General features: G+C 39.7%; 3 protein-coding genes across 4 annotated transcripts; all 3 read right to left on the bottom strand.

The window, feature by feature from the left end:
- Nucleotides 1-2,747: 2,747 nt before the first annotated feature.
- LOC130912318 (uncharacterized) lies at nt 2,748-7,732 on the bottom strand. The gene is made up of 4 exons (XM_057830322.1): nt 7,628-7,732; nt 3,409-7,307; nt 3,103-3,222; nt 2,748-2,774 (listed from the first exon to the last, which is right to left on the bottom strand). The coding sequence occupies exons 2-4, from the start codon at nt 7,225-7,227 to the stop codon at nt 2,748-2,750; spliced, it is 3,966 nt and encodes a 1,321-aa protein (XP_057686305.1). The 5' UTR covers nt 7,228-7,307; nt 7,628-7,732.
- A 32,015-nt stretch (nt 7,733-39,747) lies between these two features.
- gpc5a (glypican 5a) lies at nt 39,748-246,601 on the bottom strand. 2 transcript variants are annotated; one of them, XM_057831213.1, is made up of 9 exons: nt 246,260-246,601; nt 242,530-242,691; nt 201,069-201,529; nt 200,758-200,991; nt 196,625-196,755; nt 196,343-196,468; nt 127,169-127,289; nt 108,146-108,305; nt 39,748-41,643 (listed from the first exon to the last, which is right to left on the bottom strand). In XM_057831213.1, the coding sequence occupies exons 1-9, from the start codon at nt 246,399-246,401 to the stop codon at nt 41,498-41,500; spliced, it is 1,683 nt and encodes a 560-aa protein (XP_057687196.1). In that variant the 5' UTR covers nt 246,402-246,601; the 3' UTR covers nt 39,748-41,497. The 2 variants fall into 2 exon arrangements, with proteins under 2 accessions (XP_057687196.1, XP_057687207.1); XM_057831224.1 differs by lacking the exon at nt 39,748-41,643 and adding an exon at nt 58,483-58,805.
- Nucleotides 246,602-257,362: 10,761 nt separating this feature from the next.
- LOC130913028 (ephrin-B2a-like) lies at nt 257,363-266,536 on the bottom strand. The gene is made up of 5 exons (XM_057831291.1): nt 266,239-266,536; nt 265,152-265,435; nt 262,532-262,624; nt 261,206-261,319; nt 257,363-258,140 (listed from the first exon to the last, which is right to left on the bottom strand). The coding sequence occupies exons 1-5, from the start codon at nt 266,349-266,351 to the stop codon at nt 257,755-257,757; spliced, it is 990 nt and encodes a 329-aa protein (XP_057687274.1). The 5' UTR covers nt 266,352-266,536; the 3' UTR covers nt 257,363-257,754.
- Between the last annotated feature and the right edge of the window lie 1,076 nt (nt 266,537-267,612).

Genomic DNA, 267,612 nt, shown 5'->3' with positions numbered 1-267,612 from the left:
TTTAGGGATGTATGTTTTTTCAAAGGGGTGTACTCACCGTTGTTGCCAGGAGTTTAGATATTACTGGCTATATTTTGAGTTATTTTGAGGGGGAAATAAATTAACTATTACATAAGCTGCACACAGACTACTTTTCATTGTGTCAAAGTGTCATTTTGTTAGTGTTGTCCCGTGAAAAGATATACTTAAATATCTGCAGAAATACAAGGGGTGTACTCACTTTTGTGATATACTGTATTTTAGTTGGTGTTCTCACCAAGAACAACAAAGTAAACGAGAGCTGGAGAAAAGAATTTTGAATATCTAGAAGATTTAATTACAAATTGATTCAATAACAAGACAAAAAGAATGATAACAATAATAACCTTATCAAAATTATTTAATAATCGGAAAATCTGGCTCCAGATGCTTTTAGCGTAAATTCTGCATCAACAGCGGTATATTAGCATATTTTGCTTTACAAAGAACTTCTGCACTTCAAAGAGAGCCCAAAAATTGTTTTTTGCAGAATGTTTTTTGCAGTGACTTAGTACACAGTAAGTGATTTATTGGTGTCCCTGAAGTACAATAAAGAAAATACAGATTGGCATTTTATGAGTAAGTCATATTGCCGCAAAGAGGTTGCTCTTCACGAATTGTGTTAAGAGCAATACCTGTCCTTTTCCTTTGTCTTATGAATTGTGTTCTTACAAGCTATCGTACCACTATCACACATGCAGTATTGTCTAAAATGCTTGAGAGCTTCACTTAATTAGTCTATCAGACATTTTTGTTTTTCCTCTAGTCTCTAAAAAGAAAAAATAAAGGACAATGGCCACTCTTCTGCCCTCAGTTGAGCGTATGGCTACTCGACTTCGGCAGCGAGCTAAACCAACAAAGAAAAATGGAGGCCCAAACTCCTTCCTCTCATTTATTTCTTTGCTTGAACGTGTGTGCGTGTGTGTGTGTGTGGTAAAACTGAAACATACATAAAACACAAATGTTATACACAAAATAAAAGGTTCTATACAATAACATGTTTATGTAAATAACAGAAAACTGGCTCCATTATGAGCAAATGAAATGAAGTGGCTACTTTAGCTTAGCACAAAAACGTGTGGGTTCGCGCCACATAAATAACAACAAAATAACAGAATAGACACACCAAAATTACATCTAACCCACTGTTAAAACGTACAAACTTACAGATTTTGTTTTGTCAAGGGTTCCCAACGATGTATGGTGCAGAGGAGGTGTGTAACGTCTTAACACCTCAAGGCCTCTTTTCCAACTGAAATAAAAAGTTCTTTCTGCCTGCTGCTTACAGCAAGTCGCCACTAGGGGAAGCCGAGCGCAAACAGCAATACCAAAGAAAAACTTAAGATTCTGAGTTAGAATAGCGACATCCTGTGGACGGATGAACAATGTACAATCTTAGAAAGAAATTAAACCCAAAAAGTAGTCAACATAAGACCAGAGGACATAACACTCCCCGCCTGACATCTGCAAGATGTCAGCCCTTAACTAATGAACGATACAAAACAACTCGTTTTACATGCTATCCTTAGACATCAAAAGCACAACTTCACGAATTGGGCGAATGTAAAACCTATTCTCGCCGTTTCGGAAAATCTTAACCTCAACTTTTCTGACATTACCGTCCTCACTTGGGAAAGATTTTGTGATCAGTCCGAGTGGCCAATTATTCCTATGTTCCAGAGACTCCCTCATTAAAACAACGTCGCCCATTTGAAGGTTCGGCTTTTTTATTTTCCACTTGCGACGAACCTGCAAGCCTGCGATGTATTCTTTCTGCCAACGACTCCAGAAAACATTAGCTAAGTACTGCACGCGCTTCCATTGGGCTTTGAATAGGTCACTGGTCTGAAACTGCCCTGGTGGAATCGGTGGTGTGCCAACCTTTTGCGTGAGTAGCATCGCAGGAGTAAGAATGACTGGGTTTTCGGGATCTGTAGAAACGGCTGTTAGCGGACGGGCATTTACAATTGCGGTGACTTCAGCTAACAATGTTACGAGTACTTCATGTGTGAGCTTCCCATATGGATGTTCAAGGAGCATTGCATTGAGGATTTTTCGGGTGACGCCGATCATGCGTTCCCAGGAACCAGCCATATGGGATGCATGTGGAGGATTAAACTGCCATTTGCACGCACTGTCTTTCAAGAATGTGCCTATTTTGTCATTGTGACAGCCTAGTTTGTCTATTTGGAGCTCTTTGCAGGCACTCACAAAATTTGTCCCACAATCAGATCTCAAGAGTTTGGCACCACCTCGGATGGCAAAGAAACGACGCAGTGCATTAATGAATGACGATGTGTCCATTGACTCAATCACTTCAATATGAATTGCACGTGTACTCATGCAGGTGAATATGACTGCCCATCTTTTAGCATCTGCATTAGCACCACGCGTTTTTCTCACTGTAACGGACCAGGGACCGAACACATCAAGGCCTACATTTGTGAAAGGAGGGTCCGTGGACAGCCTGTCTTCAGGTAGCTCAGCCATGATCTGTTCAGGTTGCCTGCCCCTTAATTTGCGGCATGTGATGCACTTGAAAATCACACTGCTTACTGCTCTTTTTCCTCCCACAATCCAAAAGCCCCCTGCTCTGACTGCTCCCTCCGTGAAATGCCTTCCCTGGTGACATAATTTTTCGTGAAAGTGTCTTATTATGAGCTGAGCAAGATGGTGCTTTCCAGGGATTAGTATGGGATTGGTTTCTTCTGCAGACAACTGTGCTTTCTTTAGTCGGCCTCCAACTTTAAGGAGCCCTTGCGTGTCAACAAATGGATTCAGTTTGCTGAGTGGACTTGAGTTTTTTAAAGCTGTGCCTTTTTCAATGCATCCAATATCTTCTGCGAAGACCTCTCTTTGAACGGTGCGAATGATCGTGGTCTTGGCTAGTTGCAGTGACTTTTCAGTTAAATGTTTGTTGCAGTTGTGCCAGCCACGACAGGAAACCTCAGAGTTGTTCTTGAATGATTGAGCTATATGTTGGAGTTTGGCAATAGCCTTTTGCAGCACCTTCCAACTTGAAAACCTTTCAAATCTGGCACTATTAAACTGGCCTTTTGATAGGGTGGTAGTGCAAGTTGTTACCTCAGGACGCAACTCACAGTCAGTCTCTGGGTCTATGAGATCGAAGGTTTGACTTCGAACTTGACTTTGGTCCAACCTGGAGAGGAAAGCTGGGCCTCTGAGCCAGGTGGAGCTGGAGAGCTGCTCAGCGGGCAACGCTCGTGTGGCATGGTCTGCCGGATTTAAGTGTGTGGGCACGTAATGCCACTGGTGAGTTTGTGCAAAGCGCCTGATGCGTTCGACTCTGTTGTGCACATAAACGTGAAAGCGTCTCTTGGTGTTTGAGATGTACCCAAGCACTACCTTTGAGTCTGTGTAAAGATTCACCTGATCGACTGTGACATCCAGCTCCTCTAGAACCAACTCTGCTACTTCCACGGCCAGGACTGCTGCACAGAGTTCAAGTCGGGGTATGGTGATGTCTGGTTTAGGAGCTAAACGTGCTTTGCCGAGGAGGAATCCCACTTCGCTGTGTCCGTCCTCATTTGTGAGTTTGAGGTATGCTACCGCACCTACGGCTTTTGTGGAAGCATCACAAAAAACGTCAATCTCTATTCTTTGGGCTGCAGACAGCGGTATTGAAGTGTACATTCTGGGAATTTCAAGATGTTGTAGGTGTCCGAGGGAACTTTTCCACTTTTGCCACTGTTCTAATTTGTCTTTTGGCAGTTCAGTGTCCCACTCTGAAACATTTGTGGAAATGTCTCTGAGTATGGTTCTACCCCCTACGATTACTGGAATAGCAAAACCAAGTGGGTCGAACACACTGTTGATAACTGACAGAACTCCCCTTTTTGTGAACGGCCTTTCATTTACTCTTACTTGGAACTTGAATTGGTCAGTCAACAGCTCCCATCCTAAGCCCAAACTGCGCTGCATTGGTGGGGTAGTCTGCCCAATGTCAAGACCTTGCATGCCTACAGCACGATCTTCGGTTGGAAAGGCTCCTGTTATGAGAGGACAATTGGATGAGATTTTGTGCAGGCGTATGTTACACTGAGCCAGCATCTTCTGTGCCCTACTAAGAACATCAATGGCCTGCTCTATGGAAGAGAATGACTTTAGCCCATCATCTACATAGAAGTGCCGTTCAATGAATTCTTTTGCGTCACTGCCAAATTCCATTTCTCCTTCTATGGCTGTTCTTTTCAGTCCAAAGATGGCGACTGATGGGGAAGGACAATTACCAAACACATGGACAGTCATCCTAAATTCTTGCACTTTTCCATCAAGGTCATGATTTTGGAACCACAAGAAACGAAGGTAGTTACGGTGGTCTTCTCGTACTACAAAGTTGTGAAACATATGCTCCACATCTGCCATAACGGCGTATGGGTCGGACCTAAACCGCATCAGAACTCCTACGAGAGTGTTGTTAAGATCTGGTCCCTTGAGGAGCACGTCATTGAGAGAAACATTGTCAAGTTGAGCACTCGAATCAAAGACTACCCTAATTTTTTCTGGCTTTTGCGGGTGGTAAACGCCAAAACTAGGGAGATACCAGCACTCTTGATCTGGCGCCAGTGCGGGCGCTGGTTCGGCATGGCCCTTGCTGAATATTTTCTCCATAAACTCAGCGTAATGCGCTCTCATTTCAGGCTTTCTTCTCAGCGTTTTGCGGAGCGACATTAAACGATTGTAGGCCTGCTCCCGGTTGTCAGGTAGGCGCCGCCTAGGTGAGCGGAATGGGAGTGGAGCTACCCAGTTATTCGCCTCATCTTTAGCAAAGTTGTTGTGCATAATGTCTAGGAACAACGCATCTTCTGCCGAAAGTGCAACTTTGTCGTCATTTGTTGTTTGTTGGAAAATATGTTGTCCTAGTTCCGCTTGTGTGTTTAGTGGATCGTTTTTGGTGTATTTCTCTTTGATAACGATTGTGTTTTCGCAAGGACTGAGGAACGTGGGACGTCCACTGTTTAGAACGTTCGTCTTAAATGAGTTCAATGTGGGTTTATGAGCTCCAGAGAGACAGACATCACCTATGACAACCCATCCTAAATCGAGACGCTGGGCATGAGGTGCATTGTTTGGCCCATTTACCTGACCACGAACTTTATGAGCCTGAATGATGTCCCTTCCCAGGAGCAGAAGAATGTCTGCCGATGGGTCGAGAGGAGGAATCTGTGAAGCGATTGATCGCAAATGAGGGTGAGCTGCTGCTACCTCAGGGCTGGGAATTTCGTCTCTATTATCTGGAATCTGATCACATTCTGTTATTGTAGGCAGCATCATGGAGACCTTACCATCTACATCTTCTACAACAAAGCCATCAGCTTTACGACCTTGTGTCTCTGATAAACCTGCACATGTTCTCATGGTGTATGGGAATATGGTACCTTGCACATTAAACATGTCAAAAAACGCAGATCTGGCTAAGGATGAATTGCTCTGATCATCCAACATGGCATATACCCTCTTTTTCTTTTCTGGAGAAGTTCGGCGATATACATTAACTAAACAGATCTTTGAGCATGATTTTCCTTTTACGCCTTGCCCACATACTTCTGTGCAACTGGCTGTGTTCACAGGATTTGGGCCCTCAGACTCCCCGCCGTGACTCTGGGTTGGGGGATTAAAGTCTTGAGGTGTCCATGGAGGTGGACCGACATGCATGGCAGACACATGAGCATCGCTATCACATTCTGAGCATTGGATAATAGCTTTACAGTCTCGAGCCCTGTGATTTGTGGACGCACAACATTTAAAACAAATGGCGTGCTCTTTGAGAATGTTCTTTCTTTCGTCTAGTGTTTTCATTCTAAACCCCCTGCATTTGACGAGTGAATGAGGTTTTTGGTGGATAGGACATTGTTTGTCTGGATCGAGTGCTGTCAATTTAGCCGGACTGATCTCTATTTTATTCACTGCTAGTGGAACTCTGTATTTGTCTCGTCTTACTGATGTCTTACCAACCCTTGGATTTATTACGTTTGAACACTGTAACATAAAGCTAGGGTCTGTTCTCATTTCAGCGTAGTCATTTACGAACCGCACAAAATACGAAAAAGGTGGATAGACTGCACCGTTTTCCCTTTTGTATTTGGTACCTTGTGTAACCCATGACTCCTGGAGTCCATATGGGAGTTTTTCAACTATCGGGTTTATGCCCCTTGGTGTGTCGAGAAAGCTAAGACCCGGCAAATAACTTTCACTTTTGGCATACGATAGCTCTAACAGAAGATCAGCAAGCTCCTGCAGTAAGTGAGTGTCTTTGTTGGAGATTCTTGGAAAAGTCTGCAACCGTTGGAAGAGTGAGGATTCAATTACCTCTGGAGAGCCATAAGTCTTGTCTAGCCGCTGCCACAGACGCTGGAGACCTGCCTGCGGATTACTCACGTGGACCGCCCTGATCCTCTGAGCGTGTTGAAGAGACTCCCCGCCGAGCCACTTGGTGAGAAGGTCGAGCTCTTCGCTGGGCTTGAGATTGAGGCCTTCCGTCGCGTTGCAGAACATGGACTTCCAGGACAGGTAGGACTCTGGCCGGTTGTCGAAAACCTTGAACCCCGATGTCAGCAGATCACGCCGTGCTAGATAGGCTGCTAAATTGGACAGTTCACTTTGTGGGGTTGCTGAAGGTGTAGGCTGGTGTGAGATGTCCGTTCTCGCACGATGAGATTGGAGATGCTCTTCGTCAGCGATGTCGATGTGACGCACATGTGGAAAAGCACCAGCTGATTTTGGGCTATTTTCTGGTTGTTGAGAGTCATTGTGCCTAACCAGGTGCTCATTGTTTGGCGTTTGTGTGCCATCTGCTTGGACACGCTGGTCGTCAAAGTGAGCATGCACATACTCTTGTGCACGCCTGATGGAGGGGGGTGTCTTGGAAAATACCCCTTGCTCGCTGAGGTCGACTTTGGCGCGCTCCTCTTCTTCGAAAGTCGCCTCCCAAACTTTAGCTGCGGCGAGCGCTGCTTCTGCTTCACCTTCCGTCTTCAGAGCGTGTAGTGTTGCCTCGATGCGTGCCTTCTCGACCTCCATGTCGATTTGGCGTTTGGCGTACCGTGCTCTGGCGTAGGCAGCTTCGGCGTCTGCTCGTGCTTGTGCAGCAGCTTGACTCGTTCTGGACCGGCGTGAAGAATGAGAATGACTGGCCTCCGACCTGGTGACCACTTGGCTGATAGGTGGTGAAACTTCTTGCTGAGACATCTTGGGTGCTTGATGTGTTGAAAATCTTTTTACTCTTCTGCCCTCAGTTGAGCGTATGGCTACTCGACTTCGGCAGCGAGCTAAACCAACAAAGAAAAATGGAGGCCCAAACTCCTTCCTCTCATTTATTTCTTTGCTTGAACGTGTGTGCGTGTGTGTGTGTGTGGTAAAACTGAAACATACATAAAACACAAATGTTATACACAAAATAAAAGGTTCTATACAATAACATGTTTATGTAAATAACAGAAAACTGGCTCCATTATGAGCAAATGAAATGAAGTGGCTACTTTAGCTTAGCACAAAAACGTGTGGGTTCGCGCCACATAAATAACAACAAAATAACAGAATAGACACACCAAAATTACATCTAACCCACTGTTAAAACGTACAAACTTACAGATTTTGTTTTGTCAAGGGTTCCCAACGATGTATGGTGCAGAGGAGGTGTGTAACGTCTTAACACCTCAAGGCCTCTTTTCCAACTGAAATAAAAAGTTCTTTCTGCCTGCTGCTTACAGCAAGTCGCCACTAGGGGAAGCCGAGCGCAAACAGCAATACCAAAGAAAAACTTAAGATTCTGAGTTAGAATAGCGACATCCTGTGGACGGATGAACAATGTACAATCTTAGAAAGAAATTAAACCCAAAAAGTAGTCAACATAAGACCAGAGGACATAACAGCCACTAACTTGACATTGTGGTTTTACAGAATGTTTTGAATAAAATGTTTTATGCAAGGTCGTTTCCATTTTGATGTAAAACATTTAATGCACTTTTGCTAAGACATTTGTTGTGAATGTGGTATTGTATGTTCATTTGCAAAATCAGATATCCAAGGAGCACATGAAGATTCTCTCTTAGCTGCCAATGCACGGTGTTTGAAATGTTTTGGAACTGAAGTTGTTGATAAAGCAGACATGCCTTACCATTTTTTTAAATAAATGAATGGATTGCTCATTTGGCTTTTGTTACTGAAAATGATAGAAAGTAATATTAAAGATTTGGTTTTTAAATATGTGTGCATTTCCTTTTTCTTTGTTACAATGAAATGTCTATAATATGCCTTTTTCTTCAATGGGTTTTTTCCATCCTCAAACTATCATTTTGTTACTTTTTCAGCAACATTACACTTCATTAAAGAAATCCTACAATTACGCGCTTTAGTACTCCACACACAGATTATCACACAGATCGATCACAAACCAAAAACTATTGAACTTTGTGGTTAACATTAACTCATTAGGGTTTGGGAAAATGTATCCTATTCAAGTAATTTACCTGGACTAATCATTTTTAATTGTAGTATTTAATTTTTTGCGATTAAAAGTAGCATTTATTTTGAATTTCAAAAAAATTTACAGAAGAATTTCTCATTTCCAATACAACTATACGTAGCTCCCCAGATATGGCTGCCCCAAACTCAGTATGAATTCACTTGCCGGATCAGCAAACAGTTTGAGCAAGAACTGGGTCAAAGTAGCAGAAACCAAAATATATGGCCAAGATAGAAAAAAAATCATTTGGAACAAGCAATTCCACATTAAAGATTTTTAGACTGTAAACATATTGTATTTGTTCAGGTTCTGGGGTAGCGGAGGACCAAAGCGCAGGAGGCAAACTGGCAGTGATAACAAGAGTTTATTGACGGTTAGATGGAGTGGCGGATCGTATCCAAAGAATCCGGTGAGCAGTTTGGTGATAGAAAAGTTGAACGGCCAGCTAGACGTTTGGCAGGTAAGCAGTACAGGATCTATGAGGAAAAAAACAAAAATGCACTCTGTGATCCTGAGACTGAGATAAGTAAGATTTCTTAGCTGAAAAGCTGGAGTCACAAACTCAGAAACTTAAGTTGTTGATCCGGCTGTAATAAGAAGCCAAGGACCGGTTTAAGTAAGCTGCTGACGATGATCACCGGCACCTGGTCCAAGACTCACCCATATATCCAATCCTACAATCAAGTCAGTGACACACATACGCACACTCAAGGAGAAGGGGCAGGGGCCCTAACAGAATGAAAAAACTAAAAAATTTACAGCAATACCGAGTAAAAGCTTTGCCCCTCCGTATGTTGTTCTGCAACAAATTTTGAAATTACCTAACTTGCAGACATAGCAGAACACTTGAATACACCAGCCATTGAGAAAAAGCTCAAGGATTACACAAGTTAACTAGCAGCCTCAGGTTCTGAGCTGTAGACCTAGAGATGACAAATATTTGTGATTACAAATGATTTAATAAAAGGACTATCAAATAAAATACTGAGTTATGGACTGAATAAAGACATTACAGTATGATACATTGAACAAAATGGAACCCAAATGTAATACTGAAATAGGTTTTGATACAAATCTGGCCCAGATTGTGTAACATGTTTGCCATATGTGGTTTCTGCTACTTTGGACCAGTTTTTGCCCAAACTGTTTGCTGATTCGGCAAGTGAATTCATATTGTTGCTGTGCGGATGCTCGCTTTCAGGGTGCGCGCTGCTGTGACGTCACACGTTATGTACAGATTTTGAGCGCATCCGGTCTGCACGGTCCGCCCCAGAACAGTATATACCCTATCATCTGTACTCTCAGATTGTTGATCCCGGCAAAATCTGGCGTATTGACATTCAGTGAGTGTGATTACTATGTGAATCTGGTGAGCTGAGACTGGATCCAGTACACAGTCATCTGCTATTGGGGTCAGTTTGCTGTTAATCAATTTGCCAAAAGAGAGACACATTCTAGCCCTTTAATGGACAGTGGTCACTACAACTGACAGGTTGGTTATGTATGGTTGTTATTTCTGATCATTCATGAGTTCATTCATGATGATGAGTTATAAAACACTTGAGAAAAGAAGCCTGATGGATAAAAGTGCTATATCATAAAAAATCAATTTTACACATTTATTCAATTAACCTTGATAAAACACTCAGACACTCAAAGGCGAAGGACGCATTTTCCTGAGCTCTGTTATCTGTCTCTGATAACTCAGGCGCCAGCTGGAAGAGAAAACCTCCCAAATATGCTTAATGCACCGAAAAGAGGAGAAAAGACTGACAAGACTGAAGAAATGGAAGATTTAAAATCTTCTATGGAAAATTTTGAGCTAAAAATAGAGCAAATTATGACTGAATTCCTGAATTCTGAATTCTTGGTCCAAAATCGGGACCTCTTGAAGCAGAATCAAGACATCTTGAAGCAATTCCAATTGCTGCGGGCTGAAAACAAGCAACTGAAGAAGACGATGAAAGAGAGATGATTGTATTAAAAAACTGGAAGCTTTGGCAGAGGATCTGGATCAAAGTGGACGTGCAAACGATCGCCTCATCACCGGTATCAAAGTGAGAACACGTGCATATTCGCAAGTTCTTTGGGGTGACCATGAACCAAACTACGCAACGGTGGAAAAACAGGTGACTGACAAGTTACAAGAATTGGGAATAAGAGTGGAACAGCAATTAATTCAACAATGCTTTCCGCTAGCTTCTGGATCTAATCAACATAACGAGCACACTGCCACGATCGACAATGGACTATTGGGAAAATGAACAATCACAGGGGATGGTTATTATAAAAAAATAAAAATAAATTAAAAAACCTTGTAATCATTACGAAATCTGAATGTCAAAAACTGATATTCAATATTTTCTGCGTCCTATATGGTATACTGGAGACGGGTTTCAATAAGCTTCGGCTTCTCCCGTCAGCCCTTTTCTTTTCGGGTTGAATTCATTGGAAACACATATAAATGCTGTATGTTTGTTTGGATTTGTCATGCCTGAAGGGAAAATTAATTAATTAATTAATTAATTAATAAACCTAGGTTGCATTTTGGGGAACTACGCTGCCCAGAGTGAACCCACAATATCAAAGACAGAAAAATGTTTGCATTTGTTGCTATTTAATGTTTTGACTGTTTTTTTTTTTCATTAGTTTGGGTGTTCTTTTTTACCATCTTAAAAGGAGCACTCGTCAGTGTAAAACTGGATGCCCCCCTGCTTAAAGTACAAAAAAATGAGGACATTAGAATCGCAACAGATCTTTTATTTTGTATTAATTTTTAATCAGACCTTGGAAAATGATTGAGCTTTTGTTTTGTTCCCATTTCCTCACATTGAACTGAACAGATTATCCTTGGACCTGAATGAGCTTCCGTAACAATAAAGCCCAAATTTCTGGCGAGTTGTCTCTCAAAGTCAGCTGTCAAGTTTGGAAGGCGGCATGCGCGATGCCTTGTGGGCCGCAAATGAAGGCAGGAATAAGTAGTGGCTAAAATCTGAAACCCTCTGCAGATTGAAACAGTCTCATTCAACCAATCTCCCAACGGAGATGGGTTCTGAAACTGCCTGCTACTTGCAGTTGAAGTGTTGTTGTTTCCTTAGGTTCTACTTGTTTTCATGTTCTGTTTTTGTACGGTAGCGTATTGAAGCAAATTTGAAGTGTTGATTACATTACCCACATATTGTAACAAGCCAGCTGCTTTGGTAACAGGAATGGAACTCAGACTGTTTAGACAAATCTTTTTAAGAGAAACACATGGCTTAACATGGCTATGTGTTTTGGCTTGCACGTCATCCTTAGTCAGAGCTCTCGTGCAGTGAAAGCTGGAGTCTAGCTGATATTGTCAGTCAGGTAGGAGAACCCCCCCTCATTTTTTTGGATGCATAAATATAAAACTTATCAAAAAGAGAAGCTATGAACATAAATATTTTTTCTTGATCAATTTTTCACTCTACAGCAGACTGCAGACCTAATCAAACCAAGCATTTACCATTCTATTGAATAAATGTATATAGGAGTCATGTACTAGCTTGTGCACCAAATATTAAGAAGGGGTGGAGCAGGATTGAAAGGGCAAATTCGTAGCGAACATTTCTTGAGCTGTCAAAAAAGACTGCTTGAGTCAAATGCTGAGATTTATCCAGACAGGTGAAATAAAACCTTAAAGTGTCTTGCTCCGGGGCTGTGCCACCACGGGCCACCAGAACAGCTCCGCCTTGTCATATATTTGACAAATCTCAAGAACTCTGCTGAAACGTGGAGGAGGAAGTGCTGCAGAAAGGAGGAGGGCACCCTTCCTCAAAAGAGTTCCTTCATCTGGTGTTTTGAAGACACTGCCGTGTGCAGTGCTGTCTAACTCGTCAAGAATCTCCCAGAGGTGTCCAATTGGGTCGGGAATTTATGACGATGAAGGCCTTAGCATTTAAGTTACATCATTTTCAACCTCAAGTCATTCTTCAAACCAGGCTCTGGGTCACATTTTGTCAGGCGATGCAGAAAAATATCTGTCATCCAAAGAACAAAAGAGAAAAACATTAGTGCAATTTCACGTCCATTTCATCCGAGTAGCTCCTCAAAACATCCATTTATTCATTTTCACATGACAGCATCAACGGGGACAGCACGACACAGCTTCACATCTGAACCAGAATTATTCATTTTAAGCTCTCTTTCTGTATGTACAATTATTTATATGCTTCAATTATAGATAAAGAGGTGAGGAAGGGGCAAACTGTAGATGTGATACACAAAGTTGAATTTTTTTTTGAGTGATCATTTCAGGTTGCTCTCAAGCAAAGACTCAAAGAATAAAATGTTGGGCTTTCATTATGAAGTAACTGATTATACAGCCAGCCTCAGTTAGCTGCCAAAAAAGAACCGGCTTGTAAATTTTTGTATTTTGTTACATCTACGCACTTGGGCTTTTAAAAAAATGCTTAAATTACTTTAGAATTAATATCTTTTTGGGCAGTTGGCATTCTTAACATAGGGCACAATATCCGTGTGCATGCGTGTACATCTGTGTTCAGGCACAAGGTGGCAAGTTGAAAATTTGAAACAACTTCCAAACAGCCCCTTTATTTTTGTGTGTGTTGGTCCAGGATGTTTTTCCTAAAAAGCCCTAACTCCTATAGACAAGTTTCCTTAGCGAAACGTGGGCGGCGCCATCTTGGAAAATGTCTGCTCCAAACTTCCGGTTTAGAAAGAACAATAAGAATTGCGGTTAAAGTAAGCAGTGTTTTGACAAAGTTAAAACTGCAAAATCAAACCAGAAGATCCCACGGAATCTCCAAAAATGGATTCAGCACGACAGAGATGAAGCTCCAGGACTTTCTGTGTTGTGCCTTTGTTCTTAACGCTTCGTTGATCATTCGTGGACAAAATTATAACAACCTGTCAGCCTGTTTTGACGTGAGGTGTAAATTGATATGACGGCCATTTGAGTGACGAAAATGAGTTGAAATTACAAATAATATTACATTTGCCGAATGCAGAAGGGCTGACACGGATTTTGTTGTTACGAGGAAGGTAGCAAGGTATGTACATATAAACAAAAATAGTATGTCATTTTTTTTTTATTGCAGATATTGATCACAGTAAAACATTTGGACAATATGATTCCATTTCTTGTTTTATTTAAAAGGATTGGTGCATGTGCAAAACAGGTCAATAAATCACATTTAAAAAATTATTAGAAAAATATTAACGAAGGTTGAGCATACGAGGAATGTGTTATCAGACAGTAGAGCTTAAATGAGCCTCGCCAAACTTTCACCTGACATTACGGAGACCCTCCACGGCATCCAGACGGGCTTTGCCACGCTGTCCTCGGTAATTCCAGCTCCAATACTTTCTTAAAGTTTCTGCAGTTAAAAAGCTCGTATTTGGATCTCGGGATCGAGAGGCGCGCCACCGTCTCCAGTCCCAGCCTCTCGGCCGCCCCCGGGTAGAACGCACGTAGTCTCGATACATGTCCATCAACGTACAGTAGTGTTGTTGTGAGGCACATTAACTTATCTTCCCTTGCCTAACAGTGTTTTCCACCTGTAAACAAATGAACAAAACTTAACATTTGCATTTATGCGTTGACATAATTGTGCCGTGCTACACATACTAATTACCATAATTTCCCGAATATAAGGCGCACCCGTGTATAACGAGCACCCCAAATTTACTTGTAAAATCTAGGGAAAATTATTGTACCCGTGTATAACGCGCACCCTAATTTTAGCACCAATAAATAGAAGAATACAAGAAAACAGAGCTCGTGTAAAGATACAGAAATGTAATTTTACTGACTGGTGAAACACAACACAAGCATAGCACATTGGTAGTTTAAAACATTACCGTAAACTGACAATATGTACGGTAATAATATGATACGACAACTTCTTCAACTTACCAGAATCCAGGAGAAAACAAAACAGATGTGACTTTTCTTTTAAAGGCTGCTGTATAACTTGCTCGTTTCATCATGATGAATAAATGTTTCTTGCATGGATTGATATGGTAAAATAAAAGTGGTGATTTAAGTCGGAAATCAGAAGAGCGCATTGCTGTTGACTAGACTGTAACAATAGGAACTATTGTTATTTGGATTTGAGTTTCCCGAGGGACAGATATAGTTGATGGACACAGAAAGTCTGTGTTGTGTTACGTTTGTTACGGTCCGAGTTGCGGAGCTGCAATAAACGTTGACTCAAATGAGTTCAAGAAACTAAATTCTGTGCTTTATGAAGAGTGAAAAAAGCAGAATTTAACACAGACGAAATCATTCGACCAATCAGAGTGAAGTATTACCGTGTAGCGAGTTATAACAGAATTAACCAGCGGAACTTATGTTGGCACGTTGTATAGTTTCCGGGGGGAGGTATTTTGTTGAGGGAACAGCCGGAAAGATAGTTATATTCCGCTGGCTGCATGTGAGACAGATATTGCTACCGTATTTTGTTGCAGCCTAAATTTCAATAAAGCAACACGGATTAGCTCCGTTGTTTGATACTCCGCCTCCGACTCCTTCCCTTGCTCGGCACGACCGAAACAAAATGGTAATGTCACGTATCGTAATGGTCGGCAACAGGCCCGGATCTAGGTTTACCCACCAGGGTGGGCACTAAGAAAACTTGAGGGGGCACCCCAAATGTGGGCTTTTTTTTAACCCTCTGCATTTCTCCAGGCTTGGGAACGGCGCAAGTAGGACACTGGCTTGTGTCCCGTTGAGGCTGCATTAATTTTGGGGGGGTTTGTTTTTTGTTTGTTTGGTTTTTTTCATTCTCGCTGTCGGCGTGATGTCACGATGACGTCATCTCGCATAGCAACGTGTCGCCATTTTGAGATGGGGGCACACACAGGTAAACATCCGTAGACAAACGCCTGAAATTCATATATTTCAGGTGTGTTTTGCGTCTTTTTTTCATTAAAAACATCTTAAACATGACTTATTATCAGGAGTCACTGCCGACAGACGCGAGGAGGCGATACAACTTAAAATTAGCGTGTATTGGCCTGCAAATCTGCCCATACAAAGTCGCAGCTGATAGCTGGATAAACAATCCAAAGGAATTGCCTGCAGTGGAGTTCGGTAACATCTACAACTACCTCACAAAGTCACCCAGTAAGTTGACCTTTACCAATTACGTGGAATATGTACTGTGAGGAACTAAGAAAACTGGTAGTATATACGGAGTGATCATTTCTGCCGTAACCGGTAATTCGCCTCCAAGCGTTATTTAGCTGTGAACACGTCACGGCAAAATAACCAATTCCCACCAGGCCAATAATATACCGATTGACCGATCAGAGCAGTTCATGGCAAAAGAAAAATAACGCTTTGCAAGTTGTCAGTTACGGTAATAATAAAAATGCTTAGTCTATTGAATCCTAGCAGCAAATTGGGGCAAGAAAAATCGATTAAAGTTTACTCACCAGTAATAAAATGTCAGCTGCAAACGTACAGTAAATGTGCCTGGATTTAGGTTCCCACTGGCGAGAATGGTCCACTGAACCGTCTTGTTTTACTGTTCCTTAATTAATTGCTTTCAGCCATTTGCTTGTCCTTTTCTTCTCACGAGGAAGAATAAAGAACTTCAAATGCGGCTCCGAACTCTTCCTTGTGTTACAAACCTCAACACGGCAACTTTTAGTCATTCCGATGGAAAAAAAGACCGCAAATAAGACAAAAGTTCAACGCGTTTGTACTTCAATAAAGGACAGAGCAACTGCTTGTGACTCGTGTTTTGCCCCATTTCAATATGGCGACGCATTGTTGTGGCTGGTGACATCATTAATGCCCGGATGTCCGACTGCGAGAATGTGTCTGGAGGAGAGAGAGGAAGCGCGCGGATAACAAATGAGGTTGGAAAAACAGCTTGTTTTGGTGATTGCTTGTTCGGCGTGGTTGCGGCCAACAGTAACCGTTAATCCTGCAATAAAAAAGTAGGTGAGACCAACTCTCCGTGCGTTCTCTATATCCAGTGCGACGCTAAATAGAGACTGTGCCGTCACGATAGTCGTGGCTATGAACACCTTTCTCGTATCAACGACTCTACAGACGTGGCTATGTCTAAGCAGGTTTATTAACACTCAAAAGGGTGAAACTAAAGAAAACAGACAAAACAATACAATCAAATTATGCACAATATATGAAATCGCATATGTACTGCCCTATCTGTAGCAAACTGCATATGAAAATATGAATAAACAATTAGCAGAGCGCCCGAGACGCCATTTTGCCGACCCTCTAACTCGTGGGTAATTAGCATATCACAAGTTTCATGCTAAGTAAATCTGTCTCACTTTTTTAGCACTGAAGTACACACAATTCACATATTTACGTTTTTAAACACATTTAAACAATACCTACCGGCGATGCAACCTCAAATTCAAGGCAAAGTGGTCACAGAGATGGTGCGAACTGACTGCGGCCGTCGTCGTGTGATTCCCTACTGAACAACTACTGAACATCCGTGTGACAGTTTCTTTCAAATAAAGTGCACATGGGATGCAGTAAATTAAGGCGTCCACTAGATGATGCTAATAAGACGTAAAAGCAATAAACTCAGGTATTCAATCACAAAACCCATCAATCTTTTATGCATAACAGAACACCGACATTTTGATTGGGTGGGCACGACTCACATCTGGGTGGGCCGTGCCCACCCTGGCCCACCCATAGATCCGGCCCCGGTCGGCAACGGATCGCCGCATACGTTTCTTCAACACAACATGGGCGTGTCAATAAAAAAAAATCGGTCCTTTTATATATATATATATATATATATATATAATATTTATATTTTTGTCTCCATCCCTGTACCCGTTTGTAATGCGCACCATGATTTTACAAGTTGATTTTGGGGAAAAAAAGTGTGCGTTATATTCGGGAAATTACGGCACCCATAGCAAAAATCTGTTGCTTAATCTCGCCTTGTGAGACGAATTTGATCATCTCAAATTTATCTAATTTTCTGCTTATTTGTTTCTGAGTTTGTGCTCCTAAAGGTACCCTTAGGAGCAAGAGATGAGTCAAATTGAGCAAAGACATCATTGAGACAAAGATTGATTTGAGAAAACCAGATTTGAGCAATATTTGAGAAGAGAAATTCTCTTAATTAAAAATTGAGTTATACTTGTACAGCACCTTTCGGGCACTCAAAGCACTTTGACACTATATTCTGAGCTACCTGCTGGTGACGCAACAAAGTGGGGTTCAGTGTCTTGCTCAAGGATACTTAAATGAATTCATCAGGACAGAGAGTTGAACTCATAACCTCTGGGTTGAGGAACAACCTCTCTACCACTGAGCCACACACGGGCTCAGATGCACTGTGCTCGATGTGACGCGACACATCAATGGAAAGCAACTTCAGAAACGGCATGTAGCAGCGATGAAGAAAATTTATTATATTTTGGTTCATTTAATAATTTCTATATTTCTTTGATATTTCAAAAAAAAACTTGCAAATCGCAGACATGTTGCCTGTGAGCCAGTAGTTTTGGCGAGACATCATCAGCCAGCGTGTTGCCTGTTTTGATGAAGTCATCAAAAAGAGGACTAAGGTTCTTCACACTATTTTGTGGTATACCTTTGTCTTCGAAACCAAAAACCAATAAAGCATTTGTAGCGGCCGATAGTTTTCGGCGCCGAATTTTCGGTCACATCTCTAATTTTTACATTGAACAAGATGAACCAAATGAACCAGATGTTTTTTAATTATTTGACCAATTATAATGTTTTCTCAGATTTTGAAATGAGATGAATTAAGATGTGATTGGACATGTCAGAGCAGACACTACTCTTTCTTACGATGAAAGACTTTTGAAAACCCAAAATGAGCAATTGCAGACCGGAAGGAGATCAAATTGAGAAATATTTCTGACTGGCACAATATAAGGTTGCTCCGTAAGATCAGTAAAAGAAGCAGCTTTGACACACGTTGAATAAAAAAAATACTTTGCTCAGCCATATCTTTTACTGAGACATTACTGAGATCGTGACTCCAAGTAAGGAGATAAAATTGAGACGCATTTCAGATCGACACAAGTACTCATAGTTGTCTCTTGGTGAGATCTTGAAAGGAGACAACTGTGAGACTTTGTTGAAAAATTGTGCCAGTAAAACTATTCTCAAGACCTTCTCATGTAATGCTCACTATGAGACTTACTTCTCATGAGAAAATTTGAGAAACCTGAGAAAACCACTCTGTCTCGATTATTGCTGATTCATTTCTCAGAGATGTGAATGAAACATGAACAAGATCTCATCTTCAATTTTGCTTTGCTATGGGTAGCAACAGGCTAGCAGCAGATACATCAGTTGAAGTAAATAATATTAAAGATCATCATAATTACAATCATCATCGTCATAACAATATCAAAGGCAACAAGTCGTTTCATGCGCAAGATTTTGGCTTTAGTGTTTTTTGAGCACCGGAAACATGAAAATGCAGGGAAGAACATACCTTCACTAACACCTGGCAACATGGCTACAAAAACACCCGGTCTTTGTGGTGGCACGAGCTTGGTTCCACATCAGCCTTCATGAACATGTTGTCCTCACCTGTCGTGATGATGACAGATGGATGCGGTATTTCCAAATTGTCTTTTTGGAGGGATTTTGATGAGTAATGTGACTCCAGCTCCACTGTTGTCTTGGATGGAGAAATTCTAAAATGGAAGTTGCGAGCAGACATGCTGAAGTAAAGCGGAAGTACCTCAGAAACTTGTCAATACATATTGTACAGCCGTCTTTAAAATTGAAGCTGGACACTGAAGCATTTTTGTAGTATTTACTGAAGAGAGTCTAGTGATGTTTTCTGCCAAAGCACTTCAGATCTCACAATGACACCTACCATAATAAACTTGATCAACAAGCTATAATTGCACAGCCACAGAAACAAAACAAGATCTACCCTCTAGGTCTTGGTGCAGATAACCATATGAAAATCCTTAAAGTGCATGTGACACGAAAAAGCATGTTTATTTCATAATACACGCGGCATTTTATGCTCCTGAATGATATGGACCGCTTGGATGTGTGTGGAAGCGATCGCTATATTTATTTAGTTTTTTTAATCCCGCGCCATGAAAATGAGTGACTTCTGGCTTCAGTCTTGCATTGAGGAGGAGGGCGCTGTGACGTGTACGGTAGAAGAAGTCCTCTTCACTATACAGCGTACTGTTGTGTATGAGGACGAAGGATTCAGCTGATTTTCCGGATTAATACGTTTATTTTTTGCATCACGCCAGCCAAACGGCTGCAGAAAAATCATTCTGTATGAGGGAGAGGCGTATGCGCCTTTTTGGAGTTTCAAAAGGTTCCCATTCACCGTGGATATTTACTGTGGGACCATTGGACTTACGAGGAAGTGAGTAAACATCTTGTATTGTATTATGTCAAATACGAATACAGCGATTACAAAGTAAACACTACAAACTTTCTTTAAATAAAGGACTACTTACATTTGATCATTGATAGGCATGTAAAAAGCTCTCCTCATGCACATTAGCAGCACGTTAGCTGTTCAACAACTGCAGCCACCCTCCTCCGGGGAACGAACTGTAAATTGCTCTCCGCCGGGCGGTTTGCCGATCCGTGAAGACAATCGACAACCCAGTCGTCATGTCAGTAAATCCAGGCTAATTATGTGTGATTTTCCGCTTCGAAGACTTTGAAACATCACTCGGTTCGGGTTAGCATGTCGGCTAGCTGTCACGCCTTTTGGTTTGTTTACATTCTCCGAAGCCGGGGAAGGGAAATGATATATGTCCGATTTAGGTGTCATAAAATGTCGTTCGGGAGGCGCAACAGTTTTGACCATTATGGAGTAATTTTGCCATGTCGTCCTGAATAAATGCATTTTTATTATTTCATATTCCATTTAGCACAAGACTGTTATTTGTCATGACCATGCCATTTATTTAGCAATTGGGGAAAATACTTGGATAAAAAGAATATCCTGTAAAAATATTGAAGTAAAGAGACAGAAACAATGACATTTTGCAGCTCTCTTCGTCGCGTTTTCCTCGTTGTGAATAGTTCCCCCTCGACGGGCTGACTGGTCCTTCTCAAGCCATTTATGTAGCTACTGGGGAAAATACTTGGATAAAAAGAATATCCTGTAAAAATATTGGAGTACAGAGACTGAAACAATGACATTTTGTGGCTCTCTTCGTCGCGTTTTCCTCGTTCTGAATAATTCCCCCTCAATTGGCTGAATAGTAAAACTGATGAGCCCAGTCTACCGCTGACGTCATCCACCTGTTGGGGACGCTAAAGCCCTATAATGGTAGGCGTGGCTAACCGGCAGATTAAAAGACTAATTTCTCGTCATCTGCGCTTTGCTAAATTGTTTTATATATTCGATTCGTCTCAAAATATGATTCTAATTCACATAATAATGCCATTTAAGACTTTTTTTCTCCTGTCGTATGCTCTTTAAGGCACACTACATGTTCAGGGGGAAACAAACAATCTTCACACAAAATCACATCCCTAAGACACATATATCTCCGATCACTGGCAACAACAAACACGACTGCATTCGTGCAACCGGAAGTACATATAGGGTAACTCTCCATTGTTTGCCTCATTTATAACGAACAAACAAGTGACTCAAGATACACAAACATGTAGTGGAATTCCCCATAATTCGGATCGTTTTGGAAATTTTACAATCGGTCAATTAGTGGCAGGCTGTTCAATTGAAGTTTGCTGATATTTTCGTTCAACAAAAAGCCCTCGTCAAAAATGTATAAAAATCTAAATACTGTAAGAAACTATGATATACAGTCCAGGCCCGTCTGTGGTTTGCTAGAGAGCATTTGGATGATCCAGAAGAGGACTGGGAGAATGTGTTATGGTCGAATGAAACCAAAATAGAACGTTTTGGTAGAAACACAGGTTCTCGTGTTTGGAGAAATGATACTGAATTGCATCCGAAGAACACCATACCCACCGTGAAGCATGGGGGTGGAAACATCATGCTTTGGGGCTGTTTTTTTCTGCAAAGGGACCAGGACGACTGATCTGTGTAAAGGAAAGAATTAATGGGGACATGTATCGAGAGATTTTGAGTGAAAATCTCCTTCCATCAGCAACGGCATTGAAGATGAGACGTGGCTGGGTCTTTCAGCATGACAATGATCCCAAAAACACAGTCAGGAAAACAAAGGACTGGCTTCGTAAGAAGCATTTTAAGGTCCTGGAGTGGCCTAGCCAGTCTCCAGATCTCAACCCCATAGAAAATCTGTGGAGGGAGTTGAAAGTCCGTGTTGCCCAAAGACAGCCCCAAAACATCACTGCTCTAGAGGAGATCTGCATGGAGGAATGTGCCAAAATACCAGCAAGAGTGTGTGAAAAGCTTGTGAAGAGCTAGAGAAAATGTTTGGCCTCCGTTATTACCAATAAAGGGTACATAACAAAGTATTGAGATGAACTTTTGGTATTGACCAAATACTTATTTTCCACCATCATTTGCAAATAAATTCTTTAAAAATCAAACAATGTGATTTTCTGGGGGGGGGGTTCCACATTGTGTCTCTCATGGTTGAGGTTTACCCATGTTGACAATATTAAAACTAATATTTTCAAGTGGGAGAACTTGCACAATTAGTTCTGTATATATATACAGTGCCTTGCAAAAGTATTCGGCCCCCTTGAACCTTGCAACCTTTCGCCACATTTCAGGCTTCAAACATAAAGATATCAAATTTTAATTTTTTGTCAAGAATCAACAACAAGTGCGACACAATCGTGAAGTGGAACAAAATTTATTGGATAATTTAAACTTTTTTAACAAATAAAAAACTGAAAAGTGGGGCGTGCAATATTATTCGGCCCCTTTACTTTCAGTGCAGCAAACTCACTCCAGAAGTTCAGTGAGGATCTCTGAATGATCCAATGTTGTCCTAAATGACCGATGATGATAAATAGAATCCACCTGTGTGTAATCAAGTCTCCGTATAAATGCACCTGCTCTGTGATAGTCTCAGGGTTCTGTTTAAAGTGCAGAGAGCATTATGAAAACCAAGGAACACACCAGGCAGGTCCGAGATACTGTTGTGGAGAAGTTTAAAGGGCAGGTGTCCTGCCTAAAACTTTTGCACAGTACTATCGTCAAAATTATCGTGTTAATGGGCGTTAATTTTTTTTTTTTTTAATTAATCACGTTAAAATATTTGACGCAATTAACGCAGATGCCCGGCTCAGACAGATTTAAATGACAGTACAGTGAAACGCTCACTTGTTGTGTTTTATGGAGTTTTGCCGCCCTCTGCTGGCGCTTGGGTGCGACTGATTTTATAGGCTTCAGCACCCATGAGCATTGTGTAAGTAATTATTGACATCAACAATGGCAGGCTACTAGTTTATTTTTTGATTGAAAATTTTACAAATTTTATTAAAACGAAAACATTAAGAGGGGTTTTAATATAAAATTTCTATAACTTGTACTAACATTTTTCTTTTAAGAACTACAAGTCCCTCTATCCATGGATCGCTTTAACAGAATGTTAATAATGTTAATGCCATCTTGTTGATTTATTGTTATAATAAACAAATACAGTCCTTATGTACCATATGTTGAATGTATATATCCATCTTGTGTCTTATCTTTCCATTCCAACAATAATTTACAGAAAAATATGGCATACTTTATAGATGGTTTGAATTGCGATTAATTACGATTAATTAATTTTTAAGCTGTAATTAACTCGTTTAAAAATGTTAATCGTTTGACAGCCCTAATATATATAAAACCTCTCTTTCACTGTGCCATATTTTATATATATACATTTATGTATATACATACAGTATAAGTGTTAACACTTATATCAGTAAATGTAACGTTTTAGCACATCATTTGCATGGTAAATGCATGGCCCATTCGGTATAATATTTTGCCATTTTCAACGCACTCTCTACATGTCGTCACGCTGTTAGACCCTGCCTTAGTAACTTCTCTTGCCCCATCCACCACTGAAAAGATATGTAATCTGTTTGAAATTCACTTGGGTCAAGTCACTGCATATGCAGGGTTTACCCAATATGACACCAGCTTTCAATTACTGTAAATATTCCTCACACTGATATCATATTTGTAAGAAATAAAATGAGCTGAAAACCAAATTATTTTGCTTTCAAAGAAATAATGAGTTACAGTTCGCTCATGAGAGATGTTTCAAAGCATCTGCCTGACATGAAAATCACCACTCGGTGCTTTTTTTCTCATGAGTGATGATGGTTCGGTACTTCAAGGCTGATCTACAATAACACTGTAATAATGCTGGGGAAGGAGGGTTTCTAGTTTTATTATATACTTTTAATGTAAAAAAAAAAAAAAAAAATCATGCAGTACCCAAATTACATTTTGCTTTTACAATTTAATGTGATCATAATTATTACTGGGGGTTTTTGCACCTTTTTGTTTTGAGAATGTGGCTAAAAAATACCGAACGATTTACTTTGGCATGAAGAGCAATCACAAGGATTTTGGTATCTAATTGAATTTCTTTTCCAAATGCATCCCACTGGTTCATATCATGTTCTTGGAAAAAAAAAAAAAAAAAAAAACTCAAATCTACAAGTGATGTATGTGTACTATTACTGGCACAAGGTAGAGATTGAAAATGATTTCTGGTGTTTCTTAATGACATGGATTTACATCCTAAGTGAATGTGAATGGTTGATTGTGTGCTTTTTTTTGTTTTTTTGGACTGGTCATCAGTTTGCTCCAAGACTGACAACCTCCCGCGATTTCCACGATTTACATTAAAGGGTTGCATAACCACATATGTTGCTCACACAACATAATTAACTACATACATTAAATTTTAATTTTGTTTTATTGTATTATTTTTCTATGCCAGGATCTACGAAAACTAGAATTGCGATCGACTGGTAGATCGCGATCAAAGTGCTACCCTTGTTAGATGGTGGTAAAAACATGAGAAAACAGATTGTCTGTTGAAGTAAGAAATCTATTTGAATAATGATTATACTGTATATACATGTGTTTTTATAGAGCCCATATATTAAGTAAAAAGATTTCCTTCAAGACCTTTGTGACCTCATTCACAGTACTTGACAGATGTAAGAAATATGTCATTTCGTTGTCCTTCAAAAAACTATCATTTGAAAGTAGGGTGGTGACTAAATATCACAGTCTGAGGACATTTATTGTTAATGGATTCTCTGGTGACACATTTTATTCAGGCAGTCATTGTAATTGCTTTTTACATGACAAAGTAATAGCGTTAGGGCTTTTGAGATGTAAAGAATCCCTTGGAAATAGGGAACTTTGAAATTAAACCTTGCTTTTCAATTTTCACTCCCATAAGAATTGAGCAATTACATGGATTTAACCCAGCACTGTATAAAGACATAAATAAGCTTCAAAGAAATCAGGTGTCATGATTTTTTATGAAACACATCAAATCAAACTAATTTGGTGTTCTACATTATGATGATCAATTAAGATTAGATACAGATGCTTTCTCCCACTGTGTGTGATACATTTTGTGCACCACTTGTTTTATATCACTCTGTCCTTACTGGTAATTCTTGGGTGACTTTGATCAGGCTTGCATTGGTTTTAAAGAGAACATTTGATGCCATGCTATTGTTCAGTACAAGTATGGATTTTTTACAGCTACATTTCCCAGGGATTTAATGCTACTGGATCATATTCTTTTTTTTGCTTTCATGTAATTGCATAAATAATTTCCATGCGCGCTTGACACTTTGATGTTCAGTGAGTGTATTTCTTGGCTTGCCATAGCCTTCAGTGGTTTTTTTTTTTATTTTTTTTTTTACGTTGTTCATGAAACATCCATTTTCAACAGTGCCTTCCCTGTTCAGGGACGTGGGGTGCTGGAATCAATCCCATCTGGCTTTGGGTGAAACTTCAACTACATCCTGAGCTGTTGTACAGTCAGTCAAAGAGAACATACAGAGACACAATTCACACTCACATTCGCACCATTACTGAGTGGGAATTGAACCCACCGAAGTCAGGCGAATGGATCACTACACTGTCAGTGACTTGTCAAAGAAACAGTATTGTGTTAAAACTTGTTTGGAGGTCGGACATAACCAAACTACATTAATATAAGAGAAGTAGCTCCTTTTATTACTGTATGGTTAGGGTACATAAAATGTGTGCCTTACTGACATTTCTACTGCATAATTTAGTATTGTTTACAGTGGTTTTTATATTATTCATTTGCCTATTCTATTTTCATTTTTGAAACCCAAACATGGATATGCGCCCTCGTTTTGTATCTGTACAATACAATTACAATGTGGTGGTGTTTAAATTTATATTAAATCAATTATTTATTTGATGTTTGAGTTAATACACCAGAATTAGTTTATTTGGGTAATATTTACTGAAGGGTGCACACTTTAGTTAATATTTGTCTGAATATTTATGTATGTTTTATGTATGATTCTGATTTATTTCTGATGTGAGGCAACGACCAAGCTTCGGAAAACCTGGCAGCTACCATTTGGAGCAGGGGTCGGGAACCTGTGGCTGGCGAGCCAGATATGGCTCTTTTGACTGCTGCATCTAGCTCACAGAAAAATCTTCAAGTGAAAAAAAAAAAAGTTTTGTTATGTAATGGAAGGGCGCTAGGACCTCGGGGAAAACCTGGTGGGCATAAGGGCCACAGGGGAAGCGTTAAAAAGAGCAACCAGGTAGGGGCGATCACATTTTTTCCTTTGGCAAGCCAGTGATCAGGCGACATTCAGGACAGGTGCGACAGTGGAGAACGCAAAAGTCTGATGATGCGTGTGGAAGTCGATTGAAATAATAGCTATGCATCTGTAGTGTGGTGCAGACAGAGATTAAATGCTTCAGTCTGTTGCAACACATTTAATTTTGTTTTCATTTTTCTTGTACAGCTGAAACAAGAAACAAAAAAACAACGTCTGTCTCTCGTTGCTGCACAGACGGCTCATTTGTTATTCGCTCTAAAATGTGAATTGTTATAAAATTATATTAATAAACAAATCAAAGTTTTTGTGACAAAACATTTAACTTCTACATTTTAGACACTACTAGCATTCACTCGCTGTCCGCTCACCATTACAAACACATCTGCAGTCATACATAAACATAATTAACGATTAACATATTTCTGAACTATATTAACACACAGTACACATCACAATCATCCTAAACTAAAGCAATCCACTAATATACACAGTCCAATTCTACTCTTTTTTTCCCACCTGAAACAGGAAAAAAATACTTTTAACAACGTCCGTCTCGCATTGCTGCACAGACGGCTCATTTCTTATTCGATCTAAAATGTGAACATGTGACGGCCCTGGCAGTTTAACTGTTTCATTCTGAGAAGCCAACAGTCAGCTGATCCTCGCCTCTGCCAGCTGGCTGCTTCACCTCCCACTGTGACGACGCCAGACGGACCGACGACGTCGCCGCAGCTGATTGGCCCCGACAAAAGGGCGCCAAGCTTAAAAAACCTGCCGCTGTCGACACTCTGGGGGGTTGGATTTGACAGCGTTCGTGCCGCGGTCCTCCTCGCCAGCTATTTGCTCGCCATTCATCCACTTGTGCATTTGATCGCTACTTTGTTACACTCCCACTTTTTCGGTGAGGTCTTTTGTGTTTTGCCACTTTTGGATCGTTTTGGTTCACCACTGTAAATAAGAGCACTGAAGCAGTAGGGGTAAGCTACCATTTTCTGTTCAACCCATTTTCTCCTGTTTTGTTTACTGTAAAACGCTAGGGTAGTGGCTGTCTTTTCTCGATTTCCTTTTCACGATCAGCATTTAGTTAGCGGGTGAGGGTTTAAGTGCAGATTCCTTTCGTTTGTTATTTTGGCCTGGGCTTACCGTGAAGCCAGCTTCATTTGTATTTTGTTTATTCTGTTCATTGCGAGTTTGATTATAGTAAATAAATTGTGTCCACTTGTATACGCGTGGCTTGTTTTATGTTACGCCCTTAGCGAGCCATCCGTGGGACGTAACAGAACACTTATTGCGCATGCACGTCAAGAAGCAAACGCTGCCCCCTGCTGGATTAAAACCGTAAGTACAACAGTCCTTTCAGGCTGAAACTTGTGTGTATATTTTCCACAAACACAACAAAATAAAATGGAACAGTTTGTCTGTGAAGACAACAAAATATTAAAATTATTATTTTAATATTGTTTAATTATTATTTATTATTTAATTTTAATTATTATTTGTATAAGTTGTTAAAAAGAATTCAGAGACCTATTGTACTTAAAAGTGTTGACATAAAATGCACATATCACTTGTATTTTCAGTTTTAAACATATTGTATGGCTCTCACAGAATTACATCTAAAAATATGTGGTGTTCATGGCCCTCTCAGCCAAAACGGCTTCTGACCCCTGATTTGGAGTGTTGGGTATTTTAATAGTTAATTTAAGTATTTGATTGTTTGGGTATTTCTTTTCCATTGTTAATTTAAATTCACATTAGTTTGCGTATGATTTGGTGTTAATCTATTTGATTTTGCCATATGTTGTTATCGAATTAAATAATTTTGGTTTATTTGCTATCACACCTCCAACATGTGGTCATTTACGCAAGTCCCTCATTATTTAAACAGCCACAGATAATTGTCTGGAAGTCAGTTCGGTTGGAGCACGTTATTGTTAAGGTGACCTCTTTGAAACTGGGCCCAAGAACTTTTATTAATCCTTTTACACCAAACATGTCGGCAGCGACAAAATTATGCATATCATCTTTGGAGTCTCATTGGAGCTGGTTGGATTGATTGAGCGACTTTGAAACGTACAAAATGAATCGAAAACTACATTTAACGCAAGCTAATGCATTATTTCATCAACTCAAGGAAGAGGATGAGCTGGATTTGTCGTCGTTTTCTTTGGATGAGTCGGCGTCTCGGCGAGTGAGAAGTGACAGTAGCGCGCAAACGGCAGAAGAGTGGGCTGTGTGACGTAGTGTAGCTGTGTCCTGTTCAAGAAGAAATTTAGTGGCATGCCTGAAAAAATTGAGCTGAACTAGTTCATTGTCAATATTTTTGAAAAGACATTTTTTAATGTTATATTTGTTTTTTCTTTCTTCACTATTAATCTTTTCAACTTGTATAGAGATTTTTTTTTGTTTTGCCACTGTATATACTGACCAAAGTATATGTAAAGGCCAAAAACGCCCATGACGATACTTGCTGTTTGTGTTGAATTGTCAAACATAAAACTTTTCAGTCGTATTTTTTTTCTGTTGAATGTTTTTCCTAACAAGTTGAATAAATATTATCAAGCTTCAAAACGGTTGGTAGAGCATGTTTGATTGTCAAATGGTCATCAGTATTACATATTTTGACAAAAGATTTTGGGATTTTTTTTTGTCTTTTTAGGTCCAAAATATTGATTAAATTCGTCAGTGAAGAAAACAACAGTTTGGACATTAAGGTTATGGTGTCCTGAAAAAAGGGACCCAACCAGGCCATTGGGAACAATTTCTTCTTTGAAATATAAAGGCAACAACATCCAAATTCGGCCAAAACAGGCTTAGGTGTTAAAGGGTTAAACTTCTTTTTGTGACTTGACTGAATTGAATTTTTGTCCTAAGAGTAAAAAGCAGTGTGCTTGTAGATGTTTGGTCCACTGCAAACTAAAAGCTTGACTTTCAATTCTATTTTGGTACTTAACAGTACTTGTATACAAAAACATCTTGCTTACACGTTTTGACAAATGAAGAGACGCTTTAGTCAATAAATAGCTGATCTCACAATGTTCTTATGAAGCCCAAAATGTATACAGTATGTGTAAACTATAGAATGTAGACCATATCACAGATCGCAGCTGGATTATCCATCCAGCTAATGTGAACATTCCTCAATGACTACGGTTTCTGTTAATGTGCTTATGTTTAGCTGTCCTGCACCCACCCATAGCCTCACCCTGTGTTGAGAAAGGCGTGAAAATACCTAAGTGTACAAATATCACTATTTGCCATTGCATTGTCGTCATACTTGTTGGTAGTCAGTCATTGTATGTTTGCAGTATATCTTGAGCTGAAACATATCCTATTTTTAATGCTTGAGTCATTTTCTATCGCTTTGCTCATGCGTTTTTTACTTTTGAGCATTTATCTTTTCCAATAAATTCTCTTATCAGCTGTATGACTCGGCTGTAACTCTCTCCCTCTGGATGCAGGATAAGGAGCAGAACAATCCTCGATAGCAAAGACAGAGATTACCCTCCTTGATCTTTCAACAGACAAAGATAGTTCAGTGTAAAACCCATCCTGAGGGGCTTGCCAGCTCACTGCTGACTGACTGCACATTAGCATGCAGCGCTGAGGAGAAAAGTCAGTTTACCCCTTTTGACCTGCCACTTGACTTTTGAATGAGAGGAACCAAGAGAGACCGTATTATGTTTGGGCTGTCACCCCAATGATATCACACCCGAAAAAGGGAATTTAAAAAAAATAGAAACCTGGTTGAGCATGTCTAACATTTGCCTTACGTGCCAGGTACAAAATGCTCTCCATCTCAACAGACTTAACAAAGCTAAAGAGGATTACAACCCAAAAATCGGCCAACATTTGTTGGCAGGGAACTCCAACATATATTTGCAGCATGTTGATGAATATGTTAGCGAAGCTTTAACTAGCTGATGGTACACGGGAACAATTAATCACTGGAAACTGCACTCAGCAGAGCATTGGCCGCCAAGGATGAGAAACCAACCTTTGGACAAGTACCAAATTGTAACACTGAATAGTTACCCACCTCCTGTACATCCCCTCAAGAATGTGCTCTATCTCACATTGTTTAACATCGATTTAGCCATTAAATTAACAAGAAACGTTGCCCTTTAGTCAAAAAACACAATTTTGGAAGGATTTAAAATTTAAAACATCAATACCTCGTCAGCCTTTGGAAGAGGGCATTCTTGCTTTTTTGCTTGCTCAATGCAACTCTAAAAGCCTGATGGTAGGCCATTGGGCATGGTACAGTAATTCCAATCAATCTTTTAATAAGATGTGGGTCATAAATTGTGTGCGTACGTAATATATATATATGGCGGAAAAAATAGACAAGACTGAAAAAGCAGTTTCTGCTCTTGCACTCCTCTTTAAAAGAAACTGCTGTATTTTAAGCCAAAACAACTGTTGTGTTTGATAGAACAACATCTCTATATGCTGCCATAGCAGATTCATGGCACATTAAGTCCCCAAAGTATTTTTAATTTGTCCGTTTTACCCTGAAAACCCCCGTCGCGCAACCGCTTTTGTTTCAATCCAGCGATAAAACGAAGGTAATTAATTATATTTAGTATTATTCAAAATGTATGTTGTTTTTAGCTTAGAAATCATTAATTGATGTCTCATATTTCGTAAAAAAAAAAAAAAAAAAACTTAAAAAAATTATTCACTCACATATTTTAAAGTTTTAAACAAATTATGTCACAATGAAAAAAATGGCGTCTGTAAAAACGTCACGAATATCAACCTCATAACTATCGCTTATTTGTATTTTTTTTGTTGTTGTTACTGTCGCATTTTCTCCGATATGTTAGATGGTAATTAATTGATCCAAACATAAAAGTTGAAAAAAAAAAAAAAAACCTTTAAAAGGGTAAATATATGAAAATCTCGACCACTCCTTGATGTCTGCAAAATTCTGCTTTGCGACCCTTGTTATATTACCATGTTTAACCCATAAAATCGAAAAAAAAAAAAAAAAAAATCCAGCTGTGGCCATTCACAGCTGTGTCTTGACACTCGGTGATACATGCTACATAGTTTTTGGATCGAAACAAGGTAAGTACGCGATAATATCTCGTTAAAGTCATGGCGTCTGTAATTCTGCTCTCGTGTGCTCTTACCTCCAGATAGGGTTTTGCTGTTTAAAAAACATTTTTTTACAAAAATGCCCTCCTGTTCAAAATTTTTCTTTCCCCAGAAAATTGAGATTTTAAGCTTTCCAATGATGTATCACACATGCATATTGGACAATTTTGAAAGCTGGCTAAATTGGGGGTCTCAGAGCGGAACTTCAAGTTACCTGAGTGTTTTCCGCCATATTTTTTTTTAATTTATCTTAATTCCTGATCTATTTATTTTTGCAGTCAGGCAACAAGTAGGAGAATTAAAAGTTTTGTCATTGGCGGGAGTTCTTGTTACTGGCCTCAAGTCAGCCTTATAGCTTAACTCAATTCATACAATTCCATAATTGCATTGCATGTGAATGCTAATTTTAGTTGGCATTCAAAAATGTTCAGCAGAAAAGCTCTTTTTATCACACTTTGAATGCTGACTTGTATAAGTCACTTTCTTTAAGATCTAAGTGTAATTCACCTCAGGTTTGGGAAAACAAAAATCACACTACATTTGTTTAATTAATACATTTGCATATACACAGAAGATTTAGCATTTTGGCAGATGCTGAATTGTTTACACGTCATTTGCACTGCAAATCAACTTCCACATCTGTTTTTGCTGGTATACTATCAAGTTGGTGCCTGGAAAAATCTTTAGGGAAAAAAATGAATAAAATATATTAACAAATTGAATTAATTATTACATTTAATTTTAATGAAATTATTTTTTTAAATTAAATCAATAAACAAAAACATTTAGCACTTTCCCAGCTGCTGGGGTGTTTACATGTCGTATGCACTGTAGTTCAGCTTCCACATCTGTCTGTAGGCACAATCAAGTTTGTGCCCCGGCAAATCTTTATGTAACCCAATAGATAATTGAGTTGTTTTTTTTAATTGAATAACATGATGGAACTTAATATTATTTTATATTTGCATTTTAATTATTTTAGTTACAGATGATCTATTGGCGTACCGCGAGCAACACGTCACTTCCGCTCATCAATATTCATGACGTTAGCTACTGTTGCTAAGGGAGGACACGCCGCAGTTTGTCCCCAAAAGGAAATGGATGGAAATCGTGTATGAAGGAGATGTTTACAAAGCTAAACCTACCAATTCTCTCCAAAAATGTCCCTGGTGCCAAATTCACTTGCAAAGATGTGGAAGTAGAGTACATAAAAGTACTAAGAACATAAAAATGTTCAGTTAAAGAGATGGCTTGTGTGTCGAGGGCTGAAAAAGACGAAAAAAACGAGCCGACCTTAGCATAGCTTTAGCTTTTTTATCAACACCTTTTTCTTACGCGAATTACAATGACATTCGCCTGTTTCAACAAGCTATCCCTTACCACCAGCCCTGTCTTTCCTATATACTATATCCTCTGGTTGTCCTAAGTCTCTGACCGTTCTTTGGAGGTAATTTATATTTTGTGTAGCGATCGCAAAAGCTACTCAGTGACAGCCAACGAACACTTTTAATTTTTTCATTGATAACAAATCTTAATTCTATAATTTATTTACACTTCCCCTTTACTAAAGTTTTTTTTTTTTTTTTTTACCACAGAAAAGGCAACAGTGGCAGTCAGATGCCATTTTTTTTTGTTTTCAGGTCATTCATTGTCAGACAGAAGCAGCGCGGCACAACGTCACGCTAAAAAATAAGTAAAAAAATATCTAAATGGCTTACCTCTTTGTCCTCTGAAAGACCAGGCCAAGCCAACAAAATGTTTACTGCATATGAAATGTGAATGGATTCATCGAGCTGGTGTTAAAAGTCAACGCAAGTTGATTCTTTCTTCACATTTTTTCCATTTTTTTCAGTTTTTGGCTTCGGGAAACGTATGAAGAAAACATCCTTCATATGTCATAATGTCTAGAGTCGTTTCTACAAGTTCTAAAAAAGCAATGTGTGATCGGCTTGTTCGTTTTTGAAAGATTACAGGAGAAAAGTACCAGAATTAAAAATGTTTCTATGCGAGGGCGGGTCTACTGTATAATCACCCACTTCTGCTTTACTTCCGCTTTACGATGTGACGTCACGGTCTAGAAATAGCAGTTTGCCATTCACAAAATGTGAATTATAGATAAAACGAGTCTCCGCCCTTCTGCTGTAGCACCCACTGTATATTAATTATCTTAATTTCATTCCAGAGTTTTTTTTTCGTTATTATTGTTCTGTTATCTTAGGAATAATAAAGCCTGTTGAGTAACGTCTGAGAATTTGAATTTGGATTTTCTACCCAGACGGAGGAGGCACACTTTAAATATATTCAAGTGATGAGGCATCTTTGAGTGAATTTCGAGTCAAATTTAAGTATCTCGAGGCTGGGCCGAGTTCCTCTTTTTTGGAAATCAAAATATGGTTACCCTGTGCTCATACTTGTAGCTGATTTTTAAAAAAGCTAACAACTACGAAATTACGAGTGTGAATGATCACCAAAAAAAAAAAAAAAAATTAAAAGGAAAAAAAACAGATATAAACAAATTTAACACAATTATTCCTCCATGTAGCATTGACGAATGTTCACGATCTATGTGGAGTGCACATTCACTTTACAAGGCATACTTACATCATTGAAGGGGCAGACGCAGGAACCAGGACACTCAGAACTGGAAATAAAAGCACGAGCAGTTTCCAAAATAAAAGTGCAGCTACAAATAAAAAGTAAGTTAATAAAATGGCTAAACTATTAAACGACTTGATGAGTTCGTAACAGAAAGAATAAATGCATTATACAACTAGGTCAAACATTCAAGTAAAAAAAGAAAAGAAAAAAGAAAAAAAAAGATTCTTTGCACATTAAGAATCAAAGTCAACCCTAGGTGAGTGACACTGTTAATTCATTCAAACCCCCCCACCACCCCCTTCTCCCTTTGTGGTTGCATGCAGACAGTAAGACAGTAAGAGTTCCATCTTGCATTGTTTATTTTTTCTCCGACTAGCGGAAGTCACCAAGCATGCCTCAAAACCGTACAAACATAACGCAACATCCCTCTAGTGGCTTGGCGGTGAATTACAGAGCAACGCGTTCCCTCACCGCAGAACTATCGAATGTCGAATGACGCCGTAGTCGCTGCGCCATCACTGCAACGCGGGAGTATAACTCAGGCTTTACTGCGGTCTGCGTCATTGCAACGCTAGGGGCGCCAAATTATAATAGTAGATAATCACTCGCATACACCCCAGTGCATGCGCATCTGCGACCGCCCAACCCGATCGTGCCAGGAACCTCTATTGCATCAGTAAGTGGTGTTTCCTTTATTAAAGTTATCAGTATGTTAGGGCCCTAACTCTTTTTTTGAAGACTCCACAGTTGTATGTTGCCATGATCTAAGTATCATCTGACACAACCAAAACAGTTGTTTTAAATATTGATATTTGTGATAAATTTTATATAGCTCAAACATCTAAACTGACCACAAAGTACGGTTGGCGTGTGTAAAAAAAGGTGAAAACTTTCATGTTAAATTTACATCTACCCAGTTGTCCAAAATTAGGAAATGTCATGAAATATGAAGCAAAAGGAATGATGTAAATCATTTAGAGGATCTGAGACAGGATTTGCTTTTGCATCCTACCCCTTGACAAAATGTGTTAGCATTGCTTTAGTTTATTGCATAATGATACAAAAACAGGAAAACAGTAATGAAAACAGAAAAACAGTATGCAACAAGACTACAACAATTATCAATTGAATATTGTAAATTGCATTATTTCTTAAAATTAAGCATAAATCATGGTGAAATACAAGTTATGTGGATGTAATACCATTTAGATTATTACAATTTTCTTCGCCGTGATCTCAGAAAATGGACGGCAGTGACAATCTTAAAAGCTAAACCAGATCATTAATTTTCAGCACAAATCCTTACGCATGTTTTAACAAAGCTTCAGTTAAGCAACAAACCGGAAGCTCAGACAAAAAGAGGAGTGACTGATTTTGTTGAAGGATTGCATAACATGTAACGCACCCCACAAGTCATGTACCACAATGACAAGGATAAGAGTTTGCAGCCATGATGTACTTATCAGATAAGCTCTACTTCTACTCTGTCATTTTTCTGTTTTGGGGCAGACTGGATGCTTTGCAACACTATGCCACCGACAGGGATTATTATTTTCTGTGTGGGAGTGCTGTGATAGTCATTTTGAATACAGGACACATTTTAAAAGGAGTAAAAACACACCTATCATTTATTTCCTTGTTATGTGTGGGATCTGTCATATTTAAAAAATGAGTTGTAATGTTCAAAATTCGTAAATGTGTACCACACTGAAGCTGCTGCTTTACCACCTAATTAGGAGGCATGAATTATGTATCAGATGGTGCCATAAATGGAACTGGCACACATCCGCCCTCAATGCAGCCAGATGAAGTGAGGCAGTGATGACAAGCACAAAGTCCACCTTGCATCAGGGAACTATTGGAAGATAGAGACTAATAAAATATTTAACGTTCAGTCAGTGTAATGAAATATTTGTCTTTATTTTATCAGCCAACTGCAGTAACCTATGAAACAAGTTGGTACTTCTAAAGGCTGCTGCTTGAAGGTCATGGTACATTTGACTGCAAAGGAGTTCAGAACTTCTCACAATATGAGATGAATTTGACACCTGGTCACAAATTATGTTTTTTCCTTAGCTTGCATCATCCTATAATGAATGGTGTTTGTGAATAATCTATTTTTGGTCCTTGCTATTGCATCTTTGTCATCATAAGCAATAATAGGTTTTATATAATCAACAGACCTACTTAGGCAGCCCTCAGTCTTTGGCAACTCCACTAAATGCTTTGATGTGCATGTCAGAAGCCACCAAAATATACCAGTAATGGAAGGAGCCCCAAAGATCATTCAATTTGGATTATAGGATTAGATTTTCTTTTATTATTATTTTTTAACTGTCAGTTATGCTTTCAAGTGAGAAGAAAATTAAGTGTGGCAGAAACTAGTTTGGCACCATACATCCAGTACAAGCCAAAAGTTTGGACACACCTTCTCATTTGTGCGTTTTCTTCATTTTCATGACTATTTAAATTCTCATTAAAGGTAATAAAACTATGAATGAACACGTGTGGAATTACCTACTTAGCAAAAAAATAAATTAAAAAAACAAAACAAAACATATATTCTAATATCTTTAAAGTAGCCACCCTTTGCTCTGATTACTTTTTTGCACACTTTTGCACCATTCTCTTGATGAGGTCCAAGAAGGAGTCACCCAAAATGTTTTTGATTTCACATGTATGCCTTTTCAGAGTTGATTAGTGGAATTTATTGCTTTAACAATGGTGTTGGGACATTGATTTGTGTTTCATTGACTCAGGTGTGTCCAAACCTTTGGTCCGTACTGTATATACAGTGAATTTGGTGTCCAGTTTTCCCCATTTTCACAACAAAAAGACATGGGGTGGTATTTATTTTAACAATTGACAAAAAGGGCTTTCCAGGAGGACAAATTTCTGATTGAATCAGATTGCTCCAAAACAAATACAAGTACAGTATTAGGTATTATTTAAAATCAATGTCAGTTTCAGTTTTCTGTAAAAAATAAATAAATAAATACAATTAGCGTGTTAGCGAAAAATGAACCATCTTGAAAGTCTGGGCACTTTAATGTTTTATTTATTGTAGATTTATCAACAGATGTTAGCAGGTAGCTGAGGTTTCTATGCATTTTGAGCAAAGATTTTTTGTCACCCTTTTAACATCCCAAAAAACATTCATGCAAGTTAACAATTTATTTTCTGAAAGCTCTTTTGTGTGAGGCATGGTTCATTGGGCTATGGTCCATGGTAATAGAAAACTCAAAACAGCTGTTTGTTTTTATAGGTCATGGCAGCTTGTTGACTGGCTCCTGACGCTGAATATTTATTAAAAAAGAAAAAGTTTACACACATGTTCCGTAGAGAAATCTAATTACCGTAATTTTTGCACTATAAGGCGCACCTGACTATAAACTGCCATTCACCAAATTTGACACAAAAACGGCATTCATTCATGGATAAGCCGCACTGGACGATAAGCCGCAGCTGTGTTCACTGTATTGTAAGTGTCTGTCATAAGACCAAATTCTCCTTGGGGGAGAGACAGTCAACCTCTGCTGTCACCTGCTGTCAATACTGTTGTTGTCCAACATGCCTCCTAGCATGTATTGCAGCGCTACAGATGTAAATAACAATCAAAATTCATGTTCTGTGCTAATTATTTCTTCAGTTACTGTTCCAGTTGTTTCATTAATTGCTACTTATGATATTTGGTAACACTTGATTTGACAGTTGCGCCAAAAGACTGTCATTAGACAATCATAATTATGACATGACACTGTGATGAGCATAAATGAATGCTTATAACAAATGTCATTTTGAGTTATCCGTCAAATTATGTCACTTTTGAATGGATGTAAAAGATCCGAGCTGGGCATAAATGGAATTAGTGACATAATATGCCAGATGACACTTAGTGACAGTTTACATGGCGACTCTGCGACACCAAGACGCATTGACTGCGGTGCGGAATGGCCTCGCCTTCATATTGTATCGGCGAAAACGGAAGGCGAAGACGCAAACCATTGAATTTTGGCTCCAAAGTGAAAGGATTTGATAGTAGGGGCTTGCTCCGCATCCATATCAATGGAAAGTTCCCACGCTGAAATACCTCAGCACTTGCACACGTCACATTACGCGTGCGCAGTGGTGCTACTAAACATTTTAAAACAGCAAATGGTGGAACTTCAGCTTTAATTTACTGTTTTTAAATAATATTTTTATCTAAATATGTTGAATCTTTCAATCTATGTGCCTTTTGGAGCAAATGAAAAATGCCATTGCTAAGAGTGGGCGGGTATGTTGTCTTGCAGGCTGAGGAGATTGTTGGGGTCAAAATCATCATTTGCTCTCGCCTTGTAAATCTGCACAGCCCCCGAGGGCCTGGCATGAATACTAAATCGTTTTCATGCGGAATTTCGACATTGTTCAAGTGGAGACGGAACCATATAAATGCAAATTTGAAATTTTTCGTATTCTCTGAAAGTCACAATGTAACAGGCCCCTCAATGACGTCTTCCATAAACAATCAGTAATGCCCATGATAGTGTCATGTCATAATAACAACAGTCTTACAATGTGTAAAGTGTTTCCTAGTAACCCAACTAAATGAACAAATAAGCAACTGGACCATAAGACGCAGGATTCAAAATGAAGGAAAAAATTAGCAGCTTATAGTCCGAAAATTACAGTATTTAAAGGATCCAATAAAATATGAAAACATTTTGTGTGTAAATGAAATGCTTGTGTCTTAAATGAAGATCATGTATTATTTCATGACTAGTTTGAGCAGAAATTTCGTGTGATGTTTTTCATGTGACACTTGCCTGAAATGATCGGCAGTACGCCCATGCCACCAGCGTGACAGGTATCACTCCTTGTGCAGAGGGGAAACAGACATCATAAGCTAGCTAGCATCTGTTAGTGTAATCATGAATGCATGAACAATAAGGCTGAACACATGAGGACATATCTCGCTGGTGGAGAGGCCAAAATAGGGACGTCATGTGGAAGTCCAGTTCACCCAAAAGATGCTCCAATATCAATGAGAATTCCACAATAATTAAAATACCAAAGCAGCTCAGGCTCAGTCACGTGTTCTCTTAATCACGTTGTCTTGTTGGTCAAGACTATCACGGAGACTGGTGATGACTGCAGGGTCACAGATGGAATAAGTCTGCAACATATCAGAGACCTGAGAAAGTCTCAAAAAGGTCTCTGAAAAACAAAGGTTTTTTTAAATGACCCTGCTCGTCTAAAGTCGAGGTTACAGAGATTCGAGCCTCATGAAGTCGCCAGCTACGGAGGTAGACCAATAAGAAAGGCACAATAGGGATCAATTTTCAAAGACAATGCGATTGCGACTCAGCGCAATACCTTCACATTCTGATTTTTGCAAGGCTCGCTGTGGGTGCTTACTAATTTGGCAAGAATTGTTGGACATGCACACGGCTAATTTGGTGGCAGTGAATGAATCTAAATTTGCACCTTTTCTAACCACGTTTATGTGTCAGGGCAGGAAAATAACTGATCTAACTAATTTTGGTGGTTTGACCAAGTCATTTGTAAAGAGAGGCTCAACGCTGTGTGGCTTGGCCCTAGTTTAAAACACACACACGCACACACACACACACACACACACACACACACACACACACACACACACAATACACTCATCGGGGTGGTGGAAGTATTGAGGTTGCAAAGATAGCTTTTTTGCATTTAAAAGAAATCTCAATCGCATAAACAAGCAGAAATATGACTTGGGAAGGCTTTTTTGGGGGGGTGGGGGGGGGGGGTTCTTTTAAGTGAATGAAAAAATAATTAAATAGGCAAGGTGTTATTTTCTTCATGCCGCTCCTTGCAAAGAAAATTACTGACCAAACATCAGAAGTTGCATCATTCTTTCAGTTTTATTATTTTACATTAAAAAACTGTGTTAATGTACAGTATTATTTTGGGCTATTACAAAGCATAAATACAAAACATTTAAAAGTGTCAGATTTAGCTTTTTTCCCCCCATAGAAAATCATATTTCCCAGTACAACCTGGGGTCTCTTAAAAATCAATTAATATAATGTTGTCACTACTTATAAACATAAATTATTTAAAATTTAACTGTTTTGTCATATATTACGAATATTTGTTACAGTGCTTATTTCGGTGAACTGGAAGCAGGGTTTGCTAATAATAGGTCTTTTTAGAGGAAGTTGAGGATCAAACAAAAAACAAACTTGACTTATAAAAAAATTAATACAAAAAAAAAAACATTTTTAAAAAATGTTCCATAATTTTCTATTTGATATTTTGATATTTGATATTTATTATATTACAACAAAAACAAAAACTATTAAATCTGTGCTCCAAGCATCTTCTCTTGGACATCCAGTGTGATCAAAATAGTGTGTGGCTTATACTGTACAGCGATATTCTAACTGACTTCCATGGCATTTGTCATTTCCCATTTTTCTGTTGGCAAAAATTCATGCAAATCACAATCTACATATTTCTTTTAAGTATAATCAAATAAGAGGCTGAAGAGATTTGATACTTCCCCAGACGCTCAAAGAGCTGATAAGAAAATAGATGGTGGGAAGTAATTTAAAATCTCTTTTTTTAATATGAGTCTCTTCACTTTTCTCCTCCTCAGCCATGCAGTGATCCTAACAGTTCAAATATACCGATTAAAATGACGGTAAAGCTAAGAAAAGGAAAATATTTTGAAATGTCCCAGTTCAGAGTTACCATATTTTCCAGACAATAAAGCACACAATTAATGAACGTGTTTTGATTTTCCTACATACTCCTTACCTGATTATAAGGCACATTAGTGCATTAATAAATGCACTGCATTTTAAATTTGTTTATCATCTTTTAACTTTGTAAATATTGTTTTAACTATTAATTTAATTATGATTTGTTTTATAGGTTTTTTGTTTGTTTTTTGTTTTTGGGTTTGATAAATGATGAATGTGTGCCTGGAGCAATTTATTGAAGCAGTATAATAGTCATGCTGCAACAAAATAGGTTCAATATCGTTAAACCCAACCAAATTTAATACATAAGGTGCACTGGATTATAAAGTACACTGTCATTTTTTTTAATAAAGGGTTTTAAGTGTGCCTTATAGTCAGAAAAAATATGGTATTGTGTTTATAATTGGCACATTGCTAAATTACTCACAATAGACATTTTTCCACTTATGCTCTCAAAATTTCATAATCCGTTTTAAAAATCTGATAATTTTGTCTATTTTAAGTTTTTTTAAACAGACCGTTAAAGAATATTTAAAATGTATGTTTCTGCATATTTTATATCTCAAGGCCATTCATCTAATGTGCAGACATAGCATACTGTAGCAATGCAAGTGACAAAATATACTAAAGTGATTGTTGACATATTGAGTAAATATAAACAGGAGAATATATTCTTTGAAATATGAGGTAATGTCTTTCATTTTCCACACGGTGGTAAGTCCTGTGTGTGCCCAGCACTCTGTGGAATTGGTGCTCCATTACATGTTATCATGTGAGAGCCTCATGTGTCATCCTTGGATAAATAAGGTTAGAATCAAGTTTTGAGGTTGACTGCAGCAACTGCTACAGAGCATGGAGAACATGTAACCAAGGCATCATCATGACGACAATGGAACCCGTCAGTTGGACGCTCCTGGATAGGACCTTCACCTTTGAATCCTTTACAGGTGGGTTATGGTGATTGTGACCAGTGGACACATCTGGATTCACTGAAAGGAGAGAAAAACATAAGAGGTTTTTTTTTTTTTAATGTGTTACCATAAAAAAGAATATATATATATGGCGGAAAACACAGACACGACTGAAAAAGCAGTTTCTGCTCTTGAACTGATTTTTAAAAGAAACTGCTGTATTTTAAGCCAAAACAACTGTTGTGTTTGATAGAACAATACTAGTACACTGCCATAGCAGATTCATGGCGCATTAAGCCCTGAACTATTTTTAACTTGTCCGTTTTACCCTGGAAACCCCCGTTTACAGATGTTGCGCAACTGCTTTTGTTTCAACCCAGCCATAAAACGAAGGTAATTATATTCATTATTCAAAAATGTCATTTTTAACTTTGAATCATTAACTGATGTCTCATATTTTGTTTAATATATATATTTTAAACTTTTAAACAAATGATGTCACAATGGAAAAATTGGCGTCTGTAAAAAAGTCACGGATATCTACCTCATAACTATCGCTTAATTGTATTTTTTTTGTTTTTTTTTTTTTGTTACTGTCGCATTTTCCACAATATTTTAGATGTTAAATAATCAATCTAAGCAAAGAAAATTTGAAAAAAAAAGTTTAAAAGGGTAAACGTATCGAAATGAAAATCTAAGCCACTCCTCCGACCACTTCTTGATGGCTGCGATTTCTGCATCGCGACCCTTGTTATATTACCATATTACACCCATAAAATCCCCCAAAAATCCAGCTGTGGCCATTGACAGCTGTGTCTTGACACTCACTGATACATGCTACATGCCGTTTTTGGATTGAAACAAGATAAGTACGCGATAATATCTCGTTAAAGCCACAGTAATTCTGCTCTCGCCTCCAGATAGGGTTTTGCTGCTTAATTTTTTTTTTTTAAATGCCCTCCTGTTCAAAATTTTTCTTCTCCCAGAAAATTGAGATTTTAAGCTTTCCAATGATGCATCAAACATGCATATAGGACAGTTTTGAAATTTGGCCAAATTGGGGGTCTCCGAGCGGAACTTCAAATCACCTGAGTGTTTTCCGCCATATATTTTTTTTCAGAATAACTTAAATAACCAAGTTTTTGGGGTGCTCTATAGACAAGCTTCCTGAGCGAAACATGGGTGGAGCCATCTTTGATATTTTCTGCAGCAGACTTCCGGTTTAGACGGAACACCACGAAGTGCGGTTGGAGTAGAAAAATCAAAATCAAACCAGAGGAACCCACAAAATCGCCAAAAATTGATTCAGCACGACATTGATGAGGTTATGGGACTTTCTGTGCTGTGCGTGGTTGTGTCAACTCCTAGAAGCGCCAATACATATGATTGGAAGCGGAATGTTTTGATCAGCGAACAAGCTGCTACAAAAGCGCCAGCAGTCGACAATAAGTTAAGGATGTGGCCCACTACTTTTAATTTAAATAATCCAACTAAAAGGTTATATGGTCTTTATCATGTCGTTGATTGTTCGTGGACAGAATTCCAAGTCCGTGCGACCTGAGTTAACATGAGGTGGAGATTGATATGCCGGCCACCTGAGTGCCCAAAATGAGGCGAAATTAAAAATAATATTAAAGTTGTCGAATGCAGAAGTGCTGCAACGGATTTTATTGTTACATGGAAATACTACAGTACATGGTATTTTTCACCTGGTTAGATTATGGTTATGGTATTATGAGCTCACCACCCATGTGCATCCATGTAAACACAAGTAGTATGTCTTTTTTATTGCCGATATTGATCACAATAAAACTTTTGGACAAAATTATTTCTTATTTTATTCATAACAATTTGTGCATGTGCAAAACAGGTCAATAAATCACAATTTATAAAATTATTAGAAAAATATTAACGTAGGTGGAGCATTCATCAGCAGCAGTCATCCACAACTTTAGGCAGCATGTGTAAAAAGTAGAATGCACTTGATCTCAATCGATATACGTCCATTAGACCGGTCCAAAAAAAGAACTTTGGAAAACTGCTGCTCCACAAGGTTATATTTTTTCCTTTCCTGTCAATAACAAGTAAACAAAATTTCACTTTAGTACGTTTCTGTGCCAAATCGCTCAAGTTGTCCAGTAGTGACCGCTTTCTATGCGTTGCCCCCAGGGTGAGGGATAACCAATGAACTCCCAACTAAATATATGATCTTTATTCCGGAATCTCACAGTGGGTCCATAGCACACAGACCAACAAAGAGGAAAAGAATACCGTACATATGGAGACATAATAATAAAGTGACTCGAAAGGAAAAAAGAAAACAAAACAGAACAACAAGGAAGCACTGGCTATCAGTGCACAACAAACAGACTTTTGTGCCAATGGCACCACAGGCTCGAACTAAATCTAAAGCTCATTGTAGGGTCTGTTAAATTCATCATAATATTATTTCCAGACTCATTTAGCTGACACATGAAGCTGTACATCAATTTTCTTAAAAGCGCCTTAAAGGTGGGTAATCCAGAGCTAACAAATAATTGACTGGCGCTGTACCATCTAGGCACACGCAGCCTCAGGGCATCATTGTAGGCTACATTTAGCCTCTGCATGGATTTAGCTGTGTACCTTGACCACAGGTGAGCAGTGTAAAACGGTGTGCAGTATGCCTTAAACAGCGAGGTCTTGACGTGGAGGGAGCACATAAAACAATCTTTTTTTAAGCATATTTGCCTGTGCATAAAGTTTACAACAATGACGATGAATATCCCTGTCATCCGACAAGTCTTCAGATGTGAAGTGGCCGAGGTATTTAGCTTCATTGCAAATATTCATAGCTTTTTTGCCAAGAAAGAACTGAGGGAATATAGCCGCCCTATCTTCTTTAGAACGGACAATCATGATATTACTTTTCTTTGCATTATATTTAATGTCAAGATGATCACCAAATTCGGAACATATCGAGAGAAACTCCTGCAAGCCAGCACTGCATGGGGAGAGCACCACCACATCATCTGTGTACATAAGATGGTTAATGACAGTGCCTCCTGCAACACCTCCCGTATTACACTTATTGAGTCGGCTGGATGAGTCGTCCATGAAGATATTGAACAAATATGGAGAGAGAATTCCTCCCTGTCTCACCCCATTACCTACTTTAAAGCAAGCAGACACCGAGCCACCCCTTTTTATGCGAACAAGTTGATTTGCATATCAGAAGGTCAGAATACGGATTATGTATTTGGGCACCCCTCTTTGTGCCAACATAAGAAAAAGTTTGCTGTGATTGATCCGGTTGAAGGCTTTCGATGAGTCAATGAAGCATAGAAACATTGTTGAGTTTAGGCTTCGATATTTAAATAATAGCTCCTTCAGAGCAAATATACACATGTCAGTTCGATGTTTCCTTTTAAACCCGAACTGATTGTCGCTTGTCGAAAGTCGAAATAAATAACGCAAAATGAAAACAGAAATGCACGGTTTATTCATTTCGGATGACTTTGTTGATTCACTGTGGGAAAACAATAGGGAAAAACCTGACGGGCGCGGACAGTAACTGCGACCCAAATGGCACCACACTTCACACAGATGTCTTGTACCTAAAGATGAACAAAAATAGCAAATGTGGTGGAAAATTCAAAAATTTTGAATAACAGCCATTATGCAATGGACCGGTCTAATGTCCATCAACGTACAGTAAGTTGTTGTGAGGCACATCAAATTGTCTTCCCTTGCGTAACAGCGTTTTTCACCTGTAAACAAAGAACTTTGAAACACTTGCATTTATGCATTTAGGGTAAGAATTCCGTGTATGACTTGTCGTTGATGAGTGTTTTCAGTTTCTTTATCGTTGTATAACTACGTTTAGCAAAGCTAATTTTAGCGTTCATGTATTAGGACACATTCAACTTTGTTGCTGTGCCTCTGAGATTTTCAGGTTCCTGATTGTGTTTCCTGTCACTGCCACTAAATCAATAAAATACAAAAATATTTTGGCTGTCGTGACGCTTTGCTATTTCTTCATGTTGTCCTCCCATGTCTTGATGATGGCAGATGGATGCGGCATTAACAAATTGTCTTTTTTGAGGGATTTTGATGAGTGGGGTCACTCCAGCTCCACTCTTGTTTTGGTTAGAGAAAGTGAATACGGCAGTCGCGAGCAGAAATGTGACAAAGTACCTCGGAAACTTGTCTATATTCAATTAATAGATTTGAATTAAAGTTAAATCAATTTCTTAGCCAAGCAGAATTCTACTTCATTTTTTGTGGTACAATACATTTATAATTGATCAATTAATAACGGTATTTCAATTTACTCAGCCCAACTTTAGTACGAACAGATGTATTTTGATGTTGTTCGTACTATTGTGACAGCATTTAGTTAATACTTCAAACACCTTTCACAACAGCAATATAACATTAATAACTAAACCAATAGGGACTTGGCTAATTATCTTGCAGCCTACTTCTTATAGTGAGGTTATGCAGCTAAGAGGCACACTGAGGCCCTAAGGTGCATAATATATTTGCAAAGATATTCAAGTAGAATATCATTTTTTTGATTAGGCATTTGTTGAAAGTGTTGTAAATTTCCTGATGCGAAGACAGGAAACTCTACAACGGTAACGAAAACTTTCATTAGATATCAATCTCAACATGATCAACCTCTTATTGCCTGGGGTCCACATCCAAGTTACTAAAGTGTATGCTTTTTATACAGCATCCTGCCAGCTAAAGATATTAGTTGAGACAACGGCACCACATGAGCTGTCGACATCCATCTTTGTTTACAGCTCTTTGGGACCTACAAGCTGAGGAAATTCTTTTTCTCCTCCCAAGTAAAGTGCTCTCTTCAGTTCTACTGATGTTTCCTCAGGACACCTCAGACTTCATCTTGTTCATCCGTACAAAGGAGGGCAAACTCCAACACAAGGCTTTCTGCTCAAGGACTTTGGAGTTGCACCTAAGCATCGTAAGTCTGTCGAAAGCAGGATTACTTTTGGCCATACCCTTTCTTAGCCAATAAAGCATATGTTAGAAGATGAGATGAGACCACCAACAGAAGCTTTGTAATCAATCTTCAATTGCACGTTTTACTGCCTGTAATTCCAAATTGCCAAAGGTGAATCCACAATATATTTCATTGTTTGCATTATGATTTTGATTTTGAACATTGATTTTTGAGTCTTGGGTAAATCTAGAACATAAATTGTCATTACAAAAATAAAATTTGATCACCGCTGCATCTAAATGGGGGCTGAAATAAAACACATATTGATCGAATACGAAGCAGTTCCCAAGGCAGCGATTTTAATGCTTGAATTCCACACACAAGAGCAGTGAGCATTCACACCTAATATTGATTTTTTTTCCTTTAAGTCTCCAATATAGCATTAAGGAGTTGGACAAATTTTATATTCTTTCAGATTAATTCAGATTCTTGTTCATATTTATATTATTTATGTTACACAAATAAACAGCTACAATGGATAATAGTGGCTCAACAGCTCTTACCGCACACTTATTGGTATAATTTTAGTAAAACTTCATAACATGAATTTGACACATACATTCAGATCAATAACTGGTGCAAGCAGCAAACTTCTCATCTTTGTGGTTATTTATACAACAACAATCAATCAAACAAGACGTGTTTGAATGGTGACTTTCTGCCTCCTAGATTTTATGGGACCAAAACTTTGGTCCCATAAAAAATGTAAATTAAAAAGTTGCCTTCATGATATTTGTTTGCATATGTGTTACAGTCAAATATAGGGGCGGGGTTCTTAACATTTTTTACCTTTGACTACTTCATTGTTCATACTGTTATGTACTCACATTTATATGTTCACTTGTATGCTTTTGTAGCCCTTTATGTATTGTCATTCAAAGTAATCATGCATTCATATTCTGGTTAGTAATACATATACCATTTGGCTTCATAAAAGTAAGCCCAGTTTTCTCAATTCGTGTAGGTTTGTGTAGGTGTAACATTTCCCCTCCCCTTGTCTCCTCAAGCCTTTGATTATCATCTTGAGCAATGGCTTGAATGGTTAAAAGTAAATGCCCACGACATTGTAAAACGTGTGAAGAAATCTGACCCTTTAGCTAGACTGCCAAAGTCATGCCAGCCGAACAGCGGGACCCGCGCTGACGCAGCTCCAACGACCGGGGCCGCCGAAAACACGACAACCCAGCCAAAAGGCCAAACTCGGTGCGCTCACCTTAGTCTTAACCCCTTGTACTGACTCCATTTTGAAAGCTGGAAAAAGGCTTCGAAACACAAGTTGTCAATTTATTCTGAGTTGACAGCAATCATACAGCACACAGGGACCCAGCCGAGAATCCAAGGTCACCATGTCACAAGTCAACAAAAGGTTCCCAAGAAAAAATGACAACGATTAGCTAAACATTCAGTCATTTCGAAGGCTCTCGCGGGACAGGCCGTGGACAGGAAGAGGGGTGTGTTTGGGTCTTCTTCTGTTGCAGATTTGGGCGGTCAAGTTCGCGTGTCATCGTTGCTGGGTATTGGTTAATGAGGCAACTGAGGTGGGGGTGTCTGAGAGGCGCTGAGCTATCAAACTTAAGAGTTGTTTTTGTTTTTGGGTGTTGTGGTAGTGCAGGACGTCCCGCCATTTGTTCTGGACTGTCCGGGAGAACTGATTGCGAGAGTTGGTGGTGCAGACATGGGCTTGTCAGCGTCAATCTCGCTCAGTCAGTTGCATGACGCACACGTTGGGCTTCCGTAATAAGAAGGCGTCATGTATGTATTATGCCCTATATTCTGCTTGTTTTCCTTAAATTATGGTATAAGTGCTATTAATTTCATATAGGATGTGTTATACAAACAGTCAAACAGTAAATAAGAGAAACGATACTATTCCCTGATTGATTATATTAAGTGTGTTAGAATAATGCAATGCGTAGAGCAGAGCAGAGCAGAGCAGAGCAGAGCAGAGCAGAGCAGAGCAGAATAGAATAGAATAGAATAGAATAGAATAGAATAGAATAGAATAGAATAGAGAACAGAACAGAACAGAATAATGCGTGAGATATATATTGGAGTCTTATTCTGAAACGTATGTGCCTCACTCATTAAAGCTTTTGCTGATTGTTTGACTGCATCCTGAGACTCTCAGTATTTGTGTGTCGACTCATTCTTTTTTCAGCCTCCGGAACAGAAAACGAACGCGTGGCGTTGTGTGTACGAGATCAAGAGCAAACGACAACAAAACTCATGTTGTACATTCGATCAACCTTGAATGCATGTTCTTTTTAGTCATGAAAGGTCAGTACATTTTATTCATATCATAACGATTTGAACCCACGACCTCTGAACTATCGCTGAGTTGGATGACTGAGGTGACTATTAAGAACAAGAGTGCAAATTCCAGCTTCGCCTTGTGTACAACATGCAGCTAGCTGACATGAGCGTACTAACTAATCCAAGCTGAATTTACTTTACACTTAATGAGCCCTAGCTGCGATTCCCCATGCCATTCATACAATCTAGTGTGGCTTTATTTCATGTAGTAGTATGGCTATTAGGGTCAATGTGCAGCCTATGTGCCATGACTGTTCCTATATTTTGATGATCCTTTTTAATCTGCTAGCTAATGTTAGCTGAAATAATGGGGGTATATTTTGAGAGAAAATGTGATTTTGTAAGTTTGCTTGAAAATGAAAACAAGTGGCATCCAAACAGCTGAGTGGTTAGGATGTTTGAAAAGGATGGTTGGACAATGAGGCTCAGTGTGAAGAGAGACACAGGTCAAAAAAAGAGGCTTACAACTGAAGTGAAATCAATACTCGCTGATTCCTGAGGACTTGGACCACAAAGGATCAATACCACACTAACTGCTGTAGGAAAAAAATAGTTTACAATGAAGTGAAGGGAAGTTTCTTTTTACTGTATATGAGTGTTAATGTTAGTGTGTGTACACAGACACCTGCCATACCTGGTCTACACTAATGTGCAGTATACTAGCTTATAAACAGGGGTGCACATAATTTTTTTGCCACAGGTTCTCAGAGGAGGACCTGGAGATGTGACTTGGTCCTCATTGAGCTTGAGAGCCGACCCGTCTGATGCGATAAATTTATGACAAGCTTTACTTAGAGCCAATTAACTTTAATTAATTATATTAACAATTAATGCTTGATTAACATCAACTGGCACAACAAAATTGCCATTACTTTGAAGTGAAATGTAAAGAAATAAAAAGCACCAATTCAAAATAAAGGGCATTATGCGGCTCCCACATTAACTCCAACCCTTTTTAAAAGTGGGACGTCCTCCTCATAAGACCTTATTGAACGTGCATGTTTAGCTTTGTAAAATGCGAGCAGAAACACGTTTGTCAGTGCGTGTCGCTGTTCATTACCTTTATTCCGCCACTTGTCCATAGGGCGAGCGGGGTCCTGTTTGACATCGATAGTTTGCTTACCACATACCACATACTCTGTTTTTTTCGTGCTTTTCAAAGTTTGGATGGCTGAAATTCTTTGACCCTACATAAAATGCGCTGCTCTTATCGGCGACATTGGGATTCTCACAGCACATTTTGTACCGCATTTCCGTGCGAGCATCATTTGCTTCTAGCCATGGTACCTCCTACTTTTCAGCAAAAGTCCTTTTTTTCGGTAGCTCCGGTGACGTCTCTGTCGTCTGTCTGTCTTTTGACGGGGGTGGGGGAACACGGAAGTAATTACTCAGTGTGGCCTGCCTCTTTGACATTTTGAGAAGTTATTTTCTCGTGTCCGCCGCAAATACGGTGGTCAGCCATCGGTACGCAAAAGCGTATGGAAGTCGTTGAGGGCCAGCGCGTTTGTCTACGTCCGGTACGCATGCGGACCACTTATGTGCACCCCTGCTTATAAATCACTTTTGCAGCTTTAGGCTTCAGAATGGCTTGTTAAAATAGATCCCCCCAACCCCCTGTTCAATGTAAATACAGGAGGAGAGCTTTTAAATGGAGCCATTTGTTTTTTTTTAATTGAGCAAACAATCAATAGAAGAACTACAATAGTTGCAACATGTTGTGATGTCTTAACATATGAATTCAGTTTGCTCCATGACCACAATTGTAACTCAAAACACTTGTCTCTGAAATCATCTTTACTCATTGAAACGATTGAAAATGCCATTAACCTGTTCCGTCCCCACTTGTACTCTTTTTGCTGCATACATCTTAATCATCATGGCACAGTATAATACAAACATTCAGTAAAGAAACAAAAAATAGTTTCACAACCTAAGTAACTCACTAAGCTGCTGTAGTATTAGCTGTTTTTTTTCCTTTTTTTTTTTTTCAAAAGATAAGGAATATTTGCTAGTGAATATTGTTGTAGCGCCATTTGTGTTCATATATGAGTTCTAGTTTAAAGGATACTGTCATGGTACAAAAAAGTATTATACCACCAATGTTTCTTCAGTTCCCTATTAATTTTAAATGCATGATGCAACCAAAGCGGCTTCTGTTTGGACAAATATAATAATTTGTGTGTGTTGGGGATGGAGCGGCTCGTAAAAGGTTAATTTAAGAGCTGATATCTTGTCGTTTGATATTATTTTCCAGATAATAACAAAAATCACTGCTCTCAAGGGAGGTAAAAGTTTGTTTGTTTTTCAAGCACTTGTTGTATGTGCTATCACTGGTTAAAACAATGCATTTTTTATTGATACAGTATTTGTGGAATAAAAATGAGGAATAATAAATTTTGTCCCTAATTATAGGTTGATTGCATGATGTTTGAGTCCAAATTTGGTTAATTTGGCTAACCGGGTTTGGCTTCAAACTATCATGTCATCGACCTATATTTATACTTGTTCCAGACGCACAGCAAAGCTTAGTTTTTGTTTTTGGTCACATGAACTCACATCACGGCTGTCAGCAGACTTGCAGGGGACCGGGGACAAGAGACCATTAAAGGGACCCCCACACCACTTCTGCCACCGGCTTGTCACGACAACATACGCAGTAGAGGTGTGCAAAATTTCCGATTCTTAGATTATTCGCGATTCGGCTGTGGAAGATTCGAGAACGATTCACAAACATCCAAATTCCGATTATTGAAATATGCCAAGTAAAGAGGAAGTACAACACACTCAGCACTCCGCGCGCGCGCTTCAGTACGCAATGAGGAAGAACGGAGCGAGGGTAGCTAAACATCATGCTTCTCATTATCTGGCCCCTCGGGTAATGCCAATGCTCAACTCACGGCTCTAGCTCAACTCATGCCACGAGATAAAAAAAACACAACAACATACCTGACTGCTGCCGAAAAGCTGCTACAAGTACATCCACATAATGGATAATAGATATCATTTATATAGGACTAGATGCAATATAGATTCGGTAGCGTTGCAGCACATCTACAAAAAGCTAGATGCGGGCGTTAGTAAACGGCCGCCATCTTAAAGCAGTACACTTCCCTGCAAGGCTGTTGTAGCGAACCTTCCAAGCAAACGTAATTACCTTTTTATCTAAAATACTCCTAAATCGGTAAAATATTGACTTGAATCTATCTTTAAAATAGTTTTAAAAGTTTCACATGCCGAAAGCAGACAAAAGGGAAATTATGGAATAACAGGAGCAATTTTAACAACTTTAACGGTTGATTGACAACATTAAATTAATTGAATGTAGTTTAAAGCTGCTGATACAGAATGGGGACTGGAGTTTTTTATTTAGTGTTATTTTTGTATATTTGTTTACTGCTATATGTTAACTTGATACTGAAATAGTAGTTTGGTTTAGCCTGAGAGTATTTTTGAACTTTTTTGGAACTAATGTACAAAACATTAAAAAAAAAAAAAAAAAAAAAAAAAAAAAGGGAGGGGGGGTGCATCAATAATCGTTTTATAATCGAATCGGAGCCTCTGAATCGTAATCGTAATCGAATCGTTAGGTGCCCAAAGATTCCCAGCTCTAATACGCAGTCCTTTCAATGCTTTGCGAGCAATGACAGTGTAAATTTTCTCAAATTGTTTGAGATGGACAGTTAAATTTCACAGACCGTGATGTGATGTGACACAATATAAATAAACAGTTTCCATCTATTGTTCCTTGTAGGCTACAATACAATACAACTGAGAGTGCTAGGCCTACCTGCTAAGCAACAAAACAGTATAACTAAACATCCTGGGCCTGCCTCCTCCACATTCCTGGGGTTAGCAAGCCCTCAAACAGTGATGAGTCTAGATTTTTTTGACAGCAAAGTCATTTATAACATCTGTGAAATCCAGTTTTTGAGCAAGCTCACATTTAATGGAGAGCATGGCTAGGTTGTTAAGCCTGCCCTGTGATATGGTGGAGCGTAGGTAGTTATTTTATTATTTTCATTTTACTGAAGGCTCGCTCTCCTCCAGCTACAATCACTGGCAAAAACAAGAAAATGGGTAGGTGCTGCTTGTTTGTGCTGTTTCGGTGATGGATTCGTATTATTTATTATTTGGATTTGCTATAATACGCAGTGGGTTGTAAACGTGAGTGATTATATTTTCGGTCAATAGGAAAGAAAGACAAGGGCCAAAGACACAACAAACTGAACTGACAGCAGATTTATGATTTTAGCCTACGATTTACTATCCCACAAATGCAAAATCAATCAGAATATGTTTTGAATACACAAAATACAATGTAATTTGTGTTCAATTATTAATTAGTCAGTAACCCTCAGGTAGGAGTGGCAATAAATAGCTTGAAACATCTTTTGTTGAACAAACTAAACAGTTTGCTAAACTGCTGCATGTTGAGTTCACAACAATTTACTTGTCATTTAAAAAAAAAAATGTGTGTCCAATACTGCTGACAAATTTCACATAAGACCATTTAGTTGTATGGAAGAGGATTAGGGCTACTGGAAAAAAGTGGTGAAGATTCTGACGTTAGGGCCACTGAAGTGAGTGGGCAAGATTCTGAGTATAAAGTCAGAATTCTAACTTTAATCTCAGAATTCTGTCGATATTCTCAGAACTCAAAATTCTGACTTTTAAGTCAGAATCTTGTCCACTTTTTTTTTCTTCAGTGGCCCTAATCCTCTTCCGTACAACCACATGGTCTTCTGTGAAATTTGTCTGCATTATTAGACTGCTGCCGGCAGAATTAAAACTGAAATAATCCCTCAACCCTGTGAGAAATCTTTTCAGTCTGCACTAACAACTAAAGTTTGAAGGATTACACACAGGCATGATTAGGAATAGGATGGAAAACTCAACAATTCAGTTTTATAATCCTCTGCGTGCACGCATGTGACACCACGTGCATGTTATTGTGTGTTTAGTGGGTTACGTTATGTCTGTTGTTGTGACGTGTCTCTCCCCAGCACCTTCTCTTGAGCTTCCTTATTGTCTACTTTTTGAAGAAAAAATGCTAGTTTTGCCTTGCCCCAACACTGTCTTAATATTACAAATGGAAACAGATATTTTGCAAAATTGGATGATGTGTTTCATGACAAAAACAACTAGAAGAAATCTGTGCTATTGTAGTTGAATATATTACCATATGGAGAGACACGGGACACAAGGAAGAGCGGCATTTTTTAAAAAATTTGATCTAAAGCTTGATGAGTGACAGTGCATATAAAAGAAATCTGTCTAGGATCCCTGCAAAACACCACAAGAAACAGTACAGTATTACTTCATAGTGTTGTAAACGTTTATATTACTATTACATTTGACGTGGTTTCAAACATCTACACGGTGAAAAATTATTAAACAATCTAAAAAAAAAAATCATCAGAATGTTTAAAAAATATATATTAAAAAAAAATGTAAATACATATCCCAAATTACAGTAGATCTTATAACATAGTTGTGCTATCTAAGGATGTATCAAGTAGGTCTATATTCACAATGAAAAGTTATTCATCTATATATTTACTTTTTTAATACGTAAATGCCAATCCAAGTAGGGCATATTGTAAAACAAAGCAGCAGTCAAGAAGAATGTAAACAAGAAAGACAAGTGCTTATGTCTGAGCCAGTAGATATCTCCTTCATTTGTTTTGTTTACCATAGAACAAGATGAACTCAAAAGAGATGCTTAATAGCAACAAACCACCAGAGGCCACTTGGATAGACGTCTAAGTGCAGGCAGAACAATTGCAAATAAGTGTGCTGGAGATGGCATCCCATTTTCATGAGCTTTTGACATTCAGTGAATGCACAACAAACTATATCCCAGCAAAAAATCCAATCTACTTTCAATGTTCCACTAATTTACCAGTGAATTATCATTTTATGTTTTTTCCCTCCTATTTTCAATAGTAAGTCGATCAAGAAATGTCACATTTGACTTTTTGATATGCCTCATATATATTCACTGCAAAGAAGTGCCAAATTGGTGTGTGCATCTCTTGAATGTGAGCGAGTGATGCATGAAGCGGAACACCATCTGAATCTGTTTGTAGTAAACTTCAAACTCCAACAATAACCTCTCTGCTTGATAGCCCTTCCTAGACACATAGTCACGACAATTTAATTAGCAGCTGTATGTAGGCTGTGGAAGTATATATACCAGATCCATCCAATAAAAGATCTGTGTCAGAAAAGGTTTTGCCATGACAAAAAAAATATTGATCAGTATCACTTCATTGTAAGTAAGGCATACAAATAACAATGCTTATATAAGTGGTATTACTTGGCTTTTCTGTAGAAATGTGTTGCAATAGCAATGAGGACCGTCATAAAGAGCTGATAAAATATTGCCCCTCTTACAGTGGAATGAGGTAACCCCAAAACGGATATCACTTCTCAGAATGATGTTGCATTGTTTTACTCTACTCAGGACACCAATCAAAACAATTTTGTTGAAGGCTACTCTCAATAACAGCATTATTATAGTACATCTGTAAAGGCAGATTCAGTTTATTAGGTAGGATGGCTCTAGAGTAATAAAATATGTAGTGACAGCATTATTTAGATCAAGGTAAAATATGTTCTGTAGCATCCGCTAAGCATGAAGTAAATATAAAATATGAACTATACGGTGCTTTTGTTTTCAAATTGGTACTTTTATTTTGGTCTTCAACTTGTTGCAATCTATTATCACTGTATTTAGTGACTTTTCTGATGCTGACAATGATTTGTATTCCTATAAAAAGATAGCAAAGATTTCAAAATCTCACAAATTTTACCAATATTTCAATGTCCTGACCAAGAGACGATGCTGAAGAAATTTACCTGAAAATTTTAATAATAACCGCTTTGCTATTTGCGTGTTCTGCACTACATTACATACGGTGCATATCACAATTGAGTACTTTCTTGGGAAAATAAGATTCTAATTATTATCGCAATCAAGAACAGTTTTTTTTTTTTTTTTTTTTTACAATTTCAATAAAACTGAATTTTATAAAATGCCTGCTTTACTTTTGCCATGGAACTTAGATAGTTGGAAGAACTAAAACAGAAAATTAACAAATGTATCAAAACTGGTTGCTGCAAATGTGAATTCACGCCTAACAAAAGCTGTCATAACTGGTATTTTGTATAATCTTTATGTATTTTAAAGTGCATGTGACACGAAAAAGCATGTTTATTTCATAATACACATGGTATTTTATGCTCCTGAATGATATGGACCGCTTGGATGTGTGTGGAAGCGATCGCTATATTTATTTAGTTTTCTGAATCCCGCGCCATGAAAATGAGTGACTTCCGGCTTCGGTCTTGCATTGAGGAGGAGGGCGCTGTGACGTGTACGGTAGAAGACGTCCTCTTCACTATACAGCGTACTGTTGTGTATGAGGACGAAGGATTCAGCTGATTTTGCGGATTAATACGTTTATTTTTCGCATCACACCAGCCAAACGGCTGCAGAAAAATCATTCTGTATGAGTGAGAGGCGTATGCGCCTTTTTGGAGTTTCAAAAGGTTCCCATTCACAGTGGATATTTACTGTGGGACCATTGGACTTACGAGGAAGTGAGTAAACATCTTGTTTTGTATTATGTCAAATATTAATACAGCGATTACAAAGTAAACACAACAAACTTTCTTTAAATAAAGGACTACTTACGTTTGATCATTGATAGGCATGTAAAAAGCTCTCCTCATGCTTATTAGCAGCACGTTAGCTGCACAACAACTGCAGCCGCCCTCCTCCGGGGAACGAACTGTAAGTTGCTCTCCGCCGGGCGGTTTGCCGATCCGCGAAGACAATCGACAACCCAGTGGTCATGTCAATAAATCCAGGCTAGTTATGTGTCATTTTCCGCTTCGAAGACTTTGAAACATCACTCGGTTCAGGTTAGCATGTCGGCTAGCTGTCATGCCTATTGGTTTGTTTACATTCTCCGAAGCCAGGGAAGGGAAATGACATATGTCCGATTTAGGTGTCATAAAATATCGTTCGGGAGGTGCGACAGTAAAGGTGAATTCGACAGTTTTGACCATTATGGAGTAATTTTGCCATGTCGTCCTGAATAAATGCATTTTTATTATTTCATATTCCATTTAGCTCAAGACTGTTATTTGTCATGACCATGCCATTTATTTAGCAACTGGGGAAAATACTTGGATAAAAAGAATATCCTGTAAAAATATTGAAGTAAAGAGACAGAAACAATGACATTTTGCAGCTCTCTTCGTCGCGTTTTCCTCGTTGTGAATAGTTCCCCCTCGACGGGCTGACTGGTCATTCTCAAGCCATTTATATAGCTATTGGGGAAAAATACTTGGATAAAAAGAATATCCTGTAAAAATATTGGAGTAGAGAGACTGAAACAATGACATTTTGCGGCTCTCTTCGTCACGTTTTCCTCGTTCTGAATAATTCCCCCTCAATGGGCTGAATAGTAAAACCGATGAGCCCAGTCTACCGCTGACGTCATCCACCTGTTGGGGACGCTAAAGCCCTATAATGGGAGGCGTGGCTAACCGGCAGATTAAAAGACTAATTTCTCGTCATCTGCGCTTTGCTAAATTGTTGTATATAGTCCAATCATCTCAAAATATGATTCTAATTCACATAATAATGCCATTTAAGACTTTTTTTCTCCTGTCGTATGCTCTTTAAGGACATTGGCAAGTCTTGAAGCACTGAATGAACAAATTTCTGAGAGATTACAACATTTATGTATCTTTTTCCATTCTTCAAGAATGACCAGTTAAAAGTGTTGATGATGGATGGAGAGTGATGCTGTTTCAGAATTATCCAAAGGTCCTCAATCTGGTTTAGATAAGGACATATACTATGTCACTGACCACTCTGACCATGTTCTTAAGAAATGCTACTGCAGCCTTGTCTATGTGCTTGGGGTTGTTGTCATGTCGGAAAACTGAATGACAACCAAGGGCTTGGAGTGATGGGAGTATCTTCTCTTTAAAAATCCAACGGTAAATCTCTGAATTCACGATTCCATCGATGAAATGAAGCTTCTTAAGACTAGTCGCACGCCTTATAAAGACACTGCCACCACCCTTTTTTACTATAGACACCATGCACATGCATGTGTGCTATTCGTGACGCTAGACAGTCAGTGAAGCCATCGTTTCCAAAAAGACTAATCTTGGTCTCATCACTTCAGAGAATAGAGTCCAAATAGTGTTGATCTTTGCCAGCATGGGCCCTTGGAAATTCCAGTCTGGCTTTTTTATGCCTTGGCTTAGAGAGATGCTTTCTTTGTGGGCGACACTCGTGCATGGCACTCTTTTGCAGTGTGCAATGTACTTTGTGACGGGAAACAGTCTCCCCACTTTGGCTTTCTAATTCAATTGTTGCATTTTTTTCCTAATTTCTTCATCAGGTGACGCTCCTGTCGAGGTGTTAACTTCCTTGGACGGCCAACTGAGATGATTGTATTTTTAGATTTTTGCACCACTTTAGCGACATTATTTTGACTGAAAAGAAAAACTTTAAGGATCTTTTTGTAGCCACCAAACCTTTCTGTGCAAATAAATTATTTTCTTCCTGAGATGTTGAGACATTTCTCATCCTCGTGGTGCTATTGCCGACAGAATAAAGTGTTAAGGTGTTTCTTCATTAGTCACACCTTTTGTAGTCGCCACCTGTGTAATGTGTAAGTAGATTGATTTGTAGTTGAAATCTTGAGAAATTTAGTCTGCTTTTGCCCAAATGCTTTTGTGGAAGTTTATTTATTTCTTCGCCATGATCTTTCTAGATTTGTTAAAGCTATTTCTTTTTAGAAAGTGCAAATTAAGTTATCTTACTGTAAATCCATGGCCCACGTTTGCAGGATTATTTTTGCAGTGTAGGTTGCTGTTCAAGATATTGTTTCTGAAAGGAAAACAAATGTTTTCTGAATCATCAGTTGGGCAGTACTGAGTTATGATGTGCATTGTATCTATGTACTAATACATTTGTTCCTCTACATGCGAAGTTAATTTGTTCCAGGACCTTGTTTGTAAGTCGAAATGGGCAGGATTTTCCCATAAGAATACATTATAATACATTAATTCGTTCCACGGCACAAAAACCTACACTAAATCCTTAATAGATACTGCTGGTACTATTACAAATGGCAATTACACATAGCAAAACAAATAAATTATAAATAAAAATCGGAATAATTATGTAATAATAATTCCTGTAACAATGTAACGATTGGGGTTCTAATGTGGCAGACGTTTTTCGCTGTACCTGAACGCAACGCGCGGCTGACGTGACAGAAAGGGAGCGGTAAGGTTTAGAGTTTATTTACACTTTCAATGTCTTCTTCCGTCAGCTGCGGCGGACAGTAAGCGTTTTGTGTTGGATAAGTTCTGAAGTAAATGATAAAAACCTGACGAAGCTGGCGATTTCTTTGACGATGTTATCACAATAACAATTGCCACCTTGACTTATAAAGACTGGCTGGCGAATGCTGGTCGGAGTAGGACCGTGGAGATGTGTAGTTGAGCCAGTTCATGGATGCGCACCCCAAACTCATATTTTTCTATAATTTGCATCACCATTTCAATGGTAAGTGTCCCCTTTTTCCTTGTTTCAACACTTGTACCACCCTTTTTGAAACTGTGTTGATTTCTCTCACAAGAAAATCTGTCGTGCGTTCGTCTGTAGTGCTGTCATGTTGTTGTATTTCGAGCATGTCGTCGGATGTAGAAACAAATGGCGAGTCAAATTTTACGTCGGATGTCGAAAAGATCGTGTGTCGAAGCGATCGTATGTCGAGGTACCACTGTGTATGTATGTATGTATGTATGTATGTACGTATGTACAGTGGGGCAAATACCATAATTTCCCGAATACAGGGCGCACCCGTGTATAATATGCACCCCAAATTTACTTGTAAAATCTAGGGGAAATTATTGTACCCGTTTATAACGCGTATCCTAATTTTAGCACCAATAAATAGAAGAATACAAGAAAACAGAGCTCGTGTACAGATACAGAAATGCCATTTTACTGACTGGTGAAACACAGCACAAGCATAGCACATTGGTAGTTCAAAACATCACCATAAACCAGGGGTGGGCAATTAATTCCACAAAGGGCCGCAGTGGGTGCGGGTTTTTGTTCATACCCATCATGAGGACAGCCTTTCACCAATCTGGTTTCTTACAAGTGCAATCAGTTGATTGCAGTCAGGTGCTCCTTGTTTCCACTGAAACCTCATTGGTTATACTGTGTGTGCTGAATCAGTTGAAACAAAGAACAGGACCCACTGCGGCCCTCGAGGAAAGGTTTGCCCACCCCTGCCATAAACTGACAATATTTACGGTAATAATATGATTTGACAACTTCTCCAACTTACCTGAATCTAGGAGAAAACAAAACAGATGTGACTTTTCTTTTAAAGGCTGCTGTATAACTTGCTCGTTTCATCATGATGAATAAATGTTTTTTCCATGGATTGATATGGTAAAATAAAAGTGGGGACTGAAGTCGGAAAACAGAAAAAGCGCATTGCTGTGGACTGTAACAAGAGGAACTATTGTTATTCTGGTTTGAATTTCCCGAGGAACAGATATAGTTGACGGACACAGGAACTCTGTGTTGTGTTACGTTCGCTATGGTCCGAGTCGCCGAGTTGCAATAAACGTTGACTCAAATGAGTTCAAGAAACTAAATTTGTGCTTTATGAAGAGTGAAAAAAAGCATAATTTAACACAGACGAAATCATTTGACCAATCAGTGTGGTATTACCGAAACAAGTATTACCGAAACAAAATGGTGACGTCATGTACCGTAATGGTCCACAACGGATCGCCACATACGTTTTCTTCAACACAACATGGCCGTGTCAATAAAAAAAAATCTGTCTTTAGATATACAGTACTGTGCAAATGTTTTAGGCAGGACACCTGCCTAAAACTTTTGCACAGTACCGTATATATATTTTTTTAATTATTAAATTTATTAGGATCATGGAAGCTTCCACTTGGGGAAAATATATACATACAATATATCCTGTATATACATAATATAATAAAAATATACAGTACTGTGCAAAAGTTTTAGGCAGGTGTCCTGCCTAAAACTTTTGCACAGTACTGTATATACAATATATATATGTATTTCTGTCTCCATCCATGTACCCGTGTATAATGCGCACCCATGATTTTATATTCGAGAAATTATGGTAAGTATTTAGTCAACCACTAATTGTGCAAGTTCTCCCACTTGAAAATATTACAGAGGCCTGTAATTGTCAACATGGGTAAACCTCAACCATGAGACACAGAATGTGGAGAAAAAAAGCAGAAAATCACATTGTTTGATTTTTAAAGAATTTATTTGCAAATCATGGTGGAAAATAAGTATTTGGTCAATACCAAAAGTTCATCTCAATATTTTGTTATGTACCCTTTGTTGGCAATAACGGAGGCCAAACGTTTTCTGTAACTCTTTGCAAGCTTTTCACACACTGTTGCTGGTATTTTGGCCCATTCCTCCATGCAGATCTCCTCTAGAGCAGTGATGTTTTGGGGCTTTCGTTGGGCAACACGGACTTTCAACTCCCTCCGCAGATTTTCTATGGGGTTGAGATCTGGAGACTGGCTAGGCCACTCCAGGACCTTGAAATGCTTCTTACGAAGCCACTCCTTTGTTGCCCTGGCTGTGTGTTTGGGATCATTGTCATGCTGAAAGACCCAGCCACGTCTCATCTTCAATGCCCTTGCTGATGGAAGGAGATTTTCACTCAAAAGTCTGTCGATACATGGCCCCATTTATTCTTTCCTTGACACAGATCAGTCGTCCTGGTCCCTATGCAGAAAAACAGCCCCAAAGCATGATGTTTCCACTCCCATGCTTCACAGTGGGTATGATGCAATTCAGTATTCTTTCTCCTCCAAACAGGAGAACCTGTGTTTCTACCAAAAAGTTCTATTTTGCTTTCATCTGACCATAACACATTCTCCCAGTCCTCTTCTGGATCATCCATATGCTCTCTAGCGAACCGCAGATGGGCCTGGACGTGTACTGGCTTCACAGGGGGACACGTCTGGCAGTGCAGGATTTGAGTCCCTGGCAGTGCAATGTGTTACTGATAGTGGCCTTTTTTACTGTGGTCCCAGCTCTCTGTAGAACATTCACTAGGTCCCCCCGTGTGGTTCTGGGATTTTTTGTTCACCATTCTTGTTATCATTTTGACGCCACAGGGGGATATCTTGCATGGAGCCCCAGATTGAGGGAGATTATCAGTGGTCTTGTATGTCTTCCATTTTCTAATAATTGCTCCCACAGTTGATTTCTTTACACCACGCGTTTTACCTATTGCAGATTCAGTCTGCCCAGCCTACAATTTTGTCTCTGGTGTTCTTCTACAGCTCTTTGGTCTTGGCCATAGTGGAGTTTGGAGTGTGACTGACTGAGATTGTGGACAGGTGTCTTTTGTACTGATAATGAGGTATAACAGGTGCCATTAATACAGGTAACGAGTGGAACCTTGTTAGACCTCGTTAGACCTCATTAGAAGAAGTTAGACCTCTTTGACAGCCATACATCTTGCTTGTTTGTAAGTGACCAAATACTTATTTTGCACTCTAATTTGGAAATAAATTCTTTAAAAATCAAACAATGTAATTTTTCCCCCCACATTCTGTCTCTCATGGTTGAGGTTTACCCATGTTGACGATTACAGGCCTCTCTAATCTTTCAAGTAGGAGAACTTGCACAATTGGTGGTTGACTAAATACTTACCGTATTTTTCGGACTATAAGTCGCGTTTTTTTTTTTCATATTTTGGCTGGGGGTGCGACTTATACTCAGGAGCGACTTATGTGTGGAATTATTAACACATTATGATATAATTTCACATGTTATTTTGGTGTTTTGCAGTGACACTGATGGTTTTGTAAAGTTGTTAGCATGTTCTTATGCTATAGTTATCTAAATAACTCTTTATAGCTATGGCCACGTTCGTGTTCTGCCTTTGGCTGTGTATGTTCAATTGTATTATTGACTTTTTTATCTTGAAATGGATGCATTTAGTTTGTGGCGCTTTCACGCCCACGTGAGGGCGCACTCGCGCTTGTTTACGTGACACGCCAGAAGAAGACGGACAGCTACGTAGCTCTGAGTGAGTTGAGTGGGCGAGTTAGCTAGAGAGAATAGACGGCTGCGAACCTACTTTCATTGTTTATGCTTTTAAATCATCTCTACAGAGGCAACGCCTGCGTGTATCATCTTTTCTGTTGTTGTTGTGTGTTTTCCACCCGCGATCGGACACTTAGAGCCAGTTGTGTGGTTGTTTGAACGATGTGCTAATGATAGCGAACGCATGCTAACCTGTTACTTATTACTAATAGTACCTAATTATCATTCATTTACGTTGATGCGAACCTGTTTTCTATCGAGGACCAAATTGATTCAGCAAATTATACGGACGTCCAGCATTGTCTTTTGGGAGTTTGCTGTATAGCCACGACCGAGCCTTAACGTAGAACGGAGTATATTCACATTTCGTTGTTCATACACTGTACAGTGCACAGTGTACACTGTACATTTATTTAGCATGTTGTTCTCTATTGTATTTTTATATTAAATTGCCTTTCAAGATGACTTGTCTGTTCTATGTGTTGGATTTTATCAAGTAAATTTCCCCCCAAATATCGACTTATACTCCGGTGCGACTTGTATATGTTTTTTTTCTCTTCGTTGGGCATTTTATGGCTGGATCGACTTATACTCAGGAGCGACTTGTAGTCCGAAAAATACGGTATTTGCCCCACTGTATATATACATACATATACATATATACATACATACATATACATATATACATACATACATATATATATATATATATATACACACATATACATACATACATATATATATATATATATATATATACACACATATACATACATACATATATATATATATATATATACACACATATAGATATAGATATATATATATACAGTACTGTGCAAAAGTTTTAGGCAGGACACCTGCCTAAAACTTTTGCACAGTACTGTATATTTTTATTATATTATGTATATACAGGATATACTATATGTATATATTTTCACCAAGTGGAAGCTTCCATGATCCTAATAAATCTAATAATTAAAAATATATATATAATGGCGGAAAACACTCAGGTGACTTGAAGTTCTTCTCTGAGACCCCCAATTTATCCAACTTTCAAAATTGTCCGATATGCACGTGTGATACATAATTGGAAACCTTAAAATCTTAATTTTCTGGGGGAAGAAAACTTTTGAAGAGGAGGGCATTTAAAAAAAAAAAAAAAACATTAACAGCAAAACCCTACCTGGAGGTGAGAGCATGCAAGAGCAGAATTACAGACGCCATGATTTTAACGAGACATTATCACGTACTGACCTTGTTTCGATCCAAAAACTCCATGTAGCATGTATCACTGAGTGTCAAGACACAGCTGTGAATGGCCACCACAGCTGAATTTTATGGGATTTTATGGGTGAAACATGGTAATATAACAAGGGTCGCGATGCAGAAATCGCAGACATCAAGGAATGGTCGAGATGTTCTTTTTCATATATTTACCTTTATAAACGTTTTTTTTTTTCCAATTTTTCTTTGTTTGGATCAATTATTTATCATCTAACATATCGGAAAAAATGCGACAGAAACAAACAAACAAAATATATACAATTAAGCGATAGATATGAGGTAAATATCCATGACAGAAAATTGAGATTTTAAGCTTTCCAAAGATGTATCACACATGCATAAAGTACAATTTTGAGTTTGGCCCAATTGGGGGTCTCAGAGCGGAACTTAAAGTCACGTGAGTGTTTTCAGCCATACATATACACACACACACACTTCGATCTATCATTATATATAACTATCAGCATTATTATTATTCCTACTTACCCTACCTCCAGTATATTTGGTAGTCCCGACTAGGAACACTTAGTATGAATTAATTGACACAAAAATGCATGATTTAAAAAAAAATAACAAAAAGAATAAATAAAATAAACACAACTACTTAAAATTTGTTACAAAATGTATTATCACGGATTATAACACTAGCTATCATTCAATTTAAATATTTAATCGAAATAAATTACGATTTAGATGATTGACTAGCAATTATTACTAATTCATTCGACATTTTGTTAATATTTTTATTATTCATTGACATATGGGTGGACAAATAGGCTTGCCTTACACTTAGGCTTAGTGACAATTTTCTAAAGGCAAAAGGAGACGTCAAGCAGTTCCAACTAAAGCTATGTTGTGATGTTCCTGAATAAAATATGCCTTACGGCAAAAGCGCAAGTATACATGCACACTGCAGCACCACGCGATCCTGAGCGGGATAACTGGTGTCTGCAACACAACTGAAGTTCGCATGTCAGCGTGTCCCTCGGCAAGCATTCAAAGTTCTCATGCGGCCCCTTTGGTAAATTAATAACCCACGTCCCGCTATAATCTGTCAAGACTGTTTCAGTTTACTGTGACATCAACAGTTTGCAAGGTAATGTGATGCAATTGTGAAAACACAATTTTCACTGAAGTTTACTTTTAAAGACCTCAGGGTTTTTAAACAAGAATTAAAGTAATGTACATTAGTTAGTGTGCCGCTAAAATAAAATGTTAATCTTCCTATGCAAATACTGATTTTGTACAGGAAAAATAAACTAAAAAGATGAAGTATTTAGAGAACATACAGTAAGTCTACAGGAGCCAATAAAAAGAAGTACAGAATAAAGTGCCTGAGTTTACATGGTGCAGATCATTAAACCGGCCACAGAGTTATTTGAAAACAGCTCTCATAAACCAGTCACCTTGAATCAGGTAAGTCTGCCTTTTGTCTGATTTAATCTACCTTCTTCAGCTAAAGGATTTAAAATGTCTGGTCTTACCCCTTATAAAACACGCATCCATTCTTTTGCTGGGCAATTATAGCATGGAACAGATCAATGGAATCTAATTCAAGGGTGAAGCATTATTCTAAAACACAGAGGCCTGTGCATCTCTGCATGGGCCCAGCAGAATGATAAAGTGCTTTGCTTATATCCTCAATAGCTCTGCTGCACATGCCACAGAGAGCGTGTTCATGTCCTGAATCCTATCACCCCACCCTCTATTACATCCTCAGAGCAGTCAATACTGGGCTCTGACGACCAGTCACTCACTCTCAGGTTGCAAACACACTGGCAGAATACAAATCAGATTGAAAAACTCACACCTTTAAACCCGTGCCGAGCGCCACACCTTCATTCTAAAGATGAAAGTTGTTATCATAAAAATAACAATTATTACAAACGTTTCATAACAATGAAACAAATATGACACTTGGGGGAAAAAACTCCAAGCAGCATCAAAACAGTTTTACTAACAAATTGGGGGAGGGAGGGATTTCTGTTAAGTTGAGTGAAATACAAGTTCGATGCACAGAGCCTCTTTCCACCAAAACATAACGGGCCTGCTCAGATGGGAACACTGTCTTTTCCACTTCCTACCCTTTTTTTGTTAACCCTTAAAACAGTTATCCAAAAAGCTAAATAGACATTAGCTGCACAAGGTCACTCCGTTCGGTCACAGCCTTCTCCAATCTGTGTCACTACACACAGTATCAGCGTCAAAGGATGTGCTCATGTGTGAGTGGGCGTTTGAGTAAAAGAAGATTAGAAGTGCTTAAAAAGTATTTCCTGTGATTGAAATATGTTTTTGCCACTGTCAATCTAAAATGTTACATTTTCAGATGAATAGATATTTTTGATTGTTTTTTGTCATCTGGTTCCATGTGAGGTGAACGCCTGAATATGAGATTTCACTTTACTATAAGCTATATGTGACAATTAGACAGTGTGACAATCACATCGCATTGTAGTTCATTATGCCTATAATGCATGCAGACTCAAACCACTTTTAGAAGGTGTTAATAAAAATTACAAAACTAATCAGACACAATGGTAACAACATTAGGTTTTATCAGATTTTAATGAAACACCTGGATCACGAACAATTTCTCAGTCTCAAAAATAAAATAAAAACACTTTGAGTTGCTTGGCAAAAAAGTGATCTGCTAATTACCGTGATCACATTCTACCCAGTTATGATGTAACTGTTCTGAGAAAACACAGTTTCTATAATAAAGTTTCTAAATGTGCCCGTCTCTCTTTCCTATTAACCTTCCATTAACCTTTAGATAAACACCAGCGTCTCTGAGCTTTATTTTCTCGGATCGCACAGCAACAGGCATGGCCCAAATTCGTCAGACCAGCTGTGGAATTGCTTATGGTTGATTAAGCTACTGATAGCTCCTTGCCATGCTGAGGATGAAGAACTGCCAGAAGCTGCTAGTGGGCCATGAGGTTGGAAAAAAAAAATAAAAAAATAAGCATCTGGTGGATCTGCATGTGCTTCTCTAATGTACTGTTTTTAACTTTCCCAGAAGCTGAGAATTGAAATGTACTGTATTTTTGTATTAGGGTTGATTCATTCAAATTCTGAAGTATCTTCCAATGGAAGACAACAACTACGTTTGAATGTTTTCATGGAAGCACCCAATTCAATGCTTCAAGTTACTGTAAAGTAAAAGAACGCCCGTCATAAAGAAAAATTTATGCCAGTTAGTGTTTAATAACAGAAGGCACTTCAAAGTCACATTATATTGTTAGAAAACACTCTTTATCACTTGCACTGCACCTTTGCACAACTTGCTGTATATCCTCACATGGTGAAATGGTTCTCTGTGTTTAGGTGTTACGTCCTGCCGAATCTACTATTGTTAAAGTGTCGTTTGCTGTCCATTGTAAAATTAGAGTGGCTTTACATACCAAAGACGAATTCCATGTGTGTTTGTATTCTGAGTATGTCTTTATGTCTTGAAATATAAATTGTTTAATGAACAAACAACAAAATGTGTCCACGCTGTTCCACCATCCAAGGAGGTCATGCCAACAACAGAGATTAATCTAAAAGTAATTTGGATTACTTTTACAAAACTACTTATAAAACCGTATTTTAAAGGACCGTAATCATTTGTATCACAATAAAATATGTAGCCAGCAGAAAGACCAGTGAATATTCTGTGGTTATACGCTATACTTAAAAAATCCTGGAAAATGTTTCACTTCTCTTGAGTGTTTCTCGGAATTCTATTCAAATCCCCCCTCTGTACTACCAAATCAGGATTTGAAATTGCAGTCTTATCTTGGCATACCCAGGCAACCACTTTAGGGACATCACACACTTGCAGGAACCTCAGACCAAGGTTGCTTCTCAAACTACATTTTAGCATAGAATAAATTGAAACTTTTTAAAAATGGTAACTAGGCATAAATGAAGGACAATGTGCATGTACTGTATGTGTGTATGTCCCAAAAAAGACCTCAGTGTAAGGCTCAACACATTCCTGAAGCTCAATCTGGTTCTCCCAGTAGTTGATTAACTTTGTGATCCATTAACTGGCTTCATTCCCTCAGCATGGGGAAAGCCCCGAGCAGTCTTCTCTCTAAGGATTAGAACAATCCCTTGGACATCATCAAAGGGACTCCAAGGTGAATAGGGCTGCTGACTTTCTCTAAAATGTCAGTGTAGAGAGAGTAGTTCAGCAGCTCCTGAACGCTAGTAGGCAAATGAAAAACTGTATACATATTTACTGTAATGGATATATTGTATAAAGCAGCAACTGTGAATGATAACAACTAATTCACAAAACATTTTACGTGTTTACATGACTCTTTTACAGTGTCTGGAACTCTCTTGAGTTTCCAGTTATTTCTACAACTCTGATTTTTCTCTGATAGAGTGATTGGAACAGATACTTCTTTGTCACAAAAAACATTCATGAAGTTTGGTTCTTTTATGACTTTATTATGGGTTAACAGAAAAAGTGATCAAATCTGCTGGGTCAAGAATATACATACATGGATCTGAAAAAGCGAATCATTGACTTGAACAAGTCAGGAAAGTCACTTGGAGCCATTTCAAAGCAGCTGCAAGTCCCAATAGCAACAGTGCAAACAACTGTTTGTAAGTATAAAGTGCATGGCACTGTTTTGTCACTGCCACGATCAGGAAGAAAACGCAAGCTATCACCTGCTGCTGAGAGAAAATTGGTCAGGAGGGTGAAGATTCAACCGAGAATCACCAAAAAGCAGATCTGCCAAGAATTAGAAGCTGCTGGAACACAGGTGTCAGTGTCCACAGTCAAGCGTGTTTTGCATCTCCATGGACTGAAAGGCTGCCGTGCAAGAAGGAAGCCCTTGCTCCAAAAGCGGCACCTTAAGGCCCGACTGAAGTTTGCTGCTGATCACATGGACAAAGATAAGACCTTCTGGAGGAAAGTTCTGTGGTCACACGAAACAAAAATCGAGCTGTTTGGCCACAATGCCCAGCAATATGTTTGGAGGAGAAAAGGTGAGGCCTTTAACCCCAAGTACACCATGCCTACCGTCAAGCACGGTGGTGGTAGTATTATGCTGTGGGGCTGTTTTGCTGCCAATGGAACTGGTGTTTTACAGAGAGTAAATGGGATAATGAAGAAGGAGGATTACCTTCAAATTCTTCAAGATGACCTAACGTCATCAGCCCGAAGATTGGGTCTTGGGCGCAGTTGGGTGTTCCAACAGGACAATGACCCCAAACACACATCAAAAGTGGTAATGGAATGGCTAAATCAGGCTAGAATTAAGGTTTTCGAATGGCCTTCCCAAAGTCCTGACTTAAACCCCATTGAGAACTTGTGGACAATGCTGAAGAAACAAGTCCATGTCAGAAAGCCATCAAATTTAACTGAACTGCACCAATTCTGTCAAGAGGAGTGGTCAAAGATTCAACCAGAAGCTTGCCAGAAGCTTGTGGATGGCTACCAAAAGCGCCTAATTGAAGTGAAAATGGCCAAGGGACATGTTACCAAATATTAGCGCTGCTGTATGTATATTTTTGACCCAGCAGATTCGATCACTTTTTTCTGTTCACCCATAATAAAGTCATAAAAGAACCAAACTTCATGAATGTTTTTTGTGACAAATAAGTATCTGTTCCAATTACTCTATCAGAGAAAAATGAGAGTTGTAGAAATAACTGGAAACGCAAGAGAGCCATGACATTATGTTCTTCACAAGTGTATGTAAACTTTTGACCACAACTGTATATAAATAATAGGGGTGTGCCATCTTAGGCACCCCACGATTCAATTTGATTACGATTCAGAGTGCTACAATTTGATTTTAACAAATCAAGCATTTATTTTGGTCCAAGGCCATTAAGTGTTTCGTAGACGAGCAGTAGTATTTTATAGTCTACTATACTTTGACTCACTGGAAGCCAGTGTAGCGATTTCAAAAACGGTGTAATGTGGTCCAGCTTCCTTGTATTTGTGAGGACTCTGCTGCAGCATTCTGTACTAGCTGCAGCTTCCTGACTGATTTTTTATCAAGACCCGTAAATATACCGTTGCAATAGTCCAATCTGCTGAAAATGAATGCATGCATAAGTTTTCCCATGTCTTGTTGAGTCAGAAGCCCCTTAATTCTAGTTATATTTTTTAGGTGGTAATAAGCAGATTTAGGGACGAACTTTAGATGGCAATCAAATTTTAGGTTTGAGTTAATAATTACTCCAAGGTTTCTGACTTGATTTGTAGCTGTAAGTGACATTGTGCTAAGGTGCCTGCTTATCTTTGACCTTTCCTTTTTTGGCCCAAAAATGATCACTTCTGTCTTCTCCACATTTAACTGGAGAAAATTCTGGCACATCCATTCATTGATTTGATGAATGCATTTACTCAGGGAGACTTAGGGACTATAATCATGTGGGGACACAGAAATGTACAGTAGTGTGTCATCTGCATAGGTGTGATAGGAGATGTCATACTGTTCCATAATCTGAGTTAAGGGAAGCATATAGATGTTAAATAAAAGTGGTCCAAGAATTGACCCTTTAGGGACTCCACACGTGAATTTGGTTCATTCTGACTGATGGTTTCCGACTGACACAAAGAAATCCCTATCATGTAAATAAGAAGAATAGTGTCAGTAAGCCCTACCCACTGTTCCAATCTGCTGAGTAGTATGTTGTGATCAACTGTGTCGAATGAGGCGCTGAGATCCAATAGTAGCAGAACAAATGATTTGCCTGCATCGGTATTCCGACGAATATCATTTACGACTTTGATAAGCACGGTCTCGGTGCTGTGTTGTGGATGAAATCCAGACTGAAATAAGTTAAAAAGATTGTTTTGCATCATAAAAGTCTGGATCTGTTCGAACGCAACCCTTTCGATAATTTTCCCCAGGAATGTCAGATTTGATATTGGCCTGTAATTACTAATGGTTGAGGCATCCTGATTAGGTTTTTATTTAGGTTTTCTTTTAAAATATCCTTATGATTCAACAGGAACGATGGAAACATGCCCATACAACAAAAATCTACCCTTAAGCTGTTAATTTATTTTTTTACATAAAGTGCAAAAACATTAACCTTTTTAAAGGTAGTACTTATTTCTTTCAACAATACAATACAATTTACACTGGTGGAATTAATTCCACATTGGACATAGAGTGTCTTTAGAAATAAGACTTCTTTTAACCAGTATACTTCATTTTCACAGTGTTACCTCCCTTGTGTAACTCTTGGAGTGACAGGTGGAAATCACAACTCTTGATCACGTTTAACTTGTGGCATTTATTGCCGAGCACATAAAAAAACAACACCGCCACACACACATTCATTACAGCGCGCGCACTTTCTTCTCTCCCTGCCCGCCCACGCGCACACATGCCTGTCGGCTCCCAGGCAGCACTTGTAACAACAGATTTCTGTACTATTTCGCATGTTTGTAGTGTTACCGCTGTATTTAATCATGGTTTTACACGATCTGCATAGAAATACACTTTAGCGAATTACCTAATTAGCTTAGCGCTCGGCGCTAACTATTTACATTTCAAAAACAACAACAATAAAGGCTAAACATTACAAGAGGGTTTGTGTACTCACTTCTTATAGACGCACACAGGTCTTAGCAACACACTCAGGACATTTTTCAATTGAAATGCCTTAAAACTACTGCTGGACATCTGAAAGACAAGGAGCAACGAACTATCTCCCTTCCCCTCTCACTCTAAAAAATAACTATAATAACGAAAGCGCAACCGCCTTTGCCGGCCTTTCTCATAAACAAATTTATTTTCCAGTCTTTTAAAAAGGAGTAAATCTCTCTCACAGTAACTGGGAGCATCCATCATAACGTTGTGCATGCGTCCGTTAACGGTGTCCGGGCGGCAGACACGTCTTGAATTTTGTTCCGCTACCAGCGGCTGTCATAAAATTATGAGTGAAAATCATCGGTTTTTAACCTTAATGAATCGTAATCGAATTGTCACGTGTCGAATCGCGATGCATGTAATAATCGATTTTAAATAAATACTATAAATATTGCGTCTCTCATCACTAAATGGAAGAAAAGTTGTGTGATAGTCTTAAAATATTACTACTAGTTCCTGAATTGTTTATGTATTCCACTGACTTTTACTCTTCCACTTAAAGTAATAATGTATGGCATTTACTTGCCCGCTTTTTGTACAGCTATGGCTAATATTGTCTTACAGGGAATGTTTTGAACTTTAACCTAAACACAGGGTTAAAAATTTGTTTCACTTTTAAATCAAATATACAGCAGCTCTGTCCCCAAAAAGCTCTTGTACAAAACTAAGGTTTCCCCAAACACCAGGCTTTATTGAGTGAGTCCCAGTGGACTGGTGTCTCAATTCTCTTCACCAGGTTTGCAAGGTGCTATAATATACAGGGTGCCCTAAAAGTCATAAAACTTACTTACAGTATTTTTCGGACTATAAGTCGCACCTGAGTATAAGTCGCACCAGCCATAAAATGCCCAACGAAGAGGAAAAAAACATATAAGTTGCACCTGAGTATAAGTCAAATTTTTAGGGGAAATTTACTTAGTAAAATCCAACACATAGAACAGATATGTCATCTTGAAAGGCAATTTAAAATAAAAATACTATAGAGAAAGACATGCTGAATAAGTGTACAGTATGATAATGTTACATGATGCTTGAAAACAAAATGCGAATGTAGCCAGTATGTTAACGTAACATAGCTATTAGGAGTTATTCAGATAACTATAGCATAAAGAACATGCTAACTAGTTAACCAAACATCAGTGTTACTCCAAAACACCAATATAACATGTGAAATGATAAAATAATGTGTTAATAATTTCAAACATAAGTTGCTCCAGAGTATACAGTAAGTCGCACCCCAAGCCAAACTATGGAAAAAAACTGACTTACAGTCCGAAAAATACGGTACTAGACTTAAAAAAATAAAATAAAATAGTAGATTTTATTATTATTTTATACAACAACATCCTATTTAACATATTTATCAATGATGTTTTAAGTCGACGTCCCCAGTCAGAATCAAATAAGAAGCTGGCTAAACTGTGGTAAAAATGATAAGAAACAGCATGAACAGAACTTTTGTTTAACGTTTACGTCTACAGTATATTCCCAGAAATAAGTGTGCATGTGACATGAAATAAGGCAGGGAGGCAGGGCCAAATTATATTTAATTAATGTTACTGTAGGTCCAACTGCAGGGCGTAGGGCGTAAGCTCATCTGCTGCATGTCTCATCCAATATGCATGATTTACAAGCAGGCTTCTTGCAACATCAAACTTTCCACGCGATACAGAGCAAAGATGTTGACTATATTTGGCTAAACGGAAATGTTGCGCAGGGATAAATAAGTCTTGAAGATGTCAGTTGATCTTAACTTAAGTGTTAAGGTGAAAATGTTGTATGGAAGCTAATGTTGTAACAACCCTATCAAAGACAGAAAACTACAGAATTACCGCTAAAATAACTTGAAACGGAGAAAGTTTACATTAAAATCAGGTTCAATAGAATAATTCAACCCTACAACGCCAGGCCCCAGAAATAAGGAACAGAAAATTCAGATTTTTTTTTTTTTTTTTTTTGAAAGCTTTATGTGGTCCTTAAACAATATGAAAATATATATGGCGGAAAACACAGACAAGATGGAAAAAGCCGTTTCTGCTCTTGCACTCCTCTTTAAAATAAACTGCTGTATTTTAAGCCAAAAGAACTGTTGTGTTTGATAGAGCAAAAAAAAAAAAAAAAATCACTCGCATATTTTAAAGTTTTCAAACAAATTACGTCACAATGAAAAAAATGGTGTCTGCAAAAAAGTCTAGGATAGCTACCTCATAACTACTGCTTAATTGTTTTTTTTTTGTTACTGTCGCATTTTCTCCGATATATTAGATGATAAATAATCAAAGGGAAAAAAAAAAAGTTTAAAAGGGTAAATATGTGAAAGAAAATCTCAACCACTCCTTGATGTCTGCCATTTTCTGCATCGCAACCCTTGTTATATTACCATGTTTTACCCATAAAATCTCCAAAAAATTCAGCTGTGGCCATTCACAGCTGTGTCTTGACACTCAGTGATAGATGCTACATGGAGTTTTTGGATCGGAACAAGGTAAGTATGCGATATCTCGAAAAAGTCATGCCGTCTTTAATTCTGCTCTTTATGCTCTCGCCTCCAGATAGGGTTTCACAGTTTTTTTTCAAATTTTTTATTTTTATTTTTTTTAATGCTCTCCTGTTCAAAATTTTTCTTCCCCCAGAAAATTGAGATTTTAAGCTTTCCAAAGATGTATGACACGTACATATTGGACAATTTTGAAAGTTGGCCAAATTGGGGGTCTCAGAGTGGAACTTTAAGTCACCTGAGTGTTTTCCGCCATATATATACATATATAGCCTACTGTATATTTTTAATTAATTTTCATATATGTTTTTTAATTTGCATCGCAAATTATACGTTAACCATAACATGCACTTCTTGAGGTAAAAAAATAAAATAACTAAAGTGAGATTGAACACAATAAAACAATGTTTTTTTACTGCAATGAGGTCCAGAAATGCTTGTTTTAAATTTGATAAATACATTTCACATAATAGGGTTAAAAATTAAATATTTAAAATTAATGGAAATTATATGGACGAAAATGATGGCACTCCTAAATTAATATTTTTTTGTATTTTGTTGTCATTCTCAATTAAATAGTATGGTACAAAAGGTCATAGGAGTGGAAGCTGGTCCATTGAGTGCACATTTCACAAACAGTATCTCCGTCAGCAACTTCAAATTGCAAATTGGTAAGGGTAGAAGACAAGCAAGGCAAAAAATTATGACGACGATTAAAAGGCACTGTAAAGAAGGCTCATTTTTGGTGTGCAGGAGTAGGTTGTGTTCACGCCTCTAGACAATATCAATGGAATTGCCAATATCCATCCATCCATCCATTATCTTCCGCTTGTTCCGGGGTCAGGTCGCGGGGGCAGCAGCTTTAACAGGGAAGCCCAGACTTCCCTCTCCCCAGCCACTTCAACCAGCTCCTCCGGCGGGATCCCAAGGCGTTCCCAGGCCAGCCGAGAGACATAGTCTCTCCAGCGTGTCCTGGGTCGTCCCCGGGGCCTCCCGCCGGTGGGACATGCCCGGAACACCTCTCCAGGGAGGCGTCCGGGAGGCATCCGAACCAGATGCCCGAGCCACCTCAGCTGGCTCCTCTCTACGCGGAGGAGTAGCGGCTCGACGCCGAGTCCCTCCCGGATGACCAAGCTTCTCACCCTATCTCTAAGGGAGAGCCCGGACACCCTGCGGAGGAAACTCATTTCGGCCGCTTGTATCCGGGATCTTGTTCTATCGGTCACGACCCAAAGCTCGTGACCATAGGTGAGGGTAGGAACGTAGATCGACTGGTAAATCGAGAGCTTTGCCTTTTGGCTCAGCTCCTTCTTCACCACTACGGACCGGTGCAGAGTCCGCATTACTGCAGACGCCGCACCGATTCGCCTGTCGATCTCCCGCTCCCTCCTACCGTCACTCGTGAACAAGACCCCAAGATACTTCAACTCCTCCACTTGGGGCAGGATCTCATCCCCGACCCGGAGAGGGCACTCCACCCTTTTCCGACTGAGGACCATGGTCTCGGATTTGGAGGTGCTGATCTTCATCCCAACCGCTTCACACTCAGCTGCGAACCGCTCCAGTGAGAGTTGGAGGTCACTGCTTGATGAAGCCAACAGCACTAAATCATCTGCAAAAAGCAGAGATTCAATGCTGAGGTCACCAAACCGGACCCCCTCAACGCTTCGGCTGCGCCTAGAAATTCTGTCCATAAAAATTATGAACAAAATCGGTGAAAAATGGCAGCCTTGGCGGAGTCCAACCCTCACTGGGAACGAATTCGACCTACTGCCGGCAATGCGGACCAAACTCTGACACCGGTCGTACAGGGACCGAACAGCCCTTACCAAGGGGCTCGGTACCCCGTACTCCCGGAGCACCCCCCACAGGACTCCCCGAGGCACACGGTCGAACGCCTTCTCCAGATCCACAAAACACATGTAGACTGATCTGGCGAACTCCCATGCACCCTCGAGGACCCTGCCGAGGGTGTAGAGCTGGTCCACTGTTCCACGGCCGGGACGAAAACCACACTGCTCCTCCTGAATCTGAGATTCGACTTCTCGGCGGACTCTCCTCTCCAGCACCCCTGAATAGACTTTACCAGGGAGGCTGAGGAGTGTGATCCCTCTATAATTGGAACACACCCTCCGGTCCCCCTTCTTAAAAAGGGGGATCACCACCCCGGTCTGCCAATCCAGAGGCACTGTCCCCGATGTCCACGCGATGTTGTAGAGACGTGTCAGCCACGACACCCCTACAACATCCAGAGCCTTCAGGAACTCCGGGCGGATCTCATCTACCCCCGGGGCCTTGCCACCGAGGAGCTTTCCAACCGCCTCAGTGACTTCAACCCCAGAGATCGAAGAGCCCACCACGGAGTCCCCAGACTCTGCTTCCTCAAAGGAAGGCGTGTCGGTGGAATTGAGGAGGGCCTCGAAGTATTCTCCCCACCGGCTCACGACGTCCCGAGTCGAGGTCAGCAGTACACCATCTTCACTATACACAGTGTTAATGGTGCACTGCTTTCCCCTCCTCAGGCGCCGGATGGTGGACCAGAATTTCCTCGAAGCCGTCCGGAAGTCGTTTTCCATGGCCTCGCCGAACTCCTCCCATGTCCGGGTTTTTGCCTCGGCGACCGCCGAAGCCGCAGTCCGCTTGGCCAGCCGGTACCTGTCAGCTGCCTCCGGAGTCCCACAGGCCAAAAAGGCCTGATAGGCCTCCTTCTTCAGCTTGACGGCATCCCTTACCGCTGGTGTCCACCAGCGGGTTCGGGGATTGCCGCCACGACAGGCACCAACCACCTTACAGCCACAGCTCTGATCGGCCGCCTCAATAATGGAGGTGCGGAACATGGCCCACTCGGACTCAATGTCCCCCACCTCCCCCGGGACAAGGGAGAAGTTCTGCCGGAGGTGGATGTTGAAACTCTTTCTGACAGGGGATTCTGCCAGACGTTCCCAGCAGACCCTCACAATACGTTTGGGCCTGCCAGGTCTGGCCAGCATCTTCCCCCGCCATCGGAGCCAACACACCACCAGGTGGTGATCAGTTGACAGCTCCGCCCCTCTCTTCACCCGAGTGTCCAAAACATGCAGCCGCAAGTCCGATGACACGATTACGAAGTCGATCATCGAACTGCGGCCTAGGGTGTCCTGGTGCCAAGTGCACATATGGACACTCCTATGTTTGAACATGGTGTTCGTTATAGACAAACCGTGACGAGCACAGAAGTCCAATAACAGAACACCACTCGGGTTCTGATCGGGGGGGCCGTTCCTCCCAATCACGCCCCTCCAGGTCTCACTGTCATTGCTCACGTGAGCATTGAAGTCCCCCAGTAGAACGAGGGAGTCCCCAGAGGGGGCGCTCTCTAGCACACCCTCCAAGGACTCCAAAAAGGGTGAGTATTCTGAACTGCTGTTCGGTGCATAAGCGCAAACAACAGTTAGAACCCGTCCCCCCACCCGAAGGCGGAGGGAGGCTACCCTCTCGTCCACCGGGGTAAACCCCAACGTACAGGCGCCAAGCCGGGGGGCAATAAGTATGCCCACACCTGCCCGGCGCCTCTCACCATGGGCAACTCCAGAGTGGAAGAGAGTCCAACCCCTTTCGAGAGGATTGGTACCAGAACCCAAGCTGTGTGTGGAAGAGAGTCCGACTATATCTAGTCGGAACTTCTCTGCCTCACACACCAGCTCAGGCTCCTTCCCTGCCAGAGAGGTGACATTCCATGTCCCAAGAGTTAGCTTCAGCAGCTGGGGGTCGGACCGCCAAGGCCCCCGCCTTTGGCTGCCGCCCAACTCCCTACGCACCCAACCCCTTTGGCCCCTCCCACAGGTGGTGCCCATGGGAAGGGGAACCCACGTTGCCTTTTCGGGCTGAGCCCGGCCGGGCCCCATGGCCACCAGACGCTTGCCTTCGAGCCCCACCTCCAGGCCTGGCTCCAGAGGGGGGCCCCTGTAACCCACGTCCGGGCAAGGGAAACTGGGGTTCATTAATGTTGCTCATCATAAGGGGTCTTTTTGAGCCATACTTTGTCTGGCCTCTCACCTAGGACCTGTTTGCCATGGGTGACCCTACCAGGGGCTTAAAGCCCCAGACAACATAGCTACTAGGATCATTGAGACACGCAAACCCCTCCACCACGATAAAGTGATGACTCACGGGGAATTGCCAATACCCCATCTAAAACACCCCTTTGCCCGGTCAGTATTTAGACAGCATACAGTATAAGAAATAGGGCCAAAAGTCTTTGTTTCTCTTAGATGATTCCATATGAAAGTGATTATACATTAGCCACAAGGTGCAAAATGGAGCAACCAGATAGATTTACCAATATAAAATCAAACCAATAAACCTAGGTAACTATCCACCGGAAAATCTGTACATCTGTACACTTTGCCTTTATTTCCCAAAGAGAACATTTAGTTCCGATTTGAAGGATGATATACTTTGTAGAATAATTTGTGGATTGGGATTACTGGGGTTATCTATCTATAGTAAACCCTGACATGCCCCATGTTATATAAAATACAAAGTAAATGCCTTAGTTTTCTCAAGGGTCCAGAGCAGTGTTATTAAACTGCCTCGCTGTGTTACGATGATGGATCTTCCTACCAAACTTTGGACCGGCAGGGAACACTAGTTACACTCAAAATAAAGAGATTCTATGCGCAGATAAGTAATACAAGCGATAAGGTGCGGTCAATCAACACAGTAGCCTTGGTCTATTTGAGGGGACATATGACAACTTTTAATGGATAGTGTACATTGTACGTCATTACAGACGAGTCGCGATCAACATCAGTCTTAGTTGTTGTACACATAAAACAGCTTCATACATTTTCGATAGGGAAGGCGACGGCCAATCAATTATGCAACAGCTTAGTGACAGAAACGGGAGAACCACTGCCTCCCAGTCACAATCGTGACTGTTTGCCTTTTTCCCACTCGGCCGCAGTGACAAGCCTCTAGATGGCAAGTGTGATAATGGATGGTTGCAATGGTCAAGCCTGGACCACACATTAAGAAGCAGATCGATTCTCAGCATTTCACACAGGAGGAAGTCTAGCCAGCAATCAATGCCAGGCTAACGTGTAAATAGGAGCATGTTGAATCTGAGTATTCCTTATAAATGACTACTTTTTATTTTTTTTTTTGCAGCAATCATACTTGCACAAATACTACAATTAATAAATCTAAATTGGATAATTAACATGCTCAATAAAGCCTGTTATGCAGTTAGCAGGGGATGGAGGACTGAAAGTGCTTTTGAATAATTCAGAGTTAAGACTGATCTACACTTTGGAAATGAATCATGATATCTGCAAACTTATTAATCTGCCCAACTTCATCAATCCTCTACCTCCACAGACTCCCATTTTTTTTCAACGGGATACTTTGACAAAAAGGGCAAAAAAGTGCAGTACTTCTTGGCAAACCTAGTGTATAATAAAGTGCATTTTCATAATGACATCAACATGCAGACAGAACACATAAAAATTTGAAGTCAAATATTTGATTTTATTTTGTTTTAGTCAGTTTCCTGTACACAACTAGATATATAGCCTTATTTTCACTTAATATTTTTTAGGTCAAATGTTTGATTTTATTTTGTTTTGGTCAGTTTCCTGTACACAACTAGATATATAGCCTTATTTTCACTTAATATAAAAACAAATAAATAAAAAAATAAAAAGTTCTCAAAGAAGATCATGTAATTGACTTTTCAATGGCTGGTATTTGTGTTGTGACTATGAAGGGCCTTTCCACCTAAACTGAATATTTCAAAAATTGCTTTTGGCCGTTTATGACTTTTTGCTCCACTGCTAAGTAACGGAGTTGTGTCTTTAGCACCACACAAAGCATATGGGTCAAAAATGGGTGGGTACAATTATTTACTGTGACTTATGCAGGGCTTCAGACAGTTAGCAATTGAATGGGTAACTCAAAGTACTAATGGTGATGTTTTCTTTTTACTTTTTGAAAAGTTAAAAGCACTTTTTCTGAACAAAAAATGCTGTAGATTCTTGATGGTCAATGGAAAATTGTTTTTAAACCTAAAAAAATAAAGGTAAAAATCTGTTGTGACTTTTTAATTTCCAAGATACAGAAGTAGCAAAACGAGGCTGTTATATTCAAAACATTTCAAACACAGCTGCGGTAAACTTGATGTACTGCTGACATCCTGTTATTAAATATGAGAAACAGCTACTTTAAAACCACATCAAACCTATTTAAATATACTGGGAAAAAATCAAAACATCAGCCTCAATTTTCACACTCACGAGAAAAGCACAGCTTTTAAATTTTACTGGTTTTATTACAATGAGTAGTCTAAGGACATGAATCCATAAAGCGTAACACAAAAATGAATGCAATTGATTTTGGGAAATTCTGACAACGCAATTAATCTTTATATATCATTTATTAAATGACTTTCTTGTCACCAACACTGTCACTTTAAATCAAAATGACATCCAAAATATTTTAAATCTCTGACGTACGTTACTCTAGTCAATATTGATTACTATGAGGCCATAAAACTTCACTTGTACTGTATATCGACAAACGTGTAGAGCTTAATCAATCAGTGGCTCACAACAAAATGTACTGTGAACAACGGGCCTCTGACATTAAAGTTTTCTTGTCTTTCTACTTTTGTTTCTACTGTATTTTCTGGTTGACCAAGTAAATTGTGTATCTTTTAATTTGTGGCTACAAGAAAAGCCATTACTGCTACCTTCGGGGTTGTTTAAACATTTTACACAGCATTATCTCATACTCCCTGTCAATAAGCAAAACCATGCCTAGTTAGTCAGGACTTTGATGGAACAGTTAATACTTACAAAAAAAAAAAAATCATCATTTGCCCATAATAGCTAGCAAACACGTTGAGGCAATATGACAGTTTGGAAACACTGACCCACACACTAGTCTGACAGAGAAGGATGCATGATGACAAATCATCTCCCGTTAGGAAGGGCTGCTCAGTCTAGAATGTTTTCCATTAATTAAAAGAACTGTTTGCAGGAACTGCTTTTGCACAAATATATAGTATGTGCAAGCTTTTCTTATTTTGTCATTTATGCATTTGTGCAACCATTTTTTCATTGGTGTTTACACAAAAGATAATATCAATTTTGGCCTTACATGAAATATAATTTCTGTCGCCAAGAAGCACAAAAGATAACAACTAAAAATAAATTTTCACCTCGAGCTGCCAGCCCAGGCCAGGGTTAAATTGGCTGTTAGAGAAATATTACATAAGGGAAGGCATTTATCAGAAAATGGGCAGAGTTTTTGTAATACACAGAATGTAAGCCTTCACAGAATGATGAATACAATTTTACAAGAGAAATATTGTATAACAGAAGAATATAAAAAATATTAGTAGAATTATCATCAAACTACTTACACTTACAGATGTGTTTAAAAATGTACTTTTATCTCCCACAGTTCTAATGCATACAACATCCAATTGCTTGAGTTATGACAAACTCAGCGCACCTTGACAAAAGCTTATTATGAGACCGATTAGATTGTAGTATTTTCAGCATTATTCCAAGTAAAGGATGTATTCCACCCAAAAAAGTCTAATGTTGTGACAGTCAATCAAACAGAAATGATTACTAGTAGTTGTGTTCCGAACCCAAAGAAAGAGCGATGTTCACAAGGGGATCGCAAATAACTGAGACAAATCACCTCACTGATCGTTTAGTGATATGATCATGTAATGAAAATACTGTTGATAGAAGTCCTTTTATTCCCAGAGGGTTATCATGTCCAATCTCCTGTCCTTTTCATGTCCTTTACATATTAGGATGCTCTTAATTGCCAACATGGATTTTTCTTCCCCTTCAAATAATAATGTAGGTTTTTGAAATACCTTAGCTACAACATTAGCAACACTGGCCAATCTAATAGAATATATAGTATCATTAGGAATGTTCCGATCCAGGTTTTTGCACTTCCGATCTTATACCGATATTGTTTTGCACTTCCGATCCGATACCGATACTGGCCGATACCGATACTGACCTATCTGAGCATGTGTTAAAGTTTAAAGTTATTTAGCCTCCTTATTTAGTTGTCAGACTCAAGTTGAAAAAGGTTTTAGTACTCTTGATAACAACTAGCCAGCTGAATTAGGTGAGTTTGAATAATACACAACGGTTGGTAACAAGAAACTGAACTGTTTATTCAGTGACAAACACAAAACATTATAAATAACAAACAGAAATGGCATAGTCAGTCAGTAAAACGTGCAATTAATATTGTAAACTGTCTTAAAAAAGCAAAACATGCCAACAACCCCAGTGGAAAATCTCACAAATCCCCCAAGCTATTAGATGCTTTTATTGTTTCGTGCATTAGTAACAAAAATTGTATAAAAAGCCTCTCAGGTTTAAATAAACGACTATTTCAGTATCAAGTTAACATTTTAAAACAGTAAATAGAATACTCAAGTCCCCATTCTGTATCAGCAGCTTTAAACTACATTCAATTCATTTAATTTTGCGAATCAACTGTTAAAGTTGTTAAAATTGCTCCCGTTACTTCATAATTTCCCTTCTGTCTACTTTCGACATGTGAAAGTTTTAAAACTGTTTTGAAGATAGATTCAAGTCAAGATTTTGCCGATTTAGGAGTATTTTACATTAAAAGTGAATTAGGTTCGCTTGGAAGGTTCACACCAGCCTACTAGGGAAGTCTTCTGCTTTAAGATGGCGGCTGTTTACTAACACATCTGGTTTTCATTGCTTCAATGTTGCTAACGCAGTCGAGTCTGTCATGTAGCATCTAGTTCTATATACATATGATATCTATTATCTCCAGTAAAACGACATTGACGTAGTTTGTAGCGGCTGTGAGCAGCAGTCAGGTATTCTTGTGTTTTTTATCCAGCGGCATGAGTTGAGCTAAAGCCGTGAGTTGAGCACTGGCATTACCCGGGTCTATGACAAGCATTATGTTTACTTTCGGGACGCAATGCGGTCCGTTTCTCATTGCGTCCCGAAGACCGCGCTGTATATTAGTTCAGCTTTACTTGACATATTTCAATAATCGGAATTTGGATGTTTGTGAATCGTTCTTGAATCTACCACAGCCGAATCGCTCAAGGATGTAATGATGGCTGGGCATGTTGTACCGTGGTTCTAAGTGTTGGATGGTGCGTCTTTACTCACGTGAGATAATGGCTTGTCATCCAGAATGAATTCTTCGGCAATGACTCTTGTTATTCCGTGGGCTTTGGGACTGTCGAGTGCCAGTTTGTCACGCATAGCAAAAGTTTCTGCCAGTGTTAGTTGCGTAGGACCTTTCTTTTTGTCTTCGGTTTTCTTAACATATTCCTCATATTGTTTGTGGTAATATTTCGCTAAATGCTTGATTAGGTTGGTTGTATTAAAACTTCTTACAGCTTTACCACTACGCTTGACTTTATTGTGGCATATGTTGCACTCTGCCTCTTTGTCTTTGACGTCCTTTAAGGTGAAAGGATCCCACACAGCTGATATTTTTACCGATAAAGTCTCTCGGTAAATTGGGAGACGGTAATGTAAATGTAGTGTGTTGAAGGTGTGCCGTAAAATGCGGACCGGATTTTAGGGAAAACGAAGCAAAAACTGGAATGGATTATGGAAATCGGTCCGCTGGAAAACCCGGAACAGTCTTTTAAAAAAAACTGGATCGGAAGTCTGGATCGGAATTTTTCAGTGTTCCGATCCGATACAGATGCACATTTTTTCGCTCATATCGGCGTCTGATCCAATCCAAATATCAGATCGGGACATCTCTAAGTATCATTAACTCAGAATTTATTTATTTTAATGGAGGTTGATCAGTGCGACACGATACATTTAAAGCAAGATTGAAAGAAATCCAAAAAGGTGGGCGCTAAATTGCACGTTTACTCAAATAAACTTGTCATGCTGTTGATGGACGTGTTGCACATGACTCTAAAATGTGTTAAATTCCATGTTTGCTCAATCCAGTGAATTGCATGTGTTGTTGGCAATAGGAGTAAAAGTGGTGGTGCGGCTTTACGTAGCGCTAAAGAGTTTTCACCATGAAGCCATTGGGAGAGGACTGCAAATGCAAAATGAAGTTTGGAGTGATAGAAATTAAAGTGTTGGGGGAAAAGACCAACAAACATACAGTATTATTGCCTGCCACAGCCAGACTATTCTCCCTGTATTTTTCAAACACTGCGAGAAATAGTCTGGGACCCAGCCCATTAACGGCCCTCTCGAGCAAGGTACAAAATCAATCTTCCAATCAGATTCGTTTATTTGCGTGACGTGTTCTCAACGAGTAATGTCACTCTTGCGCGCCGAAAGTCGTGCCTACAACAACACAGATGGCGCACAGGAGAGCCGAGAATATGTTCCAATCTGCGGTAAAACCAGTTTTAAATTAGCAAAAACACATCGAAACAAGTCATTGACAACAGTCAACATGGCTCGCGCAAGCCATGTTGACTAAACTTCTCCATTCTCCGCTCACACTAATTACTGTACTTGTCGCTTTAACAACGTCACATCTGCCCGTCGCTGATTGGTCCCCTCCGCAGTCTGTTTGCTGTGGCTTGCTCCACCCTCGGAATTTGATCCGCCGGACGGTCGCCAGACTCACAATTGCTGGTTCAGCTGTGAGTCTAGTATACCAGGCAAACAGTATTACTAAGTTTGAGGAGATAAATACTAGTGTACCATTTCCAATCATTTTACTAAAGCAAGCAAATGAGTAAGGGCCTGTTTTGTTTTACTTAACTCGTCCTAATAGCCTGGCAAGACAGCCTGATTTTCGCTATGTACAATATACTGTACATGGCAATTCAGCCTGGTGTTCTGTGGTTTAGGGCTGGATTTCAAAATCAATGCTAGAGGTGGGAATAACAAGCACATACTGAATCTGAAAGAACAAATTTCAGAAGCGCAGATGTGACGTAAACGCTGTGCGACTCATGCTGTCGGTTGTAGCCAATTTCTTTTTCACAAACAATCCTGCCAAGTCATGCCTGCTTGTTGGTCGAGATTGGACAGGATATCACAGTCGCCCCAGTCCAGGCCCACGTTGTTGGTGCTCGGTGGTCTGGAACCAGGCTCGCACGGCGCTCCTTCGGGCTACACAAGACACGTGCATCCAGTCCAACCATCGTCAACCACCACCGCCCGTTTACACCGTGGGCCAGAAGGTTTGGCTCGTGTGTAGGTTCCTGCCAGTGAAGACTGGAACGACTAAGCTCACCCCCCGGTTTGCGAGCCCGTTTGAGATCGCCATGGTGGCAACTCCTGTGGCCGTGTGGCTCAAACTCCCTCAACATTTCCGCATCCATCCCACGTTCCATGTCCCCCAGGTCAAACCAATTTCCTCGGGTCCTTTGCCCCCCCTCCCCGTTCCGCCCCCTCTTCCACCTCTGTTGATCAATGGGGACCCTGCGTACTGCGTGAGGTGCCTGTTGGATGTCCACCGCCGTGGCAGGGGGCTTCAGTACCTCGTGGACCGGGAGGGCTATGGTCCTGAGTAGCGCTCCTGGGTCCCGTTCCGGTGGGTGCCGTCTCGGGCTCTCATCCGGGCTTTCCACCGAGCCCATCCGAGGCTCTCCGTTGGACGCCAGGTGGTGCCCGTGGTAGGGAGGGTCCTGTTAGGGCCTCTGCCCCTCCTTCCTGAACCCTGCCTCAGGTGAGGGGAGTTTGCCTGATTACAGGTTGGATGACAGCCAGCTTTAAAAGCCCAACAGACACACCACCACGTCGCCCAGTCAACTTGTCTGGTTTCTCCGTCAGTCATTTCTCACATCCCTAGTATACACATATTTGATTTTGACCACCGGCTCACAGTATCTTTTCATTGCTTCCAGGACCTGATCAGCCCGCCCCTCGTAGGATACCTCCACCTACCCAGTGAACTGTCAACACGTCTATCCTCAGCTGACAGCTACATACGTTGGCATCCACAGTGCTTACCACAACCACTCTCTCAAAACTTGAAACCTAAATAAAAAACGTAACATTTCCCCCACTCGTGTCTTTCCACATTGTCTACGTTGGGACCCTCAGCCACTGGTTCCGCGATCCCAAACAAAACTGCTTTTGGCCTAAAATACTACGAGATTATAAAATTACGAGGAACATTTTGAATATTACGAGATTAATGTTGTTGTATTACTTCTATTTACGTTACGTTACGTTAACCTGAGGTTGGTTGGTTTCGCAGACACCGATGTCCGGCAACGTCTGTGTGAACACAAAACTGCTTTTGTCGACAGGGGTCGCGTGAGCCAGGCGTTTTCACGTGACAGTTTTACTTTGTGGGGAACGCAGCATAATGTTTTAAACAGCTTCAAAAGCTCCCTTCTTATATCACCATGAAGGATGCAATGTCTTTCTCTTTGATAAAAGCATTTTTCCATCCATTATGGCTTAAGGTCACCAGAACATCAGTCTGAGTACAGTCACCCTTTTCCTGTGGGTAACTAAAATTTTCTCCATTCACCTCGAGTGTTTTTGTGACTGTGTGTTCATGCTGAGGTCTAAGCAACAGCAAATGTTTTCTTCTTCCTAGAATATGGGACATGAAGACTGAAAGGAGTACAGATGGGAAAGCAGTGTGTGGGTCTGCTGTGGTTACTGATGCACATCTAAGGGTGACCTTGGAGGTCTGAGGATGAAGGCTGAGTGACATTTTCAGATGACAAGAAGAGAACAACTGCCTGTCATATGCCACTGTGATCCACTGATCCAGGTGCATTTGATCACTGTTCCATGGAACAGGTTATGTAGAAGAATTTTCCAAGAATGTTGTAAATATTTTTCACATAATTACAACTAGTCCTTTTGGCTTAGCTGTAAACACAAAAAAATATTACGTTACTTGGGATGCTCTTTAAAAAAAAAAAAAAAAAAAAAGTGTCAAAGACAGCAGTCTTGGCAATGGTTAGTCATTTTTCTGTCAGAATTAATTTAATAAAATGTTAGTATTTTGAATGGGTAAACTACAAGACTCTTTGTTTAAATGCTTAAAGAAACTCATTTAACCACACAATAGCTAATAATTACGCATTTACAAAAATTCAGAATACACAAATGGAGAATGAGATATCAATGGCAGGAATAAAATGATGTGCAATAATCTGAGGCCAACAATGCCAGTCCCAAACAATAAGATTTACAATTAGGTTCTCATTATAGCAAAAGAAAGAATTTTTGTACTTTGTAAGATCATGGTTGGGGCTTAAAAGATATATTTCAGGCTTTCTCATGCATCTGTTTACTGAGCTTCAAACAGTGAATTTATATACTCACACAGTGGGATGTGTCTCAATTAATTATAAGAGCTGTGTTCCCCTTATCATTGATAAAGCAGACATTTTTTAAATGATCTCCATTCATGATCCCAAGTTAATTACTGAACAGTTTGAAAATTTACATGTGTTTACCCTTTTCATGGTTCATTAGGACAATTTCCAGATGCAAGTCACAGCTCATTAAACTCATAATCAAAACCATTTTAGGTGTGATAAAATGATTGAAAAACAGCTACAGTATATGTATTTGAAGGTAGGTGAATCAAAGCGGTCGGGAGAATAAATAATGAAAAAAGTATTATGTACTCTTGGAAAAAAAAGTCCATGTTTATATGTGTATATGTTTATATGCATTCTAAGGGATAGTTTACATGGTGACTCTCCGAGAAGACGATAAACTTAATTCGAACATTCAAACAATGTTGCAATTCCACATGAAAACGATGTAGTATTCATGCCAGGCCCTAGGGGACAGTGCAAATTTACAAGGTGACAGCTAATGATGCACTTTGACCCCACCAATGTTCCTCAGCCCGGAAAAAAAATATGCCCGCCCACTCGAAGCGATGGCATTTTTCTTTTGTTCAAAAAGGCACAAAAACATTCAACATATTTAATTTAAAAATATTATTAAAACAGTACATTAAAGCCGACATTCCGCCATATTTGCTGTTTTTAATGTTTAGTAGCACCGCTGCGCATGCCCAATGCGACGTGTACGAGTGCTGACGTTATCGACGCGGTGTCACGCCGCGGAAGCCTTTGATATGAATGCGGAGATAGCCCCCCTCAATCCCCCGCAATCGAATTTTTCCACTTGGGAGGCAGGATTCAGAATTTTTCGTCTTCCCCTTCAGTCTTCGCCGACACCATATGCACACGAGGCAACTCCGCAACACAGTCATTGCGTATTCGTGTCGCAGAGTCGCCATGTAAACTGCCCCTAAGAAAGTGACTCCAACATGAGCTATGATCTCATAGATTTGCATGTGCATATCACCTAGAGCAGGGGTGCTCATTACGTTGATCGTGATCTACCAGTCGATCGCAACGCTAGTGTGGGTAGATCGTGGCATCGAAAGAAGATTTTATAAAATATTTTTATGTTTATGTATGTTTTTGTATGTTTTTTTTCTTGTGTGTGTACATAGTTAACGTACAAAATTAATTATTTTGTGTGAGCAACATATATGGTTATACAACCCCCGCCCCTATTAAGGTAGATCGTGGGGGTTGTCTCCTTAAAAAGTAAATCTTGGAGCAAAAAACAATGAGCAACCCTGATCTACAGCTTTGGAGCTTTGTGCAAAAATGAAAGTTCTTCTCAGTTTAAAACAAAGAGAAACATTGTGCTTGTTTTTATGTGTTTTTTTTATATTTTTTTTTATTACATCAAAAAATAATCCTTGACGTTTTTACATGAGAGCATTTAACAGCTACAGACAGTGCAAGTCTAAGTACGGTTGTGTGCGGGATTTGGTAGTCCTAACTAATGTCTTGCAAAATGCACAGAAAAGACTCACCTATTTTGTAACCAGCTGTGTGTTAGAGCCATAAATCTGAATGTGTTTCTCAGGTGTCATTACGACTAAAATTGCGATAAACTTTATAAATGTAAATGTGATTAAATAGATTAATAGGCAGTTTTTACTCACAAAGGATTATTAGTTGTGCCATTGGATTCAAAACTACTACTACGCAAGAAAAAGGAACTTTTGCAAACAAACAAAAAAAGAAATCAAAACCTTTAATAATTGCAAGTAAAATCAATATTTTTGAGATTATTTGAAGAAAAAAACACCTTTATGAAAAGAATAATTTTACAATGCAAACAACAAAAAATCTCTTGCTCAGAAATACTTGTGTTTGAACTCGTTTTTGGGCTGCCATCATAATTAAATGGCTGTCAGAGATTCAATGCTACCTTCGGACTAGCACTGGTTCTCCTAATTTTTTGCACTTCACTACATTTTGTTGAAATTATCTCTGTATGTAACAAAGAGGAAGAAACGTTTTGCATCATGTTAGGCCGCAGAAGGTAGTTCGCTGCGTACATTGGGTAATGTAGCTGCTTTTCCGAGCTAAAGCCGCAAAGAGAATCGCCCGGGCTCTCGGGACAAGGCCAGGTGGCAGTGGCAGTGCTAAAACATTGACAATTCTCAGTTGATTGTCAGTTCAAGACAAATAAAACACGTTGAGCAATCATCATTTCCGCCTCCTTTTTTCTCCGGATAACTGTCGTGCGTGACACATGATGTGCCAAATGTGTCGACTGCATTGATCTATATGCGATTTGTAATCACATTGTTCGGTCTAAACGTTCCAAAAAACATTCTAAAAAAACAAAGTCTACAGAGCTTCTCTTGGGCACACTGCCCTGAGTCACGTGGCTATCTTTTCTTCTGCTCGTGTTATCGGTTAGAACCTCTAAATGACTGTTTCGCTTAGCTTTGGGTTAATTGGACAACCCTAGTGACAGGAAGGCCACCCAGCCAGAAAAAAATTGCTTCAATTACAAATGCTCATGTCCAAGTTGATTATCTTAACAGGGGACCCTGAAGGATAAAGACGTGGGCAGCCGACCCTGCAGTTCAGTGAGGAAAAATATATATAAAAGGAGGAACTACAGACAGTGTGGGCTATTGTAAGATTCTCTTTCTTTAACGATGTAATTACCTTTTTCCGTTTCATTATGATTTCACTATTGTTATTTCCTGCAGTTACATGTCACTTAAATTAATACACAAACACATGAATTTCCATGTTCCTCCAAAGATCACAAATACTTTGAAATTATATATCGTTTATGCTTATCCTTTATTTCTTCAATAAAAAAACATACCGTACTGTAAATTCACAATGGTCTCTTATTTTAGTATTTAATGATCAACCCAGGTACATATAATGTATCAAATTAGTTTTTTGACGTCTTTCTTACAGTTTTTAAGACAGACACGAATGCATGACGGATCTATGTGTTCTGATGACCTGTACTGATGACGTGTATGCTAAGCCTGGGCAATTTGACAAAAATTGTTATCGCGATAAAAATTTTCTTATCCATCGATGTGGATAATTATCACGATAACTTTTTCTTTCAATAGGAAGTCTGATTTTTGCCACTAAAGGTATGCTGACAAAACCAGATGTTGCTTTAACCAACCTTTAATGTCAGAGCAAAGATGCATGCATGGTGACAAACTAATTTTGATTTACACTCAGCAACATGTTAAAGCCTTTTGTGCATTAAGTCTTAAGGTGACAATGTCAACAAAATTAATAGCCAAAAGAAATGTTCTCTTTCAAAAATGTGACAAATAAACCCGCAAGACAGCTATTGCTTTAAAGGTTACGGGCCAGAAAAAAAGTCAGTATCAGGCTATAATGCTTCTCTGTGACAGGTCACAATGTTCCACTCCTGTATTGAATACCCTCTCAGAGCTAGCATTCATGTCGCATCAGCGCTCGCCCCCCTCCGGTGTTTGAGTGGTGTAAGTGCAGTTTAAATATATCGACTTGTATCGAAACTTATTATTTCTGTTGACAAAAATTATGTAATGATAATTATTGTTATCGTTTTATCACCCAGGGTTAGTAAATGATGTGTTTTCTAACTATACGCACACTTGAAGATGTATATCCAGTTATTACCAAGATTTTAAAGAAGCCTGATTCTGATTTTAAGAAATAAGATCCAATGTCATTTTAACTACCAGTAATTTTCAGACTATAAACCGCTACTTTTTTCTCCCACTTTGAACCCTGCAGCATATAATCCAGTGCAGTATTGCTCCAGCGAGGGTCGGTGCGTCCCGTCCCTGTGCATTGAGCTGACCATATGGACCAGGTTTTTTCAAGGCTGGCTTTTCCCAGCTGCTCTGCGTCCTCCATGGCGATTCCGTGTTGTTGAAGGTCGCCCTCTATGATGTTGCGCCATCGGATGCAGGGCTTTCCTCGTGGTCGTCTCCAGCCTGCGGCCTTTGGGTCAAACTGGAGGATGACTCGTGGAGGGTGGTCTAGAGGCAGATGAGGGGCAAGGCCGAACCAGGGGGTGCGGTGTTGTGCAATCAAGGAAGAGGCTCAAACAGGGTCTAAGCACTTCATTGGGAACTCACTTGGGCCACCAATGTTGATGTTCTCGAGGGTCTATGAGCTCTGCTATCAAAGCCATCGATTCAGGGGCCATGTTTCTGAGCCATAAAGCAGGATGGAAAGTAGGACGGAGTTGTAAATCGGAAGCTTCATCTTGCGTAAAATGGTCTGGTGCCACAAGAGTGGTTTCCAGAGAGACTGCAGAGCGGATGCTGCCAGGGCTCGTCTGTGAATCATCTCTGGAATTGTCATTAAGAATAAAGGTGACGTCGTGTGGTGGACTTTGGTTGACAACCTGGTGGAATTGGTCGAAGAACACGTCCTTCACATCATCATCAGCGACATCCGTGGGGGCACGGACGACAATCACTGTCATCTCCCTCTGGTGGTGGAGGAAGCGGGCAGACAGTAGTCTGGCGCTTAGCGGAGTCCAGCTGATGACGGCCCTCTGCATGGCTTTTGGAATGACAAGCGCCACACCACAAAGGCTGGTTCAACTTTCGGGGCCACTCCAGATGTAACAATAGTTGCCTGCTGTTATTTTGTCATTGCCTTGCCATCGCATTTCACAAAGCGCTGCTATGGTGATGTCATGACGACAGAGCTCTCGGGACAGCAGGGTGGCAGCTCCCGGACGAAGGAGTGTCTGGACATTCCATGTGGCAACATGGCTCCTACGATGAAAGTTACGTTGGTCGGGGGTAGGCTGGGGCAGTTCCCGTGTTGGTTAAACTGGCTTCTTTCTCTGGTTAGTTTCGTGACAAAGGGTTTCCAGCATTTCCCCTACATTTGAAATATTGTGGCGGGCCGCCACACCAAAATAAAAGCCACCACAGCTTGCAAATGAGTTTTTTTTTTCCCCGTAAGATTTAAAGAACCACTGTTTTATAATTTGTATAATTCAACATGACGTCTAAATGTATATATGAAGCTCATTTGTACGCACAATTTGCCATTAGTCGTCTGAAATGGTAGATAAAATAAAAATTGTTCCTTTTCACATTTTATTTTGAAAAGCACATCAGTTCTACTGAAAGCTTGCGGCTGGTACGTCGGCTCGTCACAGAGATGGAAATCGGAAGAAAAACCCACAGAAAGGCATTTGAAGTTAATGAACGCATTTCTGGTTTAAGACTGTGAAAACGACCTTAATGTACTGACATTGACGTAACGTTAAAGTTCTTTATGGGGTGTTTTTGACCCGAATCATCGCGTCCTACTCCTAGCATAGCATTTGACATCACTCATCGCCGTTCAGAAGAGTATTTTGAAGTACAGTATTTTGGAAAGAGAAAAGTTCCTGAGGATGAGGATCCATTAAAAAAATGACCATTATGGTTACGATGATCTAGACCGTCACGTTCCGAAATGTTTAATTAGCGTCTGAGGCTAACTAAATATTTCGGAACTCTCATGCTCCCAGGTGCTCTTCGGTTGCGATAGTATTAGCTCTCACATTCGTGGGAGTAGAAATAACCAAATGGGTATAGCAAGCGTTGTATTTTAATGTTGAGATAACCTTTTCAAAAACTGAATGAGAAGAGCTCGCACGTGGAGACCCATATCAGGAGGGCACACAGTCCAGGGTAGCAAAAAAGACAAACAGGAAATCCAGCTGGGACCCAACATGGACCAAAATGGCAAAGTTCAAGCTGTGGCTGTACCACAAAAATCAAGGTGAGTGTATAAAAAAATCGTGCACCTATTGTTTTGAATAATCATAATTGTATTATTTTACCTTAAATTCTGATTTTGAAAAAGGTTCATTGTCTATAACCTGGCTGTTTAGAATCGTGCACCTATTGTTTTGAATAATCATAATTGTATTATTTTATCTTAAATTCTGATTTTGAAAAAGGTTCATTGTCTATAACCTGGCATAATCCTTATAAAAAAAAATTACAAAACAGATGGTGTATTTGCATTTGAAGCAGTATTTTTCATCTCATTAAACAAATTATTATAGAATTTGTACTAACAGTCAGAAAAGTAACTTCCACAAAGACACTTCCGTTTGAAATGAAGTTGGATTGGCTAATGTAAATGTTAACATATTTGATTTAAATCCAAATGGGTAATCCATTGAATGTGTTTCAGAATATGGATCAGGTCAGCATGATGTCAAAGATGGCATCACAGACTGATGAATGGGGAGTGCTGCTGACGGCAACCGTCGGCCATTGCGTTGACAGTGCCCATCTCAACAGTGAACTGTGAGATTTTTCTTCAATGAACAGACTGAGACATTTGGTCAACTGTACATTGTACAGAACTGTACAATGTAAGTTTGAGATGCTTGAGTGTCTTCATTTCCTAGATCTCATTTTTCACTAATTCCTGTGTAGGTGAAGACAGACTTGAGGAACAGGGGGAACGTCTTGCAGCACGCCTCACGTTGACTATAAATGGACAACCTATTGTTGTTTCCCCTGCCACTCCCTCCCCTCTTTTTTTTCCAGGAAAATCAAGTGTTTCCAGGCAGGAGGCAAACTTTGCAAATAGATCTTAGTTATGGTTCTTGGAAAAAAAAAAAAATGTTGTTAAAAAAAAATCTTATTTATCATGATATGAAAAACTCGGCGCGGCACAACATGATGGGGTTGTCCGACTCCGATGCGGCACACCACCACCACATCTTCAAAAAATCCTAGGGGAAGCCCTGGTTTCTCCTTGGCAAGTTGTTAGGCCTCTGCAGGATAGTCGTTTGTGGGGCTGCCACCTCACAGCATACTGACACGCAGGGGTCTTTGTCTGTCTGGAACCTACCCTGGAGACCAGCCGACCTTGGGTGACGCTACCAGGAGCAAGCTCCCGACTAAATCGTTCTGCAGAGTCATTGGAACACACAACCACCCTCCCCACATAAAGGCCAGACCTGTTTAAAGGGTATCTGCGTGTCTTTTGGTGTAAATATCCCAGTGTAAAATATCGACCCATTCAGTTATAGTCCAGCGCACCCTATACTGTACATGAACAAAAGTGGTATTCATGTACTTTTGTAACACTTCCACTACTAGTAAACAATTCTTGATCGTAGAGCTTCTGAAAGCTCTTCTGTTTGAGGCAATGTTCACATAAAGCAATGCCTCTTTAAAACAGCTAGCACCTGGTGTATTTTATTGTCCAGGGCAGCTTTAACCAACACATCCTATCTCATCAAATTGAGCGGAACCCAGGTTGGCTGACTCCTGTCTCCAGTTAGCTTTTGGAGAAGCAAATTAGCCTAGGGGTTCACATACTTTGTCCACCCTGCACTATAACTGTTTACATATTGTATTGAATAAAATCATGAAAACGAAACAAATAAATAGAATTTCATACTGTAGTAGTTTAAACAGACCGTGTGGTCTAGTGATATGACTTTGTTGAAGTTGTCCACTGCCCCACTGTTTGGGAAGACCAGCCGGAAGCTCCGGCTAAAATCCATCAACCTCGGTAACAAGCTGGAAAAGGTAAGACTTGTATTTGAGCTGAAAACGTGACCAAATATTTGCGTGCACAATGCCAACGCCCAGATCTGCACTGGACATAGAGTTCAACTCAATCAGTTATTCAAGCCATCAACTGTCTTAAGCACTGCAAGATCATTGGAGCACATCAACAGGTAAGTGCCGATCTCAGATGGGGGACATCTCCAAAGAAGTGGTCTTGAGCTTCAGAGAAGGAGAGGAAAGAACTACTGATCTCAGAAGTGGTGAAGGAGGAGGATGATCGGTACAAGATCAAAACTGTGTCCATACAACAGCAATGAAGATGGACCACCTGGGAGGCGTGGTTGACAGGGCAGTAACGTGGGTGGACATGAGGAGAATGCCTCAACCTCAGGCTCAGCTTCCTCATTCGGGCCAACTATGACACATTCATTAGTCCACAGAACCTATATCGTTGGCACAGCTCCAAAGACGCTTGACTGCTCTGCGAGTGCCAGAATCCCAGCCTGAAACATATTCTGACAGGGCAGCGTTGGCACTTCCACCCAGCGCTTCCTCTGATCACTCGGAATCACTGGCTCATAAGGAAGGAAGATCACAAATGACCGGAGGAGGAGCAGGGATGTTTTTGGCTCTGGCTTTGAAGAAAAGACAAGGCGTGGGGAAAGGAAGGGTCTTAGGGTCGGCTGTGGGGAGCGTTGGCTGGTCCACCACCTAGAGGTGGTAAGGGGTTAAAGGAGTTAAACACCAGTGAAGGCGGGCCCCCATCTGACGACCCTGGAGCCGACCTATTGGCACCGGCGGCGGTGCATCAAGCAGACATGCTCAGCAGACAACTGTCTGTGCCCTAAAAAGATTTTTTACAAGTGTAATCCGTGGATTGCATTCAGCTGCTGCTTGTTTTACCAGAAACCTCATTGGTTAAACTGTCTGAGCTCGAGCGGTAGGAACAAAAACTAGGACCCAGAGCAGCGATTAAGGACCAGTTTGGAGACCCCTGGTGTAGATCCTCAGCCTGGAGGGTTGCATTTCAGAGAGGTCAATGATCAAAGATGGCTATGCCATTCTTGGATTATGCAGGCTGTATGACGAGCAGACTGAAGGGGTTAGACTGGGGGTCGGCAACCTGTGTTTTAAGAGCCGCTTGCAGCGCTTTAGCGCTGCCCTAGTGGCTCCCTGCAGCATTTTCAAAAATGTTTGAAAAAGATGTGGGAGGCAAATATATTTTTTTGTTTTGATATGTTTTCTGTAGGAGTACAAAAATGACACAAATTCTTAATATTTTCTAATGCTGTAAAAATGTGCAGAATAAATATCAAATTTCAAAATTTTTGTCAACGAAGATTTGCCAGGCAGGTGGCTATTGTAAAGAAACTGGCGGCTGTGTGATGGGGCATGGCCATTCCAACACTTAAACATGGTAGTGGCATTGTAATGATCTGGGGCTGCTTTATACAAGCAGACCAGGAGAAGCTCATCCATGCACTTCATTGGTCTATAAGTCAGTGAATTGTTTAAGTTCTTAAACAAATCCTAATACAACAAATAAATCAATTAAAATAATTACATATAAAGGTCTTTCTTTATTGCCTTTGCTACTTTAGGACGAGTTGCTATGATTAACAGAACAAGGATTTCTGATGACATCTACCACAGCATTTGTGGGGTTATTGTCAAGCTATCAATTTAAGCACTCAAAAGAAGAGAGAAATGGCACTTTGTATAAAAATGTTTTATTTATTTATTTATGTATTTATTAAAAAAAAAAAAAAAAAAGGTCTCTACAAACTAAAGTCTTTCATTTACTTTAAATTGTTGGGATTGTTATCAGCAGGTGGAAGTTTTGGCCACAATGCATCGTTTAGAAAAATCAAATTTTGATGGTCTAGTAGTTTTCATGTAATCTTGTTGACAAATGACTAGAAGGGGATGAAAACATTTCTTCAATAAGCTAAGGTAATAACCACAACTGCACACCTAAAAGCAACAGTATGAAATGAGCCATGTAAAAACATGGCTCAGAAAAACCATTAAAAATGAAATACTGTGTTTCACATCATAGTTTATAGCTCCTATTCAAATAGTACTGAGTTTGGTCCGTCACAATTTACACGCATATAGTGAAAGCTCCGTCTGTTCACTGGCGCTTTTGCCTTTGTGTCACTTCCAATCCCGACAGAGCTTGCTTGGGTAGTGCACAGACACACATGTCCCGTTAATTTCAGGACTATGGTGCCTGACAGCAACTTCCAGGTAAAAGAAAAAACTTTTTTTTGTAATTGTTTGCTGCTCTTCCCAATGAAAGTGTTTTTCTTTTATTCATTGTTTTCCTGCCTTATACTGTCTCAGCCTGTCCTTAGTAAAGAGTTTATTAGGGCAGCCTGATGCCACTCAATTAGTTAATTTTCTATGCACATTATTCTATTGATTACAAAACCTCGATCAAAATTGCTGCCAAGAAGAAGAATAAACAACACCATTTTGCTTGACATTATCAGGTATTTATTTATTGATATTTCCATTATTTTTTTTTAAAAAGTTTGCAGGTGTAGTAGTAATAGCAGTGTATAACCTGACAGTAAAATAGTTAGGGATTATAATACTGTTGTAATTTCCAGAAAAAAAGGGCATATTCATTGCATTAAATTTAAGTTTCATATCTCCCAACACTGCGCTAGTCTTCCTGAAAATATTGTTGAGAAGGAAAAAAAAACGAGTTCATAGGGATCATTTAATTTAGTTGTCATCATACAACCTTGAAGTTGCCCCATTTAAGCTTACTGGACAAAAGGTTGTGAGGCACACTGCTGCAAATGATTTGCATTCCATTATTAGAGGCTTGGAGGAGGGTAGGAATCACAGCAGGTGAGCTAATCTGATCTCACACTGTAATGAGGATAAAGATCTTATTAATAGGCACAGTCTTGTCTTTTGGGGCTTAATAACGGGGCTGCAAGCATCTTTCACTGAAAAGATGCCCTAAAAATATGTCTCATATAATTCCTGTTTTTGCAGAAATATAATATACATTTTAAATGCATGGCACTTACACATCACAAAATGTCCTTAGCTCCCCTTTTGTTGAATTCAGTTATGTCCATCATCACTCAATTCTATATTCAGCAGCGTTTTATTGCAGTGCTGAGGAGAAAGATGCTGCAATCAAACACCAGCAGAGACACAATTAATTAATAAGAGTCACACCTAAAGAGTCTTTTTCCTTGCCCTCATTGTACTTCTTGGAAATCGATTTGAGTCTCTCCATGCTGCCACTGTGTCTGACAGATGTTGTTTTGCTCCACAATGCTCACAAGGCAAGCAGTCACAATATCTGAAGCCGAATTGAGACTGGCCAGATAAGATGCCTCTGACTGCCTGTTAGAGTTCAGGAATAGATAAAAATAAAATAAAATAAAATAATATAAAAATAATACATTTTATTTGTGTTCTAGTGCAGCATTTTCTTTCAGGTAACGATCATTCTTGATTCAGCTCAAGCTCTGTGCAGACGCACTCTTCCGAGCTCCCACGAGCAACTTATCTCAACCGATAAGCGCTCAGGGCCAACTCAGGGCCAGCAAGCTCGACTCCCAGTATGGCTCCAAAGAATTTGAAATCTGGAGACTTGGATGAAATAAAATCCTCCATACAGAAATCGGAGGTCTCCTTGACTGGCTTGATTCAAAGCCAGAATCAAGAAAATCAAAGGAGAAATCAAGAAATCTTCAGAGACCTCCAGTTAATGCGTGCTGAAAACGAGAAACTCAAGCAGGCGGTCGAGGAGAGAGATGTTCGCATCAAAAGGCCTGAAATTTTGGCTGACGATCTCGACCAGTGCCGACGCGCAAATGAGCTCATCATTTCGGCATTACAACTGACGCCTAGCCCAGGTGATACAGTGGCGCAACTGGCAATCGCTAAGCCAGGGGTGGGCAAACTATTCCACAAAGGGCCGCAGTGGGTGCGGGTTTTTGTTGCAACCCATTAAGAGGACACTTTTTCACCAATCTGCTGTTTTAAAAGTGTAATCAGTCGATTGCAGTCAGGTGCTTCTCATTTCTGCTGAAACCGCATTGGTTAAACTATCTGTGCTGGGTCAGTTGGAACAAAGACCAGGACCCACTGCGGCCCTCGAGGACCAGTTTGCCCACCCTTGCGCTAAGCTGAAAGAGTATGGAATAAACATGGAACCGCTGGACATCCGTCGCTGCTTTCTGCTCCCATCTGGGGGGAGAGGACCGGCGACGGTGCTCATGAAGCTGGCAGACAACAAGACCAAGACTGCCCTGCTTAACCAGCACCGCCACCTGAAAGGGTTGAAGATTTTTTTGAATGACAACTTGACTCGCCGAAATGCCGAAATTGCAAGAAAAGCACGTCAACTCAAGAAAGCTGGGAAAATAGCCAACACCTGGGTCTCGGACTGCAGGATCCTTATCAAGATGCAAGATATGAAGATTAACGCTATAAGGAGTCTCGATGAGCTGACCCCACTCGAAAATTCATGATGACATCTGAAACCACACTTCGATTAAAACTGGATGAACAGATTGAAGAGTGCCATGATGACCCAAATGATTAGCTTGATCCGGACCACAACTTCTACAATAGCATGTTGGATAACTGTAAATACTACACAACGGACCAGTATAACAACTCCGTGGATGTGGACGGTAAGCTGAAACCTATCAACGGCAGGAGTCTCTACAAGAATTTTGAACACATTAAGGATTATCTACTAAAGATAACAAAGGCTCTGACTTTAATTTGCACGGATATAACATGGCACAAATGAATCAAGCATCTAAGGGGGGTGGGGGTGTTGCCTTGTTTGTTAATGAAAATTTTAAGTTTGAAATCCTACATGACATGTCAATGAGGATTGACAATCTCCTGGAATGTATTACAATTGAGCTCCTTATCCCCAATTGTAAAAACATAATTATCTGATGTGTCTACCGAGCTCCTGATTCAAATGTCCAGCTTACTGAGTATATGGAAAAGATACTGTTTAAAACGAATAATAAGTCTGTCTTTTGTTGTGGAGACATTAATCTTGTGATAAAATATGTACAACATGTTGTTTGATTTTTCCTCATACATTCATGTCTGATGAAACTGTTACAGTGATCTTTGTGTGCGGCAATTTTTGCCACCATGTACAGTACACCTTAGGAATGTACCCTTTAAAGAGACTTATAAGAAAAGCATTTTGAGTCGCTACTCACACCAGCTGTGATAACACACAACACTTTTGCCACACACATAGCCACAACAAAATGTTCCCACAACAAATAGATGCTAGAATGTCAGGGACAATGACAAAGCCATAACCTTGTACGCCCTGAAACTCAGACCACTAATCTTGTGCACGAGACTGCTGTGTGATCAACAACCGCAATGGAGCTGCTTGACTGGACGCTGAGTTATTGTAAACCCAGATTGTTGATTGTGTTATTGTACAGTTTGTGGCCATGTGATGTATGTAACTGTACCATGTCTGATTGTGTGTCTTTAGCTGTATGGGGGGACTTGAAACTGATAAGCATATGCTTCCTCCCATCTGCCTTTGTCTTTTTCTTCGGTTCTTTCTTCCTTCGGGCAAATCATATCACATTTTGTAATTGTCAATGATTGTCAATGATACCGATGATGATGACAATAAATATTTCATTTATTCATTCAAAAGGCCAAGGATTTGTGTGGATTTTTATTTAGCATGTTAAAATCAGAATAGGATCATGAACTGAAATGCATCAGGCAGTTACAGTGGTACTTCTACTTACGACATTAATTGGTTCTGAAAGTACTCTTGTATCCCGAAAATTCCATTGTGAGGCAATGTCCTCTTTCACGAGATCGATCGTGCCTATCGCCCATCTCCCTCTTCATGACATAAAAATGTAAGCTGACCTTTTCTCTAATGTGCTACTAATGTAGTGGACCGTGTTTGGGCTTAAAAAAACTCTTCAGGAGACAAAAACGCGAAACTTGCGACTAACAACAGCCCAATAACACTGTCGCGCTTATCACGTCATCATACTGCTACATCCAAATTGAAACGTCATCAACAACAGGCAGGGGCGGACTGGGACTAAAAAGCAGCCCTGGACTTTGACTCAGCCCAGCCCACAAGAAACGCTATACGAAGGGAAACAGACCCCCTAGGGGTGTCCGGGAGCATACCGCCCAACCCTCGGGGAGAATTTTTTTTTTTTTTTTTTTTTACATTTTATTGTAAAATGCATCAATTTCTTGCACTTTAAGAGAAAATGAAGACAATATGTCTAGACTGTCACTGTCTGACTTGGGGCGCTCAAAGTACTGCAAGGCTGAACTGGAGTTGGGTTCATTTTCTGTACTAGCTCTATGATAGACCTGAATAAACAAATGAAAATGTATTTTTCAAAGCAAGTTTTATGTATTCGGGCAAATTCCACATTCTGAAACTGTCAATGATTATGATGATGATGACAGTAAATTCATTCATTCATTCATTCATGTATCCAATTGATTATAATATATCTCTATATATCTCTGTCTATAAAACGATTTCATTGTTTATGCCATAATTCAGTGGTCTCCAAACTATTCCACATAGAGCCGCAGCGGGCACAGGATTTCATTCCAACAAAACAAGACAACACCTCTGCACCAATCTGGTGTCTTACAAGTGTAATCAGTTGATTGCAGTCAGGTGCTGCTTGTTTTAGCAGAAACTTCATTGGTTAAACTGTCGGTACTCGATCGGTTGAAAGAAAAACCAGGCCCCGCAGTGGCCCTTGAGGACCGGTTTGGAGACCCCTGCCATAATTAATCTTGCCATACAAATAATAAATTTCAATGAAAATACAATAAACATTTCAAGACAAATCCTGTATACATAACCTTCATTGGAAAGTATTAACCAAAAAACAAAACGATATATAAATGATTAAAAATATATATCAATTTAACTACCTAAACTTTAAAGTAAAACCATTCATTTTATTAATATTTTGTTATATTTCTTCTGAATTAATATTGCTGCTGCGTGTGCATACATTGTTTTACAGCTATAATATTTTTCTTAGGAGAGTGATAGTAGGACTAGCATATTATAACTTGACACGATTGCAAATGGGTACATCGACTCGCTGTCACTAACCCTTTAATTGTCATTTATTTCATTTAAAATGTACCTACCTTGTGGATAATAATTGCCAGTATACCGAGCAAGTGACCCTCTTCATCCCTTTTTACTTGCTCTGCGCTTGTCTGGGGAACTTCCCTCTCGAACTTCCACCAGCTTATCATTACCTCCTCCCTCTATTTTTCTCTCTCCCTGCACCGGCTGCACGTCAGAGCGGCTGCCCCCTCTCACCATCGCCGGGGCTGTGCTGCTGTTACCCAACGTGGCCGTTGCAGCCAGACTGCTGCTTGCGAAAATATTTGTCAACTTATGACATTTTAATGCTTCGCTCTCCAGTTTCTTTAATTTTTTTCTTCCCTAACCTTCTCCGCGCCACCCTTCTCTTTTCTTTTTTGGCCACCACCATCCATATTGGGCATTAACGCTCGTCGCCATTTTGCTTCCACAAGGAACCAATGAAGGCAACTTTGTGCTTCTTTCGTTCTTCTATCGGACTGGCGATGAACAGCCAGGCGCATTGCTGCCACCTGTCGGATTGGATGCAAACTGTAGATAATCAGAGGCTAGGGGGGACAAAAACAGTGATGTATAATGAATGGCGGCCGCCGGCCGTCCAGGGCACCGGCCGTTCTGTGATCCTCCAGAACCCACAGATTACCAGTCCGCCCCTGACAACAGGCCAATAGGAGAGCAGAATCCCATTGCTGAATGATGATCTGAAAGATTATGAGCAATAGGGCAGGATCTTATGGCGTGACATTTAAAAGCAGAAAGCAGGAAGTAAAATGGTACCTCGACAAACGATCGCTTTGACACATGGTCTTTTCGACATTTGACGTAAAAATTGATTCGCCATTTGTTTCAACATCCGACAACATGCTCAGAATACGACGACATGACAGCGCTGCAGACAGACGCACGGCGGATTTTCTCGTGAGAGAAATCAACACAGGTTCGAAGAAAATTAGAGCAGGTGGTGAAACAAAGAAAAAGGTTACCATTGAAATGAAGATGGAAATGATAGAAAAATTTGAGCGTGGGGTGCGCATCCGTGAACTGGCTCAACAATATGGCCGTAGAATGTACGAGCTACGATCTCCACGGTCCTCCTCCGACCTCCATTCGCCACTCTTTATAAGTTAAGGTGACAATTATTATTGTGGCAACACTGACAAAGAAATCCCCAGCTTCGTCAGGTTTTTATCTTTTTTTTTAAGAATTTGTGCAACACAACACGCCTACTATCCGCCGCAGTTGATGGTGTTCTTAGCAAAACATTGAATGAGAAAGTAAAATATCAACCGCACCTCTCCCTCTCTCTGTCACGTCAGCGACGCGGTGCATTCAGGAACAGCAAGCAAAACACATCCGCCACATCAGAACCCGCTTTGTTACATTATTACAGGAATTATTATTATTTTTTACTTCATTATTCCTTTTTTTATTAATAACTTGTTTTGCTATGTGTAATAACCATTTGTAATAGTACCACCAGTATTTAGTGTAGGTTTTTGGGCTGTGGAACGAATAATTGGAATTATAATGTATTCTTATTCTTATGGGAAAATCCTGCTCGACATACGACCATTTCGACTTACAAATCGTTGTCCTGGAATGAATTAACTTCGTATGAAGAGGTACCACTATACATTCGCATCATTTACTGCATTGTATAGGATTTTTGCCTCTTGTAACCTGAAATTTCGTTCTTAACCAAGGGCAATATTTTCCAGTTGGTGTGTCGTTACCTGAAAAATTACGTTTGCAGAGATGTTCGTAAGCGGAGGTACCACTGTATTTGTTCATAACTGTTTTTAATTGTGATTAAATTGTGCCTTTTCCTTTATGTTTGCAAGAAAACATTAGCATTTGTCTAATTAATTTTAACTTATTAGTACCTTACAGAGTCTTGTGATGTTTCTTTGTTAGGATCTTCCAACTAGGAGCAGTACAATAAAACGCCACAGTGGCAAAACTGTTATAAATGCTAAATTTAACTAGACACTGATTTTATGCGGTTAATCCAGGTGTATATTTATCGCATAAACCTTCTCGCATAAAGCAGCTTAACCATGTGATTTAAGGCCTTTTGGCTTCAACCAAATAATAATTAGGCAGCTCATATTTTATTTTTTGTGTGTGTCAAGTGATTATCCACACGGTTATAAATTTAAACCAACTGCATTGCCAAGACATTAAAATTAAATATGTTGCAAAATAAACTAAACTACACAGACATATACAGACTTGCAGTTCTTATTATGTGGTTCATTACTTCAAAGTGATCCATCAATTTTTTGGGCATTATTGCGCTCATCCTTGACAATGTTAAATGTCAATTTTATAACAATGGGGACACAAAATGAATGTTCCCTATTGAAATTCATGGAAATAAGATTAATCTGTTACAGCCCTAGCGCAACTTGGTATCAAGTTGAAAACAAATACAGTACAGTAGATTTTTTAAAAATACACTTAGTATGAGAAAATAACACATTGTTTGTAAGAATAACACTGAGCAAAAGCTTAGCTTTTAGCCAATAATAGCAACACATTGTATAACACTAATGCTATCATCAGTATACGCTTACAACTTTGTTAAAAAGCGGTGTTGAATCTTTGAACATGTGATAAATTAAAAATTTAAAAATCCACTAACTACAGTAGTAATAAAGGATTTGCATGGAGCTGCAGGAACGTGCATCGATATACCAAATGTCCGTCAAACACGAACACTATTCTCATTTATTATTCCTTAAATACAATTTTAGAATACTGTGTTTAGACTGGGTGCACCGATAAAATAATGCAAAAAATTATTTTGGCTTTAGCTCTATTTAAAGTGCCTGCGACAGCAAAAAAAAAAAAAAAAAATCCCAAATAGCATTATTGTGTGAATTAGAATCATATTTTGAGACGATTCCACTATATACAACAATTTGGCAAAGTGCAGATAACGAGAAAATAGTCTTTTCATCTGCCGTTTAACCCTGCCTGTCATTATAGCGCTCTTACGTCCCCAGCTGGAGGATGACGACGGCAGGGTCACGATTTCTTCTGATTTAGAATTCAGTTAATTTGGGGGGAATTATTGAGAACGAGAAAAATGTGACAATATCATTGTTTCAATCTCTCTACTCCAATATTTTTACATGATATTATTTTTATCTAATTATTTTTCCCCAAATGCTACATAAATGGTATGGTCATGATAAATAACGGTCTTGTGCTAAATGGAAAATCAAATATTAAAAATGCATTTATTCAGTACGACATGGCAAAATTACTCCATAATGGTCAAAACTATCGACTTCTTGCACTTCCCAAACAATATTCTATGCCACAGGAGTTTCTCCGGTTTTTGTCATTTCCCTGCCCCGGCTTCGGTGGTGCAGCAACAAAACCCTGCAGCGCAGGTGGTTGACGTGATGCGAAAAATAAACATATCAATCTGCAAAATCAGCTGAATCTGCAGTCCATCTGTATGCTATAAAGCCATGCTGTACTGTGAGATGCTGACCCAGGTGACGTCACATTCTCATTCCTCCTCAAAACAAAAAGTTATTTTTCTTCATGGTGCAGGATTAAAAAAAGATTGATTTATATTTTTGTTTCTTTCCATGACAAAATCATGGAATTCTTACAGGGACTGTAGACTTTGTATACGTACTGGTTGACAAGCAATTTCAGTCAAATACTTTACAGTCACTTTGTTGGTACATCAATAAGCTGCGGTACTTTAAGGATTTTTGCGAGGCTCTTTGCCCTCACATGCACTCGAGAGAAAAATGGGGGCACACTTATAAAATGGGTGTATGAGGAAGAGCTCCTTTCATATCCACTTCTGTAATGATTTAGTGAAGGTTCTCAGTCATCTGTGTCATGATTACCGAAGAAAAGAAGAAAGGAAAGAGTGAGATGGCAGAACTAAAACTCTTGGATGAGAGTATCTGAAAACCAGACAAGGTGCTCCTGTTCAGGGACAAATAATTTAGTTATGACTTCCGAGTGTGCACATAATAATATAATAATGACTATGAGAGTTCTCATCTATTAGTAAAGTAATGATTTCTGACGACTTGTGGGTCGGGAAAACTGTCAAGTTAGATCACTGGTATGTTGGCTGACATGATGCGCGGCTCCAATGGTCTCTTGTTGCTTCTTGTCAAGTTCATTCAGCTCTGGTGTTAATGCAATTCTGTCTAATGAGGATAATCCCTCAAATTAGCCCTCTATTGTTAGCATTGATTTTATCGCATTTTTATTTTCTTATCAGACTATACTGTTGTCAAAATGTTCTACTGATGAAGCTCAAAGACATTAGAGTAGGATTATAGATAATTGCAGAGAAAGAAATCAAAGGAAATTTAAAATGCTTCACTTGCAGTGAAAGAAGCAGTTTTACTCTTTTTTTGCTTTGATGCACAGACACTGTTTAACTCACTGTCCTGCGTAGTCGTTTAGGGAAAATAAAGGCATTATCTGGTATTACCGCTTAACACAAATGTTTTGAATTTTCTGTTCCACATGTCCTACTAGATTTTCAGTTGTGTAGTCATATTAATATTTTATTTGTCTCCATGACTTCTGTATTCCCATGGAAGGAGAAATAGCATTAACAAAAGCAGCAACTTTCCAAATTCTCAGTTTGGAATTAGCAATAGCCCAAACAAAAATAAACACTTTTCACTCTATATAGAGAACTGTAATGATTTGACTCTTAAATCATTTGGTGCAGCTGGAGCACATTTGCACAGCTTGCTGCTCTGATCACAATAATGTGTTATAATGAGAACAGAACAAACCTTCGCTTTGCAACCAGAGCAATATGTTGTAACAAACTGCTTTTTGCACTATTTAGCATATCATCAGACAAATTGTGATGACTATTCCCACTTAAAAGTAAGGGAAGCCCCACACTGTATTCTTTGAGAAACAGTGGCTTCTCGTTAGTCTTATTTAATAACATTTACAACTTGTGTATTCAAACCAGACAGACAGTAGGTCATAAATAGTTAAAGCAGGCTGCTTTGGCCTAAGAATTCAGTGAAACACATCACTGCCTCAGATGAGCCATCATTAAGCAGCTTCCCCGTTTCCAGCAGCCTCCAGACTGTCAGGCCGCAGGGGAACATTTACACAGCGAGAATGACTTGTTTGGATGACCACCCACCACCACCACCCTCGCTGTCGCCATAGGCAAAATGGGAGGGATGATTAATCCTGTGGTTAGCATGTTTAACGATGAAAGGAAAGAGGAAGCGTCCATGCGATGTGAGGAAGGTGAGAAAGGAAAGTCACAACGTTGTGATACATATGGGGCTACTGATCGTCATTGGAGCAATAATTTTGTAAGTAACAGGCCTGATTGCTGTAATGCTCCCATTGAAACTATTATCTTTCATGACTATTATTATATATGTCATAAAATGGAGCCTGGTATGACTCTTATTAAGATAGATTATTATCCAGATTTACTTATGATTCACTTCACTAACTTTTAATTGTGCTACAAAGATGTACCCTTGCTGTGAGGTGGAATTATTTGATGCTTCATTAATATAGACAGTACAATTTTCAGTTTTTTTCTCACATTAACAGCCACACATTTTTTTTAACCTTGCCAACTCTGCAAAAACTAAAGGTGCAATACTAATCAAGGTAACAAGGCATCTATCACTTAACTTTGGCATACTGTTCATTAACAATAAGATAGATTTTGACTTACATTTGTACACTTTCTGGATGTTCTTGATCTCCCCACTACCTGACCCTCCGCAGCCATCTTCATCATCACAGTCACCGCTGTAATGTCCTTCTGCATCTCCGCTTCCTGTTTCAATTTGGTCCAAAGTTCCCAGTTTAGGAATGGATTTTCCCTGAAGCAGCTATAGGTACAAGCATAGATACATATTCGTAGGTAAATTCATTCACCTCATATTGTCTTCTTTACATGAATCCATGAGTTTCTACAAAGGTTAATGTTTTCTACAAGTAAACACCCAAAAAATATTGTCTTTCTAGTGTCAACTTAACTTTAAATAATAGAAAGCAGAAGCCCTAATTGTTTCTTTTAAAATAGGCAGGAAAAATGATGTGTCAAAGCATAGTATAGCCACAATGCTTTTCAAATGAGGTGCAGTAGGGTATCATTTACTGTGTTTTCACCATAAGTTAGGAGATGGCATACATTATGTATTTCACGTTGTTGGCAAATATTTCCGTTCAAATGTCATATAGCATTTAGTTATTGTAGGTTCCAAAACGTAAAAAGCACCAGCTCGTCGCTCTCTTTGTTCATTTTCCTCACAAGCACGCTGGACAGCGACAAAAAAGACTCTCACTGCTCGTATTGAGTTCGTTCCTTTAATATAACAAAAAGCGACACCACAGAGCGATATCCAAAACGTAAACAAAAGAACAAAACTGAGAGAATAATTAGGAAACGAAAAATTATCCACTTTGAACGTTACATAGAGAGAAATAGAAAATTATCGAGAGAGTGGAGAGAAATGTCAAAAAACTCTTCCACACAAAGTTCCTTCCGCATATATCGTCAAACATGACGTCACAAGCTTGTTTTATGGAACTAAAATGGATAAATCACAATTAACATGAATAATTAACTAAACGATTATTTAGGCTCCTACAGTTATGGGACATTTTCTATTTCATTATCACGAAGACATAACTCAATAGCTCACAATGAAAATGTTAACAAAAAATGCTGAATTATTCCTTTTAATCTATCGTTTTCATCTAGTCTTCATATCGCAGCTTTCATTTCACTCCTCTATTATAATTGTAATTAGGGTTGGGCATCGTTTCAATTCGAACGGTTCCGGTTCCGATTAAGCCTGTCGCGATATGCAATAATTCCATTTATCGCACGGTAAATGAAAATGAAGGTGGTAATTTTCCCGCTGCGATTTATTGCCTCACATGCGTGCACGCGCGCGCAAGCGGCAGATGTACGGCAGACGTGCTGTTAAAAGTTCGGCTTCCTTATTACCAACAGCGCAATATGCTGTGACGAGAATTCACTCTGTTTTATTGACTTCTAGTAGGTTCGTTTTTATACATTTCAGTTTGTGTGACCATCATTCAACGGGGAGAGGCGGAACCGAGCGCACTGTCGGCGTACAGCAATGAGCGAGCAAAGTTAGGAAGACAAAAATGGATGGAAAATGCAGATTTCCAAGCCAAACATCACAGTCCCAGTGTGGGAATATTTTGATTTTAAACCAAATGAAAATGGCGAGGCAACCAAAAAAGGATGAACCACTCAGCAGAATGTGTTTGGAGGTTTTTTCAACAAAGAGGGCCAACACAACCAATCGACATGCTCATTTGAAACACTATCACCCTCTTTAGTTTTCACTGCTTGGTAAGAAAACTGCATCGCAACAAGCGGAGCCTTCCTCGTCACGGCAATCGAAATTTACAGAGGTAATCGCTTGATTTGAGAAATATAAACCAGATTGTGCAAAATGGCTTTCCCTCACGGAAAGTGTAGTCCCCTACATTGTTGAAGAAATGAGACCGTTGTTTGACACTTTCTAGGATCATACTGCGGGTCTTAATGTACGAATCCGTTTTTTTTCATGTTTTTCCGACTCAAGCGAAGAATTAACTTGACGGTCTGAACGTGACAAGTCGCATAGAAGTGGACCATTTCAAATCCGATCTGGGTCACTTTCGTATGTGGTCTAAATCCGATCTGGGACACATTTTTCCAGAATGTGGCTGGAGGTCTGAACTTTCAAGTCTCCTGAATCAGAATTCATGCAGCAATGATGTCAGCAAAGTGAAAGCGGCAGGCAGGACGGGAGCGATGTAGCTGTGCATTAGCTTCTAGCTTAAACTCTGCTTTTATGCAGAAGCAGGCTTGACCACAGTCATAAAAAAATAAATGAAGAAAAGGATAAGCCTGACAATTTTCGATTTTTAGTCTATGCGCCGAATGAGCAATATTTCAGTATTGCTTACATGGCCGAGACGGTGCAAACTGGCACACCCACGTCATGTCATGCACACAAGTCAAGGCTTATGTGCTTGCGTGTATCCGTTCTATCAGTCCATATAAACTTTGAATAAAACACTAATTGGGGATTATTGATGTCTGTTATTTGCGTCCTCTTTTTGGAAATCAAAATCTGATCACGACATACAGCTAGCATGTGTAATTTGATTGATTTGATGTAATTTTGATGCTTCTGCGCATGCAGGTCACTTTGCTGACTCTCCGACTGCGAACTAGTGTGCACGTGTGATACTTGAACGGGCTCCCTGGACAAAGGCAGTCTGAACGGGCACGCCAAAAAAAACAGACATAACACAAAATCGGATTTGTGCATTAAAAGACCTGCAGTATGAACCTAGCCTTAGTGAAGCCAAATTTTTGTTATTGCTACTTAATTAATGTATTTTTCTCTTGTTGTTAAAGTACAATTGTTTGTGTTACTACAACCTTATACCTCTGTGCCTAAATGCTTAAGTTATTGAAGTGCAATTTTATTTTTTCTTAAAAAAGACATGTCATTTAATCTGTGTTTCTGTGCAGGATTGATATTGAGTAAACTTTTATTACGTTTAAATGGGTGTACTTAATATTACTTAATATTATTAATATATACTGTATTCTTACTGTGTCATTGTAAATTGGTTAAAAAAAAATGGGGGGGGGGGGGCGCGCAATAATATCGCATATCGCCATAATTTATGAGAGAATTTATCACCCACTAAAATTTGTTATCGCAACAGGCCTAGTTCCGATCCTGATACACGTTTCGATTCCGGTTCCAAACGATTCTCAATTCAGATTATTTTAATAGGCAGGGTAAAAAAAATTGCATAGTTTATATTCATTTCTTCTCAATTATTTTTTAAATTATATGAACTTTCAATTAACTATGAATTTCTCATAGGGTTATTTTTAACTTGTATATAAATATCAGTCTTTAAACTTGAATATGATGAAGTTTCTTCCCACAGGAGGGCACTTTCAGAAAGATGTTTATTTTTCAAAAGCTCACGGAGAAAACATTTAAACATCTTCTTTTGCCAATGTTTTAGAGTGTCTTATGCTGCAGGCATTTTTACATGTTATTAAGCTCCTATATGTAAGATAACCTGGTGCAGAATATCAAACAAACACACAAAAAAAAAAAAAAAAAACTTGTAAAACCCAGTCCAGATTAGCAGCGGGTACAGTATAAAATCAAACAGTTTTTGTTCAGGGAAATGATCATTTCTGCCTTCTTAGGCAGTAAGCATGAGCGTTCAGGACAGGTCTCCAGTAGAGATGTCCCGATCCGATATTTGGATTGGATTGAACGCCGATATGGGCAAAAAAATGTGCATCGGTATCGGATCGGCCGACACGGAAAAATTCCGTTCCAGACTTCCATTCCAGTTTTTTTTGAAAGTCCAGTCCGGGTTTTCCAGCGGACCGATTTACATGATCCATTCCAGTTTTTGTTTCGGTTTCCCTAAAATCCGTTCCGCATTTTATGGCAAACCTTCAACACACTACATTACCGTCTCCCAATTTACCGAGAGACTTTATCGGTAAAAATGTCAGCTGTGTGGGATCATTTCACCTTAAAGGACAACAAAGACGTAGAGACAGAGTGCAACATATGCCACAATAAAGTCAAGCGTGGTTGTAAAGCTGTAAAAAAAAATTAATAAAACCAACCTAATCAAACATTTAGCGAAATACCACCACAAACAATATTAGGAGTATCATGTTAAGAAAAACGAAGACAAAAAGAAAGGTCCTACGCAACCAACACTGGCAGAAACTTTTGCTATGCGTGACAAACTGGCACTCGACAGTCCCAAAGCCCAGGGAATAACAAGAGTCATTGCCGAAGAATTCATTGTAGATGACGAGCCATTATCTCTCGTGAGTAAAGACGCACCATCCAACACTTAGAACCATGGTACAACATGCCCAGCCGTCATTACATCCTTGAGCGATTCGGCCGTGGAAGATTTGAGAACGATTCACAAACATCCAAATTCCGATTATTGAAATATGTCAAGTAAAGCGGAACTAATACACAGCACAGTCTTCAGGACGCAATAAGAAACTGACCGCATTGCGTCCCGAGAGTAAACATCATGCTTGTCATGACCCGGGTAATGCCAATGCTCAACTCACGCCTTTAGCTCAACTCATGCCGCTGGATAAAAAACACAAGAATACCTGACTGCTGCTCACAGCCGCTACAAACTACGTCAACGTCGTTTTACTGGAGATAATAGATATCATATGTATATAGAACTAGATGCTACACGACAGACTCGACTCTGTTAGCAACATTGAAGTATTGAAAACTAGATGCGCTAGTAAACAGCTGCCATCTTAAAGTAGAAGACTTCCCTAGTAGGCTGTTGTGAACCTTCCAAGCGAACCTAATTAACTTTTTATCTAAAATACTCCAAAATCGGCAAAATCTTGACTTGAATCTATCTTCAAAACAGTTTTAAAACTTTCACATGTCGAAAGTAGACAGAAGGGATATGATGGAATAACGGGAGCAATTTTAACAACTTTTAACAGTTGATTCGCAAAATTAAATGAATGTAGTTTAAAGCTGCTGATAGAGAATGGGGACTTGAGTATTTTATTTACTGTTTTAAAATGTTAACTTGATGCTGAAATAGTCATTTATTTAAACCTGAGAGGCTTTTTATACAATTATTGTAACTAATGCATGAAACATGAAAAGCATCGAATAGCTTGGTGGGTTTGTGGGATTTTCCATTGAGGTTGTTTGTGTGTTTTGCTTTTTTAAGACAGTTTACAATATTATTTGCACGTTTTACTGACTGACTATGCCATTTCTGTTTGTTATTTATAATGTTTTGTGTTTGTCACTGAATAAACAGGTCAGTTTCTTGTTACCAACCGTTGTGTGTTATTCAAACTCACCTAATTCAGCTGGCTAGTTGTTATCAAGAGTACTAAAACCCTTTTCAACATGAGTCTGACAACTAAGTAAGGAGGCTAAATAACTTTAAACTTTAATACATGCTCAGATAGGCCGGTATCGGTATCGGCCAGTATCGGTATCGGATCGGAAGTGCAAAACAATATCGTATCGGATCGGAAGTGCAAAAACCTGGATCGGGACATCCCTAGTCTCCAGCAGTGGAGAACACACGTTCACTGGGTGTAGATGAAGCTTGAACGTATAAAAATAAGGAAAGCGAGAAAAAGTCCTTACGTAGGGGTAAAGTAGCTGGGAGCCACTACACACTTTAGATACATGTACAAATGTTGTAAATGTTGCACTGAGCTGTCTGGTCATTTTTCTTTGTGAAGTTGTTGAGCAAAACTTTTGAGCGTCGCCGCACAATGTCTGTCCATGGTTGAAATTAAGTTGCAATGCACAAACACACGCTTCATGTGGCTTCTTTAAGGTTTTTGGCAGCTATTTTTTTCCGATCGGCGGTCAGCGCACCGAAACATGGAATCGAAATTTTAAAATTCGAACGGTTTCCAGAAGCATCAGAGTGTTAGTCCAGGATCCCATCGATGTTCGATGCCCAACTCTAATTGTAATAATTATTAGTGAACAATAATCAAGAATAATATTTTATTACATGTTTTTGTTGCTTAAGAAAAAAAAATAAAACACACTGTAAAATATCCTTTTAGTAAAGCAGTACAACTAAGAACATTCCGTATTAGCTGCATGGGTTTGCTGGACAGCGCTATTTTTTTTTTTTTTTTTTTTTGTGGCACCAAGGGAAATGGAAGACACTAATTGGACATTTAAATTCATGATGCATCACAGGAAAAGAGAGAATATTTTGCATTGTATATGTTAATGAGTTACTGTTGTGGCTCAGCACAATAATACAAGGGTGTCATGGTTATTGCAAAGGCTGGTTATTCTGTACACGTAATTAGACTACACTATTTTTTATTATTTTTTTTGTTATTTGTTTTTAGACTGGATTTCGTGGCACGGAACATACTGATAGATAAGCCAAAACACTCTAGCCATATGCGTTTTTTTTTTTTTTGTTCTTTTTTTGTTGCAGCATTCAGTGTTTGGTATCTGTTATACATGTACATTCTAATACTTTACAACAGGGGTGTCCAAACTTTTTGCAAAGGGGGCCAGATTTGGTGTGGAAAAAATGTGGGGGGCCGACCTTGGCTGACGTCCTTTACATAGAACAATATATTTAAGCAAATTTTAGCAAGCCATTTTTTGTGTCGCGTTTGCTGTATTATTTTTTTTTAAATGAATAATTTCAACAATCTCGCAACCAGCCTTTGTGGCGTTCTCTTTTACTCTCGGGCTCATGCGAAATACTGCTGCTGTGAAATTAAACTAGCTTCAAGTTGCTTCAATTTGTCGCTGCGTATCATTCCTGTAATCTTGTCGTACATGTCAGTGTTTCTTGTTTGGTAATATCGGCTCACATTGAACTCTTTAAAAACAGCGACTGTCTCTTTGCAAATGAGGCAGACACAGTTGTTACCTATTTTAGAGAAAAAAATAGTCCAATTTCCACCTATCCTTGAAGCGTCGGTCGTCGCAGTCAACTTTCTTTTTTTTTGTTGATAGTTTAGAAAATTGGAAGTAAGGGGTCAAATGGGGTAATGTTGCTTAGAGTGCTGCTGCCTTTCAGTTGGTAAATGAGGAGCAGCATTTAGTGTGTAAGCTACTTCATATGCCGGTAGCAGTACAGCTGACCAATTTTTTAAGTCTGTTTGCGGGCCAGACGCTACTGATTTTGTGACAGAGGCTGGGGGCTGGGTGAAATTTGACCATGGGCCGCATTTGGCCACCGGGCCGGACTTTGGACATGTCTGCTTTACAACTTGTCATTTAGCCCAGTATGGCTAACATCTGCCAAAATTGTGTCCATCTGTTTTAGGAACTCATTGTGATCCGAAGTGACACATCTCAATGAACCAGTAAGCATAATTAGGGGATAATAGACTGTTTTGGACATGTCTTGATCAGTGTAATAATTTGGAAAGTAAGAAAGTGAAAACTAAAGCCAAATTTAACTCCACGATTTCTCTCTGGCATTGTGATTAATGAACACAGTTCAGAACATGTTTATAGTTTGGTGGTAGTTTGGTCTACGGACCTTTTAATTAATGCTATTACATAGACTTCATAATATATTGACGGGACACTGGGCTAATTAATAGGGGGCCTATCTCCGTCAAAACTGACCGAGTGGAAACAGACAAAGAGCCTTTTACGTCGAAAATTCTTGTGAATAAAAATGCTTGAATCCCTGAGCTTTTTAGATTGAAAATTCTTGTAAATAAAGGGTTAGGGTTAGAGTAAATCCCTGAATTCTTTATAGATATGGATGTATAGCAGTCTCGATTATTGGCTGAAACCAAAAAACAAAAACAAAAAAAAAAGTGGGCAATTAGCACTTATTTTACGCAAATACGTATGTCGAATGTGCTGCTAGTCTTTAAGACACTGTGGTGTCGCCTTATCACCACAAAGAGCTTTTTACGTTGAAAATTCTTGTAAATAAATGTTTAAATTAGGGCTGTCAAACGATTAAAAATTTTAATCGAGTTAATTACAGCTTAAAAATTTATTAATCGTAATTAATCGCAATTCAAACCATCTATAAAATATGCCATATTTTCTATGAATTATGTATATATTCTGTAAAATAAATTGTTGGAATGGAAAGATAAGACACAAGATGGATATATACATTCAACATACGGTACATAAGGACTGTAGTGGGCATTTCACTCTACTGTCATTTAAATCTGTCTATGCTGTCCTCACTCCGAAGAGTCTACTTTTTCCAAAGCTAGACAGCTAGTGAACGACGCCTTAATAATCAGACTTCTTCCTTTTTCATCTGATTTATTAATAAAATGGCCTCAAACCATTGTCCTCTTTAGACCGTCGTAAAACTAAAAAAAGCTTAGCACGCTATACAGGTTAACTAAACATAAACAAAAAGTGTCTCATACAAAAAGTACAACATTTCGCTTATTGACATAATATGTACATTCTTTACAACAACCATACTTACGGACAAATCTTGTCCAAGGATCATATAAGCACAACAGAGACGTCGTGCAGCCATATTAAACTGGCAAGAATACAACAAACCATGTTGCAAAGCCACCACAAGAGTTCGCTGTTAGACAGCACAAAAAGCATTGCTGTAAAACTTACCAAAAGGCAAAATACTGTCTGAGCGGGACATGTGCGTTAATTGCGTCAAATATTTTAACGTGATTAATTAAAAAAATTAATTACCGCGCGTTAACGCGTTAATTTTGACAGCCCTAGTTTAAATCCCTGAATTATTTTTAGATATGGATGTAAAACAGTCTTGATTTTTGGTTAAAAGCAAAAAAAAAAAAAAAAAAAAACAACAACAACAAAAAACAGGCAGTTAGCATTTATTTTACATAATATGAATATGTCGAATGTGCTGCTTGTTAGGTTTTGAGTTGGTTACCTCCTAGTGTGTCCCTCTGATTGCCCATTGATTTCACCTGTTGTACCTGCTCCTATTGTATCCTCCAACCTACATCCTCCTGTACCACCAACGTGTTCCTCGTTGTCTCGTTACCCCTTGTCTGTGTTTGTACATAAGCTCCCAGTTTTTTTCACTCCTTGTCGCGACATTTTCAATGTGTATGTTCACGTCAGTGTCAATTCTTGCCCGTTCCTACGTCACAGCCCTCGTGTTCCTCAGCCTAAGTGAGTTTTTGATACCAGTCTTTTTTTAGCACCCTGACTTTTGTTTGACTTAAGAGTTGTTGGATTCCCCAGTCATTTTGTTGGTACTTTGTTTTTGTTGGCTTTAATTAAATACTTTTTGCACTGTCTATCTGCCTCACCTCCCTTTCCCTGCATTTGGGTCCACACACCACCTGCCTGCCCGCAAACCTGACACTGCTAGTCTTTAAGCCACTGCAGTGCCGCCTTATCACCACAAAGAGCTTTTTACGTAGAAAATTCTTGTGAATAAATGCTTAAATACCTGAAGTCTTAATAGATAAGGATGTAAAACAGTCTTGATTCTTGGTTAAAAGCAAAAAAAAAAAAAAAAAAGGCAGTTAGCACTTATTTTCTGTAAATATGTCGAATGTGCTGCTCATCTTTAAGCCACTGTAGCACCAAATTATCACCACAAAGAGCTTTTTACGTTGAAAATTCTTGTGAATAAATGCTTAAATCCCTGATGTCTTTAAAGATATGGACGTAAAACAGTCTTGATTCTTGGTTAAAAGCAAAAAACGGGCCGTTAGCATTTATTTTACGTAAATATTGCAAATTATAATGCCATTGCTGTATCGGCTAATTTGACCCATTGATGTTTTTCACAACGTTTCAAAACGCATGTATGGTACGAAATATATAACAATTACCTTGAATCTTCGGACAAATTACTCCTGAAACAATCCTTCCTGTTTGTATTCGGTACAGCTTTCATACTTTCTCAACCTAAATCTGGCGTTAGATCGCTGCGGAATAACTCCTCTTGATGCTGGGTGTGGGCAGGCCCCCTACTTGAAGGCGTGGCGCAGTGTTTGAGGGATGTGACCCGTCAATATAATTATGAAGTCTGTGGCTGTTATTTCTAATCTTACTTTATCATCATTCACACACCCACACACAATCACAAATACAGTAAGTTTTAAAAGAAACTTACATCCTCAAAGAACAACTTTTCCCTATTTCAAACCAATGTGATTGAATTGCATTCAATGGCCTTTTAGCGTTTAAAAATGCCATTTAACCTTATTCATTCTAGACAGGTGCATGACTAAATGCTTTTGACATCAATCTGATGCAGAAGAATTTTGACTGAACCTTTACAAGTGTGCCAAAGAAACATTTGTGACAGGCTCCATCACACTACACGATATGGCAGGTTTGACAATGGAATGGGAACTGCAGTATAAGATTGCAAAGCCAGCATCAACCATTCACTGGCACAGAACAGCTAAAGCTTCATTTTTTTTTTTTTTACTGCTTAAGGACCGAAACGTCCTTACAGACAGCCGTCATCCAGCCCACACACAGGTGCAAATCTGTCTCAGGAAAACTACAAGAATACGCAAAGCCTTATTACAAATGTTCTTTGTAGCGTACATGCTAGTATACAAGATAACCGGGTTATCTTTTGCAGGTGTTTTTTTTTATGTTTGTTTGGGGGTGGGGGGTGGGGGGGGGGGTTTCAATGGTTAACTTCAAATTTCAGCCCTGCAGAGAGAAACTCTTTACGTGTTATAAATCCGTCCCTTCTACTTAAGTAGTATCTTTGACTACATCCTACCAACTGTAAACATCAGAGAGGAAGAGAAATAATGGATGCACAATGATCACATTTTCCTGTCAGAGGCGGAAAATGTTAGGATAAGCGTGGGCGCCCAAGACACACACCATCATTTTGCCTTTTCCTTATCCCAGCAGGAGTGCTGACAGGGTATTCATCAATGGGGAAATTTCAGGGCCTTTTATGCCTTTAGAAAAGGACTAAAAAGATGTATGGACAACTTAAAAAAGTATCATACATAAAACAAATATTCCAACTGTAAATATTATGAATTAGCATTTCATTTAATACATATGCCACACTCTTATCCATGATTTCGTCATGTCTTTTGTCAAGTACACATAACAAATAAAGGGTTACTATCCTGAAAGCATAGTACACAACCAGAATTGTCCAACTTTAACATGACCTGGTTAGCTTAGCATTTATTTGTTTCAGACTTCATGGATCTCAGGGAAGGCAATGCTATGTATGTTGGTTTGGTTCTGACGGTGATGGCTAAGGTGAAGGACCAGCTGTAGTGCTTACGGTTTGCGACTGGTTTCTATTTGGACCTTTTGCAGTCTGAAAATATGGCAATGTATACATTTTATGTAAAATTATTAGTTTATTATATATTACATCTACAATTGAAAACTGGTCAAGAATGTTTTGAAAAATCCTTCTCTGCACAGAGCACAAAATCCATTCATCCATTGATTTTCAACACCGTTTCTGCTTGTCAGGATCACTGGGTGCTGGAGTTGTCCTCTGGTGAAAGGCAGACTATACCCTAAACTGGGCGCCAGTCAGTTGTGGCACACAAGAGACAGACAACAATTTGCACCCACCATCAGACCACCAGAGTGGGAATTGAGCCCACCATCAGACCACCAGAGTGGGAATTAAGCCCACACTGCCTGCGCCAAAGTCAGGTGAATGCAGCACTAGGCCATCAGTGACACCAGAGCAGAAAAATGGCATGAAAATCATAAGCACAAACTAGACATTTTGGGAATAATAATGTTCAGGATTTAAATTTTATTGCTTCACCTGTAATTTATATGCATGTAAATGCATCAGAATATTGATAATACGATAAATGTAAGCAAAACAGGACAAACATAACCCAATGCCACCCACACACATAAAAGATTCACACGCACCCACACGAATCTTCTCTCAACCACATAAGCACACGAGGTAGAAAGGCAACTTAATCGCTAACTTACTGTCAGCAATTTGCAGGAAGGAAATATCAGACTTATTCCAAATAAAAGCTGTTAAAATTATAATAAGGATATAAATATTATAATCAGCAACTCGGTGAATGATGGATTAGCAATGCCACCTCACAGTTCAGGGGTAGTGTGTTCAAATCCAAGGCTTCCGTTGTGGAGCTGAAATGTTTTCTCCAAGTACTTTGGTTTCTTCCCATAGTCTAAAAACATGCATGCTAGGTTAATTGAATACTTAATTGTTCATAGGCGTGAGTATGACTGTGAATAGGGTGTAATCGTTCCCTCTGATTAGCTGCAGAGTGGACACTGCACGTAATGTATGTTGGAATTTGGTAGAATGGTCAATGCTAGTCTGTGGACACAAGTCCAGGAAGGGTGTGTATTTTTTTGTAGGCCTAATTCTACTTCCAATTGCATGGCGTACTTGTTAACCCCTATAAGCGGCGCATCCTGCCCTCTTTCCAAGGGTGCAAGTTTACGTGTATCCATGAAATTAAGAAAACTTGGTCCAAAACATGCCTTTTCTTAGTCCAGACTAGCTTTGTCTAGAGTTGCACGGTGTAGAAAATTAGGGCCTTAAAGCTCAAGACCTTTTGGATAAGTGAGTACTTCTGATCAAGGCTCTCTTTCTTCTCCATGTTCACAGTCCGTTGTCCTATTTTGTGTAATGTTGTTTTCCTACAGGTATGCAGCTAATCTTGCTTTTCTCTGCAGTGCCCGCATCAAGTGCAGTAAACAAAATTGAAAGACTGCAAGTTTTAAGTTTTTCATAGTGCATCTGAAGCCTAAAAACAAAATCCCTGAAAAGCAGATAACAAAGTAGCCCTATTAAACACTAAATTCATGAAGTAATGAAACTGCTTAAAATCCAAGATTTACATGAAACATCAACCTATTTTATTATGGTTGTATATTGTAATTTTGTTTGCACATTCTAGACAACAACTGATAAAGTGTGAATACATTTTGAGTGTTAATCTTTCGCACGAGGGGAGGAGACATGAATAATTCATAAGAAAAACTGCTGGTCAACCACCACATCAATGACTGGTAAATAATTCAGAGACAGAGTGGGTGAGAAGCTGCCTGGCCCTGATTATGATTGAGAGACACGGGGACAGGACCTGCTTATAGATTCTTGATGGGTTTTACCACATCAAGATGAGAGGACAGCCAAGGAGGAGAAGAGCGTACAAATAATTCATAAGAAGGAGCTGCTGATGAGCAAGATGATGAAATCCAGAGTTTGTGCACGGAGATTGCATGATAAATTTGTCAATAGCTGCATTTCTATTTTGTGTGTTCCTGCTCTGTCGAGTTGTTTCAGCAATGGAATAGTAATGATATATTTCCATTTGGTTCTCGGCCAAGCGGGAACTGTTTCTGTACATCAGTTGGTCAAGGTCATGGGAAGAATAGATAGAAAGAGTAAAGAACAGTGGCTGTGTAGATAAAAGGCGATTAACCACGGGGTCCATACAAATGTCAAATTGAAACGTCATTTTTATCCTAAAAATAATTGGTCAACGGTGGTCTCTTTAAAGCAAAGTCAAACTTAACATTTTACAAAGTTGCCTATCTTCAAAATGCACATTTCTTTCTGCCCATGACAACCTATTTATGCTACAATACATATGGACTTTAAATTTCCTCAGTTCAGTAAGGTCCATATGAAGTAATTTACCCAGATATTATACTATATGATGCATACTCTGATGTGCAAAGTTGTTCATGTGTCCAATTGATTGTGATTGTGCACCGGTATATGTAAATTGGTGCATTTGCTGGCCATAACTAGACTGCCATCAACACACAAACATGGTCCATTATATAGCTCCCCCACGAACATGTGATGAATTGCGATTTCCTTGTGCTTTTTGAAGTGTGGTTTGGGTCATTGTCCTGCTGGAAGACCCATGACCTCTGAGGGAGACCCAGCTTTCTCACACAGGGCCCAAAATTTCGTCTTCAAAAGCACTAGAAGATGGTTTGAGGGAAAGCACTGAAGACTTCTAAAGAGGCCAGCAATGAGTCCAGACCTGAATTCCATAGAACACCTTTGGAGAGATCTGACAATGGCAGTTTGGAGAAGGCATCCTTTAAATCTCAGAGACCTGGAGCAGTTGTCCAAAGAAGAATGGTCTAAAATTCCAGCATAGCATTGTAAGAAACTCATTGATGGATACAGGAAGCTGTTGTTCGCAGTTATTTTGTCTAACGGTTGTGCTAGTATTAGTATTAGGTTGAGGATGCAAATACCTTTGTCCAGCCCATTTTTGGAGTTTAGTGTAAAATGATAATGATTTAATTTTTTCCCCCATTCTCCTTTGTGTTTTTTCAATGCAAGCAAAATAAATGAAGATATTACTACCAAAGCTTTTGCATTGCAATCATTTTCTAGGAGAAATTGAGCATTCTCTGACAGAATTGCAGGGGTGCCAATACTTTTGGCCAGCAGTGTACGGTTCCCTGTGCACTTTTACACACAGAAACGTCGCTTTGCCACAATCATTGCCTGGAAACATTAATACCACTAATAATAATTAGGGCTGTCAAAATTATCGCGTTAACGCGCGGTAATTAATTTTTTAAATTAATCATGTTAAAATATTTGACGCAATTAACGCACATGTCCTGCTCAGACAGTATTCTGCCTTTTGGTTAATTTTACAGCAAGGTTTTTTGTGCTGTCTAACAGCGAACTCTTGTGGTCGCTTTGCGACATGGTTTATTGCTTTCTTGCCAGTTCAATATAGCTGCACGACGTCTCGAGCTGACGCCTACGTTGTAATGTTGTGCTTATATGATCCTTGGACAAGATTTGTCCGTAAGTATGGTTGTTGTAAAGAATAAACATATTCTGTTAGTAAGCGAAATGTTATATTTTTTGTATGAGACGCTTTTTGTTTATGTTTAGTGAACCTGTATAGCGTGCTAAGCTAATGTTGTTGCTAATGCAATGCTTGTGTACTTTTTTTTTGTAGTTTCACTACGGTCTAAAGAGAACAATGGTTTGAGGCTATTTTATTAATAAATCAGATGAAAAAGGAAGAAGTCTGATTATTAAGGCGTCGTTCACTAGCTGTCTAGCTTTGGAAAAAGTATACGCTTCGGAGTGAGGACAGCATAGACAGATTTAAATGACAGTAGAGTGAAATGCCCACTACAGTCCTTATGTACCGTATGTTAAATGTATATATCCATCTTCTGTCTTATCTTTCCATTCCAACAAATTATTTTACAGAATATATATATAATTTACAGAAAAATATGGCATATTTTATAGATGGTTTGAATTGCGATTAATTGCGATTAATTACGGTTAATTAATTTTTAAGCTGTAATTAACTCGATTAAAAATTTTAATCGTTTGACAGCCCTAATAATAATAAATCCTAATGTAACAGGGGGCAGTGCATTTGGATAGGCAGACCAGGGGGGTGGTCGTCCTTTTTAAGAAGGGGGACGGGGGTGTACAACTATAGAGGGATCACTCTCCTCAGCCTCCCTGGTAAAGTCCATTCAGGGGTGCTGGAGAGGAAGGTCTGTCGAGAAGTAGAATCTCAGATTCAGGAGGAGCAATGTGGTTTTCGTCCAGGCCGTGGAACAATGGACCAGCCCTACACCCTCGGCAGTACCCTTGAGGGTGCATGGGAGTTTGCCCAACCAGTCTACATATGTTTTGTGGATTTGGAGAAGGTGTTCAACAGTGTCCCCCGGGGAGTCCTGTGGGGGGTGCTTCAACAGTACAGGGCACCGAGCCCCCTTGTAAGGACTGTTCAATCCCTGTATGCCCGGTGTCAGAGTTTGATCCGCATTCTTGGCAGTAGGTCAGATTCGTTCACAGTGAGGGTTGGACTCTGCTGAGGCTGCCCTTTGTCATAAATTCTTTTCATAATTTTTATGGACAGAATTTGTAGACACAGCCCAAGCATTGATGGGGTCCAGTTTGGTGGCCTCAGCATTGCATCTCTGCTTTTTGTACATGATGTGGTGATGTTAGTTTCATCAAGCCATGATCTCCAACTCTCATTGGAGCGGTTCGCAGCCAACTGTGAAGCGATTAGTATGAAGATCAGCACCTCTAAATCCGAGACCATGGTCCTCAGTCGGAAAAGGGTGGCGTGCCTTCTTCGGGTCGGTGATGAGATCCTGCCCCAAGTGGAGGAGTTCAAGTATCTTTTGGTCTTGTTCACAAGTGAGGGCAGCAGGGAGCAGGAGATCGACAGGCGAATTGGTGCAGCGTCTACAGTGATGCGGACTCTACAATAATCCTCTTGTAATTACGTAAAAAAAGACTCGTCGAGAAGCAACCCTACTATTGGCTCACAGTTAATGTACCGTATTGGCCCGAATATAAGACTGTGTTTTTGCATTGAAATAAGACTGAAAAAGTGGGGGTCTTCTTATATTCGCGGTCTAGACGTTATACCCATTCACGACGCTAAATGGCGCCAGATATCATAGAAGCGATGTTCTGTCATGACAGATCTCAGCTACTCCCAAGTTTAACCAGTTTGCATTGTTTTATTGCAATGTTTTTCCTTATTCAGATTTGTTTCAAGACTACAGTTACAGTTAGACTTCACTTTGATGGTTAATGCAGTTATTGCAATTTTGTTGTTTTATCACAATAGATTGGTTTATTTACATTTCAAAAACCAGAAGCCATTCATTTATGAATGTGATTGCACTTTAGTTTACATATTTAAATGTTCAGACATTAAGATTTGAATGAGGCAAAATGACATGTTTTTTCTCTCAAATATATTGTTATAACCATTTGTTTCAGATGCACTGTAATTATTTTCTGTATAAAAATTAATTTGGTGTTCAAAAAGTCTTTTTTCATACTTGAGTCTTGAAAAAGAGTGGGTCGTCTTATAATCAGGGCCGTCTTCTATTCGGGCCAATACGGTATCTGCGGTTTGGAAGTATTTTGAGGTATCAAAGAAATATATACAGTAAATTATTAATATTCATATTCTCTCGTGCTCCCCAAAGTCGTCTTAGTTTGGTTTTAATTTGCATAAAGGCTCGGTGTAAAAATCCTGATCCTTGGTGCAAGATTGGTACAGGTCATTGAAATCTTTGAAAATGCTTGGATTTTACTGTTGTGTTTTCAAGGTTTGAAAAATGCTTGAATTTTGCAAAAATAACTTGAAAAGGCTTGGAAGTGTTAGGCACACAATATTTCTCAGCACCCTGTCTAAATAAATAAATTATCAAATAAAGGAAAATAAAATAAATGTTCTTCATAGCTACTACACTCTCGTTCTGAAGTTGCTTTCCATCGATGTCCAGCAGCACATTGAGTAGAGTGCATTTGAGCCCGTGCATGAGTAGTGAGTTAACCAAGCAAACAGTATACAAATAGTATTTAAATGTATACATGTACATTTGCTGTGGTTTAGTACAATACGTTTATGGCACAACCACTTCCTTTTTTTGTCACATATTTTCCCGCGATTTCCACACCCACTCTGTCAGTCGCCGTTTTATCCGGCTGGGAGGCACTTTGCTTGGCTTCGTCGCCGTTGAACTCGGCCTACTCCCCTGGCTCTTCACCGATTCCACTTATTGCACAAAAAAGCACAGTCTTATTTTAAGGAGTAGGAAAGATTGCAATTGCCTTGTAAAGAGCTTGATTAATTTCGGTATAGTTTTGTTGTTGTTTTTGTGAACTACAGTTCCACACAAAAGTACATCGAGATCTCATTCAGCTTAGCAAATGGAGATTTGAGATCCATTTTTCAGGTGTCCCAAGCTTCCAAAAAGCGGCTTTATCAAGGTTTCATCGGCCGTGACGTGTGTGTCTACATCCACCGAACATAATCCTATGAGGACGCCAGCACCTCTGCTGTAGGACGCTTTCAGAGTTTGCCACAAAACACTCACTGCCGCTGGGAACGCACCCTCCCATGGGTTTCACAAACGGCACCTTTCAAACTAAATTTTCCTAGCCTCCAGGGTTGTAGAATCAATGCCAAGGCAAGGGGAATTAATCAGAAAACAATGAAATAGCAGCACGGTGGCAGAGTGGTTAGCACGTCCGTCTCATAGTTCTGAGATCAAGGGTTCAATCCAGGACTCCTGTGTGGAGTTTGCATGCCCTGTGCGTGCGTGAGCTTTCTCTCAGTACTCCAGTTTCCTCGCACATCCCAAAAACAGGCATGGTATGCTGATTGAACACTTTAAATTGTCCTTAGGTATGAGTGTGTGCGAATGGTCTCCTTGTGCCTTGCGTTTGGCTGGAAACCATTGCCCATAGCTATCTGGGATTGGCTACAGCACTCCCACGACCCTCATGAGGATAAGAGCCTCGGAAAATGAACGAATGAATAATTAAATACAATAATTTTTAAAAATGAATTATATGCATGTGCATTTTTCGGCCTTTCAGTCTTCAGCCAAGTGTTTCCAATGTTCGGCTGTCTGTTTCGGCCAAGAATTTTGCTTTTGGAACATCCCTAATATTTTGATAACGAGTAAGTCTAGAAAAACCTCTGCTGACCACTGATGGGAGCTGCAAAACCACCAATTAGAAAGCAGCTTCATGCCACTCACTTTTTAGTTTTTAGTTTAGATTAGTTTCTTTTATATAAACCTTTTTGGTATAATGTAATTGTAAAATATATATTTTAAAAAAATACTTTTTCAGTCTGCATAAACAAAATGTGTTAATTCATTTTACAGGAATCTGTCTATTTAAAATTATTCATCTAATTTGCATTTTGAGGATGTGTTCAGACACTTTAATAAGGAAACCACCATAGCTCTTACAGTTATCTCTTTAGCCATTGGGACATTACAGTGAAAATGTATTAAGCCACAAACCAACTGTTGTTTGAGGATTTTTATATAATTAGCATGTTCCAGTTTAAAATTTATCTCAGGTGAGGCTAGACAAACTATGTTCAATAGTAAGGTTTAGAAAGGCAAAATGAATGCTTTGGAAATAGTCATTAGGAAAGCAAAAGGGAAAGCATGAGGCTCTTTTATAGTGCATCACTGTAATCTTTCCTCCTATCAGCCATTTAAAAATAAATAAATAAAATACATGTCATTTCAAATAGAGAATTAGCCATTTGTCGCATTGTTGATTGTGAGGGATGTGGCTTTGGTCGTAGGGGGTTAGCGAAGTGAGCCTACCTTTAAGTCTTGCTCACAAACTCCTTTGAGTGTATAAATACAGTGTATAAAATGTTAAAGCCCACCTGATTGATATGCTTCAGTTTGTCTATGATTTGATGAATCACTGGGTCAGCTCCTTTCACTTTAACCTCGGGGTTTGCAGCTTGCGCCTTGATACCACTTCCCACCACACGCAGAGTGTAGCTGTGAAAACAAGAACAAATTGACTTGACAATCTTTGGTTGGCAACTACAATGTCCCTTCAATATTAAAGTCATTTATTGCCAAAGATGTGTTTTTATAGGTTTTGCGTTTTTTTTTTATGTGAACAGCATATAAGAATGGCTCCGCTTTACTGTGAATTATTTTTTGTTAACGATGGATGTCCAATCCATTTGAACTGGGACAAGTGGCAGCCATCATTTGCTGCCAATTCTCTATGCTTACAAGGGTTGGCCGTCTACTGCTATAAATGGTATTGGAAGAGTTAATTTTGCCATCAACGGAAATCCTTTTTTTGCGTCAATATAAAATACACAGAAAACACAACCAGAGGTGACAGCATAATTCAATTGCCTTAACATTCTAGAGCTAAACATGGATTTGCTACACGATAGAATCATGTTTCACTTGCCTCAGCAACTGCAATGAAATTCTATAGTTATGTATTCCATGCCGTTAAAACTACTCTTTATTATCGCTTTTGCATATAAAGTATTAATTCACAGTAAGTGCAATGGATGCAACCACTCACTTATGATATACACCATGGTGTTTCTACTGTATATGTGACATTAAGCCTTATTTGAAAGCAGTTTAGTGCCATTATCGCTAGGTAATAAGAGTTCAGTTCACTTCAAGGTCTCTGTCTTTTCAGCTGTGATTCTGTATCAATGACATTTTGTAGGTTGTGAGCGAGCACAATATAGCAGATTTCAAACCCCAATGAGTAATTCAATACAATGACTACATCAAGGGAAACACAAACAACTGACAACCTTTATGTTGTAGGTACATGCAGGTCTGATTAAATACAAAAAAGTAACCAATGTGAATTTAAAGATTTCAAGATAATCATTGAGTTAAGAGATTGATTAGTTCTTAGTCACTATAATATGAGTTTGATTTGAAGTGAGTCGGGGTGAAAAGAAGACTATATGAATAAGTAAAACACTGGCAGCACAGTGTCTAAGTCATTTACAAGAAAATACGGGTGGTAGAATGTAAAGTTGTTAAGTTGCAGTGATGTGTTTTTGATAGAAATGGGGCCGATCGGACCCTGTATCTCGTCCTAGTACGTATATTTCGCCGATCGGATTGACCCAACCTGTGAAAATTTCCGATCCATGAGCCATATCATAAGTCTCGTCATTTAGGGTGCATAAAAGTGCTCGCATTTCGTAATGTAATTTGGGGATCGCCTACACAGCGCTCCACAATTTTATTTCATTTTGTCAATAGATAAGCAATGCTAATGTTTCATTTCGGGTCCACTTTGTGAGCAAAAGCCGTTTCGCCTGTTAACAAGTCATTTGGATCTTCCCGTTTTAGATTTGAGATTTTGCACCATTCAGTTCAAAATCTAATGTTAAATTGCTGTAAAGGAACTTAACATTTTACATACCGCCAGTCAATCAACCTCGAAGGGGTCCATTTTGGGTATTTTCAGCTCAAAAAATGAGTTTCACCTAGAGGGTTCGTACACCTCTTTCATGACCAAATTTAAGCACTTTTTAAGGAATTTCAAGACCAATTTTCCATTTTTTTCAGTACCTTCAAAACCAGGGGTGTCCAAACTATTCCACATACAGCCACAGTGGGTGCTGGGTTTCATTTCAACAAAACAAGACCACACCTTTTCACTAATCTGTTGTCTTACAAGTGTAATCAGTTGACTGCAGTCAGGTGCTGCTTGTTTTAGCAGAGACTTCATTGGTTAAACTGTCTTTGCTCAATTGGTAGGAACAAAAACTAGGACCCACAGAGGTCCTTGAGGACCGGTTCTGATACTGAAGGGAATAGGTACCGTTCTCGCTCACACCATATAATTGTTTGCATTAGTCTAACACATTCATCTAACTATAGTTTAGGCAGACTTCACTCCATGCCCTTGGACACAGTAAAGTGAATTAGCCTGGCTCTGCCAGACTATTCTCCCTGTATTTTTCAAACACTGAGAGAAATAGTCTGGAACCCCTCCCATTAACGGCCTTTTCGAGCAGATACAAAATCAATCGACAAATCAGATTCGTTTATTTGCGTCACGTGTTCTTCACAAGCAACGTCACTCTTGCGCGTCGACAGTCGTCCCTTCAGCAACACAGACGGTGAACGGCAGAGCCGAGAATATGTTCCAATCCACGGTAAAATCAGTTTTAAATGACCAAAAACACATCGACACGAGTCACTGACAACAATCTGTCTCGCGCTAGCCATGTCGAATAAACTCCGCTCTCTTCGTATGTTTACTTCCGCGCGCAAGTCCGTCATCCTGAAGTCGCCATTTTTCTAACGTCAGGTCTGCCCGTCACTGATTGGTCCACTCCGCTGTCTGTATGCTGTGGCTTGCTCCGCCCTGGAAATTGTTTCCGTGGGAAGGGTGGCCAGACTCAATAGCTGGAACAGCGTTGAGTCTGGTGTACCAGGCTAAAAGTGAATCACCTTATCGGGGCTCATCAGGGGGAAATGGAAAAATGGTACCGATTCTCGTAGGCACCGTCTAACTGTTTGCATTACTCTAACACACGTAATATAATTAATCAGGGAATAGTATCATTTCTCATATTTACTGTAGGACTGCACTACTTTAACACACCTATTATAAAATAAATAGCTCAACCATAGTTTAATGAAAAGAAGCAGAATAGATACACAGCGCCATCTTATCACAGAAGCCCAACGTGTGCGTCACGAGCAAGATTGACGTACCAACTCTTGCAATCAGTCTCCCGACCACTCCAAGGACATAGAGCAGGGCGCTCTGTAGTGTCTCGCCCAGCCAGGATAACAAAGTTGATAGCGGGCGCTTGGGACGTCAAGACCAGCGTCGGTCGCTGTGCCAACCACGTCCCATCCATGCACGAACCTAACTGCCCAAAACCGGCCACAGAGGGATGATCCCGAAATCACACCTTCAGCCCGGCCCACTCCACCCCAGCCTTCAAAAAACACTGGACACTGAGATAACAAACAGATTTGCTGCTCGGAAACATTTTCTATGTTGCCTTGTTTTGGATCCAGAATTGTTCCTCCGTCGTCTGTTTTTGCCTTGTTTTTTGACCATTGTCAACGAATAATTTGTCAACATGGTTTCTTTGAGTCTTCTTCAAACTTTTGGAACATGGAGTCAGTACAAAGGGTTAACACAGGGAGTGAACGCGCGGAATACCCGCCGTCCCGGTTGACTTGCGCGGGGTGACATCGGCAGAGCGCACTTCGTTCGGCTGTCGCCGTTTCCGTGCGGCTTGGCCGGGGCGGTGAATTCCAACAATACTACTGTTTTAAACAGAACCCCAATGTTTATTTTGGGTCTTTTGATTTTTAAACGCTCAGGCGCAAATAAAATATTGTGCATTCTCACATGTACATAAACATCTTCCAAAATGTTCTACGGAGGCTCAAGAAATTTAGTTTGATGCGTGCCAATTCTGAAACCTCATAAGGGGGTGCATTCCCAGCGGCAGTGAATGTTTTGTGGGCAAACCCTGAACACGTCCTACAGCAGAGGTGCTGGCATCCTCATAGGATTATGTTCGGTGGATGTAGACACACACGTCGTGGCCGATGAAACCTTGATAAATCCGCTTTCTTGGAAGTTTGGGATACTTGAAAAATGGGTCTCGCGCCTCCAATTGCTAAGCTAAATGAAATCTCGATAGACATTTGTGTGGAACTGTAGTTTCACAGGCACAACAACAACAAAAAACTATTCCATTCTTGCCGACATTAGTAAAGCTATTTACTAGGCTATTACAATTCCCTCCGACCCCTTAAAATAAGACTTCTTGTGCAGCAAGGGGAGTCGATCGAGAGCCAGGCAAGCTGACCGAGTCCTAGCGGCGCCAACGCTAAGCAAAGTGGCTCCCAGCTGGATTAAACGAATGGCTGAGGGGGTGTAGAAGTCGCGGGAAAAAAATGTGACAAAAAGAGGAAGTGGTCGTGCCGTAAAAGTATTGTACTAAAACACAGCATACGCACATGTATGCTTGTAAATACTATTTTATTTGTATACTGTTCGCTAACTCCAAATTACTCAAGCACGGGCTCAAATGCACTGTATTGGATTTGACACGGGACATCAAGGGAAAGCAACTTCAGAAAGAACATGTAGCATCAAATTTATTTTATTTTCCTTAATTTAATTATTTGTTTATTTAGACAGGTTGTTAAGAAATATCAGATGGAATAATTGAATCTACCAAAAGTAAAATTACAAAATAGAAGAGAGAAACAGTTTAATGTTTACACAGATGTGTTGATATCAGAAAGTGTTTGTAAGTTCATGCAATTAAAAAACAAAAATGGCAGTCATTTTTCAAATCAGAGTTGACCTTTCACAAATGACCTGTCAGACAGCATTTGTTTAATCACTGGACACTGCCTGTGTAAAAAACTGATAAGTAATCTGTATTGAGTGAGAATTAGGGTCTGTTAAAAATAGAACTTTAGACATGTTTTAATTTCATATGTTGTCCTGAAATATAATCCTATTCAGCAAAGTCACCTTAATGTACCTTGATTAGAGTTTATCTATTCGGTGTACCAAGTTGTAATCTAGACTCTGGAATGGGAAGAATTCATTTTGATTATGGTCTAACACTACAAAAACTACCTGCATCCAGGACGTTTCAAGTGATCGATGTGTGATTCACAGTACAGTATAAGCTTAAGCAACAAGCACATATTCATGCGCATTCTAACACATATGACGCTTAGCGATTTTCTTTGCCCACCTTTCATATACTGTAAGTAGCCTGGCATGCCAGCCTCACTTAAAAACAATTCCCTGTCATGCCTTCATGCTACACCACAAAGTCCCACCTCGCGTGCTGTGATTCTCCAGTCGATATTGAACCGGAGTTGAAATCCAATTGAAACCACAGTATACCAAGATGACTTGCCATGTATTTCATACATGGCGAAAATCAGTCTGGCTTGTCGGGCAAACATATAAGGAGGCGATGGTGTCATGAAGTGCTTTAATCCGGACTACTTCATTTTAAATTAGTCCTTGACATTCTAGACTAGGAAGAGGAATTTCAAATTGACCTAATATCTATCGTATTAACCAACTAGCCTAAAATGTACTTTGTGTATAGTATATGTTTTTCATAGACTCACTATCAGTTGACGGGACAGCTCCTACAGAGATTGCGCCACGCCTTCCTTAAGGAGGCCGACGCAGGCAGGCAGAGCTGCGATAAACTCAAACACACAGATTAAGGTTGAAACAGGACGAAAGTTGTACTGCATACAAGCAGGCAAGAGTGTCTGAAGAGTAATTTGGTTGAGGATTCAAGGTAATCATTATATGAAATAGCACCATGCATGTACTTTGAAACGTGAAAAAAAATGGATGGAAAAAATTAGCCTAACATTAGATTGAGATATTTACTTAAAATGAATGAAAACTGTCCTTTTTTTTTTTTTTTTTTTGCTTTTAACCAATAATCTAGTATTTTTTACGTTCATGTCTATAAAAATTATGATATTTAGCATTTATTTACAAGACTTTTCAACTTAAAAAGCTCTTTGTTTTGTTACGGCCGCCATTTTGGATCACGCAATAGCCTAATAGCTTGAAATATTTGCGTAAAATGAATGATTAACTGCCCGTTTTTTGTTTTTGTTTGTTTGTTTGTTTTTGACCAAGAATCTAGACTGTTTTACGTTCATATTTTGAAAAAAAAAATCTGTGATTTAGCATATATTTACAAGAAATTTTAACTTAAAAAAACTCTTTAAAAATAAAAACTGCTTTATGACAGCCGTTTTGTTGGATTTTGTATCTCTTAATTGTAATTTAGATATTTCTGCATCCATATGAAAGAAAATTCAGCTTTTACGTGTTTCATTTATGTAACAGTTCAATCTAAAAACTTTCAGTGCAGCACCATGGGGAAGAAGTGTTGAGTTGTGGGCTGCAAGATGGAGGAGGATGGAGCACAACTTTATGGACAGTGACAAGTTCACCTCATTCGAGGACCTCAAGGAGAAGATCAAGACAGGACCTCAAGGAGAAGATCAAGACAGAGACACCTACAAACTACAGTCAAGTTTTTTTCCCCACACCTAGCTCAGGATAAAAGAAACATTGGCTCGGAAAATACATCTTTTTGCCGGAAATTTAATTTTAATGTTTGATTTTTGATTCGTTTCAGTTGGAACATATTTTACATAAATTATATACTATTACATACTGTATATTGCTACCTGGACAGGAAGGTCCAGGCCAGCGCCTCTGTGGCTGAGTGCTGGAAGATGGAGCTTGCCCAGCAGGAGAACATGGAGATCGCCGTGGAGCTCTAGAGGGGTGACCCGCCCTCTGTGATGTTCGACGCCCTGGTCGAGCTGGTCGACAGGGGAGAGCTGGAAACGGGCCGGGTGGTCCTCAAGCGGCCATCTCTCCCCATGGCCCACATGGCATCCTTCTGGATGTCGCTGTGGGACTCCCTGATGTGCAGGGAAGACAAGAGGGAGCACACGGTTAGGTTCCTTTCCCTTGCCATGCACCACAGGGACTGCTTCAGGCACCTGCCGAAGTTCTTGGCAGCCTCAGACCCAACCTTGCAGGGGTACCGGTGTCAGGAGGGGCACAGGTTGGCCAATACCATTTGCCGCACATCAGTAGGTTCCTCTTCAACTGTTTTGGTGCGAACTTCTACAGGGATGTGACTTCAGAAGCGAGGAAGAACAAGGCTTTGGAGTGGCCGACCGGCAGGAAAAGGAGCAGAGTCAAGGAGGGCAGGAAGGAGATCACGGGGGACATGGACTTTTACAAGTCTGGGAAGCTGACCGGGGCCAACACGTCATAGGTAAAGATGTGATTGTTAAAAGAAAAGGGCCAGATATCTGACAAAACGTGCTGAGCCAATTTTGACATTGGACTTCAGTAAGTTCAATAAGTTGTCATAGTATATAGAAAAATGCAAATGTTGCTTTTGTTGAATAAAATGAAGATGATTCCGCATGTTTGTCATGTGAAAATTGAGTGATTTATTAGCTGTTGAAAACTTGTGTCAAAATTGCACTTAAAAAAAAAAGCAGGTATTTCGGCCAAAAACGTATATGTTAAATATTGCTTCTGATACTGAAAATATAGGTGATTATCTCTGCATTTGGTGATTTGTGTGCATTTAACATAAAATCTGAGAATTTTATAGCCATTTTAAGTTTTGTTATAGATATATTAAAAAAATAATTGGGATTTTATTCGGGAAAGACTGAATTTTTTGATGCCGCTGCTTATGGAGACGCATATATGCCCAAGGAAGGTGCCTGTTTTGGTTTTAGGTCACTGGCGGCTTTGGTTTTGAAAATATTTCAATTTTAAGTTTTTTAAAATAGGCCTCCGATGGATTGGCCCCGAGCTCCGTCCCCCGTCAACTGATAGTGAAGTCTATGGGTTTTTTTCTCTGTATTCTTTAATTTCATCCACCAAATGCCATGCGATAAGTACTTCTGTTGCTGTTCATATCACACTTTACCTGAGGTTTTCTTATTTGAAAACTGCCGATATGTATCAAATCGGCCTGAGGCCAAAGATTTCCAACCCTTATTTTTATAAATTATAGATGTTTACTTTGTAGTGTGGAGTTTAAATTATATTTTGTGACAAGAGTCCGGTAACTTTTCTGACACAACTTGTACGCACACAAAAAGCATAAACATACCACACATATCGTTAACTTGGAACAAGTAAAAGCTCGAGTTACATCTGAATGCAAAACAAACTGACAGTTGACACACCAGACAATAAGAGGACTTTTTAAAACATTTCATTGATTAAAGAAAAACTTTTCATCATAGTCGCCATACATTCTTCAGACTGAGTGAAAAGCATACCACATGATTCAGGACAGTGAACAGGAGGCATCAAGCAGTTGAATGATTACCATGTGTCTCTGTAGAGTAGCAGCAGGATCCAATAATCCATATCCAGCTCCACAAAGGAACACTTGCTTTGCATCACATCTCTACTTGACAATTTCTTTCTCTTTAATCCCTGACAACTGCCAGTCTCATTCAAAAACATTGTTATGTATGGGCAACACGGTTTCATCTCGGACATAAAACTCAAAGGGTTGCCTTGTCAAAGTCAATGACCTCGCAACGTTGTGGACAGGTTTTCTTTCCAATAAGAGGACCATTTTGCTTTCAAGTGGGGCTTTTGAAATTCATGAATGCAAATATTTCCATAGATATATGAGGTACTGGCTGATTATTCATCTGTTTGCGCTCTTAAAATATGAAAACTGGTAAACGCAAAAGCTTGCCCTTGCAGATAAACTAAGTGGCCAGTGGTGACATAGTGTAAATTAGGAGAGTAAGTTGGTATATACATAGCACAACTTAACATATGGCACTAGCATACTGTAGGAAAAAAGGATGCCAATGAAATCCCCTGTGAGAAGGAAAGTGTTAGAATGACACAAGGCATATGTGTTGGCTGAATGATACATACAGCCAAACTTTCAAAATGCCACAAATGTATTTTCACGCCAGCACAGACCACGCTGTTTGTGTTTTGGAATTTGGCAAACTGGTCTGCGCCAAAGTAGGCATACCTGGGCAACGGCGGGGATTCCTTGAAGACACACCAAGTGCAAGTGACAATTTCGTATATGAAATGCACTTTTACTACAAGTGAGCAAGTGAGTGACCGAGTGAGCGAGTGGATCAGTCAGTCAGCAAGTGATTCAGTCAGTCAGTGGCACTTCTTGTCACTCTAAGTTCCACTCCACAATATGAATACAATATGTGAAAATATGAATCCCAGAACAAAGAATGTTCAAAGTTGACATGGCTCTTGGGCATTCCTAAATTGACTCAATGTTATGGCCTAAAACGTTGAAGGGAGAATTGTTTCTGGCCAATAATTTTTTTTCTTTACATTTTTGAATTCCAAACATTGTTAGATGAGCTGTCTGCGGTCTGCAGTCTCTTTAATTTTTCTGAGAGATGCTTCATTAATACATGAAGGAGACGGTTGTTCCGTTACTCAGGAGATGATGGAGTTAGACGTTCTTTATGGTTAGCTTGGTAGGCTTGGAGTTAGTAAACAATAAGGTGATACCTACCTTCCGCTTTCCACTAAGGCAGGAGTTGGCAACCCAAAACGTTGAAAGAGCCATATTGGACCAAAAAAAAAAAAAAAAAAAAAAAAAACAGAAATATGTCTGGAGCCGCAAAAAATTAAAAGCCTTATATAAGCCTGATAATGAAAGCAACACATGCTGTATGTCTCTATATTAGCTATATTAGTCTACTATCAAAATGACTAAGTTGGCAATAATTATACATAATTAGAAATTATAAGAGATTTCATGATTAAATGTTTATTTTCCCCACAGTGCATCCTATAGAGAATGACGCACCACGTGACTGCCCTGTTGTACGATGCCGTCTCAAGTTTTACTTCGTTACAATATTAATGGTAAATGGACAGTACTTATATAGCGCATGTATCTGCATGGTTACCATGCCCAAAGCGCTTTACATGAGCACACATTTACCCGTTCACGCACACATTCACACACCAATGGGGCTGCTGCCATGCAAGGCGCTGTCAACCCATTGGAGGCAAATCAGGGTCCAGTGCCTTGCCCAAGGGCACTTCGACAGTGGGCAGTCGTAGCCGGGAATCGAACCACTGACCCTACGGTCCAAGGATAACTCCAGCTACCAACTGTGCCACGGCTAATGAATTAGAAGAATGTTTGTGTCATGTTTTCCCTCCTACAGAAACCATATTGAAACAAAAAATATTTGTACCTCCCGCATCTTTTTCCATATTCAAATATTAAAAAGCCGCATGCGGTTCTAGAGCCGCTGGTTGCTGACCCCCGCACTTAGGAAAGGAAGAGGGTGGGGTCGTTGAGTTTCAGAAATTCTTCATGCACAACAATATGTGCACTTCAAAATGTAATATCAACCACGAAGAGATTAGTAGTAGTGTAGTTTTTATTCATAAGTCGTTATTTGCTTATATTACATTTCTTCACATTGTATTTTTTAATTATGGGCATTACAATGACAAAACTTCACAACCAGGAATAATTGGAGTTCACTCTGGGGTTTTGTTGGATTTACAAAATATGAAGCTCTTGGAATACATTCAAAGACCACGGAAAAAGTATGCAGATACAATGGTGCAACAAGTCACACTGTTGCAATGGAAGTCACAGCAGAACAGATCAAAACAAGATTATGTTGTGAAAATGTATTTTCTAGCATTCACAAAACAACTCAGTGAACTGGAAGCCATCATAGTAGCAAAAAGAATACTAAATTAAAACTACAGTGCCTAGTTTACATGCCGGAATTCTGCACAACAAGGACAGAGCTATGCTTTGATGAAATATGCTATGGTTTGTCTTTGCCTTCCCCACTGTGCGAGTTTATAAAGTTGTTATTCTGTTTTGTAGTATAGACACTGGTAAAAAGATGGTTTCATTGGAAGAAATAGTTATTGTGTGGTTATTTTTCAGATACTGGAAAGTAGACAAATAATAAATAAAGCAAAGATGGATCAAATAGACTTATTCAGGATTAGCTCTTATTTCTTTTTTTTTTTTTTTTTTTTTACCGTATTTGTAAATGCTGGAAAACTTTTTTTTTTTTTTTTTAAGTTTGATGTCATTTTAACATGTTTGTGAACAAAATTTTTGTCCCAAATGCAGGAAGGTCATTTTTCGAGCAATTTTAGTTGGTCCTTTTTGCTTGATACTATCATTTTTACATCAATACTGTATGTGGCTAACTGACTCAATTTTGAATAGTACTAGTCCTTCTCAAAAAACTAGCATATTGTGATAAAGTTCATTGGTTCATTCATCTGCAATGTACAGATAAACATTAGACTCTCATATATTTTAGATTCATTACACACAACTGAAGTAGTTCAAGCCTTTTATTGTTTTAATATTGATGATTTTGGCAAAAAAGTCAAGAAAAACCAAAAATCCCTATCTCAAAAAATTAGCATATCATGAAAAGGTACTCTAAAGAAGCTACTAACCTGATCATCTGAATCAACGAATTAACTCATAACCCCTGCAAAAGATTCCTGAGGCTTTTAAAAACTCCCAGCCTTGTTAATTAGGCAAGGCAAGGCAAATTTATTTATATAGCACAATTCAACACAAGGCAATTCAAAGTGCTTTACATCACATGAAGACCGTAAAAATCACATTTAAATCAACACAACGTAAAAACCAAGACAAAAGATCGCATTTAATCACAGAATAAAAATAAATAAATAAAACAAAAACTACAACTAATAATAATAATTGAAATCAGCAATGGAGATAAGCACAAGAGGAATAGAAAGCAGATAGATTGAATTATATAGACAGTTATGGATATGCAGTGCTAAACAAAAGCGTTTTTAGCCCTGATTTAAAGGAGCTAACAGTTTGAGCATACTTCAGACGTTCGGGTAACTTGTTCCAGAGGTGAGGAGCATAATAACTAAATGCTGCCTCACCCTGCTTGGTTCTTGTTCTTGGAACATGGAGAAGACCGGTTCCAGACGACCTTAGGGGTCTAGATGTCTCATAGGAATCTAACAAGTCAAGCATGTATTTTGGTCCAAGGCCATTAAGTGTTTTGTAGACGAGCAGTAGTATTTTATAGTCTATCCTTTGACTCACTGGAAGCCAGTGTAGCGATTTCAAAACCGGTGTAATGTGGTCCAGCTTCCTTGTATTTGTGAGGACTCTGGCTGCAGCATTCTGTACTAGCTGCAGCTTCCTGACTGATTTTTTATCAAGACCTGTAAATATACCGTTGCAGTAGTCCAATCTGCAGATAATGAATGCATGCATAAGTTTTTCCATGTCTTGTTGAGTCAGAAGCCCCTTAATTCTGGTTATGTTTTATTATTACTCAAAACCGCAATCATGGGCAAGACTGCCGACCTGACTGCTGCCCAGAAGGCCATCATTTACACCTTCTAGCAAGAGGCTAAGACACAGAAAGAAATTTCAGAGTGAATAGGCTGTTCTCAGAGTGCTGTATCAAGGCACCTCAGTGGGGGTAAGTGGGAAGGAAAAAGTGTGGCAGGAAACGCTGCACAACCAGAAGAGGTGACCGCACCCTAAGAAAGATTGTGGAGAAGGGCCGATTCCAGACCTTGGGGGACCTGCGAAAACCTGGAAATGGGCTACAGGTGCCGCATTCTCAGGTCAAGACACTTTTGGACCTGAAACAGCGGCAGATGCGCCAGACCAGGGCTATAGAGAAGGGCAGGGTCAATGCAGCTAGCTTTCAGGAGAATTTGGAGCACTTCATGCTTCCATCTGCTGAAAAGTTTTATGGAGATGAAGATTTTATTTTTTCAGTACGACCTGCCACCTGCTCACAGTGCCAAAACCACTGGTAAATGGTTTACTGACCATGGCATTACTGTGCTCAATTGGCCTGCCAACTCTCCTGACCTGAACCCCATAGAAAATCTGTGGGATATTGTGAAGAGGAAGTTGAGAGACTCCAGACCCAACACTGTGGATGAGCTTAAGGCCGCTATCAAAGCATCCTGGGCCTCCATAACACCTCAGCAGTGCCACAGGTTGATTGCCTCCATGCCACGCCGCATTGAAGCAGTCATTTCTGCAAAAGGATTCCCGACCAACTATTGAGTGCATAGCTAATTTAATTAATTGAAGGTTGACTTTTATCGTATTAAAAAAAACACTTTTTTTGTATTGGTCAAATGAAATATGTTAATTTTTTGAGATAAGGATTTTTGTTTTTTTATGACTTTTTTGCCAAAATCATCAATATTAAAAAGGCTTGAATTACTTCAGCTGTGTGTAATGAATCTAAAATATATGACAGTCTAATGTTTATAAGTACATTACAGAAAATAATGAACTTTTGTCACAACATGGTATATTTTTTTAGAAGGACTAGTATATAGTAGTACTAGTATATATTATAGTATATTACTATTATTATATAATTTTAAACTACACACTCTGATTGGCTATAAATGGCAAGCCAAGGTCAGCCCAAGGACTGTAGTTTGGGGACCCCTGTTCTACATATTCATTTGGTTGGCTTTGGTGTTATGATCACAAAGCAACAACATCTAATTTGTCTGTTTGGTTCTTTCTTTAAGAAGGGATGTGTCAGTCTGGTGCAAGCCCGTTTATTTTCTCCTCCCAAGAGGAAATCCTTATTAAGGGAACTGAAGAAAGCCACAAATCACTCATGCATTACACAGAACTTAAGAAAGCCACAAATCACTTGTGCATTACACTGAAAAAATATTTAGACAGTCCAGTAAATTTACATTCAGATAAATAAATTTGATCTCAATTCAAGTCATTCTTTATGGATGTACTGTATATTCTGCTTGTCAAATGAGTTAATTAACATTAATTAATTAAAATGAACATTTTTAAAATGTATATGTTGCTCATAAAATATTTCCATAAAATATTCTAATGTTCTGCATTGCATTGTTTGCTTAGATATATATCAACAACCGTGAACCACAAACGAGCAGAGAAGGCACGGATTACATAACAGTAAGTGAATCCTCTGATTAAAATTGAGCCCTGCCACGACAATTGTCATTTTTTGATCTAATTACACAAAAGCCATACCCTTAAATGCATTTGTACTTGCAATAGCGAATCAACATCCAATTTTCCAGACAGACCTGTTCCAGTTAAGTACCAGCGGTAATTAATAGGATCTGTGAGTTGGTAAGCAGGTAATTGTGCTTTTGTGACAGAAATATGTAATTACTAAGTTGTCAGAGTTCAGATACATTGCTTAATACGTGTAGATAAATTACAGACACTTATTTCACTAAAAGATTTAGGGATCTATTTTTTTTCCTGTTTATTTTTATGGTTTTCACAGCAGCAGTGTTCATTAATATCACAACACTCAATCGTTATAAGAAATGTAACCTGAGAATATCAATGTGCATAGGAGCAGATATGTAAAACATAAAAAGAGTAAAGCGGAAACCCTGTCTGAGCTGAGAAAACCTGCAATATACTGCAGTGAATTGTTTTAATGACCTTGCAACAGCAGTACAATAATGCATGTTGCTCATCAGGAAACGTTGCATTGAGTACTGTTAATTGTATAGTAAGACCTAGGTGTTGGATGCTGATTGTTTCTAAATAAATATCAGAATTTTAATAAACCCAATTAAATCAATAAAAAGCTGACATTATGAAACAAATTTCTAACCTCCTTAAAGCACAAGACAACATTTATAAATGACCACGTGAAAGAGAGCAGCTCAAACCACAAACCACAAATTTCTTAGACCTCTATAATGGAGAAAATAACATTTAAAAAGAAAATATTTAGGAGTTATGCTGGACACCATGTTGTCATTCCAAAAATACTTCTGATTGAAAAATTAAAATTCAATTTATCTCAGTTTGGATACAGACGCAGCCAAGTTGTACATGTATGCAAAGGTGATATTTTCACATTTTGCTTTCTGCACTACTATTTACCGTAATTTCCCGAATACAACGCACATGTGGTGACCCTTTGTTGACATAATTCACCCACTGTACTTGTTTGTCTGATTGGCCGAGCGCGTTACCGGCTGCGTCACAGTCACGTGACAGACACTTAGGAGCCGCGCGCGTTCCGGCTCATTAGAGAGTGCACGAGAGTTCACAGAGAGCATGCACGAGAGTTACAGAGCTGGACACAGCAATTCGAGATTCGAGCAATAAAGACTCTTAACAAGCAAACCGCTTCACTGGTGACCCCGACTGCCTCGCTGAAGTCTCAGAGGCATTTTGAACACTTTCGGCAATGGCGGCTATTAGCTTTTTCGAGCTTCCGATGTTTTCCGAGTCTTCTGCGGCCGCGTGGTTCGCTAACGCGGAGGAGCAGTTCGTCCTCCGTGGTGTTTCCGACGACACCATGCGCTTCTACCACGTGGTGGCCGCGCTCGGGTACTCTACGGTGGTTAGAGCACAGCGCTTCGTGGTTTATCCGCCGAAGGTGGGCAAGTACACGGGGCTCAAGGCGCACCTCCTCAGACTTTTTGAACCGTCGTACAAATCGACTTCAATGGCGCCCAAAAGGCCCGCCACGAAAGCCCGACTGCCCGAGGTTCACGCCTGCGTTGGTGGCCCTTCCGCCCCGTTTCCTCGCAGACGTCCTCCCGTCCCAGTACCCACGCCACCGCCGCGCGCTTCCACTCTGGCTCTTCCCGACGCCGACGTTGCTGTCTCGCCTCCGGCCCCGCTCTCGCTCGCCTCGGCTCCGTCGCCGCTCTCTGTCGACGCCGCTGCGCCCGTCCCTGGCTTTCCCGGCAGTGGCGCCATTGCGCCCGCCTGCGGCCTACTCGACGACGGTGCGCCCGCCTGCGGCCTACTCGACGACGCCCCGTCCGCCTCGGGCCTACTCGACGGCGTTCCGTCCGGCCCTGGTCTTCTTGTCGACACTGAGCCTGCTCTTGGCCTTCCTCACGACGTCATTCCTGTGCCTGCGTCTCTGGCCTCTGCTGACGTCGCTCCAGCACCTGCGCCTTTGGAAGTCTCCGAGGTCACCCCTCTCCCGGCGCCGCTGGACGCCGCTGTCTCTGACCTGGCTCCTGTGCCTCCGGGTGTCTCCGAGGTCAGTCCTCAGCCTACGCCGCTGGCCATCGCCACTAGCCCCGCTGCTGTTCCGGCGCCTCAGGAAGTCTCCGAGGTTGCACATCGGCCAGCGCCAGCGAACGTCGTCCCCGACGTCTCTCCTCGTCCGCCGCCTTTGGACAACGATGGCGTCGCTCCGGTTTCGGCGTTTCCCCCGCTCCTGCTACGACCGGTGGACTTGGTTCGTCTCGCCTGTCGCCCTTGTCCACGGCCGGGCGACTCTGACCGCCACGCCGGTCGCCCTCGTCTCCGGCCTCATCCAGTCCATTCCGACCGCCGCGCCCGTCGCCCTCGTTTGCTGCCTCGACTGGGTGGTGCTGCTCGTCGCACGTCTCGACCTCTTCCTCGACCGCTGCTGAGCACCTCGTGCCGCCTCTCTCGGCGTCCGCTTCTCCAGCCTCGCCTGCGCGGTGCTGCACGGCGCGCTCCTCGTCACGGGCGTCCTCCAGACCGTTCTGCTCGAACGTCCCGCTTCTGGCGTCCTGGACGGCCACCTGATCGTCGCGTTCCGTCGCCCGCTGCCTGGCATCCTGGGCGTCCTCCAGACTGTTCTGCTTGGGCGTCCCGCATCTGGCATCCTGGACGGCCTCCTGACTGTCCGATCGGTCGTCTTCCACAGTCGCCCAGGCCGCGCAACCCTTCCGTTCCGTACTGTTGATTCGGGTTGCGCCTGGCGTCCTGTTTGGGTGAATTCTGGGGGGACCTGTGTGGTGACCCTTTGTTGACATAATTCACCCACTGTACTTGTTTGTCTGATTGGCCGAGCGCGTTACCGGCTGCGTCACAGTCACGTGACAGACACTTAGGAGCCGCGCGCGTTCCGGCTCATTAGAGAGTGCACGAGAGTTCACAGAGAGCATGCACGAGAGTTACAGAGCTGGACACAGCAATTCGAGATTCGAGCAATAAAGACTCTTAACAAGCAAACCACTTCACACACTTTTTTTCCGCCCATAATCAACTTGTAAAATCATGGTGCGCATTATAAACGGTACAGGGATGGAGACAAATATATATATAAAGACCGATTTTTTTAAATTGACACGGCCATGTTGTGTTGAAGAAACGTATGCGGTGATCCGTTGCCGACCATTACGGTACGTGACGTCACCATTTTGTTTCGGTCGCGGCGAGCTAGGGAAGGAGGCGGAGTATCAAACAACGGAGCTATTCCGCGTTGCTTTATTGACATTTAGGCTGCAACAAAATACAGTAGCAATGTCTGTCTCACATGCAACCCGCGGAATATAACTATCTTTCTGGCTGTTCCCTCAACAAAATACCTCCCCCCGGGAACTATACAACATGCCAACATACTGTAAGTTCCGAGGTGAATTCTGTTATAACTCGTAATACTTTCCTCTGATTGGTCGAATGATTTCGTCTGTGTTAAATTCTGCTTTTTTCACTTTTCATAAAGCACAGAATTAAGTTTCTTGAACTCATTTGAGTCAACGTTTATTGCAGCTCCGCAACGCGTACCGTAACAAACGTAACACAACACAGCCTTTCTGTGTCCATCAACTATATCTGTCCCTCGGGAAACTCAAATCCAAATAACAATACGTAGTTCCTATTGTTACATTCTAGTCAACAGCGATGCGCTCTTCTGATTTCCGACCTAAATCACCACTTTTATTTTACCGTATCAATCCATGGAAGAAACATTTATTCATCATGATGAAACGAGCAAGTTATACAGCAGCCTTTAAAAGAAAAGTCACATCTGTTTTGATTTCTCCTGGATTCTGGCAAGTTGAAGAAGTTGTCAGATCATATTATTACCGTACATATTGTCAGTTTACGGTAATGTTTTAAACTAACAATGTGCTATGCTTGTGCTGTGTTTCACCAGTCAGTAAAATGACATTTCATTATCTGTACACGAGCTCTCTTTTCTTGTATTCTTCTATTTATTGGTGCTAAAATTAGGGTGCGCGTTATACACGGGTACAATAATTTTCCCTAGATTTTACAAGTAAATTTGGAGTGCGCGTTATACACGGGTGCGCCTTATATTTGGGAAATTACGGTAGTCTCTTGCAACTAATGCTGTGATAGAAGAAGGTCATACATAAAATCAATGAATCAAGCAATAACGTGACTTTGTAAATGTTTGATAATATGTAAATCATTCTGCGTGTCTCTGATTTGCACTGTTATTGACAGGATTTTTTCATGGGTGCTTCTGGGATGCTTTATCTGCAGTATGTTTTTACATATGGATTGTATCAGTTTACTGTATAAACCTGCTGTCACTGCTTTTGCTCAAGATGAAAATATACTTCGAGCTATTTCTGGTCTGTGTAGCCCATTTGTTGTGCAAAGCACTGTTAAATAAATAAAATGAAATGAGGATGTTTGCATTCAATAATAACACCATTAGTGCAATGGAGAAAGCCTGGATAAATGAACTTTCTCAGAGTTGTCCAAGTTTTTGGGACACTAGAAAAGTGGCTTTAAAACTAAACCCTATTCAGGCTGGATTAAGATCTACAAGTTGTTTGGGTGGAGCTGTAGTTCATGATCAACTCTTTATATTCCCACCAAAAGAAGTAGAGCCCTTTTCACAGCTACTATAATTTCCCCTTCCTCCTTAGAATGACCAAAGCAAGGGTGTTCTAGTGCAACAATGAAAAATATATCGCATCAGTTGCAGTCCACAACGTGCTTCTTGTCTAGAAAATGTTATGCTGTTACCTATTGAAATACTGCTACATCAGCAGTGACACCACCACTGGACCTTTCACATGAGCAAGAGCAAGTGTGAAAAGGCCTTCAGAATTTTGATTAAGAAATAACTGCAATAATCTTGGAGTGGACAGACAGATGTGACAAACGAAGGTGATGACTTTGTACCAATACACAGTTCATACTGAGGCGCCAACTTTGGAAAGTATTCTACCAATAAGCACACTGGATTTAATAGGCTAATTTTGGCAAAGCACTGTGTTCTTAACTGTTTTTTTTTTTTTTTTTTTTTGTTTATTTTATTTTATTTTTTATTTCTTTTTTAATAAAAACTTTTAAACCTATGTACTGTAACTAGGTTTTCAGTAATACTGTTAGATCATAATTTTAGCTGTCATCTGACATTGTCAATAGACCCTGAAGGGAGTGAGAATGTGTAAAATTGTCTTTTATCTAGTCTGTAAACTGTCAACCCCACACCCATCTTCCAAATCCAGAAATTTGAATTCTAAATAGATCCATAATTTCAAATATTTATTGTAAGTTCACGGTCCAAAGATTTTCATTGGAGGACTGGAACTATAGAATGAAATAAATGTCAAGCCTGAAACTCAAGACACAAAATATTACATTGTTTTCATAATACATTTATCATGACTATATTTTAGAGCAACTGCAATGTGCATGTTTGGAGTGGTGTTAACTATTACAGACTAATATTGAAAATTTGTAGGGATGAATGTTTTGCTGCTGCCAAATATTGAGGTAATATGTGCAGTCAAGGCCAAGACCACAGCACATTCTGAAAAAGTTCTTTATTTATTGAGTTTCCCCTGGCTGTGGCCTTGAGTGCCCGTGCTACCTCAATGACAATTTAAAAACATCAACAGTTTTCCTAGTACTTGGCAAAAACATTAAAAATGTGAAAAATGTAAAATCACCCGATGCACTTTACAAAATGTACTTTACGGTAAACAGTTATTAGTTGTTGTTTTAATTGAGGGTTTCATATTAACTGGTAGGCATGATTTATTCACCCGTGTGTATCATGTAAATAAAATTATCAATAAAATATTTTAGACAATGATGTAAATTGAAGTTTGTTCTTGTGTATTGCGAAAAAGGAAAATCTTATTTTCTGGAAAGACAGTGGCAGTTTTTTTTTTTTTTTTTTTAATATATAATTTGGAGAATAAACATAAATAAGGTTGTGTTTTCTCATGTGCTTTGACTGAAATGCTGCAATGCTTTAAAACAGGAGTGTCCAACTTATATTTACCGCACACCAAATCGTAATTATGATTTCCTCTGCAGCACCATTATGTCTGCCAATTAGGACTACCACAAACAATGGACCAATCGTCAACTCTTTGATGATACAAAACGAATCGGCTACAATTTTGAAAGTCGATTAATTGCGTAAAGACATTTCTGACCTAAAGAAAAACCTATTTTGGAGTTTCAAATATTCTCTCACTTGCTTATATTTTTAAAATTGGGCACTTACCGTAATTTCCCGAATATAACGCGCACTTTTTTTCCCCAAAATCAACTTGTAAACTCATGGTGCGCATTATAAACGGGTACATGGATGGAGACAGAAATATATATGTATTACATATATATATATAAACTAGGGCTGTCAAAATTATCGCGTTAACGGGCGTTAATTAATTTTTTAAATTAATCCCGTTAAAATATTTGACGCAATTAACGCACTATGCCCGCTCAGACAGATTTAAATGTCAGTACAGTGAAAGGCCAACTTGTTAATTGTGTTTTATGGAGTTTTTCCGCCCTCTGCTGGCGCTTGGGTGTGACTTGCATATGTTATGTGGCGTAATGTCTCCCTCTGCTGGCGATTCAGTGCAGCGGATTATTTGGGTTTCGGCGCGCTTTTCTGACGTGATTATATGTCGACGTGAACTCACACTAATAGACAGTGCTATTCAGACCAGCTAACGTCCGCATCCAGTATTCAGTGGCAGTTCTCATAGCCCCGTCACACTGTTTGTGTCTAATACATGCATCGCTTGTGAGTTATATTCCTCCTTTGTTTATATTCATGAGCATTAGATAGTTATTGATGATGTGTATTTGAATTTGTTCACATATATGGTGAAATGCAGTTACATTGTTAGATGCTTGTGAGCTAATTGGCTAGTGCTACTGCTCAAATGGACACGTGTGTGTACATTTTATGTTATTTTGTGATTTATGCAAGTTATTGACACTTTGCCTTGTTATTTTCAGTTTTACAAAAATACAAGAAACGTGCTCCTGTCAAAAAGAGATGACTTCAGTAAAGCCCATGCATCTTTGCCACACCGTCTGATTTCTTTTTGGAACTTATGTTCGCTATCTGTCAATTTGTGTACTCACACACATTGAGGACAGAATAGGGCTACTAGTTTATTTTTTGATTGAAAATTTTACAAATTTTATTAAAATGAAAACATTAAGAGGCGTTTTAATATAACATTTTATCCATGGATCACTTTAACAGAATGTTAATAATGTTAATGCCATCTTGTTGATTTATTGTTATAATAAACAAATACAGTCCTTATGTACCGTATGTTGAATGTATATATCCATCTTGTCTTATCTTTCCATTCCAACAATAATTTACAGAAAAATATGGCATATTTTAGAGATGGTTTGAATTGCGATTAATTGCGATTAATTACGATTAATTAATTTTTAAGCTGTAACTAACTCGATTAAAAATTTTAATCGTTTGACAGCCCTAATATAAACCGATTTTTTTTCATTGACACGGCCACGTTGTGTTGAAGAAACGTATGCGGCGACCCGTTGCCGACCATTACGGTACGTGACGTCACCGTTTTGTTTCGGTAATACTTCACTCTAATCGGCCGAATGATTTCGTCTGTGTTAAATTCTGCTTTTTTCACTCTTCATAAAGCACAGAATTTAGTTTCTTAAACTCATTTGAGTCGACGTTTATTGCAGCTCCGCAATTCGGACTATAACAAATGTAAGGACACACACTTCCTATGTCCGTCAACTATATCGGTCCCTCGGGAAACTCAAACCCAAATAACAATAGTTCCTTTTGTTACTGTCGAGTTGACAGCTATGAGCTCTCACGGATTTCCGACTTACGTTCTCACTTTCATTTTACCGTATCAATCCATGGAAGAAACATTTATTCATCATGAGGAAACGAGCAAGTTATACAGCAGCCTTTAAAAGAAAAGTCACATCTGTTTTGTTTTCTCCTAGATTCTGGTAAGTTGGAGAAGTTGTCAAATCATATTATTACCGTAAATATTGTCAGTTTACGGTAATGTTTTGAACTACCAATGTGCTATGCTTGTGCTGTGTTTCACCAGTCAGTAAAATGACATCTCTGTATCTGTACACAAGCTCTGTTTTCTTCTAAAATTAGGGTGCGCGTTATAAACGAGTACAATAATTTTCCCTAGATTTTACAAGTAAATTTGGGGTGCGCATTATACACGGGTGCGCCTTATATTCGGGAAATTACGGTACATTTTATTATTAAATTATATACTCCGGTAATAAAATATTCTTTTTTTATTTATTTAAGTTTTTTTTTTTTACTTTTATATTAAAGGAAAATATTCTAATTTGATTTTTGAATATTTTAATTTAAATATTTACTGTATGTATTTAAAATTTGGGGGGAGGAGAGAAATAAAGCGGTCTCGCTACATACAAAGTTTATTTCATTCCTGGACCTTGTTTGTAAGTCGAAATGGTCGCACGTCGAGCAGGATTTTCCCATAGGAATACATTATAATTCCATTCATTCGTTCCACAGCCCAAAAACCTACACTAAATCCTAGTAAATACTGCTGGTACTATTGCGAATAGCAATTACACAGAGCAAAACAAATAAGTTATGAATAAAAATCAGAATAACATTACACTACGGCCATATTGTCGAGCCAATTCATGGACACGCACACCACTCTTATACTTTTCTATAATTTTCCATCTTCATTTCAATTTTTCCTTTTATCATCACCTGCACTAACATTCTTGGAACCCATGTTGATTTCTGTCACAAGAAAATCCGCCGTGCGTCCGTCTTACGGAAAAACAAAGAAACTGCGGCGCTGTCATAAATCGTCATATTTTGAGCATGTCTTCGGATGTAGAAACAAATGGCAAGTCAAATTTTACGTCGGATGTCGAAAAGATCGTGTGTTGAAACAATCGTACGTCGAGGTACCACTGTACATTGAAATAAATTGTTTATAGAAATGATTTAAATGAATAAAAATAGGTGAATGCACATTATTTATTTTTCAGAGCCACAAAAAATGTATCTGGCTCCAGACCCTTGAGTTTCTCACCTGTTCTATTTTAAAGTATATATTACAGTGAAAATGCTTATACAGCGTATTAGATCTTATTAGATTGTATGAGTGTCTTGAATCACGCTTCTCATGAGTATACTGCAATTTACACTTAAATGGGTTGTTCAGGAATAACTCTGACACAATCTCACAAAATGGAATCGTGTTGCAATTACCATATTTATGACATCACTGTATCATGTGCATTCTTCAGGTGTTATTGCTTTCCAAATCTCATTAAAAGCTACTGTAAGTAATAAGCTTCCTTACTTCGACCTTTACCACGTCTTGATATCATAACCAAATTTGTCTTTGTGTTTACTGACGTCTGTCCAAACATATTCCAAACATGTTTATAGGGTGACCTGTAGGCATGATACACTTAGGGGTGGGACGATAAGAGTAACTCATGATTTGATCGTGATGACATGCGGCCCATGATATTGATAACACCACATTACACAATACACAACATCTACGATATTCGATATCAGGAAGAAATTTATTCAATGATATTTCATGGTATAGGTGACTGAAAAAGAAAAAAATACTGATAAAAAAGAAAAACGTCTGTAATTATGCATTTATTCAATGCCAAAACTTGTACAATGTAAAACGTTTGCATAGATCATCACTGCACTAGTCTTGTAAATGTAAGCACTGCTGGACAATTAATGTGCATGACCATTAATAATATGTTTAATGTTAAATAGGACAGTGAACTGCTTTCTGGTCCTGAAAAGTCAGTATCACCTTTACTTTTGCATAGTATCTCACTGCTTCCTAGTCTTGTAAATGTAATCAGCTGTTCATGGTCATGTTATTTATAATATGAAACATACAGCTGGACACATTGTAGTGTGCAGACATTAATAACATGTTTTATGTAAACCGGGTCAGTGCATTGGTGTCTGAAACTGAACGTCATTAGCAACTTACCTACAGTGTATCACAAAAGTGAGTACACCCCTCGCATTTTTGCAGATGTTCAAGTATATCTTTTCATGTGACAACACTCACAAAATGACACTTTGACACAATGACAAGTAGTCTGTGTGCAGCTTATATAATAGTTAATTTAATTTATTTTCCCCTCAAAATAACTCAAAATATAGCCATTAATATCAAAACCCCTGGCAACAAAAGTGAGTACACCCCTTAGAAACGACGTACATCCCTAAATGTCCGAATGTCTGAAGACGGTACACAAGAAAGCCCGCCCATCTCATCAGACAATAGGACATGGTTCCAGTAATCCATGTGCTTTGTTGACATGTCTTCAGCAAACTGTTTGCGGGCTTTCTTGTACCGTCTTCAGAAGAGGCTTCTACCTGGGGTGACAGCCATGCACACCATTTTGATGTAGAGTGCAGCGTATGGTCTGAGCACTAACAGGCTGATCCCCCACCTCTTCAATCTCTGCAGCAATGCTGACAGCACTCCTGTAACAAGTCACATGACATTTTGGAGTGAAATGAAAAGCAGTACTCAATTTGGACATTTAGGGATGTAGGTAGTTTCTAAGGGGTGTACTCACTTTTGTTGCCAGGGGTTTGGATATTAATGGCTAAATTTGAGTTATTTTGAGGGGAAAATAAATTAACTCTATTATATAAGCTGCACACAGACTACTTTTCATTGTGTCAAAGTGTCATTTTGTCAGTGTTGTCCCATGAAAAGATATATTTAAATATCTGCAGAAATGCGAGGGGTGTACTCACTTTGTGATACACTTTATTTGTTTTTCTGTGTTCGCATTTTCCGCCATTCTTGTATCAGTTCTTCTTCTATTGTCTCCCTCTATTGTCAACTCCTCGCCAGCTGCCCACTTTACACCCGATTACTCCGGATTAACGCCCCACAAACAGGACAGGAGAAACTAGGTACTGATGATAACAACGGGGTAAATCCATTATGTTAGTTGTAATAAAATATCGATAGTTGCCATCAGTCTATCAATTATTTAATTGTGACAGAGAGCGCAACAATTTCTTTCAACATCAAATATTTTCCCCGCCTGTAATACACATATCCCCAAATTACAAAACCCATCACACACCCAATATCATAGTACAGTAGTAAAAGGTATTATATTTGTAGCACCCGTGCTACCTTTCTATTTGGCAACTAACCAGAGAATGGTGGGTGCTTGGGTTCGTTTGTATCAAAGGAAAATTCTAGATAAATTGGACCCAGAGACGTAATAAAGTGTAAGAAAATAGAACTATTTTAATTAACTATATACAATATATTTACAAACTGTGAATAATTGGATTCACTAAAAATTTAACAAATCTGTTCACTCAAAAATAATATATATGCTTGTTAAATTGTCTTTTAAATGTCCAAAATGCAACTGAGCAATAAACAATTAACAGCACAAAAATCACAGTCAACAATCCACAAACGTTCCGGAACAACAAGTTTGTTTTGTTGGTTTGTTTTTTTTTTTCCAAGTGGGCCCACACTCACACACACACACACTGTCTTGAGTACTCACGCTCCGGAGCGTCCCCAAAAACCGATACCAGGCCTGCTTGAGGCCTGCCCAACCCGTTGTGTGCACAGCCGGATTGAGTGCGCCGCAGCTTTGAGAGCGACGAAGTTTTGAGCGCGGTGGAGCTTTGAGAGCGGCGAAGTTTTGAGTGCGGTGGGGCTTTTGAGTGCAGTGAAACTTTTGAGAGCGGCGAAACCTTGGCTGTGGCTTCAAGCGGAGAAGTTTCCGAGCGGGACCGTCGCAGGGTAAGCTCAAACGTCGTCGTCGTCTTCGTTAGCCTCGCATTAGCTACGAGTCACGCTAACGCCTTTCCGTCGACCTCCTCGTGGCCTCCAACTCCAAACAGACGCGCATTCAACTGACAACACTCTCCCAGCGTTGTCGATGAGCAATCCGTGAATAATGGAAAGAAAGCACTTGGCATACAGTCCAACTTGCCGCGAACTCTGCGTCCCGAACGTGAACAAAACCGTTAGCCGCCACACTTGCGTCCTCTCGTCTCTCCGAACTTTCTCGAACTCCTCTCTCTCTTTCCCTCCGAGAATCGCCATCCTCCAATCAGCGGTCGACTCGCTTCACTCGCGTCCTCTCGCGAGAGAAAACAGCAGTTCTCCTCGTTGTCTCCATGGCAACGGAACTTAAGCAATAGCATTCACGTCTGCTTAAAATGTCCATCAATTCACAATGAAAACAATGGCGTCCACACAAAATGCTTTCACAAATACATAACAATGTAAGCTGTGTGCATCAAACCTCATAGTCATCCTAGCAAATATTATTATTATTCTTTCTGGCTAAACCAACAGTTTATAAAAAGAAATAATAAAATACTTGCAGAACTAACTTTTAGGTCACAATTAATATTAATTATTAATTTACCTGATGTGTAGCAAAACGATGTAATGGATTGTATTAACCCATACTATTCTGGATGTTTTGGTATATGCCCAATTATACACCTGGGCTACACCCTCCCCCTTCTAAAAAGTTTTGATGACCCCATCAAAATTAAACTAGTGCATCTTAACGTTCCCAATGCGACGGAGAGATGCCGAACTAGAACAAACAGAGCACAACGCCATGGGGTGGCACCAGAAGGTTTGGCAATGACTTCTTCGAGAGTCGTTGTACATTCCACTTCCAATTAACACTCCACGGCTCAGGACTGTAACAGGGTGATCACATGGATTTCCAAGTTCATCGTAGCTCAGTCTTATCACTGGACGAGTGATTCTTCGTGCACGTTCAACTTGGTGACAGTCCACTTCTACATCACGTGTTTCGTTATCTGCACTCCCTTCTCGACTACTGCACTCAGGAACAGTGTTGGAAGGCAGGCTCGCAACGTCTTGACCCACCACATCAGGAGCCGCCAGATCTGGATCTTGCGTTTCCATTTCGGTAACAACCGGCTGGGATTCCTCGGTGGAAGTCTCAACAGGTTGTGCCAACAGCTTGTCCCAGTCAATGACAATTGGACTATTCCATTGCATCTCCTCCATTTCCGAACAGAGGGAATCATCTTCTGAAAAGTTTCCATTGTCATGTTGGGTCGACTGTTGTGGTTCTTTGGTCTTTCGTCGATGTGCTCGAGTAACAGGTCTTTGTGGTGACTGTTCTTCCTCCTCTTCTACAGGAAGTCGTACCAGATAGCCAATGGGTAACAAATGGTTGCGATGGACTGTTTTCATGGGACCCAAACCTCTTTCTGGTTTGATCTTGTAAACAGGCACGTTAGACAATTTCTCCACCACAAGAAATGGTGATGGCTTCCATTTGCATTTCAATTTATGTTTGCCCTGGACTCCAAAGTTTCTCAGGAGCACTCTGTCACCTTGGTCGAGGGCTTGTTCTTTGACATACTTGTCGTGTGATTTCTTGTTTCGTTGATGGCTTCTGTCTGATCTTTCACTGGCAAGAGAATATGCTTTTTGGAGATCTTTCTTGAGCTTGGCAACATATTGATGGAATGAATATGTTTTGTGGCTTTCATCGACAATGCCAAAACAGATGTCAATAGGGAGACGTGCTTCTCGGCCAAACATTAACAGATAGGGAGAATAACCAGTTGCCTCATTGCGGGAACAATTGTAGGCGTGTACCAGCATGCTGATGTTTTGACTCCACTTCTGCTTCTGTTTTGGATCAAGCGTACCCAGCATTGACAAAAGGGTACGATTGAATCGTTCTGGTTGAGGATCTCCTTGAGGATGGTAAGGGGATGTTCTTGACTTGCGAATGCCCAACATCTTCAATAGGTCTTGAATGAGTTTGCTTTCGAAATCACGCCCCTGGTCAGAATGTATACGGGCAGGAAGACCATAGTGTATGAAGTATTTTTCACACAAAATCTTGGCTACTGTGGTTGCTCTTTGGTCTTTTGCTGGAAAAGCTTGGGCGTATCGCGTGAAGTGATCTGTCACGACAAGAATGTTAGCATATCCTTGGGAGTCTGTTTCAAGCGACAGGAAATCGATACACACGAGGTCTAGAGGGCCTTGGCTCGTGATCTGGTGCAAAGGAGCGGCTCGTTGTGGCAGTGATTTGCGAGTGATACATCGTCCACAATTTTTGATGTACTGCTCCACATCAGATCCCATTTTAGGCCAGTAAAATCTGTCTCTAATGAGTTCAAGAGTCTTGTCCATTCCCAAATGTCCAGATTCGTCATGCAGAGACTTGAAGATCATGGCGATGTATTTGTTGGGTAGGACTAACTGATGCACTTCAGAGCCATTTCTTTCCACCTTACGGTATAGCAGGTTATTTTGGACCAATAGTTTACTTGCTTCCTTATTGAGCAATGCAGCTGACGAGTTGTCATTGGATGAGAATGGTTGACCACCACTGAGTGACTGTTTGACTGGAGCTATAGTGGGGTCGCTGTCTTGAGCTTGAATGAGTTCATGGGCACTTAGTTGTGTTAGTGAACCCAAATCCAACCGGACTGGATAGGAAAAACATTCAGGGATTCCATCAGGTGACACTCCTAGTGACTCTGCTACGGTGATGATCCCTGACTTGGGAGTCTCATTGCATCTTATTTGTTTGAAGAGAGCTTTAACAGCTTCGGGCAGGACTGTCTGCCAATTTTCTTCTGTTGTAGGAAGAGGATTGCGTGACAGCGAATCTGCATCAATGTTGTTCTTGCCTGGTCTGTATTGCAGAGTGAAATTATAAGAAGAGAGGGCAGAAAGCCAGCGATGACCAGTTGCATTGAGTTTGGCTGTCGTGAGAATGTATGTTAGCGGGTTGTTATCAGTTCTCACAGTAAACTGAGCTCCATATAAGTAATCATGGAACTTGTCGACCACAGCCCATTTAAGTGCAAGAAATTCCAGCTGGTGCACAGCATAATTCCTCTCCGAAGCACTTAGTTTACGACTTGCAAAAGCAACTGGTCTTAATCCTTCTGGATGCTCTTGATTGAGAACCGCACCCAAACCGTGCAAACTGGCATCAACATGAAGGATGTACGGTTTAGTGGGGTCTGCGAAAGCCAGCACAGGAGCATTTGTCAGGCACTGAATTACCTGTTGAAATGCCTCTGAGCAAGAGTTGTCCCACCGGTCACCAAAAGGCTCTTTAACTTTGTAGTAGGTCTTGCTTGGTGATGGAGTGGACTTTCTGTTCTGGGTAGGGGGATATCCCTTGCATAGTTCTGTGAGTGGTCTCACTATGGTGGAGTAATTCTTTATGAATCGCCTGTAGTACCCACAGAATCCCAAAAAGGATTGCAACGAAGGGAGATCTGTTGGCTGTTCCCACCTTGTCACGGCCTCAACTTTGGCCGGGTCTGTTGCAATGCCGTGCTCTGAAACGATATGGCCGACATATGTTACTTGTGGCCGACAGAACTGGCACTTGTCAAGGGATAGCTTGAGACCAGCTTCTTCTAGACGATTTATGACTTTGAGGAGTCTTTGTTCGTGTTCCTCCAAGGTTTTACCAAACACGATCAAGTCATCAAGATAGACAATGACTTCAAGCAGGTGCATGTCTCCGACCGCCTTTTCCATGAGTCGTTGGAATGTCGCAGGGGCCCCTGTGATCCCTTGTGGCATCCGCTCAAACTGAAAGAATCCCAAAGGACATATGAAAGCAGTTTTCTCTTTGTCCTCTTCGACCATTGGGATTTGATAATAGCCACTACGCAGATCCAGGACTGAAAACCACTTGCTGCCGGATAAACAATCCAAGGCGTCATCGATGCGTGGCACAGTGTACTGGTCTGGGATGGTTCTGCGGTTCAGAGTTCTGTAGTCGATGCACATGCGAAGCTGACCATTCTTTTTGCGAGCAATAACGATGGGTGAAGCATATGGACTCCTTGATTCTTTTATGATGCCAGCGGCCAACAGTCCTTGAAGGTGACGCCGTAGATCATCCAAATCAGCAGGGGCAACACGGCGGGACCTTTCTCGAAACGGAGTATTGTCGCTTAGGCGGATGTGATGCTCGACTCCCTTGGCTAGTCCTACGTCCCACTCATGTGTAGAAAACACTTCTGAATGCTGAGCGAGTTTTTGACTTAGTCTCCTTTTCCATTCATTGCTGATTGGGGAGTCGTTGAAGTCAAATAGTGAGGGGTCCATAGCTTTAACCCTTATGTCGTTCCGATTGGGAGTATCTTTCACCATATCAACCACATGCAGATGAGCGATCACAGTCCCCATCGGGATGGCAGTTGGTTTCATGGACTCATTACGCAGAAGTACCAGGAAATTGTTAGGGTCTAGCATTTTAGAGAACAAAACGGTAGGTTGGATTAGCACACTTGAGGGAAGAGCAGGTGAATAAGCACGTTCAGTGATTACAATACTGTCTCCCAAGTCTTGCTGTCTTTTTAGTTTGCAAGTAGCAATGTGCTCCATTCCAGCCGGAATGATGAGAGGACCAGGCCCTGTCCACTGAACTTCCGCCATTATTACGTCATGTTTGTCTGTAGTGGCTTTGGTGGGAAAACCGGGTAATGGTTTTTCTGACCATGCTTGAACCTGAGCTACAGACACATTTTCTTGGTTTCCTTCTGTTGCTTTGAAATGAGAAGGCCTAGCTCTTTTGACATTTGTGCCAATGAGAATTGGTACGTCTTCAGAACAACGGGTGTCAGGACACACGAGAGCCAGTACAGGAATAGACTTTACTCTGTGAGACTTTGACAATTTTGGCAACTCCAAATCAACTTGAATGTAACCTCGGTAAGGGTAACCGTCCTCTGACTCACTTAGTCCCCAAATGTCAAGACCCGAAACAGGGTTCAGTGGGATGTGTGACAGGTGTTTGGAGTACCAACTATCGAAAATTATCGTTACTTGGGACCCTCCGTCCATCAGTGCAGTGCAGTACTTGCCGTTGAGCTTCACTTGTGCAAGAGAAGGTGGACCGATTAGTCCTTCTGGCAAAGTTTGATTTTGAATATTGACAGCGCTCCTCTTGACGTTGACATTTGTGGTCTTAGTTTTGGCTTCTTCAGCTTTCTGAGGTGGTTTAAACCTCTGTTGTGCTCGCAGCAATTTCTTTATAACTTTGGGGTAGTTCTCTGGAGCTGTACATCTTGTTGACAGGTGCCCATCTTCCCCACAACGATAACAAAAGAAGTCACTTGTGTTTCGGGGTGTGTAGACTTTTGGCCGATGTTGCTTTGACAACGATGATCTTTGTTGCGGCTCAGCACCGGAACTGGACTGTGGCTTGACTGACATGACAGATAGCTGCTTTCGAAGTTTGACGACTTCTTTCTTTAGAGCTTGGACATTCTTGTCTTCTGAACTGTCAGCAGAAGGAGCAGGAACAATAGGCGGGTTGCTTGTCATGGCAGGAAGCCTAGTAATCTCGCTTACTTGAGTTCGGAGTTGCTCGAACTCTGCTTTTAAGTCTTTAAGCTCATTTTCAGTAGTTACGTTTGCACGATTTACATAAACATCTTTTGGCTGATGTAGTCTGTAACGTGAAGCTTGATGTTCCTCTTCAAGACGTATCTCGTTTAACAACTGTAGGAACTTTGGCGGACTATCCAATCTCTCTCGCAGTCTGAGGTTCAGAATCATTAAATCAGATTGGGTGGCCCCCTTAATGAGCTGTTTAAGACGAGCTTTATCAATAGTTGTGCCCTGGAGTCCACCTTTCTTCACTACTTTGTTCAAGACTTGTTCCATACGTCTCAAGAACTGTGATAGTTTCTCCCCAGGATGTTGATATAGCATTCTGAAAGCGAAGTAAAGTTCTTCACCACTTTGAGATGTGCCAAATGTGCTCTCAAGGATGTCAAGATATTCCACAGATGTTGCATTTGGATTATTGAATCGGACAGCTTGTAGGACCTCCAGCGCAGGACCCTTTACACTTTCCATAATCCTCATTTTCTTCTCTCGTTCTGATCGTTCACATTCTTCAATCATGAGTCGAGATTGTTCGAGCCAATTTTCTAACTGTTCTTCTCCAGCAGGTGTCGGTGTGACCCCTGAGAAGGTTCGCAGTCTTCTGTATGGCGTACTTTCATTCCTACTGGGCTTACTGACCTGCTGTAGGACTTCCCCCATAGCTCGAATAATAGCTTCAGGACTAGATGCTTGGCTTGACAGGAAATTGAAATCTGGTGGCGACACACTTTGACCATCTTCTGCTACTTCATCAGTGGGTTCCTCTTCCTGATCAGAAGGTCCAAAGATTCTCCAAGACACAGCAGATCCCTCAGGCAGAATATCCACAGGAATTAAATTTGTATTAACCTTCTCTCTGCACTCACATAGCGCAGTCAGACTTTGAGAATCCTGGTCATACATTCTTCCTCTCACACGAACTCTCCCAAGGACTTTTATTGTCTGCATGGTCTGTTCAATGGCTTCCACTTCCACTTCTGGAGGAACATCTTTCAGCAGCAATGCATAAGCTTGATCGATGCCTTCACCAATGCACCAATTCCTCAACTGAGCCATCCCAAAGCGTTGTACAGATATCGTTATAAATGTAAAAATTATATAACGCTATCAATTTTTTTTTTCAAAAGGCTACTTTTATGAAAATTAACTTCTCACAAAGCACTGTTAATTTTAATTCTCTGGGTCAACTACGTATTAGTAAATTAAACACTACTTCAAACTATTTGTAGTTTAAATAAATAAATCCCAGCGGTGCCTCCAATTTATGTAGCACCCGTGCTACCTTTCTATTTGGCAACTAACCAGAGAATGGTGGGTGCTTGGGTTCGTTTGTATCAAAGGAAAATTCTAGATAAATTGGACCCAGAGACGTAATAAAGTGTAAGAAAATAGAACTATTTTAATTAACTATATACAATATATTTACAAACTGTGAATAATTGGATTCACTAAAAATTTAACAAATCTGTTCACTCAAAAATAATATATATGCTTGTTAAATTGTCTTTTAAATGTCCAAAATGCAACTGAGCAATAAACAATTAACAGCACAAAAATCACAGTCAACAATCCACAAACGTTCCGGAACAACAAGTTTGTTTTGTTGGTTTGTTTTTTTTTTTCCAAGTGGGCCCACACTCACACACACACACACTGTCTTGAGTACTCACGCTCCGGAGCGTCCCCAAAAACCGATACCAGGCCTGCTTGAGGCCTGCCCAACCCGTTGTGTGCACAGCCGGATTGAGTGCGCCGCAGCTTTGAGAGCGACGAAGTTTTGAGCGCGGTGGAGCTTTGAGAGCGGCGAAGTTTTGAGTGCGGTGGGGCTTTTGAGTGCAGTGAAACTTTTGAGAGCGGCGAAACCTTGGCTGTGGCTTCAAGCGGAGAAGTTTCCGAGCGGGACCGTCGCAGGGTAAGCTCAAACGTCGTCGTCGTCTTCGTTAGCCTCGCATTAGCTACGAGTCACGCTAACGCCTTTCCGTCGACCTCCTCGTGGCCTCCAACTCCAAACAGACGCGCATTCAACTGACAACACTCTCCCAGCGTTGTCGATGAGCAATCCGTGAATAATGGAAAGAAAGCACTTGGCATACAGTCCAACTTGCCGCGAACTCTGCGTCCCGAACGTGAACAAAACCGTTAGCCGCCACACTTGCGTCCTCTCGTCTCTCCGAACTTTCTCGAACTCCTCTCTCTCTTTCCCTCCGAGAATCGCCATCCTCCAATCAGCGGTCGACTCGCTTCACTCGCGTCCTCTCGCGAGAGAAAACAGCAGTTCTCCTCGTTGTCTCCATGGCAACGGAACTTAAGCAATAGCATTCACGTCTGCTTAAAATGTCCATCAATTCACAATGAAAACAATGGCGTCCACACAAAATGCTTTCACAAATACATAACAATGTAAGCTGTGTGCATCAAACCTCATAGTCATCCTAGCAAATATTATTATTATTCTTTCTGGCTAAACCAACAGTTTATAAAAAGAAATAATAAAATACTTGCAGAACTAACTTTTAGGTCACAATTAATATTAATTATTAATTTACCTGATGTGTAGCAAAACGATGTAATGGATTGTATTAACCCATACTATTCTGGATGTTTTGGTATATGCCCAATTATACACCTGGGCTACATATTATACTGATAATTTGCTTGGAAAGTTAAGTGGCTCAGTGTTCAAATGGTCTACCGCATCATGCAAGTGGTTAATGCCAACCAGACATCAGATGTCGTCAAATAGCAATGGAGCTTTTATAACGCCTCTTAAATACTGGAGTTTTATGGAAGGTAATAAGGACAAATGGAAAAGTTGGCTATCTAGGAGGAACAATGGCCTCATAAAACCAGATGTTCACAGACAGAGGGAATTTTTAAAGACGTTTAAGTCCCATAAGGGCAATAATATCCAGGATTAAACAGATGTGGTAAGAGAGGGCACATAATAAAAGACTAATCACTGATTTTCTGACATAAGGCATCGACACGAAATTATTAAAAGTCATGGTATTTTATTTACAGTGCAGGATATACAGTGCTGCTCAAAAGTTTGTGAACCCCCTCAACATTTTGGAATTTTCTATTATTTCAACCTGATTTCCTAATCAATCAATTCAGTAGGTTTTTTTTTGTTTTTTTAACAGTTGTGTTGTCGAGACTAAATTAAAAAGAGTTTTCATCAACTGATGTAGGTGCAAAATTGAACTGTTTGGTCACAACCAAAACCGCCATGTCTGGCGAAAAGTCAACACTGCATACCACCAAAAGAACCTTCTCCCAACAGTGAAGCATGGAGGTGGGAATGTCAAGATCTGGGCTTGCTTTTCATCCTCAGGACCTGGACAACTCCACATAGTCCAGGGAATCATGAATTCTGAGGAATATTGTCAAATCCTAGAACATAACCTGACGCCATCTGTTTTGAAGTTAAAGCTTGGCAGAAGGTGGATCATGCAACATGATAATGATCCAAAGCATTCCAGCAATACAACCAAGGAATGGCTGAAAAAGAAGAAGATTCGTGTTCTGGACTGGCCCAGTCAAAGTCCTGACCTAAATCCCATTGAAATGCTGTGGCGGGACCTGAAGCGAGCAGTTCATGCCAGACGCCCATCAAACCTCTCTCAACTGACTGCGTTCTGCAAGGAAGAATGGGCAAAAATCCCCCAAAGTAGATGTGAGAGGCTGATTAGTCACTACAGAAACCGTTTGGTTGAGGTAATCTCTGCAAAAGGTGGCGCAATATCCTATTAACTGAAGGGGTTCACATACTTTTGCACACATGATATCTGAGTTTTTCTTAAATCAACCACTTTTGTTAAATAAAGAATGACAATATAACTATTTCTTTTGTTTCAGTCCATTATTTGGAATGTCAGTATTGTGGATTTGGGTATAACTTAACATTTAATAAGGTTATTTTATTTTTTTTTACAAAAAATCTGACCATCGCTGTGGGGTTCACAAACTTTCGAGCAGCACTGTACATGTCCATTTATTGTAAAGTTTACATTTCAGAATGAAAGAAAATATCCTTCTGAATCCCACGTCGTTGTGCTTTGGTCTCAGTCCAGAGCAGATTATGCTGTCATTTTGATGAAAAACATTTTTTCCCCCTCTGGCACAAAATTTAAGAGGCTTAGACATCTTTGCCATCTTCAATCATTGACCTAGCTTATCCAAATTTCAACACCTGCCTCTCAGAGCCGTGAAGGCAAACACTGAAAGGCTGATGATGAATTCATGGAAAATTCCGTAAATAGAAATAAACAAATTGACGACACCTGATAAACATTGCTTTTGCATGAATCTCAAATGACGGTGCAGATAAATTTGTCGGAATGAAAGTTAACACAGCCAGTGATATATTAGCTATTTTGTGCTTTGGAACTGTTTTTTTCTTAAATCATTATTTTATTTATATTTATTTATATTTAATATATGAACTGATATGCTGTAACAACCCCTCAAAGGAAAAGCCTTAAAGAAGAAGAAGCATAAATAGATTGTAAGTTTTGGAAGGAGCCTTCTGCTCTACTTGTGTGTGTGCAGCTGTCGAAATCATTTTATATGTTATTTTTAAAAAATAATCTGTATTACATTCAATTAAAAAGTTATGTTCTATCAGTTTATTGCCCACGTGATTTCGGAATAGTTAAAAAAAAATAATCTAACAGTCATTGTGCGTCAAAATCTAAACACCATTGCAATACTTATACATTACCTAACTTGTGCATTCAAATGCATCCAGGCAAAGTCACTTCAGTCTTGATTTCCACATTTTCAAGTGTTTAAGTTGTGAATAATAAATATCCTACTTTAAATAATGAATGTATTTATTGTAAATTATACATAGTTATATAATAGCCCTCCGCCATGCCATGTTGATTGTAGTTGTACTTGGAAACCCAAATAATTTCTATGGTGCTACTCATAGCAAGAAGTTGAGAACCAATGCTGTAAATTCTCCCTAGGTGCAAGTGTTAACTGTTGTCTATCTACAGTAGACGCGCCCTGTGCTTGGCCAGCAACCACTTTACAGTGTTCCCCTAATGTCTATAGTCAGCTGGGATAGGCTACAGCACCCTCGTGAGGATAAGCAATACATAAATGAATGAATGTACAATATGTAGACATACGTTTAACTTTTCTACACATGTTAAGGGTCATATTTAACATGCGGTCAATCCCAGTTGACTTTGGGCAACAGGTGGGTTAGTTTCAGGACTGGTCACCAGCCAATCACACTTATCTTTACTAAATTCGCACTTATGGATAATTATGAGTCTTCAATTACGCTTACGTGCATATGTTTGAAATGTGGAAGGAAACTGTAGAAAATGCACGAAGGCATGTGAAGACCAGGCCAACTCCATACAGAATCATTTCCCAAAACTCCAAACTATTAGGCGGATATGCAAACCACATTTCCCACATTCTGCCTACGTTTGATAAGTGTCCTTTAAATTTATAGTTTTCATTTGAATCTGGCTGCCGGAACGAGATGTTTAAGTAACATAGGAATCTAAACTGTTTTTGGGGTGCTCATATTTGTAAGGAATAATTTCACACTTTAAATTTTAGACTTGGCTCTACTAAATGGTAGAAACTATAACATGATTATTGTTATTATTAATAATGATTATTATTATTTATTTATTTTATTTTGCATGGAAAACTGTCTTGTCATCATTCTAGTAATCTTTCTTCCTGTCAGAATCAAAGTAATGGGAATACTTCCAGTTGCTGAATGTAAGCACTTTACACTGCAAAGAGAGATTGCTGCTTGGTGACATGCACATTTAGTGATTATGAAAATAATCCTTTGACATGACTGGATTCTTGGATTTCAAATCCGTAAGAGGCTGGCAACCGAAGTATTGCAACTTAGGAGATACTGTACATAGAGTATTATAGATACAGAAGACAGTCTCAAATTGGACCAGCCAGTATATTAGGTATGAAATGTGTATGAAAAGTCATACCTTATAGCAGGGGTCGGGAACCTATGGCTCACGAGCCAGATCTGGCTCTTTTGATGGCTGCATCTGGCTCGTAGACAAATCTTTCATTATTAAAAAAACAAAAAAACAAAAAAAAGTGGTCATTGTTTGCCCCATTATCCCGTTTCAATATGAACGGCATTGCCAATTTAGTGTAGAAGAAGAAGTGGGCGAGTGTAAGGGGAGAAAGGGACAGGTGTAAAGAGGGAGTTGCGCGGGAGTGGCTGGGTGTCCCCCACTGGTTTTTGTTTGGATTAACAGTCTCCGATAAAAAGCCATCCGACACGTCTGTGTTTATATACACTATGCCACCTCGCCGAACCAGACATAGGAGGGACAACGAATGAGCCACGGAAATCGCCGGTCCACTCCCGACTACGGTTCGGCGTTGAGAGCACCACATTACCAAACAGTGCAAATTGCATTGTGCGAAACGGCGAGGGTCACTAGCGACTAGAAAGCCGGTTTTGCAGTCATTTTAATGGGAAAGTGGCAAACATACATGTCGTTGTGTCCATCTATTTATCCACCTATCATTCGCATAGGACGCAGATGAGACAGAGACACTGTTCAAGTGGGGTTGCCGTATTATGCCGTCGAAAATAGCGGCTGATGTGCGCATGTGCGTGAGATCAGGAAGTAAACTGTGGTGGTCCTTGCCCACACTCCCCTCTGCTAGCTTTTATTGGTATACCACTTCCTGTTTTTGATGCCTGGAATCACTCCAATCATGGCTCACCTGGGAGCGCACCTGCAGCTCATCAACAATCAACACTGCTCATAAGGATCGGCCTGGGCAGCAAGCAGGTGCCAGATGATTCTGCCAGTCACCATTGGTACATCAGCCAACTAAGCTTGTAGTTTGTGACTCTTGTCTTTGAACTTTTAACTAATTCTGTTTTTTGCCATCAGGACACCCACCCATCAAAGCCCTCGCAGCCACAGCCACACCCATTGACCATTAAACCCACCAGCCGCTCAACACTTTGTCCTTGTACAATAAATACCACTTCACACTTCATCTGTTTCCGGCTCGCATTTTGGTCCACATCAACTTTGCCTACCTTGCCTTAACATAAACTTCCCTCGTTTTCAGTTTCGTTTTTCACGTTGTCAGCTAATTTTGGAAACAATTTTGAGAAAAAGGCAAAAAAAAAAAAAGGACGAGGAGTGTGACATATTTTTGTCACAATGCTGTTGCAATAGTGTGCACTTCCTGTGGGTGTGGTATTACAGTATAAAAGGAATCTCTGTGATGTTTCGGTGACATATATGCTGAGAAGCACACTGAATAAAGAAGTGTTGTTCCATTCAAGTCTCGGCTTTACATGTACTTAGATTAACGAAGTCCATAACAAAAGTGGCGACGAGGATGGGATCTCATACAGGAATCCTTTCGCTGGCTGCTGCACGTCTTCAGAGGTGGGCTTTGTTGTTATCAGCTCACTCATACGACATTAAGGATCGTAAATCTGATTTGCATTGTAATGCAGATGGACTTTTGAGGTTGCCGCTTCCTGTCACAAAACATGAACCTACCTCAGTGGACATATTCTATTTCCGAAATGTTGAACATGCACCAATTTCAGCTTTGCAAGTGAAACGTGCAACTCGGAACGACCCAGAACTGTCAGTCGTCGTGGACATAGTAATTAAAGGACAAACCAAGTGTGAGAACACCGCTCTCAAACCTTTTCTGGATAGGAGGTGGGAACTTTCTGTTCAATCGGGTTGTTTTCTGTGGGGCAGGAGAGTGATTGCGCCACAGTCATTGCGTGCTAAAATGCTTGCGCAACTGCATGCAGGTCACAGTGGTATTGTTAAAATGAAAGAGATGGCGAGAAGTTGGTCCCTGTACGACCGGTGTCAGAGTCTGGTCCGCATTGCCGGCAGTAAGTCGAATTCGTTCCCAGTGAGGGTTGGACTCCGCCAAGGCTGCCCTTTGTCACCGATTTTGTTCATAATTTTTATGGACAGGCGCAGCCGAAGCGTTGAGGGGGTCCGGTTTGGTGACCTCAGCATTGAATCTCTGCTTTTTGCAGATGATTTAGTGCTGTTGGCTTCATCAAGCCGTGACCTCCAACTCTCACTGGAGCAGTTCGCAGCTGAGTGTGAAGCAGTTGGGATGAAGATCAGCACCTCCAAATCCGAGACCATGGTCCTCAGTCGGAAAAGGGTGGAGTGCCCTCTCCGGGTCGGGGATGAGATCCTGCCCCAAGTGGAGGAGTTCAAGTATCTTGGGGTCTTGTTCACGAGTGACGGTAGGAGGGAACGGGAGATCGACAGGCGAATCGGTGCAGCGTCTGCAGTAATGCGGACTCTGCACCGGTCCGTAGTGGTGAAGAAGGAGCTGAGCCGAAAGGCAAAGCTCTCGATTTACCAGTCGATCTACGTTCCTACCCTCACCTATGGTCACGAGCTTTGGGTCGTGACCGAAAGAACAAGATCCCGGATACAAGCGGCCGAAATGAGTTTCCTCCGCAGGGTGTCCGGGCTCTCCCTTAGAGATAGGGTGAGAAGCTCGGTCATCCGGGAGGGACTCGGCGTCGAGCCGCTACTCCTCCGCGTAGAGAGGAGCCAGCTGAGGTGGCTCGGGCATCTGGTTCGGATGCCTCCCGGACGCCTCCCTGGAGAGGTGTTCCGGGCATGTCCCACCGGCGGGAGGCCCCGGGGACGACCCAGGACACGCTGGAGAGACTATGTCTCTCGGCTGGCCTGGGAACGCCTTGGGATCCCGCCGGAGGAGCTTGTTTAAGTGGCTGGGGAGAGGGAAGTCTGGGCTTCCCTGTTAAAGCTGCTGCCCCTGCGACCCGACCCCGGAACAAGCGGAAGATAATGGATGGATGGATGGATGGATGGATGGATGGATGGATGGATGGATGGATGGATGGATGGATGGATGGATGGATGGATGGATGGATGGATGGATGGATGGATGGATGGATGGCGAGAAGTTGTTTTTGGTTGCCAGGATTAGATAAACAGATCGAAGAGATGGTAAAAAGTTGTTCATCTTGCCAGAAGATTCGTCACAATCCACCTGCAGCCCCACTTCAGCCTTGGGATTTTCCTTAGGACCCTCGGCACCGCATTCATATTGACTTTGTGGGGCCTTTTGAAAATGGAATGGTTCTGGTTGCTATCGATGCCCATAGTAAGTGGCCAGAGGTAGCTATCATGAAATCAACCACATCGGAAAAGGCAATTGAGAAGTTAGGGGAGATGTTTAGTCGTTTCGGAGCCCCTGCACAACTCGTGTCAGACAACGGGCCCCAATTTGTGTCAAAAGAAATGGTTGAATTCCTGCAAGCCAAAATGTCTAGCTTACCGGATGTGCCAAAAATATCAGACATGTCTAGCTTACCAGATGTGCCAAACCCAAACAATCCTGCTGTAATCGTGTCTAATTCAACCAATGCACAACCAGAACCTGAAACGGTATCGGAACCTGTTTCCACAAGTGGAAAATCGGAAGTGACTGTTGAACGTCGTTATCCTGCACGTGAGAGGCGACCGCCTGATAGATTGAATTTATAAGTAATAAGTAATGTGGGGAAAACAGGAGGTATTTTTGTGTTTATTTCTGGGACATCTTATGTAAGGGGGTGGAGATGTGACATATTTATGTCACAATGCTGTTGCCATAGTGTGCACTTCCTGTGGGTGTGGTATAACAGTATAAAAGGAATCTCTCTGATGTTTCGGTGACATATATGCTGAAAAGCACACTAAATAAAAAAGTGTTCCATGCAAGTCTCGGCCTTACATGCACTTAGATTAAGGAAGTACATAACAAGGAGTATCGTATTTTTCACCAGGACATAATAAATGCGACACTATTTATTTCTATCACTTTGGATGAGTCAAGTCAACAGACGTAAGCAACTTATCCCAGTTCAGCATTATTGCAAGGTTTTGACTATGAAAGGACAACAAGAGAGGAGGATTCATTCAAGTCCTTCACTGAGTTCGCTTAAGACAAAAATCTACCGATGGATAAACTTATTTCGGCGTGCACTGATGGCGCTCCGAGCATGGTGGGGAAAAACAGGATTCTTGGCGCTTCTTCATGAACATGAAAAGAGATGCATCCTAACTTTCTCAACGCCTGCATGAAGCTTAACCCCACTAAGTATCAACCAGACTACAAAGCCATCAGCAAAATGATGCAGCACCTGAAGGCGCATTAATGGTAAGAAATACTCATCATTGCTTAGCAACAGCATAACAATATTATTAAAAAGAATTCAGATACTAATTTTACTTTAAAAGTGTTGAAATTACATAAAATGCACACATGTATTTTTAGTTTTAAACATATTGTATGGCTCTCACGGAATTACATTTTAAAATATGTGGTGTTCATGGCTCTCTCAGCCAAAAAGGTTCCAGGCCCCTACCTTATAGCGTTGGATAATATTTAGTTGATTACTGTAACTAAAAAAACAACAACAACAAAAGTGTTAAGAGAGATTTAGGATTGTTGATCAGTTTGCAATGTGTGATTATACATCACTTTCATGTTTACAGTTTACAGCTGCAACCAAATTTATAGTTTGTGTCTGCTCAGCTCTAATTATTTTAGCACAGCTGGCAGAAACAAGAAGCCACATCTGTTCTTCCTCCAGCTGCGTACACTGTCCCTAAATCACAGAGAAGACACCTTAGAGTACCAACAAGCAAACAAAAGGGACCAAAATACTGTCTGATCACCCACTGTGAAATTGTTGGTACACATTTGCTCACATTTTTGCTCTAATAATCTACACAACACCAATAGGAAAAAATAAAGTGATTGTTATTGTAAAACAGCTTGTAACAATGGTGTCAAAACTTTAAGTGTCATTATACAGTTAAATCTGTGGGTGCAAGTGTCAAACTATGTAGGGATAGTATCTTTAGTAAGCTTTGGAAAAAACGTGGGTTTGTGGAAGCTTTTAAAACTTTAACTGGAAGGAGTAGATTAGTATTAAACCACTGTGATCAAAGGTTCAGTAAACCATTTCATGATTTGTTTCTAAATACAGCATTTTTTTCCATTTCTCCCTCCCTTTGAACCCTGCGGCTCTAATAATAAAGAAGGTGAGCTCCAACCGTCTCCGAGCAGAACAACTATGGGTGCCAAACATATTGTTGCAACGTACATATGAAGTGTCCAAGATCAAAGTGTCAGTGCACAAGCAGCTCATTACAGCTAGGTAATGTCAGGCGAGCTAGATGTACTCATAAACGAGCCCGATACAGCTCGCGAGCCATACCTTCCCGACCCCTGCTCAAACGACTATCGTAAGTATTCCATTATCCATTGTCAGACGCAACCTTACTTTAGTTCCCTACCAATAGCATTCCTGAGGCTAGGTTTGTAAAAAACTACCAAGTTCCTCCCAAGTGATTACCGTAATTTTTGAACTGTAAACCACAACTGAATATCAGCCACAACCACCTAATTTAAAGAGAAAACTGTATTTGTTCATATACTTTATAAGCCACACTAGAGTAGAAGCCACAGTTGCCCACTTTGCATTATAGGATATTTTCATCAAAAGACATGCAGTTCATTAGCCTATTAAAAAAAATCCACAAATAAACCACACTGGACTCTTATTTACAGGGTTTAACATGGGGGAAAAATGTTAAGGCAAATCGTCCAAAAATTATGGCATACGGAAGCATAAAAATGCAAACAGAATACTAATACCTGTGTCAATTCAGCCACTGGTAGCAGTGCAGTCACTGGATCAGAAAGCACTAATAGACCCCAATCACGTGACGTCACAACTCCGCCCCCCTGACTGGTGCCGCCATATTGTCCGTCAGCACGTCGTGCTTACATATTACCGCTACGTACATTCCTCCTATTACTGTATGTTTTTCTGCTTGTCTAAGGAATCACCGCCTAGTAAACGAACCCAAAAACCTTCCTGACAATCGTTAACATTGATTAATCAAAATGGTGAAGGCATGTGTGGCGGTTGGTTGCAATAACAGAGAAGATAAACGGTCATTTTAGTAGTTGCTGTGTGCCCATTGTTAAAAGGGCAAATCTCGAAAGCAGCACGGTTTGTTTATCTCGGTCCATGATGCGTTTGTGTCGACAGCCGTTAGACAGTGGCAAAAACATCAATATGATGCTCGTCGGCACGGTCGCGCAGCAAGAAGGTGAGCGCAACAACAGGCGTCGTGCTGAAAAATAGCCACCCTGCGTGAAATGTCCCCCCTGACGGGAGCACCCACTCGGAAACGACTTTCTTGTACCGTGAATATGTATTATTTTACTCTGCTTGAACTAATAAATGTCATACCTGTGTGATTGTCATTGGGATATGGTCGTGAAAACCTGTAGACAATACATTTCTGTTCAAAGATGGTTATGTGGCCCAGTCCAAGATTTGTAACTAAAATACAGGACTCATATTTTGCGTAATTTAATTATTTAAAACTGATCTTACAGTCGTAAATCCATTACTGTAATGCATCCATGAAAACATTTGATGTTTTCACGTCAATAAAGCCTTATAAATAAGCACTCCTGTCAGGTGGGACATTTCACGTGGGGCAGCTATTTTTCGCCACACACCGGCCCGTTGTCGATCAAGTTTCATTTTACAATCGTGACAACGGTGACGCTCAGCTGCCCAAATATCGGTTTATATTCGGGCCGGTGCCGATTTTGGGTACCCGACTCCTCATCATGACATAAAATGGAGTATGATTGGAAATTTTGTGGTCTCAGGACGAGCTCTGACGCTCGGGACGGGACCGGACGGGAGAAAACATCGGTTTGGGCATCAAATATGGATCTGGCGACTGGATCGACCGAAGCTTTTCCAAATAACGGCTAATGCAACTAATCCAATGAGTTTACAGCAGGCATGTCCAAAGTCCGGCCCGGGGTCCAAATGCGGCCCCTGGCCAAATTTCTTCCGGCCCCCAGCCTCTGTCATAAAATCAATAACGTCTGGCCCGCACACAGACTTAATAAGTTGGTCAGCAGTACTGCTACCAGCCTACACACTAAATGCTGCTCCTCATTTATCCACTAAAAGGAGGCAGCACTCTAAGCAACATTAACTCGCGTGACCCTTTACTCCCAATTTTCTAAAATGGCGACAATAAACAAAAAAAAAAAAGAAAGTTGACTGCGACGGCCGACACTTCAAGGATAGGTGGAAATTGGACTATTTCATCACTAAGATACGCAACAAATGTGTCTGCCTCATTTGCAAAGAGACAGTGGCTGGTTTAAAAGAGTTCAGTGTGAGGCGATATTACCAAACAAGACACGCTGACATGTATGACAAGATTACAGGGAAGATACGTAGCGAGAAATTGAAGCAACTTGAAGCTAGTTTAATTTTACAGCAGCAGTATTTCAGAGCCCGAAAGTCGAAAGAGAACGCCACAAAGGCTAGTTGTGAGATTGTTAAAATTAGGAATTAAAAAATAAATAAATAAAGCAAATATGACACACAGAATGGCTTGCTAAAATTTGCCTAAATATATTGTTCTACGTAAAGGACGTTAGCCAAGGTCGGGCCCCCACATTTTTACCGCAACAAATCTGGCCCCCTTTGCAAAAAGTTTGGACATCCCTGGTTTACAGCGTCTGAAAGCACCGGGGATTCCATAATTTGCAAGTGAATCCACCTTTAGAAACTACGATCAATGACAATACGGACACATAATGATGGACAATATGGCGTCACAATACAGAGATCACGTGATTGTATAAGTTATGGCATTTTTTATTGATATACATTCGATGTAACTTGTTAATTTGGATTTTTCACTACTCGCAAAAACAGTATTGGACAGTAAATTAGCTCATTGTGTTGTTTCATATTTTGTTCACAGCATTAAACAAATTTGCTAAAAAGCTCAGACAGTATGAAAATCATAAAGCGATAATTTTTTTACCATTTTGCCCAATTTAAATATTTTAGTCAATAGTTCAGTGCTGAGGTGATCTGAGATTGGATTAGATTTTTTTTTTTTTAAATAACGCATCACACTTTAAGTAACATTCTAACTTTCTTAACATCATCATATGTAAAATTGTAAAATGAGGTTGTATATGCTTGGTAGTGGAGTCTATTGACCAAAAGACTGAGCAGCTTATTTTCTGTGCCTACATTCCAAATAGTGGCTCAAAACATTTTTTTAAAAATCATAAATTGGCACACTTACAGAAAGTCAGGTCCCTGCTGTATTTGATTTCCTGATTTGGGCAGTTTGGCTCCACAACAAAATGAGTGAAAAGTAGATTCCCTGTTAGGGTCTCCGCCCCTCCTTCCTGAGACCTCCCTCAGGTGAGGGGTGATCAGATGGGTGGAGCGGGCACAGCTGAGGGCGATTATCATCAATTAACTTTAAAAGCCCAGATCAAGTTGTCTTGTTTCTACGTCAGTTGTTTCTCGCATCCCTAGCATATATTTGGTTTTGACCACCGGCTCATGATATCTTTTTCTCGTCTCCAGGATTTGATGAATGCGCCCCCCGTTAGATACCTCTACCTACCCCATGAACCGTCAACCCGACAACCGTCAGCTACCAATGTCGGCATCCACGGTTCTTGCCGCGACCACTCCGCCTCCCGACTGAGTATCTGAGTACCAAATAAACTTGACATTTCCTCACTCATTGTTTTCACGTTGTCTGCGTTGGGATCCCCCCACCAGTTCCGTGATCTCTAACATCCCCATGAAATGTATTAAATACAGCATGTTAAACATGTTAAACAATGTTAAACATTTTCATGTCATGTCATATCTCCGATCTCCGAATCAACAAACGACTGTCTTCTTTATGTTTGGGCTCATGGTTCATTGACGAAATTGTAGACCATTTTAAAAAGACGCATCAGAGTTTCTAACTCTCACGTGAATTGCATTGATACCTAATAAAAAGTTATGAATGATACCCTTTCGTATTAATTACCAGGTTCAGAAGCAAAAGGAATCAATCTCTGTCAAATACAGTGACAGCAAACATGAAAACAATTCATGAGGAGATATTTGTGCACAATCCTGCATCATATATATGTAGATTCACCCAAAAAAGCCAATTTTCCATCGTAAGAAATATGTGGTAAAAATCTATAATTCTTCAGACGTGTATCCCACCTAGGCCCGGAAACAGCTTGAATAATCAAATCAGCATATATTAGTGTTTGATATTTGACTACTTACCGGTAATTTACTAAAATTCCACTAGTCACAATAAACATATATTCCACAGGAGTTCATTATCTTGAGCAACAAAAACAGCTCCAAAAAAAATTAAAAATCAATCTTTCAATGTTAAATAAGCAGCAAAAACTACATTATTTAGACCAATATTTCAAATATCTTTTGTATTATGAAAAAAAAAATGACCTTCCCATAAACATGTTGATGGAGACTAGAGGCGTGCGACATTTCCGATTCTTAAATTATTCGCGATTCGGCTGTGGAAGATTCGAGAATGATTCACAAACATCCAAATTCTGATTATTTAATGATCCCAGATAAAGTGGAACTAAAACACAGTCAGCGTGGTCTTTGGGACGCAATGAGGAACGGATCGACAATTTATGCCGCTTGATAAAAAAACACTAATACCTGACTGCGGCCGACAGCTGCTTCAAACAACGCCCAAACAACGTTGGTACAAGCTATGTCCACATAATGCTACGGTAGATATCACATATATATAGAACTAGATGTGAAATGACAGAAGACGGCGGCGTTAGAACATGTATAGAGAGCTAGATGCAAAATGACAGACTTGCCGGCGTTAGTAAACCATCTTAAAGCAGAAGACTTTTCTGGAAGGCTCTGTTGTAGCGAACCTAATTAACTTTCTATCTTAAAATACTCCTAAATCGGCAAAATCTTGACTTGAATCTATCTTTAAATGACGAAACCGTTTTAAAACTATCACATGTCGAAAGAAGACAGCAGGTAAATTCTGTAATAACGGGAGCAATTTTAACAACTTTAACGGTTGATACGCAACATTAAATTAATTGAATGCAATTTAAAGCTGCTGATACAGAATCCGGATTCGAGTATTTTATTTACTGTTTTGAACTGTTAACTTGATACTGAAATAGTAGTTTGGTTTAGCCTGAAAGGATTTTTGAACAATTTTTGAACTAATGTACAAAATATTAAAAGTGTGTGTGTGGGGGGGGGGGGGTGCATCAATAATCGATTTATAATCGAATCGTGGCCTCTGAATCGTAATCGAATCGTTAGGGACCCCGAGATTCCTACCTCTAATGGAGACTCCAAAATATTTCATAAAACCAAAACCACATTTCCCACAAAATGTTCTAAAATGTCAGAGTGACAAATGATGCATTCCACAAACTAATTCTGCCTAGCTCATTTATGACTGGAACAGGTTTCCAGCCTCCGCAACCAGTGGAAGCACACATCCTCACAACCTCTTTACACCTCTTCAGCTTGTGTCAACAATACTGTGACTGTGTCAGCCATTCATATGTTGCTACAGATGGTCTCATCGCTCTTCTTTAGCTACGGCACTGACATGATACATGGGCCTCTGTGTCTTGATTTAGGTTACTGTTCTTATGTCTTATATCCCACAGCAGCAAAGCTCTTTCTCAGATACCCCCTAGGTAGTGACCCCGGCCTGTCTGGAAACAGGATACTGGATTAAAAAAAAAAAAAACAATACACACTAGGGCTGCAGCTATCGAATATTTTAGTAATCGAGTAATCGACTGAAAATTCTATCGATTAATCGAGTAATCGGATAAAACAAATATATTTTTAGGTGAAGAGCAATTATAGATATACATGAGAAAACAAGACATTTTATCATTTTCAGTCAATCAATGTCTTTATTTTTTATGTATATTGTTGAAAACAGCCAACAACTGCATCTCAGATGTAACTAGAATTTTAAAAAATGACTAATTCACTGCTTTCACTCAAAAAACCTTTAGATCTTATTTTTAATATATATATATATATATATATATATATATATATATATATATATATATATATATATATATATATATATATATATATATATATATATATATATATATATAAACACACCTAAAAATGCAATTACGCTTGATAACACACATCACTTAAAAGTTAGGATTTTTTCCTACGTTTTTCAATTAAATTTCTATTTGTGTCAAGCCATTTTTAAGTTCTAGTTAAGTTTTAAGTTAGTCTAAACTGTAAGTCCTGATAGGATTTTGAGTTTTTGCACTGTTCAAAATAAATGTATGATACAGGCTGTATTGGAGTACATCAGGGACTAGTGCTACTTGGTGTTTTATCCAGCAATGATTACTGAGCTAAAATTGATAGTTAGCATTATTGAGTTTTTATTTGACACGCTCATCACTCCACAACGCTATGTTATGTTATAGCCTGTATGTAAGACACGTTAGCCACGCATCGAAAGCGGTCTTAATTAATTGAAACCTAGCCCTCCGCAGTGCTAACGTAAGGTGAGCTAGTAGTGACAGTAACGTTAATCTTATACAGTATATTAGCGTTTAGCGCTCTTTATTAGCGCTTAGCGCTCTACTGCTTTAAGATGGCGGCTGTTTGCTAACGCTGCCCAGACGCGGCCTAGTCTGTCATTGCGCATCTAGTTCAACATACATGTGATCTCTATGAGACTCACTGGACGCCACCTGCAACTAACGTAGCATGAGCGGGCTAGTATTTAGCAACGTCAGCGTCGTTTGTAGCGGTTGTCGGCTGCAGTAAGTTTTTTTTTTTTTGCTTCTTCCTCTACGCACGTGACATCAGCGCGTTGTCCCGCATTAAAAGTAGTCCGAGCAAAACGTGATGCTTAGAGCTGTCAAAATAAACGATTACTCGAGGTGAATAAAATTACTCGGATCAGTTTTTAAACTCGAGTTACTCGAGTTGCTCGAGTATTCGTTTCAGCTCTAATACACACACACAATCTCTGTCTAATGCCATAATGTCCATATGATCAGCTATATGATTCGACAGGCAAAAATAGACTCTTGGTGCCATCACTTCAAGTGGACAGTAAAGTTGTTCAGAGCAGACTCATCCAACCATGCCTTTGTGGTCATTGATTTTTTGCAAAGGTCACGTGCAGCTTGGAAGAGAAAAGGGACTTTCTTAAACTGCTCCCACAAAGTTGGAAACACGGAGCTGTCCGAAATCAATTGATAAGATAAACATTCAGAGGGGCAACGATTACGTATTGTTAAGTAAACAATCAAACTCAAGATTTCTTGTTTATTTAATGAAAGTGTAAAATCAAATTACAATTCCCACCGGTTCAGCTTCTCTGTAGCACACAAAAATAGCCAACCTAAACTATCCCCTGAATTTGTGCAAATATTTTCCTTGTGTGCACCCATTTTATCTGGAGTCCAAATTCACCTGGTTCCCTTGTGTAGTTCTCCAATTGCCCTGTCAGAGTAGACTATATAATGGAGGACTATGTGCACCACCTCCTTATCGCTGCCAGTAAATTACCTCAAGATCTGATACAGGCTGCCAACTTACTGCAACATCTCTTGACAGAGAAAGAAAAAGCAAGAGAGTGAGAGGAAGTAAAAAACGTTGAGACGTGTCAAAAGAGGCAAGGATCCCTGTGGAGACTAAAAGCTTGAGCTGATCTCAGAGGTCATCTGATGTTATCTACAGATCTTCCTTACTTGCCAACACTTTGCCTTTTACACCCAACACAACAGCTGGCGTCAAGCACTTGTCAGTCACAATGTGACACACAAAATGGCACCATTTCTCACTAAGTGGAAGCAACACATTAAAATTAGAGCTCCATGGAAAAGAATTTGCACACTTTCTTGTATAGTTTCCTTGCTTTGACAATTAATATCAAAACAAACGTGATTATCCGATTATCAACGGACATGTAAATTGCAGTTTTAAAATGATTTTTGCACACTTTCCCCATCTCCTTTAAACTTTCTTTTTCACTTCGCAAATATTACTGTTTGGCTGCTACCGCTATAGGATATATTTTTGCCAGGGTTTCCCCTACACAAAAAAGACTGAGGCGCACCGCCACACCTAAATAAAAGCCGCCACGCCTTGCAAATCAGTTTTTTTTTTTTTTTTTTTTAATTATTATTTTTAAAGCCGTTTCAAACTACAATGCAGCATAATGTGAAGGGTTCAGCGGCAACCTATTCATTGTGTATTCTAATGTCCATAACTAAGCGCGGCCACCCTAAGAGATCAGACAGGGGAGCTGTGACGTAGGGGGGAAGCGAGTAGGAAGAATGGGAGAACATGCAAGATAGCGAGAGATACCAGTCGCATGTCGCGGCAGCCCGTTGATATTTTGTTATTGGTTTTCTTTTTTATTGTTGCCACAATTAAGTGTGTAAGCCAATACCGACTACTCTCCTTCTTCCCCCCATCTGGGAGAATTACAGTATTGTGGATCGGACTTTTCGGCGAAAGTGAGCAGTGGACGGCCGTGGCAAGGCGGGGCCCAAAACAGAGCCTTGCTTTATTTTCAGAGCGCCGCCGCGCTAACATCAACAACGCATCCAATAGCAGAGGGGCATGCGTACTTATATCTGTGCTATCAGGCTGTTTCGGTGGCCGGATATACGCATTGCGGCTGACAAAACCTTGATAAATGCGCTTTTTTTCCAAGTTTCACGAGCTCTGGGACACTCGAAAAATGACACTCATACCTCTCCTTGCTAAGCTAAATGATACCTCGATGTGCGTCTGTGTGGAAATGTAGTTCACGAACAACAACAAAAAAACTATTCACCTTTTTTACCCAAACAAGTAAAACTCTTTACACGGCCTTTAGAATTTCCTCCCACTGCGTGAAATGGGCCTGTTAACAGAAGGACTATTATTGTTGTGGTAATGTAGTACGTATTAGGGCCAAATAAAAGAAAAAACAAGGACTACAAAATGTAAACCGTACTATTGCTACACGAAAAAAAGTATTATATATTATATATATATATATATACATATACAAATATACATATATATATATATATATATATATATATATATATATATATATATATATATATATATATATATATATACAGTGCCTTGCAAAAGTATTCGGCCCCCTTGAATCTTGCAACCGTTCGCCACATTTCAGGCTTCAAACATAAAGATATGAAATTTAATTTTTTTGTCAAGAATCAACAACAAGTGGGACACAATCGTGAAGTGGAACAACATTTATTGGGTAATTTAAACTTTTTTAACGAATAAAAAACTGAAAAGTGGGGCGTGCAATATTATTCGGCCCCTTTACTTTCAGTGCAGCAAACTCACTCCAGAAGTTCAGTGAGGATCTCTGAATGATCCAGTGTTGTCCTAAATGACCGATGATGATAAATAGAATCCACCTGTGTGTAATCGTCTCCGTATAAATGCACCTGCTCTGTGATAGTCTCAGGGTTCTGTTTAAAGTGCAGAGAGCATTATGAAAACCAAGGAACACACCAGGCAGGTCCGAGATACTGTTGTGGAGAAGTTTAAAGCCGGATTTGGATACAAAAAGATTTCCCAAGCTTTAAACATCTCAAGGAGCACTGTGCAAGCCATCATATTGAAATGGAAGGAGCATCAGACCACTGCAAATCTACCAAGACCCGGCCGTCCTTCCAAACTTTCTTCTCAAACAAGGAGAAAACTGATCAGAGATGCAGCTAAGAGGCCCATGATCACTCTGGATGAACTGCAGAGATCCACAGCTGAGGTGGGAGAGTCTGTCCATAGGACAACAATCAGTCGTACACTGCACAAATCTGGCCTTTATGGAAGAGTGGCAAGAAGAAAGCCATTTCTCAAAGATATCCATAAGAAGTCTCGTTTAAAGTTTGCCACAAGCCACCTGGGAGATACACCAAACATGTGGAAGAAGGTGCTCTGGTCAGATGAAACCAAAATGGAACTTTTTGGCCACAATGCAAAACGATATGTTTGGCGTAAAAGCAACACAGCTCATCACCCTGAACACACCATCCCCACTGTCAAACATGGTGGTGGCAGCATCATGGTTTGGGCCTGCTTTTCTTCAGCAGGGACAGGGAAGATGGTTAAAATTGACGGGAAGATGGATGAAGCCAAATACAGGAACATTCTGGAAGAAAACCTGTTGGTATCTGCACAAGACCTGAGACTGGGACGGAGATTTATCTTCCAACAGGACAATGATCCAAAACATAAAGCCAAATCTACAATGGAATGGTTCAAAAATAAACGTATCCAGGTGTTAGAATGGCCAAGTCAAAGTCCAGACCTGAATCCAATCGAGAATCTGTGGAAAGAGCTGAAGACTGCTGTTCACAAACGCTCTCCATCCAACCTCACTGAGCTGGAGCTGTTTTGCAAGGAAGAATGGGCAAGAATGTCAGTCTCTCGATGTGCAAAACTGATAGAAACATACCCCAAGCGACTTGCAGCTGTAATTGGAGCAAAAGGTGGCGCTACAAAGTATTAACGCAAGGGGGCCGAATAATATTGCACGGCCCACTTTTCATTTTTTTAGTTGTTAAAAAAGTTTAAATTATCCAATAAATTTTGTTCCATTTCACGATTGTGTCCCACTTGTTTATGATTCTTGACAAAAAATTAAAATTTTATATCTTTATGTTTGAAGCCTGCAATGTGGCGAAAGGTTGCAAGGTTCAAGGGGGCCGAATACTTTTGCAAGGCACTGCATATATATATATATATATATATATATATATATATATATATATATATATATATATATTATATATACGTAGGGTAATGTAGCTGTATCAGCTACACATTTTACGTACATGTACAATCGCTGAGAGCTACGACATTAGCCTGGCTAGTTAAATATTTCGACTTGATCTTTGTTATGGTTCTTCTTGGGGGAAAAAATGTGAAAAAAATTCTCAATTGTCGTGATATGACGCAATTTCGCCGTGGCAAGACATGATGAGGCTGTCCGACTCCTCTGCAGCCCACCACCACAGCTTCAAAAAAATCATCTGGAAAACCCTGTTTGCTAATACATACAATCATCATTTATAAAGGAAAATCTTCAGACATTGATGATCAGAGATGCCCAAACTTAACCATGTATTCTTTAAGGGGGGGAAGAAATCCTTGCCTTGCCCTATGTAGAAAAATTAATTAATCAAAATTTAATAACCTAATAACTGGTTGGGCCACCCTGAGACACTGAAATCAAACATTTTCTATAACTATCATGAGTCTTGCAACAATTTTAGTGGCCCACCATCATTTGCTATGTCAATAAGGACTGAATTCCTAAAAAATGCCTATAAAAATAATCTTCACATTACAAAAATAGGATTTTAGGTGTTACTTTTTTTTTCAGCATGATAAACATTTTTATTTTTCCCAAAAATTGACCCTGCGCCTTGTAATCCAGTGGACCTTATGCATACAATACAATACAAATTGTGCTAAATGACCATGAAAACGTTTTGTTGGAGCATAACTATTAAACTGTTAAAGTTAAGTGAATAAGATACAAATTCCTCTTTCATACAACCCAGAAATAAAACAATAAAACAAATACAGCGGTACCTCTACATACATAGTTAATTCGTTCCAGGACCTTGTTTGTAACTCGAAATGGGCGTATGTCAAGCAGGATTTTCCCGTAAGAATACATTATAATTCCATTAATTCGTTCCACAGGCCGAAAACCTACACTAAATCCTTAATTAATACTGGTGGTACTAACACAGATGGCAATTACACATAGGTAAACACATAAATTAATAATAAAAACTGAAAAAAAAATAAAACAATAATAATTCCTGTAATAATGGAACAAATCGGGTTCTAATGTGGCAGATTATTTTTTTTGCTGTGCCTGAACGCACCACGTGGCTGACGTGATGGTGAAATAGAGAGTGCGGTTCTATTTTACTTTCTTTTAATGTTTTGTTGTTGCCGTCAACTGGAGCGGACAGTAGGTTTTGTGTTGCACAAGTTCTGAAATAAATAGTGCCAAAGCGCCGCGCTTCTCGGTTCGCGGGGACGGGGCCCCCTGGCCCCTGGTGCGGTCGCCGATCAGGGCGGACTGGGGCTTCTTCCCCGGCGGCTTTCGGCCTGGCTCTCCAGCGGTTAGAAACAACCCTGCTTCTTCCTCGGCAGCTTTCAGGCTGGCTCCCCACCGCGGCCGGCTGCTGAGAGCCGGCCCTCACCTTCATTGCGCCTCAGGGTTTCGTCACTGGGAGGACCATCCAGGTAAGCGTCACCTTTTTCCCTTCACCACCTGCACTAACCTTCTTGGAACCTGTGTTGATTTGTCTCACAAGACAATCCGACGTGCACCCGTCTGCGGCGCTGTCATGTCGTCTTATTTCGAGCATGTCGTCAGATGTAGAAACAAATGGCGAGTCAAATTTACATCGTATGTTGAAAAGATCGTGTGTCGAAGCGATAGTATGTCGAGGTACAACTGTATATAAATAAACAAAACTATGACTCAATTAGACAAAAAACATGAAAAATGCAGTACATTGCTACTGCGCCTTATGATTAGATTCATCTTATGTATGAAAAAAAACACATTCATTGATAGTGAACTATATAGTTCAGTGAACCTTATAGTCCGAAAAATACAGTACAAAAGAACAAAACGACAAAAGAAAATTGGTTTGTTTGTTTTGGTCGGTGCATGCCTTTAATTTTCTTTGTCCTTTGCCTTTTTTTCACCTGCCCTGTTGGACATGTAAAAAAGGGAATCTGAGTGTCCTTATAAATTGAACAGTTTTAATGGGCCATGTGGGACTTTGATGTACACCCAATGTGGTTTTTCATACCTTGTACATGCTTTTATTGTTGTTGATTCAAATGCATTTTCTCCCTATCTCATGTGGGTTTTTTAATATGGATGATCCAGTTCCTCTTCACATTTCACGTTATGTAATCTAGGTTTCATTTAAGACTAAAAATCACCCATCAGTGTGAATTTGAGTGTGAATGCTCATGTGCCCAGTGTTTGAAGACCAGTCCAGGGTGTACGCCAACTCAGTTTGAATAGACTTGGAATAGGAGAAGTGGAAAATAGTTGGATATACAGCACTTGTGCTGTTAAATAAAAACTCAGTTTTAAAAATGTAAATATATTAGATAGAAAGAAAAGCTTGACATGGTAGGGCACTGCTTCACTTGCCCAGTAACGCAATGTTGCCATTGCCACAGAGTTTGGGGCCTGAAGTTTTGCTTAAATTAAGTCTGAGTCACTTTCTATGTGAGCAGAGGTACACCCGAACTCCATCACACACATCACACTTGGAGTCGTCACGGTAGCAAAGCAGGGGACAGCTCCAACACGGTGGAACAAAGCAGATGGTGAACGTATGCGGCACTCAAGCACATCATCATCACCTTCATTAGCTGAAGGTGACATATGACATCATCTGGGACACGCACAACAGGGAACAGAACAAGTACAGTTGTTTGCTTCTTTTCTTGCCTTTATTGAAGCACAGTTCAAGGTTGTTGATAGCGTCATAACAAATCATCATGCTTCACGCCTTTATACACACAAACACCTATTACAAGTGCCTCCCCCTCAAGCTCCACTCCCATGCCCTCCCAACATTAAGGTAAATAAGGGCTTGCAGAAAGGAGCCAATGAGCACGGGCCAGTGAGCAGAGATGCATGTTTGTGTTGCCTTCCTCCCTGGACCCTGCTCGTTTATCTCGGCTGTCATGTAAAGGGCAGCCAAAGAGAAGGTGAAACTTTTTTTTAATAGAGGGCTAGGGTAGCCCCTATTGACTGTACATGACAACATTGCAGTGATGGGACCAAATTCCGGTCACAGAGCATCCTGCTGTGTGCCAGATTGTTGCAACAGATATTTGGATTTTACACATTAAAAAATGTAAATAAATAAATAAATAAAAAAGAGATTTGGGTTTGTTGAGGGCAGCTTCTGGGCTAGAGCTTTTATTATGGCAAAGAGGTTAATGAGAGTATATTTACACCTCACTTTCACTGAGGTCAGGAGCTAAAAGGTGGGTTTTATCTTTAACTGCAAGCCCACAGATTTATGGGTTCAAGTTATTTGATTAACCAGCTTTAACCTCCAATGACACAAGCCTTTGTAAACCAAACATCTAACAAAATGTCAATTTTTTGACATTAACAGAAAATATGTAAGATAAGGGTCTGTATTCACTTAGTTGAAAATAAATCAATAACACGCTGACAAGAATTAAGGTTGGCTTCAAAAGTGCCCTCAGTCAGAGCAACATTTGACCTTTCAAAACAACCAAAATATTCTTCAGGTTTAAAATGCATGAAGCACAGACAAAATGCAGAAGTAATTAATTATTCATGATGACTACATTTTTCACTCAGTATAAGTAAATGGGAAGCATGTTTAGTTAACAAATGAGCTGCAAATCAAAGAAACGCAAGGTACCTCACGCCTTGTCAAAAGCCTGCAGCCGCAAGATAAGCCAAGACAATGATACAAAGATAGAAGAGCCTTTGTTTCCTACAATACTCCCGGGAGAAGGAATTTAGTCTTTTCTGGAGTACAAGTCAACATGGATATGGTCCATGCGCCGTCAAAAAAATCAATATGAAATGTTTTGCCCTTGATAAGATGGCACACATCTCTACAGAACTGTACTCACAGCCAGAACTGTTGCAGGACATTTTTTAATCCACCACTTTGCATTGAGCTTTCAATCTGTATTCATTCCAAGTCAAAAGACTTGTGCAGTGCACATTCCTCTCACAGAAAATAAGGAAATACATATGAGTACCTGTCAATTACTAAAATTGCTGCATCAGTTTTTTGTCTGTTTGCAAACATTCTGTTGGTTTTTTCTTCTCACATAGCAGCCATCAATTCCTTTTCTTGTATTCATTTGGTTACTGTACATTCTAATTAGCAACCACTCAATGAGATATTTTTCTCATGATGGACTGAGCGACATTTGCTCATACAATACCTAATGAGTATAAATTAACCCCCCGCCCACACACACACACACACCATCCAACACAGCCTTCCTTCACCAACTGACAGAAGAGGTAAAGGGAAAGTGATCCTGGAGACTTAAAAGGAAGTGCAGTCACATTTGTTTGTGTGTGAACTGAAGAGACGGCAGGGTGAGAGGCTCATCGCTGAACAATAAGGCCTCAGCTGTTGTCTTGTTCCCTGGCATGGTCACAATATGTTCTTAATCCTAAAGGCAAGTTTCGAACTCCAGTCTTTGTTTCATTTGGGGGCATCAATGTTCAAGATGCCAAAGAGAGTGCAACCACTGAAAAATGAATGATGAGCAAAAGAAATGTGCACGCATGCACACCTCCTGCAAAGTCTCCTGTTGGCTTAAGCCAATAGGAATATCTGTGCATGATTGGAAATGTGTTCCACCCATACACACACATGCACATACTTGCCCATGTACATACAAGAGAGGCTTATGAACTCTATCTAGTCAGCCAGCTAGAAGTCTTGATTCTGTCACTTGGGATGATCATCAGGATGTGGTACTCTGGCCAAGTGCCGTGTCTAAACCCAAGCAGGATATAAGGTCATGTTGGAGTGGAACTCTAGCCAAGCAGCACCCAGCGCTCAAGTGCTCCAGTGGTTTTGTGGTTATCTCCAGTGGCCAGCTGTTGTGATTGAGGAGATCCTCAAGAACGTCCACTTCTTCCCTTTTCCTCTGAGTCTCATCTTTCTCCATATCTACACATGCACACTTGTCTCTGTCCATGTCTTGAATTGAAATCAACACAACATACAGTGGGGCAAATAAGTATTTAGTCAACCACTAATTGTGCAAGTTCTCCCACTTGAAAATATTTGAGAGGCCTGTAATTGTCAACATGGTTAAACCTCAACCATGAGAGACAGAATGTGGAAAAAAAAAAAAAAAAAGAAAATCACATTGTTTGATTTTTAAATAATTTATTTGCAAATCATGGTGGAAAATAATTATTTGGTTAATACCAAAAGTTCATCTCAGTACTTAGTTATGTACCCTTTGTTGGCAATAACGGAGGCCAAACATTTTCTGTAACTCTTCACAAGCTTTTCACACACTGTTGCTGGTATTTTGGCCCATTCTTCCATGCAGTTCTCCTCTAGAGCAGTGATTTTTTGGGGGCTGTCGTTGGGCAACACGGACTTTCAACTCCCTCCGCAGATTTTCTATGGGGTTGAGACCTGGAGACTGGCTAGGCCACTCCAGGACCTTGCACTGCTTCTTACGAAGCCACTCCTTTGTTGCCCTGGCTGTGTGTTTGGGATCATTGTCATGCTGAAAGACCCAGCCACGACTCATCTTCAATGCCATTGCTGATGGAAGGAGATTTTCACTCAAAATCTCTCGATACATGGCCCCATTCATTCTTTCCTCTACACAGATCAGTCGTCCTGGTCCCTTTGCAGAAAAACAGCCCCATAGCATGATGTTTCCACCCCCATGCTTCACAGTGGGTATGGTGCAATTCAGTATTCTTTTTCCTCCAAACAAGAGAACCTCTGTTTCTATCAAAATGTTCTATTTCCTCCAAACAGGAGAACCTCTGTTTCTACCAAAAAGTTCTATTTTGGTTTCATCTGACCATAACACATTCTCCCAGTCCTCTTCTGTATCATCCAAATGCTCTCTAGCGAACCGCAGACGGGCCTGGACGTGTACTTTCTTCAGCAGGGGGACATGTCTGGCAGTGCAGGATTTGAGTCCCTGGCGGCGCATTGTGTTACTGATAGTAGCCTTTGTTACTGTGGTCTCAGCTCTCTGTAGGTCATTCACTAGGTCCCCCCGTTTGGTTCTGGGATTTTTGCTCCCCGTTCTTGTTATCATTTTGACGCCACGGGGTGAGGAGGGACTACTAAAATAATCGATAGCTGCAGCCCTAGCTAGATATCACATGTACCAGTATATGAACTAGATGTGAAATGACAGACTCGGCTGCGTTTAGCAAATGTATAGAGAAGTTGATGGGAAATGATACACTAGCCGGCGTTAGTAAACAGCCGCCATCTTAAAGCAGTAGACTTCTCAGAAGGCTCTGTTGTAGAGAACCTTCCTGGCGAACCTAAGTAACTTTTAATCTAAAAAAAAAAAGAACTCCTAAATTGGCAAAACCTTGACTTGAATCTATCTTTAAATGATGAAACCATTTTTAAAACTTTCACGTGTCGAAAGTAGACAGAAGGGAACTAATGCAATAACGGGAGCAATATTAACGGTTCATTCACAACATTAAATGACTTCCAAACATGTTACTAGCAAATGTTACTATCTAGTTATCGCAATATCCACAATACCCCTGTGTCTAGTTAAGTGTGTGTTACCTTTGTTTTTGTTTTTTGAACGGGAAAAAAGTAAAACCAATTACTTTGCCAAGTCACTAATTACTCTTACATTCAGGTAACTGAGTTACTAATTCAATTACTTTTTGGGAGAAGTAATTTGTAACTGTAACTAATTACATTTTTAAAGTAAGATTAACAACACTGATCGTATCTGTTGTTTACTAAAAAAAAAAAAAAATCACTCTCTCGGAACATAAGTCATGGTTAAATCGGGAAGAAAGCTTGCTGCATTACAGGAAACATCTCCACTTTTCTTGAATTAACATTGTTGAACAGCTGCCAACCTCAGAGGTAGCCAGAATTCTATGTCACATTTATTGCATACTTGCATAGTGTTTCTCCGTGCAGCGGAAGGAGATGTCTTTACCTCCACACATGAGAGTGACTAAGAGGACAGCTATGCATAATACATTTGACAGCATATGTTTAAGAGGTTGTCTCCAATGTTCAAAATTAGGTCAATTCGTCATTACAAACTAATAGCAGGGAAGGTGGACTTGGACATTTAGTATGTATCACTTGAATTTCATCTATACAGTCTGTCACCGTTACTGACGACACTGGTAAGATCCAACATACCAGGGCATACCTCTATAAAATTGATGAGGAAGCGTCCCAAGTACTGTATCTGTAGAGCAGTTGGTTCCTTTGTGTACACACGTTAAAGTACATAGCTCCATCTGCTGCTCAACGTGAGCTACAGCAGAACAAAACTCAGGCCTGAAGAATAAACCTCCAGATCTCAAATACGGAGCATCGGTTCATAGAATGGCATGCAAAAGATTGGCCAGGAGGTTTATTAATGTTTGAAGACACCACAATGATATGTGACAGTGTTCAAACAAAGATAACCAGCTGAGATGTTTGTTTGAGGCTATTAATCTGTAGGGAAGGAGTCAAAGATTTAAATAAAACAAAATTCCGACAACCGAAATTGTGGAGATAACCTAAGCTCTTAATGCTTCTTCAGGGGGTTTCTGTTAGCTGAGCTTATAGGGTGTCATTTTGGTTATGCAATAGCAAAACCCCAGAGCTTCACATTTAGCAGGGGGTTATGAATAAAGATTTATGACAAATCCAGTAGAATGGAAGGAAATAGATGGAATAAAATAATTCATTTACAGAGTCAAGTAGCGTTGCAAATTGTGAAGAGGCAGCACTACAGTGGATCTTATTAGCATGTGATTGACCTCTTCAGGATTTCCCAGGCAGCAAAGACAGATAAAAGGTCAAAGGTGAGCGCTTAGACAACCACTCCAGCATGCAGCTGAGCCTATTAAAAAGAGGCTATGTTGAAGATGTGCCCGCCGGCAATCAAGTATCATTTAGTTAGATGCCAAAGGATTCATCTATCCCAGTGCTAGATTCCAACAGCCTGCAAGGTCAGTTGCCTTATTATCATAAAAGAAAAAATGTTGTACTCAATTAGAAAAAGGAACTTTAAAAACATAAACAAGTCAGATTGCACCTTGAGTAAAAAGGAAAAAATGAAAACAGGTCGTTTTAAATCGAGTCGAAAGCAGCAGAGATCACCATGAATAAAACATCAGACTCCTCAACAGACTTGTTGAGGATCCAGCTTTTCTGTCTGGCAATAACTTCTCCATTGACAGAGGAAATGCGGGTAAGGGAATGGGAGAAAAATCATTTTCTACCACAAAGTAACAAACTGTCTACTTCTACATATGTGTTAAAGTGTTGGGATCAGATTTAAGCAGGAATTAGCAAGTATTTGCCGTGCGAGTAATTTCTCATCTCAGCACTGAAGCTAGTTTATCTTTGTCACTCCAGAGGAGAAAAATGGTAGGTGGATGTATTTATTTTTCGTTGCCACTATGGTTTCCATGTGAGTTAGTATGTGTACTCACAGAAAGAAGGCAGATAATGGCCACCAGCCATTTCTTCATGTGCATGTGTGTGTGGAGGGTGTGTGTAGGTGCGTGCACGTGTGCATGTGTATTGTATCCATGACGGATAGTTAAAGCATGTGGGAATGTGTTAACCTTTCTGGCAAGGCGGGGACAACCTCTTCACTTTCCAAAGGCTGAGTCTCTTGCCCTGCTTAGCTCATTCAAACACTTAAACTGCTTTTTCGAAGGGATGAAAATGATATTCACCCATTAAAGGCCAGATTGTTTTCCATTTATCCCTTTTTGGGTTTGGCAATACATCATCATGGTGACAAAATCCATATTCACCAATGGCCCAGGGGATATTAAAGGTCTGATCAGTAGCTCAGTCCAAGAGATGGGCTACGTCCTCAAAAGAGGTAATTTAACTCAAACATAGCTAACGTGGACAAAGGAACCGACAGTGAAAAGGATGTTGCAAATAATCAAATGATATTTGTCTACTGAACATGGCAAAGTCATGCTTGAGACCAAGACCAAACCAAGACTTGACTTATCCAAAATCAGTAATCACTATGACCAAGTCACGATCATGATACAAACCGTGGGAGTTAAGACTTGCCTTTTGGGAGTCGAGTCTGAAATCAGACCAAACCTGAAAAATGTGGTCCTTCAACCAAGACCGGTCTCCTGTGTACACCTTTCCAAATTGCATGCGACATGTAGAGGTGCTTAGGTCTGTCAGTCTGGACAGTTTAACAGTCAAAAGAAGAAACAACAGTTATTTCCAGTTAATTTCAATTACTAACTATATACACTTGTAAAGACTTTATCTTTGCCCCAGTCAATGGATCCACATGCTAAATAACGTAGCACCGGTCAATGGATCTGCCTGCTAAATAAGTAGCACAACCAAGTCAAATGAATGAATATACTTGTTTTGAGTCTCTTGTTGTCTTGATCCCTTTGAGATTCATAACGATGTTTATTTGCTTGAGTGGTAGACATAATTCAGACTGTTTCTAAAAGTTGGCGCAGCCTTCGTTTACAGGGCGTACAGAGCTGTGGCAACACGGACGAAGACCGAAAACTGGTCTCGCAATTGGCTGATGCTGAACACGGAAGCAAAACAGAAATAAATTTGCGATGCGTAAATCATCGTTTAAAATGGGCAAATCTCCGCTTAACCATTGAGATCCATTTTTTTAAGCACAGTATTTCCAAAAAACATGTTTCATTTTTGTCTATTGAAATGTTATTAAACTTTACTCCAGCTTCTGTTTTAGAGAAGACAGACAGACAGAGCCTAATTTGTTTGCTATCTGTCAATTTGTGCACCCACACATGCATTTAGGACAGAATAAGTGCACTATTTACACTATTTTGATTTCAACAATAAATACAGTGGTGAAATATAGGCACTTTTTTTTATAACTTAAGTTGACGTTGTTCTCCTATTTTTCAGAGAATGTTTATTTGTAAAACCTTTAAGTTGTTTGATTTATCATTCTTAAAGCATTCAGAGGGGTATCACAATACAATTACCCATAATATGTTAAGTCCATGACCGCATATATTGCTATCGGTTTGATATCAGTAACGGATTTTTGGCGTTGGACAATATTGGGATATTGGTTATCAGTTAAAAAGTAATTATCGGACAACTCAAAATATTTCTATTTCATGAATTATTGAAGTCCAAATCCTACATTATGCACCTTTAAACACCACCGCAGCTTGAGTTCAATGAACCCGTTAATTACCGTATTGTTCGGATTATAAATCGCAGTTTTTTTCATAGTTTGGCTGGGGGTGCGACTTATACTCAGGAGGGACTTATGTGTGAAATTATTAACACATTTTTACATCATTTCACATGTTATTTTGGTGTTTTGGCGTGACACTGATGGTTTGCTAAACTTGTTAGCATGTTCTGTATGCTATAGTTATCTGAATAACTCTTAATAGCTATGTTACGTTAACATACTGGCCACGCTCGCATTTTGTTGTTCATGCATCACGTAACATTATCATACTGTACACTTATTCAGCATGTTGTTCTATATTGTATTTTTATTTTGAAAGGTGGAAAAGCGCTACATAAGTATAACACCATTTACCATTTAAATTGCCTTTCAAGATGAAATATCTGTTCTATGTGCTGGATTTTATCAAGTAGATTTCCCCCAAAAATGCGACTTATACTCCAATGCGACTTATATATGTTTTTTTCCTCTTCATTGGGTATTTTATGGCTGGTGCGACTTATACGCAAGTGCGACTTATAGTCCGAAAAATACGGTAAGTGCCTCATATACTGCAAGAGCAAAACAACGGAACATCGAGCCACATCATCACAAGTTGGGCGTTAACCCTCGCAGCAACACATCTCTCATTATAAAATGCCCATGCAAAATTGCGGTGACCTAAGCGACGCACCCAATAGGAGAAGGTTGGCAGAGTAATATTAGGGCACTTTCACATTAGACCAAGAGAACCAGGGTCCGGTTGGACAGCTACCTCGCAACAACACTAGCAAATGATTTGTTGAAAAGGTTCAGTATTCACACTGCGCCAACTGAACTTACTCATTGATTGGACAAATTTAGAAGAGGAAATACCTCCCTCGTGAGAGGCAAGGCAGCATGGAGTGCCACAGCAGTTGCACGTAATGTAGCATAAGCGCACCCTGCTCCGCTTGCAGTCAAAAGCGAAGCATGGTGCGCTAAAAGTGGATGCGCGTTCACATTAACAACACAAAGCAGACTATTTGAGTAAAAGAACACTGGTCTGTTTAAAATGGACCAAACAGCTCTAGTGTGAAAGCACACTTAGGCTAGGTTCATACTGCAGGTCTTAATGCACAAATCCGATTTTTTTGTCATATCTGTTTTTTGTCGAACCCGTTCAGACTGCTTTTATCCATTGAGACCGTTCAAGTATTACGCATGCGCACTAATTCGTAGTTAGACACGCGCTGAGCAAGAAGACCCGCATGCGCAGAAGTATCAAAACAAATGACTACGCATGCTGGCTGTCATCCGGCATTCCAGGGCGATCTTTTTTTGATTTCCAAAAACAGGACACAAATAACAAACATAAATAATCCCTGTTTAGGCTTATATTCAAAGTTTATATGGATCGATAGCATGCACGCACTGTCCGTGCATGTCACACACACATACGGGAAGTTTGCGCCGACTCTCGGCTGTGTAAGCAATATTGAAATATTGCTCATATCAGGGGTCGCATTAACCGAATATTTTCCGTCGTTGACCAATTTTTTAAAACGGTGACGGAAAAAACTGAAGTCCACCTTTCATTTTGACAGGTTGCAATTCACACCCCAGACCACAGGGTGGCGAGTGAGCATATTAATTAGCTATTGTCTCTCTTGATGCATGACGTCGTTGGCCTTACTCTGAAAAATGTCAAGGCAACTGAGTGTCCGAAGTTTCTTCAAAAAGCCCCAAAACGACGATGGTGTTGATAAAAGAGGTGAAAAAACAGGGACTGCACAAGCGGGCACGCAATTCAAGTCCATGCACACCAGGAGGAAGGTGTAAGACTCCGTTCAGGCCACAGCAGGTGAACTGTTAATTTCATTGTTCCATAATGTAGCCTACCTACTGGGGCCACAGTCAGCTGTTTTTGTCACTGCGGAGAAAAAGTTACATATTCATCTGCTTGATGTGTGATGGCACGGTGTGGATTCTCTGTTAAGCTTGTTCGGACAGAATATTAATTTAAAATGAATGAAAACCAAATACTATTGAATATGTTGAAGCGGTATGCAATGTTAAGAGTCTTGTTAGCTCGAATTGCTGTGTCCAGCCGCTGTAGCTCTGCTGCTCTCTGTGAACTCTCTATTCAAGCCGGAACGCGTGCGGCTCTTAAGTGTCTCTGTCACGTGACTGTGTCGTAGCCGCTAACGCGCTCGGCCAAATGGACACACAAGTACGGAAGGTGAATTATGCCAAACAAAGGGTCACCACAATGTCATTATCATCATTTTAAAAATTTAAGTGACGGGTAAAAATAGATTATGACCGGATTTTTATGATCCTGTCAGTCAAAATGACAGACAAGGAAAAAGTCTAGCGCAACATCTGGCTCATATAGAGCATAGAGAAATCAGATCATTCTCAGGCTTATCCTCAACCAATTATTATCTTTTTATGACTGTTGTCAAGCACGACCCTTCCCCAAAAGCCGTGTTCAAGGCAAGCTAGGCGCTAACGCACAGCTGCACCGCTACCGTAGCCTCGCCGTCTCTCTCGCTGTTTGATGACATAATTGCTGCATGAATTCCGATTCGGGCAACTTGACATTTCAGACCGCCGCGACATTCTGGAAAAATGTGGTCCAGATCGGATTTAGACCACATACGAAAGTGACCCAGATCAGATTTTAAATGGTCCACTTCTATGCAACTTGTCCCATTCAGACCGTCAAGTTAATGCCTCAGTCGAGTCAGAAAAACACGAAAAAAATCAGATTCGCGCATTAAGACCTGCACTGTGAACCTAGCCTTAGAGAGCTAACAGGAATAGATAAAGCAGAAAATGTGAAATGGATTTAAACTACTTTAGACAAATACTTTAGAAAAATATTTTCAATGTACACAAGCTTGAAATGTGTCATTGCGCTTTACGCTTTACTCCGTGATGAATTCAAGGTAAACCAAGGGCAGTATGTTAAATGACTTTACATAGATGCAGTCCTCAGCCATGGCAGTAGTTCTCCAGACACCAATATCCCGCTCAATATTATGCTTGTGTCAAAACAGAACATAACAGGCAGATTGCCAATGTATTTAAAACTAATATGTAAAAAATAATGACCTACAATAACTGCTATTTTCCCCATTGAAAGGATCAAGGAAATATGAAATGTCCATCCCTAATTAATACCACCAGATGAAATGTCTGGAGATAAACTAATTAGCAAACACTTACATTTAACTGTTTGCTCTACGGGTATTTTGCAATGACTTACTGAGGCCAAATCCTGCCTTGAGCAAATTAACACCACACTGAACTGCATGTAAAATAAATAGATGCTGATTCCCGCCCCCCCTCCAATTAAAACTTTGCCAGTGCGAGCAAGGACGAAGCCAAATGACACAAAATGAGCGCAAAAAAATGTGTTTTACAAATCTCCCTTGAAGTGAGACACCGTCATCAACATTCACAACAAAACAGAGACAGGAGCTGCTTGTTTTCTTCCCTTGTGATCTTATCTGATTGTTCTTTTCGTTTTGTTTACCACCGTCCCAGATGAGGAGGTGTATTAAATCTCCCTTAAATCTTAAGCTCCTGTGTCATGTTTGCACGCTTATACTTTTTATTAAACAGGACAAAGCTGTTCTCACCACTTCTTTAAGACCATAAAGTAATTTGTGCCTCAGTGCTGGGCCATTTGTTATGAGCGACATCAACACACACTCATATGTACAGATTCAGACACACACGGGAACCAAACCAATCGTTTAAGGTCGCCGAGGCCTTGCTAAGCCTCTGTAAATCAGCCACCATACGGCAGTGAGTTTTATTCCCCTCTCTCTCTCTCTGTGGGTGTTGCCTTATGACCCATAGGCAGTAGGTTATTTATTGCATTTGTCACAGCTTGTGTTGACTCCCAACCATTCATTTATGGTCCGAGGCTAGTAGTAAGCTAACAGTATAGTGAGGATCTAAAGACAATTGTGTCAATGTTCTCCCCAACAGCCTTGTCTCATGTATTTTTATAACAGACCTCAAAATAAAAACCTGAGGCAAATAGATTCCTATTAATGGCAATTACTCTGAATGAGGAAGGCGGGCTAAAATGTGCAGACAGCTAACAATTTCGTAGCAGGCTGAAGGCAGTGTTGATGGGCAGACTGTGGTTCGTCTTTCTTCTTCAAATGAGAAAACAGCCCAAATAATAAGGATTGCCGCCACCTTTGTAATGGAAACATGAGGTATTATCTTGGACAATATAAGCAAAGGAAAAAAAAACTTAATTCATGTTCATCCTGCATGAACGCTAGTCTAGAGATGTCCCGATCGATCAGCATCCCGATCAATCGGGTCCGATCACGTCATTTTCAAAGTATCGGAATCGGCAAAAAAATATCGGCAATGCCTTTTTTTAATTTTTTTTTTTTTTTTTTTAAATCGTTTTCTAATTGTATTTAACGTAACAGACATAATATGTTACACTCATCATCATCAGAGTCTTCAATTTAGGCTTAAGGTAGGGTTATCAAATTTATCCCCATAACGGCGGCAATTAATTTTTTAAAAAATGTGTCACGTTTAAATATTTAACACTATTCATGCATGCGCTGCATGACCCTCTCACTCATTGTCGCGCTCAATCTGTAATGACGCCGTTTCACCTATATAGAGAGATAAAAGGCAGCGCAAAATAAGTAGAGTGAACTTTACCAGCCTTTGGAGCCTTTTATTAATTGGCTAAAGCCTTGCAATTCCTCTCCCTATGATTAGAAATTTCATGGGAAGCAATGTGGGGAAGCAAGGTGGCAATAGATCATTGTCTTAACACCATATGTTATTTCCCAACGCAGAGCAATTGGTAGCACGTTGCACAGTCATGGTTCCACTTCCCATCATGCATTTGGGATGGCCACAGTATCATTTACTGAAAGCTCAACAAATACACTAGATGGCAATATTTAGTCACAATATACAAAGTCACAAGTCTTTCTATCCGTGGAACCCTCTCACAGAAAGAATGTTAATAATGTAAATGCCACCTTGAGGATTTATTGTCATAATAAACAAATACAGTACTTACGTACTGTATGTTGAATGTACAGTATATATTCGTCCGAGTTTTATTCATTTTTTTCTTAATGCATTGCCAAAATGTATATGATCGGGAAAAATTATCGGGAATGATTGGAATTGAATCGGGAGCAAAAAAAAGCAATCGGATCGGGAAATATCGGGATCGGCAGATACTCAAACTAAAACGATCGGGATCAGATCGGGAGCAAAAAAACATGATCGGAACAACCCTAAATGCTACCGCTCCTTTCAGAAAAAGGATTTTTTAACTATTATTATTTCTCAGGATGCTTCTTTTTACCATCACACACAATCACTCAGACAAGCAGCAAGTGCAGTCTGAACAAGGGTTGAAATACAAGCCCCCCTACCATTTCAGTAATGCTGACAGCAGCTGACAACTGAGAGAACTAGGCGAGACTAAGGATATATGAGGTGGTCCTTGAGTGAGCGCATAAGACAAAGCGCAGTGATGTAATGGAGACAAGGCCGCAAACCGGTGCTGTGGAGGATGCCCGTTTGTCTGCTCAACTTCACAACCATTCATAGCCAAGATCTATGTCCACATAATAGAGCGACCCTACATCAGTGTCAACATGGGGTTGTGAAGGGTGTGTCTAGAAAACAGGTCAAACAGTGTGCAAATTGCCCACTCATGTCAGAATTTCACAGGGAGATAACACAGGGGCAAACCTTTGACATAGTGCAAATGAGAGGAAATTGAAGGTGTCACAGTATGAGAGCATATGTAGATAATATAACCTTTGTGGGGTAGAATGCTTTTATGTATTTCATTCGCTCTTCACCCCATCATTCATTTGAGCAATTCATCTCATACGAATTCTATTTATCCATATAGTACTTCAAACACAGTAGCTACTGTAATCATGCGATGTGAACGATTAAATAAATATTAGTAGGGTTTGGGAACATGCATAAGTGATCATATAACCAATGCTGTGATTTGGCACTCAGTTTTCATAAAAAAGGGGTGATTCAAACCTTTTCACGATGTCAGTTCCATTCCAGCAGGAGAGGCCATCAGCAGAGGCTAGCTCACTAACGCACAACTGATCTGCAAGGCCTCCGTAATATGTCCGGTAGAGGCGCAGACTGTTCAGAAAGTCCCTATAAAATCAATCAAATGGAGCCATATAGGAGACTCATTATATCTATATCCAACGGTCTAGAATAAAAAAAAAAAAACCACCCACTCATGAAACCCACATCAGCTCATGATTTTAACGTTACAGCCTTTTTTTCCTTCTTATTGTATGCGTTTACCTTCTCTTGAGAGCAAGTGAGTCGCCTGACACTTTAGCTGGAGTCTTAAGGTGGGTGGATTCTTTACTGCTGTGCTGGATGCTTGTTGTCTGCAGAGCCTTCCTGCTGGGTGGCCCACACAGTTTGTGCACCTTAACATAGAGAAAGGCAGTCGTGAATCGTGACATGAATTACTTTGAAATGAATATTGATTTACTGTGTGCATGGTGGGTGCATTGCAAAGCTGAGCTTATCTACTCCGACTATACAATGTACGACTACATACCCACCAGAAGGCAGTGCTATGATTTAATTGCTGCTGCTAAGACAGCACTTTAGCATTTATTTACCTTTATGGGGCAATCATTGTACTCATTTGCTGCAATAGCGTACCGCACTAATGCTATTTTTAGACCGTGACGTCGCCATCGTAATGCGGAAGTGGGACATTATCGACACGTCTTCGCATAGAAACCATGTTATTTCTGCTTTTTTTTTTCCGGTAATCTTTCAAAAAAGAACATGCCGATCAAATACTGCTGCTTGTAGAAACAATTCTAGACATTATGACATATAAAGGAAGTTTTCTTCATACGTTTCCCGAAACCAAAAACTGGGAGGAAAAAATGTGAAGAATGGATCAACTTGCACGGATGTCCCAAAAAAAGTTAAAACGCCAGCAAGGTGAAGCCATTGACATTTCATATGCAGTAAACATTTTGTTGGGGGCCATGGTCCTTCAGATGATGAATAGGTAAGCCATTTTGATATTTTCACTTATTTTTTTAGCTCGGCGTTTTGCCGTGCTGCTTCTGTCTGAGAATGAATGACCTGAAAAAAATTAAAATGGTATGTGATTGCAACTTTAGTAAGGGGGAAGTGTATATAAAATTATAGAATTAAGATTTGTTATTAATGAAAAAGCTAAAAGTGTTGGTTGGCTGTCACTGAGTAGTATTTGCGATCGCGACACAAAAACAGCACCAAAAAAATTGCCCCCAAGAACGGTCAGAGACGTAAAACAACCAGAAGATATAATATTTAAGAAAGGAAGGGCACATGGTGGTAAAGGATAGATTGTTGAAACAGAAGAATATCATTGTCAGTGGCGTAAGGCAATGCAAACAAGAAAAAGGTGTCAATACACAAGCTAACTCTGGATCGGGTCGGCTCGTCTTTTTCAGCCCTCGACACTCAAGCCATCTCTTTAACTGAACATTTGTATGTTCTTCCACATCTTAACCAGTGAATTTGGCACCAGGGACATCATTTTCGGATAGAATTGGTAGGTTTAGCTCAGCAAACATCTCGTTCGTACACTTTTTTCATTTATTTACTACTAAGGACAAACTGGACGTTGACCCGCCTAGCCACAATGGCTAACGTAATGAATATGAATATTAATGAGCAAAACTGATGTGTTGGTTGCGGTACGCCATTGACAGCGCAAGACATCCAACCCAGTTTGACTGACAGAGGCTTACAGCTGCACAACCATTCAAAAGGGATTGGACGTCTAATGCCGTCAATGGTGCTGAAAGGTGAGCTTTTACAGCAAGTCCTCACAGTTTAAATGAATTCGACATCTGTTGTTGTCAAGGGTATTCATTGAGTAAAAACTATGCAAAGATACAAATTGGCAAAGAGACACAAACAAATAAATAAATAAACTTAAGAGTGTTATTGAGGGCCATAACCAGTGTTGTTAATAACGGCGTTAGAATATAACGGCGTTATTTTTTTCAGTAATGAGTAATCTAATTAATTACTTTTCTCATCTTGGCAACGCCGTTACCGTTACTGAGGCGGGAAAGGCGTGCGTTACTATGCGTTACTAAGTTGGTTAAATAAAAAAAGAAAAAAGAGAAACGGACTCGCGGAGACGAGAGAGCAGAGCAGGAGTGGGGAAGACGCCGTTGCAACCGCTATGCTAGGTGGCTCCGATAATACTTTTTTTTTTTTTTTTTTTTTTTTTTGTGGCTCCGATAATACCTGACTGCAGAGCCACCTGACTGTAGCCATTGCCGACAAACTACGCCTACATGACACGGTAGATATCATATTATAGAACTAGTTGCAAACGACAGACACTGCTGCATTGGCAACATGTTTTAAGGACTACATGCGTTAGTAAACAGCCGCCATCTTAAAGCAGTAGACCTCTCAGGAAGGCTCTGATGTAGAGATCCTTCCTAGCGAACCTAAGTAACTTTTTTATTTTTTTTAATCTAAAATGCTCCTAAATCGGCAAAATCTTAACTTAAATCTATCTTTAAATGATGAAACAGTTTTAAAACTTACACATGTTTAAAGTAGACAGAAGGGAACTAATGCAATCACGGGAGCAATTTTAACAACTTTAACGGTTGATTCACAACTTTAAATGACTTCCACACATAGCAAAGGTTACTATCTAGTTATTGCAATACCCTTGTGTCTAGTTAAGTGGAGGGTAAAGAATTGGGCTAGGGCCAATTGTTCCCCAAACCCTTTAAACTTCACATTGCGTGACCTGTTTTTTTTTTTTGTTTGTTTGTTTTTTTGAGAAAAAAAAAAAAAAATTATCACTAGTTACTTTGCCAAGTAACTAATTACTCTTACATTCAGGTAACTGAGTTACCAACGCAATTACTTTTTGGGAGAAGTAATTTGTAACTGTAATTAATTACTTTTTTAAAGTAAAATTAACAACACTGGCCATAACCACAGTGTATTTCTAGTTTTTGTCATTTTCATTATTAATTTAATTCATCCATTAAAAAATATGCAAATAATGATAAATAACAAATATATAAATATATACAGTAAATAGTGTGATAATGATAATGATTGAGAAATGGTTTCCACATACGTGGACATCACATTTTGGGTCATGTAGGCCTCACACTTCTTTATCACATGTTAACATTGTGGCCTATGCCCAAACGGCAGGTGTTTATGGAGTTTTTTGTGGTTGGGGTTTTTTTTTTTGTTTGTTTTTTTGTTTTTTTTTAATTACCAAAAATAATGACTAGCCCGATAAAGGACTAAAAAAGATCAAAATCTGGCTTGTTTAGAATGGCGAACCAAGAGTGCAATAATAAATAAATAAATAAAATACATAAAGCATTATTTTAGATTTATTTCAATAAGTATTCATATATTGAAATACCATAATGTGTTTAGGTAATTCAAAATGAATATATTTAATTGTTATTGATTCCAATATATAAGTTCTTTACTTACCGTAGTCAATTTTAGCTCTTTTGTCATATTTTATTCTCAATCTAGTTGCAGGACTAACATTGATCAAGAGCCCATCAATCAGTGTTGCTGTTTGTACCGTACATAAAAGTGTTGGGTGGTGCATTTAGGCCATAAACCTTCAGGGGAAAATTTACAGAATAATATGCAAATAACTTACACTACACTACTACATAACATCTACACTATGAGTGGAACAAACACAAGATTTATCCAATAGCATGGATTTATAAAAGAAACCTTTTAAATTCAATAGACTGAGCACACCAGAGATGCTGATTTATATAAAATCAAATCCATCCTCTTTTTGCGTTGCTCCAGCCTGTAAGATATCTATAGTGCTCATAAGTGTTGCACTCATTGTGCCGAATAAATCATTTTTTTGAGTTAGAACAAGTCCGCCAGCAACCATGTTGGCTTATTTATCCTTACTATGTCCAGTTTATCTTGAAAAGTCCACATTGAAATTAAATTTCATATTCATTTCAGCCATTTGGCCTCCTCCGTTAAGCAACTTTATGGACGCACATTTAGCTCAACCAATCCGAGGACGGCAAAATGCCCACATTGCGATGATGGCGTGGGCAAATTACAATAGCATGGCAACACATGGAAGTTGAAATCTCAGGAGACAAAAAAACAACGACAACAACAACACAGGGAACTGAAAGCTAGCTAGTTAAAATGATGTGTATGAAATAAGGATAATTGAATGTTTAAAATAAATGAATAAAATTTAATTTACACTCTAAATGGAGGAAACTCTGAATGCTGCCACCGACTCTTGCCAGAGTTTGATTCTCCATGAGATTCTGTACCTCTAACTTTTTGCAATTTATTTTTGCCACCTCTGCCTGTATTTTTTTGTTAATAACAAAACTGAATAAAACTTCATCCAAAGTGGTTCTTACCTGTGCTGAGATATGGGGTCCGTTTCTTTGAGCATGTCCAACAGCATCATGCAGCATTTTGTGTATTCCCAGCAGCACTTGCTCCAAATCGTGCGGTCCGTGCATCTGAGCTGACAAGTCCTCCAAAGACTGGACGAACTCCCTCCAGTGATGGTCAATTTCTGCCATACTTGCTAAGCAACCTCGCATCACGTTCAGGCAGTAGCCCATGCAAGGCTTGGACTGAGTTAAGCCCTATGAAACAAATGACTTTGGGACCAGTCTGAATTGATTTGAATGAATCAAGAGATTTCAGAGCAGTACAATCATACCTGGCAGTGGGGGCAGTAATGCATCTTGAGTAAGGCCTTTCTGCACTCACGGCTCAACAGCAAGTGGTCTGTCGTATTTATGACTTCAATGCCGAGGTGCAAAGCTTGGAGGAGAACCTTGCCAGAGACCCCGGAGCGAGCAATTTGATCTGCTAGTAAACCTGGCGCCCCGCCGAATGGCCTCACCTCACGGCTCGATGACCGTACACACTCAGCGTACCCTGCTGATAGCTCGCTGAGGCCCGGGTTGATGAAGCGATTGTATACGATCGGGAAGAGGGCATCAAAGAATCTTTGGACAAAGTCCTCAACATGGACCTCAGACCCCAGCAAGAAGAGACTAATATCAGTGAAGAGTTCCCGCACAGGACCTTCGGTCTGATCAGCCATGTTGCCGTAGTACTCCTGCAGCAGGACATTGGTATGGTTCTCTGCCTGCTTCCTCAGAAACTCAAATGAGCCTGTGAAAAGAATAGCAGCAGGGAGAGAAAAGAAAAACAAATCTTTATCATCTTGCAACTTCAGGCAACCTTGCAGGAGACGAAGCGCTCTGTGAAAAAAATATAAATAGTTAAAAAAACATGAAGGTTTTAAAGAAAGTGAATCGTCAAAATTTTAGAAAGAAAGTGGAGTGTAAGCTCCAACATATTTTCCACCTATATTTTCACTGCCAATCATTTGTGCTAGTATTCGCAAAGCCTTTTATCCCCACAAAGCTTGTGTTCCCCTGCCGGCAATCAAACCCTCTGTACATGATTTTGATCATCTTGAAAATCCAGAGATTTTGCTCAGCAGTATACAGTCTAACGTATATGATCAAAAAACATTGTTTCAACAAATAACAGTTGTACATGACACACAGTGTTCATTTTACTTAATACAGTGTTCATTGGTTGCTGATCATGCTGATCTTAGTTTGCCTTTTATCACTCTTATTACTATTAGTCACCACCAGAGGGTTTTTTTGTAAGAGGGCACCCACCACCACTTCACTCTAAGACACACCTGATAAACAATCTACTCTTAAAGCAAACTCTACCCAGTACCCCCACACACACGCTGGTCTGCTCCTACATTGCCCTATAAGCATTATGGTGGCTTCACTTCATCGGCATTTAAGGTGTCATGACTTAATTAGCCTACCTTATACTAAAACTTTCCTGATTTGTGGATTCATTTTTATTTCATTGTCAAATTGAGCCATGTGAACAGTCATAATATGACACATCTACATTGCAGGTATTTAGATTGTTAGGTTTTGCTTAAGCCAAAGTAGAGCACAGACACAAAAATACTTTAAATGTGGTATTCCTTCATGTTCATCCATTTCTGCTCAGCAAGAAAAAATGTATCGCAACAGTGTCATCTTCTGGATATAGAGGGGAAGTGTTCCACTTGCCATGGCCATAAAGACAGACTATTGCTGTGGTTAAGTATATCTAATGTGCATTGAAAACATTTTTTAGTAACTTCCAATGAATATTAATTTTGTATGCGTTAATAATTAATCACAAACAATAGATCACAATATGTATGCTAAATGAATAAACCAACGAATAAAACTGTTAAAACCGTGACAGTGCAATAAGCTTGCATTTATCCATTTGACACTTTTAGAGGGGGTTTTTTTTCAGCTAATACCTATGCCACAGTTACATTGACATCATGTGCTGATCATGAGTTGTGAGGCAATCATCAGAGTGGAGGCCTGAAGCTGAAAGGAACGTGGTTGGGATGCACATTTAGAGGGGGTCATGCAGGTGTCTGACATGCCTCCAAGCACACTGTCTCAAACAGTAAAGATTAGGAGAAAGCTGAACCTGTATCAAAATTGTTGCAGGTCCTCTGTGAATAAGCGGTTAACCCATTTTATAAATCACTCATCCTGTTCAGGGTTGCGGAAATCTTGAGCCAATCCCAATTGACTTCGGGCACTTCACTCTATACAGCTCGTCCATGAATCACAGGGATCATACAAAGTTACAAAACAACTCACATGCACACTGAGTAGGAATTAAGCCAACACTGCCAATACAGAACTGAGGCGAGAGAACCACAACAACAGAAAATGTGCTCATGCGTAATATAGTCTGAGAGTATACAGGTTTGTATGAAGCAAAGTCATTACAGTAATGAGGGATTCCACGAGGATTCCAGTTCGTGAAGGATGTAAACACACAAGACTATGGAGCTAATGAATCTCACCTGTCAAACTCTATAAGTAATAATGCGGCAAACAAATTGGCTTGTGTTTTATCTCGGCGCCTGACCTCAAAACTCAGTCTTGTCATTCAATCCTTCACCACCCAGACAAACATACCATAAAAAGGCATGAGTGAACATTTTGCACACTGAGCAAGTCTCAACATCCACATACAATATATGGTAATATTTTACCCTCCATAAAAACTGACGCAATGTTTCAAGAGGAGGCCTTGGCCAGCAGCAAGGCCTGCAGGCAAGCCTGACGACCGGCATACTCTGATGCTGAGGAAAAGAGAGTTGTGAAGAGAACTTGTGCTGCTTTTTTTTTTTTAAGTCTTTTCTTTTTCAAAGTAAAGTCGAAAGGACTTTCTACCAAATGTTTTCAATTCAGCAGTTTTTAACATCTGAACTTGTAAAATAACTTATTCAAATTTCTATTGAAGGTTTAAAAAAAAAAAAAAAATTAAAAAAAAACATCTTAATGCCATTGTTTTTAAATGTCAAATCAAGTTTTGTCCTCTCTTATAGGTAATGTCTCAAAAAATATCGAAACAAAGTATAGCCTACATGCTATTCAAAGAAACTGATTCCAAAAAACCTACAACAAATTGGTGACACTGAAACCTGATAAATTATTAAATTCATCAGTCAACCTGACAGTAAATGCTCTATATCTGTGGAATGATGGACAGATGACTGTCGATGAAAGTTATATTTTGAATTTTGCGATGAATGTGAAGATGTGTAAAGTAATATGTAGTAGTGGATAGGCATGTGCCGGTTACCAATTTTAAGGTTTACCGTGGTATGAAAATGTCACGGTTTCAAAACCACTAAAATTTTCCGTCATACCGTAGTACGGTATTAGCCATTTTTTATTTCCAAAAAAATGCCGCGAGAAATCCGTGGCATGGAGCAGCATCGCTCACAACTCCCGCTCCAGTTGTTGCTCTGTCCTGTGTATGTCGGTGACACTACACCTGAGCTCCCCCGCCCCTCAAAAAAGACAAAGTCGCTAGTACGGGAGTACTTCAGCTCCCGAAAAGAAACAGACGGCCGCGGCTTAGAGAAGGAAGGACAGCAGATATGCTCGTGGAGGGTGGTTCCCAGGGGAAGCAACACCTCCAACATGATTTCACATTTACGTGACCATCATCCATCACTTTACACAAAATTTCAGGTAATTAAAAGCTGTCATGAACGTTTCCCACCAGCTACTAGAGTTCACTCCAACGTGTTTAGTGTGTCTAGCGATGGTAAAACAAATACTATAAAGTACGCTTGTTAAAGAGACAGATAACGTGGCTAGTTAGCATGCCAAGACGGCTTACTATTTTTCCTCTCCACCATTAGCCTACTTTTGTAAAGTCTTCCACCATTTTAAAGACCTGTTCAAAATAACATTTTCATAATACGGCCTGTGGTGTTTTATCTCTCTGGCGACTTTCTGTGTCTTATTAAAAATATTTTTTATTTAAGTTATATAATTTTTGTTATTTTATTTATCTATTTTAACATTGTATTCATGTTGATGTTCCAATTTGCAAATACGTTGTGAATTTTTTTTTTTTAATCCTGTTCAATGGGAAAAAAAGTTTTCTTTAAAAACCCATACATCTCAAAATAACACATTTTAGAGCTATAATTGCAATACCGTCACACGGTGATACTGTGAAACTGCGGTATATTTGCTTAAGGTTATCATGCCGTCAAAATGTCATACCGGCACATGCCTAGTAGTGGAGATCCTTCCTGCAGGTACATCTGAGTAATTTATTGTAAGATTAGCTTTTTTATTTAATTTATTTATTTAAATCCCCTTCTGCAAACATAACCTTTTGAACTGAAGCCTGTTTTATTAAAACTGCATAATCTCCCTCTCAAAGAGCCTTTTGCAGTATAAAATAAAATCAATTAAATACTGAAATACAAAATACACAGCGAGATAAGTCTTCTAATTCCTTACAAACAAATAACATTCAATACATACTATGTTGTACCGTGTTGTATATTGTTTAGATTTACTTAATGATGTGGTCAATGACAGTATAAATTATGTTGAAATTCAACAGATGCAGTGTACATCAGTGGATGCACAACATGTGGGCCAAGTATTCTTCACACCACCCTTCCTTACATCATTATCTGATATGAAAGGATAACCTTTGAAAGACTGACCAGTAGTTTTCCATACCTGACACTTATACAGTATATGCCAATTAAAATCCCTTTCCGTGGAATTCAAGCAAGGTACAGCTTTTGCACTGTCTAAAAAGCTTTTACATTTGATCCGATTTTCTTCCTGCCTCCCACAAATGATGAACTCTTTTTCAAAGTAGGATGATCTAGTTAACTGTGACACTGTGAGCTAATCTGGTGATGAGTTATACTTAGGGGTGAGACTTTTGGCATGTGGCACTAAAAAGCGGAAAACTATTTCTGCTTCACTCCCTCCAGTGATGTGCTAACACATACTTCATTCATTTATCTGAGAAAATTCTTTATCAGGTCAATATGACATTGTAACGTGGATAGAATCTAATGAAATTTCATATAAGCTGACACCAAAAGGATAACCAAAACCTTAGAACTGGTATGATGCAGTGTAATTCTATACAACTGCAAATGGCATGTTTATGCTCTTGCTGGAATTCATAATTCACCAGTGTTTTGTGGGAAAGAGCAGCGATATTGTGCTAGTTGTTATTTTCTCCACGAGAGGGAGCCATTTCGCTCTTCTATTTTTCTATTACTTTGCATTGAGTGTACTGTATTTCCCAAAATTATTGGTTTTCAAACATGCTTCAAGCTGTTTTTTGAAGAATCAGTGTTTGTAGGTTTGATGAATGACAACAAGGAAACTCTGATGAGCTACACAAAATATGACTTCTATCATCTGCTACCACAACAGAGAAGCAAAACGCGATAGGCGGAAGAAAAGGGCATTCTCCAACGAGAGGATGAGTCAGAGATGCTTCTAGAGGGTTCACAGCAGAAAAATAGCATAAATCCAAAACAACCATACTGGTAAATTATTAGCATTTGTATTTGGGGAAGTAGATTCATGTACATGAATCAATGTTTGTGGTAATTAATTAAAAGAAATAATAGAAAGATGGTTTATTGTTTACTGACTGATTGACTAAGAATATTTAAAATTATTATTTTGTCTTTTACTTTATTTTATTGCGCTTTCACTTAATAGTTATCCGATTGCCACACAGGGAATTTGAAGGAAGGGAGCAATTTATCCATCCATTTTCTATAACACATTTCTTCATTAGTGTTGAAGGTGAGCTAGCGCCTATCCCAGCTGGCTTTGGGTATCCAGTCAATCACAGAACACAATAAGCAAATTTCTCCACTCACAATCACAGTCTTGAACAATTTAGACGAAAGAGTCTTCAATTCACCAGACATGCATATTTTGATTTGCGGGAGGAAGCCAGAGTATGACAATGAAGACACGCAAACAAGGGGAAGCTTATTCCACACAGAAGCACTCAACACAGAACCTTCAAGGTAGGAGTGTGACAAAATATCGAAATAGAAATATATTGTGATACTTTGGATCCTAAAAGGTAATCGATATGCTCCTGCCAAGAATCGACATATCGTCGGGGCACTAAAGGTCACATTTTGTTCATTTTAGGGCATTTGCAGGTCACTTTCTGTTGAGTTTGAGTCATTGCCTATTTATTCGGGGAGATTATTGGGTCACTTCCTGGTTTGTAACCCAAAGTAAACCGGAGGTGACCCATAACTGCCCCAAAATCAAATGGAAGTGACCCGTAAATGCCCCAAAAACGATACGAATTGACCAAAAATCAACAGCAAATGGCCTGAAATACGCCCAAATCAAACTCATTGGTTGCCATAGACCACCATAGATGTCCAATTCGTTTGAGGTGGGAGGTATCCCAGCTCAAGCAGATTGGACGTCTAGTGATAAACTCATTCCAATTCACAGCAGGAGGAAAAATATAGTGTGTTTTTCTGTTAATTAGCTGTTTTGTGGAATATTCTAAAATTATTTCCTGACCAATGTATCGATAATAGTCGTATTGCCATATCGTGAAATCATCGTTATCGTGAGCTTTGTATCGCACATCATATCGTAAGGTACCAAGAGGTTCGAACCCCTACTTCAAAGATCGTACAAATATATCCTGCATGAAATCTGCTACGATACCTCGTGAACAATGAGGCAAACAAGGAGATGGAGCATACTCATAGAGAATAAATCAGCACATCCTTGCAGATCACATATGTGAAGCAAAAAGTGTGCGTGAGACAGCTCAGTTTACCTCCAAGGGTTAATCTACAAACAAATCAGCAAGAAAGACATCGGTAGGTCTGTGTGGTGTTTTTGTTTGTGCTAGGACATGTGCAGGCATGTTTAAATGAGGGGGGGACTTGAACTTGAAGACGAATAGTCAAAATCTGTCTGAGCCACGTAAAAACATTCATTCATCCGAGTGGAGTATCTGTTAACCCCGACTTGTTTTGGAACAGTGAATAAAAGCAAACATAATACAAATAACTAAGACATGTTGAGTCCTCAGCCCCAGGTTATTTCTTTTTCCTTCACTTTCAATAAAGAGGGCATTGTTTTAAAGCCTGCACAAAGGTGTTACAGATGTGTGTGTCATGACTCTTGACTTTACCAGGGCAGGAAGTGGTTGAGGTGAGATGAGGAACATTCAGTCATTGTTACATGATTTTCCCATCCAAGATCCACGCTTGCCATCAGGCCCTATCTCTGAATAATTCATTTTGCATAGCAGTAAAATACATTCATCACTGATAAAAATTTCCATGAAGGCTAGACCCAAGTGAATAACAACAAAACAATTCTTCCCTCTCGATCAGTTTCTGCCCTTTTGCGCTCCATCTTTCCACCCTGCTGCACTCTTCCTCCACAAGTTAAGAGTCAATATTTGAGGACCTGTTGCAGCTTTCAAACACTTCAAAGAGCACAGAGTTCGGCTCTGAACCTAGCCTTTAATATGCAGTTCAGGAAAAGAAGCAGAGAGGGGCAATAAAGTGGGACACACACAAGAGCGTCTTTTTGAAGAGTATGTGAGCTTGTATGCTTGGAACATGCAGGTCAAACATTTTTTTTACATATATGAAGAAATATAGATCAGTGTTTGTACATAGCTACCTGGTATTGTATATCTTCCCATAGATTAGAAAGGGCAAACCAGAGTAAAAATTAGAATATTACAATAACGCTTTCATTAGTTTTCAGTGGGGGCTCTGTATGACTCAACTGAGTGTTTCCTGTGACAGGCTGCGTTAAGTAGCTGTAAAACATAACTGAAGGAACCAGGAGTATTTTGTATAGCAGACCAAGAACACACCATGCCACTAATTACTTGGGACCTTGGTAAAATAAACATGTAGATTAATATTTCCTGAGATATTGTATTCATTTTATTTATTATTTATTTATTTATTTCAGGCAGTTGCATTCTTTAAGACTCAAATTTAGTTCATCAGTTTTCAACTGGCTCACATTACATGTAACAAACAAAACAACAAATGCTTAAAGAGGATTGGGACATTGTGAACTTATTAGATCCCACCCCGGTTCTCATTATACGCATAAATACATATATACCGTTAAAAAAAATTAGTGGAACACTTTTTAATCAGAGTATGGCAATTTATCAGTCAAACCTCTGGGATACCAATCTGGTCAGTTAACTCATTCACTCCCAGCCAATTTCACCGGGGCAAGCCCCTTTGCTCCCGGCCGTTTTACTGGATTTTGACTGATTTTGCAAGGCCCACAGAAGATTCTGTTCTATTGCTATATAAACATGGAACCCACCAAAAGAAAGATTAGACTCTTCTTTCAGCAGGAAAAAAAGCTTCTTTAGAAAAGATTCTTTAGAAATCAGCATTAGAAGATAGCTTAGTTTCAGCAATTTTCCAATTTCTGATGAAAAAAAACACAGAAATTGAGCTTTTTGTAAACGCATACATTCCAAACATAACTTTGACTTTAACACAGCTATTTTTTGCTTTAGTTACATCCCAAACATCTGAATAATGTTTTCCTTTTACAAAATAACATAAACAACATGACAAATAGAGCTTTTGATAGAAAAGTAACAATTTATTTACACATAACTAACTGAGAGATGACGCTGTTGTGGCCGCGACAGCCGGGGTTAACTTTTCCCTCATCGCCGCCTGTCTCATAAAGATGGATTTTTTGGCGTCTTTCTTTTGTGGCGACCACTGCCTTGTGGCCGAGTTCGCCTGGGGAACTTGTGTTCCTGGGGGGGGAACTGGTTTGGTCGTGCGTGTTTCCGGCAGAGTCGCTGGACACTGGAGGGTGCGGGGGACGCGAGCGGCCGAGCACAGCAGCGCGGGCTCTGCTCGGCGAGCATCACGGACTCAACGGCATCGTCCGCTGCACTGGTGGTCCCGGTCGTTCTGCTCGGTCGTCCAGCACCTGGCATCCCGGGCATCCTCCCGGTTGTTCTGCTCGGTCGTCCGCCGCCTGGCATCCTGGACGTCCATTCGGTCGTTTTCCGCCAGCGCCCCGGCCGTTCGTTCCGTTGAATCGGGTTGCGGGTCTTACCAAATGCGCTACTGCCCTCCAGTGGCTATTTTTATTGCTTTAAAATTAATTTTCAGCCTTGTGCTTTGGAGCTAAGTTGAATCAGAACCTAGAGATGTCTCTTGTGAAAAAAACGGTAAAAGACGTATAAATACATCTTTGGGACACTGAAACAATTTAAAATAGAACGTATATATACGTTTTTGGGAGCAAATGAGTTAAGTAGCAGAGTGGGTTGTTAATCAGTTTCAGCCGCTTTGTTGCTAATGAAATTAACATCAGATGGGAAATAATGACCAAGTTGAGGCCATGTTTTTTCCCTCCTCATCTCTTTTGGCTGATTTTTTACTAATGTTGCACCGATATCATTTTTTTGGCCCCGATACCGATACCTGTTTGTGCAGTATTGGCCGATACCAATACCATACCGATACCACTTTGTTTGAAATGTATTTATATATTTACAAAGTGAATCCAGTAGAACTTTTTATTGCATACCTGGTATGGGTGACAATAGTTAAATAAACCTGTGGCTCTCAAAGGCCAAAATAGTGCTAAATTGGTATAATAAAATAAAAATGTATAATATTAGCCCAACAGTAAAAAAAATAAAAATACAATGAATGAACTGAATAAACTTTTTTAAACCCTGAGTTTTGGCTGTCAAAGGCCAAACAGTGCAACTTTCATGAAATTATAAGTAATAATAATTGACCACATCATCCTGTCTATTAGCCTTCCTCTTTTTGCACCAGCAGCAACATAAATCAACTCCATCTATAGACCCCACTCACCAACGTCACACAATGACGTGTCGCTGTATCCGGCCACCATATTGTCCGTCATTGTTTATCCGTATTCTCAATGGTTTCAATTTGTCGTGCAATTTATAGTGCAATTCATGGAAGCCCCGGTGCTTGCAACATGAAGCTAGTTTAATTTCACAGCCGCAGTATTTCGCAAGAGCCCGAGTGTCGAAAGAGAATGCCACAAAGGCGAGACTGTTGAAATAAATAATTTAAATATATTGTTCTACGTAAATCAGTCAAGGTCGCCCCCCACATTTTTACCACACCAAATCTGGCCCCCTTTGCAAAAAGTTTGGACATCCCTGTTTAACTGATGAGCCGTAGACGAGGCCAGCTTCTTTCACCTGGTACCAGCTAAATATTATTCAAAAAATAATGATGGCGGAAGAAATGAATTTGAATTGAATGAAATTTAATTTGAAACTGTATGTTGTCGGCAATTAGCCTCGCAATGATCTTAATTGTGGTTGTCAGCCCAAAACCCTCTAAATATATATGCATCTTACCGGGTATAAAATGACTACTACATAGTCTGTGGTGATCGTTTGGTGCCCAGTTTTCTCGTCGAATTGCAGCAGTCCATCTCACTCTCCTCTCCGGGTCTCTCGGAATACGGTAGAACTTTAAGTCTCTCCGTCTATCTTCTCTGTTACTGCAACCAACCGCCACACACGCCTTCACCATTTTGATTATTAATGTTAACGAGCAGAAAAACACGCTATAATAGGAGGAATTTACGTAGCGGTAATGCGTAAACACGATGAGCTGACGGACAATATGGCGCGGAGGCGTGGTTGTGACGTCATGTGAGGGGGGTCTATAGCTACGCATACATGAAAACACCGAACGAGTGAGACTCTCCCTCTCTGACACAGACACATGTAGCCACTTAGCTTAGCTTACTTTGCTTACTTCTACAGCACTTTTTAAACAGGTCTCAAATTACTGCGGTATTTCTTTCAGTAAAAGACAATAAAAATAAAGTAGACGATGTGAACTGACCAGGGTTTGATGCACCGGCCCAACCCCATTCATCTGGAGCGCAGTCCAGCTGTTGCAGCCTCAACCTCTTTGTGTTCTTTCACATGTTTCGTCTTCAAATTTTTTATCAGGTTCAAGATATTAAAACTGGCCGATTTAACACCACCTCTCAAAATTTTTAGGCTGCAAATCTTGCTTTCTATGCTGAAATATTTCCAGACACTCTGACATTCCTTCTGATGGTTTGTTTTTCCTCCATATGAAAAAGCTGCCCCACCATTGGTTAAGAGCGGCTATTGGCCCGCTCTCATTGGTCTGGAGCACGCCAATAGTGATAGTTGCTTGGCATGCAAAGTGATCAGGTGTCATCACTCAACAGAGATTGTGTGAGCGTCAGGAGAAAAAAAGGCTGCTGTCAAGTGTTATGAATATAATATTGGACCGGTAAATGGTATCAGTGCCCTCTTTGTTGGTACTCGCCGATACCAATACCACCATTTCAGGCCAGATCGGCACCCCCTGCCGATACTGGTATCAGTGGATCTTTATTTTTTACAGACTGATTTTCTACTGCTGTAGTTTTTCATTTTGCTTGGATCAACATCTCTATTGATAGCATGGTGCGGTACAGAGGCGCTATAGAGGTTGCACAAGTAGGCCAGCTCCTCCAGGATAGTACATCAATGCATGCTGTTGCAAGAAGGTTTGCAGTGTCTCCCAGCACAGTCTCAAGAGCATGGAGGAGATTCCAGGAGACTGGTAGTTACTCCAGGAGAGTTGTGCAGGGCCGTAGAAGGTCCTTAAACCCTCAGCAGGATCAGTATCTGCTTCTTTGTGCAAGTAAGAACAGGATAAGCACTGCCTGAGTCCTACAAGATGACCTCCAGCAGGCTACTGGTGTGAATGTTTCTGACCAAATACTCAGAAACAGGCTCCATAAGGGTGGCCTGGCGTCCTGTAGTGGGCCCTGTGCTCACTGCTCAGCACCGCAGAGCGGGACTAACATTTGCCATAGACCATCAGAATTGGCAACAACGGCACTGACGCTCTGTGCTCTTCATCGATGAGAGCAGGTTCAACCTGAGCCTATGCGACAGGCATTAAAGCGTCTGGAAATACCATGGAGTACGTTATGCTGCCTGCAACATCATTCAGCACGAGCGATTTGGTGGTGGGTCAGTGATGGTTTATGGAGGCATATCCATGGAATGACGCACAGACCTCAACAAGTTAGATAATGGCACCCTGACTGCTATTAGGCATCAGGATGAAATTCTACAGGGTGACCCAAAAAAAAGTTTAGACTCAGTTGACTGCTTGTTTAAAAGCCATTGAAACATATCTAAATAGGTTGTCATGCTTAAGTGATTCATTAAGGTCACTCAATGCAGCTGGTAATCTCTCGTCTCTACAATTCCTGTGCTTCTGCCGAAAATGAAGAAAACTTTAGCTGTACCTGAATTGCTGCGTGCTGGTCTGACACCTACTGAGATTGCAGTAAATCTGAGAATATCCAGATGTGCAGTCTACAAAGTTAAAAAGAATCTGAAAGATACTGGAACAGCCTCACGAAAACCTGGGTCTGGAAGAGCCGATCTGTGCGGACCAAAAAGTTGATTGACAAGGTGATATGTGGCCACCCCAGAGTCCAGATCTCAATCCCCTGGATTATAGCATATGGGCAACTGTGGAGGACAGTGCCTGTAAGAAGCCACAAACTTCTGTGGCAGCCTTGGAGAGGTCCATTGTTAGATCTTGGGAAAAGATGACAGCATCCTACATAAAGAAGACCTGTCAAGCGTTCCGCAGGCGCCTGGAGGATGTTGTGACACTTAAGGGAGGACACATTGAAAAATGGAGTGTACTGTACATGTTCTTTACAATAATGTATAATTTGTGATTAAATTCTACTTCTAAGATGAATAAACATGGCATTTAAGTTGTATTATGGCAGTGTAAACTTTTTTTGGGGTCACCCTGTAAGACACATTTTCAGAACCTATGCTGGTGCAGTGATACTCCTGATCCACGAAAATGACCAACCTCAGATGGCTTGAGTATGCAGGTGGTTCATAAAGGATGAAGGAATTGATACCATTGACTGCCCTTCATGTTCAACTGACCTTAACCCAATAAAACACCTCTGGGAAATTATGTTTAGGTCCATCCTGTGCCATCAGGTTGCTCCTCAGACTGTCCAGGAGCTCAGTGATGCCCTGGTCCAGAACTGGAAAGAGATCCCCCAGGGCATCATCCGTCGTATCAATAGGAGCATGCCCCAAAGTTATCAGGCATGCTGCACGTGGGGGCCACACAAACTACTGAAAATTATTTTGAGAAGCTAGAATGACATTTTAGCAAAATGGACCAGTCTGCTGCATAATTATTCATACTTTAATTTGGGAGGTATATTTGATTTCCTCCACTTCTGTAGGTTGATCGGTTTCATTTCAATCAAATTAATGTGGTATCATTTTGTTATCAATAAATCACCTACTTATCATCAAGAAAGGTATTCAAGATAATTACACCCCTCATTTAGATCTGATTTGTTTTTGAAATGTTCCTCTAATTTTTATGAGCAGTGTATATATACTGTATGTCTATATAAAAATCTTTTTTAGTAATTACATAGTAACATAAACACATTTTTACAAACAATGGAAAGGAATGAACAATACCAGCATGGTGAAACATCACATACAAGGTAATTTTTTTCTGAAGTTAAAAGACAATATATCAGCAATGATCATGAACAATTTTACGGCAATGGTAAGATACTGATGTACATTTAAGACCCTCACTGAGCATATCTTAACCGGATCAAATGTTTATTAAATGTATTTTTAAAAAATAAAGAAAGCCTCCTAATCTTAGGAGAGGAAGGAACTTGGTAAATGAAAAATGAAAGAACAAGTCTTTTACATGGGATGAAGATGTGCAAATACTGTGGGGCGCATAAGTATTCAGTCAACCACTAATTGTGCAAGTTCTCCCACTTGAAAATATTAGAGAGGCCTGTAATTGTCAACATGGGTAAACCTCAACCATGAGAGACAGAATGTGGAAAAAAACAACAGAAAATCACATTGTTTGATTTTTAAAGACTTTATTTGCAAATCATGGTGGAAAATAAGTATTTGGTCAATACCAAAAGTTCATGTCAATAATTTGGTATTTACCCTTTGTTGGCAATAAAGGAGCCCAAACGTTTTCTGTAACTCTTCACAAGCTTTTCACACACTGTTGCTGGTATTTTGGCCCATTCCTCCATGTAGATCTCCTCTAGAGCAGTGTTGTTTTGGGGCTGTCATTGGGCAACACGGACTTTCAACTCCCTCCACAGATTTTCTATGGGGTTGAGATCTGGAGACTTCTTACGAAGCCACTCATTTGTTGCCTTGGCTATGTGTTTGGGATCATTGCCATGCTGAAAGACCCAGCCACGTCTTATCTTCAATGCCCTTACTAATGGAAGGAGATTTTCACTCAAAATCTCTCAGTACATGGCCCCATTCATTCTTTCCTTTACACAGATCAGTCATCCTGGTCCCTTTTCAGAAAAACAGCCCCAAAGCATTATGTTTCCACCCCCATGCTTCACAGTGGGTATGGTGCAATTCAGTGTTCTTTCTCCTCCAAACACGAGAACCTGTGTTTCTACCAATAAGTTCTATTTTGGTTTCATCTGACCATAACACATTCTCCCAGTCCTCTTCTGGATCATCCAAATGCTCTCTAGCGAACCACAGACGGGCCTGGACGTGTACTTTCTTCAGCAGGGGGACACGTCTGGCATTGCAGGATTTGAGTCCCTGGCGGCGCATTGTGTAACTGATAGTAGCCTTTGTTACTGTGGTCCCAGCTCTCTGTAGGTCATTCACTAGGTCCCCCCGTGTGGTTCTGGGATTTTTGCTCACCGTTCTTGTTATCATTTTAACATCAAGGGGTGAGATCTTGCATGGAGCCCCAGATCGAGGGAGATTATCAGTGGTCTTGTATGTCTTCCATTTTCTAATAATTGCTCCCACAATTGATTTCTTTACACCAAGCGTTTTACCTATTGCAGATTCAGTCTTCCCAGCCTGGTGCAGGTCTACAATTTTGTCTCTGGTGTCCTTCGACAGCTTTTTGGTCTTGGCCATAGTGCAGTTTGGAGTGTGACTGACTGAGATTGTGGACAGGTGTCTTTTATACCGATAATCAGTTAAAACGGGTGCCATTACAGGTAAGGAGTGGAGCCTCGTTAGAAGAAGTTAGACCTCTTTGACAGCCAGAAATCTTGCTTGTTTGTAGGTGACCAAATACTTAGTTTCCACCATGATTCACAAATAAATTCTTTTAAAATCAAAAAATGTGATTTTCTGTTTTTTTTTCTCCACATTCTGTCCCTCATGGTTGAGGTTTACCCATGTTGACAATTACAGGCCTCTCTAATCTTTTCAAGTATGAGAACTTGCACAATTGGTGGTTGAATAAATATTTATTTGCCCACTGTACCTACATCAGTACAGCACACAGCACAGGTTTTGAACAACTCCAACGAGCGTGTAAACTTACTCTTTGACCCATCCCCCCAATTTATCAAGGCATCTTTTTTTTTTTTACATACCTTCTTCATTGCCTTCAAATTTAATGTCACAGACATAATTGAAAATGTTAACATACTGTGGATCCATCCATACATTTAATATACTGCGCAGCTTATCCTTGCCGAAATTATGTGGAAGTACGCCAATGTACATTTTAGTCTTTAGTGTACATTAAGATGCATGTTTTTGCAATGTGAGGGAAAAGCCAGTGTCCCTGAACAAAAACCACGCAAGCACATCCAAAATGTGCATCCAACTTTGGCAGAGGAACCCCAATTTCAAGATTTGACCCACAAACCACAGGAGTTTTTTATTATTTATATTTCCCCTTTATTTATTTAGAGAGGTCAATTGAGACTTTTTTCCAGTAATGCCTTGATTACATACATAACACAAAAACAACATTATATACAATGGATATACAGCAATCAAATCTGGTCATGGCTCACATTTACATACAGACTGCGTCATTTATAAGTGAGTTCTTAAAATTATTTTTATTAATAAGGTTTCAGTTGATTTTGAAGAGTATTGATTTGAAGTGTTGACCAAAGCATGACAAATCACACTGTCGGTCCACGTGCTGCCAGTGTTTTTAAACTGTTATCAGCTGTCAAAATAAATCAAGTAAAAGAATATTTAGAGATATGTGCACTTGTAATGGACATAAAATAACAAAGTAATGTGCTTGATATGTACCAAAGATGTGGAAAGAGGCATAGGCGCTCAATTTTTTTACTTTACATGAAACAGTCCCACCAGTCCACCACCATAATTTTAGTCAGCTGTTGTGCACTTCACACAGGTTCTTATATATCCTGTAGAGTTTGGGAAAAATTGTCACAATTCTGTTTCAACTTGTACAAGTTCACCAAAGTGTATGTTCAATAATAGGTAAACAGAAATGACAGGGGACCAGGAGTCAAACCAGCTCCCCTCCAATTGCTTCAGGGTGTGGAAAGGTAGCCCAGAAAATGACAAAGCTCTCTCTGAACATGAATGCCTAAAAATTGCTTCATGTATATGTGTGGTACACCTACCTCAAAATCCACCCTCAACTGAAGCACCCCAAAGAACAAACAGATCGAGATCACGTTCTCGGTGGAAGTGATGATTCAAAACATTTCAACATGACAAATTAAGTTAATGTAATATGCAAGGGGGAGACAGTTAGTATCTAGAACTGATGCAAAGCCTTTTTACAGCCTAGTGTGAAAGGTTCTGGCGGCAACTCACTAAAGAAGACAGCACTCACTCGACCAAATTACCAAATTTTGAAGTGAAGACCTAACAGAGAGGTTTTTCATGAACGAGTACAGGTAGACCCCGGGTTACGACGTACCCGATTTACATAATTTCAACTTTACAACACCGGAGTCTCGTCCGCCATTTTGCCTCCAGTTGTTTGTTTGTTGTTGTTTTTTAGTAGTCGCGTAAACAGTACCTTATTGTATCCCACAGTATCTTAATTTTTACTTTACTTCATTAATATGACTGTTCTGCCCTTTGGCAGTATCTAATTATAATGTTGACTTTTGCTCTGTGATGGGTGCTCTTATTTTGGCGCAGGAAGCGCAGCGCAGATAGTACTCCCACACTGGAGTAAAAGCGCATGCACACACGGAGAAAGTATTTGTGCACACGAAGAAGAGCGCAGGGGCACAGACGAGGAAGAGTGATTTTACTCCCACAAAGTTGCGCAGCCGGGTGGGAGGGAGAGGAAATATTAGATGTTTTTAGATAGTTATTTTGAGATTTGGCGGGGTTTTAGGGGTTCTTAAAGGGTCAATTCCAACTTACACGTAAATTCGGGTTATGCCGCCAGCGTACGAACGGAACTCGTTCTACCTGTATTATAATCCACCTTGCAATGGGATCTATTTTCATTATTGTACAAGAAAGACACTGCTCTTCTCATTTTCATTGAGAAAGGGGAGACCATAGCAGCCGGAAAAATGTCTCTACTGGTTTTTCAAGGAAAGTGAAGTTCATCAGCTAAAGTTGCAGCCAAATCTCATGAAGATATCAATAATGTTAAGCAAAGAAAAGTTTGAAACCCTTTGCCACAGCAGGGGATATAGTGAAAATGATGTATAAATGAAGTTCAGAGAGAATTAATTGCAATTAATTAATTGCATCTTATATCAGCTCAATTAACAGACAAGTAGGACTACACTTTGGCTTCAGCTTATACCAAATCAACTAAATTTTGGAGTATTTTTTTTCTAGTCATTTAGAAAAGAACATTTTTTGCAGGAATTGTATATATACTGTAGTACCTCAAGATGAAAAATTAATTCATGCCAGGGTGGCTTTTGTATCAGGATTTTATTCGGATGTAATAGCTCACGTTTTACATGTAAATCGCCTAATTTGTTTCAAACTCTTTGAAAAATACCGCATTAAATTTGCTGTCATCTCCTCTGATTGCCTGTGTTTAGTTGTAATGCTTTGCCGCCCCATTGTGGCACTTAGGTGTAACTGCTTTGTTAGGTTCCAGCCTCTACAGATGTTATCACATGATTAACCGAGCTCATAGGAAACACAGAGTGCTAAAAGACGAGCTAACTAATCTCCCTTGTTGTGCCTTGATGAAGAAAGCATTGCTTGTAAGTTATATTCTTTTGTTTCATATGCAGTGGGGCAAATAAGTATTTAGTCAACCACTAATTGTGCAAGTTCTCCCACTTGAAAATATTAGAGAGGCCTGTAATTTTCAACATGGGAAAACCTCAACCATGAGAGACAGAATGTGGGAAAAAAAACAGAAAATCACATTGTTTGATTTTTAAAGAATTTATTTGCAAATCATGGTGGAAAATAAGTATTTGGTCAATACCAAAAGTTCATCTCAATACTTAGTTGTGCACCCTTTGTTGGCAATAAAGGAGCCCAAATGTTTTCTGTAACTCTACACAAGCTTTTCACACACTATTGCGGGTATTTTGACCCATTCCTCCATGCAGATCTCCGCTAGAGCAGTGATGCTTTGGGGCTGTTGTTGGACAACACAGACTTTCAACTCCCTCCACAGATTTTCTATGGGGTTGAGATCTGGAGACTGGCTAGCCCACTCCAGACCTTGAAATGCTTCTTACGAAGCCACTCCTTTGTTGCTCTGGCAGTGTGTTTGGGATCATTGTCATGCTGAAAGACCCAGCCACGTCTCATCTTCAATGCCCTTGCTGATGGAAGGAGATTTTCACTCAAAGTCTCTCGATACATGGCCCCATTTATTCTTTCCTTTACACAGATCAGTCGTCCTGGTCCCTATGCAGAAAAACAGCCCCAAAGCATGATGTAATTCAGTATTCTTTCTCCTCCAAACAGGAGAACCTGTGTTTCTACCAAAAAGTTCTATTTTGCTTTCATCTGACCATAACACATTCTCCCAGTCCTCTTCTGGATCATCCAAATGCTCTCTAGCGAACCGCAGACGGGCCTGGACGTGTACTTTCTTCAGCAGGGGGACACGTCTGGCAGCGCAGGATTTGAGTCCCTGGCGGAGCATTGTGTTACTGATAGTAGCCTTTGTTACTGTGGTCCCAGCTCTCTGTAGGTCATTCACTAGGTCCCCTCGTGTGGTTCTGGGATTTTTGCTCACCGTTCTTGTTATCATTTTGACGTCAAGGGGTGAGGAGGGAGTTGAAAGTCCATGTTGCCCAACAACAGCCCCAAAACATCACTGCTCTAGAGCAGGGGTCCCCAACGACCGGGCCGCGGACCGGTACCGGTCCGTGGCGCATTTGGTACCGGGCCGCGCAGAAATAATAAATAATTTATTAATGACCGCATTCTGGCCAATTGACTTTGGCCTGTGCCGCTTAACACACCAATATCCCTGTCTACTCTAGATATACAACTACAGGATAGGAGGTCGTCATAGAAATGCATTGATTGGGCTGTTAGCACTAAATCTCGTTTTGTATATCTATGCGCGCTTGGACTCGATAATAACGTATGACGTAGGTCGTCGCCAATCACATTTCTTCGCGGAAATAATTAGCCCCCACACTAGAATGACTGAATAACAGACGTCTTTGGACAGACTTTTTACGGGGAAAAGGGAACCTTACGAGCCAGAAGATGTGCCTACAAACTCGAAGAAAACAAAATTTATGCTACTTCCCAATCACTAAAGAGCCACGAACTGCGAAGGAGTGAATTCGTGACCCGTATGTGAATAAACTGAGTGATTCGAGCATGTCTGTGGAACAGGAATATCAGCTTGTAGAGATCGCAAATCACGGCCACTTAAACGTACATTTGAGACAACAACTCCACCAAAGTTCTGGATTAAAGTCATTTCGGAATATCCTGACATCGCTAGGAGCGCGCTGAAACTGTGCTACAATTTCCAACATCGTGTATTTGTGATGCTAGCTTCTCTCACTCTCCCATCTCGGGACCATCTCGTCTCAACGAAACAAACTCAGGCCCCCCACTGATTCAGCGAGTGAGTTGTATTTTTTCCCTGCACTTAACACGACGGGGCTAAAAACAAATGCTATTTTATATTTGCTGTATTTTTCTGCCGCATATTGCCGGTGTTCTGACAAAGTTGGCATGCGCGTAACGTTAAAAAGGAGAAGAGATCTCTAGAAGAGATCTGGATGGAGGAACGGGCCAAAATACCAGCAACAGTGGGTGAAAAGCTTGTGAAGAGTTACAGAAAACGTTTAGGCTCCGTTATTGCCAACAAAGGGCACATAACAAAGTACTGAGCTGAACTTTTGTTATTGACCAAATACTTATTTTCCACCATGATTTGCAAATAAATTCTTTAAAAATCAAAAAATGTGATTTTCAGCTTTTTTCCCACATTCTGTCTCTCATGGTTGAGGTTTACCCATGTTGACAATTACAGGCCACTCTAATATTTTCAAGCGGGAGAACTTGCACAATTAGTGGTAGACTAAATACTGTACCTATTTACCCCACTGTACATGAGCATTGTGTAGCACATTGTGGTGTGTATATTTTGCTTGTTTACATTTATGGTCAAACATAGTAGTTGTGGTAGAAGTTCAATTACCCAGTGTGCAATGTGAATACCCATGGGACCATGGGACATTACATACAAGGAAGCGTATGACAGTGAAAAAACTTTTCATGAAATGTTTGGCCATGAATTTCACGCGCCTTATGCTTATTAGAATAATAAGATAACACAGTAGTTACATGATTGCATTGCTGCGAGAGGGAATTATCTATTACAGTACGTATTATCTTTCCTATGATGAATAATTTTTCGTAATATGAAGCAAAAAAAGCTTCGAAAAACTTTTCGGAAAATGATTTTTTTTCATGTGCTCAATCGTATCTCGAGGTACCACTGTATATAATTTGTAGAGATAGACCGTTTATCAGCCGGGCCGATTATCCGCACCAATATTTGGAAATTTGTCGTACATCCGTATCGGCCTTTTTTCTAATCCGACCAGCCGATATGAAAAAAATCCATTTAAAACTGGGTTATTTCGGCACAGATGCAGTTGCATTTCTCTCTCAAGCACTAATACCCTGTCCTCTGATGGTTGAATGGTAATGGTAAATGTAGTTACACTTGTATTGCGCTTTTCCACCTTTTTAAGGCCCTCAAAGCACTTCACACGATATACTCATCTACCTACAGGTCACGCGGCACCAGGAGCAATTTGGTGTTTAGTATCTTGCTCAAGGATACTTAGACAAGGTCATCACGGTAGAGAAATGAACCCACAACCTCTGGGTTGGGGAACAATTACTCTACCGTGTTTCAATAAACACGCGTTAGGCATTTCAATGAAGTTCAGTGTTAACATTATTCAAAAGTTTTATGCCAATTTTTACACTTTCACTGCAAATGAATGTTGGCTCCATAAATCAGTTATCGGCCCCTCTAACTACCGTATTTTTCAGACTATAAGTCGCACCAGCCATAAAATGCCCAACGAAGAGAAATAAACATATTTAAGTCGCACCGGAGTATAAGTCGCATATTTTGGGGAAAATTTTATCAAGTAAAAATCCAACACATAGAACAGATATGTCATCTTGAAAGGCAATTTAAAATAAAAATACAATACAGAACAACATGCTGAATAAGTGGACAGTATGATAATGTTACATGATGCATGAACAACGAAATGCAAACGTGGCCGGTACGTTAACGTAACATAGCTATTAAGAGTTATTCAGATAACTATACCATAAAGAACATGCTAACAAGTTTACCAAACCACCAGTGTCACTCCAAAACACCAAAATAACATGTGAAATGATAGAATAATGTGTTAATAATTTCAAACATAAGTCGCTCGAGAGTATAAGTCGCAACCCCAGCCATACTATGAAGAAAACTGTGACTTATAGTGCAAAAAATACGATACCATAAATCGGTATCGTATTGGTCCTGTAAAACCCATATCAGTCGATGTCTAATAATTTGATGTAAGATTTCTTCATGTTGCGCTTTAAGCGTTAACAACCCTGTTTTCTGTCAGCCAAATGACTTTAAAATGAAATGAAACCCAATAGAAAAGAGAATACTCATTAATAGTTCAACCAACTTTTAAACTGTTATGGTCTTGATCTTGTCACAATCTTGGCTTGTCTCAATCCTGTCCTGGTCAGTTCCGGCACAACATTATTTTCTAGCTTTAAAGATTTCCAAACCAGTCAAGGCAGCATGTTGAAGATAAGCAGGACAATTATGCCATTATCTGTGTTAGTTAGAGGACTGAGTGAGGGGGAAGAGTAGTAGAGGGCAGCACACCACAACCACAGCCACAACACAAGGCTTGGTGTGTTGCTGTGTTTAGGATTTCTTCACAGACTAATCTTCAGAGATGCCTTCCTAATGCAGGAAATACTTCCTTCCCTCAAACCGTCAGAAGAAGCAATATCAGAGTCACTATAAGAAAGGTTCTAAAGACACATTCCAGAAGCTTCTACTTAAAGGAGTTAATAGTTATTTTTCTTTGTCTTATGTAGAAGAGTTATGCCTCATTTATTTAAATTTGAAATGGACTGTAATTTCAGAAAGACAGTTTGTGTGGGCAGCTCAATTAACGCTGTCCAGTGCAAACACATTTTAGGCTCTCCATCAACTTGACTGTACAAACACTACACTGAGAAATTATTCCGCACTAATCCACACAACCTGGTAAATCTCTAAAAGGGCATAAAACATGTCATAAATATCCTGGTTTAGGAGCAAGCTGCACCATCTCATCTAGAAAATGGCCTAAAGACAAGCACCAGCAGCTATAAATCTACATTTTAAAAGCACCCGCAGGGGACCAACTATGTAAAATGCTGACAAGTAAGTGTATTTTTAGAGCTCATCACCGAGCATGAAGTGGCTGGCAATAAAGTGCAGATTGTACTGGTTGAGGATGTGTCCATACTGTATATCTGTGGTGGAAGCACTGGAGCACAATAGTAGCACCGAAGTGGCAACTCTACAGTGATGGATAGAGTTGTCTCACTATCCAAACATCCTGTTTTAAAAAAGACACAACTTGAAGACATTCTCAATGAAAGGTGGAAAAAGTATGTGAACCATTTGGCCAATGCTCTCATAACAGACAATCAGAGTCAGGAGTTTTCCATCTAAACATACTTTTTATTCCTGCAAGCCACTTTTGAGATTTTTTACTTGTCCTGCACTGTAAAGGGAGATGCTCCACAATTTCATTGTACAACCGTATAATGACAATAAAGGGCTATTCTATTCTATTCAAGAGACTGCCACACACTGAGCAATGCGGTGCAGTGTACGGTGCACGGCAACTGCTTTTATGAGTTAGCCAAAGTTTGGGTGTAAGAGTGTCGCAGATTGCACTCATTCAAATTGCACATGAATTTTCGCTCATGCGAAAAGTATATTTACATATTCCCATAAATACGAGTACACTTCTGAATATCACCTGAATACTAAAAATGAACTCCCTTTTGGGGAATTGTTTTGACCTCACACAAAAGGATGGCAGGCATTTAGTGTTTTTTCATGGAAAGACAATATAGAACTACAATTTTCATGCTTTGGATTACTGTGGTGATGTAAAATGTAATCTAAAATAAACTGTGCCGCAGGACATGCTCTTGCACACAAGCAATTGTGAACACAACCACATGTCATTAAGTGACATGATTAGAAAAGTGCTCGTCTGTGGTTGCAAGATGGAGGGAATGCAGAGTTGTGGTTACTCCGACTAGTTCGTTTCACTGAAACACCCCAAATGGCTGGATTGTTAAAGGCTATTGACTCTGACTAATCCCGCTTCCCACTAAATCCTCATCCTCTGACTTCAAACACAGTGCAAAGACTTTCAATAGGATCTGGCATCCTCCCAAACCTTCTCTCCGTCAGTCGTTCATTCTTCTTCCCTCTCCGTCCTCCCATGGATCAACTCTCCACAAAGCAGAGCCCAAATTCATGTGGGAATCTCGAGGAGGCCCCGCTTTGGATTGTGCACACACATGCGCACGTATTAACACACTCTGCTTGGGAGCGGTGACGACGAAAGAGTCAGTCAATTGTAAGGCCCTACACAAAAGAGTGGAGGGCAGCTGTGTGAGTCCAACCTGATTTCAAACGAATCCAACCCGTGTTCAATATATTCAAAATACTACACTATTCATCTTCCAACAATCCCAGTCCTTGTGACTATTATGCAACACACAGGTTTTAAACAACATGATTTCACCGACAAAACTGATGGATTGTCTATCGAAGTACTTATTAAAATAGAATATTTTTTTTAGATTACAAGAATAAAACTCCTTCACTATATTTGTTGGTCTCCATTTTGCAGCTATTTCCATTTTCTGCAAAATAAACATGAAGAGATTACAGGTGTATTTTTCATAATTGTGTTAGCTACAGAACGTTACACTGATGCATTAATAGGTAAATTACACAAAAGCATTTGTAAATCTGTAAATGTTGTTCTCATTTGATTAAACAGCAGTTAGAGGTCAACTGTTGCTTGAATTGTGGCGATATAAAAGCTAGGTAATCATTAATGTTAGTTATAAACTTTATCACAATCCATCAAAACATTAACTTGTTTGAGTTCCCTGGATCAAAACATTCATGTAGCTTTCGATTCTTAGAATAGGCATGTGGAAGCAATGGGCTTGACTTATAATAATTTATTAATCTATTTTTGATCTATTTTTATTACCATTTATTGCTCACGAGGGCTGCGGGGGTGCTGTATGTTTATTTGCAGGCAATATTGGGGTTAGGATAAATATTCTGTCTTTTTTTTTTTAATAGCTATTTGAAATGATCCATTTACATGCACGACCATACACGGTTGTAAATCAATCAGCATATTCCAGCTACGTCATCACGCAGTGAGAACGTCACAGTCCACATCCGCATTCCACCAAACCCTGCAAGCTCGTAACTTTTCGCTCGCCCTCTTGTAAGTCACGCTCTCGTTGCACGGTCTGCCCCCAATAAAAAGACTTAATGTTTCAAATCTTTCTCTGTAATAATGAAATCATTAGTTCCCTCCTCACTACACAACTTACTGTATAGAAAACACCTAGATTAATTGTGAATGGAACATGCGCAGAATCCTCCTTCCAAATGGGTTACCCTGATAACAGCTTTACACGGCCAGATACTCTGTTTAGAAAAGGGTTGATCCAGGGAAAATAATTGGACTTAAATTTTTTATTTTTTTTTTATTGAAAACGAGCATACCCTGGGCTTTTCAAAGTGTTTCCACGGACTTGCATAGCCAGGTTACTACCAAAAACCCAATTATGAAAGGTTGGTGGTTTGCTGACTTTATTCAGCTACTCATGACATCAACACTTGCAAAATGAAACTAAAATAAAAATAAATTAAATTAGTCTCATTGAAGATGAGTCATCTTCAATAACAGCAGTTCAAATTTGTGTTTAGAAGTAGCTGCTGATAAAGCAATAACATACGATTAGCATGTATCAGTTTGCGTCCGCACATCATCAAAAACAATCAAATAAATTCGCCCCAAGTATTCGAATACAATTCAAAATGCACAATAAACAGTACAAAACGGGTTATATACAGCCGTTGCTTCTGGATGCTTCACAAGCAACAAATGGGCGCGCAGTCTGTCAGCTCTGTCACTCAGCTGCTCTGTGTGTGGGTGTGTGGGGTGGGCGCATCTGTATACGCTCGCTTCCTGTTCTACGCTTTTTGCGCCAAAATTAAAGCATGCATCACAAAACAAAATTTGACATAAAAAAAAAACAACAACAACAACAAGACTCAGGCATCGTAAAGTTGAAATCGTGTAAGTTGGGTCCGTCGTAACACGAGGACTACGTGTAATAAATTTATGAGCTACGAATAGGTTGTTCTTAAATTACCAATCTTAGTAGGAATGTGGTTTGCATGCTCAACAAAAAATATCATTTAAAAGCGTACTGTAGTCAAGAAGCCATACAATCTTCTCTCAAGCATGCAGGAAATTTGTGCCCAACATAGGCATTTTACTAAAAAGGGAAACTATGATACTATAGCAACTGATGAGGAATGACTCAGTGCTGGTTAGAGCACAATAATAATTCTAATAATAATAATAATTCTAAAATGAGATAAATGAATATGTTAATGGCAACAGTAATTGTATTGGTAGTTTTTTTTTTTTTATAATGGTTTGCTTATTGAATTTCTGTTACGTGTGTTGGGATTGTAAGAAATCAACAATGTTTCAGCCATTTAGAAAAATCGTCAGTGTGATGGTCAAAAACATCACAGACAAAAGTAATACCAAAAGAGAAAAAGTTGCACAAGTACAAAAATTGGAGAAAGTTGGTGGAGTTTTTGTAACGTCAGAGCAGTTATTTAAGTCTGAATACTCCTGCCATTTTTCAGGCACACACGTGTGACACACTGGATTAAAGTGATGTCACTACAAACATTCTTTTAAAGTAACCTGCACTATACATAATATATTATATATACATACATACATATATATATATATATACTATATATATTAAGGGTGTAACGGTACATGTATTTGTATTGAACCGTTTCGGTACGTGGTCCTCGGTTCGGTACGCCCCCGTACCGAACGAGTTTTGTGACGTAATGTAAAGTGCTGTCAAATTTAGCGCGTTAACGGGCGGTAATTAATTTTTTGAATTAATCACGTTAAAATATTTGACGCATTTAACGCAAGCGCGGAATGCCCGCTCATGCTTCCCATAAACCCACTGTTGCGTCCCACGGACGGCTGCTAAGGGCGTAACATAAAACGAGCCACGCACACAAGTTGCAAGTGGACACAAATTTATTCACACAAGTAGAACTAGCAATGAACAAAATATACAAAATGCGGAAGAAGCTGGCTTCAGCGTAAGTCCAGGCTAAAACAACAAACAAAATGAAACTACACTTGAACCCCACCCGCTAAATAAACCCTGATCGTAAAAAAGAAAAAAACAATACAGCCACTACCCTGGCTTCAACACTAAACAAAACGGGTTGAACGAAAACGGCAGTTTACCTCTACTGCTGCGGTGCTCTTATTTACAGTGGTGAACAAAAACAATCCAATAACGAATGAACACAAAATACCTGACCGAAAAAGCGGGAGTGTAACAAAATAGCGATCAAATGCACAGGTGAATGAATGGCGAGCAAACAGCTGGCGAGGAGATACGCGGCACTTATGCTGTCAAATGCGAAGTTGCGAACTCTGAGTGTTGACTGTAAAATGACGAGCGGTCAGATGACTTTTGTTAACACTGCCTTTATTTGGTTAACAAGACTCAGGCACAATACAACACACACGCGGGTATGCAAGCTCAAACAATGGCCTAATAGTATTACCCAGAGCCGTATTACCATGTGTCGGATTAGCTGCCGTAAAGCAAGTGTCGTTTTTGCCGCAATTGTAAACAAAGCGCTGCATAATGGATACATGTCAGACAGCGTCTAGTTCGGGTGGCCCGTCAGCGGCGGTGACGTCGTCTGTCCGTCCGGTGTCAATCAGAGTACGCCACGTTGGGAGGGGAGGCAGCCGGGTGGCGGACGCGGCGATCAGATGACTGACAGTCTCAAAAAAGATAACAATTAAACGGCCAGGGCTGTTGCACCACTCAGAAGTGCAGTGAGCAGTGTGGGTAACGGTTAAATGTTAACATGGAAGATGGTTGGCCCTCTGGGTGGGGAATTCAAATTAAAAAAGAATATAGATGGAACAACTCTTCACTTCAGTGTTGCAACTGTTCAATTTTGCACATCAGATATTTATTTTAAAGAAAAAGTCTTAGCCAAAGTTATTTTTATTTTGTTTTTCAAAATATCTACATTTCAGAATATTGTATTTTCTATTTTTGAGCAGAATTCTAGCTTTGTTTAGGCTATTGTTCCTATTGTTGAAAGTACAAAAGTGTTTAATAAACAACTAGCACATTCTTACTGTACCGAAAATGAACCAAACCGTGACCTCAAAACCGAGGTACGTACCGAACCGAGATTTTTGTGTACGTTACACCCCTAATATATATATATATATATATATATATATATATATATATATATATATATATATATATATATATATATATATATATATACAGTGCCTTGCAAAAGTATTCGGTCCCCTTGAACCTTGCAACCTTTTGCCACATTTCAGGCTTCAAACATAAAGATATAAAATTTTAATTTTTTGTCAAGAATCAACAACAAGTGGGACACAATCGTGAAGTGGAACAAAATTTATTGGATAATTTAAATTTTTTTAACAAATAAAAAACTGAAAAGTGGGGCGTGCAATATTATTCGGCCCCCTTGCGTTAATACTTTGTAGCGCCACCTTTTGCTCCAATTACAGCTGCAAGTCGCTTGGGGTATGTTTCTATCAGTTTTGCACATCGAGAGACTGACATTCTTGCCCATTCTTCCTTGCAAAACAGCTCGAGCTCAGTGAGGTTGGATGGAGAGTGTTTGTGAACAGCAGTCTTCAGCTCTTTCCACAGATTCTCGATTGGATTCAGGTCTGGACTTTGACTTGGCCATTCTAACACCTGGATACGTTTATTTTTGAACCATTCCATTGTAGATTTGGCTTTATGTTTTGGATCATTGTCCTGTTGAAAGATAAATCTCCGTCCCAGTCTCAGGTCTTGTGCAGATACCAACAGGTTTTCTTCCAGAATGTTCCTGTATTTGGCTGCATCCATCTTCCCGTCAATTTTAACCATCTTCCCTGTCCCTGCTGAAGAAAAGCAGGCCCAAACCATGATGCCGCCACCACCATGTTTGACAGTGGGGATGGTGTGTTCAGGGTGATGAGCTGTGTTGCTTTTACGCCAAACATATCGTTTTGCATTGTGGCCAAAAAGTTCAATTTTGGTTTCATCTGACCAGAGCACCTTCTTCCACATGTTTGGTGTGTCTCCCAGGTGGCTTGTGGCAAACTTTAAACGAGACTTTTTATGGATATCTTTGAGAAATGGCTTTCTTCTTGCCACTCTTCCATAAAGGCCAGATTTGTGCAGTGTACGACTGATTGTTGTCCTATGGACAGACTCTCCCACCTCAGCTGTAGATCTCTGCAGTTCATCCAGAGTGATCATGGGCCTCTTGGCTGCATCTCTGATCAGTTTTCTCCTTGTTTGAGAAGAAAGTTTGGAAGGACGGCCGGGTCTTGGTAGATTTGCAGTGGTCTGATGCTCCTTCCATTTCAATATGATGGCTTGCACAGTGCTCCGTGAGATGTTTAAAGCTTGGGAAATCTTTTTGTATCCAAATCCGGCTTTAAACTTCTCCACAACAGTATCTCGGACCTGCCTGGTGTGTTCCTTGGTTTTCATAATGCTCTCTGCACTTTAAACAGAACCCTGAGACTATCACAGAGCAGGTGCATTTATACGGAGACTTGATTACACACAGTTGGATTCTATTTATCATCATCAGTCATTTAGGACAACATTGGATCATTCAGAGATCCTCACTGAACTTCTGGAGTGAGTTTGCTGCACTGAAAGTAAAGGGGCCGAATAATATTGCACGCCCCACTTTTCAGTTTTTTATTTGTTAAAAAAGTTTAAATTATCCAATAAATGTTGTTCCACTTCACAATTGTGTCCCACTTGTTGTTGATTCTTGACAAAAAAATTAAATTTCATATCTTCATGTTTGCAGCCTGAAATGTGGCGAAACGTTGCAAGATTCAAGGGGGCCGAATACTTTTGCAAGGCACTGTATATATATATATATATATATATATATATATATATATATATATATATATATATATATATATACACACATATACAGTATGTGTATATATATATATATATATATATACACACACACATATACAGTATGTGTATATACATATATAGTATATATAGAGTATATATATATATACCATATATATATACCATATATAAATATATATATATATATATATATATATATATTTTTTTTTTTTTTTTTTTTTTTTTTTTTTTTTTTAAATATACATATAGTTAGTATGAGATGTGGCATCTAGAAACTTTAAATTCTGAATTCTATGTCTTCTTTTACTTACATGGTTCGGATTACTCCAAAAATAAAAGCCAGTGAGTGTGCCGAGAGCTGCAAAGAAGGCCAAACATTGAATGTAAGACATTCCTGCGCTTGTGCCTCCATTCAATGGAGCACCTCCCACCAACCTTTTGCACCAAAAACAATAGTTTGCTAGAGCGGGTTTGTGTACCGTGAATGCAATACAACAAATCACAGATATAACATCCTTTTCTTAGAAATGAGCTGTAATGTAGTAATGGTAAAAGGAGACTCTAAAGAGGTAATGCACAATCGCTTTTCCATCACTGTGTACAGTATGAATATCCAGCTAAAATGAATCCCTTAGTAAAATAATATTTCGGAAAATTTTACTTTTTTTTAAAATCCTGCATCTTGTTGTTGAGTAGTCAAAGCCACAACGTATCATCTAAGCAAATTTAAATTTTTACAACTAAAACTGTGAAGTTTGAAAGCCAACTTTAACATTTCAATTGCAAAGAGACGCGTCTTTTGCCCAAACACGGCGCTGTCGCCTCCACAATCAGGGATTTTCGATGCCAATTTTTGGAGTTTTAAATTATTTTTCCACACCAAATGGAGGACTACAGAGATCAAACTCATCTAAGAACACTCCCAGAAACAAAGTACAAATGTGTAAAATTTCATCAAAATCCACCCAGCCATTTCAAAGTTCATAGGGAACGAACACACACATACACACAGACATTTTAAATATAAGTATAGATATAAATATAAGTTTTTTTCTGATTTACTGTAAGACAACTTAATCTCACCCTCGATTGAAAACGCCTTATCATGTGTCGCTATACTCGAAAGTGTCCTTTCTATTTTATCCATATGTGACGACCGTCAATCCTCCCCCCGTGTTTTATTCCAACACATTGTTAAGGACAACAATATGGCTAATGACTAGAAATCCGAGCAGTTATTGAACGCAACACGAGCAGCTATCCAACAGCGTCAACGAAACAGCCGTCGCTTCAAAACAAGTCGATGGACTATTTTGTTCGCCTTCGTGAAAACAAAGAGAAACAGGCAACTTTTTGGAGAAAAACTACAAAGGTAAATGAGAAAGCCCTCAAAGCCAATTGCCTTGTTGCTGAACTTGTTGCTAAATCCAAAAAGTCCTGCACTGTGACAGAGACATTAATACTACCTGCCTGCAGGGCCATTGTCTGCGAGATGCTCCGCCTTGATGCGGTTAAAGACATTGCTCAAGTCCCCGTCTGATAATTCTGAGCTTTTTCAAGCCTAAGTGCTATAAAAAAATAAATAAATAAAAACAGAGAAAGACTGATAGCTGTTGAAGAATAAGGATATCGATTTTGTGTTCATCTAAACAGCCTCAGGTTTAACACTGAGTAAGTATACATACTGAGAAATTATTTTATAATTAAATATACTGTACTGCAGGCCCCCAAACTACAGCCCGCGGGCCATATATGGCCCGCCTCCACATTTGGTCCGGCCCCCTTGATTTTTTTTTTTTTTTTCTCAATAGTGTTATCTATTTCCTGGCCTTTTTCTGTGAAGAACTCAGAGAGGGATATTTGATTATTACCTATTTAATTAATAGTGTTATTATGATATGATATGATATGATATGATATGATATGATATGATATGATATGATATGATATGATATGATATGATATGATATGATATGATATGATATGATATGATATGATATGATATGATATGATATGATATTTATTTTATTTACTTTTGTTCCGTTTTACATTTAGGCACTCCTGCAATCGTCACATTTTTCTGTTACAAACTGACCCTCATCAGAGAAGGAAAAAGTTATGTGGCCCTCACAGGAAAAAGTTTGGGGACCCCTGCTGTACAGAAAATGATTTTGGAACATTTTTTATTTGTGGTGTGCCGCGAGATTTTTTTCCAATGTAAAAACATGCCGTGACTTAAAAAAGGTTGAAAAACACTGCACTATACCGTCAACGTCATCCCCTTTATTCGAAAATCCATTGAGCCATTATTCGCGCTGCTTATCCTGACACACACACAAACAGTCACACCTACGGAGAATCTAGAGTGTTCGATCAGTGTAGCATACATGTGTTTGGAGTGAGGGATAAAATCCACACAGGAATAGGGAGAACATACAAAGTCCACACAGGAAGGCTGGAGGCTGAGGTTTGTACCCTTGATCTCAGAACTCTGGGGCAGACACGCTAACCAGTCAGCTAATGTGGCGCTAAATTGGAAAATCAATAAATACATATTTATTCTTCAACTGAAAAAGAACATTTCATATTAAAGCAGGGATTCCTGTACACATTCAATATTGTGGCGCACCGCCACAACAAAATAAAAGCCGCCACGCCATGCAAAAGAGATGTTTTATTTTTTTATTTATGTATTTATTTTTAAGGCCGTTTCAAACTAACGGCAGCCTAGAAGGGTTCAGCGGCAACCTATTCATTGTGTATTGTAATGTCCGTAACTATACATGGCCACCTTAAAAAGTGACGATCGGACGGGGAGCTGTAACGTCGAGGGAAGCGAGGAGGAGATAGCGGTCGCATGTCGCAGAAGCCCGCCGTTATTTTGTTATTCCTTTTCTTTATTACTGTTGCCACAATAAAGTGGCTAAGCCAATACAGACTCCTGTCCTTCTTCCCCATTACTGTATTATGGATCGGACCTTTTGGCGAAAGTGAGCGGTGGACGACCGGCTTGGACGGAAAGGCAAGTTTGAATGAATTTGCACCGAGCGGCGGGTCAGAGTGCCGCCGCGCTAATGTGTCAACAACGCATTCAATAGCAGAAAATGCAGGGCTATTACAGCGGACAGATATATGCAATCGCGGCTGACGAACCCTTGATAAATGCTCTTTTTTTCACGAGCTCTGGAACACTCGAAAAATGTCTCTCATACCTCTCCTTGCTAGAATAAATAGCACCTCCATATGTGTTTGCGTGGAAAAGTAGTTCACTAACAACAACCAGAAAAAAAACTATTCATCTTCTCACCGAAACTAGTAAAACTCTTTACACGGCAATTATAATTTCCCCCCTACACCTTGAAATGGCTCCATTACAATGACGTAGGTTTGGTCTCAAGATTGGTGGCGACGCTATAGACCCCACTCACCAACGTCACACAATGACGTGTCGCTGTATCCGGCCACCATATTGTCCGTCACTGTTTATCCGTATTCTCAATGGTTTCAATTTGTCTTGCAATTTATAGTGCAATTCAAGGAAGCCCCGGTGCTTTCAGACGCTGTAAACTCATTGGATGCATTGCATAAAAGGCGTTATGTAGAAAAGCTTCAGTCTAACTATTCGCCAGATCCATATTTCATGCCTAAATCAGTATTTTTCGACCCGCTGTCTTCGCCGTCTCTGCCTGACATCTGCTACCCTGATATCTGCAACTATCTTGTCCACAGAAACTCAGCCTATTCTCACGAGACTTTGAAAAACATTAAGAGCAGCATTCAAAGCAACATAACCCCGTGTGACCCTTTACTTCCAATTTTCTAAAATGGCGACAATCAATTTAAAAAAAAGTTGACTGCGATGGCCGACGCTTCAAGGATAGGTGGATATTGGACTATTTCTTCAATAAAATACGCAACAACTGTGTCTGCCTCATTTGCAAAGAGACAGTCGCTGTTTTCAAAGAGTTCGATGTGACGCGATATTACCAAACAAGACACGCTGACATGTACGACAACATTACAGGGAAGATACGCAGCGAGAAATTAAAGCAACTTGAAGCTAGTTTAATTTCATAGAAGCAGTATTTCGCAAGAGCCCGAGTGTCGAAAGAGAACGCCACAAAGGTGAGATTGTTGAAATTATGAATTTAAAAAAAATAATAATAAAGCAAATGTGACACACAGAAGGGCTTGCTAAAATTTGTTTAAATATATTGTTCTACGTAAATGAGCCAAGGTGGCCCCCCCACATTTTTACCACACCAAATCTGGCCCCCTTTGCAAAAAGTTTGGACACCCCTGTTTAACTGATGATCTGTAGAGGAGGCCAGCTTCTTTCACCTGTCACCAGCTAAATATTATTCAAAAAAATAATGATGGCGGAAGAAATAAACATCTTGAATTTGAAACTGTATGTTGTCGGCGATTAGCCTCGCAATGATCTTAATTGTGGTTGTCAGCCCAAAACCCTCTAAATATATATTAAATGCATCTTACCAGATATAAAATGACTACTACATAATCTGTGGTGATCATTTGGTGCCCAGTTTTCTCGTCGAATTGCAGCAGTCCATCTCGCTCTCCTCTCCGGGTCTCTCGGAATACGGTAGAACTTCAAGTCTCTCCGTCTATCTTCTCTGTTACTGCAACCAACCGCCACACACGCCTTCACCATTTTGATTATTAATTTTACCGAGCAGAAAAACACGCCATAATAGGAGGAATTTACGTAGCGGTAATTAGGGCTGTCCCAAACGACTAATTTCCTCCCGATTAGTCAGCCGACTATTTTTACGATTAGTCGACTAATCTAATTTTTTTTTTTTTTTTTTTTTAACTAATTTAATAATGAAATTTTTGTTAGAGCTTATTAATTCACAAAAAACATTTTGGAACACCTAAATTCTTTATTAATGTATAAATAAATAACATAAATATCAATAATAAATCACAAACAATGAGGTCAAATGCTGCTGGCATTAACTGGTGCAAAAAAAAAATGTAAAAGGAAACACTGTGACTTCACCTTTTTAACAGGAGTCAAAACAATTCTTACTCTTTTTGCGGTATGTCATTGTCTATATTGTTCTAAATGTTAAAATAAATTGCAATGTCCCGGACAATCACTTTCAGAATACTTTGTGTGAGTTCAGATGCTCTTTCCGGTGTGCATTCTGCATTTTTTGGGGAAGGAAAAAACTGTTCAACTTTTGTTTGTTTTAACCTGAAGATAACGAGAGGGCACACTGAAATATTACCACAATTATTTTGAATGAAAGGCACACATACCCACGGTAACAAAAATTAAGTATATAGTATTAATTTTATAGTATACTACTGTATGTAAATACATAATATATAATGTATATATTATCATTATATTATATATTATATTATAATTATTATTATATATAATATATATATAATATTAAATAACTAGTGTAATTAGTGCAGTCATGGATTACAGTAAGCAGGCCAGTGGTGTTTCCATATATATTTTTTATATTATGTACAGTGGGAAGAACAAGTATTTGATACACTGCCAACAGGAAAACCCATTGGCAGTGTATCAAATACTTGTTCTCCCCACTGTATATATAGGATATATGTATATATTTTCCCTAAGTGGGAGCTTCCATGATCCTAATAAAGTTAATAATAATTTTAAAAAATATATAATTATATTAATTATTTTATAAAATTAAAAATGTGTGTTGATATGACGCACATAAAGGCAACTTGTATTTAAAAAAACGTTAGAGAGTTGTATGGACTTACAATCCGCTAGCTTGTTGTTTCTTGTTGTCTTCGAAAATTATACTTGGGTGACGGCACTTCAAGTGTTCGTTTATAGCCGACGTGCTACCGTGGTATGCGAGCTCAGTTTAGCAAAGAGTACACACAGTGGCACCCTCCATATTTTCCTTGAAATAATTCCAGGCTCTGGTTATTCTGGTCCGCTTTTTTGGCTTTATGCCGCTTTCACGTGTAACCATCTCTGCCCTTTTTGGAAATTGGCGGTGTTTTCAACTCCTCACCGGCGATTCACTTGGGTCGTTGTCGTCAGTTGTCTGGGTTCGTCCGATTTCCTCCTTGGGAAGGCGGCGGCGTGCATAAAAACACCGAGAGGCGTCGGATGGCTCTTTAAGGATACTTTTATTGACCAAAACAAAAATGTGTTGGATGAAGCCACTCAACCGCACGCACTTTTCCAACTCGCCGATCTCGCTCCCTCTCTCTCGCTCGCTCGCTCGCTCGCCCACTTTCTTCCTCTTTGCTCAATCTGACAACGCCGGTCACATTGAAATAACAACGGTCCCCTTGGGGGTGCCAGTAACAACCGCTTGTATCCCAGGCGCCCGCCATTCTAAACTAAATCCGCATGTAAATTTTTTTTAACCCGTCATTACCCGTCGACGGTATGTTTTGCCCGTCGACGCATTTACGTCATCGATGACGTCGACAACGTCGACTAGTCGGGACAGCTCTAGCGGTAATGCGTAAACACGACGAGCTGACGGACAATATGGCGCGGAGGTGTGGTTGTGACGTCATGTGAGTGGGGTCTATAACAGCATAACCTGCATGTACACTTTTTGCTGGGAACAGAACATTAATAAAACCAAACTGTTTAGGTGAACAGGGATCAGGGCTTAATTTCTCACCAATATCAACCTAATTAATTGATAGGCAAAATGATCAATGCAAAAATAAATCTGTATTGATTTGTACTAACTTTCACACTGCAAATTTATAACGTTTCAATCTGATGATTTTTCTTAAATCTATTCATATAATTTTTTCCATCTTGTTTAGAAAGACTAGTTAACAGATTAAATGGTCAGATTATTCAATTTACTTCAGGTAAATATTACCATTTGTTCTTATTAAGCCCATACATCTAAAGGTTGGTCATTTTTCACCAAAATTAAGGGGGAAAATGATTTTAAATAATGTTTTGAACAATATCACTTCTTGAAAGAACATTTCTGATGAAAAAAAACTTTTTTTAAGATGAAATATATTCACTTTTTGCTTAAAATTAGAGTGTTAAGATTATTTTGAGATAGCTGTTTTTTGTTTTTTTTTTATTTCAAGAAATCTGAGTAAAATTTACCTGAAGGACTGGCAGATAATTTCACTTATTTCGAGTAGATTTACACTGAAAACAAGGGAATTTAACTAGTCATCAGCCCATCAAACGTGTGTTTGAGGGGGAAAAAATGGTGTCATTGTAAGTCTGAACATAATGAAAGTAATTCACTTAATAATGGTAGGGTCAGTTCTATCCTTACAAAATATGTGAAGACAATCTAAATGACCTCTATTACTGAACTCATTATATAATGCAAATAAGGTTACCTAAAAGTTGATGAGGACAATTTGAGCACCCTGAAGAGTTCCTAGTTTATGTTCCTAACGTCCCTATGCAAACCTACACCAAGGACTAGTATTGTTGTGTTAATGTAGTACATTAAGGACTACGAGATGTAAGTAGTACTATTGCTACGAGAAAAAAAAGACGTATTATTACGTAGGGTAATGTAGCTGTAATCAGCTACGCATTTTACGTACATGTACCGTAGCTGAGAGCTACGACATTAGCTTGGCTAATGAAATATTTCAAATAGATCTTTGTTATGGTTCTTCTTGGGTAACAAAATGTGAAAAAAAAATTAATTTGTCATGATATGACGCAATTTTGCCATGGCACGACATGGTGAGGCAGTCCGACTCCGATGCAGCCCTCCACCGCAGCTTCAAAAAATCCTAGGGGAAACCCTGTTTGGTACATGAAAAGCTCCATGATGACGTTCAAGACCATTATTGGTACAGATATCCCCCTTTGTTTATTTCCACCAGGAAAAAAATAAATAAATATTTAAACTCATATTTTTAAAATGTTATGCAGGTTCACTGCCATCAAATGAAATAGGAGGGATTTTGTTGTGTGTGGGTGGAGGGGCAGATCCTCTCTTTCTTCTGGCTCTAAGAACAGACAGCCAATAGTCCTGTTGTAGGTGGTACTGTCTAAGCCATGGGTGATCCGTTAAAGAGTTTCTACAAGTGCAACTCAGATAACAGACCTGACACCCACACAAAGGATACAAAAAGGTCAAACTGACAACTTCATAATAGCATTCTTTTAATCCAGTGGTCCCCAGGATTGCAACAGCTGACTCCCAGTGGTTTATGACTAACTTTTGTTTGAACACTGCCTGGCAAGGAGCTGAGTTTGAAGAGTACGGTTGCCACGGATAAAAGGCAAACCTTCACCTGATGGAGAAAAAGGGTCTTTCCTGAAGCCTGGCTCAGCTAGGCATATGTGTGCATGCGCGTGGGTGTGTGTGTGCGTGTGTACTGTTAAGAAACCTTAGAACCACAATATGAAACAATCCATTTTGGGAGATTTTCAGACAGAAGACGAAAAGATATCAAGTAATGTGCTACGAAGCTCAAAGGCCATCTAGTGTTTTGTCACAATCCTAGTTGCCCAGATACATGTTTTATAGTGGAAGGTGACTTGAAATGCAATGACCAAATGAGAGAATTACTTTTGGCTCCTATGGAAACAATTTGGCTGTTTCAGGAGGAAACTCTTTGATTAGTTTTTACATTTTAACTTGTACTGTACGTATTTGTGCACCTGGAAGTTCAGCTACGTTGTTTGCCAACAGCAGCGCTTTCTTTGCTCAAATTGGTATTCAGACAACTGAACTGGCGTTTTTTATCAAGTCTTATAATTTCTTTTGACTGAACGTATACGCCATCAGCTGTGTCATATGAAGACAATTACAATTGTAGGCTTTTCTGAACAAATATATACATTTGCTTTACATCCCCACCTGCTTTTGTCTGAAAACTCCTCCGGTCTGTGCATAAACCCCTGCTCATTGCTATTTTTCTCATTCCGGTTCAGTCTGCCAATCAACTTATAAATAAGGGTTTTGACTTGCTCCATGTCCTTTTACAGCAAACAATGATGACAAGGAAAGTGGATAAAACATCTTGTCAATTATTCTCTCTGCATTTGACCTCATTCTGAAATTATGTCAGTCGAAGTGGGAAAAGTTTCCAGAGATCGAGAACAAAAACAAAGTTATTCATGAATAAATAGTGCTTCAATCACATCAATTCAGCAGCAACGAGCTCTTCCTAGTTGGTAAAGGCAAATTAAATAGTGAACTTGCATTTCTTTTTTGTTCACATATGGGCAGAAAAAAACAGCTTTTTCCTCGCTTTGTTAAAACAGCCATATGTAAGAATTGCACTTAAATTATTCATTAAATGGCACTAATATTTCAATTGTCATTAAAGAATCACTTTTGGGGGGAAATACCTTAATGGTTCTTAATGGTTAAACTGAGATTTTCCCCATTTTAAAAGTCGATACTCAGTACGTCTTCGCTTTTACTGTTTTGATTCTGTGTTTACAATGGATGCCCCACCCTCCACCAATCAGCCAATTACGAGGTCAATTCTTTGTCTTTTTCCAGGTTGCCACAGCTCTGTAGGCTGTTGGCTGGGTAAACTAAAGTTGCACTTTCACAGTCAGAATTAACCATGTTTTCCACCAATAAAACAAACAAACTTATTTAATTTTATGTATGTAATAGACATAGGTTGGAGACTACACATGAGCCAATTACCGGTTTCAAGGTATACCGGGAAAATTTTCCGTCATACTGTCCCAACGGCATTAGCTATTTTTTATGTCCAGAAAATGCAGGGAGAAATCCCTCGCTTGCAGCTGTAAGGCTCAACCTTCCCCCACCAGTGTTTGCTCAGTGTCAGTGAGTCACTTGTGCTACATGATGGCTGGAGGAGGTGAAACCCCTGAACTTTTTCCTCCATCCAAGGAAACGAAATCGCTGGCGTGGGAATACTTGGCTACAGAAAAGTGACAGATGGCCGTGGCTTAGAGGAGGAGAGCCAACCAACATTTAAAACATGTTTGCGGAGTGTGGCTGCCGAGGAGGCAATACCTCCTATATGATTTTGCATTTATACAAAACTAAAGGTAAGTAAACACTGTCATGAACTTTTCCCACCAGCTACGAGAGTTAACTCCAGCGTGTTTAGTGTGTCTAGCGGTGGCAAAACATGGTGTTTTTATCTCTCTGGCAACTACCTGTGGGAAGATAGAAAGTGTGTGAATAATGTTAACATGATACGAGTCATACATACATGCTTTTTATGCTTTTTATCAATTATTTTTGTTCTGATCGTAATAATGTTGAACATTGGCTGTGGGTTTAGGCTCACCTAAAAGACAGCATTTATTCAAATTATATTTAGAATATTTTGTAATTTTTTTAAATGTATTTTAACTTGACATTATACTTGTGTTCCAATTTGCTAATTTGTTTTGAAAATCCTGTTCAATGGAAAAAAGGTTTTTTTGGTTTTTAACCCAGATATCTCAAGTAAACACAATTTAGAGCTGTAATTGCAATACCGTGATATCGTGAAACTGATATTTTGGCTTAAGGTTGTCATACCATCATAATATCATACTGGTACATGCCTAGTGGAGACTACTTACAATGTATGTTCACATGATCATTGCTAACGTTAATGTGCAGTTTGTTGGTAATGTTAAATTGTGTTATACTTCTATAGCGCTTTTCCACCTTTCAAGGCCCTCAAAGCGCTTTACACTACATCACCATCCACCTACTGGTGACGCAGCACCAGGAGCAACGTAGGGTTCAGTATCTTGCTCAAAGATACTTAGACGAGTTCATCCGGGCAGAGAATCGAACCCACTACCTCTGGGTTGGGGGACAACTACTCTACCACTGAGCCACGCCCTGTTTGCCTCTCTTTTTTCTGACTGAAATGCAACAGCAGCAGCAGCTTGATTCTCCATTGCAAAGCGCTTATCTGGCAACCCAAAAGGGATGTTGTACGCATCAATTTGAGAAGGGTCCAGCTGTGCCCGCAGTACATGCCTTCTGCATCTCTTGCCTTCCGTGCCCGTTTTCAAAGAGTACCGGTAATGAGATCAAGCTTCGTCATACGACTTCCGCTCTCCCTGCTTTCAACAACTCTAACCCTTACCCTAACCCTAAACTCTAACCCGTTTTCCACATTATGGGACGCGGAAGACACCAAAATGGGGCGTGTAAGAAGGAGCGTGGAAGGCAAGCACCTACTTGCAATATTGAAGTTTTAGAAGTATGTTCAAAGCCTTCATGTTTTGTCGATATTTGACATTTGTACTTTTAATAAGTGTCCAGTGCAGTTTAAACAAAATGTCACAGTAACTCTGTGGAAAACACCATTTGTATAAAATTTTCTCTTCCCTTCATGGTAATTTTCTGAATGTTTCGCATATTTAACTTCCCCACGGAAGTAGTTATTCTCTCCTCTGCCTAAGCCATCTCTTTTCTCATCTTGCGCTACACGGTCTGTGCACAGTCAGTGATTACCGTCTGAAATGCAGACATGACTGGCTGAGATCACATGGGATGGCTTAACTCCCATGTAATTGGTCTGTTTTGTCACAGCCATAAAGTCTATATTGGCTTCGCCGCTTGAAATAGAAGCACCCTGATAGGCTACGAATCATAACTTTCCTAGGATGTAGGTGTAAGTCCATATGGGCCAGTTTCTAGGTCTGGACTGAGACCACATTCCACCAGTTAGCTTTAAATGCTGTGGCTGCTGAGTGTATTTGATAGTGAGGGACTACCACCATCTTACGTGATGACTGCTGTTTGTTTTCTTGTAGGAAATTTCTATATGATGGGGTGGGCAAAATTAGTGCATGCTGACAAGTCAGTGATGTGTTAGCTGCCTGTGCAGTGCAAGACGGTTGAAGTTGGACACAATGCAGGTAAGGCCTCCTGAGGCTATTTAAGCAGCAGACACCCTGTCTGATCTCTGCACAGGAGCATACTGGTGGTTGTGGAAGGAGGACAGATGCTGGGGTTTACTTTGACAAGAAGCCTCATGGTACACACATTCACACTGACACTCTGTTTTCAAAGCACTGACATCATGTGCGTTTAACACCTCAAAATACCACAGTGGGGATTGCTGTCTGACGAGCTGAGTTGTCTTACCTTGAAAAGCGGCCACGTTGCGTGAGATAAGAAACTTTAGGCTGGAGCTAGATGTCTGAAGGAGGTTTTCTATGTCCCTCCGTGCCGCTATCTGGTATCTCTCCTCCATCTTTTTGGTGCAGCAACTCTGACTTTTAGACCTGCACACTTGAAGGTCTAAGCCTGGAAGTTTCATCAAAAACAGATATATCAGGACCAAACTTTAAAGAACATATACAGTGATCCCTCGTTTTTCACGGTTAATAGGGACCGCCCATTGTTAATCGAAGACTGTATAACTTTACCCATGCATTGGTGTTAATGTGTGCGTACTGTGAATGGTTGACATCTCCCGCAAAAGCAAACAAGCAGCCATTCATACGCATATCACATTCACAGCAATTCGGATTTCTCAATCAATCCAATGTGCATGTTTTGGAAATGAAAAAGGAAGCTAGTGTACTCAGCGAAAACCCACACAAGCACAGGGATACGTAATCTACACAGGAAGGCTATTCTATTAAATTCATTTTTCAAATTCAAACTCATAACTCTGACTCTGGTGTTGTACCTGAACTAGTTCAACTAAAGTTAAACTAGTTCTTATTTTTGGCGAACGTGAACTGAAAGTTGTGTAAAGTATTTTGGTTTCGTGAAAATTTTTGTGAACTACAGTATTGGTGAAGATGAGCGAACAGTCGTCATGCAAAAGTGCCAGGTTTCCTTACACCACATAGCAAAAACATTGAACACACTGTGAACAAGTCATTATTTATAGTCGGATAAACATCAGCCATCGGCCGCGCAGCACATGTCATCGAAATTGGTGGAAAAACAACAAAGAAGAGCGATTATGCACTTTTGATTACTTAATTTCAATAATTTAAAAAGAATTCACCTGCAGTGAATTTTGCTGTTCAGCTCTAAGTTAGACAACAACAAATGATGATAAAAAAAAAAGTAGTATGAACAAGTGGACACATATTTAAAATTTAGATTATGGCAAACTAAATTCACCAGCAAAATTTATATGTTATAGTGCATTCTCAATTCATCGTAAAATCCCTAAATCAGGGGTCCCCAAACTTTTTCCTGTGAGGGCCACATAACCTTTCCCTTCTCTGATGAGGGGCCGGGGTCAGTTTGTAACAGAAAAGGTGTGACGATTGCAGGAGTGCCTAAATGTAAAAATGTATTGTTTTTCAGAAAGCCACAATCAAATAATGCTTTCTGGATTCTTCACGGAATTAAAGTAAAAAAAAATAAAAATTATAATATAATATAATATAATATAATATAATATAATATAATATAGTAATAAATAATAATAACACTTAATTAAATAGATAATAACCAAATAACCCCCTCTGTGTTCTTCACAGAAAAAAGCTAGGAAATAAATAACACTATTGAAAAAAAAATATATATATATATTTTTTTTTTTTTTTTTTTGTCCACCAAATGTGGCTGCGGGCCGTAGTTTGGGGACCCCTGCCCTAAATGCTTTTAAACTGTATACAGTCTGTGTGTAAAATTGTATCTCTTTCATCAGATAACTTTGAGAAATGAGAAATGTGACAACAAGGAAAACAACTAAACCTCTGTTTTTTTTTTGTTTGTTTGTTTTTTTTTTGTTTTTGTTTTTTTTTGTTTTCTATAGAAATATACAATTGGTAAAAGCTTGACTGGAGAAACAAACCCAAACCTCAAGATTTTATTATATGTGTACAGTGTATGTGACATCATGGGAGACATTTCAGATTTTTGACTGCGATCAAATGTAAACAATCTGCACCCACTCAAGACACCTTGACATCTTGAAAGTGACCCGAAGCTCTCTTTGGGCATGTTACAACAGGGTGAAGTGAGATTTGTCCTAAGACACCGTCAGCTCCAAGTGAGGCTCATCAAGATGAGATGGCATGTCTGGAGGAATTTGAACTCTTCAACAACAACATGAAAATGCTTACTCGTGTTGTTTGTTTTATCTAGTCCTATGAAAAGATATGCTTACTTAGAACAACACAAACACGTGCTGGAAACTATGGGGGAAAGTTTTTTTGCCTGTATTGTGAACTTTAATTTGGTAACAAGCTTTACACATAAATTCTTGAAATTGATGGGACCAGGGGCGTCACTAGGTTTTAAGAACAGGGGTTGCTTAGCCCGCAGGAGATGACCAGAATGTAAGTGAACGTAGCGTGCAAGCACAAAACTTCACAAACAGCTAACAAGGACGTAAAATTTATTCATTATTATTGTTGTTGTTGTTTCAGTCTATATTTTAATACAGTGGAACAACAGGAAAAATGGCTACAATTGCAAGTTACCTGGTAGATGGAAGCATAAAATAATACCATCTGTTTTAAGGGTGGCAAAATGGTCGATCACACTGCTCTGATTCCTACAGGTCAATTAAGGTGGTTGAGTGATTATTATTAGTGTATTATTATGACTATCCACTGATGATAATCGTATGTGAATGAGCTCAGCTCCTGTACTCATCCATACGTAAAGTGAGAAACACAGCTGATACTCCAGAAGGAAGTCCCCCAAAGATAGTGGTAAAAAGAGTGCACACTTACAGTAACTCTATAAACAACCAGGTTGATCACGAAACAACAAAGACGTGCGCAGACATGGTACTTTCTGCTGTTAAACTGGGGCTGGAGCTAACTGTTACTACCAGCAGTGAAAAATACTCTTTCTTGGAAAACATTGGAAAACATTCTTATGTCCATCCTTCATCTACACGCTCTGCTCTATCCAGACAGCTGTCAAAATCAGACAACTCCCCTTTCATTCAACCAAATTGTAGAATCTTGTCCCTTCACATCCTCAGTAACGGTGTTGCAAAGATGGGAAAAGTAATTAATTGGATTACTCACTACTGGGAAAAAACTGAGAATATTTTAGGGGGGCTCCCCCCCCCCAAAAAAAATAATTTCCCAGATGCCACTGGATGGAACTTATTTTTCACAATCTCACCTAAATTCATCAATAATTATGTGCATTTCCTATCTGATTTTTGGTGGTGTTAGGAAAATCATGTTTGAACAGGTGTAATTTAACTTGCTACATCAAAAGATCATAGCAGCATCCGCAGAAATTCCCTAAATAGTTCTTGATACTGTGTTTTAGGGCTTTTTCTATACTTTATGTAGTGTTACCACGGCTACAGCAGTGGAGGGGAAATGTTCTGAAGTTTGGAAGGAGACAGTTGTTAGTTAAGTTAGTCCACCCAAAAAAAAACAAAAAAACATCACAATCTAACCTTGGGGGGCTTACACTGTATACAGTTCAAAAAAATGTATATTACTTTTAAATTCCTTTGTCTGATTATTTACATTACTTTCAGTTGGCGTGGCTAAAACGTTCTATTATTTTCGATCAAAAAAGCAGGTCCAAATAAAATAAACAAAAACGTTTCAACATAAACTATGAGTGTATGCTCAAAGAACGAATATATATTTTTCATTCATTCACACTGATATAAGCAGCATAACTAATTTACTAGACACAAATACCTGAAGAATGAGCTTAAAAGCGCCCTAACACAAACAGCGTTTCAAATCAGAAAATGGCATGTTGACAATAATGTTGTGAATACGACTTTGCAAGTAGTGTAAAAAGAACTAAATTTTTATTTAAAAATAATAATGATAATAATAATAATAATAACATCGTATTGCGTTCAGAAGACTTGTGACCGTCAAAAGACATTTGCTGAGGCCATCAATCTCTGACATACCTGGTCTGGGACTCAAAGGCAGCAACTGGTTCGGTCCAATTTGTCTGAGCTGAAAAACTTTGCGAACATCGTCGCATTTGTGCGTGTTTCCAAAGCAAACGACGCATAAATACGCCAGCAAAAAAGTGTAGCTCGTCCACATCGTAGAGTACTTGGAGAAGAACGGGTGAAATCGGGTGCCTCTACCAAAATCCGTCAGGAGGTGTAGGGTTCCGTTCGGGTCAGCTCCGACTACATCGCAGCTCCTCGGGTGTAATGTCAACGACGCGAAAAATAGTTGACATCCAGTAACGGACTCAAAGTTGCACCGGTGCGAGTGGCGTGTATCCAAAAAGCATGCTGTACAAGTTGGCAGAGGGTGTTCCTATTTTTTTTTTTTTTTACCTGTTCTACTCCGCTCAGTGGCAGCCTATAGCACGAGGTCACCATCTACTGGATAAAAAATGCACCTACACTTTTTTTTTTTTTTAACAAAACAGGTTGCATAATAAGCATCACAAGATCTTTTAGGTCATTGTCTGCCATTGACAATGACAGACGTCCAACACATTTAAAGTGAGAGAACAGCTAGTCTTTCAGCGCTATTGATGGCGCTAGACGTCCGATCAATTATGACTGGGAGAGGTGGCAGTGAATGATAAGCATCAACTCTCACAACCAAAATGGATTAAAGGCCTAGCACCATCAATGGCAGCCAATGAGTAAATGTTTTTAAAGTGCATTTGTAATGCAGATGGTTATTGTAACGCTACTGTTCACTTATTACTTTCCGTATTTTTTGGACTATAAGTCGCAGTTTTTTCATAGTTTGCCTGGGGGTGCAATTTACACTTTGGAGCAAGTTATGTGTGAAATTATTAACACATTATATCATTTCACGTGTTATTTTGGTGTTTTGGAGTGACGCTGATGGTTTGGTAAACTTGTTAGCATGTTCTTTATGCTATAGTTATCTGAATAACTCTTAATAGCTGTTGCATTAACATACCGGCCACGTTTGCATTTCGTTGTTCATGCATCATGTAACATTATTATACTGTACACTTCAGCATGTTGTTCTCTATTTTATTTTCATTCTAAGTGGATTTCGAGTAAATTTCCCCCAAAAATGCGACTTACACTCCAGAGCGACTTGTTTTTTTCCCTCTTCGTTGAGCATTTTATGGCTAGTGCGACTTCTACTCGGGTGCGAGTTAGTCCGAAAAATATGGTAAATGTTTAGCAATGTTTTTAGCCCATCATTTATATGCTAAAATTGATTCAAGAGTAAAATCTGATGAAACTCATGTAGGACGAGTAAGCTACCTTCAGCGGTATATAATCACGCGCACAAAACAACTAGTTTAATTGTTTTTATTCACATAACCTCAATTACAAAACATCAGATCAACAGTACAAGTTCCAGTGCCACAACATTACATGTCTTTGGGGGTCACAGTTGGGGGTCTGGCTGTCCGACCATACCATCATTCCTATACAGGCCGGGACAAGTGCAATACCTCAAAATATACAGTGTTGCTACTAATCCCCACCTGCACAAGAAGGGACACTTTCGCAAAGTTAAAGTAGACAAATAATGACGTTAATATGTAGCCAACTAGCGATATGTCATCAACGTAGTCAGTTTTGCATGGATTTGCACAGCAAAGCCCACATAAAGCTGAATGCAAACCAGCAAAACTGATCAAGTGATGATAAGCATAATTTAGGATTAGTGGAAACGCAATATTCCAAATGAGGGTTTTAGTTAGAAATACTTCAAGTGCCTACATTGCAGTAGATAGAAGAGTACTACCTGCACTATAAGCACTTTAGTACTGCTGAACCTGTGGAACTCTGATGAGACCAAGAAAATACTTGTACAGTTGCGCTTGGCACAATAAAGCATTTAATGAGAATTCAGATTACGGGGATGCCACTTTCAAAAACCAAAAATCCAAACAGGTGGAGAGCAAGCAGGCCACCATCAGTTTTGCATAGATTTGCACAACTCATCTATTCTTGTAGTGCAACTATGCAAAACTAGCAGAGAACTGCGAGACATTAGAGCCCAATTAGAAATTAGGATTGGTCTGGTGGCGCATATACAGCCCCTTATGCCAGAAGGAGCACTTAGGGCAGTAGGTGCTAGTCTATTTCACTATCTGCACTAGATGCACCTTAGCACAAAGACAGTTCTGCAAAAGACATGCGGGATGAGGGTGACTGCACACATGTGTCTGCATATTGCTTTAAGTGCCTCCACTGCAGTAGGTATTGCAAAGAACTACCTGCACTGTAAGCACTTTGACAATACACAGACTGACCATAGCGTTAGTCCAAACTACTCCGAACTGTGCTCGTGGTTGTGTTGCTTCCATTCCTGAGTGGACCTGCAGGGAAAACAGAAGAGAACACCACGTGATGAACGGTACTGCAACAGGTACAAATTAAATGTGCGTGCACTGCAAGAGAATTTCTTAATCCAAGTTATTAATTCTTTCAGTGCAACTGATGATCATAGACGTCCAGTCACTTGACTGGTTTCATCCTTCTGTTGTGCCTTTAAAATAGTTACTACGTATATCCAATCCATTTGAATTGGGAGGGCTGGCAACAAATCATTGCTAGTCCTTCCATTTTAAAATGATTTGGACGTCTATCACCGTCAATGGCTGCCAGCGAGTTAAACATAACGACGATTATGATACGCAAGCGTATTATTTGAGTGAATGCTCTGCGAGTCCCGTTTTTGCTCTACGGGAGCGCGTGCGCGGGGAGTGCTGTTTACCCCTCCCCCACCGTCGTTAACATGGCGCCGAGAAGTGCGCCAACCTTAGCGTAAATAGCTCTGAGCCGAAGCCACCTGAACGTACCTCTAGCACCGTGATCGTGTGTTGTCTATATCGGTGTGTTTGGCGCGCGTGCTGGGCGTTCGAACCCCTTTTCAACACAAAACCCCGCAGTCAGTGCAAAGAAGGGGCAGAGAGGAGTAGCTTAGCCACGGCTAACTGGTGTTAGCACCATGAAAACATGGCCAAAACGTGCCGCTCGAACCTTGCGTGGAGTGTCTTTTAATTACATCTACCTAACCTGAGGTGGGACGGGCGTAACCTTGTTGTTGAAAGCAAACAATTGACGTTGTACAAGTCGGGCTTTGGCTATATTACGAAATGTAATGGTACAAGTTAGCTCTAGCTACCCCAACAACAAACACGCCCATTTAATTAATAAAGTTTTTATTCCTTTTCGCAACAGTCATGAATGTGTACCACTATAGATTGCGTGTTTCGTTGTGTAGGGTTTGACTTGAAACGGGTTAAGTTCACTATAAGGTTAAGCAAGTTGAGGCTGCTAAGCTAGTTAGCTCAAGCGTGCGGCCTAAGCGTGCCCCATGTGCTACTGCTTTGTTCTGGGGGCACTTTAACTCACACACCACTGCACTCGAAATTGGCCGGCCAATTCGCCGCGTTTTCTCGAGTTGCTTGAAAAAGTACTAGGCAGTCGTCCTCGTATGAAACTCAAATCCACCATGCCATGTGCAGTTTGAAGTAGTTGCGAAAGCGCAGCGACCTACGCTCGGGACGGCTTTTCAAATCTCCCTCATTCCCTCAATGGTGGAAGCTGAGGGGGCTGCCATGCGCCTCATGTTACACTGTTTTCGTCGCCAAAACATAATTTGCGCCAAACGGGTTGCTTTTTTTCAACCACCGTGGCGCTAAAACGCGTACAGTAAACCCCAGATGCCAAGGTATAACAATTCCCTTCAAAACACAAAGACTTGAAAACAGCCCAAAGCGGACTTCCTTGCTGATAAACACGCGCTCGACAGACACTCACCAGCCGAAATCCACCATCTTCGCTACTTGCTCGGAGTGGCGTGCACTCCGCCGCCGCCGACAAAAGCGGTATAAAGACGCAACAATTCGCAAAACTTTTGGACCCGCGGCGGAAAAGCGAAGGACTAGACGTGACTCGCGCTGATTGCGAGTCAATGTGTGGTCCCGATGCGCCGCTTGAACAAGACTGCTGGCTTAGGAAAGTGGCGCGAAGGCGACCAGTGGGTAACCATGTGGGTGAATGAAGGGCGGCTCCCACTGAACGTAAATATGTAGCTACAACCCCCAACTCTCCTCCATTTGCATACATCAACTACGGTACTTCCGACGGCAACGAACAAGACGGCATCGCTTTTCGAGTAGAAAATAAGACTATTTTTATATTCACATCTCACTTCAAACATTATATGTAATGTAAACGACAAGACCCTACCTCCGTTTACGTGTTTAGTTTGTGTTAACCTGGGTGTCATTGACATGATTGATCATCTGGAGCACCGGACACGTAAAAAATTAAATAATGATAACATTATTATTATGCAACACTTTTTTACCCAAGTTAAAACTAAACGCAGAATCGTGCATCGAATAACTGACCTGTTGCTTCTTGCATTTTAAAATGTGTATTTACATTTAGAGACAATATTACACTTACTTTAAGTTCATCTACGTAATTTCCCTAACGGTATTCGTTATTAACCCCTTGATGCCTGAATTTAGATTTAACAAACTACATATTAAAAAAAAAAAAAAAACATTCTTCCTTTTTTATTTCTTCAAAAAATATTTTTCTTTTATTTTCTTATATATTTTTATGATTAGGATTTTCTCAGTTTTAGCTATATTTTTATAAAAAAAAAAAATTTTTTTTAGATATTTATTTCTATTTATCAATGCTATATTTTAGGGATGCAGCTATCGATTATTTTAGTAGTCAATTAATCGATGAACTAGTTAGTCCGAGTAATCGGATAAGGAACATTAAAAAAACAAAATACCTAAGCTAAGCCTCAAATGGTTTAAAAAATAAATAATTGAGGAGGTACAACAAAAGAACAATTAACTTACAGTGTATCACAAAAGGGAGTACACCCCTCGCATTTCTGCAGATATTAAAGTTAAACTTTTCATGGGACAACACTGACAAAATGACACTTTGACACAATGAAAAGTAGTCTGTGTGTAGCTTATATAATAGAGTTAATTTATTTTCCCCTCAAAATAACTAAAAATATAGCTATTAATATCCAGACTCCTGGCAACAAAAGTGAGTATACCGCATCAGAACTAGGTACATCCCTCAATATCCAAACTGAGTACTGCTTGTCATTTTCCCTCCAAAATGTCATGTGACTCGTTACAAGAGTGCTGTCAGCATTGCTGCAGAGATTGAAGAGGTGGGGGGTCAGCCGGTTATTACTCAGACCATAAGCCGTACTCTACATCAAATTGGTGTGCATGGCTGTCACCACAGGAGGAAGCCTCTTCTGAAGACCGTACACAAGAAAGGCGACCAGGTGAGGAGTACAAAGATAAGTGTCAAGCATGGTGGTGGGAATGACTCCCCCCACACAAACACACACACACCTCTTCACTCTCTGACAGCACTCCTGTAACGAGTCACATGACATTTTGGAGGGGAAAATGCCAAGCAGTACTCAACTTGGAGATTTAGGGATGTACATATTTCCCATGCGGTGTACTAACATTTGTTGCCAGGGGTCTAGATATTAATGGCTATATTTTGAGTTTTTTTGATGGGAAAATAAATTAACTCATAAGCTGCACACAGGCTACTTTTCATTGTGTCAAACTGTCATTTTGTCAATGTTGTCCCATGAAAAGATATGCTTAAATAACTGCAGAAATGCGAGGCGTGTACTCACTTTTGTGATACACTGTAAACGGCAAAAGTCTGCTGCTTGAATGCTATAAAATGGCCATTTTTTTCCTATATATTTTTTACAATGCTCTTAACACGTGGTTCAAACACATATTCCCACAGAAAACGGCTAAATATACCTTTAACCTAAATTACGATTGCATTTAAAAAGAACATTAGCGCAAACAAAAACGTTTGTGGTCTTCACAGGGAGCAGCTAGATTCAGCTATGTGAAATAAGTTATGTCATATTCACTGTTGCCAATAGAGGGCAGTGTAACCACCCAAATCAATAAAACTAAATGCAAACACTTTCAAAACAAACCATGACAACGCCACTTGAATTGAACGAATACTTGAAGCAGCAAAATTGAATTTGAATCTTTTTTCTAAAGAAATTACTCGAGTTAATCGATTAATCGTCGCAGCACTACTATATTGTATACTTACAGCATGTATTCCGCCAATGCTTTAGGCATTTTTGTTAATGCATTGGCTGCCATTGACAATGCTAGACGTCCAATCCATTTGAAGTGGGAGGTTAGGCAGCAAATGAACAACCACCCTCCCATTTCAAGTTGGATTGGACATCTACTGGTGACAAACTCATTTCAATTCACAACAGAAGGATGATTGGACGTCTATAGCATTGTCAATGGCATTAAACGGGTAAATGTAAATTCAGGCATCAAGTTCTTAATCTAAACTAAAACAAATTGATCGGTTGGGTAATGTAGCCTAATAATTTGCTTTTATATTAGTTGATGAATTTGGCCTATTTAAGTCATTAGTTGCCATTGGTGGTAGATGTCCTATCTATTTGAACAGGGAGGCCCTGGAAGTGAATGATCATGTTTCAGTACCATTAACAGTGATCGACGTCCGATCCATATTGCAGCAAACATACATAAAACTTAAACGTTTGACTCACTCACTGCCATTGACGGCGATCAACGTCGAATATGTTTTCCATGCTATGCCTGATAATAAATGTGACAAAATTTGCCCGACCATCGCAATTGCTGGTGATGGAAGTCCAATCCATTTGAAGTGGGAGGGTTGTCTGTGATCATTCACCTTTTCACCCTCATCCACTGCTAAACCTCACAGTTCAAAGTAATTGAACGCCTGTTTCCGTCTGTGGCAGCAAACGATTTTATGTATTCCATCTTCAAAATACCTTTTTGAAACGGATCTAAACATTCACCGCATTCAGACTTTGGACTGAAGAAAGATTCACCGATCTTAAGATATTCAAAATAAAGCCATCTAAAGATCAATCAGTGAACTAATATGTTACAACTAAAAAAATTTTCTTGACGTATTTTTAACTTATTGGCTTATGTGACCGGGGGGGGGGGGGGGGGGGGGGGGGATTACCTTAACTTGATATCTCTATACAAGTTCCCAATCACTGACTTTGATGATTTTGAAACAGAAAAATGTGTCCATACCTCCCACTTTAACATATAGTGCACTGCAATTGTGCTGCAAAGTATTCAAAAATATTTATTCGTGCAAATATCCACGACTGACCATTTTTACAGATGATGCTCATTTAAAAATCAAAATACAGTATGCTCACTGATCATTTTGTTTTGAGTTTAAAATGATGTGGATAGATTATCTCTGTCTTGACATTCTGTATAGTTCATTGATGCTTAGAAAAGCTGCAGGAGTATTTATTATATCGATTTGGACCATTAGTCGTTGCTGAGGTTTTTACCTCAAAGCCTGAGGCAATTTGTCATTGTAGACAATAAGACCTGATTCCTGTGTTTTATTTTAAAATGGTTAAAAGAGTATTGCAACACCTTGCAAAACTGGTTGCTTTCAAAGTCCATAATCACCTAATCAACAGTAAACTCCATACATCTTCTGAGGTCAAATGAAATTGACAATGTTAGGTCATGTAACCCCCACACACATACACACACCGAGTTGCTTTGACACCTTAAAACAAATGAATTCATCCTACAACGTAGCGATATACAGTATGTTAGCTGGCCAGCAGAGGGAACTAACATACTAAATATTACTGTAATGTCATCTGTTCTTTTCAACAGTAAGAGGGAGTAGAGGCACCACAGTTACCCTTAATAGTAGACCAGTTGCTGCAAGGTCATCTGTTCTTTTCAACAGTAAGAGGGAGTAGAGGCACCACAGTTACCCTTAATCGTAGACCAGTTGCTGCAAGGGGCCTCCTGTAGAAGTACAAATATTCTGAGTCCGTAATCGATTATTTGGGTATTGTACTTTATTTGACTATTTGTTTTTTGGGAGATTGTAAGCTTTTTTCTCTCTAAATATGAAAACTTATCTTGTACTTATTTCTTTGTGAAAATAGGCAGTATACTATGGCCAACCTTAACAGGTGATGAAAAAAAAGGACACTAACTCTCTAGTCACAGAAGGGGGAACCGTAATACCGATCATGGTTTTTAACTATCATCAATAGAGTGGTTGAGATCTTTTAGTGACTTTAGGGCTGTTAAAACAGGGTTAGCTTTTTTAGGGCTGTTAAAACGGTTAGCAATGAAATGGAGGGATGTTACCCAGGGAGATGATAGCATCAGGTTTGGAGAAGCAAGATATTCCTCTTCCATGGCCTTATTAGGACAGTTGTTTGATGGAGTTGGTTCCAAAAAAACATTTGTCGAGAAATATGTCATGCCTTATGCAAGTCTAAAGATCAGACAGTTCAAAATTGAAGGTCAGGAGGAAAAAAACACTGTTTTGTTTTGTTTGTATGTTATCAATGGCAAATGAACAAAAATACAAAGCTTTTAAAATGTATCCGAGTGCCGAGAACTTGTTTTCACTTCAATCCCAATCGCTTGAGCAGCTTAGCTTGCAGCAAAGCTGTGTCCAGTAATTTATTTTTTTTCTTCTCAGTACTTGTACGATGCATGTTGATGAGATCAAAACTACTCAATGTGCTTGAGTTGTTCCTGTTGCGGAAATAGTATTGTATGAAATTAATGGTACAAATTCATTTTTACTTTTGTACTCGAGTACATTTTTTTAGTGCATTTTGTCACTTTAGTAAAGGGGTTGACTCATCACTTCAACGTATATCAGTCCATTTTTTTCTTTTACAAGTATCTGTTCTTTTACATAACTAAAGAGTGTAAGTATTTGCTTTTGCTTTTCGCCCCAATTAAAAAAATATATATATATATTGTCTTCTTTTCTTCCTGGTTTTTCAACCCAGGTCATGCACCCCTTGACTCCAACCCACCCCAACCACCAACCCCCGACTCGACACACAAAGTCACTCGTGCGACCAGCTCTTCCGCATGGAAGTGAGATGGGGGTGGTGCATCGGGGAGCTGTAGACTTTAGTCTCGTGGGGTCAGATGAAAGCATATGGCTCGCCTTATTAGAGCCCCTCAACCCCCTCTTCAAGCTATACTCTCAGTACAAATGATACTTGATCAAAATGGGTTTAAAGAAGAGCAATGAGGAAACAGCAATTCATGGCGCATTTGTTTGAAAAGGCTTGTGTGCATGTATGAAACATCAAGATCATTTGTGCAATTCAAGCTGAATACTGGCACATTTCAAAATGAGATTCAAGCCTGTACTTGAGATACTTCTCGGCCTATTTCAACACCTTCTTCCTAAAATGGCCTACCATAGCGAAGCCCCACCCACAGCAAGGCCCATAAGCCCTGAGGTCCATGTTTTGTTCTTCCAATAGAGGCCCAACTGGCCATTGTCTCCTTGTGACCCTGGGGTCAACTGAACTTACCTCGCCTGACCATTGACTATTCAGCTGTGAAGCTTCACATTAGATAGAAAAAACATCTTGCAAGATTCACACATTGATAAACAAACCACAGACACATTATCTCTTTTTTTATTATACACAAGTTGCGACTGATGATACAGATGTAAACGTTAAGTAAGGATTTTGTGTTTTCTATCATAGAACATTATTGGTAATTTAGTTTGGTTCATTTATGTTGGTCATATTTAAGTCGCGCATTCAACTTCAGGCGTCATTCTATTCTAGCCAGAAGGTAGTGGGCTACCTACTGCAAGATTTAAAATAAATAAATAAATAAATAAAATCATTCAGTGCTCAAAGCCAAAGTCGACCTGTAATCATGGTAATCATCACAGATAAATAAAAAAAGAACGTCCCTCGAGACTGAGAGGCTCATGAAAGCTGACAGGTTGAAAATGTGTCGCATGATGCGGCTGAGGGAGCATGAAACGTGTTCATCCATGGATGACATGCATGTTGCCACAAGAGAGGTTGTGAGACAATCAAGTGATGAGTATTTTTTTTTTAATTAAAGATCACTTGATGCCTCGTGAGAAGTTAATGACGCCACAGCGAACCATGTGGATTTTACTTTTTGAATTTTGTTCCACATTTGAAATTTAAAACTGTGTTTCAAGTCATCTTAGCGGTTTCTTTGCTTGTTTATGTCCAGAGAATGGGTGCGATGACCGCAAGAATGATGGTTTTTAATAATGTCCATTACCGTCAAAATTTTTTGCAGTGGTTAATTATACTGGCTTCAGTATTCTCATTTGTAAATTGCTGATAGGGGTTAAAGCACTATCTATTGCTTTTGCATTCAATTAATGCCCTCACAATGTGGTATAATATGGAGCAAACTTCTTTCTTTTCAAAAATGAATAACACATATTGAGTTTTACTCCAGAATGGAGTGGAAGCTGTTATTTTAAAAATAGTGTATGCACTTTCAGAATTTACATCTATTGAATTAGAGACATCCAAAGGTAACATTTTCCATCTGATCGCATTCATTAAATCATCATTTGCTATTATGTCTATATTTTTTGTATACAAGGCACCCTTCCCCACTCTAATCTGCTAAACCTAACATTGCCCAGAGAAGCTCACAGCATGATGCTATTGAGGGCAGACTGACATTCAATTTCCCTGGTACATCATTAGAAGTCGAATAAAAATACATGTACTCTGAGCAATGTCACACTTCTAATAGCACCCAAAGGAAAGCTGAAACACCATGTCTTTTGTTTTTTTAAAACGATTGTTCCTCACCCAAAGTGGAAAATTGCTTGTTTAATTTCCTAACGTCTTTTAGGTCGGCTGTTTTATGTACTGTATATTAATTATGTGATTGAAATGATATAATTTGGTCATATTTTTGTGACATCCCATTAAATCCACCGTATGCCCACTTCATTGTTTCCTACCTTTACCCATAGTATTATTTACTGCTTATGTTAGTTAAAAAAATTGTTGATCAAAAAGCAATTAAGACGCCTCAAGAAAAAAGATTGTAATTCATACTTGCACATAACCACGCATATACAATAAAAGACTCAGTTACCTAAAATAAATGTATGATGACTGCAAAATGTGTTGAAATGACTGAAAACCTTAATAAAAGAGCCCATATTTTATTTCACTATTAACGCACTCATACAATTTTGAAAGTTCTAGAAAATAAATACAGAGATGTTTAATGTAGTGGAATGTGTTTCAACAATGTTGGGTACAACATCAGATTCAATTTAGAAAAAAATCAAACAATTAAATACTGTACATTTACAAAATTACAAGATTACATTAACTACAAGTCCCAAAATATATACTGAAAACAGTCGCAAGTGGAAATCAGAATAGTCAAATAATTTATTTACTAAATGTGTGACATCAGTATCGCATAAATGTCCTTGGATGTTTCTCTGTGATTGTCTCGTCACAAAAAGTCCAATTCATATAAGACAAGCTATTGTTCCAATGTTCTCATAGGCAAGTGAAAAAACAGCGTTGCAAGTAACCCAAATTAAACTTTATAGTAAATGTTGGTGGGGCTCTGAGGCGTTATCTCCTTAACAATGTATACAGGAGGTCCATATTCGCCGCTCACACGCTCAAAGTGTCGGCACAGTCTAGTGTCAGAGGTCTGCAGAGGAAAGACGACCTCGCTACGGTCTGAGCCCATGTTGTCGCTGCTGATGCTGTCCCGCTTTGGCACAGCTAAAGTGTTGAGGGACACAGACGCAGACTGCTGCCTATCTGGGACACAGCGACGGCACTTCCACAGTACGGCCGACGGGATGATGATGAGGAGGAGGAGGATCACACAGGCCGAGACAACCCATATCAACAGTCCTGGCTGTGAGCCGCCACTGCCACCGGGGTTGAGCTGCCCTGCTTCTGAGCCTGCGTCTGTCAGGGACAACAGGACACAGAGAAGGAAAGAGAAACTGAGATAAAAGAGTGACTCCCAATGAGGGATGGGGATGTTCAATAGTTGTGACGTGTGAACATGCAATTCGTTGTGAAAACTGGAGCCTAAAGGCATTTATCAAAGGGCTGAACTGAGGACGCACACGCAGACTCATATTTGCTCAAGGCCAATCAACCAGAGGGCTTCCACTTGAACAAACCCATCAATACAAAGCGTAAAGTCTAAACAAAACAATGGTGGCTAAGAAAGGCAGGAGCAGGGACCTGTAGTGCATTGTGGTGCCGCTCACGTTTTCTTCAAAGCAAGACTTAACAAGCGTAAGTGTTCGAATCAGACACAACCACCACAACATGCACACAATTATTAGGCTCCGGTCCATTACAGCTGCACCAACTATATCGAATGAAAGAAATTATGGAGTCCCACATGCTAGTTTAGCTGTTCCCATTTGTCTGGCAAAACTTTCCACAAGAGAGCATTCTACAATGCGTCTTTGGGAATTTGTCTTTAGAGCACAATTTTTTTTTCACATTTTTTTTACTCGGTACATTCTAAAACCTGTAAAACCATATTTTTTAACTAAACATATTTGTTTCTACAGGCAAAAAATTGCAAACATTTGAAAAGCATCTGTGATTTTAAAAGAAATATTATCTGAAAATGCACAATAGAGACAATTATGTGTTCAGTCTGGACATGCTCAAGAATAGCATGACCGAAACAACAATCCCTTAACACTGCGATAATTCATTACTCGGGGTGCTCAACATTATGGGTTTCATTTCATCACATTTTTATGCGGCTCTTCATATCCCTCATACTCGTCAAAGTGTAATGTCCTACATACGCCAAATGTTTTGCATAAAAGAACCGTGAGGACAAGCATTTGATGTACTGTACTTTCTTCTCATTACCAACTTGAGATCTATTTAACAATATGAAGGGAAACAAACGTTCTGGTTTTAGATGACCGCTATGTGAACATATTTTGAGGAAGGAAACACCTGCTGTAAGTGAACTAAATGTTAACACTAAAGATTAGTCGAAATGATTATTTATAACAAGGGCGTAGGTTTGCATAGGGACGGTAGGGACATAATAATACCAACTTTTCAGGATACTCAAATTATCCCCACCAACTTTTAAGCAACCTCATTTGCATTACATAATGACTTCAGTTATGTAGGTAATTTAGTTGTTTAGTTTTAGATTGTTTACCCATATGTTGTAAGGATAGAATTGACCCTACCATTATTAAGTGAATAACTTTCATTATGTTCTGACTTACATTGACCCCTTTTCGCTTGTTGAATGTGCCATTTTTTCCCCTCAAACGCACGTGTGATTGGCTGATGACCCCCCCACACACACACACACTCACACGCATTCACAGCCTGACAGAAATACAACATGCTGCCTCCTCCACCCCCTTTGAAGTTTTTTTCCGCCAGCAGCAGCACTGTAAGTAATGTAAAGAGACGTCAATGTTGTGGATGTGTGGGAAAACACCACTAATTTTAGCTATTGTTGAAAACATTATTTGAAAGATTTTTTTTTTCTTGATTTAGATGAAAAAAGAAGACTTTTAGATGGATGGGCTTAATAAGAACAAATAGTAATATTTACTTAAAGTAAGTGGAAGAATTTGACACATTCATCTGTTAACTAGCCTTTAAAACAAGATGGAGAAAATTATTCGACTACATGTAAGAAAAAATATCAGACTAAGACACTTTCAATTTGCGGTGTTAAAGTTAGTATGAGTCAATTCAGATTTATTTTGCATTAATCATTTAGCCTATCAATTAATTAGGTTCATATTGGTGAGAAATGTAGCCCTGACTCCTGTTCACTCAATCTGTTTGGTCTTATTAATGTCCCGTCCCCAGCAAAAAATGTACATGCAGGTTATGCTGTTATATCGTCCCTACCAATAATCAGACCAAACCTACGCCCTTGATTTATAAGCAGTTTGACGTACTGCATTTTCATTACAAAATCCCTACTCCGTTTACTGTGACAATATTGCACTTGCTTTGTATGGCACTTGTCCATTGCCCAAAGCGTAGCACCTGGTGAGAAAAAGTTCAATGGAAGACGAATGTACTAGTATAGCATTTGGATGATACTGCAGCATTTCACTGTAGCAGATTCCTACTATGTATGAATGTTTTAGACAGTTCTGGTATTTGATTTTTCATTTATTTATTTTTTTACTTTGCTGCCCACCTTGTTTTTGTCACCAAACGAAATTCATCAGCTTTCTGTGGCCAACAGCCACATTTGAAAAAAGTACAGTAAATAAGGATGTTGTTGTTTGTTACCATGCCTCCTACTCACTATCTTCATCAGCACTGCCTTCAGGGACGACTAACATGGTCAAGCAAACCTTTCGTTCATCGATTTCCTAAACTAGTTTTCCTGTTCAGGTTGTCACAGAAGTAGAGCCTACCCTGCTAATTAAAGGCATCCTATAGGCCTACCCTGGACTGGTCGTCTGACATTTACAGGGTACACATAAAGACAGACAGGCAATCATTCTCACTAACATTTACAGCACAACTGCGTGGGAAATAAGCCCACACATTGTTTGGAAAACCAACTGCCTCAAATTAAGGCAAATACAATGGCAGTCCAACTGAGCTACTGTGCAGTGAGAAGGGTGATTTAAAAGTCTAGTATAACACCAATAGTAACTCAAGTACCCAAGTGAATATAGCCTGAGAAAGAACCATTAGACTCCTTCTGGTAAACAATTTCAAAACTGCCATTTAACGTCCTCATGAACATGAAATCTACTAAAGATGAAAAGAAGTACAATGTGTATTGTGTCCCTTGATTTTACTCTTTTTTTTCAGCATAAATGTTCCCATCCTACCTTAACACTACATGGGGCCAGTTGAAGTAAAACCATAATTTTAGGGAATACAATTCTGCCCCATGGCATTATTTTGTGTAGTTATTTAGTGTACTGAAGATACTTATAACATATATCATTGTTTTTACTCCAAGATAAATAAGTATCAGTAAATTTTGAACTTGCAGGTTTTGTTCTTGACATCATTTTCTTTAGATGTCTCCTTTCCTTTCGGTTTTGGTTGTGAAGGTGGAAATCTGGTTGGGGACTCCTGAAGTGTTGATCGAGGATCTGAGGAACCTACAGCAAAAATAATAACACATGATGAAAGAGAGGAAAGAAACATCAATGTCCAACAACAGAAAAGGTCTCAACACTTAAAAGTTCCTTTGTAAAGCATCATTCCTCAAAAATGTTTGGTTGGATCATTTTTAGTTATCCAGAGCTAAAATGACGTTTGTGTTTAGATATCCTGTCTTGCACTGCATATACTTTATCAATAATGTATAGCTATTAACTTGATTGAAAGTTCAATTTCAAGGCAAATGCACATCTTCCATTTCTAAATAAAGTGTTAAGGATGAAAAATCCTTAAATGTAAATGACTCCCATTAACTGACATTAATATATGCAAAACTAATTTTGCCTTACAACTAAATCTTCTTAGATATGACTTTTTTCTGCTTCTGTTAAATGTTTGTTTGCGCAGTGGTGTTTTTTAAATGCAACATGAAAGCAAACGCATATTTGCAAGATCAGTTGACAAACACAAAATGCTGAATTTTCATGTTGAAGTCCAACTGTTCAATTATTTATGTGAATAATACTGCAAAACTGCAGTTTGGGGCTTCAACAAATTCATAATCTCTAAGCATTTAGTTGTGCACACAGAGTGGTGTGTCTAATATTCGGAAAAGTTTTCAAATGTAGCCCCACATATACAGTATGAAGAACATTCTATTTCTAAAGTTGACCTAAATTGTGTTTTCTATTTATTATTTGTGTGATATGAATATTTCAGCAATGAACTAAGATAAAACTCCTCAGTGTGTAACAAATCAACAATGACATAAAATCATAAAGAGACACTTTAGAGAGGATCAAATAGATAAATATGTTTGAGAACAATGTAATATGTTTGGGTAGAATGTAATTAAAATGGACTACCAGTAAAAGCAGAGGATTATTGATGGCGACATTCAGTCTAACCGATTGCATGCAAGTAGTTAGTGATGATGTATAGCAGTTAGAGGTTTGAAGCGGGGATTTGAGATTATATATGACAGCAGTCTTTCGCTCCGCAAAAGTGCATGGCTGAGATTATCCTACCACTTAGAAGGTGGTAATATCATTACATTACATTTTAATAAGTAGAAGCTAACAGTTCATTCATTTTAAATCATTATTCAGATTGATATTCGTACGGCACATTCCTCCATTTTTCATGCCTTGTGTTATGTTGCCATGCATCCAAACATATAATATGCATATTTCAGCCCATACAGATCTTACTTTGCCCAACTCTCAGCACCAGCTTCATGGACTTGGTCCTGCACACGCCTCCATTAGTGTTGTCCAGATTTTGCAGAGATCCTGTAGATGTTGCTGATACAGAGAGCAAGCAAGCAGAATTACTTACAGAAGTATTGTAAAAGGGGATTATCAAGCAATATAGTTTTACTAGTTGCCAAATGTTGCATCACCTTTGAGCAGGAAAATGAAGATGTGCACATAAACTCCAGCAAGACACCTGAAGCAAACACTTTTACCCCCCACAACATTAGGTACAGTAAGTGTTGTTTAATGTTCGGTTTTGATAGGTGCTATTGACAATGCGTTGATTTAACAATATGTTATAATTATTATTATTACATTATTAAAGGTGCAGCTTCTAGTGTTGTAAGACTATATGAGAGGTGCCTATTTAATGTTGTTGATCTTAATTAGTACCGTCAACCTTTTTCACATTAATCACGCGCACATCATGTCGCATCTCGGTCTTTCTCTCTGTTTCTCTCCCTCTATCTTCCTCTCCCTCTATCTATCTATCTATCTATCTATCTATCTATCTATCTATCTATCTATCTATCTATCTATCTATCTATCTATCTATCTATCTATCTATCTACAGTGGGGAGAACAAGTATTTGATACACTGCCAATGAGAAAACCCATTGGCAGTGTATCAAATACTTGTTCTCCCCACTGTATCTATCTATCTATCTATCTATCTATCTATCTATCTATCTATCTATCTATCTATCTATCTATCTATCTATCTATCTATCTATCTATCTATCTATCTATCTATCTATCTATCTATCTATCTATCTATCTATCTATCTATCTATCTATCTATCTATCTATCTCCCTCCCTCCCTCCCTCCCTCCCTCCATCCATCTATCTATCTAACTTTGTAACTATCTAATTAAATCTGTGAATGTTAAACTTTGCTTGCTGTATATATATATATACAGTAGATATCAGAAAACCAAAAAACTCTTGAGGCTGTTTGATTTTTGATTAAATAAAATATTCTGTTGAATTATTTAACAAAACTTTCATTTGTCAGTTGAGGTTGAGCCAAATAAAATTTCAGCGTAAGAGGCTAAAGGATGATTGAATAAAATTAATACATGTTGCTTAGCAGTTTAAAGAAGAAAAATACATTCATCCACACACGTACATCAAGAACTCTCCCTCACCCCAGTCTAAGCACACACACACAAAGACGAACACACAAGTACACACTTGTTAGGAGCATTTAGGTCAGATAACAACATCGCACAGGCAAGACGCCACGTTGCCATGAAAGCTCACGTCAAATCTGCCTGATGCTGTAAGAGCCTTGTGTGATTTGGGGCATGTAAGCCCTCAGAATGGCACTGTCCTGCCATAGCCGAGTGTGCTGTCAGAGTGTGGCGAGGCGGGGGAGGCTGTATGGTCACACTTGTTCACTATCTCATGCATCAGTTGCCATTAAGATGCACTGGTTCTACTGACAGCAGTATGACAACGAGGCCATAGTTATGACTGTCACGCGAGTTGACAAATTGACAGAGTGACAAGGATGATGGCCTCTTGTTGAATCAGGGTGTGTGGTTGATTTTGTGGAAAGAGTGGGGGGATGTTAGTACGAGTCACACCTGTAGCACCCGAACAGGTGGTTGCTCGCACATACTGTAATTCTCGGACTATAAGGTGCACCTGACTATAAGCCGCAACCCACCAAATTTGACACGAAAACGGAATTTTTTCAGAGATAAGCCACGCTGGACTATAAGCCACAGCTGTCCTCGCTGTATTATGGGATATTTACACCAAAAGATATTAACTGATAACACTTTATTTGATGGCGGCGTCATAAGACTGTCATAAGACCAATGAACCACCATAAAGCTTTGAACCGATTGGCTGCAAAGCTTCAGTGCTTCAACAAGCTTCGTTTGGCCATCACTGCTCCCTTGGAGGAGACAGTCAAACTCTGCTGCCATCTGCTGTCAACACTTTTGTCGTCCAACATGCCTCCTAGCATGCATTGCAGCGCTACAGATGGAAATAACAATCAAAAATCATGTTCAATGCTAATTATCTCTTCAGTTACGGTTCCAGTTGTTTCATTAATTGCTAGTTATGGCATTTGGTAACACTTTATTTGACAGTGGCGCCATAACACTGTCATTTGACCATCATAATTATGACATGACACTGCCATGAGCATTAATGAATGCTTATGACAGATGTAATTTTGTGTCATTCAGCAAATTATCTTACTTTTGAATGGATGTAAAAGATCCACGCTGGACATGAACGGAGGTAGCGACATGATTTGCTAGATTACACTTAGTGACATCTGTCATAAGCATTCATTAATGGCCATTATTGTCACTTATTTTTCTTCTTATTCTTTTCCTTTCGGCTTGTCATGTCATAATTATGACTGTCTTATGGCAGTCTTATGACGCCGCTGTCAAATCAAGTGTTATCTATTAACCCAATAAATCAACAAATAAGCTGCACTGGACTATAAACCACAGGAGAATGAGGGGGGGAAAGTAGCGGCTTATAGTCTAAAAATTACGGTACTCACAATGGTATTATTACACAAGGTGACTCACAAAAATGACTTACAAGTGATGTAATAATCCTTTCCTTTGAGGAATTCCAGCCCCCAAAGGTTGGGGCTGAACTCTTGGAACTTGAAAGTAAACTTGACGTCCCGGTGCGGCTTGTCACAGTTCAGTAGGGGTGTGTCTGTCTTGTCTATTGTGCAGCTCTCCATCTGACTTCGGGAGACTAGATAGACTCGATAGAACTCCTCCTTTTCCCCTTTAGAGGTGTCTGCCCTTGGACAGACTATGTCCATCTTGTCTCCAATCTGAGGGTAAAGGACCAGACCTCCACTTGGAGTAAAGCTATGAATAAAGAGTTAAGAAAAATAAACAATCAGCAATGGATGTTGATTGAGGATAATTTCCTCAAAAGGGATGGTCATTTTGAATGTTCTTAAATCGGATGGCCTTAATCAGTATAGGCTTTCATGCCCCAAATCACAGATCAGGGACAGTCGTAGCTCAGTCTGTAAGGCCGCTGACCTATAGGGTCAAAACCCAGCACAGATGAGAAAATAAAGAATCGAGACCCTACAACCAAAGTTGCAATGCCATTCCATAGCAATCACTGTAGTTACCTTGCCTGCATGTCATACTTTGGCACCCCTGTGCTTGCATTAAAGTCCTTGAGCAAAATTGAGCAAGTAGATAGAGTAAATGATAGTCACCTTCAACCCCTCCCTCTCGCCAGAACTAAAGGATCAAGACAGATGGCCGCCTCACACAGGGTCTCAACATTTATGTGGGAATCTGTTCCTGTTCCTTTATCAGGAGCGTGTTTATACCCTACCGCAAGAAATTCTTTTGGAAAACTGTTTTGGCACTATATACAAGAGCAATTGAGTTAGAGCTGGGGGGAATAAAAAATAATTGTGCAGGGGTTTTTTTGTTTTTTTTTTACTGCTTTTTTATTTTATAAATTATATACTGTATGTATAGATACTGTAGATCTTAAATATTTGCAAATCATTTGATCATATCCATAATACAATGGCCAAACTGATGCATTAGTATTTAGTACCCTGTCATTTTACATGAAATCATTATTACAGTACAACTCCAGTATACATGCATTACAGGAGAAAGTATGAGAAAGTACCACTCACTTAGTGTTGGCGCTGCTCCAGAGGATGGAGTCCAAAGTGATGGCCCTACACGAGCTCATGATGACGGCCAGCAGGGTGACACCACCGTAGTTCCATGTGATTCTTACCCCCATCACGGGACAAAACCCACGCGTTGGCTCGCTATCATAACACGCAGTGGGGGCAGGTCAACGTGCCTTGCCTGTGCATGCGTGCGTGTGGTGCCTTCAGGTGCATCCCGCGGCGAGGTGCCATTAAATTCCAGTCCCAAATTCATGAAGCTTTCCACATTGGGGATAACTGGAGAGAAAACGTTCCGTGGAACTGCATGCACTCACTGAGGACTGAAATTGTGTGAAGCAGCTCAGCCATCAGCTGAGCGGCCGGCCCGCCCCATTGCCGGCTCATGCGTGGAAGGGACGCCCGGGTTGGTAGCGCATTTTAGACACGCTCGAATCACATTGGATACTTGGAATTGGTACAGGACCCAGTTTTTGTCATTTATAATTTAATTAAGTTTGCAGTTGTCAAGATTCATGGACAGCACAATTACTACAAGGCAGATTCACCATGGTTTATTTGAATATCGTTCTTCAGATTCTTTATATGCGGTGTTCCTCAACCTTTATTAAGCTATTTTAGAGCTACATTGTAAAAAAAAAAAAAAAAAAGAAAAAAAAAAAAAAAGTACAGTACTGTGTATTAATCGAAACAACATTAACCATGTCTCAAATCTTTTATACAAGTGTTGTTTCTCGGTGGGAAATACGTGATTGAAAACAAAGCTATTGTTCTGTTGAGACCAACAAGAAAGATGATTTTGTTTTACTTGTCGCTACACGTCACTGACACAGGCAAATAAATAATACATATCTTTTTAAGGGGATCTACAGCTAGAAAGACTGGTAGTTCTTAAAAAATAAACATAATTTGATATTGAAACTAGGGCTGTCAAACGATTAAAATTTTTAATCGCGTTAATTACAGCTTAAAAATTAATTAATCATAATTAATTGCAATTAATCGCAATTCAAACCATCTATAAATATATGCCATATTTTTCTGTAAATTATTGTTGGAATGGAAAGATAAGACACAAGATGGATATACATATATATATATATATATATATATATATATTCAACATGCGGCACATAAGGACTGTATTTGTTTATTATAACAATAAATCAACAAGATGGCATTAACATTATTAACATTCTGTTAAAGCGATCCATGGATAGAAAGACTTGTAGTTCTTAAAACATAAATGTTAGTACAAGTTATAGAAATTTTATATTAAAAACCCCTCTTTATGTTTTCGTTTTAATAAAATTTGTAAATTTTTCAATCAAAAAATAAACTACGGTAGTAGCCCGCCATTGTTGATGTCAATAA

This window comes from Corythoichthys intestinalis, chromosome 1 (assembly GCF_030265065.1).
Source record: "Corythoichthys intestinalis isolate RoL2023-P3 chromosome 1, ASM3026506v1, whole genome shotgun sequence".
In the NCBI taxonomy this organism is placed as follows: domain Eukaryota; kingdom Metazoa; phylum Chordata; class Actinopteri; order Syngnathiformes; family Syngnathidae; genus Corythoichthys; species Corythoichthys intestinalis.
The sequence above is the reverse complement of the archived record's forward strand: the minus strand, read 5'-3'. Positions and strand labels throughout refer to the sequence as shown.

What these genes read in the sequence shown, in the direction of transcription:
- gpc5a (XM_057831213.1), bottom strand. Translation starts at nt 246,401, where the DNA reads ATGTGGACGAGCTACACTTTTTTGCTGGCGTATTTATGCGTCGTTTGC. An exon ending in CAACGTGGCCGCTTTTCAAG is followed by an intron (nt 201,530 to 242,529) that starts GTAAGACAACTC and finishes TTCTTTTCACAG; the next exon opens with GCTCATTTGAGTTTCTGAGG. An exon ending in CATCCAGAAAGTGTACAAAT is followed by an intron (nt 41,644 to 108,145) that starts GTAAGTCAAAAT and finishes CTCTCCTTTCAG; the next exon opens with TGAATCCAGATGTGTCCACT.
- LOC130912318 (XM_057830322.1), bottom strand. Translation starts at nt 7,227, where the DNA reads ATGTCTCAGCAAGAAGTTTCACCACCTATCAGCCAAGTGGTCACCAGG. An exon ending in TGGATGTCACAGTCGATCAG is followed by an intron (nt 3,223 to 3,408) that starts GTGAATCTTTAC and finishes CCCGCTGAGCAG; the next exon opens with CTCTCCAGCTCCACCTGGCT. An exon ending in ACTGTGAGTTGCGTCCTGAG is followed by an intron (nt 2,775 to 3,102) that starts GTAACAACTTGC and finishes TTGACACGCAAG; the next exon opens with GGCTCCTTAAAGTTGGAGGC.
- LOC130913028 (XM_057831291.1), bottom strand. Translation starts at nt 266,351, where the DNA reads ATGGGGGTAAGAATCACATGGAACTACGGTGGTGTCACCCTGCTGGCC. An exon ending in TGGAGCAGCGCCAACACTAA is followed by an intron (nt 265,436 to 266,238) that starts GTGAGTGGTACT and finishes CTTTATTCATAG; the next exon opens with CTTTACTCCAAGTGGAGGTC. An exon ending in GGTGCTGAGAGTTGGGCAAA is followed by an intron (nt 261,320 to 262,531) that starts GTAAGATCTGTA and finishes TTTTTGCTGTAG; the next exon opens with GTTCCTCAGATCCTCGATCA.